Source organism: Cydia pomonella, chromosome 13, assembly GCF_033807575.1.
Source record: "Cydia pomonella isolate Wapato2018A chromosome 13, ilCydPomo1, whole genome shotgun sequence".
In the NCBI taxonomy this organism is placed as follows: Eukaryota; Metazoa; Arthropoda; class Insecta; order Lepidoptera; family Tortricidae; genus Cydia; species Cydia pomonella.
Window position 1 is genome coordinate 5827520 of NC_084715.1, and position 271645 is coordinate 6099164.

Sequence of the window (271645 nt, forward strand, 5' to 3'; positions counted from 1 at the left end):
CATAAAGATGTGAGTTTTTTCCACTTTACTTTATTTAAAGTTAGACAATTTGTACTTTAGACCAGGATTATATTTAGTTTGTGTTTTAAGCACTATTTTGCATATCGACTCCAAATTGCCGCAACACTCGCCGGGCTGATTGCAAAGTTTATAAGTATTCAAAAATAATAGTTTAAATTAATAAGTGATTTAAATTACATAAACCTAATTTTACAAATAGGTAGGACTCTATTAATTACCTAATTAAATACTGAAATGTTTTACTCAATAATTAGTGACTTATTTGAAGTAGGTGCTGAACGCAAAGTTGAAAAAAAAATTTTAATTAGTACAGCCGATAGTATTCGTATGTATTCTTAGTATTTTTTGTACGTATCTTATCCTAGTTTGTTTTCCTGTTCGAAAAGGAAGGTAAAAATATAAACAACTACATCGGTATATTCGGAATTCATAATTATGAATGAATGATATTTACTTGGAAATTCTCTGCAATCGGTTATAATAACAACTAATACCTACTATGGAATGTAAGGCGACAAAAACATTGAGCATAGACACAAACAACGCATATAATTGTGGAACCAGTTTATATAATTTACTGTTTAGCCTCTGATTTGCTATTTTGTACACAGAGCACGAAGATACGTAATTGTCAATTGCAATAAATAAGTACAGTCAGAAACGTACATCTTGTACGTTTAGATTAATAGGTAGAGCTGTACTTACGTGTAATTTAAAATACACTTCATTGCACACAAGTAACCCCTAGGTACAAAGAAAACATGAATGAAGAAAACATGAAATCGTGTTTATTTAAATCAACATAAAACATGTAAGTACAAAATATATACAAATGCTAGACATTATCCTGAAAATATTCTCTACCAGTAAACCAATGGTATGCCTATTAGATATTTAAGCAGATTTAAGAGATTTATTGTCTTGGGGAATACCCCAATACAATAAATCTCTCAAATCGGCTAAAACAATAGCCAACAAAATAAGGCTTAAACAATAGTTTAAGCCTTATTATGGGCTTAAAATTGCATAACTATTATCAAAAGTTTAAAATATCATTACCCATAGTATTAGTAGAAAGGTATTCTACCTAATAGTCCGAATTTTGTTAATTTTTAAACTTGTATAATCTAATTATACGAGTAATAATTATGTACTCGTGGATCTAGCGCAAATCTATCGGCATCAGACGGTGTTACAATACTGTTGAATTGTGTTTTTAAGTATATTGCCTTTAATTTTTTTTTTGTTTTTCGCGGTTTAAGTCCCAAAATCCAGAAAAAATTACTTTTTCTCCCAATATTGGATCTGGCAATCCTATAGCGCATACCGTCTCCGGATTGGAAACGATTTAGAACTTGGCCTACCGCTCTCCCGTGCCTGTACGCAAGGACTCAGATTTTAATAACTTCTTTATTAAGGCCTATAAAAGGTTGTGACAGAATAATAACTAACCACAAAAGCCATGGTTTTGTAGTTACTGGACTTTTCTCGATTTATAACGGAGCATTTTTCTAAACTAAAATCAGAATAATATACGCACGTCAGTAAGTGTTATTTATAGATATGTAGTTCATAAAATCATAAGCTAATTCACTTTTTAAGTCATATTACATACTTATTTTAATAAATTTAATATTACCTACACATATTTTTAAATACATTTCTCTTAGTCTCTGCTCTGACTTATCATCGTTTTTAATATTTTGATTAATATTTAATACACCTATGTAGAAATCTTTTTTCATAAGTATTTTTTAAAGATAAAGATAGTTTATTAAATTATTATTCAACTATGCATATTACAATGCGCTTATGAACGTCAAATAAAGCTACACCGGCTCTAACCCTACACCTCTAACCCGAGAAGATTTAAATCCCCCCTCAATTGGAGGAAGGTATCCCAATACGGACCGACAAGAAACTCTTACTACTTTAAATAAGTAGGTATACATATTACGAGTATCAGTAGTTATACCTAACCTAAACAATACTTGTACCTACAACGTATTACTATTGTATGCCAATCATGACGATGATTTAAATATAATACGAATAATTATCATTTTTTCCCGAAATTTGTCTCTAAAACCAATTCTAGTTACAAAAACATGTTGTGTTACGTTATCATGTATATTATAAATTGTGTTAAACAATTTCTATGTTTAATGTTCTTCCTCTATATTCAATTATGTGTGAACAGACCCAAAAAGACAAGAAAGAAGATGTCTAGAGGAAAGAAAAATGAAAATAAAGTGCCTAAGGACGGAAAAGTGTTGAATTTTCACCATCTCGTGTTCAGAGTGGCTAATGCTAAAACGGTAAGTCCTATTTAGTTCTTATAATACCTATGCTTCTCTGCTTATTATCACAAATGCAGTTCTTGCATGAATCAATCGTTTAAATAAAAACCATGTTAAAGTAGAACAAGATAAACAATTGGGTACTTGACACATGTTGAATATTATAACAAAATTTAGTTAAATAAATAGAAAATGAGCCATCCATTATAAATTTAAAAAAATGTATTGAGATTATAAAAAATACAAGGCTCCGAAATCTCAAATAAAAAAATTATTTTCGTCTTTCAAAAGTAGAAAAGAAAATGGTACTATTCGATTCCTTACATTTTATTGAAGAATAAATTGTACTACAACTATACACATAAACGCAATATTTCAGGGTCAAAATGGCAATTTCTTTGATCTTCCATACATTTAGGACAGACTTATATGATGTGACGTCACATCACCTTATCATTTTGTTAGAGGCGTTTCATACGTCGACTGCGAGCGTCAGACTAACTCTCATTTCTGACCTTTGTGTTGCTCAAATGCCATGAGTCCTATATAGACATTTGATCCTCAGGAAAATCAAAATCGTTTGACATTATTTACAAAAAACAGTCAAGTAGCCAATTGCATGAGTTTTCCAATGTGATTACAGCATTTGCGTTAAACAGGACAGTACGATACTTCGTACAATTGTATCTATATAGCCAGCTACAATGCAAAACTTGCCATGACAAATACAATTTTCATTTCTCAAAACAAAGACTAATAATACAATGGAATAGAAGACCTTAAATAGAATGCCTTAGTCCTCTGGGGGGCTAGATGTATAAGTTCCTTTAGTTTGATATTTCAAGTTTTTCGTAAAAGTAGTTGTAACCAACTACTGCTATTTTAAACGTGTAGGCACATGTGTAATGTCGATACCTGTAAAATGTCTACCGCTTAGTTATCGACGTGTTCAGTTTAATGCAAGATACAATTATTTTCAACATAATTAATAAATAAAACTAAACAAGCAGTTATTAATGCAGGGTTTGTGGTCTCATTATTGGTGCCACGTCCATTGTATGAGTGTTTAGTTTACTATACTACACAATCTACCTACCTAAAACAAAGTTTTTCTACTCGTCGATTGTTGAATTAAGATTTCTTATACCAAACTATAATTGCGTACTGTTCATGTATGGGCTCACAACTCAACTATAATATTCTTTTTCTCAATCTTGTAATGAAATGTTGACATGACTTACTTCAAATTAGGTCCGGAAATACCACATATCAGGTGCGATGAGTGAAGGATGATATGTAAAGGAATTTCATACAGCCTTACACACCTAGGCCTGTAAGGCAACCTTCTTTTGTTTTAAAACGTCAAATTATGGCACGTCTTGGCGTTTTTTTTATCGGGCTGTATCTCCTAAACCGTGCGTCATAGCGCAAAAATAATCAAATTTTCGATCCCCTTTGAAACCCGACGCTCTCAATAATCTATCACATTATTAGGACATGAAAAAATCGTCATAATCATCATCCTATTTTTTTATTTATTATTTCGTTGCAATTTTAAGAAAAGCACTATACAAATCTCGGCGAGAAACGGGGTTGCCGGCCGCGTATCCCTATTGGATCTCGCTACGCTCGGCCGTCTATATCTACTTGGCCTGCAACCCTTCGTTTCCCGGCCTCTATAGTAATGTACTATTAGATACGCTGTAGTCAACTATTTAAAAAAATACCAATCTCGTGCTGCCGCGCTCCCGGAGAAAAGACTAAACGGGGGACGGGCAGCCGGTGGACTTCGCGCGTTTATGTCTTTTCTAATACATTTAGGTCTACTGAGATACTTACTAATTATTTAAGTATTATAGTAAAAAAAGATTAATTTAGATGACTCGTAGAAAAAGTCTTGTATACAATAGGTAGTGATATAATCAAGGCTTTTCAATCTCGTAACTTAGGCAACTCAGCTAGCTTCGTTGCCTAAACACGGTCTCGACTGAAAAGCTCTCTATTATATCACGATTTTATAAAATATTATTTAAATACTTAAAAGTTTTTAGGTGGAAATAATAAAATAAATAAATAAATAAAATAGTTTTTGGGTAACTCTATAATGGGCATATTAAACTTGACTTAAGTAAAACATACTTTCAGGCGTCCAGTTTCTTCGTGACGCGGTTCGGATTCCGACCTTTCGCCATTCGTGAAGCCAGCGACTCTGAGCCTGTGACCACCATTGTCGTGAAACTTAATAAGGTTAGTATGTAAATAAAATATTTACTACTTATTATAATTTAAGTCCTCACGAAAGGAAGAAATTAAAATATTTCCTTTTCTCCTTTCGTGAGGTATAAACAAAACACACTTTTGAATTTTCGTAGCAACTATGTAAAGATGAGTAATTGTTTTGACAGCTGAGGTTAAAAACAAAAACTCATGTTATTTTAACACTTGCGTTTGCACGCGACATAAAGAGGCCAAATACGGCTTTCTCTGAACCAAAGGTTTCCATTTAATCTTTGTGTTGTTTGTTTGTGTTCCTAAGATAAGTGAAGCCATCCAGATTTTTGATGCAGGGGGAGGGTTTTCAGCTTTGGCGTCGATTGAGGTTAATAATTGTTTAAGTTTAGGTACAATATCAAGTTTGGTATCCTGGTATCCTAAATCAGTTCAGCGGTTATTGATTCCCCATACAAACTTTCACGCCCTTTTCACACACTTAAGGGATGATTTTTGGAAGGACATGTAATAGTTTTGAAAAACTATTACATGTCCTTCTCGGGAACTCAGAAAATAATGGAACCTAATTTCTGGATTATTACCGTCCGACCGTCCCCAACTTTTGGGTGGTCCTAAAATTACAGACATTGGTTTGAGCTACAATTCTCTCTCAATTCAGATAACAATCGCCTTCGAGTCGCCGACAACTACGAATTCCCCGCTGTCTCCGGATCTTTCTCTCCATGGAGACTTCGTGAAGGACGTGGCTTTCCTGGTCGAGGACTTGGACGCGCTGGTGCGAGGGGCCAAAGAGGGCGGCGCGGAAGTACAAGGGGTAAAGGAGGAGACCGACGAAGGGGGGATGGTGAGGTATGCGGTGTTGAGGACGGTGAGTTCATTCATAGTTTTTTTTTTCAGATTATCATAGCAATAAAAACCCTAAAAAATCAACCTCGCGCCATACACGTGATAGCCTTACTGGTACTTTTATCACTGTTTTTATAAATACCTAAGTGCTTATATAGTTAAATATATACCTAATTCATATAAATTATCTCACCCCTTCTATCACACGTGTCACTCGCATTTAGGACTGCCATCCGTCCGGGTTTTCCCGGATTTGTCCTAGTTTGGAGGCCTTCCGGGGGCCGTCCGGGGGGGGGTGTCAAGAAGTGTCCGGGGAAAACCCGGACACTTTTCATGTAAGGAAGCACATTAAAACTACATGTAAAATTAAAGGTCTTGTTTTTTTAAAATATTATTTTCGGACTAGTCCGGGGAAAAAATGCGATTTACTCCAAATGTCCGGGTTTTTTTAAATCTTTGTCCGGGTTTGGCGAAATTCAAGATGGCAGCCCTACTCGCGTTGCGCATAGTACGCCTACATTTTACAATTTTCCTTCAAGGATTCTGTTTTCGCACTGTGGTACTGTGAGGATGTGTTGTTTACCTCGATAAAACGCATTAGACAAATACGACGCAGCTGTACCAATTCGTAGTAGGTATGGAAATATTCGAAAACAAATAAACACTGAGATATACAAACTGTAAACAGAGGCTACCTTGTTGTTATTTGCTTTTTCAGCTGGGTTCGTATGGGTTAGAGAGAGATAGAGATAGACATCTTTATTTGCACCAGTATGATACATAGGTACATAATGGACCCTGGAAAGGGTGTAGCAAAACATGTAGTTCACAATATCTTCCTTAGATAGTAATTATTACAAATTTTCTAAATTGCACTTCCAACCAAGTAAGCAACAATATTTTTTTCACCACACCAACTGGTAAAGGCCCTCTTGATCGTTCAAAGTTCAAAACGAATGAGAAAGTTGCATTTTAGTTAGCTAGAATTCTTAGCTGGATTTCTGTTACCTAGGTAGAATTGACTATTAAATTATGGTTTGGAATAATAAAAAATACGTTAATTTGGATTTGATTTGGTTTAATTATTTGATATTTCATAAATAGTATTTCCTCGTGTTGGTGTGGTGAAAATTTTTGTGTGTCACTCGGAGGCAAAGTTTGAAACCCTCGCAACGCTTAATATTTCAGACACAATATCAAGCTGAAACTTTGGCCCCTTGTAAAACGTTATAACAAATAATATAGATATAATAATTTACGATTACATTACATTATTTAAAACCTACTGCCAAAACCTGTACACGTGCAACCTGTGGAGCAACTACACCCAAAAAACCTTTAGTGCTCTGCGTGTCCAGTACAACAACGCTTTCAGGGGTTTATTGGGGCTGCCCTGGCGCTGCAGCGCGTCAGCAATGTTCGCTGAGTGGAGCACAGACGGTTTCCACGCAGTGCTGCGTAAGAGGGTGGCGTCCCTGTGGGACCGCGTGCGGGGCAGCACCAACACTCTCCTGAGGGTGATTGCGGAAAGGGTGGATAGCCCTCTTATAACTCACTGGATGACAATGCATGTTAGATCCAATGAGCATTATGTGTTCCACTAACATTAATGTTAACTTTATTTTTAAGATTTTTCTTGTTATTTTACTAACACAGTCTTTTAGACAAAAATATGGATACTTGGTGTCTGAATTAAATATTTTCATTTTCATTTTCATTTTCAATAAATTTAGACTCAACAATTGAGTGACTAATAATAAATTCAGCAATTGAGTAAGTAACATTTATCCACCTTTTGAATCTGTTTGTTCGGTTTTTAAGTATGTGGGGATTTTATTATATTTTTTTATGGCCCTGTAATATATTACATAAAGGTTGCTTTCACATAACACAGTTGACGTTTGGGCCTGCAACTTATGAATATACTTGTATAATATCGAACTTTTGTTTATTCTAGTATGGCGATAACACGCACACACTAATCGACCGCAGTAATTATAATGGATTTTGGTTACCCGGCTTCAACCCTCTGGAAAGCGATCCTTTAGAACAGTTACTGTAAGTATCAAAACGAAAATTTTAAAATATTGAGACACAGTATTTAAAATATATAGGGACTTTTGTGGGGGTGAAATTGGACCATTCGGTTTTGTAGGTAGTTTTATTTCTGCACAGTGGTACTATGATTTATTTTGTGTTCAAGGGGCCAAATAGATTAATGCAGTGGTTCCCAAAGTTGACTAGGCTCCGACCCAACTAACAAAAACTGCCAAATTCGGGACCCACCTCTTAACCGCCTTAAAAAGGGGGTATAAAATATTATTGGTATCGCTCAGACGCCTTAGTAGTTTCACGGCCTACTTAATATTCGCTCACGGCCCGCCAATGGGTCAGATGTCAGTTTTAAAACGGCTAACATTCCACGCGCTAGATACAATCGATGAAAATCTAACTATTTTAAAACAGTTGAAATTACCGACCGAACATTGGGACTTTGTCCTTTGTTATAATATTCTTGCGAAGTTAGATACCAAGCTACAACGCGAGTTTGAGGAAAAACACGCCGACGTGGAGATGCCTTAATACAAGCAAATTAGGGCATTTTTACACGGGAAAAGCGAAGCTTTGTTGCGCGATACGCACTTTACCGCTATTACTTCTAAAAACGCGAACACTTCTAAAGAGGCAACGGGAACCTTACAGAAACCGAAGCGACATGGGTCGCGACACATAGTTTGAGAACTGCTGGATTAGAGAAAGTGACAGCGATGTGACAGCCGAGTTGTAAATTTTTCCAATTTAACATATCGTAATAAATCATTTTCACCTCATATCATACCTATAGGGAGCATTATTCTTCCTGAGTTAGACAGTCTCAGTCAGATGCAACTGGTGTGTTCCCATTTGTCCCCCCCCCCTCCCGGAGACAGATAGGAATAGATGCATTCATATAAATCATTCCAATTTGTCCCCGTCTCATCTATGGCGTTGGTCACCTGGGGCGGAGACAAATAGGAATACCTACAATACACCATGTAACTTAGAGAGGTACCTACTTCCTTGTAACTATGTGTGTTTAATTGTGTTATTTCAGTCCGGAGACGAACTTAGAGTACATTGACCACGTGGAAGGGAACGTGGCTGACGGGACCCTGGAGGATTCCGTCACCTGGTACGAGAAGAACCTGAATATGCACAGGTACTACAAATACTATCAGGACTATTAAATACCAGTTCTTTGGTATACCACCAAAACTGTCAGCAAACTGGGGCTCCAGTTGTCAGCTAACATAATAAAATTTTGTCTTTTGTTAATTTTTAACCATTTAAAGGCGCAATCTGTAATGTAAAGCAAATCATCTTTTTGTATTGTTTTCTTACGTAGAATTTTTAGGACACTGAAATGGCAATGAGGCTTGAATTATGGATTTACTTCTAGACCGTTAAAGGGTTAAATTACTTTTATTTTATTTTTAAAACATGAAATTGCAAATGCAAAAGTACAAAGTGTGGCATGGCATATCACAGCAGATTCTGTCAGCATTACTGTATGTTGTTATGCAATACCATTACGCAGAGCACGAAACCTGCCAACTCTTCGGCCCTCGGTAGCACCAATTAGCCTCTTCCTCCTCCTTGTCCTGGACTCCTGGAACTTGGCGATCGTAGACAATAGAATTTTACAAACCAATTAAGAATTTAGAAGCAAAAAAGACAAATTGGTGTTTCTTCTTTTGACTTTCATCTTTATTTTCTTTTAGATTCTGGTGCGTCGACTACACCCATGATCTAGTTCCATACTCCTGCATCAACTCCGCATCTGTCATCAACAAACATGACAATGTTCTCGTAAGTACACGACAATACAGAAAAAACGTCCCCATAGGCAAAGCAAAACTAATATTGAGACAATAATTTGTTTTCGCACTCCGAAATAGTTTCTTCACCACAAAAATACATAGGTACAGACAATAAATTAATTATGAATTATGGAAGTTGCATTTATGATAAAGTGACAAACAAATTTATTGTAAATTTTGAGTTGTTTTCTTATATTGGCTGGTAGAATTTAGAAGTTTTCATATTACCAAACTTCTTCAGTAGCCAAGCATCTGTCATATACCTTGTTGTTGTTCTTTTTCTTACTGTCCTTAATCAGACAGTCCAATTCGTCACAGCTGAAAAATCTCCTCAGTGTAACTATACGGTACGTATTTATTATAATTTCACAGTTATCAATGAACGAAGCAGCCAAGGGTCTCAGGCCGACGAGCAAAGCCAGCGAGTTCGTGAAGGCGCACGGGACGTCGGGCGTGGAGCATGTCGCCTTGTATACCGACGACATCATAGCCACTGTAAATAAACCTAAACTACTTAATTAAAATACCCACTGACTGTAGATGTTGATGTAGATTCACAATATCAAACGTCGAAGCTATTGAATAAAAGTTGTTGAGAATTCGGCGCAGACAACTCGACAAACAAACCTGGCCATTTTTCACCACTGAAATTCTGATTCCAAATGCAGCACGAAGAGTTAAACAACAACTTCGCCCCCTTTTTTTTAAATCTGATTTTTATTGAGGCTTTGGACACTCTAGGTGAACATGTCAGCCTCATGGGTGCTTTCATAGTTCCCTACGCAAGAGAGAGATCAATAGGGCCCTTGTAAATCAAATAACTATTTTCAACGCAATATGGAACTGATCAGAAATAAATACTTACTACTTACCTACTTTTTTTTCTACACTATGATCCTTAGCCAAAATTTTAATATCATACTTTTCTTTACTTATTTTTGTTAATAATATTTCTAATTCTCCAGATTCGAAACCTGAAAGCTCGTGGCGCGGAGATCCTGGCATTCCCCCCGACTTACTACGACGTCATCCGAGAAAAGCTGGCCGGGAGTTCTCTGAAGGTCTCCGAGACCATCGACGAGCTGCAGGAGAACTGTGTGCTGATAGACTTCGACGAAAAGGTGACTGAGTTTATAATGTAGTGATAGGGTGTTTACAATCAATTGCTGAATATCCAAGAAATGATCCATATTTTGATACTACTACTAAGCTATGATCGTGGACTGCTTCTGGGTTAAAACGCAACTGATCTAAGGGCGTTAGAGCGTTCGGTGGATATCCAATTATTAAGTGAAACATAAAAGAGAGGAACTTCTTGCTATGAGAGACATTTAGAGAAAAAAATAAAAATTATTAGATCATACACCCAGATAATTTCTTATTGTTTCCTAGGGTTAAGAAAATGTAATCTTCCGGGACAATAATTTTAACCGTTATCAATGTTATAGAAAACCTGTGCCAAGTTTGGAACAAGGTCAATTCGCGTGCAAATTGTGCAGTTACTGGTGTTTCCTTAATATTAATCTTTGTTTAATTTTTAGGGTTACATGCTGCAAGCGTTTACCAAGCATGTGCAGGCGCGTCCCACGTTGTTCCTCGAGATTCTACAGAGAAGGAACCACAGGGTAAGAGATGTGTCTGCTTATACGACTACGTAATACAGTTAGGCGACAGATCTAGATTGACGCTTACGGATAGACAATAGACATTTTGGAGTAGGTCCTTGATATCATACCTTAACTCAGCAATGCAGGCTGTGGCCGCTGTGGGGTAGCGGGGTTAAATCAACCCTAAGATTTTTTTTTGCCCAGAAAATGATCATATCTTGGAATATATATACTAAAAGAAAATAATTTACGCAATCACATATTATTTCTGAATTCAATACTTTGACATAATTCCTGATGGATATTTGTTCCTGAGTCTTAGGTGTTTTCCATGTATTTAAGTATAGTTGTCTGAGTACCCACAACACAAGCCTTCTTAAGCTTACTTTGGGGCTTAGTCAATTTGTGTAATTGTCATATACTATTTTTTTTTTTCATTCCGATCATTGATACTTGACAAGCAATCATAGAGGCTGTCAAACACTCCTTAAATTACAATTTTCTGTCCAGGGTTTTGGAGCCATGAATTACAAATGGGTATTTGAAGCAATCGAACGCCTGGATGCTCAGAAGCCAGCAGAAGCGTCTGAAGACCAGAAGCCAGCAGAAGCACCTGAAGACCAGAAGACGCAAGGATAATCAAACAGAACATCGTAATGCACTTAAATATTGTAATCAATAAACTTTACATACTTTAAATGGCTGTTTTATTTCTCACACATAATTGATTACATTGACTCTTTGGCTTGGCAGGGCAAGATATTCTAGGTTTTTATGCCTATAGTCTAGTTTTTTTAGCATTAGAAAGAAATTTTTAAAATTTCTACGCGTGTTTTTATTTAAAAACACTTTTGAAACATAAATCAATGCAAATATATACCAAATATATATGAGTATCATATACGATCTTTTACATTCTTTGGCGTTCACAAGTAATATAGTAACTGATTGTTTCATTTTTTCTGAAGCTATTTTTTCAGAGCTAATTGAGAATTGTATATTGTAGGCCTACCTATTTGCTTTAAATATGAGAGTCGAAAGCTTATCTCATAATATGAATATTTTATATCATGGTAATCTTAAAATTTCCAAATATGTACAATTATATGCCTACTTTTCTCCAATCACAGGTACACGTGTCAGATATTTTTCCAGAAACTTAAGTATTGCGCCATAATTTGAAGCAGTTATGCAAATGAGAGCCAGGTTGACGCAAGCAACCCTGTGGTATTTTATATGAAGCTTGGGAAGTGGGGTGGATGCGCGCGCGACTAAAATCCAACCGATAAAACAAGTGAGGAGCGCGTGCGCTGAGTTAAATTGTCCATGGAGCTGGCATTTTGATTGTAAACTTTATCGTGGTCCAATATAGTTGATAATCGCTTGCATGTTTTTCATTGTTGAAAATTTAGCAAGAATTAAACTAGTCAGATTTGTTGCAGTATCTCTATAGAAACTTATGATTATCTTACTTTTAAAATACAAATGACCGTTGTTACCTAACTTATCATAAATAGGTGTATCAATTACTAATTATACTAGACTACTGATATTCAATATAATTAAAATCAAGATACGTTTCCTATCAATAATGTTTTTTTTAACCTTTGCTTTTGGAGATGTTTTTATTTCGTACTTTTTTCATTGCATTTTTAAATGCTAACCGTCTTCGGGTGCTTGTAGGTAGCTAAATGCACAGCTAAATGAACAGCTATCAGTAAGTCTTCGTTTAAATAAACTGTGTTATGATTTTGGTACCTGGCATTTTGGTGCCTAGAGAGATTACAAATATACTTAGGTCTACCGCTAGCCGTAGGTCAAGAGTGTGACGCCACGCCACCCCATCTCTGTGCTGTTCTCGAGAGGAATCCAGTTTTCTATATCGAATGCCATTTGCATATTGTTTACCGGCTGCTTGCACAGTGGTTTGATGCTGTGTGAACTGTGGACAAACAGGTCAGTTTACTAAATAAATTTTCGGAAATTTTCCGAAGAAACAAATGGGTTTTGTGCCTTTAAGTTACTTTAAAATCACCATAACTTATTAACCTTTTGTGTGTGCATAATTACCGAATTTTTAGTCATCTTTTACTCACCGAATTTTTAGTCATCATTTAACATTTTTTCGAAAACGTTTGTTGCGGCTCCTATCAACAAAGGGGAAGCGGGGACCGTACACCACGAAACCAGTTGGCCCATTTGCCGCGCCCCCCGCCGCCGCCTGTAGACGCCTAGCGAACCACTATATAGGCTCTGAGATACCCGCTCATTTGCGCGTTGTAGTTCATATGCAAATTAAAATATATTTTTATTTTCATGCAATTTAAGAGTAGCTTTGTGGAACTTAAATCAGAAGCATTTTAAAAGTTTCTGCGATTTTTATTTCATACTCAAGACTTAAAGCTTGAACAACTTTTTTTATGCACAACCGAAGTTCGAACCCACGATTTTAGACTACTATATCATATATTAAAGTCAAAAATGTATTGAGAGCTTCGTCTATATTTATTCCGTCGCTGGTTTGCAAATATCGATTGATTGTATATTATTAAAAAATAGAATAGAAATCATGCTTCGAATTTGACCGGTGATATTGATGGCGCTATAAGACTCCGTATAGTTCGAATTTTTAAGTTATCCGAATTTTAGGAAAGTTCTTAAGCAATGTTTCGACATCATAAGAAAATGCAACTGTATTATGCAGTAATTTTAGTTGCCAAAAAATTTACTTTTGACTATCCATTGACCACAAAACATATGGCGCAGAACAGCAGTATCTATTTGAGCTCTCAAAGAGAGCACGATGTTTCTTAGACATCTCTTTTACAATAATTAAGTAACTCTTTGTTAGAAATTGCATGTTATTATCAACGAAAAACTACTTGTAGCGGTGAATTTTCCTCATGACTGTGTTATTGAAAACGGCCCACTGTGCAATGGAGGCTCGGCGCTACGCAGCAACAGTGTTCATTTGCTTATCGTATGATTGTCTCACCACGCCTCCACATTGGCACCTTAGATTCTAAAGATATGTCTATTCGAACTGATAAATATAGTTCGTGTCATTCACGATGACGCGCAGATTTGTCAAATTTAATCTTTAATTATATAACAATAAGAGTCAAGGCACGCGTCTTCGTGACTGACACGATTAATAACGGGATGACAGATGCTACGAAAAGTCACGTGACTATTTTCATACATAATTTTGTCAACTTGGCTAAGCCCCCTGAAGCGAACCTTCCATTTAATAGTCTTAAATTTTCAAAAAAATCATGTTGCACCTGCAGTGCAAACTTTATATTGTTCGTCTGTCTGTTTTGGTCTGTTTAATATCCGTTATGGTTTTCTAAATCATCGCCGAATGTCATTTCCCAACTGTATGTTTGGAAAACAATTTAAAAACGCAATGTTTTAGGTAGCAGAATGACTTTGTAAGTCTAATACGAAACATAAAGTTTATTTTTGTAATCTAACATCGTTCCATCGTTCACAGTTCAACTAACACGCTCCTCCTCGCTTCGCTCGTCGTCGCACCGATCTTATCCCTGTCAAATGTCTAGACGATATCGTATATTTTTTTAGCCATATGAATTATTTGACGAAAGATATTTTCCAAATGTTGTATATCATAATAATAACTGCCAAGTAAAACCTAATAATGGAAGTTTGCCGAATGTTGGTTGCCAAAGTAAATGATCTGCGAAAAGTTGGTTTGCAAGTGAAATTCGGGCAATAAGGCGAAAAGGCAGAACACCATTTCTTATATTTCTATCTTAGGAACAACAAAGAACAGTAGTAAAGTAGTAGTGAGTAAATAGTATTAAAATTTCACTGTACAGTTCGTGTCATCCATTATGACCTTTAATTTCATGACAATACGAATCAGGGTAAGCGTCGTCGTGAATGACATGATCTGTAGACGACTGCAAGCAAGGAAGTAAGCTAGCTGATAATTTAATAAACAGCTACCGACTTTATTCAGACAAACAAATTGAGAAACAAAATCGTGGAAAATTCCACTTATGTGGACGCCGCTTTACTTTCGACTTGTTTTCGTATACATAATAAGAACATTTCTGGTTCCAATATAAAACGGACGGAAGATAACAGGTCCCTAGTTCTTGTGACATTGCCACACTAAACTGTTGTTTTTATAACCCGGAAAATTTCCAAACGTGATATTTTTAAGCTTAAACGGATTAATATTTGACAATGGTGAGTTTTTTTCTATTTATCATGGAAAAGTGAAGCTTTCTTGTTTTATTTATGGATTGAATATAAATTAATCGAGTAGAGCTTCAAAGGTTTAAATCGAATATTCCAGATTTAAGTTCAGATCAAGGATTTAGGTGTGTAAAATATTTTGCCTAAAAGCCTTGTATGTTAAATATGTATCATAAAAATGTGGCTTTCCATCATGGCATTTCATTGAAGTTTAACACTTAATAACACTTGCTCCTTCTGGGCTATCTAAATCGCTGCCAACTTATCTTGGTCTGACTCTAGAATGGTCCTTATTGCACATGAAACATAAAGACCCATATCTAATGGAAAGCCACATATTCTAAAATGGCAGTGAATTATCAGAGTAGCTTAATCAGAGCTTAATAAATTCCAATCATTTGTTAATTGTATGAAAACATTGAAAACAATAAACGTACTTATAACATCCCTGCTACTAAGTTTTAAAATTAGATATCCTCTATCTTTTTGGCCCCTTGACACAAAATATATAATAAAGCCCGACCAGAAATATATGATCATTGTTAAGAGGGCGCTGTTATTCTCATGTATAGGGTGACAGTTCAGTATAGTATGTAAAAATTAGTTCCAATGAAATTCCGCAATATGGCGCGTGATCATAATATATATTATTGGTCAGGCTTTAATTGCATATTGAATGTCATTAGCGGGTCTACTGCGAATTTTCATTCGCGATTATAACAAAAATTGTGTACAAAAGCCAGAGATTAAAGTGAAATAATAATTGTTTCCGAAATTACAGTTTTATGGTGTCAATATTGACAAGTATGTCACAATAACCGTTTGTTTTTCTTTGTTTTCCACTTTTTAACTACCAACGCAAATTTTATATGTTTGACACCAATGTATGTCTGTCTGTGGCATCGTAGCTCTCCAACGGATGGGCCGATTTCGATGCGTTTTTTTACGTGATATCGAGTTTGCTTGCGATGGTTCTTAGCTTTGTTTGAACCAAACCCAGCAGTTTGAAGAGTATCGGGTATTTTCCAATTTTTCATGTTTTTAATTTAATAGTTATTCGACAAGATTTGGTGAAATTAGTGGCTAGCAAAATCGTAAACGCTAGAGCCGACCGTTATACCCGACTCGAGCGAAATAGGTAGGTACTTGTCTTACTTGTCTACTTGAGGAGCTCAGACCGACGGGTCTACATATTTAAGTAATTCAGAATAAAGCGCGAGACTTTTACCCAATTCACATTTTTTAATGTAAGCTCTTTTGTTTTTTTTTACAGACCACGTATACAGATAAGGGAAAGAAACCTGAAAATGGGAAGTTCCTAGCGTTCGACCATCTCACCTTTTGGGTGTCTAATGCCAAACAGGTAGGTGTCTGCAAATCTCTATAGAAGACATTACAATTGACAAGTTGTGTACAAAACGACACTTGTGATAAGTATGGGACATACGTAATAAATAATTTATTCAATTATCACCATAACACGTCACTACCTCGAAGACAAGAATAGTGTCCCTTCTTAAATTTGTAAAAGCTCTGGTTTCCTAGGAAAACAGATCTTAACTCACCCTATCTTTACAATAAGATTGACGAATTATCAGTTAACATTGTAGTCAATATTAGTATTTGCCAATTATTGCCCTTTAATTTTTAAATTAAGATTAAATGTTTGACATTTTCTTCGTGATATATTTTCCAGGCCGCCAGTTACTACGTGACCAGGTTCGGGTTCGAGCCGCTGGCTTTCAAGGGCTTGGAGACTGGCTCCAGGAAACTGTCTTCGGTTGCTGTCAGATTAAATAAGGTAAGATAATACAAACACTTCTCTGGATAAAGTACCTACTAACAGTTACCTAGATTGATTCATGGAATATTCAACTTTTGTTTAATGCATTCAGGCGTAAAGAAAGAACATACATCTCAGATATTAATATCTAAAATTATTCTTAAATACTAAATCTAAAATATTCTAATTACAGATTTTACATACATATTTTGAAATAGAAACACTCGTAACTTTTTTTTTAGATCGTATTCGTTCTCCAAGCGCAATACGAGCCCGAAGACTCCCAACTTTCAAACGAAGTAGCTTACCACGGCGACTTCGTGAAGGACGTCGCCTTTCAAGTTGAAAATCTGGATTACATCTTGTCGTACGCTAAGAAACAAGGAGCTGTAGTTGTGAAGGATCTCTGGGAGGAACGCGATGAATATGGGGTGGTCAGGATGGCCGTGTTGAAGACGGTACGTTAACGCTGCAGCGCCGCCAGCGCCAGCAGAACATTTTCTGGTACACATTTTTTAGTTTTCGTCCTTCAAGGCATATCCAGCAGCCTCCCTACATGCTTCACGCTTCGTCAGTATCTCGTCCACGAGATGGATTTATCGAGGGCGAGATACTGCCTCAGCACTCATGTGCTACGAGTAAGTCTGATAAAGATTGTAACTTCTTAAGAGGAAAGAGGATGGCCGATCCTCCACACAAACATAGTCCCCATTTTCTCTCTGGATGTTGACATTATGGGAAATATTTTTACACAATTTTATGTATATTAACCATAGCTATGTCCCTACGTTTGACTTTTTTCGATTTATTTATTATTGTAAAAATTAGGAGCGAAAGACAGTTTTCATACAAAATTTTAAATACTTCTACATACCTCCTATAATAATTAATAATTCGAAAAAAAATCAAACGTAGAGGCATAGCTGTTGTCGAGATACAACAAATAGCGTCAAAATATTTTCAATAATGTTAATACTTGTTGATTTTCTGTGCTTTATACAGAAGGATATATAACTTCGCAACTTTCGAAAAATAATATCGACTTGCATAAATCACTAACCAATTAATCCACGTTGGTCGTGATGGTGAATTCAATGTAATTTATACCTACTGGTTCTGTTTCGTATATAGTAACTAGTTCCATTTTTACAGTACGGCGATAACACACACACTTTAGTCGATCGGACCAACTACAAAGGACCATTCTTGCCTGGATACCAACTGTTACAGCAGGATCCTATCAACAAATTCTTGTGAGTATCTCTTTATATGTTCCCTGATTCAGGGTGACGGGAAAACCTTTAGGTACTTACTTTACTTACTTATTTTTTGTTTAGTTTCCACAACAATATATTGAAAACTATCATCATAAAATATCATTACTATAATGACCTCGTAGATCTGCAGAGGTTTATTATTCGTAGTTTCGTATACAGTGGTATCCCAGATTTGGTCTACGTAGTGTCTAAAATGTGTCAAACGTAAGAGACTTTGGACGGAGTACCCTATAGACCGATCATATTATTATTTTTGAAAATGATTAAAATAACCACCTTTATCAAGTCACATAAAGCATGCATAAAGCACCACAAACAGTAATTTTACTAAGAGTGTTGTTTTTAGGCCTAAAGTGGAGATAAACTTCATTGACCACGTGGTCGGCAACCAGCCTGACAACGGTATGGAAACGGCCGCGTCGTGGTACGAGCGGTGCTTGCAGTTCCACAGGTGAATTATCTAACCTATTGTCCGAGTCCAAGAATATCCTCTTTGGGTCACTGAACCACACCTTGCTAATGATTGGCAAATGCCCATCAGCTGCAATTTTATTGTAAAATTCAGCAGTGGTGACTTTCCTACAAAAATTAGGTAAGGTTTCAATTACTGGATTTTTTCTGTGCCAACAGCTGGGTATTTTACCCTTTAGCTAAAAAATCTGTCAAATAAAATAATTTTGTTATGGATTTACGTTGTCCAAAATACTTACCGCCTCCAGCGAGATTCGAACTCGAGAGACTTTATTGAACACCGGTCTAGCTGCCTTTGATCCACTCGACCCCCTCCTCCGCCATTTCTTGATTCCTTTCATTGTTGCGGGACTCAGTTTATTACTGGTCCAGTACGGTATTTCAGAAAGAGTTCAAAAGGCCGCGAGTTTGAATCACGCGGTGAATTTTTCCATAGCTTTGATAGTTTATATATTCTCTCAGGTTTTGGTCAGTAGATGACAAGCAAGTGTGCACAGAGTACTCCGCCCTCCGCTCCGTCGTGATGGCCAACTGGGAGGAAACAGTCAAGATGCCCATCAACGAACCGGCTGCTGGGAAGAAGAAAAGTCAGATCCAGGAGTACGTGGAGTACCATGGGGGCGCTGGTGTGCAGCATATAGCTCTTAATACGGAAGATATTATTACTGCGGTGAGTAGTTAGTTGGTTATTGTCTATGGTAAGACAATAGGAAAAGGAAGGTAGGAACATTAATCGATTGGAAACGAAAGATCTCAGTACAAAATCGCTAGCTTGAGTGTGAGTTGTAGAGTGAGAGAGGAGGGACGGGTAAGGGGTAGGGTGCAGACGAGGGGGTAGCAGTAAATTTCATTTTGATATGAATGGATGAGATATGGCCTAGGGCGGACGCTGCAACTCAGTGCCTAAATCAACTGAAACAAAATATGATCTCAGGGCACTGGTCACCGAATGGTTATTATATTATAAGAGATGAAGAAAAGAGACGACGTTAACAAGATAAAGAAAGCTACTTTGTCGTCAGGCACCACCTTAAAAAATCCAAGGAGATGACGCGATTTACTGAAATGTTCACTGGTCGAAATTCTCTAGTCAACTAGAGAAATGGAAAACCTCATTAAATCTCAATCATTTCAGATAACAAACCTACGCGCCCGAGGCGTCGAATTCCTCTCCATACCCTCAAAATACTACAAGCTCATTCGCCATCAGCTAGCGCACAGTAAAGTGAAGGTAGCTGAGAGCATAGACATCCTGGAGAAGCTGAACATCCTGATAGACTACGATGATGACGGATACCTGCTGCAGATCTTCACGAAGAACACGCAGGACCGACCGACCTTGTTCTTGGAGGTTATACAGAGGAGGAATCACAATGTAAGTAGATTGCTGGACTTACAGTGCGAGCGCGAACTGCGTGCATTTTTGACATGAGGAAATGGATAGGTGTGGGCTGCGCCGTGCATCGAGGGTGAGGGTGTGGGAGAAAGATCCCCTCTTGCTGTGCCCTTATTATCCTCGCAATTCCTTTGCGAAATGTACATTGGAGTGTGAAATAAGTAAAGATCTTATTTTTTTCGAAGATACGGACGATATGAGGAAAAATAACTCCTTTTCTTTAATAATTTTCATTTGGAAGGCTAAATCAATAACTCGATTTAAAAGTATCTACTTACTTATACTGACAACATAACTGGTGTGCAATTTATACTACGTATAAAATTTCGCCAACTGCCTCTCTATCCCACGAATATAGTCAATATAGAAGAGCGATAGAGAGGCAGATAACGAAATTTCAATCACGACACAAATCCTCAGCTGAAGGGCTACCGCGAACCACGTTCGACGTGTTGCCTCCCTGTCACGCTTACGTACGAATTTACGAGTGCGACAGAGAGGCAACACGTCGAACGTGGTTCGCGGTAGGCCCTCTGGTATTCTGGTAGAGCGCACCTTGACAAAACTTGTGCCGACTTTCTACGTTGTTATGTTGAAAATATATATTTTTATTTTGTTTTCAGGGTTTTGGCGCCGGGAACTTCAAGACCCTATTCGAATCGCTCGAGCTAGAGCAAGAGAAACGAGGCAACCTGTAATTTAATTTTAGTTATATGATTACAAGGTCAACCACCATAAGTCGTCAGGCCGGATAAATAGCTTGATTAATGCAAATTTTAGCGTGTTCTACGCAATCAAATATTCATTTGACGAATTTATACAAGATTTATCAAATCTGTGTTCGAAAAGAAAAGCAACGCTATTTTTGTATAAAAAACGGTTCAGTTTTTTTTAGCCATAACTATCTAGTAATATTTAGGGGTGAGATGACTTTAAGAATAACTTTTTTATGTCGACGATATTATTACGACATCCATAAAAATCCATAAAACCGGCTCGCGGGCGTAAATAAACATATCCTTCTAAAGTCCCTTTTTACGACATAGGTATAAATTAAGTAGGTACCTAAATATTTTTTGTAAGAAATTGCCATATTAGTGTGTAAAATAAAGTGTAACTTGCAACAATTGTTTTCATCGTAAGTACCTTAATCCTTAGAGCATTTAACCAACCGGAGACGCCTTGTCTGTAGTTTTCTGTACAAAACAGTCTGCCGATTTTGGCGGGGGAGGGGCACGTCAAATGTATGGCTATTTGTACGTATCCTCCCTGGAGCTAAAATTGCTGGCGATATCAACTTGCTGCCCCCCCCCCCCCCTAATTCACAGGCTGGCTACGCCTTTGATAAAAGCCTGTACACACCGGATGCGTGTGCGGGGAGCGCATTTTAAGAGCACATTGCTTGCGTGCTCCAACATTTCAACGCACGCGCACTTGAACTTCTACGCACACACAGCCAGTGTGCTCTGGTTTTAGACTGAGCACGGTATGGAACTTGGAAGACAAAAAAAAATACGAATTAAATGTCGAATAGATTTATTATCAATATCTTATCGATCTATTATTGAGAATCTTCTAAAGTGAATTATAATACCATGTAGGTACTTTAGATTCAACGTCAATTATGGATAACATTTTATATAAAGACGATAAATAAATTCACAAATGTACACAGTAAAAAGTATACAGACACAAGAAATTATAACAAACCAAAAATATATAGAAAACATTGCAAATGTAAATATTTAACTCAAAGTATAAAATTTATCACACTAACGCTTGCGATGCTTGAAGCTAGCGTTATATATAAGTAGAATACATTATCTACTCGCTCACTCAAACTTATTTGACCACAATAACCCCCTTATTCATAAAAACAAAGATTCTTTGTTTGTATAAGATGTGTAAAGTCGTCTTCAACTGTCAATCTCGGGTGCACAATTAATTCTTAAACTTTCCACATCTTATGCCGGCTATAAACACTCGTTGAAAGCCTCTCACTGAGTCTTGGCACCGCTCCGATCCAATCGGAGACAGAGAGACCAGAAGGGAGCAGCATGTACACACTCGATCTCGGCTTGTCTCGGGGAATCTCGACGAGTGTGTAAAGCCATTATACAATGTATCTTTGATAAAAAAAATTATGCGTTTGATAGCTTGTGTTTTGTTTCTTTCTGACAAATTCAAATAACTAGAACAGTGTAATGTGTAAATTAGGATTTAAAAATACTTTTGACCGCCATAAGTAGCACATTTTATTTCATATCGTATATTATTATTAGAATGTATTAAGGTTTATTTTATAATGTAACGTTTTGGCGATCAAAGGGCAGTCTAAAAGGCGACTCGTAAAGTAGTAACTTTAAAACAAGGCCCTACGATCTCTAGACAGTTATTTGTTATGGATTTGTCTAATATATATAAATATCAACGAGAATTGATTGTAAGAGTGAGGTAAAGTCTAAGAAAAAAACGTGCTCCTTAAGTTTCACATCCAAAACAGATGGCGTTGAATTGCGCCATATGTTTGGCAGTCACTGAATTGTCAAACGTCAACTTTTGACAGTCCGAGATACCGCAAAATATAGGGAGCGTGCATGAACTGTAGGAAGGAGGCGTAAATGTGATGTTTTTTGTTCCGATGTAGCCCACAAGATGGCAGAACCTACTATGCACAAGAAAACACGTGACGTGTACATGTGCATGTTTATTGTTCCGATTCAGGCCACAAGATGGCAAAGCCTCCAACGCGCACGGTCCCTATATGGACCTCTACAGCGCCATCTCGTTAACTCTTCAAGTGGCATATGTCGTGTTTGAGTTAATGGAATTTTGATTTTATTTCAATTAATCAAATTTGAAATTTAAATGATATACTTAATCGGTCGGGAGTCGACGGCCTACCACTCTAAGAGATAACCCGTCAAATTCGGAGCACGAAATTGTCTTAGATTTTACGCATCTTACACAATTAATGTATCTGCTAATATTTTCATTTAAGTTTACACTTCAAATAATTTTCACTATACATTATATAACTCAGCACAAAGTGGGCTAAAAAATAAACTGTTTAAAACATAGACAAAATAAATAAACATTCTTAAAACGCCAAGACATACACATCATACAAATGAATGGAAGATATGGTCACTGTGAGAATATTTACTATTTCACAAGTACATTTCATTTTACAAGTAGTTTTTGACTGTCCTATAACTTTTCTACTAAGTTGGCCGCGTAAATTGCGCCGATTTCCATTGACCTAAAACGCAGTTACCAATAACATTATACAAAAAACCCCTTGGATAAATAACAAGAAAATAAATTCAGAAAAGGGGGTATCTATCGGACGAATACAATTAATAAAATGATACATTTTGTCAAAAAAAAGATATGTCGAGACGGTTCACATTAAAATTGGTTCAACGCATATCAAAATTGCTACACTCGACGTAGAATGATAACAAAATTTATATCAATACGGATTAAATGTCAAAAAACTGCACCAAAATTTTAGGTCATTTTTGTTTATAAACATCGACCCCAGTGCACTGGCTTGTTATAACTCAAATTTGTTTCTAACCAAAGAGTTATTTCTGGCAGTCCGAGTTTGACAACTGAAGAACACGCTGCATTCGCCATATGTTATGTGGTTGAATTATCGAGCGTAAACTTTAACCACCAGGCTACCGCGAATCAAATGTTCGCTATCTCTATTGCTCTTACATATTCGAGCGATAGAGCCAAATAGAAGCCAGCGACCTTAGTGTTTCGCGGAAGGCCCTCAAAATTACCGGATAATGTACGAAGCCTTGATCAGCTGTCAAAATCAAAGTACATCGTGTGCGGCGCGTCCTCGTGAACCTTGTTGCATGAAGTTTGATATTGTGCTGTTGACCAAGGCTCGAAACCGGTTTAAAAATAGCGGTAAATACCGGTTTATTTTGGTTTTACTCCGAACTTTCATAAGAACGCGCACGCTTTAAGAACTTTATTGTAACCGGTTTATTCGACGAGCGACGAGACGGTCGTACGGTCTGGTGGTGTGTCGCGTAAACAAAGACACCCACATAGAACAAGACAGTAGACATAAAATAGGACAAGGACTTTACGGAAATGTTCTCCTAAAACCGGTTTAAAAATAACGGTTTTACGAACGAAACCGAAGTTAAAAGGTGTTGCGCTAAGTACATATAACGGTTTGGAAATTTAACCGGTTTCCGAGTCTGGCCGTTGACTTTCGCAGTCAAAGGGTAACTACATGTCTTCCTACCAATGAACAAGCCTTTGTTTCTAATAAGTCTAAAGTTACGTGCCGTGTAGTTACTGTTCCTCCTTCTCGTCCAGGTCCTGAGGGTCGACCATCTCGAAGTCTCGGTCGGTTGACGATCGCTGGCTGTTCTCGCTCTCGGACTCCGATTGCTTCTCGCCCGGCGAGGGGGCCTCCTCTCTGAAAAGAAGTGAAAATAAATATTAGTGTGAAAGGTCAAAATATTATTTTTATACCTTGCGCGTCCCTATGATGGTCCATGGTTCATGATGGTCCCTAGAGTAAGACCAAATAAAATGGCAGCCATTTTGATAGCCCTGACGGTGCAAGTGTCAGAAAACACTAATCAATATGTAAACAGGACCTAAGGCAAGTGTATACGCTCGTATGGGCCTTATAAGATAAAAATAAATTATTGATTATCTCCGAAATTGAGTTCATTACTATACCGGTGTCTTTGAGAAAGTTACTTAATTTAAGCTCAAGAATGCACCCTTGAAATTACCGGGAAAAAAAACACGATGTAGATGGCAGGACCATCTCTCTCGCTATATCATAATTCGTATAGGGACCGTGCGCGTTGGAGGGCCTGCCATCTTGTGGCCTCAATCGGAAACATAAACATGTACATTGACACTTCACGCCAAAGCAAGTGCTGCCATTTACCGTTCTCGTACGTTTTCTTGTGCATAGTAGGTTCTGCCCTTTTTCGGGTTACATAGGAAGCATAAACTTCATATATACACCTCCGGAGCTGCCCTCTACAGTTTATGCACGCTCCTAATAGGAGGTGCAAGTACGTATAGCCTGTCCGATTTCTAAGATCAAGGTCGCCATATATTTACCATGGCGTACTTGATCTTAGCAAAACGGTCAGACTATACTGGTCGCCAGGTTCAGGGCGTTACCCGCGATAGTTGAGGACGCCGGTTCAAACCGGCAGAGGCGGCGCTAGGCGTGGGCGACGTGCGCCACCGCCTACGGCCTCGCGCCTCAAATAACTCGGACACAACGTACAAATGTTAGTTATTTCTTGCGCCACCAGAGGGCCTCGCTAAATGTACCTAAAGATTTGGTCTTGTCCCGCCACTGCAAACCGGCTTCCGCCACTGGAGGGCCTTTCTTTCCTTTAGTAAATGACATCTATTCCAGTTTCTACGTTATCATCTTAATTCAAATATATTTCAATTCAAATATACTTTATTCATGTAGGCCTAGCAACAAGCACTTATGAATAGTAAGACAGTATTACATATAATTATGTTGTAAATATTATTCCATATATAATACTAATGAATATAATTCCTAGATCAAATTTAATACTAAAAATTTCACAAAATATAGTCATACAAAAAAAAAAGTATAAAAAATACTAGTCTAGATTGTTTCTAGAATAAATTCTAAATGTCAAACAAATATAATAAAAACAACAAAGGAAATACATGCATTGGAATATCCATTTCATCATCATTATTCAAATATAATAAATAATTAATCATTTCGAATCACAATGAATCCCACGTTGTTTTATCATTCATGTAGTCTTGTGTGGTATAATAAGCTTTAGAAATAAGTTTACGCTTTACATGATTCTTAAAATCATTAATTGATAATAGACATCTTTTAGGTAAGCAAGTTCTAGACTTCATCGGCACTCAACATCAGGTGAGATTTTGGTCAAATGCTACCTTATCCTAAAAAAAAATTGTACATACTTGGTATCGCTGGGTTCCTCTTGCGCCGCGGGCGCCTCGGTGGCGTCCTTAGCGGGAAGCAGCGGCGCCTTTTCCTCTTCGTCGTCGGACTGCTTGTCTTTCTTGCGTTTCTTCTTTTTAGACGACTTGTCACTCTCCGAGCCCGGGCCGCGGTATTCATACTGAAAAGATACGTGTATTTACGTATGTACTAAAAATAATGTATTTTTTGTGATATAGGCAAACGAGGAGACGAATCGCCTGATGGTAAGCGATTACCGTTGCCCATGGATACACAATACCAGAGGGGTTGTAAGTGCGTTGCCGCTATTTCATAAATGCCTGTGCACTCTTGCACGTGCACGTTGTAATATCAATACCCTAGTCAAACTCGTACTAATTAAAGCCAAAATCTTGTTGTAATTACGTAGTGCACGAACATAAAATCCAGAGGAAACTAGAGCATTCGGGCTTTCTCGGCTCCGTTCGGCTCGGCATTGCTCCGAGCTATTATTACGATTGGCACAACTTGACGTCCCTTTGCGTGCACAACGACAGATAAGATAATTACATGAGTTTTGACAACCCTAAATAGCCGATAGGGATAGTTCCATACATTAGAAAGGGACAACATGATTCGGCCCTGAATCGCTGTCATACTTCGGCTTTGTAGGAAGTTCTCTTTCTGTACGGTAGTATTATTATTTATTCTGTGATAAAATCTCAAATACAAGCAAATTTTCCGCGTAATTAGTACGAGTGTGTACTAGGGTATCGATATACAGATCCTTATGAGAGACGGCACACCGCTTGCGTGACGTGTGCGTGAACTGTTCCTACACATTAGCGCATGCCTATATTCATTATTCAGTAACATCATTATAACTGCATCTGCTATCCGTGAGAACGTAATACTTCATTGGACGGCTTAAATAAACGTTGTATAAATCTTCAACTACTATATACATCAAAATATCTTATTAACGTAGCGTTTGATACATAAAGCGTTTTAGAATTAAGGAAGGATCAGTCGCGACCTTCATTCCGCGCCATATGGGAGTCGATAATAATCATAATAATCGTTTATTGCACCATGTTATTGTGATATTGAGCCCTTGTTTAGTTTTATGACAAGGCCATTCAGTTATTGGGAGTATTACTGCAATGTTCTGCCGCCAGAGAGCAGCACTAGCACATATTTTAGACCGCAGAGTAACTCATACAATTCACTTAAACAGTTTTTTGAGAAGTTTTCACTATGATATTGATGCATCAAGGTGGTTTGTTTATGTTATGCTCGGCGGCAGCATGTGCCCTCATGCTGTTCGTAAACGCTACTTGAATCATAATGCGGTATCTGAGTAGTCTGCGTCAGGAACTGGACTAACCTTATACAGCGGCCAGAAGGAGGCGAAGAACCCCACGTCCTCGGTCAGGTTGGGGAGCAGCCAGAGATGGTGCCGCGACAACGTCAGCAGCCACACCAGGCAGAACACCACGACGCGCAGGACGGCCAAGGCGATGATAAGCACCAGGAACGCGGCGGCCGCGATCGATAAGTAGTATACGCCTTTTCTGTAAACAAATAAAACAATGTTCAGCTGTCCAAAGGCTATATTTATTTTATTTTAGTTCGTTGGAATCTCTTGTTTAATATCTACTTTCACGATTTCTTACTTGCACTATTTATTTTTGTGTCCACTTAATATATTGCATATTTGGCTTGATTGATAATGATAAGCTATGCCTAAAAATGAGTGTAGATTTGAACGTAGTCAATAGACATACTCGTAAACCAAATATGGAATTAGGCATAGTATAGAACCTTGCGGTACGCCAAATTTTTTTCCTTGCTATTAGAGCATTATCAATCGAATAAACTTTTTGTCCGTTCCATGGGCAGAAAGTTGGCATCCTGACACAAACGCTCCTTATCTGATCATAGTCAATCCATGAAATTTAATCCAATAATTTCGTTACAGTACCTCAATTTCACTCGATCAAACGCCTTTGCCGTGTCAAGAATGCCCGCGTATGTCTACGAGACCGTCTAACTCTGCACCTATTTTGACACAGCAGCATGGAGGTATGTGTCATTGTAAACATACATATTTTCATAGAAATTTGATGTTTAGTTTATGATGACTTGCCACACTTTGTCTCAGCAAATGCCATGAAAAGGTAGCTTGGTCTTGGTAAAAATTAGTGAAATGCAATATTGACAAGCACTGATCAATCACTTAAGGGCGTCTTCACTTAAATGTGTAGCTAGACTTTTTTATACTATGATGGTAAGCAGTATAAGTAGGGTCCTAATTTAACGGCCGGTTAGCAATCGTCACAAAACTGACGGCCATTGTCAAACTCCATACATTTCGTCAGTCTAACCGTTACTTAAACGTGACTAGAGACTTAAACACAGGTCACGCTTTAAAGTACAAGTTAAAATTCCCATAAGTATGTTTTGCTGCAGCGTACACGTTTTGATTAGGTAGAATAGATTATATGTCACTCAAACCGGCAAAACGTCCAACTTTGTCGCTTGCTATAAGAACGCCTTGACAGATTATTCGTATAAACATACAATCAAATCTCGTCCTTCGTCACATATTTCTCCTAGGAAACAGATAGTAAAGTAGAATATCTGACCTGACAGTGGCGGGCCACAGCGGGAACATGCAGACGCCGATGGTCCCGAACACGACGAGCGCGCCGCACACCCAGTAGTACCACGGCATGGGGTCGTATATCCACACGTACGCGTCCAGGGTGTCCAGGAAAACTTGCTCCATGTGCATTTCTAGCCGGATCTTGCGTTTCTTCTTCTCTTTTTCTTTGTTGTCCTTGTCCTTGCCATCTTTTGTGTCCTGCAGAATAGCATAACTTCCGTGAGACACAGACATTTTAAATATATTAAAAACGGGTCACTAACGTATTTTAAGCGGAAAAACGTTCGACATGTTTAACTCCGTACCGAAGAGTATCGTCAGGAACTTGCGTTGGCGGACCGGTGCAGACTGCGGGTCGCAGCCCTCCGCGCCCGATAACATGTCAAGCGTATTTCCCGTTTTTAATACATTTAATATGCCTGCAGAATAGATTTATATATTTCTTGTTCAAAAAGGATTCGCACTTTAGCGCGGTATTAGAAAAATGAACTTTTTCAACTTTTGTTGTTTTCGTAACATTATCTAGGTTTAAAATAAAATAAGCTAACGCGGTTAACTCCTTATGCAGATTCTTCAACTTCAACATTTATTCAGCAAATAGGCCACAAGGGCACTTTTACACGTCAACATGGAATTTACATACAAACAAAAACTCACACACAAAAATTGAGTAGCAGGCCACTATGATTTTTAGTCACTTTATTAGCAGGCCACGTCGCCCGCCGGCGACACAAACATACGAGTGAAGCAGGCCACTATATTTATTTGTGACATTACGGGCCGGCCACGCGGTACGGCGCCACAAAAGTGCCAGTGCTGCAGGCCACTATGATGAAGTTTTAATTGACTTTACCATCAGGCCATGTGGGCGGCCGGCGGGCCAAAGTGTAAAATTTAACAGCACGGAAAGCAATGATCCCACACAAGTCAAAGTTAGTTTCATCTTGCGAGTTCTCTTGTTCCTCGGACTAACTTAAACTATCACGAACTATCATAATAAAAGCTCTAATCACAGTATGTTATCATAGTGCTACTAACGCTACGTAGCGAACGAAACGCAACTGTCACTGCCTCACTAATATGGAAGAATGATAAAGAGAGATGACTACGCTACGATACAGAGCGTTAACGATTGGCACGTTGGCTAAGCACCCACATTGTTTGTCGACAATTACATGTGATCTGAGACATTTCTTAATTTACTGCCTACTAATGTAATATAGTACTAATAGTACTATTACATACTGAGAAAAGCGTAACTTAGCGGCAAATAATTTAGAATTGTATAAGAAATACGAGTACGTGACCAGGGTGTTCACTGGAACGATAAAAAATAATAGGTAATAATTAACTATAAAAAGACAACAGGTAATAATATTACAGATATAAAAAATACACATTCTTTTTATTGTTGTTTTTACCACAGTAGATATGTGTATACGCACTCGCTTGCCGTGCTCTGAGGTAAGGCGAAAACTACAATAAATGTAAATTACCTAAAATCCAATTCAAACACCTCTATTACGAGAATGAGGTTGATTTACGCGTCCTGGTACCTACCAACTTCAGGCTCCAAAAATTATCGATCGATATTTTGGCCAGCTAGATTATAGATTGACCTGTTAAGACCAGAAAATTACACATGGTATGATTTTCGGCTTTTGGTACGCCGGTGACCCACGTAGCCTGCTGACAAAGTTATTAAAACATCGAACTGGCCTGCTAGACTCGAATCTATGTGGGGCACCGGCGGTCCACTTGATTTGCCGGTAAAGTTACTAAATATCCATAAGGGCCTGCTATGACCCAATGACTTGCCACAACAAAAGTTTCGTTTGTTATATGGCGCTGAGTGTGTTAAATTGTACAGTTGTTCTTTATTCGCGCTTTGGCAAGCTAGAGCTGTGCACGTGCTAAAGAGCTCCCGCACACCGAAATAGAAAGGATATGCTTATGTTATGTTAAACAAAGAGTGTAAAAAAGATTAATGGTATGCGAAAATTAATCAACAAAAATGAGATTCATTCGTAGGTAATGAAATAAATATGGAAGTATTGTTTGTGCTCCCTATGTATGAGTATAACCTATGTATAAAGCAGAAACGCTTTCCATATAGATTATTGTATATTGACATCTCTATTGCACTCAACTCGCATAATATATTGCTGTCCCGCCCATAATGCCGGTTGTCAATGTCACTGTGCGAGCTTGACAGCAATATAATAAGGCGAGTGCGATAAAGATGGCAACAAGCGGGTCAATGTACGAAAATTTATATGGAAAGCCTTTCTTTAGTTAAAATTTCAGTGGGTATTCGTACCTTTCCCTCACTCGCGCTGACTTGACTCTTGTCGTCCTTTTCATCGCCACTCTTGTTTTTATCTGCATCCTTTTTCTTCTTGCCTTTTAACTCCTGTTCGCTCACTGGTACCTGAAATAATAAAATGGAAATAAATATTTTTTTAATTAGTAGGCAACTAAGGCACATAGAGAAAGCCTATAAAATTTGCATAGCTACATATTGCAAAATATAACTTAAAATTAGAACACAAAGCTACGATGTCGAGGGGACAAAAAACTTCACGAAAGCTCTACATCCTTCTACCACAGTATCAGGAGGGTGTCTTAAACCCAGTAGTCTTTCTATCTCCGAACAATTTATAATTCTCGTTCGAAATTCAATATTTCAAACGCATTTGCTCGCCGGCGACGTGGCGCCCGGGCGTGTCCCTTAGGAAACCTGCTTAAATCTGTCGCGTTGTCACTTGTTTTTACCCGAAATCCGCAGATTTTTTTGTTCGAAGGTGGATTACACAGTATCAATCGATGCTGAGCGAAAATATTTCTGAAGATGTAATGGCTTCGGAGATTTTTATTCGGGATAGTAGACAGTGAGTACACCCTGACAAAATTTTATTTAGCCTTTGCCATGTTGCGGTTATTCAGTGGTATTAATTTATTTTACTGATAAGGAAACTTACTATAAAATATTACAAAGTATTCGAACTTTCTTCGCGCTGTGGAAGAGTTTGTGCAGCAGCATCTGGTGCAAGTACCCAATTTGTGACCTCGAGCCGCGTTGTGAAAATGGGGTTCTTGCCCGTCGCCCATTTAGACAACAGATTGGTTCAGCGGTTTAAGCATTAAGAGGTAATAGACAGAGAGACAGACAGTGTGATCTTACCTTCTTAGCCCTGTGGAATAGTTTGTGCAGCAGCATCTGGTGCAAGTAATCTGTGACCTCGAGCCGCGTTGTGAAGATAGGGTTCTTGCCCGTCGCCCATTTTGACGTCAGGAGCGCGTCCACGGCCTTCACTCCTGAGAAAGTGTTTGCATTATTAGTACAACTAGCGACCCGCCCCGGCTTCGCACGGGTTACACAAAACCAAATTATATACCTTCCTCAATAATCACTCTATTTATTGGTGAAAGCCGCATGAAAATCCGTTCAGTGGTTTTTTAGTTTATCGCGAACATACATACGCACAGGCAGACGCGGCCGGGGACTTTGTCTTAAGTGTAGTGAAGTCTCTTACGAGTCTTTCGACAGTTACGACGAATTGACTTTCAATCACATCTATACTTTAGCCGTAAAACTCGTGGCCACGTTTTTTTTTTAATTTTACACGGCGTATAAAATGGCTTTGGTATCGAGGTAATATAAATATGCAAAGAGCATTTATAGATTTTTTTACATTTCGTAGATTTTGGTTAAATAAAAGCTAACCTCTTCTCCTTGGTATCTTATATTTTGTTTAAATATTAAAACAGGAAAAAATATGGAAATGGCTTTCGACATTCGGGTAATGCCAAGTTTCGAAAACCGCAGGATAATTCCAAAAAGGGACTATTATTATGATGGAATTTTGGATGATTTTCAACTGATTTTCGGAACCCAGAATACACCCTACATCAATATGTCTGTATTCACAGTTTTTCAAAGAAATCGCAACCGTTTAATATATCTATCGCTACAGCGCATAATGATTACATTAAACTTCCTAACTTCTTTCAACAAACAATTTCAAAACTAGAGCAAAGCCGACCCCTCCACATACAGAACTGTAACAGAGGCGCGTGTTATTAAAACATTGGTCCGACAATCGATAAGACGTGTCTAATCGATTCGAGCTGTGCTTCTAATATCGATACTCGAATCGGGTTAATCGACACGCATTAGTTAAAACGCAATTATTAAAGGACTGTCAAAAAATATACAATGTGTAAATGTAATGAGCTGATAACCATTTTCTCTGAAGTCAAGACGAATTTCACTATGTATAGTAAATCTGAAATTGAAATTTTATACATCGATCACAGATATCATGAGGAATAAATGAATAAGAAAGCAGAAAATATAGCATTCTATTCAATCAAACATACGAATGAATCTAGCAATAATCGTCAGATCAAGAAAACATCAAGTCAATTGAAAGATACGTCCCGTGTTTAGGTTGTAACAAAAAATGGAAGAAGAAATTTACGGATGAAACGAATGGTGTTTCTATATCGGGAGTCGTAAGCATGGATGCATTTCTTATTTTCGGAATAGCTACTTTAGTTTAAAAAAGGGATTCTGTGACACACTTAACATGACACGAGGCAACAATTCTACAGAAAATTAAATGAAAATATATCACAAATAAGTGATTAAGTAGGTACGAAGACACGGAAACAAGGTTTTAGATTTCTAAACTGTAACAAGTTTTGAGTTTTATTAAACGGCGGATCGCTGTGTGTTAATCCATCTAACTATTCAGTTTACATGTTACTAATAAACTGCAATTTTAGAACACATATGTAATTCATATTATCCTGGTACGATATTCGGGTTTTGGGTCTCTAAATTTGATCAAAATCTTATTTCTAACAAAAGGAATAGACATGCGAAAAATGATAACATTCTACTAATAGAAAAGAGTTTAAAAAATCAAAACGCCATACTATGCCATAACATCTAAAGTTGAAATATTTAGGAATAGAGTTTAAATAACAATATTTCCTGAATAGCAAGTGTAGTACTTTACGAAAACTAAAGAATAAGTATTCTAGTTTTGCCTCTAGGCCCTTTAAAGCATAAATGTATTAGGTTCTTAAGATCCATGGTGTATAAACATTACATACCAGTAAGTACTCCATGCGATGGTTCAGGAACTTGGTCTTCTTGGTGGGCACGTTGGCCTTCAGCCACTTGGCCACGAAGTCCTCCTAGCGCGTCGGCTTTTCTGACTCGGGAGGTCCTGAATGAACACAGTAACATACCAGTGAAGTACTCCACGTGATGGTTCAGGAACTTGGTCTTCTTGGTGGCCACGTTGGCCTTCAGCCACTTGGCGACTGAGTACTCCTCGCGCGTCGGCTTTTCTGACTCGGGGGTCTGTATGAACACAGTAACATACCAGTGAAGTATTCCACGTGATGGTTCAGGAACTTGGTCTTCTTGGTAGGCACGTTGGCCTTCAGCCACTTGGCTACAGAGTACTCCTCGCGCGTCGGCTTTTCTGACTCGGGAGGCTCCCCATATTCCTGGAATTAGATGTTTGTTTTATAGAGAAAAAAGTGGTTTACTTCCTATGTGAATAGCCAAAAGAATAGTTATGAATGTCTAAAGTTATTAGCATTTTGATTAATAGAATACGACTGTATTTTATTCATCAGTAAGCTGTAGTGCCAGTTACTGGAGTACCTGGCCTGTCTGATGTATGGTCACTACGGTTAAGTTTGGCTGTGGGATAAGTGTCAGGCCGGGAAGGCAGGTAAGTGTGGTGTATGTGGTGGTTATTGCGAGTTCATACATTTACCACAACGCAAGTAGCACGTAGCAAATGTATGAACTCGTAATACCATGAATCTAGTATTTAGTATGGATTGGGCATGAGGGGTGGGGGGAACTGACAGAATGGGAGAAGAATTTCAGTGGGAGTAGTAGATAAAAGCGTTATTATTGTTTGCCCTTGTCACAGTTTCATTTTTTTATTTCCCACCGTAAATTTTAGTATGATTTATGGTGGGCAACAAATAACCCGACTAATTAGTCGGGTACGTAATTACGTAGGCTGTTTTTGGTATGATGTCATGAATGTTAAAACTTGTTTTTAATAGTAGCCCAGTGACACTGCATCGCGCGTGAGAAAGACTACCCGGTCTAGATACTGTAACTAAGAGAGGAACAGGTAGTCTATCTTGTCGGTGAGATACTGTCGCGGTAGTTCTGTACTACAGGTCCGAATCAGTAGATAAAGATCTAGATACCGAAGTTAGAAGCTAAATCAGATCCAATTTTACTGCTTAAGTTAGAGAAAAGGTACAGAATAAATATTTGCATAGAAGTTTATTATTTCAAGCTAAAATTTATTCAAACATAAATGTTCACTAGTGTATTTGTTATAATAAACAAATGTGTCGAGGTTACTTTATCTATTGTAACATAAATAGTAAAATTACTATCGTCGTCACACGCATGTATGACATAATGACATCTTGGCTAATGCCTCAATTAGCTATTAATCGTTTGCCTTAAGATGATAGTGAACGACCGCTTCTCCATGGACAAACCATAAAGAAAAAAGTAAATAGAGTGATCGCCGGTGCCTTGTATTAAAATGAACGATACAATGTATTCATTAGTTTCAAGGAGTAATTGACTTTAAACACGAACAAATAATAAGCCTGTATATTAATTTATGTGTAAAAATGTTATAAAGTTTTTTATGTGTAAAAATGTACACATAAAAAACTTTAATAAAATAATAAACTTTAAAACATGTTCTATATTGCATGAAACCGTCTACTTAGAGTCTGTTTCCATTGTCACGTATTTTCGAGTGACAACGCTACAGCCAATCTCAGCGCCACATTTTATAATAGACCAGTCGTAGGTTGGGCGGTTTAAATTGACTAATCATGGTCAAACGAAGTTTCGTCCAAGAAAACAGACTCAAACTTTGACGAGTTGCAATTGGTCCGTTATGAATATTGCGTATTTTAAATGTGGGGTCACTTATAAGCTGATATTTTGTTTGAAGTTAGTCTTATGTTTTTTTCATTTGCTGGATAATAGATATGTTAATTTCAATTTTTCCCCGCTTTCCTAACGAACTCCCGCATCGCATCCCGCACACGGAAAGAGAGAGCATGAGTAAGCAAACAACGAGTATGACAAAGATGAATGGAATGCGAAAATTCATCTAACATAAATAACAGATTTATTCGTAGGTGTAGAAAAAAATAATATGGAAGTACTTTTTGTGCTCCTTACGTAGGAGTATAACCTACTTATTGTTATATAATATCATTGATAAAAGACAAGAAAGTTCAGACAACAAAGGACAATCTAGGCCAACTGCAGAATCTCCTCTAAACATAATTCGAGAACTTTCTACGTAAAAAGAAATATATTCTCATTATTATTTTGAGTTAACATCCAAATCGAACACATCAAACGAACCAATATTAACACGTAACTGTCACAAACTTAGTTCTAATTTGCACGTCATTCACCAAACTTAATTGAAATTGAGTCTTAACACAATATATGTAAAGTTTAATATTCTACGTTCAAGTCGATCTAAATGTGTACCTCAAAGAAACTAAAAAAACCTACAAGTAAAAGTAAGTCATAACACTATGCACATAGAGTTCAATTTTAGTTATAGCTCGGGTGTTCCACTTACCGACTTTGATAGTTGGATAAGCATAATGAAACGGTTCAGTTGTGTATCATGATCATTGTCATGGTCAGGTATACAATACACAGTTACGATTTTGTTGCTGTTAATAGGTATATTGTGTAATTTGATGAATTTGTATGATTTGATGTACGGTCGAGGAAATTGATTCTTTAGCAGTTTATGGTTCACTTTACATTGGACAGCTCTTAGCATAAGTATGTGCAACCAAATTTACTTGAACCGCAAATTACTAAAGAATCAATTTCCTCGACCGTACATATATATTTTTTAATCAAATGTCTATAAAGAAAAGTTGCTACTAAATGTAATTGCATGACTTCTTTAGTAATCTAAATTGTATTTTTTCTTATTTAATGCATGTTAATCATGTAATGTTTTAAAAAGATGTGTCCCGCCGAGTTTCTTGCCGGTCCATATTGGGATACCCTCCTCCAATTGAGGGGGATTTAAATTTTCTCGGGTCAGAGGTGTAGGGTTAGAGCCGGCATAGCTTTATTTGACATTCATAAGCGCATTGTAATATGCCTATTTGCATAATAAACTATCTTTATCGTTATTATACGACTAAAAAGGGAGAATAATGTTTTAGAAGCAATCCGTTAGTGTCGCTTACGAACACTAATCTTTTGATTTTTCCGAGAATACTAAGAAACCCAGGTTTAGGTTTAACAATATTAAATATATAAGAATGTCGTCAGGAAATCGGTTACCTATATCATTTTAATAATATTTAATATCGGCATTTTAATCGTAAACAGATCGGTCTAGCCCCAAACTAAGCAACGCTTGTACTATGGGTACTAGGCCACGATATACATACTTATATTTAACATCCATAATTCATAAATTTAATAATGCTCTTACGGGGATTCGAATTCGAACCAGGGGCCCCCTGCTTCGTAGGCAGGATCGCTACCGACTAGACTAGCAGGCCGTTGATTTTTAGAAATATATATCATAAGAATATCGTAGGTGAATCGAATCAGCGATTTTTATCACTTGTCGCTATGCCCGTCACTTTCGCAGAGCCGACCATCTTAGCCCTACAGTAGGGCTAAGATGGTCGGCTCTTTACCATTTGTCACCATGCCTGTCACGTTCTAACAAGTATGTAAGTGCGAAAGTGACGGGCATAGTAACAGGCGATAAAAATGGAACCATGCTTCAACTGCAGGTGTGTTTTAATAATTTTACAATTGTATCCTTGCACCTGATAAAATCTAGTAACGCCGGTACCTAAGCATAATAATTTCATGACAAGATTTTACATATAATTTATGTTAATATATTAAAACAGTAATAATTAAAATCATTGAAATATGATGTATTAGCTTACTGACTCCTTTAATATTTATGCGTTCGCTATATATTTATTTAATCTTTATTGCACAAAAGAAAACCTTATAGTTCAAAAGGCGGACTTAATGCCATGAGTCGTTCTCTACCAGTCAACCTTTACTTATATTACATATAATCGTTCGAAATCTGAAGTCCTAAGAAACACTACGCACCGTGCGATAACTGCTAGATCGATTTAGATGCAGTTTTCTCGAAGTTCATGGTTTATTTTTAGGATGATTAACCGACTTCAATTTCATAGAAGGAGGAGGTTCTGTATTCGGTTGTGGCTATTTTTTAGTAACTCGAAAGTTACTTTACTAGAAAAATAAGGTAAAATCAATTTAAAAACAATCTTGACAAACTATCTAAATAGTGAAATCGTGCCAAGTGAACTCTGATTTAGACGTACCAGCATCAGCTGCCTGTCTAAAACTAAATAATAATAAATACAAAAGAAAAATATACCTTCTACTCTATCCAGGTCGATACTATAGGAACCAGAACTCTGTGCACTTTCTCACAAACTTACTCAACTTGTCACAATTAGAAATAGACAATCACACATCAAATACAAAAAACGTCTTGACTAGATATTATAACTAAGTAATGCTCCCGGGACTGATATTGTATGGCGAGGCCTGGGAATTCCCGGTTCCGCGACAGAATTTGTAAAGAAAACCTCCTCACAATTGGTATAGACTATAGTTTACTATACTCTATAGAGTACCTCCGGAGTACACCCTAGTTCTAGAATAGTCTAGAACAAGTCGCCTATCAAACAAGAACAAACTAAAAAAAACGTTTAAATGAACTCCTTAAACACACTAACTAAACTCAGAGGTATTAAACACTTCAAGCTTTTCACTCGCAACACAGGGTTAAACAACATAAAAAAATGAAATAAAGCTGGACACTCACATACCACCGTTTAACCATCGTGAGCTTTCACGACCGCTCTCAGGCGCGTTAACTGTGATACTAGTCTCGAGTAGCTGGCGAAAGTACGGAAAGTGGGACATTTAGCCGTTAAGACATATAGGCGCTTTGAATTGGCGCATAGCGGTCCTGATTTGTCTTTGTTTTATTGGATGGTTAGACAAAAAGGAGACATATTATAATTTTCTTATAGTCAGCGCCCGTACAGTTCATGCCGTTGACGCAAAATTCGCAAAAAGGTCGAAATGTAACATACTGGCAGTTTTTTATAACACAACAAATTTATTGACGCGTAGAAAAAAATACTTGTTACGTAAAATACACTGTTAAAAAAATGTATTATTTTAATATTAATGAACTAACAATCTATTATTTTGTTGAGTGAGATTAAGAAGAAAGACAGATGTTTCTGTACTGATTTTCAAACTTATCTACATCAGTTAACTAAAGAGATTGACATGATTAATCATTACGAAAATACTATATTCCGTCAACGGCATGATATGTGTACGGGCCCTGGTTATTTACGATACAAGTGCGGAAAGCAGGAAATACGCAACGAGTGTCGATAAATTAAAACACGACCGAAAGGAGTGTTTTAAATCGACACGACCGAGAGCGACAGAGAGACACCCAGAGACGACCCAGAACCCAGAAAAGACTTCTCTGGAGATTAAGGATTAGGAGATCCGACCCCAAACCTATTTGGGGTATAGGCCTGTGGAAGAAGATATTACTTTGATTCATGTCGAATGTGGGTTTCGATAAAATATACATCCGCGAACCGTGAACTCTGTGTGCAAGCACTTTAAATTGATTGCATTAATGCGAGCGTTACACATATTGGACAAGCTGATTGATTACTCTGATAAAAATCGTTACAGATGTAGTGAATAATCCTATCCCTTCGTGTTTTCCCGGAAACGTTCGTATTTATCATGCTACTTCAGTCAACCTCAGTACTTATTGTACTGAGACGTGACTGAAATAGCATGACACGTTCGTACGTTTTCGTGAAAATACGATGAGAAAGGATTATTCACTACATCTGTACCTACATTGTATGCATGCTATAGGTTAACTTTGTTTGTAAACATGACACTACGCACGTGTGTAGATAAGTTTAATGAATACATGCAATTTTGTCGGAAGCGCAATGATAAAGCGTTATCACACTGGAAGTGATTCGCACGTCGGAGCGACGAATTATTATAAATTTACAATTACGCAATCCAGCACCGGTCAATAATATATCACCTTTGTGTTTTTTCGTATTAGCATGTATAGAGTAAATATAATGAAATGCTGTGAATTACAATAAGAGACTCGGAATATCACTAAAAATAACTTCTTAAAAAAATATATATTGACTATATATTTAAAAAAAAAACTATGAAAAAACCATTACATGACACCAATTTTTCTTATCGCTCACACAAAGGAATACTACACTACCTAAAGTAGTGAGGTGGAAATCAATAACGAATATAAAAAAAGTACTACCACAAAAACATGAAGGTGATATATTATTGGCCGGTACTGTATTTAATATTTATACAGTTTGTGGATCTAATACAGAATTACGAGTAAATGGAGGATCTATAATGAAATAACAAGCTGCGTGCGAAAAATAACTTTTCCACACTGAGCGCCCAGCCGCAATTGAACTTAAATGTAGCTTTGCTCATTAGCTTCTAGCATCAGACGGCCAGTCCAGCCTAGTGGGTAGTGACCCTGCCTATGAAGCTGTTGGTCCTGGGTTTGATACCCGGTAAGGGCATTTCTTTGTGTGATGAGCACAGATATTTGTTCCTGAGTTTTGGGGGTTTTCTATGTATTTGTATATTACATATATCATTGTCCGAGTGCCAACAACACAAAGCCTTCTTGAACTTACTGTGCGACATAATATTTATTTAATTGGTAAGTTTGTAGTTTAAACTCACATAGATAGCTTAAAACCCAAATAACCATAATTTTCTAAAATTGTGATGTTAGTTATTATGGTTTTTCCCCCATTATCTATAGTGCAACATATCAAACTGGCCAAATTAACTAATTACCTATGACATAATATATATCAAACACAGCAACATATGTTATTCTGCTTGTAAGTAGAGGAGCATTACCTTGATCGAAAATTGCAGTAAATATACGAGTAAATAAGTACTAAGTCCATAAATTGTTTGAGAATTGAATAGCCGGGTCCACACAGAGCGAGCATACGCGCGAGGCAATTTCCTCGCGCACAAAACGGCCAGTGTAGTGGCGAGGCGGCGCGTGCGTTTTCGCCTCGGCCGAGGCACGTCTACCTACACTGTGTGGACCCGGCTAATAACTTTTATTTCGAAATCTGCAATCAGCTGTTAGCCATAACAGATCAAGATGATCGTATTATGTTATTGGGTGGCATAATGGCATTCCATTGAGCAGTTACCAGTTAGGTCTGGGGGCTTATTGTGTCTTGTTATGTGATCTTGTTATTTGGTGTTCGGTTTGAAAATTGTTAGTAGTTTAGAAGATTTTCCTTATATTTTTGTAGTATTTCTATATCTCTTGTTTAACAGTAGCGGGTTCAGTGTATTAATGTATTTCACTATTTTTAACCAATAATTGAATAATTAAAAAATATGTAGACTCATAAAAGTTAAGTAAATGAATATAGTAAGGTACAATGTGATATTACAGTTTAGCCACTATCCACACAAAATGTTGCAAGATACAAAAATAACAATCCAGAACCTTTCAAGAATGTTTCATAGGTGCATATAGATTGTCTCATTCACAAAGACGCATGTGTTGACTTGTATTGTCATGTTATTAAAGGTTAGATTTGACAAATCTGTGCGTCATCATGGATGACACGAACTATAAACAGTGCAGTTAACTATTGTGGAGAAAGAATGTGTGTTCTGAGTGTTGCTCACAGTTGCTCCACTAAAGTAAACTGCAGTGTGGATGGACTTTAAGATCACATTAATTATTTTACTACACATAACCAAAAGTTTATTTACTTTTGTTAATCTATCAACAATGCAATACTAAAATATGTTGTAATTATTTAACCATGACATGACACGCAATGTAGTGACACTCTGAGATAATTATTATGTTGCCCATTACTGAACCCCTTACTTCATGTTATAAGAAATAATTTGTTTAAAAATGAACTTTAATAGTTACCAATAGAGTTGAAAACTATAACTGCCATATAGGGGTGCTTATAATGCAAGAAATACTTGGAGTATGTAAATAGGGGAAAATTTAAATTTGTGTGTTTAATAATAAAAGATAAGTTTTACACCACACAGAGCAGAAGAGAAACTCATTATAGGTACATAGTTAAATACACTGTCTTAGGTTAGAATTATGCAACAATTATATTTGATTCTAAAACAGACTATGTTGGTAAAACTAACCCCCTGATTCATAAAAATTTACAGGCCTCAATAAGGTTATTTATGTTTTATCCCTTTCTTACAAATAAACAAGTTTAAATGACAGATTAAGAAAAACAACTAATAGCTAATTGAAGCTTCTAACATATTTATGAACAACATAATAAAACTACAACACAAGTTATTTGCTGCAAAGAGGTGTTCTAGATACAGGAAACAAAACACAGTGCAGTCAAACGTGAGGAAATATAAACAAACATATCTAACCTTCTTTCGCTGGAATGGAACAAAACATGGTATCATTAATTTAAACATGCATGAAATTGCTACATCCTACTTTAACATAAAAGTTAAATGGAAACTTTAAATTTCTTGTCTAAGCATACTTAAATAAACATGCTGTACTGACACGAGCAACCAAATTTATGTGATCTTTTATGATGCATGAAAGCTTCAGTAAGATAATAATAGACTCACAATTAGTTTTAAATGGGCTTTTAACTAAAGCAACACAATGAAATCACGGAGATTATAAATAACATGGTTTCTACTGGAGTGCAGTGAGTGTGATGTACATAAAATATACAATGCGTCATTGAGAATGACACGCACGTGGAAAATATGCGACGCAAAAGCCTAAATTGAACGGAGATTCTCGAGACGATGGGATAACAAGGAGAATCTTCTCGCACCGGGATATCACACGTAAGTACACAAAAACGTACGATAATCACCACAAAGCATACTCCAACTCTGTACGAACATAGTAATGTTGAAATCTTACCTCTTTACGTTTTTTGGTTTTTCTTTTGTCTGCCATGGTAAATTAAATTTGTCAACGTTGCAATGCGTGTCAATATGTGGAAATGTTGCTTATTTCAGTTTTCTTTATCGCACTGACGGCGAACGATTGTTTGACAGTTCCACGACAGATCGACGAAACCACGGCACGGCACGGCAACCAACCTTGAAGTTCAAAATCTAGTATTGTTATCTGGTATTTTTTGCAAGAAACTATGACTACTATGAGCAAAATTCCTACTTAAGAAATATTATTTTTAATAAAACCATAATATATTTTTATCTTGCAATTTTCATCTGAACTCCTTTCAAATTAAGTAACTTAAATATTATAATTAAGATGAACTATAAAAGTTTTCGAACGTAGCTAAATAATTCTGGCAACATTAGTACCATAGACTAGCCACCACTAGCCACAAAATTCCTCCCTATAAAGGATGTTGTTCACTATCATCACTATGCAACATTCTGTTGGCTCTTGACTTGACGAAAGCGAAATCAAAACACTTCACTCTTATTTCGTATACTAGACTAAGGAAAGAGATGCAATACAAAGTCGTAAGATTAAATTAAGGACAGTATAGGATTTTATAGTGATTCTACTCACGTGCATGTGAAGCCCCTGGAGTTGCACGTTGCACGCATACTTAGGGCTCAATCGCACACAGATGTCTTGCTTTGCGAAAGCGGCTTCCATGTAAAAATTAGATAGACTATCCTATTAATTCATTTGTCGATCACTCGTGTCTGTATGCACGATGCTTATGACGATTGACAAAATTCGCTCTCTATTTGCTTGGAACATGTGTTAAAGTCAAAAAAATTGTACCGTGAATAAACCCCTTATTCAGTACTTGGATTTGCAAATTATTAAAATTTTTCATGTAGGCAACATTTTTATTACAAGTTGCGTCGCCGACTCGCCGCGCGCCGCCCGCCACTTTTTCCCTGAGTAGTAGAAGCGTCAAGTCAATAACGTTTTGCAAACGCCGAAAGTTTGTTGGAGGTCTATTGATAAACCGTTTATATATGTTTAATCTCCAATAATGGCTGGTATTAAATCTCTTGCCGTTAGAGGCATACGAAGCTTCGGTCCGGACAAAAACGATGAACAACGCATCACATTTCAAACCCCTTTGACGCTTATATTGGGTCAAAATGGTTGCGGCAAAACCACGATCATTGAATGTTTACGCTATGCTATCACGGGGCAAATGCCTCCAGGTAGTAGTGATGAGTGTTTTGTGCATGACGCTAAAGTAAATAAATCAACAGAAGTCCTAGGAGAGGTCAAACTGGAGGTGAGGTTACTTTTATGTTTTATGCCGGGCCTACATATAGAGACTCCATAATAAGATGAATATGTATTGTATGTAGTTGTTGTTTAGAAATGCATTTAGTAAGTCTAATTGGGAATAGATATTAATAACTATTTTAAGTATTTGTATTATTATTAGCATTAAATCAAAAGGTACTAGCTTTGTAAACAACAATGAAATAAAATATGTATATTGTTTCTTAAAGCCCTACTATTAACATGATTCCACTATAAGTAGCTGAAGTAAATGGCAATCATTATCATCCAATAGCTATCCATGACCCTTGTTTAAAAAGATTTGAAAAAGCAATTTTTTTCTAATAAAATTTCAAGGTGGATAAACAATGGTGCTCTACCCTAACCTTCTATGACCTTGTGCACATAATCCACTATCTCTGCATCACAAGACAACTCCTTCTGGGTCTCAGGATAAATTAGTGATTATAGTTTTCATAGGGTTAAACAAAAAATTTCACAGATCTTAGCTCCAAACGATGAACAGTTGGAAGTGACCCGCGCCATGCGTGTGACAGCACTGCCAGACCGCAAGGTGAAGTTCCAGACCCTCAGCTCCCAGTTGCGGCTGACCAATGAACATGGGGAGTCTAGGGATGTCACGTTGGATATGGATTTGAGGATGCATAATGCTCTTGGTAAGGACTTGGGTAGAAAGCTGGAGAATCCCATGAACCAATAGAATAGAATACACATTTTTTCATTTGAAATCAAAATTAACTGGATCTGGATATCCTAATAGCAGAATAAAAAATATTTTATGAGTGTAGAAATATTACTCATGACACACATGAGTTACTTTTAATAGTTTTTTATTACAATTCCATAAGTGAGCTGTTGACTTCGAAATAAGCTTTATAAGCTAAAAAATAATAAATACTTACTTTGTTGAGTAAAATTCATACCATAAAAAATAAGTAACAATCATTCATTGCAAATCAATGATCCATAGGATCTTCTCTCTTCTTTAGCCCTTCTCTACCCTTTGGGTGTAGGCTTCCTTCTTTTTTTTTTTTTTTTCATCCATATTTATTTCATCCATAGGATGTTAGTAGCAATTTTGACTTAATAACTAAGTTAGTAGGTTCAAAATTAAATGGAGACCTCCGCTAATGCTCTGTCAATAATAATTAGTCCTACTGCAATGGCTGAAGGATAGTAAATACTAGAAAGTATCATTACATTTTTAATTATACTTGAAATATTGCAAACAAAAAAAATCTGCTCCTATAATCTATTCTACTTTCTGAGTTTATTTCACTTATTAGTCTATTTTCAATAAAAAAACAGTTTTAGTAGAACAGCTTTATCAATTCAAATTTTTATCATACCAGGTGTCTCCGATGCAATCTTGAACTCCGTCATATTCTGTCACCAAGAAGATTCAACTTGGCCACTGGATGATGGTCAGAAAGTCAAAGAGAGGTTTGATGAGATCTTTGACTCTGAGAAGTACAGTGAGTGCTTCGAACATCTGAAGAAGTTGAGGAAGGAATACAGCCATGATATTAAATTGCTTGGTAAGTTTAGTATTGGAGTTTAACTACAATAAAACTTATGTTGTGGAGCTATAGTTGGAACTACTTGGAACTTAAATATTCTAAATAATAACACATTTAAGGATGTGGCATCCTATGATGTTAAAGTTTAAACTTTCTTGCATTATCTCCAAATAATTGCAGTCACAATCCTCTTAAAATTATGGCAAGAAAAGTAATAGTAGGCCAGGCAATACGAAGGTATAGAGGGAAATGCTTGGAAAACAATTTTTGACTCCGTAGCATTCTTTGGACTAGTTACGAGGTGAACATATCAAAAGTCCCCGGCTGTACCCATACCCCTTGAGCTGGAGGGGCGAAAGGGTTTTGTGTAAGTAGTTGTATCGCTAATGACTCCTCTACACGTTGGCCCAGCGTAGGCCAGTCTAAGGGACACATTTATGCGTTAGAGGGGGCAAGTGTCATTGCTATCTGATTTCACTGCATAGCTGCATCCCTTAGACTAGCGTACGATGGGCCATCATGTAGAGGAGCCCTAAGACGCAATTTCGAAGATATAAGTGAAAAACCGAAATAGGGAAGTAATGAATATAATCAGGCGTTACTTTGCGGAAATCCATACTAATTAAAACAAAAAATATTACCTTGCTAATCTGCAAAGTGAATAGCCGGGTCCACACAGAGCGAGCATACGCGCGAGGCAATTTCCTCACGCACAAACCGGCCAGTGTAGAAGTCGAAATTGCCTCGCACGTACGTGCTCGCTCGCTCGCTCTGTGTGGACCCGCCTATTAATGTTCCCAGCCTCCCACCGCAAAAATAAATACGCAAATAAATAACCCACCACCCAAAAGTACAAAACTCCTTTGTACTTTAAACTCAAAAGGAGTTTTGTACTTTACCTAGACTAGGACGTTATCTTTTCGCGGATGAGCAAAGTAATATTTTTTTGTTTTAATTCGAAAAAAGGGAACATCAAACCCCCCTCTCCCTCCCCGGCTCATGGTCTACGGCTGGGGATGGGGACTTTTCATAAAGTCACTATTCAAAGTTATAAAGTCAAAAATTGTGTTCCAAGCATTTCTCTCTATAGCTTTTCTTGAACTGCCATATATTAGCCTATAGTTACTTTGATTAATTTCAAAATATGTAGTTTGTTATTTGCTGTGCAATTTATTTGTATGAAATTGATTTATCATTGACTAGTATGCCTCTTAATTTCTTTAGCACATAATTAAATATAAAAATGTATACTTACTCTAAATTTCCCCGAAATGGCTAAAATAAATAAAGAATCCTAGGCAAATTAAAGCATTTTTTCTTTTCCTAAAATATATATTGGCGAACTTTTTAACTTGAGTTTTTACTCATCAATATCTCAATATACTATATACTACCTTAGAGTTTCCATACAACCATCATACAAAAACATGCCTAAAATATTATTTTATTTATTATTGCAGAACAAGAAGTAGACCATCTATTTGAGAAGAAAGAAGAGTTAGAAAAGAAAAAACTTGATGTTGAGAACATAGAGACACAGCTCACGGAAGCCAATGCTAAAATAGAAGAGTTGACTAAGGAGTTGGAAGACGTGACAGCTAAGCTGGAGACGATTAAGACTATGGAGAAGAGCATTGTGGGGCTTGAGAATAAGAGGGATAAGATTAAAATCAAGTAAGTTACAATAAATTTATAGGCTACACTGTCAATGGTGAAAGACGGGACACCAACCGTATGGAATATATCAAAACTCCATCTACTAGTGGTTACTACTAGGGCCCTACCTACCTACCACTGCTACCACTACCAGCCTCGCGTACGGTCAACCAATTTGATTCCTAGGCCACTATAGAACCATGTCATAATGACTTCTACGACAGTGCTTATTGAGTGATGCATGTCATGTATAGAGTAGTTCAAGCGACAAGGTTCTATAGTGGCCTAGGATTCAAATTGGTTGACTGTACATTTGACCTTTTGTTCCATTCTAAGCTCTGCTTTCCCGACTCTCGTGCCGAGTTCGGAAGCTTTGGACTTTCAGACCTGGATCTTTATTGAGTTTTCGAAAAAAGACGTACAAATGATGTAATAGTTTTTGTTTGTTATGATGATATCCACTAACATCCCTCATTCAGGGCAACCTAATATTGTGACGCGACGGATGGGTAACAACAGAATCTAATACTGAGGAAGGCTCACCATGCTCTTAGCCTGTTTTTATATGGTTATTAATATTTTTATTAAACTGCAATTTGGGTAAAAAAGTTTAACCAAGGATGCCAAAACTCAATTTTGCTCTACCCTGATCAAGTGCTCGGGCCGGCGCCGACTACCGCTACTACCACTGGTAACAAATTGATGGTAACAACTGAAAATAACCCAGTGGACTCACTGCCTTGTCCAAGGCATCCTATCCGAGGAGTGGAGAACTCTACTAGATGCCTGGAATAAGCAGTACTTGAATTTATCTGCAGTATTAGGTAGTATTAAACGGAGATACCTATTTAAGGGAAATGGGTTTTACATATCTCATAGGTATCTCATAGGTCATACTGTAGAAGATAGAAAATAAATATAGATGATCAAAGTTTGCAATCAATATTTATCCAAACTAAAGTAAGTTTTTTTTTTCTTGTAGGTTGGAGAATTTCCAGGGCCAAGAGAAGGAATTGAAGAACTCCATCAAATCTTTATTTGAAGGAACTGTTGAAGAATTAAATGAAAGCATTGGTAAGATTATATGCCATTTTATACCAGTCATCTATATTTTACGCAAAACAGTGAAAATTTAGGAAAATGGAGGATTAATAGGCCTGCCTACGAAGCTAATGGTCCCGGGTTCAAATCCTGGTAAGGGCATTTATTCGTGTGATGAGCATGGATATTTGTTCCTGAGTCATGGGTGTTTTCTATGTATTTAAGTATTTATATATTATATATATCGTTGTACCCTCAACACAAGCCTTATTGAGCTTACTGTGGGACTTAGTCAATTTGTGTAATAATGTCCTATAATATTTATTTTATTTTATTATTATTATTAATAGGCGGATTAAAAATCAATACATTGTGTAATCTCAAACATGACGAGAACAGCAGGCAGCTACTGAACAACCTTGGAGCCAGGAACAAGGTTATTCTACGCTGGGTCCCGGCACGCGGGTATCGCAGGAAACGAAAAGGCCGACGAACTCGCGCGAGCAGGGGCTAAGGGGAAGAACTTCTGTCCTGAGCCTTTTTGTGGTATTCCCAAAAGCCTAACGCGGCTCACCCTAAAGACCTCCTGTCACTACAAAACCATTCAACTCTGTAGAGAAACTACAGGCTTGAATCATTCCAAGACGCTTACCAAGGCCTTCAGCAAAAAGGCGGCCTCGAACGCAGGGCCGGATTTAGGGGAGGGCAACCGGGGCTACTGCCCCGGGCCTCCACAAAAGAGAATTCGGAAAAATTACCATTTTCAATTTTGGAAAAATTTGGGGCCAGGGGGCCTCCACTCCTTTATTGCCCGAGGCCTCCAGACCTCTAAATCCGGCATTGCTCGAACGCCTTAGCGCTGTCTAGGAACCAACTGCGCAACTATGGGGAAACGTGACATGGGGCGGTGCAGACTCTGCATGGAGGCAGAGGAGACGCCTTTGCACATCCTCGCAGAGTGCCCTTGCCTAATGCGCACTCGTGACTCAATCCTGGGCAGACACATATTACGTCCGGGGGAGTTAAGGTCTCTCGAGATCAAGATCCTGCAGCTGTTTGAAGTTGCAGGTTTGGATCGAGAGTTGTAGTAGGTGGCGATCACAATAGATCAGGAATGGTCGTAGTGATATTTAGGCTGTAGAGCCTTACATAGCCCCTGACAAAGAAGGAGAAGAATCTCAAACATTACGACATTTTTTCTTACCAGAGGTGTCATACAAAGACAGTTGAGTTCTTCAAGCAACACCGGACACATCGGAAGGGAGGAGCCCAAGCGATATCTTACCGTACAAATCTTTCTGCCCTTTATCGCGGGGGAAACGTGCACACAGTCGCACTCCTCATTCACTAAATCCAATCAGTAATGACGACATAAATACATAGAAAATTGACATATGTCCAAGGAAATCTTGCCCACCTAGATCTGTTTTTGTGTACGGACGCGTCCGCTTTGCGCTATGCCCAGTTGGGCATGTGCTTCGGCAGAGGGGAAATAGTGCGAATGCCGACTCCCTTCCTAGTGTTGCTCGAAGGTTGAATTACTTTATCTTTATGTCGTCATGATTATTAATGTTAAAATTGTGTTTTCCTATTCCAAGTACTTTATTCTTGCATATCCATGTTTTTTTTTTCAGCAACCCATGATCAAACAGTAAGAGATAAACAAAAGGAGCTAATAGAGATCTACGAAAGGAAGTCAGCCTTCGACAAGGAACGCGAAAAGATAGAGAATGAGATGACCTACAACAAAGTTAAACTGAACGAGTTTAATTTCCTAGAGAACCAGAATAAAGAGAAGGTGGAGAGGAGGAACAAGTTGATTGAAGAAGCTATGGTGTTAGCAGGTATGTATAGACTCCTAAAGCCCATCAATTCTGCCGTTAAAAAATAATGCCTTTTCAATTTGAAATCATCATTCAAGGAAATATGGTTGAATTTCTTTTGTTTTGAAATCAATCGATCATATAAATGATGTTTGCTTTCCATACAAATATTTTTTCCAAACCTTCTGTTTTCTGTTGTCACAACTCTGTGTTTTGTTATTATGTTACATGGCCTACGTCATTAGGCGGGTCCACACAGAGCGAGCGAGCGAGCACGTACGGGCGAGGCAATTTCCTGACGCACAAACCGGCTAGTGTAGACGTGCCTCGGCCAGTGTAGACGTGCCTCGGCCGGTTTGTGCATAAGGAAATCTCCCCGCGCGTATGCTCGCTCTGTGCCGGTTTGTTCGTTGCAAGCTACGCAATAACATCCACTATGTGAATTGCTAGCCACGTGAGGCAAATAAAAAAAAAGTACTCTTAAAAACATCACTATCCTATCAATTGCAGAAATGGAATCAAAGGAGATAAAGTCCGAAGAAGAAGCCGATAAGGCCATCAAAGATCTACAGCAGAAAGTGAAAGAGCTGAACAAGGACTTGGCCACTACCCAATCCCAGGCTGATGATGAGGCCAACAAGTTGCAATCTCACGTCAACGCTTGTAGAGATGCTCTGGTAAATTCTAGACGTAGAACAGAAACTAGGCACAGACATGCATTGTATGGCATGAAAGCGCATATTGTAAACATAGTGTTAAATGTTAACTTACTCACACATACTTCGCAGGTCGCACTTAGTAACTGGCAAAGTAGTTGCTTTATTTTCCCCATGAGTACTTAGTTTCCTTAAAACCTTTATTTCCTTACAGTCGCGACACAACGAAAAGATATCAAACAAGGAGCTGGACATAGAAACGGCCAAGAAACACATTCTGAAGAAGGACAACGAAATAAATGATGCTAATGTGTCGCGATCCAGGCTCGAAGAGATAGAAACCAAGTTGAAGGCAGCTGAGGAGTGAGTATATCAATCATCATTTTGGCGATCCAATCTTGGATGTAGCCCCTACTATTTCTTCCACTCCTGTCGATTTTGTGGCTGACTCACCCAGTCCCGACCTCCATGTCTCCAGACGTCGTCCAGCTGCTGCCGTCCGCTCCCTCGGCCTCGGACTCCCATAGACTCGTCTTGTCCAGCGACTCTTGTCCATTCTCGCAATGTGTTCCGCTTATTTTCCACTTCACTTTCTCTGCGCTATTTTTTATTTAGAACACAAACAGTCACATATACAAATGGATTTGAAGTACAATGTAGTGTACTTAACATACTTAAGAATCATAGACCTGGAGGTTCATTATTAAGTACATAATGTTAACAAACATACTAACAGCATAAAGAAAATGAAATCATGAGCCATACTTAAATTCTATTTACCAGTCTTCAGAGCTAAATCGGTATCTAAATATCACATGAAACTCATACGTTTAATGTAATAGGGCAGAAAAAAAATACAATAATAATAATAAATAATGAATGTGTGAAATTATATGGATGGTAAGTAGAAAATAGGTTTAACATTCATGTCTGTTTATCGTATAAGTTGTATTTTTTTTATGTTCTATCTATCTAACTTTGACTTTTAGTATAACGACACATTCACTCAATTGGCGCTTTTATAATTTATCGTGGAAGTGGCAGAGACGTGGAAAACACGATAAATCAGAGGATCTAAATGTATAAGATTGTATGCAGTTGTGTAAAAAATTGTTATTGCCGTGGATGTCCACGGTAAAATTAAAGCTCCCAATAGCCATTCGCACAGTTAAGTCTATGAGCCTTATTACAATGAGATACGGTATAATCATGTACAGATAAGTTGCTGTTAGTATATTGTAGATTTTATTCATTTTAATTATTGTTAACCAGGGAACATCAGGCTGCCATAGATGAACTTAACACTGAGGAACTACAGAAAGAAATGAATGAAGACGAGAAATTGATTGAACAAAATGAAAAAGAGCTAGAAGATTTGAATCAGAAGGTAATTTCTGTTTTGAGTTTATCTCTGTTTCAATAAAGTTATATAACATGATTTCAATTACTTCAAGCGACCCACTTGTAACTACATTTAAAAACATACAGAATAATGTTTATTTTTCTTAATATATAACCAATATCAGTTTGATCCCCTATTAAATTGTTCATGTGCGAAAGGTGTGGTAGAGGAATAAAATTCGATAATATGATGCTCAACATGAAAAAAATTGCAAACAATCGTTGGCTAAAACTTTCATAGAAGTCTGCAATTTTGGTGTCTTACCTGTGAAATAATATCGCTTTTGTAGAGACGCCTTTCGGGCGCCACTGTGCGACATATAAGAAATAAGCTATTGGCGAAAACATGTATCATCATGTCTCTCTCAACAGGTAACCAAACTCCAAAAGCAAACGGCCAAAATCGCCGAACGCGACACCATAGACCGCTCCATCAAAGACAAACAAGAGCAGCTCTCCAATCTCCTATCAAAGCACAGCGCGACCATCACAGAGCTGCTTGGTACCTTGCCGGAAGAGAATTATGCTGTAGCGGTGAACAAGGTTGAGGCGGAGTGGAGAGCGGAGGTGAAGAGCAGCAAGCAGAAGCTTAAGGAGAAACAGAAGGAGGTTAGTACTGTTTATATTTGTGTTAGTTTCTCTCCAGCCGTAGTGGTAATGGTCGATACTGTCAAGTCAGTGCTGCTAGGGTACCTTGACGAGGAGAATTATGCTGTTGCGGTGAATAAGGCTGAAGCGGAGTGGAGAGCAGAGGTGAAGAGCAGCAAGGAGAAACAGAAGGAGGTTAGTGCTGTTTATATTTGTGTTAGTTTCTCTCCAGCCGTAGTGGTAATGGTCGATACTGTCAAGTCAGTGCTGCTAGGGTACCTTACCCGAGGAGAATTATGCTGTTGTGGTGAATAAGGCTGAGGTGGAGTGGAGAGCAGAGGTGAAGAGCAGCAAGGAGAAAGAGAAGGAGGTTAGTACTGTTTATATTTGTGTTCGTTTCTCCATACAAGCCTTATTGAGCTTACTGTGGGACTTAGGCAATTTGTGTAATAATGTCCTATAATATTTATTTATTATTATTATGTCTTTCTTTTACAAATTCTCGGGACCATGGGGTCTCGGACATTTGGAAGGCGTGCGTGGGGCTGAAGCCAACACGTAGAGGCCCCTTGTAATAAGACAATTTACTCTAAATGTAACGTGACACCAACCGCCGATTATCCCTGTTCACACTATAGCAGTGCACCCAAGGACAAGCCCCAGTTAGTGGAGTAGTAGCGGAGTAGTAGGACTATTGTAAAAAAAAGGGTACCAAAATAAACCGGGCTATTGGGTTGAGTTGCAAGTGGACTGGTAACCGGGACTATGGAGAATACTATGGCACCTGCCCTGATCATATGTTTTTAAAAACACGACAAAATGGCAGGTGGTGACTTGCCAACTCACAATATGGGTCCCCGAAAACGGCTGCTCGCACGGAGCGACAAGGGGACAACATTGCGTGAGCGGCTCAGGGTGTGGAGAGGTGTACGCCGCTTTCTACCCAGTGGCTGTAAGCAGCCACTGTGCCAACTCGCGTCTTATGCAAATTTCACTTCCACCCTGCGAGCATATAGCTCTGACACCCCACTCTGGACGGCCGGTAAAGGCAAGCCAGAGGTGAGAGTCCTGCGGCCCCTGCTCAGTGTTCACTCCAGCCGGCCAATGAAGGCAAGCCGGAGAGAAGGGCCTGACCGACTCTCGGGGGTATGGGACCCAAGGGACGTCACTTCCCATTCAGCTCGCCACAAGCTGTCCTGGGGGCTTATTATTATTATTATTTAATTGGCTATAAATTCGTGTACGTTGTTCAAAAGTTTCAGTCTTAGACAGATACTAAGTACTGGACTTTTTTTAATTTTATGTTGTTCTTAATTGCAGTTGACCAGCCTGGAAGCGGAACGCAAGACAGTAGGTGAGATGCTCTCAGAGAAGCGCGCTGAGATCGTCAAATCGGACGCCAAGATAAAAAAGGCTTGCGGCAACCAGACTTATGATGAGACTCTTAAGGAACTTACTAGTCTAGTCGACGATTTACAGGTATGATTCAATACTTTTCTGTCCTCCGGGCGGAAAGCGTCAACTTTGCTCCCGTTGCGCTAAACGAGGTTGCCGCTTTCCGCCTCCGTCAAGCAGAAAAATAGTATGCGCACCACGGGAGGAATGTGTTTCCTCCCTTGGGACACAAATAACTATTTTATACCACAGGACTGTTACTCTTTCTTGTAAGGACGTAGCAAGCAAGCGAGCGGGGTGTTGAAAATGTTCAACTTAATTGCTAACCTTTTCGCCGCCATTGACATATCCTCGCAAATCCTAAATAAAAGAGAAAAAAACAGTTTACTAAACAGTAGTAGGTCGAGAATAATTTATCTTACGGCGAGGAAGTCGCGAAATTAAAAAGATTTGAATATGCCCTGCTTTATATCATGATCCATGCCTTACCCAACCACACGATGCACTGGATATTTATTTTATATTTATTAAAAGAACACAAGTTTATTGTTAAGAGAATAACAGAAGGCCAATCCGAACGTACACTGACATCGGAAAGATATTTGAATCATGTTATTTAGTTATAGTGCTTCTCGCCCGCGCCGATACATGTACGGAAAGTACGAGCGAAATGCACGATAACTTAATGGCATCAGTTAGATGTCTTTCATGCAGATCATTTAGTAACGCCGAACCTGCTTAGCCACTACTAGCAATGTTAATGTTTTCAGGAAAAACAAGCCGTGCTGCAAGCATCCACGGTCGTCATCGACAAGTACAAAAGTTTGCTGAAGGACACCAACTGCTGTCCGCTGTGCAACCGAGGGTTCAGCGCTGATCACGAGGTATGTTGTACATTAGACAAACAAATATGTACAGACAAAACAAGCCATGCTGCAAGCATCCACTGTCGAGATCGACAAGTACAAGAGTTTGCTGAAGGACACCAACTGCTGTCCGCTATGCAACCGAGGGTTCAGCTCTGTGAGCGCTGATCACGAGGTATGTTGTACATTAGACAAACAAAAATGTTCAGGAAAAACAAGCCGTCCTGCAAGCATCCACAGTCGTCATCGACTAGTACAAGAGTTTGCTGAAGGACACCAACTGCTGCCCTCTGTGCAACCGAGGGTTCAGCGCTGATCACGAGGTATGTTGTACATTAGACAAACAAATATGTTCAGGAAAAACAAGCCGTCCTGCAAGCATCCACAGTCGTCATCGACTAGTACAAGAGTTTGCTGAAGGACACCAACTGCTGCCCTCTGTGCAACCGAGGGTTCAGCTCTGATCACGAGGTATGTTGTACATTAGACAAACAAATATGTTCAGGAAAAACAAGCCGTCCTGCAAGCATCCACGGTCGTCATCGACAAGTACAAGAGTTTGCTGAAGGACACCAACTGCTGTCCGCTGTGCAACTGAGGGTTCAGCTCTGTGAGCGCTGATCACGAGGTATGTTGTACATTAGACAAACAAAAATGTTCAGGAAAAACAAGCCGTCCTGCAAGCATCCACAGTCGTCATCGACTAGTACAAGAGTTTGCTGAAGGACACCAACTGCTGCCCTCTGTGCAACCGAGGGTTCAGCGCTGATCACGAGGTATGTTGTACATTAGACAAACAAATATGTTCAGGAAAAACAAGCCGTCCTGCAAGCATCCACGGTCGTCATCGACAAGTACAAGAGTTTGCTGAAGGACACCAGCTGCTGTCCGCTGTGCAACCGAGGGTTCAGCTCTGTGAGCTCTGATCACGAGGTATGTTGTACATTAGACAAACAAATATGTTCAGGAAAAACAAGCCATCCTGCAAGCATCCACGGTCGTCATCGACTACTAGTACAAGAGTTTGCTGAAGGACACCAACTGCTGTCCGCTGTGCAACCGAGGGTTCAGCGCTGATCACGAGGTATGTTATACATTAGACAAACAAATATGTACAGACCAAACAAGCCATGCTGCAAGCATCCACGGTCGAGATCGACAAGTACAAGAGTTTGCTGAAGGACACCAACTGCTGTCCGCTGTGCAACCGAGGGTTCAACTCTGACCACAAGGTATGTTGTACATAAGGGTCTGATGACCCTGGGCTTCGTATCAATAGCGGAGGATACAATCGGGATAAAAGTAAGATGAGAAAAGGGCGTATGTGGAATTTATGGATGACTATGAGGCTCGTGGTCACTTGGAAGAAGTGGAACCTCCTTCCACAAGTGAAGGCCAGGACTCGCTGAAGCTGGAATTAAAGCTGTTAAAACACACTTGTCGCGTGTCGTCGGGAACCAAAGGTTGACATACGAGGAATTCTCGACGATCTTAGCACAAGTCGAGGCTTTACTCAACTCCAGGCCACTCACTCCTCTCAGCACCGACCCCAACGACCTGTCGGCCTTGACACCGGGTCATTTCCTCACCACGGAACCCCTATCGGTCGTACCTGAGGAAGACTTCTCAGACGTTCGGGTTAGCCCTCTCCAACGCTGGAAGTTGCTTCAGAAGATGCACCAGGACTTCTGGAACAAATGGTCGAAGGAGTATATGCATACTCTCCAGCAGCGGATGAAGTGGCACGACAGACACCCTAACGTCCAAGTTGGCACACTTGTGCTCGTTGTAAACGAGCAGACGAGCCCAATGAAGTGGCCCCTGGGTCGCATTATCGACACACACCCCGGATCTGACGGGATCTGTCGTGTGGTTACTGTGCGCACTGCCACAGGGTTGTACAAACGGCCTGTGGTCAAGCTGTGTCCACTACCTGCGTAGTCGCTTTAATGCGCTACATTTGTGTTGTCCATTCTTCGTTTAGCTTTAATATTATCGCACTTGTTTCACTTTTATTGTTCTTTTCGCTTAGTCAAAATACAAATGCATTTTGGTGGGCGGAATGTCCAGCTTTGGCCTTGTATTCTATAAGATTTTCTCGTATTTACTGTGGCAACACCAGCTCACAGTTGGAATTTGAATATTGCTCTGTCATAGACACGTCAGAGTCAGTGTGTCATCAACCTACCACTAGTTAACATCGTATTTCATCGTTCTCGCTAATTTTCGCAACTTATTGAAAGCACTACTGCCAATCACGTCTCTAGCATTTAGACTCAGTGTTGTGTGGACGAAGGGCACCAGGCACATCCGAAGTGGAAAATCCGAGGTCTAAGTTGGACGACTCAAGGTAACGGTTCTGAGCTTACTTCTAGCTGGCGACAAGGACAGCCAGAATCACCACCAGCGGTCTTCAACGGCGACCAACGATTCAGCCCCACAACTCCCGGACTGAAAGGTAACTTCGCCCTACACTATTTCACATTTTAGTTTTAATTTAATATTCTAATCTTAATATCTCACAACTTTCTTGCTCAACCGGCCCCTAAATTTCATTCCCTATCGCCCCCCTTTTTCGAATTACAGTCCACTCTCTCGCTATTGAACATTTTGGTCCTTCGAGCCGGATAATTTGAAAAGTGACCTTTGGTTTTTCGTTTCTCGTTGTTTGTTGCTTATTCGAATTTGTTTGGTCATATCATTTGTTTAATTCAAAATTTAGGGTACACTTATAAAAAAGTCGAGGGTAAGCAAGAAAGTTGGTGGCCGTGTAGTAGTGCTTTTAGTAAATCATTCGTTCACTCGTGGTTAATATTGCTGGCAACATTCTCATAGTTGTCAAGGGTTAACGTCAACTGTCAATGTCACTAGTATCAGTCAGTAGTACTTCGTTTTTATTGAATTAATTTTGCAATTAAGTTTGAGTTTTTCGCCGTTTTAGTGTTTTTAATTGCACTTAAAACAATATGAGTGTACATGGTGATAGTGACACGGATCCCGCGACAGTAGACATGTTCCATGTCGCGCGAGGTTACGCTATTTTTCGGTTAGAAAATATTGAGGGTTCCGACTTGAAAGGGTATGATGAATCAGACATCAAGGATATAGAAAAGGACTTTCACAAAGCACAACTACGGATTTTACGTCCACTGAAACCTGAAAAACGTGTGGAGGAGTATGAAGTCACCAAGGAATTTGAAAGTAAGCTAAAATCCGTAAAATGTAGGTTGAGACAAATGGCTAGAAGTGAAATAAGTGATAAGCCTGAAGTGAAATCTTTAACGCTTGGGAATAATTTAGCTAAGCTTCCAAAAATATCGATTACGCCTTTTGATGGGAAACTGGAAAGTTGGGTGTCTTTTAAGGAGCTTTTTGATTCCCTTATACATAGTCGGAGCAATATTAGTAATGTGGAGAAATTGCACTACCTTCTATCAAGCGTTCAGGGTTCCGCACATGATTTAATAAAAAGTTTTCCTTTGTCAGGTGACAATTACAGCAGTGCATATGAAACACTGTCCAACTATTATGATAGGAAGAGGCAAATTGCTGTCATGTACTATGAAAAACTGCTAAATTGTGAGCCAGTCAAAACAAAAATGGATTTGGAAAGGGTTTTTAGAACTTTTAATGAGAATTTAACTATTTTGTCAAAATTTAACCTCCCCGACAAGAATTTTATGTTATATTATTTGCTTTGGGCAAAGTTAGATGTCGCTACCCGAGAAGCATTTGAGTTACAACTCGCTTCCAATACTGAAGTTCCAAAGTTTGAGGAATTAAAAAACTTTATTGAAAAGCGGAGCAGGGCTTTGGAAAACTCCAGTGTTAGTGTTAGGCCTCAAGTTCAGAATGTTAAACCGTTAACCAAAAACAAAACGGCCCTTGTCGTTTCGACTACATCAACACCAAGTTGTGTTTTTTGTTCGGGTCAACATAGTCTCGATAAATGTAACAAGTTTATAAATCTCAATAATGATGGCCGGTTTAATTTTGTTAAGGAGAAGGGTTTGTGTATTTTATGTTTCTCAAATGCACATAGGGTGAAAACTTGTCGAGCTTCTCGCTGTAGTGTGTGTAATCGCTCGCACCACAACTTATTGCATTTCACAAAGAGTGTGGAAGCACCCACGGGCACAGAGATTGCTACTGCACCGCCTAGCAATGGCATGAGCAGTAGTAGTAGTAACACGGTTTTAGCTGCGATGGCGGGAGATAATACAATCTTCTTCGCTACTGCCCAGGTGTTAATTCGGGACAGTTCTGGTGTCTTCCGCCCAGTGCGGGCGCTCTTGGATGGTGCTAGTGCATGCAATTTCATGTCAAAATCCTGTGCAGAAATGCTAGGATTTGAAACTTCTGGACAACACACTGTGTTTGGCATTGGCAATTCGCCATATCAAACATTTGGCGCACTATCATGTGAGGTCAAGCCAATGGGAAATGAACCCTCTTCACTGAGTACTAAACTCGAAGCTTTCGTTTTGTCGCCGGTATGTGCCGACCAACCTCCTCAACCTGTCGATTCGTCGGGGTGGTCGCACATCAGGAATTTATCGCTGGCTGATCCTGGTTTCGCCCGTCCGGCGCCGGTGGACCTGTTACTTAACGCACAGGTCTTCGTTTCGTCGTTGTTGCCCGGTATACGGCGCGGGGAGCCAGGACAGCCTACTCTGTTGAAAACCATCTATGGATGGGTCGTTATGGGTGAGTGTGACGGGAGTCAGCTCACAACAAGCGCTCTCGTATCGTATCGTAACAATAAAAATCATTGTTTTTTCGTGTCGAGTCCTTCGCAGATTTTGTCGCTTGATGATTCTATAAAAAAATTTTGGGAATTAGAAAACGTTAGTTCTCCGACTAAACCTTTCGTATCTGAGGAGGACCAACGCTGCGAGGACTATTTTCTTGAAAAATACTATCGCAATGAAGAAGGCAGGTTCGTAGTTCCACTACCATTTGTCGATCCCGCGAACAAACCTACCTTCCTCAATTCGCGTGAAATTGCTCTCAAGCGGTTCACGTCGTTGGAACGCAAGTTGAACTCCAACCCCGAGTTCAAAAGGGCGTATGTGGAATTTATGGATGACTATGAGGCTCGTGGTCACTTGGAAGAAGTGGAACCTCCTTCCACAAGTGAAGGCCACTTTTATTACATACCTCACCATGGAATTCTGCGCGATTCCGTCACCACTCCTCTTCGCGTGGTTTTCGACGCAAGCGCTAAGGACGCCAACGAGGTGTCCTTGAACGCTACTCTTCTCGCTGGGCCCAAGCTTCAGACTAACATCTTCGATCTGCTCACACGTTTTCGCTGGCATGCCGTCGTCTTCACAGGTGACGTGAAACAGATGTACAGGCAGATCCTGGTCTCTGATGAAGACGCTGAATTTCAGCGCATTTTGTGGCGCCCTTCTGCTGTCGGTCCTGTGCGCGACTACCGTCTTAAAACGGTAACCTACGGGGTTTCTGCTGCGCCATTCCAAGCTCTTCGTACAATGGCTCAACTTGCCAGTGATTCTGCAGCCGCATACCCAAGTGGTTCAGCTGTTCTCGCTCGTGACATCTACGTCGACGACGTCGTCACCGGAGCGGATTCTGTCGAGCAGGCGCGTTTACTTCAGGTGGACCTTACGAAAATATTGTCGTCGGGGGGTTTCCACCTCAGGAAGTGGACCTCCAATAGTAGTGAGTTCTTGGAGAGCCTTCCGTCTTCTGATCTGTACTCGGAAGACTTTAAACATTTCGAAGAAATGACTGACATTTCTCTAAAGATATTGGGCTTGCTATGGCAACCTCAATCAGATTCTTTCCGGTTTCGTGTCGCCGCTGCTCCTAACGGTCGGTGCACCAAGCGCACCATTCTGTCGGAGATAGCTAGAATCTTCGATCCATTAGGTTTCCTCTCGCCTGTAACATTTCTCGCCAAGTATCTGATGCAATTGCTTTGGGTTTCGGGCGTTTCCTGGGATGGAGATGTCCCGGAAAGCATCAGGCTGGAATGGCAGGAATTCAAAACTCAACTCTCGTCGCTGAGTGCTGTAGCTGTGCAACGCCGTTTAGTCGGGAAATTCGACGTGCTACATCTCCACGGATTTTGCGACGCGTCAGAACGTGGCTTCTGTGCCGTAATCTATTGCCGTACCGAAACTGAGGAGGGTGACGTCGACGTACAGCTCGTGTGTGCTAAGTCCAAGGTCGCGCCATTGCGTAAATTGTCGGTGCCGCGTCTCGAATTGCTCGCAGCGGTTCTGCTGTCTGACTTGATGGCTTCGGTCGTGGAGGCTTTGAAGCCTTTCCACTCGGTAGACAGAATCTTTGCATGGTCGGACTCAAGTGTGACGTTGACCTGGATTAAGTCGTGTCCGTCCAGGTGGAAAACGTTCGTGGCCAACCGTGTGAGTCATATCCAAGACGTTATTCCTCCCGATTCTTGGCATCATGTCAGAACCACTGACAATCCAGCCGACTGCGGATCGCGTGGTTTGCTTCCCCAAGATTTAGTCAACCAAACTTGCTGGTGGAACGGGCCTGATTGGCTCAGGCACCCCACTGAGAGCTGGCCTAAGTCAGTGCTGATGCCAGATAGGGACGTTCTCCATGATGAGCAAAAGATTACAGTCCTCGTAGTGTCCAATGACAATGCACTAATCGACAACTTACTGGAGAAGTTTTCGTCGTTAAGAACACTTCAACGTGTTTTAGCCTATTGTTGTCGCTTCGCGAATAACGCGAAGAACCGAAAAACGGCCGGGAAGTGGCTACGCGGTCCTTTAACATCTATCGAAATAAAGCAGGCACTCATGGTTATTGTACGTTTCGTGCAGCAGCGCAGCTTCGCTCAGGAAATCGAAATCATTTTGAACAATCATTCGAACTCTCTCCCAAAAGCGTTCAGAAAACTGTCCCCATTCATGGATGACGCGGGTCTCTTGAGGGTGGGCGGTCGCCTGTCGCGAGCTTCTCTCGACTTCGACGTGAAGCATCCTTTGCTTCTACCTCGCGACAATCGGCTGACCTTCCTTCTTATCGATGATTATCATAAGCGATTCATGCATCCAGGCATCCAAACACTTCATAACTTGCTAGCGCAACATTTCTGGATTATGTGTCCGAAACGGGCTATTTATGCAGTTGTATCGAAGTGCATGAAGTGCTTTCGGGTGCGGCCACCGGGTGCTCCTGCGCCACTCATGGGCGACTTACCATCGTATCGAATATCCAAGCTGAAGGCTTTCTCGAGCGCAGCGGTTGACTTTGGTGGGCCTTTCGACATCGCTCTCGGTCGCGGACGTGGTAACAAGACGTACAAAGGTTATATTTGCGTCTTTGTCTGTACCGCAACAAAGGCCATTCATACCGAGCTCGTCACCGAGTTGTCCTCGGATGCTTTTCTCGCCGCACTTCGGCGTTTCGTCGCTCGCCGTGGTCGGTGCAGCCGGTTAGTGTCTGACCAAGGTAAAAATTTTGTCGGTGCGAACAACATCCTGCAACGCTTAGTGAAGGATGCTGCCGCACACCATACAATCAACTTCGAGTTCAACCCGCCGGGTAGCCCACATTTTTCAGGACTCGCTGAAGCTGGAATTAAAGCTGTTAAAACACACTTGTCGCGTGTCGTCGGGAACCAAAGGTTGACATACGAGGAATTCTCGACGATCTTAGCACAAGTCGAGGCTTTACTCAACTCCAGGCCACTCACTCCTCTCAGCACCGACCCCAACGACCTGTCGGCCTTGACACCGGGTCATTTCCTCACCACGGAACCCCTATCGGTCGTACCTGAGGAAGACTTCTCAGACGTTCGGGTTAGCCCTCTCCAACGCTGGAAGTTGCTTCAGAAGATGCACCAGGACTTCTGGAACAAATGGTCGAAGGAGTATATGCATACTCTCCAGCAGCGGATGAAGTGGCACGACAGACACCCTAACGTCCAAGTTGGCACACTTGTGCTCGTTGTAAACGAGCAGACGAGCCCAATGAAGTGGCCCCTGGGTCGCATTATCGACACACACCCCGGATCTGACGGGATCTGTCGTGTGGTTACTGTGCGCACTGCCACAGGGTTGTACAAACGGCCTGTGGTCAAGCTGTGTCCACTACCTGCGTAGTCGCTTTAATGCGCTACATTTGTGTTGTCCATTCTTCGTTTAGCTTTAATATTATCGCACTTGTTTCACTTTTATTGTTCTTTTCGCTTAGTCAAAATACAAATGCATTTTGGTGGGCGGAATGTCCAGCTTTGGCCTTGTATTCTATAAGATTTTCTCGTATTTACTGTGGCAACACCAGCTCACAGTTGGAATTTGAATATTGCTCTGTCATAGACACGTCAGAGTCAGTGTGTCATCAACCTACCACTAGTTAACATCGTATTTCATCGTTCTCGCTAATTTTCGCAACTTATTGAAAGCACTACTGCCAATCACGTCTCTAGCATTTAGACTCAGTGTTGTGTGGACGAAGGGCACCAGGCACATCCGAAGTGGAAAATCCGAGGTCTAAGTTGGACGACTCAAGGTAACGGTTCTGAGCTTACTTCTAGCTGGCGACAAGGACAGCCAGAATCACCACCAGCGGTCTTCAACGGCGACCAACGATTCAGCCCCACAACTCCCGGACTGAAAGGTAACTTCGCCCTACACTATTTCACATTTTAGTTTTAATTTAATATTCTAATCTTAATATCTCACAACTTTCTTGCTCAACCGGCCCCTAAATTTCATTCCCTATCGCCCCCCTTTTTCGAATTACAGTCCACTCTCTCGCTATTGAACAATGAGAGAGAGTATTTTATAAAAGAATCTACTCCAGCACTTCAATTTCGTCAATTAAATGTCTGCCGACTATATTTCATTAGAAGCGCGGCAAGTGGGGCCGGCGCTTGTCTATAGGATCATAATATAACAACAGTCATCTAATGAAAATGCATACAATATAGTACAACTGTTGTATTTTTTTCGCCCTGCCAGTTGAAATAAAAATGTTAGAGGGGAATCGTTTTAAATTTAAGTAAAAAACTGGTTGATTGAAAATGTATTTTACATCCTAAATTAGTCAGTAAGCTAGTATACTAAGTAGTTTTAAGATCACATATATTGTATGCTCCAAACGGGCAACTGTTGGTTCGATATCTCCTGTATATGACTTCTTATGTACACAGATAACAATGAATAAATACTTTAACTGACTTCCCAGAAGGAGGAGGGACACATAAAATTATACCCACAACCGTTTACAGAACACGGATGTGGCTATATTTTTATGTTTTTGAATGCTAACTACTAGGCAAAGATCTACAAACCAAATTCACTTTTGTATAGGTACATACTTCGATTTTATTTATCGTTTTAGGCGTTTGCTGCTGTCTTAGTAAAAATATTGTGTGTTACCTATCACTTTGAATTTTGTGATTGCTAGAAAGATTCAGACTTGGTATCGATTTGATTATTTGCTTTTCAGGTGACAGACCTCATATCCTCGCTAGGAAAGCAGGTCTTAAATGTTCCCGCTGAACTGGAGAAGGTGACAGAAGAGCTCCAGCGCACTTCAGCTAAGAAGGACGAGTTGCTGGCACTGAAGACTGTCAATGGGAAGATCTCAAGCTTGAGAGACAAGGAGAGGGATATAGAGAAAAGGCTGGAGGGACTTGATGAGGTAAGTCACACCCATATAGGGTAATTATGATCCCGGTACAGACCCCAGTGGGTAATTCCACGAGACTGTAACGTCAGTTACCAATTCTTTCGTGTGTTCTTAGATTCATTAAGCAAATTAAAGTATTCAGATATCTACCTGTAGGGCTACGCCAGACATATAGTCACTTAAATTTGCTTATTAATGCAAGAACACACGAAAGAATTGATAACTGACGTTACAGTCTCGTGGAATTACCCCAGTAGGGAATGGAATGCGGTCTCGCTATCTGTATTCCGTGACAAATGTGACTCCGGTCTCTTGAAAGCAAGAGTGAGTAGGCTATTTGAAATAGCCTATTTCTGAACCAGTGAGTTCCATCTTAGGCTTAGTCTTTACTTTCCATGGTGTGACTAGGGTCAAGCGCAGTTCAGTTCACAATTAAAAAAAAAGTAGGGAAAGATGCCGTACTGATTGTGTTTTACGGGAACTTGGAATTCCCGTTTCCTGTACTATTTTCACAAGTCAGGCACGAAACCGAAATAATCTGGTATGTACCGGTATATTTTTAATCGTTTAAAACTTTGTGTCGGTCCTACCATCAGAATATCTTACTTGGGTTTCTTTTTGAGACTCTAAACGAATCCCGACATGTGTCTAAAGGAGCCCACAAAAGCAAAAGTTGATAATCGCGAATCACTGACAGACCGATATCCTCCGGCGAACTGGTAATCAGCTAATCTCTTAAAATATTCACATACTAATATCAATATCATTCTGTTTCAGAGAATCAAAACCCTTCAAAAAACGATTGAAGAGCTCACATCAGTTCTAAAAGAGCCCGAACAGAAACTGCAAAACCTCAAGCAGATATCAGGAGACATGCCGCTTTTGGACCGTTACAAGACTGAGATCGCCATATCTACTAAGAAAGTAAGTACTTTGAAAAACGGAAATTTATAGGGCTTGATCACGTGGATCGATAAGACGCATGAATCTAGTATAGGCATGAGCGGTGGGGTGGAATGACCGAACGGGGTAGTCTTATCTTTCAGTAGCAGTAGCAGAGAAAGTGCTAATATTGTTTTTCGTTGTAACAGTCTCATTTCAAAGGGTAAAACGGGACCCTATTACTAAGACTCCGCTGTCCGTCCGACCGTCCGTCTGTCACCAGGCTGTATCTCATGAACCATGATAGCTAGACAGTAGAAAGTTTCACAGATGATGTGTTTCTTTTGCCGCTATAACATCAAGTACTAAAAAGTACGGAACCCTCGGTGGGCGAGTCCGACTCGCACTTGTCCGGTTTTTTTCTTGATTGGCAATTTAATGGTATACAGGCTCGTTAAAATGAGTTGGGGAACTAATGTACGATTCCCACCGACCGGCTGGAGTCGGGCCGCGCAGGAGAGCATTTTCAATGTGCCTATACATCATGTACGGCAGAAGCGATGGAGTCCGTCCGGAGCCGTCCGCGGCCGCGGGGAGCCGACGGGCTCGCGGCCGTATGAATGTGACATGCGCTCCGACTCCGTCCGTCAATACATGTCCTCTCGAGTTGCAGGCGTCCATAGGTTACGGAGGCTTCTTACCATCAGGCGGGCCGTATGCTCGTTTGCCACCGACGTAGTATTAAAAAAAAACATCTTTCCTGGGGTTCGAACTCATTAACGAAGTGGTTATCCAATTTGCAGTTAGAAGACATCCGCTCGCAGTGCGACAACGGGCTGGACACGGACATGTCGCTGGAGGAGGCGAGCGGGCGGCAGCGCGACGTGCGCCACGAGACGGGCTCGCTGCGCGCGCGCGTGCGCTCGGCGCAGAAGCGGCTCAACGCGCACGTGCGCAAGCTGCAGGCCAAGGCGGACGCCAAGACCAAGCTCAACGAGAAGATGCTCAATATACAGAAGAAGGTACTTGTTTTACTACATAGATCAGGGATTACCAATCTTTCTCAATTCGCGGCGCGCTTGCTAGTCTACTATTTAATCTCGGCGCCCTAACGCAGCTGTAGCCCGACCGGAAATATATGATCACTGTCAAGAGGGCGTTGTTATTCTCATGTATAAGGTGACAGTTCAGTTTAGTATAAAAAATTTAGTTCCAATATAATTCCGCAATATGGCGCATGGTCATATAGGATAGATCATTTAGTTGACGACCAGGATCCGAACCGGCTGAAAGAAACTCGACGCGAATGATCCCAACCTATTGACTAAAGCTGAAGAGAAGATGCTCAATATACAGAAGAAGGTTACTTATTTTACTCCATATAGTGCCTAGGGAAAGTTCGGCCGATCGCGAGACTTGGAGAGAAAATAACTTGATGAGGACCAGGGTCTGAACCCACCAGAAGTCAACGCACATTTTAGCAAGCTGCAGTCCAAAGCCAAGTTTAGTTAACTTTTTGACTTAACTTACTTATTACAAGCTTTTATTTAACTTGCCCTCTTAGTATGTTAGTTAGTTTCTTAGTTAGTTTAGGTCAAATATTGCAATTAATAAATTGGTGACAAAGCAATATTATGGCACCATGGAGCTGATCTAGTACACGTACAGTCAGAGATAAAAGCTTGTACCAGAAATGATATTTTTGGCAAAAACTTATTTCTCTACGACTATACCAACATGTGGCCCTAGAAATAGAAGACAAAAAATGGAAATAGACTAGCTTGAAATTTGAAAAGAAACCACAAAGTAATTTTACGCAAAACTTTCCTTTCGTCAGGTCCAAGGAATTTGCACTCTCCAAGAGGCGATCAAACAACTAGAGGAAGACAAGGACCGCTACAATGCAGAGCTGAAAGAGTTGCAGGCGGCCACTGAAGGCTTCAAGAAGGACTTGCAAGACAAGGAGGATGCTAAGACTGACGCCGCCAAAAAAAACAGGTAAGCTTATAATTTTGGCATTGTATTGTAAATCGGGCGATTTTCCGCCACTCGACGACTGGCGCCTATTTTGCGTGACGGAGGGGGCCGGGGGGGGGGGGGGATAGTCTTGCCAGCCTTCTTGATTCGTTGAGTAGGAACTCGGGGAGTTCTCTCGGGGATCCAAGATGTTTATGAAGAAAATAAAATGGCACACTTGAATGAGTTACGATTTTTCCAAAGTAACCAGGCATCGATGACATTCAATTTGCACGTCACCATTATGTCACGCGTCCGTCTTACGTCGGTCACCCTGACGCGAGTTTAACATTTTTTCCCCATCACAAAAAGTGCACAGCGCCCTTAAAGAAGTTTTCATTTCAAAAATATATTCGCCGCACACGAGAGGTTAATAATTAAACCTTTTCTTTTCACAGATTAATAATCGAATCGAAACGCAACTACATCGCCAAAGTAGTAAAATCCGTGGACAGAATCAAAACGGTATTATCAGAGCTACGCCAGCACGAAGAGAAGAAGATCCCTCTGCAGATGAAAATGTTCAACGAGCTGAATGACAAGCTGTCGGAGAAGAGGAAACAGATACTCATTGACGAGAGCGTGCTGGGGAAGCGGAGGCATATCTTGAGGGATGAAATTGCTAAGCAAGAGGTATGATATTCTGCAAGCATTAAATATTTGTAGATAAATTGAAAAATACCATTCTGTATCATCGTCAATTCTGTGAACTGATTATTTGTATACCTTGTTGAAATGATTTAGGGCCACAAATGACCACTTGTTAAGACTCTTGCTGTTAACGCATTCACTGCATATATGCGTTCACCGTCATAAAAGTTTGTTCCTAGGCCACGCCCCCTGGCAGTGAACGCGTTAACACGTAGAATTAAGTTTCTTAGATATGATAAAAATTGTTGCAATGATACAAAATTTATCGATGACGCGCAGATTTGTCAAATCTAACCTTTAATAACATGGCTATACGAGTCACGGCACGCGTCTTCTTGAATGACTTCGTATAATGTGGAGAATCAAAGCAAAATGACTGTAACAATATAAATAAATTTACTTAAAAAGAGGATTGAACTCTCATGTTTGGAGTTGTGGATATCATTCTCGTGTGGGTTGGAGGTTGGAGACTTCTCATAAGCCGTTTTGTATGTATGCAGTATAGTCGTTCGATTTGTTGCTGGCCATGAACGGCTAATCCTTTGTCAATTGTATGTAAAACCGCACGTGCTACTACCTGCATAAAATAATTCAAAGCGCGGGCTAGTCCAACGCTCATAAAACCAGTGTAAGTGCGCTCTCCGATAATGCGCCTTCCTTACGCATCTCGATGACACATTTTAGACTGGTTCTGTAACGTTCGACTCGCCGGCACTCAACAATAACTATAGAGGGGCCACACAGCCTCGCATCATATTTTTCCATTTATACATTTTGAATCTTATTACGATTTCCATAGAGTCGTAATTTAATAACCGCTTAAAGCAAACGAAACTTTTTTTATGCAGGTAAGTAGCACGCGCGGTTTTACTAAGAATAGACTAAGGATAAGCTGTTCGGGGCCAGCTATAAAGCGAACAACTATATTTTTCTATGTATGATCTCTAAAGGTTTTTTAAAGTCTCATATTTCTTTTTTTTTTTTCAGCTTAACCAACGAGACTTGGCCGACAACCTCAAACTGCGCGGCGTCCAGACAGAGATAGAAAACTGCGAGAAAGAGATCTCCGAGATAGCGGAGAAGACCAACGGGTTCAACATGGACCTGCTGAAGGAAAAGAGTGCTCTTGCTGCCAAGGAGAAGCAGATTAGCAAGGAGAGAGAACAGAATAGAGGGAAATTGAGTGCGCATAAAGTAAGTAAATTACATTTTCTCCAATATGCTTAGAAATGTAGACTCTTTTTGTAGCAAAAATAGTACGAGAAGTTATTTATTACGTACAAACTCAAATTAAAAAAAATCTAACCATTATTGTCGTGTTTTAGCGGACAGGAAATAATTACTGTAGTATTGTTTTTTACTTTTTTTAAGCATGAACGGTCAAGGAATTTAATTTCCTACCCATTTCGTACCTTGTCACAGTGACAAACAACATGAAACTCGCTAGAGACCTCATACTATTGTCACTGTGACAAGGTACGAAATGGGTAGGAAATTAAATTCTTTGACTACCTACAGGGGGCTGCGTCTACACGACTTGGTCAGCATCATTTCAAATTAGTACTTCTTTAGTTCGATGTAATTTAAACCATATTCAAAAGACACAGAGTTACAATTTCGTTTCGTTCCATTTTCAAATAAACAAAAATCAACTCTATTCCCTGCAATATAGATTCAAATTTTAGTGGCAAATTTTGGATTTTTCATTTGTATGGTTGGGCCTTAGGAGGCTATCTATAGGATACATATGACCTTAAATGTCTCGTTCTTACAAGACCATCGTGTATGATCGTGCGAATGCTGCTTAATACAATCAAAGACTATAACTTTTATATATTTTTTTTAAGAATCTTATACATGCACATACAGCTTATATTTCACAATTATACTGAATGAACGAATGTTTAATGGTACTGAATGGCAGAATAAGTTGATTAAGCTGTGCCTTTAACTTTTTTAAATGAATTAAAGAGGGATTTTTTTTTTGATGTGAAGGTTGGATTTGATGTAAGATGATATCATTGATCTAAGCTTTTCTCATCTATATCTTTATCTTTTTACAGGACAGACTGAAACAGTGCAAGCAAGACTTGCAAGACATGATAGACCAAGGCATAGAGAAGACCTACAAGGAGAAGTATTACCAGCTCACGGTGACCAAGGCGATAAGCAAAGACATCAAAGATTACTATATGGCACTGGAGAAATGCTTACTAGAATTCCATAAGGAGAAGATGAAGAATATCAACCTTATTGTAAGGTAAGAGATCATATTTTATTTTGGTCACTATTCGTTGGTTACTTCTATACTCTGTATCTTAGGTATTTAAAAAAAGGTAAACTAATTCTACCCTCAAATGACTCATTAAGTCAGTTGAGGGTAGATGAAAAGATTACATGATCAAATAATGTAGGTTTAAAGTCAGGTCGTTCAGTGACAGATCCAGGCGGTTTTGTATCTGGTTGGTTAACCAATAAATATTATAACAACCCGAAAATGTACAAATAGTTTGTTTACTTTTATTTAACCTTTTGACCGCCAAAGACGTCATATGACGCACGCGGCGACGGTCAATATCAACCTTCATGCATACCGACAAGGTTCACGATTACACGCCGCGTACGATAGGCGTGGCGTTCAAAAGGTTAAATACCTAAAGATATAGAGTATAGCAGTAGGGCGACACTCCTCCTTTCGGGTTTTCCCGGCTCCATTCGGCTCAGCATTGCTCCGAGCAATTATTAGGGTTGGCACAACTTGACTTTCCTACGTGCACGACCACAGATAAGACAATGACTTGAATTTTGACAACCCTTAATGGCTGAAAGGGATATAGTGCCATACATTAGAAAGACACAGAATAGTTCGACCCTGAATCGCTGTCAAACTTCGGTTTTGTAGGAAGTGTAATTTCTGTAAGGTAGTACTATTATTTATTCTGTGCTTCTAGTGTGCGATTGACATGTTGATTTTTTATATTTAAAATTTTCGTAATAATCTTACCCCCTTATTGATAAACGTCTACTAAAGTTGACAAGCCGCTAATAATCGTTTGTCCTTTTCCATTATACCAATACGTCGGAAAGGGACACATGATTATTAGCGGCTTGTCCACTTTAGTAGACGTTTATGAATAAGGGGGTTAGTCTAACGGGGAAGTTTCCAGAAAGTAGTCGCTTAGGTTTTGGTCACGTATTCAATATCCTCTAGGGAAATTTCGCGCTTTTCCGAGCTTTAATCAAATATGGCATGCAGCGCTTAGCGCTTTTGAAAGTCACATACTCACAGGTGGCAGCACAGATGCAAATAATGTTTTTTTTTTACTTATTGTTTGCAAATTAAAGTTACATGTGTAAGTTACTACGTGGCAACTAGAGGGGGGTCGCCTCGACATATGGTACGGGCGGTCACCGAGGGTCGAGAGGGTGTTACAATATTGAATAATATATAATATGGGTCACATATGTACATACATGTTCCCTAAAATATGGAGCAGTTTCGGTATACAAAACGGTTGAATTTGTGACGGTAATCATAAAAGTATTTTTACTCAATTTCAGAGAAATGTGGAGGAAGATTTACAGAGGAAACGACATAGACTATATCGAGATAAAGACTGATGGCGGCTTAACGGATGACGCGGAGCGGTATAAATATAACTACAGGTAAGTTTGTACATTCGCTCAATTATTTCGTTTGTTTGTCTTTAACATGGAAAAGACACCGTTGCAGAGACAATGATACGATTATTAATTAAAAATTAGCTTTGATAAATAAATAAATAAATAAATAAATATTATAGGACATTATTACACAAATTGACTGAGTCCCACAGTAAGCTCAATAAGGCTTGTGTTGAGGGTACTTAGACAACGATATATATAATATATAAATATTTATAAATACTTAAATACATAGAAAACACCCATGACTCAGGAACAAATATCCATGCTCATCACACAAATACATGCCCTTACCAGGATTTGAACCCGGGACCATCGGCTTCGTAGGCAGGGTCACTACCCACTAGGCCAGACCGGTCGTCAGATTTGTTTGATGTCTCTCTAGATTATAAAAAATATTATGCAAACGTCTATGGAGCAGCGCTGGTGGCCTAGCGGTAATAGCGTGTGACTTGCAAGCCGGAGGTCCCGGGTTCAAACCCCGGTTCGTACCAATGAGTTTTTCGAGACTTACATACGTAAGTAATATCATTTGATATTTACCAGTCGTTTTTCAGTAAAGGAAAGCATCGTGAGGAAACCGGACTAATTTCAATAAGGCTTAGTTTGATGAGTTTTTCGAGACTTACATACGTAAGTAATATCATTTGATATTTACCAGTCGTTTTTCAGTAAAGGAAAGCATCGTGAGGAAACCGGACTAATTTCAATAAGGCTTAGTTTGAGTTAAAAGGTTAGATGGCAGTCGCTTTCGTAAAAAGTAGTGCCTTCGCCAATTCTAGGGATGTTGCCATGCGGATCCCGGGTTCCAATGAGCCGGGGCAAAATGCCGGGACAACGCGAGAAAGAAGTAGAAGTATGCTAACTTCTATGCGTGGAGACTCCGAGTCGTTTTATAGGCTAAACTATAAAACGACTAGGTTTGATAGGATTCCTCGAGGAGTTGGGCTGGCAAGAGTAGCCAACCCTCCATCGCCCCCCTTGTCACGCAAAATAGGCGCCAGTCGTCGAGTTGCGGAAAATCGCCCGTACTACAATACAATACAAATAGGCTAAACTACCCAAATATTGGCTTTCTAAAATATTCTATTGTCTGTTTCCGTATTTCTTAACACATTGATGGTTACGTATAAAAATAAGTACGATACGCCTGGTAAAACTGACAGGTACAATTAGATGAATGGATTCATCCAATCGGAACGGTGTGTTTCCAGAGTGGTGCAGTGCAAGAGCGGCGTGGAGATCGCCATGCGCGGGCGCTGCTCGGCGGGGCAGAAGCTGCTCGCCTGCCTCATCATCCGCCTGGCGCTGGCAGAGACCTTCAGCACTAGGTTACTCATATATTCTTCTCACCTGCTTCCTAATATTTTTTTAAAATCATTCCTAGCTTTCGAGGGTACATGAAGTCGATTTTTGCAAGCTTTTATTTAACTTGCCCTGTTAAAGCCACTTGCACCGTTCCACAAACCCGGGTTACCCGGTTAAACCTGAAGTTACCATGCTTATGGTTCCCGGTACAATTAGACACTGGGTTAACGGTTTAACCGGTTAACACCGGGTTAGATGTAGTGTAGGGACGCCCGGCCGGAAGCAGGCGGGCTGTCGATCGCGTGTTGCGTTCATTCAGCCCAATTCCCTGAAGTTGGAGCTGCAGGTTACTGTCCCGGCGGCATTCCCATACCAATCTCCTCAAATCTTCTTGTTTTCCTGCAGAACAGAAGGACATCTTTAAGTTCGACGTCCTTTAGTTCGTTTTCTACTAGTGAGTCTCTACGGAATGTATTATATCGCAGTGCCGCATACATGATACATTCTGCTAGTAGATGGAAGCTAGTTTCCTCCTTACCACAGTGTGGACAGGAGGCGTCTCTATTTATTTTCATTACCTTGAGATGTCTGTTGAGAGTATTGTGACCAGTAATGATACCTGTCAATATTCTCAGACTGCTCTTACCTAGTTTCAGAAGATACCTGGTTCTTTTGTGATCAATGCCCTTGACCATCATCTTAGACTGTCTGCAGCTGGTCTCTTCTTCCCATTCTCTCTGTGCTTCCAGTTCTTTTACCTTTTCTATGACTCCCTTCGTGACATCCGCTGACATAGGCAGAGCCGGTTCCGGACCCATGTACTCCGTCTCCGCCCCTATCCTCGCCAGCTCGTCTGCTCTCTCGTTTCCTGTTACTCCCTGGTGCCCCGGCACCCATGCTACCGTAACACTTCTTTGTTTGCCTATCGAGTTTAGCTCCTCTCTACATTCTCTCACGAGAGCGGAGGTGACTGATATTTTCTTCAGTGCCTTCAGTGCTGCCTGGCTGTCGGTATATATTACAACAGCACCCTCTTGCTTCACACTCTCTTTGATTATACGTGCACAGTGCGCTATTGCACATACCTCAGCTTGGAACACGCTAGCATATCTACCCAGTGATATTGATACTGTTTCTCCCAGTTTAGGGATCACAATGCCCGCTCCTGCTAGTTTCGTTGAGCTTCTTCTCGAGCCATCCGTGAAGCAGATTGTCGTTGGGTGTCTGACTTCCACTTTCCAGTTGTCTCTCTCTCCTATATGTACCCTGTACTTCTTGTCGAATATCTCCTGCCTTTTTATAAGGTCGTTGTTGGCCATCAACATCTCAAATCTTGATAGTGCCTCTCTTTGTATCAGCGCGTGTCTCTTGTCTACGCAGCTTCCTCTCCATTCTTTACATGCTTTCATTCTGTACCACTGTTCTGTGGCTCTTTTCTCTACCTCAATCCAGAGTGGCTTCAAACCTAACATTACCTCCATTGCGTGTGTCGGGGTCGTTCTCATGGCCCCCGTCATCATTAGGCACGCTAATCTCTGTACTTTGGTTAGGTCTCTTTGGTATTCTTTGATATGGGCCCTGTGCCACCATACCACGGCCCCATATAGCACCCTGGGTAGTATTGACCGCCTTGGAGATCCAGTAGATCATTCCCGGCTTCAACCCCCAATTCTTCCCCACTGCCCTTTTACATTGATACAGTGTTCTTATGGCTTAACACCGGGTTAGTGGGATGGTGCATGTAGCGCTTAGTAATTTAATTTGTTATTCAAACCTTAAAAGCTAAATTTGACCTAATTCCCGATTTCCGATTGAGCTGAAATATGTAAAACATACATATGTAAATCGCATGACAATGCAATACTATGATCTGATGAGGAAGATGCAATGAATGGCCGTGGAAATTATGTAATAAAACAACAAAGAAATTGAGTTTAGGGTTGTTAGAATTGTCTCGATGAGTATTAGTTGGCTGTAGAAAGATATGTTCAGGGATAAATGCTTGTACCAAAAATGAAAGGGTGTAGCAGGATAGCCTAGGAAAAATTGCCCCCAGCGATTTTGGGCCGAAACTAATCAAACGATGCCTTTTGGGGAGGTTATACTCTGCACAAAGTTTCATCCCTCTGTTGCCTCCTGGGGGTGAAAAACACCCGATTAACCCCAAAACTGTTTTAATTATTTTTTCCTAAACTATGAAAGTGACGAATTTCAAATTTTGTACAAATATTAATAAGACTAAAAGCTATGTGCTAAAAAAATATTAACCCCCTAACCATTTAAATTCTTGTAAAAAAACAAAAATAAAAAAAGAATCATCCTGTATATCAAGTTTGGCTCATGGTACACACACCATTTTTTTTTCAAAAATGAACCAGTTTATATTCTACATTATACAAAAGTTTCATGGACCTACTCCAGAAGGAACATTGCGAAATTAATATGTATTGGGTCTTTGGTGCGTACTATTCATTGAACTCCCACTAAGAGCCTTGCATTATTAATAAACAATGGCTTGCGATCGGACCGCGGCTCGTGCCCGATTTGAAAAAGGTGGGGATAAAGAAGTATGAATCAAACTCATTTGTATTTATAAAAACATTTTTAGGGTTCTGTAGTCAACTAGGAACCCTTATAGTTTCGCCATGTCCGTCTGTCTGTCTGTCTGTCTGTCCGAGGCTTTGCTCCGTGGTCGTTAGTGCTAGAAAGTTGAAATTCGGCATAGATATATAAATCAATAAAGCCGACAAAGTCGTACAATAAAATCTAAAAATTTAATTTTTTTGAGGGTACCTCCCCTACACGTAAAGAGGGGGTGAATTTTTTTTTTTGCTTGAATCCTACAGTGTGGGGTATCGTTGGAAAAGTATTTCAAAACTAATAGGGGTCTTCAACAAACATTTTTTGATACAGGTATCTCAAGTTGGGGTCATGGTACACACACCATTTTTTTTTTCAAAAATGTACCAATTTATATTCTACATTATACAAAAGTTTCATGGACCTACTCCAGAAGGAACATTGCGAAATTAAAATAAACGTACTATTTCGTAGCCACTAATCATTATACTCGTATCATGCTTAATACGCAAGTCGCAACGTCTCGGACCCGAAACCAAAATAATTTAAAAATAAAACCGGCCAAGAGCATGTCGGGCCACGCTCAGTGTAGGGTTCCGTAGTTACTCTTCCGTCACAATAAGCTAAACTGGAGCTTAAAGTATAGTAAATTGTTAACCAAGGGATGAAACGGTACCTTTCACGCGAGTTAAACAAATAGGCAAATTTGCATAAAGTAAGGCTTTTTACTATGAAGGGGAAACTTTTTGCGATAACTCAAAAACAGCTAAACTGATCATGTCTGCTATAGTTTTCATTTAATGTCTTTCTTAAGCTCTACTTCCACGATTTTTTTCATATTTTTTGGACCTATGGTTTAAAAGTTAGAGGGGGGAGGACACATTTTTTTTTCTTTCGGAGCGATTATCTCCGAATATATTCACTTTATCAAAAAATGTTTGTTGAAGACCCCTATTAGTTTTGAAATACTTTTCCAACGATACCCCACACTGTAGGATTGAAGCAAAAAAAAATCACCCCCTCTTTACGTGTAGGGGAAGTACCCTCAAAAAAAAAAAATTTTTAGATTTTATTGTACGACTTTGTCGGCTTTATTGATTTATATATCCATGCCGAATTTCAGCTTTCTAGCACTAACGACCACGGAGCAAAGCCTCGGACAGACAGACAGACAGACAGACGGACATGGCGAAACCCCTTCGGCCGCGTACGCAACCAGAGCTTCGTAACCAGATGCGATCGAAAACTATTTCTGCCTTGTACGAAACCGGTTGCGATCAAAAACTAATTCCGTCTTACTAGTTATCAGTTACGATCGAACACTTTTCTTTGTTGTACGATACCTTTCGACCGTTGATAAAGTCAGCTAAGATTATATTTATACACCTTGTTATACAGTATAAGTACTGTACACGTTATATATCTAGTCAAAAATCAGAACACAAAAATTGTACCAGTTGATAATATTCAAATACTTGTTGGCAAATATAATGTAACCTTGTTCCTTAAAAGACACTGGCTTAAGAGACGTGGAGCACTGACATTCAGGATAAGAAATTATCATGAGTATCATGACAAAATATTTGAAAAAAAAACCTATAGCTAGATGGCCCAGACATTGGTTTCGTATAAGAACGAGAAGTGTTCGATCGTAACTGGTTACGGGTAAGACGAAATTAGTTTTTGATCGCAACCGGTTTCGTACAAGGCAGAAATAGTTTTCGATCGCATCTGGTTACAAAGCTCTGGTTGCGTACGCGGCCGAAGGGGGCGAAACTATAAGGGTTCCTAGTTGACTACGGAACCCTAAAAATGTTTTTATAAATACAAATGAGTTTGATTCATACTTCTTTATCCCCACCTTTTTCAAATCGGGCACGAGCCGCGGTCCGATCGCAAGCCATTGTTTATTAATAATGCAAGGCTCTTAGTGGGAGTTCAATGAATAGTACGCACCAAAGACCCAATACATATTAATTTCACAATGTTCCTTCTGGAGTAGGTCCATGAAACTTTTGTATAATGTAGAATATAAACTGGTTCATTTTTGAAAAAAAATTGGTGTGTGTACCATGAGCCAAACTTGATATACAGGGTAATTCTTTTTTTATTTTTGTTTTTTTTACAAGAATTTAAATGGTTAGGGGGTTAATATTTATTTAGCACATAGATTTTAGTCTTATTAATATTTGTACAAAATTTGAAATTCGTCACTTTCATAGTTTAGGAAAAAATAATTAAAACAGTTTTGGGGTTAATCGGGTGTTTTTCACCCCCAGGGGGTAACAGAGGGATGAAACTTTGTGCAGAGTATAACCTCCTCAAAAGGCATCGTTTGATTACAGTTTCGGTTCAAAATCGCTGGGGGCAATTTTTCCTAGGCTATCCTGCTACACCCTTTATGTCAAAAACTTATTTCGATGGCACCTCCAAGTTGAATCTTCAAATCTTTTAAGTAGATAATGCATTAAGAATATTTTTCCTAATTTTAAAAAAAATCCATGTTGGTTTATTTTTTATACCCTATTATTTACTCTCAAACTCTTTAATTCTCAGATTCGGCGTCCTAGCACTAGACGAGCCAACTACAAACCTCGACCAAGAAAACATAAAATACCTGTGCATGGCGCTCAACGAAATAGTCCAAGAGCGAATGAGCCAGAAGAACTTCATGTTTATCATTATCACGCACGACAAGGAGTTTATCGACTCGCTAGGACATATCGACCAGGTGTCCCACTATTACGAAGTGTCGAGAAACGGCCAGGGCAAGTCTGAGGTGAAAAAAGTGTGCTTCTCTTAATTTTTAATCTCAAAATTTAAGGACTATTATGGTAAACAATTTGTCACCCTGGCAGTGGTGGTTTTTGCGGGCGGAAAATTAATTCTTAGCCTCGTAAAATGTTTTGAGTTTTCTTACAAAAGAATCAAATGGTCTGCCAAAAACTTATTATACTTTTAAATGATAAATGTTTTATGGGTTATTTTTGTTTAACTACGCCCAAGGAATTGTTCAACTAGACCAATGGAAAGGGCAATTCATTACATTGCGGTATTTGGTCGGTCGGCTGAATTGGTAACCTCAATAGTCCGCAATGTAACTAAATTCGCATGCGAGTTATCGCGCCGTGTAAATGAGCCTTACGCCTCGGTCTTAATTTCTTCCGTTTAGGGCATGCCACACTGCATCCGATTTGCACGTCGCTCCGAAGTTTGAGGAAGACAAAGCTATACGCGTCTTATACCGACATCCCGCTCGCACGTCAGAGCGACGTGCAAATCGGATGCAGCCTTAGTGTTCGGTTCCAAACTTGGTTCATGGAATACATAATGTCTGAAGCGTGAAACATTATTTAGTTTTGCAGCCCTAGATCTGTGTGTCTTTGGTTGTGTCAGGGTGTGTAAGTTTACAACATCCACGTATTTCGAATAACTTTATTTAATTCTTGGACTTCTGATTTAAAGTATATATTTTTGTTTGTAAAGGTTGCTACGGGCTGTGCCGTTTTTTTTTATATAACAGAGTTATTCAAATCGATGATAAATATTTGTTTGTTTGAATTTCCATTATTATATGAATTTGATTTATAAAATATCTAATTAAAATTTAATTGAAAACTGATTGGGTATAGAATCTATACTCAATATGGTTTACCATATTGTTTCCTAAATTGCGATATTAATTTCCTATTTTTTGACAATTTATTCCGATGATAGTTGTACGAATTATTCTGATAATATTGAGTAAGTTATTAGTGAAATCTGTTTAAATATTTGTGTAAAAGTGGCAACATTTTCATATTTATATAACTTAATGGCGAATCTGGTAACCCTTTATTTGGCCATGTGCATTAGAATGAACATATTTTTTTTACCATTTTTGTATTTTTGCTACTCTTTCTTTTAGTAAGGGCTTGGAATTATAATCTTTATTTTTTACCAAATAAAGGGTTACTGTAGTGCTAATATAAGTCATACAAATGTATGATTTCTCCAGTAGAAACAATAGTCTTCAAATAAAATGTTTGAGGGTTGTTTGTTGGCAACTAAAATTATTGAAAAGTGTACCTATATGCTTACTTCAAGCAAAGATAATTTGAAATAGAGGTGTATTGTCAAAGAAAACTTTGTAGCCACATTTAGTAGCCTCGTAATTTTACCGTTATCTTTCGACACTCGACTTTTAGAACGCCATTTGACTTTGATCCTTTTTATTTAACTGATATGTGTTAAATTTGTTAAATATCAAAAGGTGGCGCCATCTTACCGGGCCCAACCTAAAGGTTATGGCGCCATCGCTCGCAACAATGTAGCCATACCTTTGGTCTTTGATCTATTAGATGGCGCCTCTTTTTGATATTTAACAAATTTAACACATATCAGTGATATAATAAGGATCAAAGTCAAATGGCGTTCTAAAAGTTTTAATCATGTGTCGAAAGATGGCAGTAAATTTACTGTGGCTCCAAAGTTTTCTTTGACAATCCACCTCTATTTCAAATTCTCTTTGCTTATATAAAGCTCGTATTATCGTAAGGCCCACCATACAATATTCTCCTATTATTAATTTAAACCTTGTATAGTAAATTGGAATGTATAGTAAAATGGTTTGTTTGAGAAACCATTGAAACAGAGTGTACACCGTAATGCACATCGGATTTACGAGGTTAAGATAGTATCAACATGTAAACTGATATGATCAATGATTACTGATCACACATCAATCGCTTATACGTAATACGTACTCCTTATCGTTATTTGATTGACATTCTAAGGACGCGCTTTACGGGCAATACGAATGGGGCCAGTACAGCGGTGCGCACACAAATTCGAGCCAATCGTGCAGTCTAACGCCACAACGCAATTGGTTGATGAGTTCGCATCACGCGCGCGATTGGACGCAACTAGTGGCGTTACTGCACGATTGGCTCGAATCTGTGAGTGTCACCCCTGAATTGGCACCATTCTTAGTGCCCGTAAGGCCCGTCCTTAGATATCAATGCGTTATTTACTTTTAGGACGCTATTGACTCAGATGGTCAGCATGAAGAGGTGAGATAGCTAACAATAATATTATTAGCTCAGCATGAGCAAACCCAGCACAATGACATCAGACCAGAATGCAAATTATTATTGTTAGCAACTTTGTATTTGTAAACTAGAAACTTAAAAATACAAGAGTTTGGTGTATTTCGCCAGCGGGTGTGGGGCATGTGGTTATTTGACAGATGGCAACTTGGCAGCTGAATTTGAAATAGAGGTGGATTAATTGTTAAAGAAAATTTTGTAGCTACAATAAATTTACGGCCATCTTTCGATACATGATTAAAACTTCTAGAACGCCATTTCACTTAGATCCTTATTCTTGTGTTAAATTAGTTAAATATCAAAAAGTGGCGCAATCTAAAAAATCAAAGGTTAAAGGTATGACATCGTATCGCGCGACGGCGCCCCAACCTTTGCCGATATCCGGTAAGATGGTGCCCGGTAATGAATTTAACACGTATGAGTGAAAGAATAAGGATCAAAGTCAAATGGCATTATATAACTTTTGATCATGTATCGAGAGATGGTAGTAAATTTACTGTGACTACAAATTTTTCTTTGACAATCCACCTCTATTTCAAATTGTCTTCGCTAGTATGAAGATGTCGTCTCAGAAAAGATCATATTTTCACCACCACGCATGCGTTGGCGTCGCTTGTATTTCACCAACTTCGCATATAGCCAATAGCGATCGTTTATTCATTGACGTACAGCGTTCGAAGGGTTAAGAAAGTATTGTATTGTGTGCTTGCTTGTAAACATAATAGTTATTGTGTATGTGAGCACGTACTGCGGGCATTTATTTAAATTATTAAAAGGCTTCTAAAATTATCTCTTAAATTCGCGTCGGGATGCATATGTTATTCGTCGAACGGGCCTTTGTACATTTTGGGAAAATAAATTTTACGGAAATATAAAGACATTTATTTTATTGTATTAGAAAAAGTATTAGTGTTAGCCTTTTTTTAAGTATGCCCCATGTACGGATTAGATTTCAAAATATGTAGTTTAATAATTTTCATCATAATGATAGTAATGTAGGTACCTAATTCATGTCTTATTTCTAAATAGCTGTAAGGAAAGGTGCATAAGCTATCAACTAGAAATAAACAGATTTCTATTTAATTTTTGTTTTATTAACCTTCGAGGAAAAAGAGGGTGTTAGAGTTAGACCAATCTAACTCTGCAGCGAATTTGATAGCACACTGGAAGTGTTATTTTAAACGTTATTTCATAGACATTTGACCTTTATGATAACACTTCCACGCTCTGTGATATTAAATTCGCTGCGCAGTTAGCTTGGTCTTACTATATAAGTTTGACCGTTGTGTTTGTCTGTCTGTGCCACCGTAGCTATTACACGTGTGAACTGATTTCAATGCGATTTTTTTTAATGAAAGCTGGTTTTCTGGTGGTTATCAGACATGTTTTATTAAAATTGGTGCATAACTTTTATTGAGTTTTATTTTATTGAAATTCTAGTAGTGTAGTTTGTTATGTTATGGACAAGTGATTGTTTTTATGAATAAGCAAGCAGATATTCCCTAGGATAAATAAATACAAAGAAATATATTGCCCTTTGCTTCTGTAATCTTAAATAGGTAGGTAGTTTTGAAATTTGATTTGCCAGTGTGAAATCAATCTTTTCCGTGTTATTCATGCAAATTTCAGAACGTCCTATTAAACCTTGAGGTTACAGAAGAGCAATAGATTGTTCATGTGATTATTCCTAGAAAAACCTGGATATAGTCGGTCAAATAAATTTTGTCAGTAGAATAAGGCGCGATTTCAAATTTTAACTGATCTTGGTTTCACTCTATCCATTAGAACTATTTTTTTATATTTCAAATATTGTTCACGATGTGCTGATATTTCGTGAAACGGAAAACAACTCTAGCTTCGAGGGCCTACCGCGTCTTTGTCGCACTTGTAAATTCGTGACAGGGAGGCAATACGTCGAATGTCGTTCGCAGTAGGCCCTCGGGCCCGTTGCAACGTGTGGATCTAATTGGCCCTTCCGCTGGCCTTTGTACTTGGAACAGTGTCATCTATAGTTTGTCAAGCCATTTCCGTCAGTATAAAAAACTTGGACGAGTAAACCAACATAAAAAAGCGGCAAATTGAAAAAATGTGGGCGCGAAGGGTTATCGTCCTATAGAAAGTTTGAAATACGCGCCTTTTTCTACTGACAAACTTGTTTGACCATGAATCTAGTATTTAGTATGGATTGGGCATGAGTGGTGGGGGGGAGGAACTGACAGAACGGGATAGTCTTATGTATTTTTCAGTAGGAGTAGCAGAGAAACCGTTGTTAATTTTTTTATTCCCTACCGTAAATTTCAGTATGGTTTATGGTGGGCAACAAATAACCCGACCAAATTACGTAGGTTGTTTTTGGTATGTTGTCAGGAATATTAAGGCGCGGTGTATAGTAAAATGCGCTATTTTTAAATCGATATTTACAGGCTTGTACAAGGATTTCATCGATTATTTTCTAGTATGTATAACTTCAGTCTTTGAACTAGCCGTATGCTTGTCAGAAACACGATGGCTCATCTTTTTCTCGATAGATTTTTGCTTTGAAAATATGCTTAAAACTGTATTTATTTCGATATTTTAGAAGTACTATGATGAATATCAATATGAAATTTACTTCATTCAATAGCTTTTAAGTAACTCTAACATTTTGCTTGTCAGTTTATCGATGCGTTAATTTTTTCATTCATAATTATCAATTCAACATTTTGTCTACTAAACGTTACCCTGCGCGGCAATACCGTCAGTACGCCAGTACGCCCGTGACCACTGTCAGCGTCGGACCTGTGCTAGTTTAGCGGACGTTACATAAAATGGATAATCACACTATAAATACACAAATATGTTATACACACAATGTTTTCGTCACTCTTACGAAGAAAAAACAAATTTTTAAGCTAATTGATTCTTAAATACGGTGACATTTCAGACATCCATCCGTCATATTATCTTTTTTGACAAGTTTTACACACGCACCGGCATACAGCCACGATTAACCAAATGATGAAATGGTGCCTTGCACCCGAGTTAAACACTCTACTTTTCATTTTTAATACGAGGAAGGTAAAATACATGTACATTTTAAAAAACACTGCTAAGTATAAAATTCAGTAGTACTTATTTCGTGAGGGGTACCTACTTTAAATTATCAATTTAGGTAAAATAATATTTTAAATGGCTATTACAGTAATAATCAAATTGAATACCTATTTTTAAACGTAAACAAATAAAATTAATCCGCTTGTTTAATTTATATAAGTCATTATATTGGAACAGCTTCACTTTTTACACATACAGGATGCAGGAGATATACTGGATTTAAATAGTGCTTAGTGAAAGGTACCATTTCACGTTTTTGTGGAAGTGCTCAAATGGCTGTAATAGTTTATGTTATAAGTGTTGAATTGGTTTGGTATTTCTGGTTTATTAACTTTCATATGGAATACACTTAAGACTTTATTTACAACATTTATCAACTATTTTATTTTGTAAGGTCAGCAGGAGTGATATTTACCGTTCAAATTCTATTCAAAATTTTGCAAGTACTCGGTTCGGAAGTTCGTATATATTTGTACCTCTCGCCAATATTAAATAATAAGCACTAAATACGCTATTCGATTAGAACAATTAAATTATTGTCTTCTTCTTCTTGGTCCCTCAATGCTGAGGATCGTGACATCATGTCCTTCTGTTGAAGTTGTCCTTGTTGTTGTTAAATTATTGTAATGTTTATGCATTTCGCCACATGCACCTAACTAATCAAACCTAGCAACAGTGACAGTTTTCCAGTTTCCTTATTAAAAATGACTACCACCACAAAACAAAGTTATGATTGGAGGTAATTGTTAATTAATTTTCTACGTAGGGCTTAAAATTCAAAGGTTAAGTCATAAAAAGTGCCCGTGAGGAAACGGAATTTTTTTAACCACGTATTCCTGAGGTCATAAGAAGAATTTCATGTACCAGTATAAGTCAATTCCGCAAAAAAAAATTTTTTTTTTTTACTTTTTGTATGTTTTTAAACATATTAAGATCATGTTCTTGGAAAATTTATGGATTAATATAAATTGGTACATTTTTTTTCGTAAAAATTAGTCTATTCAAATGGTACCTTGTGACTTTGATATCTGTCAAGAAGGTAGTCTAGACTAGGTCCCAAAGTGGCGACTGGCGACATAGCCATCAAAAAGGCGTTATGCACTAAAACACAACGAAAAATATTTTTTTAAATTGGTATTAACTCTGAAACTAGGCGAATTAAAAAAGTTTATATGACATTTTTGCCTCTAAATACGATCCGGAATATACTGTTAAAATCTTTCCGTTTCCTCGAGGGTACCGTGTATTTACAAAATAACCTCTTTAAAAATCAAGACAGAACTCGACCTAGGCGTTCGATCCCGGATGAACGGTCCTTAGCAACCAAGCGTTAACAAGCGTGTGTATGTATGTTTTCCTTGTCTAACTTGCTAGCTACTTTTGGGCGCTAGAAGAGCGTAAATATACTTCAAAGCCTTTAATTTTGCCACTAAATATGGCAACACATCACTAACCACCCTCTGTTGGCCGACAGCTTTCTGGCTATCGCATTGACCCGTGAGTGGTGGGCCACCACTTGAAGGGATAAATAACATAGTTGACGATAAAATAATTTTGTACATCGGAAAGTTTTGTATGTTAATTAACTTTACGGAACAGGTCTTAACTGTACTTCTTTCTTAAGGAAAATAATACTCATTGAGACAATTCTAACAACCTCAAACGCAATTTGGTTGCGATATTTTGACACAGAGTTCCTATGGCCACCTCCTCTCTCATGCATCAGATCAGCTCGATGGTACCATAATATTTCATTGTCACCCTACTTACATATGTATGCAGATTTTCAACTTCATCTGAAACCTCAGTGGGTCAAATATATACTTGTAATATTTGATTACAGACAGAGTAGACAGACAACAGACTGATTCTTTATTAGACATTAATTAAAGTCAGTCAATTATACTCATTACTATATAACTTCGAAGTAGTAGTAGTAGTATAAGTGCATTTTTGCCATTATAAACTTTAAATAATAAATAATAATAGCAGTTTTCTCGACTTTTGCATTTAAAATTTATAATCGTCTTCATTGTCGTCAATTCAAAAAATAATATAGAGATAGTCGTTACAGTTAGTCATGGTTCTTTTTTTGAGAAGATAGCATAATTTATCTACTTTTTGGAGCTACATATGCTTGTGCATACCTTATGCTTATGTTTTCAGTTATCTCAATACCAGCAAAAACATGCTACCTTTTTACGTTCACTTCCACAAATTACTTAGCTTTGCTAGTATTCTTCCTTTTTTCACTACTTGCCCGAAATGGACTTCTATTGCATTTTTAAGGTCAACTAAGTTTTGAATAGGTATCTATATATGATTTAAAGCAGACAGTTGTAACTTTTGTCTGAATTAGTAAGTAATATTATTTCGACAAAACGATTTGGTATCATTTTACTAGGTTCTCAATTTGCCGCGGTATACTCTAGTATTATATATAATTATCAAATTTTTAATTTCATTAAGTTTAAATCATAATCAATATAAATTTCCGGAAAAGATCCCAGAACTAACAAACCAGAATACGGATGTAGTCAGAATAAGGACGTAGACTTGCTGCGAGCGCGGCGCGCGGGGCGCCCGCCTGCCTGCTTTACCACTTCGTCTGCTTCACCCCCTCAAAAACCTAAAATCTGTCAATAAGAGCGCCTTAAAACATGTTTTTAATTTTGTCGCATTGCGTATGTTCTGTGCTTCACGGGCGCACGCGGTATTGCACATCTATACGACGACGATACGATCCTACCATCTATGTGTTTGACTAACTTGTGGTAACTTGGTGTTAACCAGATAAAAAAAACGACATCAAATATGATTCAGTTTCCATTAGCGCAATTAAAATGGTGCCTTAAACGGCTTTATTATTTTGAGTCAATCAGATTTCATGACACTTGACAGTGACACTGACATTAGACGCCCGTTTGTCTGTCACGCATGGTCATTTGCCCGAGTCGTGATATGGGATTGGAAATCGATTAATTTACCATATTATCGTTGCGTTACCCCTTCACCGACGTGTGACGCGCTCATCGTTAGTAGTCTTACTCGCTTGTCGAACGGGGTTAGGTCCGTAACCTTTCTCGCGCGACGGTCACCTTCGCTAGCAAGGAAATGGAATAAATTTACTTTTTCCATAAAACTGCACTTTGACCTATGGTGAAGCTGTGTTTATGTTTAAATAGTGTCTATAAAGTGCTCTAAATGGCTGAAGTAAAAAGTAACGGACATAAAGTCGTAGAAGGTAAATATTCAATTAATTAAAACGCTTTTTATATTTTGTCCTTAAGAAATCGTTTTTTTTCTGTCTGTTTTAAATAATAGCTTTGTGGTTTTGTCTATTTTTGCTACACTAGTATTTGTTTAAGAATTTTCCTATCCTACTTGTTGAAGTAAAATACATGAAATATGTATGATGCAAAATCTATCTGTTAGCCCTAAAAGTATATATGGAATAGCTGTCATATCCCTATGGAAGTAATACCCCTAAACAAATCTATCTATCTCTTTAATAGTAGCACCTCACACTTTTCTGAGTTTCATTTTTTAAATTTTTTCATGTTATGGGCACTTGCACCAGAAACAGATAAGACTCTGTCTTTATGGCTAACAATATTCTTTCACATGTTACTTTTGTCTTATCTGTAATACCTTTGTAAGTATTCATAATTGAATAATTACTACATCATTGTTTTCTCGACTAGTTTGAGTCAAGAGTAAAGTCACATTCAAGGCCACTGAGCTAAACAAAAAATATATTTGTATTCATTTAAACAGGTAGTTTTGGTTCATATGTTGAACTGAAGTATATGTATGCAAAATTTTATCTAAATAGGTAAAAATATCATGTTGTAACTTCCTGAAGCAACTTATTTAAAAAAACTGGATTTCTATGTAACATGCTTAAGACACACACACTTGTCCTTGGTCCTCAAAACTTTGACTGAATTCAGAGGCTACATTTTAAATAAAATAAAAAACATGTTTGAAATTGGTTATCTACATTGACATATATCTATGGACGGGCCTTACGGGCAATAAAAATGGGGCTACACACGCAAATTCAAGCCAATCATGCAGTCTAATTATCCCATCACAACTAGTTGCGTTAGACTGCACGATTGGCTCGAATTCGCGAGTGACACCATGGAACTAGTACTATTCTTATTGCATGATCCTTAGATATATGTCAATGGTTATCTATAAATAACAAAAACTTGTTTTGAAATGTGTTGTTGTTTGAAAATACTTATTTGCAAAAAAAATATTTTGTGTATGTGCATTTATATGGTTAAGTTTAAAAAAAAAAGTTGTGATTGGAAAATTATCTCTGATAACTAACCAACGTTTTTTGGTCATTTTGTAACATTTTTAAGATCTTACTAATTTTTCTGCATAAGAATCTTACACATAGTCCCGATTGTTTAACAAAGAAATCCTTATTCATTTTTAACATTGTTTAGAAATGTAGGTAATTTCGTATTTTTAATGTGCTTATTAGTACACACTATTGTATTCATGTTAATACAGTATCACATTGTATGGTGGTGCTGCTTGCATTAAATAGTTTTTTTTTACATAATCGTTGTAACTGCTTGAGTTTATAGTTCAAGTCATGTTTGTTATTTAGGAACAGTTTTGTAGCTAAAAATTATAAACATGGATTATAAACATGTTGTTAAATGTGTAGAATTTTTCCATGGATAAATGTAAAATAATGAACTAAATACCAGGTCATCCTAGCCCCGAACCAGTGGGGTGACACTGGACCTTTCGGCCACTCTCGGTTCAGCATTGCTACAAGCAATAATTAGGGTTTAAGTTTTGCCAACTTGACATAGAAACCAAAGAAGTCGTTTTTTTTAAGTAGTATAGGTATTGCCCAGCATTGTTAAGGTAACTTTTGAATTTGGAACAATTTGGCATGGTAACTTTTGAATTACTGCATCAATAAATTGCTCTGCTATTTAGATTAAGATGATATTTGTAAAATTTGACGATTTAAAAGTGCTTGTTGCTAGGCCTATTTGAATAAAGAATATATTGACTTTGACATTAGTCGGGTTATGATTTTATTCGAAATAAATATATGGAGCAGGAACAAAACTACTTACTTATTTACTTACTCCGTTGGTTCAGCGACCCAAAATGAGACTTTTTTCGGACCTCTGCGACCTCTCGCCAATTGTTGACTCGGAAGTTCGCGCAGATTCGCCTCCACCATGACACTCCAGCGATAACTGGAGCGTCCGATACGGAAAAGTGGTTAAAACCGAAATTGACATTTTAAAGTTTTTTTGTTCCTAAAAAAAAATTTTCCCAAATTCAAAAGTCACCATACCAATGCTGGGCAAAACCTATTTTAATAAAAAAATACGAACTGAAACACAATTATTGTATGCAATGCTGGGCATCCTACCAAGCGGTCTCGACTTGGGCCAATTTTTTATTTATAAGTTTTTAATTGTGTTCCCACCCATTTGTGTTGTAATATTTCGATAAAGATTGATTTCATTATTTTAATATTGCTTAGATTTTGTATAATGTTGGGCAATGTCTAATTACTTGCTTATATTTCTTAGTCTATTTACAAAATAATCTTGTGTAAAATCTTTATTATAATAATCCCTTCTTTATCGCGGCACTGATATCAGTCTGATAGTAAGAGGGACAAACTTCAAACTCTATATTTGCACTTTAGACCGAGTGTATCTGTACAATGTTGATAAGTAGTTTATTAGGCGCTTTTATAGTTTATCGTGGTCACGGCACAATTTATCGTCACCATCGTCACCAGAGCAGGGGACAGCAAACTTTTGAGAAGGAGCCAGTAGGAGTAGTAGTTACCGTTTTTTATAGGAGTCTCAAAAAGCTGCAAATGATGGGTTTAGTCAGTTCAGTCTGTATTTTTTGGGTGATTGAAAAGTCGCAATTCCTCGTCGCTCGCAAGTCGACGAACCTTCAAAGAACCGCATGCGGCTAGCAAGTGTCGCAAGCTGTGGTGGTTGCGTGGTTTGTCCTTTTGCCCACGCCGACCTCACGGAGATCTGCCTCCACTCTATCCGCCCAACGATATTTAGGATGACCAACAGGAAGGCGTCCAGTTGGTCGATCCTAGTAAGCCCTTTTGACTGCCCGATCGTCAGCCATCCGAAATGCATTATATGAAAAGGCGATTATAATTTTCAAACATACGAACGCAATACCTAAAGCTCAACTTTTTTTATATAAAAATCTGATAGGTGTTAATGAATTGAAATACTTGGTAACGTTATCTTCTAGCTCTTGACTAATTAGCGGATTAGTTATCATATCAATGCTGGATTTCGATTCCGCAAAAGATTAATAATCGGACAGACAGACGGACATGACGAATCTATAAGGGTTCCGTTTTTTGCCATTTGGCTACGGAACCCTAAAAAGCACTTTGTAGTTTGTACCTTGTCATAATACCAGCTGTATAAAATTCGTCATGACTCATATTCATCATCATAATAACAATAAAGTACAAAGTTACAAAGTACCTAAACTACATTTAAATGGGGGGTACCTGAATGAATCCTTTGAATGCCGTCTTGAATCTTGTCGGAATGCACAGGTTGACATTGGGCTGTAGCCGCGCGGGTCAGTTGACGTCTATGGCGGTTAATGGGTAAAAGACTTTTTTCTTGTTCCAGATCTTCCACCAGGCGTGAAGGTCGAAGAAATTGAGATCCCGGTACCATGGGGGCACGTAGCTGGTCGCTGGTGGGGTCCGCGGGACAAACAACCGATAATAGCTATACACGGCTGGCAGGACAATGCAGGAACCTATGACAACCTCATACCGCTCCTACCAGTAACCACTTCAGTCCTGTGCATCGATCTTCCAGGCCATGGACTCTCTTCACACTATCCCACTGGTATGATTTACTATATTTTCTGGGACGGATTGGTCCTCTTAAGACGGATAGTGAAGCATTTCGGCTGGAAAAAGATCAGTCTCATGGGACATTCCCTTGGAGGAGCTTTAAGTTTCATGTACGCAGCGTCATACCCTGAGGAAACAGAACAGATTATCTGTATAGACATTGCTAGTCCTGCCGTCAGAGAGCCATCTTCCATGGTCAAAACTACGGGATGGAGTGTAGACAAACTTTTGGAATATGAGAATCTTAGTGAGGATAAAATACCCAGCTACAGTTATGACGAAATGATCGATGTAGTAGTAGATGCGTATAAAGGATCGATATCTAGAGAAAATAGTGAAACGCTTATGAAGCGAGGTATGTGCCCTGTTCCGGCGCATATGAAAAAGGGGGGATATCTCTTTAAAAGAGACCCCAGGCTTAAGGTTTCTGGTCTGGCCATGATGTCGATTGAAACCGCTTTGGAGTATGCTTCAAAAGTGAGGTGCAAAGTACTCAATATAAGAGCTTTGCCTGGACAGAGATGGGAAAGGGTAGACTATTACTTGGATGTCATTGAAAAGATGAAGGAACGAGCTGATGTGAGGCTCGTCGAGGTGGAAGGAACGCACCATATTCACTTGAACGATCCGAAAGCTATAATCGACATTATTGAAGATTTCTTAGAAGAATATTAGACTTAGTTTAGACTAATTACTTTGTGATATCATGTGATCAGGTTGGTTACTTTTAAGCTTTGATCGTTGCAACTAAAGTTGTAAGGCGTTCCACGTTTAAAACATCTGTCTCTTGTTGATAAATTGAATAAGAAAGAGATGGATAGGATACGTACCTATTTAACGTGACTGTTATTTAGATGACATTATACATACTGTAAGACGGCAGTTATTTTTTTTTTTGGGGATAAATTTGTTTTACGTAAATTGAGATTCATTGCCCATTAAGTATTTGACGGAGTTGAGAACAAAAAATCGACGGATTAAATAACCGTTCTTAATTTTTGTCACGGATATAGGTCCTCAAGGCAAAACTGTAGGGATATGAGGGTTATGCGATTGTCGTCCATCGTGTCATGCTCCACTGTTGCACTTACATACTTGTTAGAACATGAGAGCCATCATGATAGACGATATCGCAACCATCAAGGGTATCATAGACCCGATGTATAAAGATGTAATTGAACAAAATATCAATATTTACGACGACGACGACGACGAGAAGTTTGAATTTATTGACATTTTCAATGACACACGCTTTTATTGTTTGTTTGTTGTTTGATTGCAAATTCCTATAGACTATAGACATAGTATTTAATCATTTAAGTGAAATATGGTCACAAAATAGGGGATTTAAATATTTTTTTCGCATAATCGAATTTTCTCATTTTTAGAGTTAAAGGAGTTCCGCATGACCAAGTCTTTTATACTATATTGGTCTCACGACGGTATGTAAGTTTACATGTCATACGCGTGATCAGACGTGGTGCGTTATTAATTTACCAATAAGTATTGTACTTACATAATCGTGTAAACGGCCAGTCTCGCGTAACTCTGGTAACTTAAGAAACAATATGTTTTGGTTGTACCAGTCATGCATATATCATGAACTCAGGGTAAAGGAGTTGTGCTTGACACCATCGGCAAAAATTTATTAAGTTCACGACTTAGAGCCTGTTTCACAATGACAAAGCTAAGTCCTGAATAAGCTACTTGCCATTTATTTGACGAATAAAGTCATCGTTGGCGTTTCACAATCTTCAAATAAGCTTACCTGGTAGAAACAGTGCTAAGTTTTGCTGGAAGTTTCTAGCAGTTAATTTGCTATCCAATACTTAGATATTGTGAAACAGGCTATTAGTCATATGTTTTACTCAGTAAATAGTTAAGATTAATACAAAAAACATTTAGTAGATATTTAACGGTTTTAAAGAAGATTTAGACTGGCTATCCGTGACTCATGTAACTAAAGTTGAGGGAGTATAGGTATTGATGTAAATGCATTATTTGATGCATATTTTTATTCATGCTTGCGCACATAAGTATTCAAGTATGCAAAAGTAACTGATACAAATGTAACACAGAATATAGATATACTATACAAATTTCGCCAGATAATTTTGATATAAGTAATGGACAAATTGAGCATGTAGCACTTATAAGTTTAATTAGTAGAAAGACGATTAAAACAACATATGTAGTACCGAGGCAATAATGTTATTACTTTACGGGTATAATACTTTTATTTTAGTCCCTTGACGAAATGGCCTTTAACGACAAAAGTAAAAGGTATATTATGGCCAGCCAAATTTGTCAGTAGAGAAAGGCGCGAAATTCAAAACTTGTAAGGGAAATCGATCTTTCGCGCCTATATTTTTCACCTTTTTCTACTCAAAATACAAAAAAAATCTGCAAGTAGGCCTCAAGGGCTCTTTTACAAGTCAATACAACATTTATAGTAACATAGTAATGAGAGTCCATGTACTGACAAAGTTGGCTTGCCAGAGTATATATTTATATATACGATGCGGGCCGTATACACTCGTTGAGAACTCTCAGATCAGATCCAATCGGAGAGGCGCGAGACGAGAAGGGAGCAGTATGTACACACTCGTTCTCGGCCTGTCTCGGGGTGTCTCGACGAGTATGTACACTGTACAGCCGCCATGACACAAGATAATGAAAAAAGTGCAACCGTAATATCCGTACTGAGGGCCTACCGCGAACACAGAAGTTAGCAAATAGCGCATCTTTATCTTTTATTCCAATTAAGGCGTAATTAAGAGTGAAAAAGAAAGATGCCCGCAATTTGCGGACTTCGGTGTTTGCGGTAGGCCTCAGGAGTCTTTGATAAGGCTGTCGTGAAGTATGTATAATCGTATATACGGAATTCTGTGTATTGACCTTTCGTTCAGCTGAATTTGAAGAATTAATTGCGACTTATTAATTCTTATGAATAAATTTAAAGAAAGGTATAAAGTTTATTTTCATTTATGAAAACAGGTCCTTAACTATGTATATTTTTTTACAGTACATATGGTGCTAATTTACCGCCCTAGTGCGGTAAATTAGCACTATACGTGCGTATATTCCAAATTTAAAGGGCCATATGTACTGTAAAACGTACAATACACGTGGAAAAAGGTTATTCCCTACTTTTCGCACTTGTGTCGTAATGTAATGTACTATTGCAGTTCAGCCTTTTGTTTCCCAGAAACTATGATGACAGTCCAATTGTGCAAAGTTGTTAAATCAATCTGTCGTTTTAGCACAAAATCGGTACAAAAACGGGTCGTAAATTAGTCAATAGAACCGTCATTTTATCTGGGGTATAAAACATAGCATATATCAATAAAATATTTACATATAATTGCTTCAGTGCAGCATTGTTAAAACAGCTGTTTATTTACTTTTCACCTTGGATTGGTTGCATTCATTCATTAACATAAATATTTAATATATGAAGAATAAGTTTTTATTTGACTGGTATCAAGTTCAATCACTTACTGAAATGTTATTTGTACCTCATTTAAATTTAATTTTTTTTTCGTCTCGAGAGTTGAACTCGAGACCTAAATTTTCACTTAATTTAAAATTATAATTAAAGTCAGACCAAGATAAGTTGGCAGCGGTTTTGACAGCCCAGACAGTGCATTAAACTTCTATGAAATTATGACGTTTACTTAACACTTGCACAGGCTGGGCTATCAAAATCACTGCCAACTTAGCTTGGTCTGACTCTAGCTACTTAATTTTAGCCAGATTTTTTTTTTAAAGATTTGGATGGATAATTTATTTCATTATGTAAGTAAAGAAAAGGCGAACGAATAAAACTAACATTGCAAGCTTATAATTTTAATACAAATAAAGTATTTATTATAGAAAATAAAAAGGTTCCATCTGCCATTTGAATTCAAGTCTTATCTATAACTGCATTAAGTCGATATTCCTTAACGTTCATGTCAGTTGGGACCTTTTTATTTTGAGCACCATCATGTTAGTTAGATCACGAGTTAGAAATAAAATGCATTATATTGTTCAAGTGTTTTTCATTCCACACGACGATATACACGTGTCTTGATCGTTCATGTCATGGACATTGGATACCTGCAATAAATATAAGTATTTAATAGCTATCATTATTAAATACTACCGGTTCTTTACAGCTTTAGGTAATTTTCGTGTGTTATAAAATTCAATGGTTATTAAATGAGATAGTAAATATCAAAATTGATAGCATTTTCATTTGATAACAGATAGTGTTGCTCTCACTACTTATAGGGAGCGTGCATGAACTGTACTGTAATTTTTGGCGCGAGGCGTAAATTTGATGTTTATTGTTCTGATGTAGCCCACAAGATGGCAGAACCGACTATGAACAAGGAAACACGTGACGTGTAAATGTACATATTTATTGTTCCGATTCAGGCCACAAGATGGCAGACCCTCCAACGCGCAAGGTCCCTAGCTATACCATAGGCTTGAGTCGGTCAGGACCGAAGAACTAAAAGGAATAAAATCCCACCACAGACCGAAAGGAACTAGTTCATCTTAAGCGCTCTTAATCGGTCTCGGTCCTTTAGTTCAGTAGTCGGTATGTCAGCGGGCCTACCGCGAACCACGTTCGACGGGTTGCCTCCCTGTCACACTTACGTACGAATTTATAAGTGCGACAGAGAGGCAACACGTCGAACGTGGTTCGCCCTCAGTACCAAGTAACAAATCGGTCGGGAGCGAATGATCGGAATGAGTCAAGGTCAAGAAATTCGCTCTCTCACGCTCTCGCTCTGTTTATTTGCGAGCGAGAGCAAGATATAACCTAGTCATACTCATTCAGATCTTGAGATTTGCTCCTGAACTAAAGGAACTAAAGGACCTAAAAGAGCGAACTAAGTTCGTTTGACCGATTGACCGAGATCGATGCGCTCTTTTTAAAGACCGAGCGGGCACAACTCTACTATACCAGTTATAACCTTCTTAGATAAAACAATATTTCGCTGATTTCAGACAAAAAAATAGCGCTTTTTTTGTTTTTTATTTTCACAAGAGAAGTAATTGAACATGAACATGAACTATTAGCAGTGGGGCGACACTCCTTTCGGCTTTTCCCGGCTCCGTTCGGCTCAGCATTCCTCCGAGCAATAATTAGGGTTGGCACAACTTGACGTCCCTATACGTGCACGACCACAGATAAGATAATGACTTGAATTTTGACAACCCTAAATGGCCAAAAGGGATAGTGCCATACATTAGAAAGGGACAGCATAATTCGTCCTTGAATGGCTGTCAAACTTCTGTTTTGTAGGAAGTGTCATTTCTGTACGGTAGTAAATGAGTTAATAGAAATTATAAAGACCGCGTTATAATGTAGTTACTGGATGTAATTAAAAATACATTAGTGATTCTGCCCGCGTAGTCAACATGCCAATCGTTAACCCTCCGTAGCGTAGCGTAGCCATCTCTCTCTGTCACTCTTCCTTATTAGTGCGACAGTGACAGTTGCGTTTCGTTCGCTACCGAGCGTTAACAATTGGCACGTTGCTACGCGGGCAGGTTTGCGCTCTTCAAATAATTGCGTGGCCATGGCTTGTTTCCCATAAGCCAAACAAGTGCGAGTCGGACTCGCCCACCGAGGGTTGCGTAATACTTTCCGTTCAGTGGAGTCCCGTTTTACTCTTTGGGTACGGAACCCTAACCTTAAAAATCCTGACAATTCTTGCAAGGTCTCCAAAAATCATTCGTCAATCCTGACAAAAGACCAAAACTCCTGACATGTCAGGGGAAATTCAGACAGCAAAGCAACCCTACTAGTAGTTGAGGTGATGTGAAGCTAGCTAAAAAAACCCTGATTATAGTTCATTTTTGTCGTATTTGAATCACAATCATAAACAATAAACAAAACACCATCTAATAAACAAAACATTATTTTCAAACGTGTTTTTCAATAAAAAGACACGTCAAAATCGCTTACCTTCTTTCTAATGCTGAAAAAAAAAAACGAAGTATAAATGACTAAGCATACTTACATCAACAGTAGTTTTATGTGTATCACACGAAAGCGTTATTTTGTCGCCTATAGCGTTATGCTCCACCAATCTCGTGTTGATTTGCCTCCATAGCCGACTAGCAGATTGTAAAACGTTCATGTTTCCGAATATGTAGAAACCTGAAAGAATATAGATAAATATTAAGTAATTGACCTAGCGAGCGCGAAGCGCCTCCGTTTCAGCTTGAGCGAAAATTCATTGGAACATCATCTTTTCTTTTTGCTCTATTTATTCCAAAGACCTTTTACTATAACAAGACTGTGCACTTATGCGAAAAACAGGCCTGAAGCAAGTAATTCTTAGAAAATCTTTAAATGCAGAATTACTGACTTTTAAAAATAACGTAAAGTCTTCTTTCAGCAAAATATCCTATCTACGATATTTAAGGTACTTTCCCTTGATGTCCCATAGTCTTGGGACGCCCTGTATACATAAACGCAATATTTCAGGGTCGAAATAGCAATTTTCTTGATCTTCCATACATTTAGGACAGACTAATGTAATATGACATCACATTACAATATTATTTTGTTAAAGGCGTTTCAATTGTCGAGTGCGAGCGTCAGACTTTAACTCTCATTTCTGACCTTTGTGTTGCTCAAATGCCATGAGTCCCATATAGATATTTGATCCTCAGGAAAATCAAGATCGATTGACATTATCTGTCAAGTAGCGAATTGCATTTGTGCTCAGTGAGTGCAAATACTAACTAACCAGTAATCCAAATTTTCCATTAACCCGGGTTTCTTGTGTCTGTATTAGTGCCGGATTAGCGAGATTGTACTGTACTTATTTTGTACTTATTATCGGCATAACGTTTTTTTTCTTTTCCGCACCAATTATAAGTTTCTGTTTGTCCCAATGGTTGACTGGTAGAAAATGCCTTATCTAAGAGGAAAGAGGACGGCCGGTTCTCCATACAAACGTAGTTTCCATTTTCTTCTCTGGATATTGACATTTTTGAAAATATTTTTACATGATTTCATGTATATCAACCAAAGCGAAAAAATCAAACGTTGGGGCATAGCTGTGCTTGATATACAACAAATTGTGTCAAAATATTTTCAATAATGTTAATATCCAAAGAGGAAAATGAGGACTACGTTTGTATGAAAAGGTGATTTCGTGCGGGGCCTCCACTATTAAGTCTGCCATTTGTTCTTTTTGTATTGTGCAATAAAGGTAAAATAAAAATAAATAACGTTCCGTCATGCGTCGCTAATCGAACTGAAATTCGGTCAAGTTTGGGTCAAATTGCCGTTGCAGGGTAAGATAATTTACATACTATTTTAATACACTACCTACATTGTTAATTACAGTAATTACCTCAATGAAATCTAAACCAATAGTCAATTGGAACAGAGTTGCGTTTCTATTCACTTATATATTTTATTAAACAAAAGAAACTCGATCTTATTTCCTAAACTATGCTCGTATTTATTTACCATACATTACATTTTATATATAAGATTTCACTGTACATTTTGCTCAGAAAATTAACAAAATAGAAGTGCTATTTGATTATTTTTAAGTATAATTTGACCGTGACGTCACATGCTCGTCGTTCATATAAACTCCATAGCGGTTAAACCTTATGACACTTCGAAAAAAAGATGACTTGATTGTATTGTCAAAAAGTAGGTATTTGACTGATAAGCAGAGCCCGGTTTGTCGGGGGAAATAAGTACCAGTGCTAGTGAATTAATATCAAGTGTTTTCGATATCGATACCAAGCAATTTCCAAGTCATAATAATGAATAACAAATGTGGCTCATCCTTGACGAAAACAATATTAATTAAGAGTATTAGTTTCTTTATTATCTATTTGCAAACCTCCTTATGGCAACTGTAAATACCTGACATCTGACTCTAGTCAGTTTGACATTTCATTTTATAGTAAAAGCCAATATAGATCGTGTCATTCACGAAGACGCGTGTCTTAACTCGTGTTGTCATGTTGTTAAAGGTTAGATTTGATAAATCTGCGCGTCAACGTGAATGACACGAACTAACAATATTTAAACAATACATAAAGGTACTGCCTTACGTCATAATTTTATAGACATCGACTAAATTTCTCTTGTCCTCGCACTCTTTAAACGTCAAACCAAATTACACCCGTCATCAGAAATACTCTATAGGGACTAGGGACCGTGCGCGTTGGAGGGCCTGCCATCTTGTAGCCTGAATCGGAAACATAAACGCGTACATTGACACTTCACGCCAAAGCAAGTGCTGCCATCTACGTTTTCTTGTGCATAGTAGGTCCTGCCATCTTGTGGGCTACGTTGGGAGCATAAACATTTACCTCGCGCCAAAAATCTGACGTCTCCTGTGCCGCCCCCTACAGTTTATGCATGCTCCCTATAAGGCCTGTGACGAAACGTCCACGTTTGACATTGAACTTCAATTTTTTTAGGAAGGTTAAATGTACATAATTAAACGAAAAGGCTATAAATAGGCTAAGAATCCACGAAATCACTTTGAACTCTATTCTCATTCGGTAAGGTCGTTATTACAATACTCGCCTTCGATGCTAAACAGATTCTATTTTTAGCGGAAATGAATATTGTTTCTGTCTCTGTTATAGTGTTTCGTTTTTGGACATTCCAATTCACAGCGTACTTAAAAATAAACAATCTTGAAGGTCCAACGGATTATCGAATCCATCTATGAACATTAATTCCTTTATTTATCTTTCATACTTAGGTTGTTTATTTTACAAAATGGATATAAAAGTAAAATATAAAAACACAAAAAATAACCTAACCTAGGGTGCCGCCAGCAGCGGGGCAGGGCCCAAGCTGCCGGTGGTCAGGGCCACAGAGAAAGGAACCGCCGCACTATCCGCGCCGTGTCCAAGATTACGCCTTCTGCATCTGGCCCTAGATCCAGCCACCTAGCGAGTCTCTCTAGGTGTTGGTCGAGACTCTTCGCTATGAGACTGTTCGCTGAAGCGACTATCGGGACAATGATCGTCGAGTCAACATCCCACATGGCGGTAATCTCGCGGGTCAAGTATAGGTACTTACTGGACTTGTCCTTCTCGGCTTTCACGAGATTTTCGGCATGGAGGATTATTGTTCCATCCACTATTAGTTATCGACCAGACACTTTCAGCTATATTCTCATACACATAAGGTCGTTATTACAACACTTACCTTCCTTAGTGCAGAGCCCCACGGATCCTATTTTCAGCGGAAAGAAACTCGATCTTGTCGTCTCTGTTACCCCTTACCAGCGACAATATGACTATCCTTTTCTTTTCCTGTTAGTTCTCCGCCACTGACACTTTGGACTCTATAGTCATACAAATAATCATTTTATTTCATCTCTTACCCTCCTTAGCACGAGAAAGCGCCACACAGATTCTATTTTCAGCGGAAAGGAACCCGATCTTGTTGTCTCTGTTACTCCTCACAAGTGACAATATGACTATCCTATTCTCTTCACCTTGGTAGTTGTCCACTACTGTCACTTTGACGTCTCGGAGAGAGTCGTAGGTCTTGGTGAGCTGTAAACATTTTAGAGGCATTCATAATGTTATCTAGTAGGCGTCACTTGCACCATCCCCTAACCCGGTTAACCGGTTAAACCTGGAGTTACCATGGTTACCAGTACAATTTGACACTGGGTTAGCGGTTTAACCTGTTAAATTAAATTAACCTTTATTTTGAAGCTCAGGCTCATAGTGTTAGTTACAAATGGTACAATAACAAAAAAACTTAAGAGCCCTTAATCCTTGGAGCGTTCTCCGATTTCACGAAATAACGCTCGATAGATGGCGTTGGCGCTCGGTACGCGAGCGCCGGCAACGCGACGCGCGTTTCAATGCAGACTAGAATAATCTTGATAGTTTTCAATATAATTTCAAGCAACATTAATTTTAGTGTTATATGATATCATATGGGCACTCTTTATTTTATTTTATATGCACAGTAGTTTTTTTTATGTACACTACTACTAAGTGTACAGACTACAGAGTGTACTATAACCCTTGCTCTAAGATATTCTGTCTCTTTCACACCAATGGAAAATGAAGAAGTTAGTAAATGACTGCAGGTATAAATAAAGTATATTAGTGCGATAGAGAGACAGATAGTGTTTCGTTGTCGTATCGTAAACGATTGGCATGTTGGCCACACACTTGCTTGGTGCCTAGCCAAAATACCAATCGTTTGCGTATATTAGTGCGATAGAGAGACAGTAGTGTTTCGTTGTCGTATCGTAAACGATTGGCATGTTGGCTACGCACCCATGATACCTAGCCAAGAAGCCAATCGATTGCGCATATTAGTGCGATAGAGAGACAGATAGTGTTTCCTTGTCGTATCGTAAACGTTTGGCATGTTGGCTACGCACCCATGCTGCCCAGCCAAGATGCCAATCGTTTGTGCATATTAGTACGAGAGAGAGACAGATAGTGTTTCGTTGTCGTATCGATTGGCATGGTGGCTACGCACCCATGCTGCCTAGTCAAGATGCCAATCGTTTGCGCACATTAGTGCTATAGAGTTTCAGTGTTATTTGAAATCACGTTAGGGTTTGTATTATTATTTATGACCCGAATGAAGTCCATCCAGGTTCTTATGATGGAGTCAGGAGTTGGTCACCAGAACTCCTAATCTACTCATTATAATTCCATCGTGCTTGGGCTCAAAAGATTTGCCCTGACGAACACCATCGATCTAGATGAGGTCCAGGGTCTCATGATGGAGTCAGGAGTTGGTCACCAGGACTCTTTATCTACTTATCATAACGCCATCGTGTTTGGGCTCAATAGATTTGCCCTGACGAGCACCATCAATCTAGATAAAGTCCAGGGTCTCATGATGGAGTCAGGAGTAGGTCACTAGAACTCCTAATCTACTCATTATAATTCCATCGTGTTTGGGCTCAAAAGATTTGCCCTGACGAGTACCATCGATCTAGATGAAGTCCAGGGTCTCATGATGGAGTCAGGAGTTGGTCACCAGAACTCCTAATCTACTCATTATAATTCCATCGTGTTTGGGCTCAATAGATTTGCCCTCACGAGCACCATCAATCTAGATGATGTTCAGGGTCTCATGATGGAGTCAGGAGTTGGTCACTAGAACTCCTAATCTACTCATTATAATTCCATCGTGTTTGGGCTCAAAAGATTTGCCCTGACGAGTACCATCGATCTAGATAAAGTCCAGGGTCTCATGATGGAGTCAGGAGTTGGTCACCAGAACTCGTAATCTATTTATCATAACTCCATCGTGTTTGGGCTCAATAGATTTACCCCGACAAGCACCATCAAATTACCATTATGATGAATAGATTAGGAGTTCTGGTGACCAACTCCTGAGTCCATCATGAGACCCTCGACTTAATCTAGATCGATGGTACTCGTCAGGGCAAATCTTTTGAGCCCAAACACGATGGAGTTATGATGAATAGACTAGGAGTTCTGGTGACCAACTCCTGAGTCCATCATGAGACCCTGGACCTGATCTAGATTGATGGTGCTCGTCAGGGCAACTCTATTGAGCCCAAACACGATGGAGTTATGATGAGTAGATTAGGAGTTCTGGTGACCAACTCCTGACTCCATCATGAGACCCTGGACCTCATCTAGGTCGATGGTGCTCGTCATGGCAAATCTCATGAGCCCAAACACGTTGGAATTATAATGAGTAGATTAGGAGTTCTAGTGACCAACTCCTGACTCCATCATGAGACCCTGGACTTTATCTAGATTGATGATGCTCGTCAGGGCAAATCTATTCAGCCAAAACACGATGAGGTTATGATGAGTAGTTTAGGAGTTCTGGTGACCAACTCCTGACTCCATCATGAGACCCTGGACCTCATCTAGATCGATGGTGTTCATCAGGGCAAATCTATTGAGCCCAAACACGATGGAGTTATGATCAGTAGATTAGGAGTTCTGGTGACCAACTCCTGACTCCATCATGAGACCCTGGACCTCATCTAGGTCGATGGTGTTCGTCAGGGCAAATCTATTGAGCCCAAACACGATGGAGTTATGATGAGTAGATTAGGAGTTCTGGTGACCAACTCCTGACTCCATCATGAGACCCTGGGCCTCATCTAGATCTATGGTGCTCGTCAGGGCAAATCTTTTGAGCCAAAACACGATGGAATTATAATGAGTAGATTAGGAGTTCTAGTGACCAACTCCTGACTCCATCATGAGACCCTGGACTTTATCTAGATTGATGGTGCTCGTCAGGGCAAATCTATTGAGCCCAAACACGATGGCGTTATGATAAGTAGATAAAGAGTCCTGGTGACCAACTCCTGACTCCATCATGAGACCCTGGACCTCATCTAGATCGATGGTGTTCGTCAGGGCAAATCTTTTGAGCCCAAACACGATGGGATTATAATGAGTAGATTAGGAGTTCTGGTGACCAACTCCTGACTCCATCATGAGAACTTGGACTTCATCCGGGTTAAAAATAATAATGCAAATGCAAACCCTAACGTAATTTCAAGTAAAAATGCGTTTTTCAGAAAATCGCAGCCAAATAACACTAGACCCTACTCATAGTGTTGTGTTCCTGCCGGTGAGTAAGGTTGCCAGAGCTCAACGAGGGTGGGAGGGGGTTAGAGTCGGCAACGCGCATGTAACTCCTCTGGAGTTGCAGGCGTACATAGGCTACGGATACTGCTTACCATCAGGCGGGCCGTAAGCTTGTTTGCCACCGACGTAGTATGAAAAAAAGGACCACTGAAAATCCATCAATAAGCGAGAGTCTGTTAAGCATAGTGTAAAAAATGAACTTTTATTAAGATTTTCTAATCGCAGTATATAGCACTTCTCGGAACTCCGTAGTAGACCAGCGGTTGAACAAAAATGGGTTTCGATAATATTAAAGTTTTTTCTTTTTTGATATGTCATTGGGAGTATGTTAAATAATACTTTGGTAAAAATTTAGAAATTTTAAGGTTGAGCTTTCGGTTATATTAAATATTTTAATTTTTGCTAATAACTAAGTAAATATAGAATTAAAGTTACAGAAAACTTTAGAATATCGAATAACACTTCAATTTATGTACAATTTTCAGTTTTTAGAAATCTGGAACAGCTGCTTTCTGGTAAACGTAAAAACACGAGTTATTTTGTAAATATAGAATTAGAGTTGCTGATATTGCAAAATTACGATATTGTCGATCAACTTAGTATTCTAGTAAAAAGTTAGACATGTAGACAATGTGCTTGTCTAGATATTGATTTCAGGTTAAGCAGTATAGCTAATATTGAATTAAAGTTTGTAGAGTTAATAATAATCGATCATCAACAATGATCTCAGTTACTAAACAAAAATTTAGAAATATAAAATCACGGCGACACTCATTACTGATATGTATGCATTCCTTGCTTATATAAATACGTTACGTTTCAAACGCGCGGCAAGTTTGCGCGCGCCGCGCGCTGTGGCAGGAGGCAGCGAACAACGGTAGTGGGGAGCGGGGTGCCCTTGACTGCGTCTACGGTCCATCAAAAAAATTCCTAAAGCGTGTTTTAAATTAATAGCAATAGAAAATTGTTATTTTGTTGTTACTATAATAGGTATTGCCCGCGGTTTCGTTCACGTAGAATTCGTTATCGCGTTAAATGAATATTATTTATTTATTTAAACTTTATTGCACAAACAAAAAAAACACATTCTCATACAGATGACCACCCTTCCTTGTACCATTTTAAAAGCCAGTTGCAGCTTTTCTTTCCCGATTTTTTTCAGATGTTTGGACTTGGTATTTTCCTCGCGATAGTTATTTTTTTTAAGGGGAATGTTGTTGTTAACCGCTAATGCTAATATTGATAACCGATAGTTATATAGAGATACGTTATAAGGTATATGCACCCTCATGTTATTTATTTCTGATAAGAAATAAATGTAAGACAAAATTCACAGTGATACATTTCAAGTAGGTTGCCTTGTAAGATTGTGTACGGATAGTTTTTTTGTTTGTTATTTCATCGTATGATATATCAAATGAGAGCTTATTTGAAAGTTGCCGTATTAAAAAAGTTGGTCCAGTTAATGGTCGCCTAGATTAACCGATTTTTATATAAAATGTAGGCAACCATGGACTGGACCAACTTGTTAAAAAGGCAACCTAGTACAGTTAGTAATATAGTACCTGGGCAACCGAGCTTTGCTCGGTTATAACTATTTATTGTAATATGGTGGTGATAATCTACATAAACTTAAAAAGTAAAATGTGAACTGACAATTATTATTATTTACAATCGATTTTAACCTTACAGCACTTGTCACAGAGTAACGCCATCTATTGTCGATTTCTCTTATTACATAGGTCATTTTTTTTTTACTAAATTAAACTTGTGTAAAACAATAAAAATTAAAAAATTATATATAAACTTGAACATATATAAAAAACAAAAGTTAGTCACCGGGCGAGATTCGAACCCGTAACACTCGTTTAGCAGTCTGCGTCTTAACCCGCTGGACCAGACGGACAGTGGCCGGCAACACGAAATTAGTGACCATATTCTGCGTCGAAAGAAAAACGCATGAAAACTCGAAAACACGCGTTTTCCCAAACATAAGACTAATCTAGATAGATTGTATACCCCCAAAAACCCCTATATACCAAATTTCAGCGAAATCGTTAGAGCCGTTTCCGAGATCACAGAAATATAATTATATATATATATATATATATACAAGAATTGCTCGTTTAAAGGTATAAGATAAAATAACTTTTCTTTTGAATATCATGTGACGTTTTCGTTTACACACTAAAAGCACAGTGTAAAAAGTAAGTGGGCCGACGCCTTTGATGTTTGCGTAAATGCCGACACCGCTCAAGGTCTCCGTACCTACCTAGGGTTATCACAGACTTACACAACTGCCCAAAAGAGGATAGAAATGTTTTTAGTTTTCATGTTGTATGATGTATGTGTACTAATTTTACAAATGACGTCCATTTTGGAAATAAAGATGGCGGACGTCACTTTTTTGAAAAAGTCGTCATGGGTGTTGTTTTCTGGGTTTTTAGGGGTGTGGATTTCAAAAATGGCATCTATTTTGAAAATAAATATGGCGGACGCTACTTTTTGAAATGGGTGTCGATGTGTGTAGCCGTGATATCAACCACCTTTAATTCTAAAATGGTCTCTATTTTTGAAATCTGCACCAACAAGAACCGCCAAAATTGACGTCATTTTTGTAATTGGAACCCCGAGGAACCTTGGAGATGACACCCATATCGATTTTTAAGAAAAATTAATGTCCGCCATCTTGGATTTCAAAATAGACGTCATTTTCGTAATCGGAATCCCGAGGAACCTCGGATATGACACCCATATCGACTTTTAAGAAAAAATAATTTCCGCCATCTTGGATTCCAAAATGAAAGTCATTTTCGTAATCGGATCCCCGAGGAACCTCGGAGATGACACCCATATCGATTTTTAAGAAAAATTAATGTCCGCCATTTTGGATTTCAAAATAGACGTCATTTTCGTAATCGGAATCCCGAGGAACCTCGGAGATGACACCCATATCGATTTTTAAGAAAAAATAATGTTCGCCGTCTTGGATTGCAAAATGGACATCATTTTCGTAATCGGTACCTCGAAGAACCTCGGAGATGACACCCATACCGATTTTTAAGAAAAATGAATGTCCGCCATCTTGGGTTCCATAATGGATGTCATTTTCGTAATCGGCACCCTGAGGACTTTCAAAAATAATGAAAACATCAAATTCTACATGATACATATACAAACAGAAGCAAGAAACAATTTCTTGCTTTTTAAAGTCTTAAACTACTCATAATTTCTTAAAATAAGTTATAAAACATGCCCGCCATTTTGAATTTGAAAATTGATATCATAATTATGATATATTTTTGTTTACACTGAGACAAATAATTACCACATGCCGTATGAAATATTTTAATTGTGTGTTTTTTTTTATTTTATTTTTTATACTACGTCGGTGGCAAACAAGCATACGGCCTGCCTGATGGTAAGCAGTATCCGTAGCCTATGTACGCCTGCAACTCCAGAGGAGTTACATGCGCGTTGCCGACCCTAACACCCTCCCACCCCTCGTTGAGCTCTGGCACCCTTACTCACCGGCAGGAACACAACACTATGAGTAGGGTCTAGTGTTATTTGGCTGCGATTTTCTGTAAGGTGGAGGTACTTCCCCAGTTGGGTTCTGCTCTAGATCTGGAATGACATCCGCTGTGCTGTGCCCTACCACACAGAGCCAGATGACATTTACAATGCCCATACCTCTCTTATAATGCCTGTGCTAAAAATGTGATTGCGAACTACCTGCAATAACTATACAGTACCTGGGCGACCGAGCTTTGCTCGGTTATAACTAACTATTTATTGTAATATGGTGGTGTATAGGTGATAATCTTAACTACATTCTTTTACTAAATTAAACTTGTCTAAAACAATAAAAATTAAAAAATTATATATAAAATTGAACATATAAAAAAAACAAAAGTTAGTCACCAGGCGAGATTCGAACCCGTAAGCAGTCCGCGTCTTAACCCGCTGGACCAGACGGACAGTGGCCGGCAATACGAAATTAGCGACCATATTCTGCGTCGAAAGAAAAACGCATGAAAACTCGAAAACACGCGTTTTCCCAAACATAAGACTAATCTAGATCGATTGTTTACCCCCAAAAACCCCCATATACCAAATTTCAGCAAAATCGTTAGAGCCGTTTCCGAGATCCCGGAAATATATATATACAAGAATTGCTCGTTTAAAGGTATAAGATAATTAGGCATTAAAACACTCGTGTGATCTTTTGAAGAAACTCACTTCGTTCGTTTCCTAAGCCCACACTCGTGTATTTTAATGCCTTTTATTATGTAGCAGTAACATAAACTACTAATATATGTTGAAAGTAAGTACAGGCGGCTAACACAATGGTAACAAAAGACAAAAGTTTTGAAAATGTAATTTTCATCATCGTCACTTGGCTGTACATTTGAGGGCCTATCGCGAACCACGTTCGACGTGTTACCTCTCTGTCGCACTTGTAAATTCGTACGTAAGTATGACAGGGAGGCAACACGTCGAACGTGGTTCGCGGTAAGCCCTCTGATGCCACCTCCATTAGTCTTTTGTACGCCGGTATAGCCTTCGACTCGATCTACACTTTTTATGGAAACGTAGTTCCTCCTTCCCGTAGAAATATTTAACTTTCCCATCACCAAGAAAGATTATTTGCTCGCAGTTATTAACTGCTCAATTCCTCGTTTTTTCTCTGTTACTAAGTCAGTACAGTACACATATCAAACATTTTTCACTCATTTTGAAGTCATAATAACTTTTATTCTATAATTAAATTCATGTAATGTCCGCATTTAATTTATGTGCACGATAAACAAACAAATGAATGATTTGAAAGAAAAGACAAACAGCGCTTGCGAAGCTGAGCGGGGGGCGCGGGCGGGGCGAGGTATCTATCGCTCACTAGGTCGGCTACGATAGGCTCCCGCGCGCCGAGCCGACATGTTGACGGACCAGCGCGGCGTGGTTATGAATTTCGCGCCTTTTTAAGTTGATTTTACTATTACAATGCAAGCTACACACAGATATTTCTACCTTTCCATAAAATGGCTGCATATATTATTTTATAGTAATAGACTTATCTCTACGGACTTTAATTCAATATTAGATCTTACAGGACAAAAAACGCATATTAATTGTAAAGCACATATCCTATTCTTCTAATTTTTTGCCTTGCCTTTTAACTTAAGAATTTAGAAATGATATTGTGGATTTTTCAAACTTTAGTTCAATATTGACAAAATAATAAGCTAATTTGAGTTTGACAAAGTAGCACGTTGATTTTTTTTCTAAAAATTTGATAGCATAAAGCCTCATACATATTATAAAAGACGATGCTTAAATTTTGTACTTTAATTCAATATTCAAAATTCATCAATAAAAATACATAAATACCTTATTTATATCTAACGCTCGTTCTAAATTTTCTTCATATATTACAAATATGCTTAAAAATATGTCCCATACCAGATAAACATCACTTTTCACTCTTTAGAATTATCGAAACTTATAGGGCAAAAATCCGGTCCCACTATTGGTCTATAGCTGATTACGATCGCAACGAATGCCTGACAATCGAGCACAGGTCCGTCCTCTAAGCGCGCTCCGCGCGGACTGAGAGCGGGGCGTCGCTGCTGCGTGATTTATACGTGTTTTAAAAAAATATAAATTTACGGCAATGTAGGTCCCATAGTTATGATTTTTTTTTATAGGTTAACATAAAGTTACAGTTTGCTATAATATTATTTTTAAAGCACAATATGCGTACAATTTGCGGAAAAAAAATATAATAAAACCCTGTTTTCGCCAAAAAAATGAAGAAAACTCGGAAGGTATTTTATCAGATTTTTCAAATGAATCTTCGATTGTTAATCATTCCAGCCCCTCGTACGAGATATGTTGAATCAAATTGTAGTCATTCATGTACCAAATGATTCTTGTTTACAGCAAAATTGAGAACCGAAACGCCACATCTCACTGCAAAATTTGGAAAAGACTCCCAAAAAAACTCATTAAAAAAGAGGTTTAAAAGAGAAAATGAAAATTTGAACTGTTGGAGCCGCTAGTTTAGGAAACGATTATTTAAGTACGTTACCAGTTTTTGAATAAATACTAATAGTTACGTCGTAATCTTGAATGAAAAAGGAAGCATTTTACAAAATACGCTCGTCTGTAGGAATAAGGACTCTTAAAACTATGTTAGTACCAATACAAGCTAGATATTTACAACAGGTACACAGTTACTGGGGTTAAGTGGCGCTAAGAGTGACATTATAATTTCTCTAAATACCATCACCAAGTTAACATTTTTAAATATTTTTTATGAAACCGTTACAAGGGGTATTTTTATTTCAATAAGGCCCACTTGTAACTTTCACTAATCCGGGGTTATCGGTTAAACCTGGAGTTACCATGGTCACCGGTACAATTTGACACTAGGTTAACGGTTTAACCACTTAACCCCGGGTTAGTGGGATGGTGCAGGTGGGCCTTAAACCCTTAAATTTGCGACTTTACATTATTATTTATTAGTGTACATATATTTGGATTAGTGTACACTATATTTGAATTATTGTACAGTCAGCGTCAAATACTTTGTAGCAACCAAACCAAAGTAGCCAAATAGTTCGGTACACCATATATTTAGTATGGTGTACCGAACTATTTGGCTACTTTGACTGCTGCAAAGTATTTGACGCTGACTGTACATTATATTAAACAACTTTCTCCATGAGACCAATCCCCAGATCGCTTTGGTTGTCCCATTAAATACATCGACATTTAATGAAACGAAACGCATGAAACAAATTTCTTTCCACGACGTCTTGACGAATTCGTACTTACGTTAAAAGTTGTCAAAACATGACGACGTTAGAAAAAATTTATAGTAACGAGTGTCGCAAATTGTCGTGTCCTTCTTTTCTTCCTCATTTTCTTATAAATTGCTTTAAATAGTAAAATCCAGTTATGACGTGCGGTGCCATTTTGAACAGCTGACTGAGTGTCGCCATGTTGCCGAGCAAATTGTCTCGGGTGACGCAAACGTGCAGAGGCAAAAGTAACACGAGCACGCGGTCGCGCGAGGGCGGGCGTTTGCCCTGCGAGGAAATTTCCTCACGAGGCTGCAAGGCTGGACCCACCTAAATATGTATGTGGTTTTCCATCAAAGGTTCCGTATGCTTCATGTACAATAAGGACTTTTTTTTATCAGAATTTCTGTTGGAATTGCACTGCTAATTTACATGGCACTCTAGCTTCTAGCATTGTGTAGTAAGTAATTCTAGGTTATCAAAAAAGTAGGAGGCACGCCTTTATTTTAACTCTTTGGTTTTAATTAAATTTGAATACGGACCTCTTTAATATGCGTCGCTTGTCCAGTGTACGTTGCCAGAATGGTGATTTCCGCCGGTGTATACTTCATTTTGCGCAAGTAGTCCGCCAGGGCCACGCACCATTTCGCTTCGAACGTGTTCTTGTGGCTCCAACTATCTTCGAGACCCTGGAGTTGGTTACATTAAGTTAATATTTTATAGATAATGGGAAGACGAGTCTTATAACGTTTTGTCACGGACTACAATATGGGTTTTTTCAAAAGTGGGTACATGTGTCTAAAGGCAACACACATGTGACATCTCGGGATTAGTACCCCCCCCCCCCCCATGGGCTACCACAAATTTCCCTTGATCCCCTCACATCTTTGTACTCAAACACAATACTCATATATTACCGGAACTATAAGACTGGTGAAATTTGGTCCCAATTTCTTTGCGACTTTTTCTATAAAGGTACACTTTATATGCTAAAAAAAGTATATTGAATCCTCACAAACATAATTTTTTTTTATGATAGAGGAGGCAAACGAGCAGACGGATCACCTGATGTTAAGCGATTACCGCCGCCCATGGACACCTGCAACACCAGAGGGGTTGTTAGTGCGTTGCCGGCCTTTAAGAATAGCTATAAAACCAAATTCTCCTTCATACCCCTCACATATTTATATTCGAACATACTAGGGTGGCAATCAAGTGCCTCATTTAAGTCATATATCACCGAAACTATTAAGACTGAAGTTTGGTCGCATTCGTCTCTGCGACTTTTTCTATAAAACTTTAAATAAAAGTACTATGTTTACCTCAGAATCTTCACAAACATTATGGCTATGAAACCACGAATTCTCCTTCATTCCCCTCACATCCTTATATTCGAACACACTAGGGTGGCTATCAAGTCTCTCATATATCGAGGGTACTATAAGACTGAAGTTTGGTCGCATTCGTCTTTGATATAAAACTACACTTTAAATGTTAAAAAAGGCTACTTACCTCAGAATCCTCATAAATATTATGGCTATAAAACCACAAATTCTCGTTAATTCCCCTCACATCCTTATATTCGAACACACTAGGGTGGCTATCAAGTCTCTCATATATCACGGCTACTATAAGACTGAAGTTTGGTCGCATTCGTCTTTGCTATAAAACTACACTTTAAATGTTAAAAAAGGCTACTTACCTCAGAATCCTCATCAATATTATGGCTATAAAACCACAAATTCTCCTTCATTCCCCTCACATCCTTATATTCGAACACACTAGGGTGGCTATCAAGTCTCTCATATATCGCGGGTACTATAAGACTGGTGAATTTTGGTCGCATTCGTCTCTGTATCGTGAGGGTTCGTGCGTGTATCCCGTTACGGATCATGCGCTCGAAAAGGGATATTTCGAGGTTGTAGTCTTTTGCTAGTTTGTAGTGGGCTGCTGATGGTTTTAGCTGCTTGTGGTCCCCTGAAAATTTGAGAAAATAATTATCAAATGATGCATTGAAACTATAATAATGGACATGAAAAATTCTTGAATATGATCGGCGTCAATGATCTATAAGTGCCTGCAATAATATCTGGCGTAACGAAGCGCGCAAAAATATCGGATAACTGTGTCAGTTGTGTTGTGAGAAATTTGAATACAACTGACTATACAATTTTAATAAGGTATTACAGTTTTATCGGCGGTACTTTTTTAATTTAGAATAACAGCATCGTTATAATTGATTGATTAATTCATTCATTAATTCAATATGTTGCTTCGGTTGCCGCACTAAAGGTAGGTATACAATGAATAATGTTAGTAATGTAATTCTATGCATACTTATTTAATTTAACTTACCGATAAGTATCAAATGCTGGCAGCGTTTCGTAAGCGACGCCACTATGTGAGCTTCCAATACTTCCGCTGCCTCTTCTACTATGACTGAAAAAAAAAAGTCATATCTACTACAAATTTATTAAAAATCGTTTATGTTGTACGAGATGCCCTGATGATTGATCCCGAAAAGTGTAAAATTGTTGACTTGATACATATACTTCACGTATCAAATCAAACTAGTGTTGTTTGAGACTCGAGTCCTTTGAGTCCTCTGCATTGAAACTAGACTCAGTTTTTCAGATTCACATAGTTAAGTATATACTCGAGTTGTTTGTTAGAGACCCGAGTCGATCGTAGAAACTTTTTTGTTTGCAAAGACTCTCAATTTTTTTGTTTGTAATATTCGAAATGCATTAACAATAACGCTTAATTTATTTACCAACCTATGGGCGACGTGAGTCGCTTGAGCAGATCGTGTCTTCTAGCGGCGGCGGTAGTGGTGACCCCTACCACCCGCGCTATGGACATCACCATCGAACTAACTCTTCCTTTACTGTAGTAACCTACCTATGGGCGACATGAGTCGTTTGAGCAGATCGTGCCTTCTAGCGGCGGCGGTAGTGATGACACCTGCTACCCGTGCCGTGGACATCACCATCGAACTAACTCTTCCCTTACTGTAGTAACCTACCTATGGGCGACATGAGTCGTTTGAGCAGATCGTGCCTTCTAGCGGCGGCGGTAGTGATGACACCTGCTACCCGTGCCGTGGACATCACCATCGAACTAACTCTTCCCTTACTGTAGTAACCTATCTATGGGCGACATGAGTCGCTTGAGCAGATCGTATCTTCTAGCGGCGGCGGTAGTGATGACACCTGCTACCCGTGCCGTGGACATCACCATCGAACTAACTCTTCCCTTACTGTAGTAACCTACCTATGGGCGACATGAGTCGTTTGAGCAGATCGTGCCTTCTAGCGGCGGCGGTAGTGATGACACCTGCTACCCGTGCCGTGGACATCACCATCGAACTAACTCTTCCCTTACTGTAGTAACCTACCTATGGGCGACATGAGTCGCTTGAGCAGATCGTATCTTCTAGAGGCGGCGGTAGTGATGACACCTGCTACCCGTGCCGTGGACATCACCATCGAACTAACTCTTCCCTTACTGTAGTAACCTACCTATGGGCGACATGAGTCGCTTGAGCAGATCGTTTCTTCTAGCAGCGGCGGTAGTGATGACACTTGCTACCCGTGCCGTGGACATCACCATCGAACTAATTCTTCCTTAACTTAACCTACCTAAGGGCAATATAAGTCGTTTGTGTAGATCGTATCTTCTGTCAGCGGCGTTGGTGGTGACCCCTAATACCCGTGCAGTAGACATCACTTCACCATCGATGAGCGTTGCTACCTCTTCTAATTCTTCGCTTACAGCTTAGGTTCTTACCTATGGGCGACATAAGTCGTTTGAGCAGATCGTGTCTTCTGGCGGCGGCGGTAGTGGTGACACCTACTACCCGTGCTGTAGACATCACTTCACCATCTATGAGAGTTGCTACCTCCTCCAGTTCTTCGCTTACGGTGGAATGCTGTTCCTGCAATAAGCAGGGAAACAAGAAAGTTTTTTTTTTAATTTTCTGATTAAAATAAAATAAATGCACAGCTAAGGGCCAAATATCCTTTTTTTCTCGCTACACATATAGGTCTTGACAATTAGATTTCAAATAAAATCATAACATGTAACTGGTTAATTCCAGACCACCACAGCCTATTTATGGGCTCAGATATATGAGGTTAGGTAAATTATGAAACTGTTAGATACAACTGACAGATTTAACCATACACAATCAGGTTCTAAATTCAGTATCTAAGGTGGCCCTAAATGTATGCAGCTTTGGACGAAATACACAATTAGAATCTTATTTGGCAACAATTTGCCAATAATTATTAACTCATAGAAACGGGACTTAACCGCGTATTAAGTTTCAAATTTACCTCTGACGTTTCGAGGACGGCGTTGTCCCCGTGGTCTCGGAGAAGCCTGGCTAAAGTAGACATCAACATCTTCTAGCCGCGCGAGTTTTTCGAACTACCCGCACTTGGTCTTATTAACTTGAACGTTTTGCGCGCAAGGGATGCTACTCTGTCGACACTCAACACTAACGATATTCGATTTTTTGACTGTCGATATTAAAAATAGAATTATTGAATATCGTTAGTGTTGTGTGTCGACAAAGTAACATCCCTAGTGCGCAAAATGTTCAAGTCAATAAACAAGACCAAGTGCGGGTAGTTCGAAAAACTCGCGCGGCCAGAAGATGTTGATATCAACTTTAGCCAGTCTTCTCCGAGACCACGGGGACAACGCGGTCCTCGAAACGTCGGAGGTAAATTTAGAACTTAATACGCGATTAAGTCCCGTTTCTAATATAATGTGTAAAAATCGTAAAAGGTTAAATCAGAATTTACCATCAACGCGTTCATTTTCGCCATCAGTTCATTTTTTATGTTATCCACTGCCATGTGATATATGTTCCAGCGTAATTCTGGCTCCAAACTATGAAGATCGGTGATATTTGTTATCTGTGATCTATTTTTATTTTGTTGTAGTATATTTTTCTGAAATAAGATATTAACACTAGAGTTGGTAAGTAAAACCAAAGAGAATTTGAAATTTGTTAAATATCAAAAAGTGGCGACATCTTACCGGGCACAACCTAAAGGTTATGGTGCCATCGCTCGAAACAATGTCGACATACCTTTGGTCTTTGATCTATTAGATGGCGCCACTTTTTGATATTTAACAAATTTAACACATATCAGTGAAAGAATAAGGATCAAAGTCAAATGGCGTTCTAAAAGTTTTAATCATGTGTCGAAAGATGGCAGTAAATTTACTGTGGCTACAAAGTTTTCTTTGACAATCCACCTCTATTTCAAATTCTCTTTGGTAAGACCAAGAATATTTTTTACGACATATCAAAATAAAGCTTAGGCAACATTCAGAATTTGTTTCTTATTAAAACATAACTTGATCATTTTTAAACATTAGATGCTTTGTTCTTGAAGAAAATTTAAAGACGCTACGGCTAAAGTAAGGACGCTAAGCGCCAACAATTTCGTATATTGACCCGCTATGTCCTGGCACGCATTGAATGCCGGCACGATCAGAGAGCCAAGAATATAATTATGCGATTTTTTGGTACTTAGCGTCGTTACTTGATCACCTTGAAGACTTTAGTAGACAAAAATATCCACATTGATCATCTGAATGATAGATGAACTTTTATAAGAACCCGAACGTTTTAAGAACTTTATTGTAACCTAAAAATACCGGTTAATTCGATGAGCGACGAAAAGGCCGGCCGGCCTGGTGGTGTGCCACGTAAACATAGACACCGACATAGGAATTAACCGGTTAATTTGACAAGAACTGTTCTCATAAAAACCGGTTTAAAAATAAAGGTTTTTCGAGTAAAACCGAAATTAAAAGGTTTTGCGCCAAGTACATGACAACGGGTTGGAAATTTAACCGGTTTCCGAACTTTGATCGGGATGGCAGATTCCGAACTTTGATCGGGATGGCAGATCCCGATCATGGCAGACACATTATTTAAGTATATTGGAGTTTTCCATTAACGATTATGAACTGTTGTTCAGATAATCTTAGTGGATATTGTGGATGAATAGTATTTTATTTAAATCTTGTCATGGATTTTTAGTAATAAAGCTGATGTTGTAGAAATATTTCTCACCTTAAAGCAACTCAATCTTCTCCTAACTCTATCAATTTTACCCAAAAATTTCTCCTCCATTTTCTTTGCCTCATCAAGATCTTCAGTAACATCTTTAACATACTTCATGCTACTTCTCATGCTCTCCATGTCTTTTAAAGCCATTTGTTCAGAAAAACAAGTATCCAACTTATCAGTACTGATGTCCAAATCATCAAACTTCTCCCAATCTTCAACATCATCATCATCTTCAAAATTATCATCTAAATGACTAAACAACCAAGTGAGTACTGAATCTTCATTTGAATTTTTCAATTCGAACAATTTACCATCAATTTTTAGGTAAGGTTTTATACTTTTATAAGAAATTATCTCTTTCTCGCATTTCTCTATCTCACTTTGCACTTCTGTCATTTCATTCAAAATCTTTTCTAGTTCTTTTCTTTTATTAGAATAGAGATAGCTATATTTGCATTTGATTTTCGTCCTCATACTATTCAAAGTGTATTGCTCCATAGTTTTATTCTTACTTTGACTTCCTAATCTTACAATATTATCTGTAACTTTTAAAATGCCTTCAAGGAACTGATCTAGGGCGTGATTTGTATAACAGATAATCAACATTGGTGTACCTTCTAAGGACAAATTCTTCAATAGTGTTGAAGCGATTTTGACCCCTATAAAAGTTTTACCAGTGCCTGGAGGGCCTTGTATGACAGCGAATTCTCTAGTTAAAGCTAGCTTATAAGCTTCTAGTTGGGATTGGTCGAGGTCGAAGGGTGTCGGCCACTGGTCGGTGTCTAAGACTGGGATGTAGGCGTCTTCTTTGCAGTTGGGTATGGTGTATATCGTTTCTGGGGTTAGGTAGGCTGGCAGTTGAGTTTGTGTCTAGAAAATAAACTTTAAATAAGTATTCATTCGTTAAATATCAAAAAGTGGCGCCATCTTACCGGGCACAACCTAAAGATTATGGTGCCATCGCTCGAAACTATGTCGACATACCTTTTGTCTTTGATCTATTAGATGGCGCCACTTGTTGATATTTAACAAATTTAACACATATCAGTGAAAGAATAAGAATCAAAGTCAAATGGTGTTCTAAAAGTTTTAGTCATGTGTCGAAAGATGGCAGTAAATTTACTGTGGCTATAAAGCTTTCTTTGACAATCCACCTCTATTTCAAATTATCTTTGGTATTATAAAGGATTCTAATCATTTAGTTCATCATTTTTGCATTATTTTAGGGAACTTTTTTTCTGGACTATATACATATACAGCGCGACTGAGGTTTGCTATGTACCAAAGGTTTATAATGCCGGGTATTTATATCTAAAATAATAGAATTATGGTTGATTTTTTAATTTACCCAACATCCTGAAGTATTTGGAATTACCCAAAACACCTTGTACAAGAAATATGACAAACAAATGCAAACTAATTTACCTGCACATCAACAATGTATTTTTTCATAGGCAAGTCGTCCATAGATTCCTGCATGACTTTTAAAACTCTATGGTAGGGCTCGAAGAATACTTCACTCTCCACCATTAAAAACGGTTGCTCGAATATTGTCTTAGAAACGGGGTTGTGAAACGATACTGCAATCTGAAAAAACGTAGATACTTAGTAGGCGGAAAATTAAGCAATGCAGGCATTTATTCAATTTCGTTTTATTCCTTAACTCTTAGGGTTTAGGCACAGAATAAATAATAGTACTACCGTACAGAAATTACACTCCTACAAAACCGAAGTTTGACAGCGATTCAGGGACGAATCATGCTGTCCCTTTCTAATGTATGGCACTATCCCTTTCGGCTATTTCGGGTTGTCAAAATTCAAGTCATTATCTCGACGTAAAGTTGTGCCAACCCTAATAATTGCTCGGAGTAATGCTGAGCCGAATGGAGCCGAGAATACCCGAAACAAGGAGTGTCGCCCCACTGATTTAGGTTACTGTCAAAATCCGTCGAAATAAAAGGGGGTATCAAAGTAACCCTAATAGGGGCCGTGCGCGTTGGAGGGTCTGCCATCTTGTGGCCTGAATCGGAACCATAAACATTTACATTTACACGTCACGTGTTTTCTTGTACATCGTAGATTCTGCCATCTTGTGGGCTACATCGGAACAATAATCATCACATTTACGCCTCGCGCCAAACATCTGACTCCTGTGCTGCCTCCTACAATTCATGCACGCTCCCTATATTAGTATAAATTAGATCACGAACTAAACCTTTTTTTTTTTTGAGATAATTCGATATTTAAATATTTCTCTGTGAAATCGTTAGAGGAGTAAAAACCAATTATGACATTGTTTTTTTAATGCATATTCGGGGAGTAAGAGACTTTTAAATTTTGAAACTGATCAATGTAACCTACATATTTCATGGTAATTATATATTAATAATACTTACATATCCATCACTCAGCAAATTTAATCCTGAATCCAGTACAGTGGCGCACAATATTGTCTCAAAGTTATCACTAGTGAAGAGCAAAAGAGAGCCAAACATAAGTCGCTTGCTGCACGCATATTTCTTGCTGTCAAACAGGCCGTGGTTGATGCGATCTGTCCATGCGATGTCTACTAGGTGACCAACTTTGTTGTTGTTTATGTATGTGCGGATGATTCTCACTTTAGGATATACTCTGAAATAGGAGCATATAATAACTTGCTGAATGGTTAAATGTAACAGCTATATCTTTATAACTTCTATTTATTAACCTTAGTGAATATGTTGACATATAATCTGCCATACTACTTTGTCAGTAGAAAAAGGCGCGAAATTCAAATTTTCTATGGGATGGTTACCCTTCATACCTTCATTTTTTTAATTTGTCGCTTTTTCCTACTGACTGAAATGGCTTGACAAACATTAAAATTTTTACCTTATATTTTCATGTCTTCTTTTATTAGGATTTTCCATATATTTACCTGTAATTGAAAAATAAAAACATTACTACATATTAAGTATGTATACATATGTTTAGGGTTGTTCAACAATCGTAATCAATACATTAGTGTACTTATGTAAATTGATTCCAATAGGAAAGTTAGTGCAAAGTATGGTTAAAGTCAATGTGGGTATTGGCATAACATAACATTTATTGGGGAGATCGTCACAGGGCATTCCCATTCGTATAATACATCCTGTGCTCAGAGAGCCTCCTGCCAATCACGTTAGACGTGTTGCCTCCCTGTCACACTTACATACGAATTTACAAGGGCGGTAGAGAGGCAAAACATCGTACGTGGTTTGCGGTAGGCCCTCTGACACGGTCAGCCGGGCTTGCACACGATTGGCGCGACAGTATCTCGCGGCGAGATAGACTACCCGTCTATCTTTAATTAACAGAACCAAACAACAACAACAAACACAGCAAGTTAAATACGTAATAAGTAAAAATGTTCATTCTTACAAACTGCAATTTTTTTTTCATAGGCACAGAAAAAAGGTGGTTAGTAAAAATGTTGCATAATGTTGTTCAACTGGCCGGCTTCATAAGCGGCGATTTATTTACTGTGCGCGCCAGGCCAGAGACCCATAAGCTGAGTCACACGTTTTAGCTAAAAACGGTTTGTATGGTGGCCCGGCATATTGTGTACGCTCGACGGGTCTTGGCCATGAATGGGTTAATTTCCATGTGATAGAGTTCAATTTTCAATAATTCCAGACACCCTTATAAAGGTTAAAGTAATTGTTAATTCTCTTATTGCTATAACTGACCACAATCTTCAGGAATAAGCAGGTTATTATACACATATTCTTACTTATGCTCTCTCTCAACGGTCCAAAGCAATCTTCCCGCAGCAACTTGAATTGTACATTTAAATAATGTTCCACACTAGCATATGCACCATTTATTATGTTAGGATGTATGTTAAGTGCAGTGTTACCGAGTAAGTCCACTTTGGTTGGGAAGATGTTCAGGTTTTTGAAGTGGTTGTTATCTTTACTTATGTTGATTTGTGAACTTGTTGGTTCCGAAGACTCCTAGAAAGTAATTAATTTGGAGATTTAGATTTATATAATGGCATTTATTCATTTCTGAGGTGGATTTTATACCAATACTGCCATAAGATTTGCCACACACAAAACAAAATTACAATAGGTTTATTTGTATTAATTTCCTGTAAATATTCATTATAGAAGTAAAAGATAGGCAGAATGTTTAGACAAATTGCGATTAAACACTGAAATTTTTATTACCTTAATTAAACTATTTAATAGCTTAGTTTTTAAATCCTCTATTCCATAAAACAGCTCATCTCTAAACCTTTCTGTATGCTCTTCCTTAACTCCTATTGCACTACTTTCTAAGTCCTCCAACAAGGATCGAGCTTCACTCAAATATTCCCTATTTTTACCACTAAAATTATTAATTCCTTCACAAATAGCCAGGACATTGAAGTAAAAAGATTCCACATCATCCCACAACTGAGAATTCATTCTTTTTTCTACCACGCGTACAGCCGGTAACCCACTTAGATACTCTTTCAAGGTTTTCAAAAAGTTTGATTTTAAAAACTTAGATTTTAACACAGTTATAATCATAGACTTTTCACCAGGTTCGAGCGATTTATACACATTAGCCAGTATTCTTACAATCAGCACTATAAAATCTCCTTTTAATTCACTATCCATGAGGTACCAGAAGCTGTTTTTATGTGATATTTCTAAGGTTAGAGCCGGCGGATTGAGCATAGAGATATCTAGTAATTTCTTATAGCCTATAGGTTTTTTCTGGAACTGTGGGACTTCGGCCGTCGCTTGCGTGGCCGGTTTTTCTTCATCAGCAAATTCTGATGCATTTCGGCCAGTATTTGACCTGGTTTCTTCGATAAGGGTGCCATCAAACCAGTCGATACGAAGTGAAGGCTTGCTTGTGTCAGACATGTCTAGAAATATTTCGAGATATACCGTTAAATAGCTAACATAGAATTTGAGTATCACAACATTCTGTTATATACACAATTATATTTTGAATATAAATAAGATTATTTAACACAAAGTATTTTCATAAACGTCACTACGATGTTCAAAACGTTGTCAACAATGTCAAATGTCAAGTCAACGTCAGACTAAACTAAATAGTGTTACCAGATTTAAAAATTTACGGACGGATTTTCTGTCCGGGAATTTCGTTGGTGACTTTCTATTTTGTTCATATTGCCAGGCAAAGAGTAGTATTACCAGAGGGCCTACCGCGAACCTCGTTCGATGTGTTGCCTCTCTGTCGCACTTGTAAATTCGTATGTAAGTATGATAGGGAGGCAACACGTCGAACGTGGTTCGCGGTAGGTACTCTGGTGACAAGCAAAACTGACTAAAAAATAATTAAACAAAAATCAACTTTATTTTAGTAGATGTACAACGAAGTTTTATATATCTTCTTTTGAGAAATAACTTTATTAATATCACGCTTTCGAGCGCAACCAAAAGGCTCAAAAATGGCTCAAAAGCGTCGATTGTCATTCAGCAACAGAATTTTGGCCCTCTGCTGATAGTGATGTGCAATAATCATCTACAATGTATCGATAAAATTTCTGATGCATTAAAAATTTAAAACATTTAATTATAATAAAAACTACCTCATTTCTAAACAAATCAGTTCATATAAGCTAACTCAGGGCACGAATACCAAAGTGATGTTTATTATCAAAATTTACTATTTAAGAGCACATACGTGCAAGTGTTATTTAAACGTATGTGCTATAAAAATTGCTACAGAGTTATCTTGCCCTGACTTTATCATCTTAAAAGATATGATATCGACCCACTTTATAGGTGATTTTCATTTAAATCGAAACCAAATTTGCTGGCTTATATCAAGATTAAACACAAGGTTCTCCGATAAACCGGACAAACCAATTAAGTCAGTAGAAAAAGGATGCAAATTAAAATATACTTATAGCAATTCTATTGCCTATAAATCAAAAGTCAAATAAAGATTATGATTATGAAATAAACGCAATAATATTCGTCTCTCATCGTCTGCGTACACTTATGCTAAATTCGTTGAAACGAGCTTGGACAAAGATTAGACGCATAGTCAAGGATAACAATAAATATGCAGAACGATTTGTCACTGCCACAGGATATTAATGTGACTGTGTTATTATATCAAAATATTATTATCAAAAGTTATAATAGAGAATTAAATAAGGGTATATAATATGTACCTCACAATTGGGAATCTCAGGCTGAAATGAGGCCAGAGTGGCGTCGAGATCTCAAAGCGGGTGTAGACAAGCATGACAAGGACTGGTTAGAGAATCTTAGGCAGAAAAGACTCCGCGCTGCTAGACCTCCTCCCTTGGACTCTGGTCATGTTTGTAATTGCTGTGGCAGAAGATGCCGCTCTGGTATTGGACTCTTCAGTCATCGCAGACGTTGCAATCAACCTCCCCGCAACACCTGATTTTACCCGACGCTGCAACAATCATCCGCTATAGATGTGATGGCCAATACATATTTTGATAAGCAATATTAGGCACAAGACGTTCGAGTGCCTAATGTAAGGAGGACATAATTATATTCAAGTACCTAAGACACGTTAAGAGATAGTAAATTAGTTATCATGCGTCTCGCTCGCACCAATACATGCATGTACGGACAAGTACGAGCGAATTGCACGATAACTAAATGACATCATTCAGATATAATTCTGATGTCAATGTACGTTTAAATTGGCCTGGTAATGTTTGATCTTAATTGAATAAACTTACAATTTTGTAAATCCTTGCTGTATGCATAAACTTCGTTGCTGTCGCTTGCTTTTTGCTTTGACCTTGTTTTTAGTTTCTGTCGCGGGATATACCTATTGCTAGTATCTCAACTCAAATAACGAAATGAAAAAAGTACGACTGGAGTTTGAATAGTACGGATCAGCGCGCAAAAATTTAATTAAAAAACTGAGTTACTTTTCCTGCAACACGAAAGATAAAATTCGTGGAGAATGGACTTGTGTGTGTTTCGAAGCAACAGAAATTAAAACAAGTGTGCTAGTTACTATGTATTTATTTTACAAGAGTGCATAGTTTTCATTGACGCTAGCGCTTATAATTTCAAACGAAAGGTTCCAATATTTAAGAGCTGAATCTTGAGCGTTGTGAGGGTTTCAACGTCGCGAGGCATACAAAATTAGAAGCGAAATAATATTAAATTTAAAATAAAACAAATATAAAAACGTAAACGGATGAAACTATTTTAATAAAACATGTCTAAGAACCACACCGCTCTAAAAATCCTGCTTTTGATTAAAAAAACCGCATCCAAGTTCACCCGATCTTAACGAACGGGCATAATTAAAAAAATGGTTATTTGTTTTACAAGAGGGCAAAGTTGTTGTTTAACCGCTCTTGCTAATATTGATACCTGAGCAAGCGAAAGATACCAAAATTGAACCATGAGCGTAGCGAGTGGTTCGAATAGTGGAACCCTGAGAGTTGCGAGGGCTTCAGGGCACGAGGGTTAAACAAATTTTGCCACCGACTGAAACACAAAATTGTTCACCACAATGCAAGGACAATACTAATTGTAAAATATCAAACAACATTAAATCCAAATGAATGTTATTATTATACATAGTTATAATTCAAAATCATCATTTTAAAGTCAATTTTACTAGCCAACAGCCCACCATAAAGAAACAACTCAAAATTAGCGTCAGATTATTTTGCCACACATGTGGATAGAATGCTTTCTCGTCAGTTTTTGAACATTTAAGAGAACCTTTATCAGCTGCATGTGTAGCCAACATGCCAATCATTAACGCTCCGTAGCGTAGCGTAGTCATCTCTCTCTATCATTCTTCCATATTAGTGCGACAGTGACATATGCGTTTCGTTTGCTACGGAGCGTTAACGATTGTCATGTTGGCTACGCGGGCTGGTATGGTGAAAAATATTTTACTAGCCTATTAGCTATGTTAGCGCTATGCTATATGTATGTTTACTTTATTCCGTATCCTTTACGCCTCTTGATTGTAGATTAAATAAATAAATGTGTGCAAGTTAAACAGCCAATATGTGCATACTTCCAAAGAGTTGATTGATAATTTGAAGTGCTTTTTTTGTGCCACTTCCAAAAAACTCAGAATGTCTCCTAGAAATTCAGTAAAAAGTTTTTTGGAATTAATAATATAATAGTATTTTACACAATCTTGATATACTTAATAAAAAGCTTTTCAGTCAAGTACCGTGTTTACAGTTTAGGCAAGATTGCTGAGTTGCCTAAGTAAGGCAGGAAACTGCAAAGCTTTATTATAACACTAGCATGTAATAGTACTGAAATACTTATAACAAAACGTTTATTCATTAATTTGGCTTTCCGCCAGACGGACAGTAAATACTATTACGCACGAAAAACCGGCGGTAAAGAAAGGAAAATAAATATTAGTCTATCAATCTGGGTCCTTAGCACACATTTCCACATAGGATCCCCTCGGGGCACGACATCGTTTTCTTTTATTCAGGACGTTTCCTTGTTACTTGTTATCACAGAATATTAAGGCTTGAAATTGTCCTTCGAGCTTTCTTTGTTGCATGATATATTGGTAAAAATCCATTTGAATAACCAGTACGTACCTTAGGTTTACGCCATTAGAGTATTTTTAAATAGGTTAGGTATTTTTTTGGATGAACTAAACAGAGTCCTGTACTTTAAAACACTTAAATGAAAAATTGAAAAAAAAAAACACCGTTTCTATATTCTCCCATTGACTTTTTTGGAATACCAACATTACCAAGGTTAAATCATTACACCTCTGGAATAAACCCATAAATTACTCAACGAATTTTCATGCGGATTTCACCTAAAATGTTGTCAAAAATGTAGCCGAAAAAACCTCGCGTGATTTGTGAACAAACATCAGCACATTTTCTACAATATTTGATAGGTTAAAAACTACTTAGTCTCTAAATTTTATATTAAAAGAAAAAAATCAAAAAGTTACGCTTCTTCAATACTTTCTACTCAATACTTCAATGCTTTTTTCTTTAATATAAAATTTGGAGTATCGCTCGCAGAAGTATCTGCTTGTTAAAAAATTACTTTGTCTCTAATTGCCAAAAATGTTCAACGTTTTATATTTTTGCATATGAACCATTTTTTTGCATTTCAAATATTGCTAACGATGTGCTGATATACTGACAAACGGAAAACGATTATTAGGCCCGACAGCAGGCCAATATATACGAAATATACTATATTTTCAGGGATTCGAATATCCTTTGTTGGGAATAAAGCAGTTAATTCACTGTCAATTCATCACGTAACCGTAACGCGGGGCTGGCATGCCGTAAGGCAAAGTTAGTCCTATTTTTCTATGAATTATTTAATAAATGACTTATTATTAGAATACTCTAGAACAATCTACTAAACTAGAATAGCTATATTTAATCATCTGTGAAGGTTGATATGTGAAACATTTATATCAACCATCTATCATCTGAATTTGCTATCTGAATACATATTATTTTCAAAAGTTTACAGAGGATTATTACTTACTTTAAAAAAAAATATTTCTGAGGATAATCTGAAATTTCCTCCCTGCTTTTCACAAATGCAGTAATCATATTGGAAAACCCATGCAATTGTTTATCTTGTTCTTCTTTAGGGACCTTTATTTAAACAATTTTTTTCATGCAAGTACCTACTTCATTTGCGATAAGGGTAAAATATATTATGAGTAAAATTAGTTAGTGTAGCATACAAACTTTTTTTGGAACAGATAAATATAATTTTCTTTCATTAACAAGATAAAATGTTTAGTGTACCAACTACTTGATATGAAAGTAAAACTGGTATAACGTCGCCTTAATCATTGAAAAACCTTTAGACATTGCGAGGGCAAGGTAGGAATTTTACTATTAGATCCGGCTGCTCCGAATTCTTAAATAGACTGACTTATTTGTTGATATAACTATATAAGGGAGTAGAACCGATAGTCACTGGGTACCGAATGTGCAGACGTTGTGGAAATCATTGTAATAGGCTTTTATTTATTTATTTCACCTTTATTGCACAATACAAAAAAGTACAAATGGCCGACCAGTCAAACATTGGGCCAAACAGAAACTTACAATTGGTGCAGAAAAGAAAATCAGTACAGAGAGATTAAAGTCACAATCTATACACTACTATATCAATAAACATGCATAAATACATAGTACTATAATATATCCATACATATCCATCGTTAGACGCCTATTGGTTGTTATGATGATGATCACATTTTCATCCAGTTTATTTTTTATGTAATTCAGTCTGCACGAGAGGGCTATGGGCTATAGTTCCCACGTTGGGCCAATGCGGGTTAACATTCATCTTTGAATTTCTTCACAGATTGTATGCAGTTTTCGTCACGATGTTTTCCATCACCGAAAAGCTAGGGTATTTCGTACATAAGTTCCGATAAGCTCATTGAAAATTTCATTTCATCCAGTTTATTTGGCAAAATTACCAAAACACTTTGACTGTGTTTAAGTGGTTCTAAAATATTCAACATCGGCCGTCAAATTATTAAATGAAGCCTTTACTCTATTGTTGTATCTAAGGAGGCAAGAAATGTTTATGAAATCTACATAATGGAAAATTCTACCCTTTACTCAAGAATTACCAGGGCTCTTGAATATAAATTTTGTCTTTGTCTTACCTTCGATGATACCCTTTGGGATGTAATGACGGGTACTTGCTGTCACAGTCACTTGTAGGTATATAAAATAACAATTTTACGATCATAATATTCAAAGTTGCATACGTATTTTCGTTGCTTATATCTACCCACTTTAGTTTTAATATGTAGGTAGTAGTATAGTTTACATAGTTGTATATTTAGTTTAAAATTGGCCTTGAAAGTTGCATAATTACGCTCTCCTTTGTGTTATGTTAAGTTGAAATATGTATTTCTCAGTAAGTGATTATTTGTAATCTTTTGAGAAATAAACATCTTAAACCATAAACCATAAAGTTATTTTAATGGATCATATAACCAATTTCTAATAACGCATAAAATGACGTTAGCAGTGTGTGTTATCGATACTTTTTGTCTTCGCACTAGCATGCTTGTTTGCTGTCAAAAATCATAAACCTTCTAAAAAAATGTTATGTTATTGTGAATCAACATCAGCTTATTAATTATTCTCATATTTATCGTATAATTTTATTACCTAGCTCTATTACTACCTATTTTTTCCAGCGCCCCTTAGCTGTAATGCTGTAAAATAGTATTTCAATAAATATCAAATAAATGATATTACGTTACGTCCTACCTACCTATAGGTATTTTTTTAAAGGAATGTGTTATATTTGTAAAGCCAGTTGTTACACTACGAGTATTATTGGGGTTTTCTAATATGAAATAACACAAATGTTATTACTAATTCCATCTTCTAAGTCCTTAAGAGTCCGCAGAAAGCGCAGCCGAATTTCACCTTACCATACAAACGGAGTTTCGTTCTCTTTTTAAAACTACGTGTTGGATTGTAATGAAACTTTGCACATACAATGGTATGAGGTATATCTATGCCTGTAATTAGTTTAGATAGCTCTAGCTTATAAAACAAACAAAATAGAGCAAAAATATTTTTTTCTTACATTCGCTGTATTTTTAGGGTTCCGTAGCCAAATGGCAAAAAACGGAACCCTTATAGATTCGTCATGTCCGTCTGTCTGTCCGATTCTGTCACAGCCACTTTTTTAACTATGGTATCTGAAGCTGTATGAACTAATTACATCCCTAATCCCTATACTTCATACATATATATATGCATTATTTTATGCTTATTTTTCTATTTATCCTCTTAAGGCCCAGCCATAGAAATGAAAAATCCAAAATTTGCCACTGGAATTTGAACCTATAGTGCACGGAATACAGTAGATTTTATTTTGTTTGAAAATTGCACGAAACAAAACAAATGCAACTCTGTCCTAATTGAATATGATTTAAATTTCATCGAACTGAATAAGTCCTATAGGTAGGACCTTGGGCCTTACGAGGCTATGTATATTTGTATCAATGTGTATTCAAAACGTGCATTTCATTAATTTCAGTGATTGTACACTTTTGTTTGTGTTTGTCATTCATTCACCGTTACTTCTGTTTTACTAATTCCTCAAAGGTTAACTGGAAGAGATCCCATATAGGGATAAGTTCGCCTTTGTTGTATTTAATTTATTCTGTAACTGTGTTTTTCGTGTTTTATTTATATGTACAATAAAGTATATACACATACATACATACTTCATCCTATTGTTAATACACAGTTTCAGAGCAATCTAGCAAGTCGTAAAATGAGACCGTAACTACGTTTGTATGGAGAACCGAGCTTGCTTGGGACCCTTAAGGCGTGAAAGTTTATACAATAATTTACCTATACAAATATAGAAGTGTGGTGGGCGACTTGGGCGAGTTACATACAACCGAAGACGCAGGCAAAGCATTAATTTAGGTGCTAATGAATACTGATATAATTAATAATATTATCTTATATTTTAATAAATGTAGGATAAATTACACTTGATTGGTCCCCTTGAGACTCAGTAAATGTCTACACGGATCCTTATTAACGTACGATGTGTTAATTAATTTCACCCGTGCTGATTAATTAGCTAGCTGTAGTATAGTAATTTAATTAGAAGCTAAGACGGAATTGATTGTCATCCTGATTCATGCATTAACCCTTTGAACGTATGTATATGTCTATATGCACAGGCTGTGCAGCGAGCTGTAAAAGTGCATGGACATATTTTAACGGTACCAATCATGGGACATTTAACTTTTTTTTATTGATATTTCAGCCATTTCACCGATATCTGTAAAATATTACCGCTTTATGCGTTAAAAGTTGAATGTTCTATTCGTCTTTTATGCTTTCTATGTATGTAATGAAAGCTAGTGATTATGGTTTCAATATTATTAACAAATTAAAACTATGATTGTTTACTCCAGTCATGGGATGTATGGCGCCATATGGTTTTAGCTGGCAATTTAGACCCCAGTTGTGTCTATGGAGATTACATTCCTTACCTCTACCTTCTATAATTGTTCGAATGGGGCCTTAGGCTGACGAAGATCTTAAATTTCGAGGTCCACGGTTTATCCAATAAATTTCTCGTAAATAGGGATCTCAGGTAATATCGCACCTACGACAATGGAATACCAACAATGGAATAGACATTACTATGTACTATATATATAGTCTAGCATAGTTATATGTGTTGTATGTATAGAGGAAAGACAATAGCGTAGTTGTAGTAGGTATAAGCTTCATCGTATGTTATTACCTGCTGAGAGACAACATTGGTTACAAATAAAATATTTTTTTACATATTTTTGATTTGTGTTTTTTTTAAGTACATACTCATACTACTATACATATATGTAAATTATAAACTGAAATACATGTCGCATATACTTACTAAAATAATTGTAACTTTCGCCACTAGAGAGCTTTGTCACTTTTTTTAGCTAGTTTATGACATCTACTTATTACAATACATATTTACAATTTACAGTTATGCCTACAAATATTTGTCGTTAATCGTAGGTATTTTAACACTACTTTAAGTACTTTACCGAAATGTGCCAAACGTTGGTCAAGGGTAGTCAATGATCATAATACATCAATGACAGACGGCTTGGTGCGACTGTCCCTGATTCGACCTATTATGGTTGTCAATAAATATAAATATAGGTACACTGCGTCGCACTGTTTCAACCACATTCAGCTGCTATTGACAGCGTGTCAACATGTCTAACATGTCGTGACGCGTGACGACGGTGCGGAACACGTGACGCTTCAGCGCGTCACGCAACGGATGCGGGGCTGCATAGCCTTCCAACTGATATGGGACGAATTTCCTGGGTCGATAGATCTGTGAAGTTTGGGAAACTCACGTTGACAGCATGGTTCATCTGTAGAAAAGAGTAAAACCGTAATTACATTATTAAAACACCCGACGTGACACCGTGTTAAGTCGATAAAATCGTATTATTTTCTATGACCAGGGGCCTTATTCGACATGCACAACTGTCAAATTTCGCGTCCACATCAAATCAACACTTGATTCTATCGCATGTTGATTGTATCAAGTGTTGATTCTATCAACTGTGGATATTATCATTTGGAACAATCAAAACTCATTCATAGAAAAAATAATCAAACTAAAATCAACTTTGTTTATTACTACTATACAGTTTGTAATGGCTCTGAACTCGAAGTGGATCGGTTTGATTTGATTGTCACCTGACTGTGGATTGCTAATGTCAAATTTTGACAAGTGTTGATTTTATTGCTAGACTTTTTTGTCCATGGGCTTGGGCACCATCTTGGATTTTTTGACGTACGACAGGGAATACCCTTCCTTTCATACAATATATGGCATAGAGTAAGGCGTCTTTTTTTTAAAACATAACTTTACAATAATCAGCGACATCTTGTATCCGATAGGATAAGTAATGCGCTATGAATAATGCGGCGGCGAGTAGTGAAACTATACCTGACAATGTCAATCAATTAAAAAGTGACCACACGGTTGATGGTCGATAAAGGCGATTATTAATTGAATTTTAACGACAATAAAGCACTATTGACATGCGATCTTTTTGTTGAACCCACACCTACACGTCGAATAATGCTCGCTCCACATATTCTCCTAGAAACGCTCAAAATTCTAAAAAAAAATCAAGCAATTTACTCCGCACCCAGTTGCTTCTAAACCACGTTCACGATCCAAGTTGTAAGTATACCTTAACACATCTTTCAGGCATATGATTTAAAGTCCGTTTTTTAAAAATTACGAGATGGTTCATGAATCCTTTATGGTTTTCCAAAAATTACGCTATTACATTATTTATAAAAAAGATATAATAACTGTTAGTAACTCGGTCACTTGGTCTATCACCAACTATTTGAATGCTCTTTGTATGTATACGCAACCCCATTGTACAGTCGCCATCACCATTAAGACCTACTGTATGGTCTATATTACACGTTTGGCGGGTAGTGAAATTTGTTTAGGTATCCTCCTTGTGACTAGTTAGAACAGTTTGACGGGATGACGAATAGGAACAGATTTGCAGTTTGACCAATAGCTACAAAATTACGATGTGTCCTAATAGAACTAAATCTACTTGTGACGGGTTGAAACAAATAATACTGCTTTTGGCGGTGTGACCGGTTAGAACAAAATTTTGGTGTGATGAGTTGATGCCTAAATCGACCTAAGTACTTATTGTTTATATAAACCTACAAAAAGACGATTCCTATGTACAGGAGATTAAATACATATTATGTTATTCAACTACGAATTAAAAAATATATATTTCTGTTTACACATTTTTTTAACGTTTTTCTTTAATAAAATAAAACATTAAAGTTTTCTGTGACTATATTTCATTTTCTTGAGTGTAGATTATTAGTTTCAGTTTCCAGTTGGTACCAGGAACTAGGTACACCTCTTCAAAAACTTTGCTGGTGGTTCGACATCTGTAAGTTTATATATAAAATATCATAAAAACACTTAAGATAAAAACTTATAAATAAATTCTGGTCGGTCGGTGGTGTGTCCAGAAGGCTGCTGCCCCTCTGGATAACAATGCTGATCCGCCGATTGAAATATAGGCCAGGCCTCTGGTCACCAGAAACCTTTAAAAGGCGTTTTGACATTTCCTCATAGACCCACGCTAGGACCCCAGGGTTTCAACTTCAACCCCAAGCGCCACAAATATGTAGCTAAGGTTTTAAATTCTAGACTATGAACATGAAATATTGTTCTCTAGTTAGGGAATTAGAAAAAAATAGTAATAGGAGACGGCCGTGGTCGTGGTAGGTAGGTACATCATGCGTGGGCCAGGCAAGCCCTGAAATTATGCACCAATTTTACTATAACTTTGTTCACCTATTGACTGTTTCCAAGATAATCGTTTTTAATATGTAGTCCGTATAATCGGGCAGTATAATTTGCCTCATATTTTTAACACAAAATAATTATCGGTACATATATATGTACCTATTTTGCAATATTTTCTTGTTTGCATCATTTAGTTACTTGTTTACTCCGATTGACGTGTTTATCATTTTCGTTACTATGACAGCGCAATACTTTAAATATTGTAACGTGAAGGTTGAGTCCGGTGCCAAAATAACTCACACTAATTTAAGACCCACCTTACAGTTTACATAGCGGCATTGTCCTACGATGCTTTAAATGAATAGGTACGGTAAACATTTAAATACTACTACTAGGCGTTTATTGCGCGTACTCAGTCGAAAAAGTTTGAAACCGATTTTGACGAAGAGTGCATGCGTATTGCATATTCGAGCGATAGAGAGGCAAATAAAGACAGGATATAGTTGCCTTTTCTCAATACAAATTTGAATACTCAAGCCGTAGCCATTTTGGTGGTTATACTGCTTTGTATATGTGCGTAAAAATGTGTATGTGTGGATTTTTAGGGATGTGGACGGGTCGATTTTGATCATATTATATATCGATAAGTGCTACACAGCGAAACTTCGATATCTTCACAAGAAATAAACATCACACATGGATAATAAATATTTTATAATATAATAAGATAACTAATTTCTTGCAGAAAACATGTTTTAGTAGTTATTTATGTATCGTAATTAAAATATCCTGGTCCTTATTTTACTTTTTAGCTTCTCTATGTGCAATCGGTATGTCAGGCTTCTGTCCAGTGTAACACCGAGATACTTTGGGGAATAGTTATGTTGTAAGGCTGTCTTATGTGCCAGCTTATTGGACAGGTGGAAACAGCAAACTTCGGTCTTAGAAGGATTTGGGCACAGGCGCCAACGGGTGAAAAAGTCGGCGGCAGAGGTCATATAGATATAGCTACATGATAAAAGTCGGACGCCTGTTTTTCTGCCAATGCCTATTCATAAATCTGTTAAGACCTTTTTTCTTGATAACACCTAAAATAATAAGTTTATAATTAATCTCAATGTCTCCAGTTTGCTGTTTATTCAAACAGAAAAATCCAAATTTCTCAGTCATTATACGACCGCTGTCTTATATTATACGCCATTAAAAATTCAACATTAATAACAATTAATTAGGCATATCGTCCAATTTATAGTATGGCACAGGTATTAGTTCTTACAAAGTTGACCTTAATTTACAAATTTATAAGTTGATGTAAAAGTGAATTGGAAGAAGTTGATAAGCAGACGCAACCAGCTAGTCGCCGAAGCTCCGCTTCCCTCGGATGAGCCAATTAAGCCTGCACCTAACAGGCTCTGACTCATAAGGGGCTTTGAGCTTGCTGTTGCGTCAATTTTCATATTAACAAAAAAAGCTAGTCTAACAACACAATTAATGATTATTTTGCCGCATTCTTCACTATCTCTCCCTGTCTCACTGCCATCTGACCTTCTAACCCAGAGGGGAAAATATACCTTATTGGGGCTACTTCTTCCTCGTGATATTTTATTTAACCGAAAAGTAATTGGTAAAAGTTAAATGATATTTTGCACACAAGTTACAAGATGTTCATTGTTAAGAGCCGGGGTTAGGACCCACGACCATTGGTTTTAAAATCAAACTTTATATATAATTTGTATTTTTATAATAAATCAGTTTTCTTTTTGACATTTATTAATTGTCAAGATTTTTTTAAATCCTGGACAATTGTCACATGTACGTTTTTATGATAGACCTACATCGACGCAACTGCATGTCACTGTCATGGTTCTTGCGGTTTATTTTTATAACGCCAAGATCGGAATTTGGCAGCTAACTCCATCTTGCGTCGAGTAGAAGAATCAAAATCGTACAGAAAAAACTACTCTCTGCCTTAGGATCCCCTTTCAAATGTCATAAATCCAAACATGGCAGCCATACCCATCGACAAAAAAGTCTACCGTTGATCTAATTTCATTTGACAGTTAACTAATACGTATTCGACACGCTTATATTTGACAACTAGAATCCTGACTAGAGCTGGGACTGCGTACCAAAAGTACGTCTCTGTTACTCGTACCAAAAGTACGTCTAAAATACCACTTTTACGAGTATGACCCCCAATAGGCAGTTTACGTATTTGCCGGTCTTAGGCGTCTTACAAAATAAGGATTATATAAGCAAATATCGACTTATTATTTCGGTAGGGGTCGGAAATATTATGACGTTTTGAGTGAAGGCTATGAATCCATTGACATATTTTTATTATATATTATTACACTATTTTTAGATACAACAGACGCCCAGACGACCGTCTGTTAACAAAATTTTGTTTTGCTTAAAGTAACGGTAAGAATGGAGGTACGAGGTGATGAAAGTTTCATATTTGTTTTATTTCAGAAATCAAAGTTCGTACTTTTAAATACTCGACAAGCTAAAAGTAGTCTATTACAAAAAACCTGTTCCAAAAACTATTCCGGTACAAAGCCCCTCCTCTAGTGTGGATATTGTTCACTGACAGGTGTTGATGATAGCAATTCGACAAGTCACAATATTTCCCACATCAAATGGAAATCAACACGAAACGTCACTTTTAGCATGTCGAATAAGGGCCCTGAATCACACCATGAACATCCGACGTGACGTCACGTGGGGTGTTCATAGTGTGAATCTGGTAATAAAAAATAATACAATTTGATTGACTGAACACGCGTCGCGTCAAGTTTTATTAATGTAGTTCCGGTTTGATTGATTGTTTTAGATACACAAAAAAGGCATGACATGCGATTTTAGATAGTAACTGGCTAAGTAAAGAGCAGGGAATTCAATTGGTCGATCAAATGCTGCAATTTTTTGGGGAGGCCATAAACGCATTACAACTACTACAAGCATCAATTTACTATTAATCATTTGTCTTAATCTGTTATTTTGATTGTATTTGTCAGATAGGGATAAAACATAAATTAACTACTTACCTATTATTTATACTGGGACCCGGATACGTCCTTAAACTACGTCCAAAAGAGAGGTATGGGCATTGTGAATGTCATCTCGCTTTGTGTGGTAGGGCACAGCCAGTGGATGTCATTCCAGATCTAGAGCAGAGCCCAGTTGGGGAAGTACCTCCACCTTACAGAAAACAGCAGTCAAATAACACTAGACCCTACTCATAGTGTTGTGTTCCTGCCGGTGAGTAAGGTTGCTAGAGCTCAACGCAGGCGTACATAGGCTACGGAGACTGCTTACCATCAGGCGGGCTGTATGCTTGTATGCCACCGTGTTGTATAAAAAAAATTGTTTTACTAAGAATCTAGTAAGAAAGACTAAGCACATTATCAGTTACATTATAAATTAATATATTATGTGTGTTCCATTACCTATTACAGGCTTGTAAAGTTTTATAAATAAGGATGTAAGACCTATTCTAGCTTTGAACTTGACTAATGTAAAATGGCACATAAAATAGTAAATAAAATGTAACTAATGGTGAAACATAGTGGAAACACCAGTGGACTTGTCACAACAATATTTTTTTACATTTCTATATAAATAAAGATTTTGTAGATGGCGCTTAGAGCACAGGAAAGTATATTTTTCCATAACCATAAATAATACAAAGAAAAAAAAATTATATCTACTGCCCGTGATTTTGTCTACGTGGAACAGTGGAACTGTATAATCCCCTGTTCTAAAAATTGCCAACCATGTAGTACCAATATATCCACATACGCCGCCAAAATGTGAGCCAATCTCACTTATTTATAGTCTGTGGAGTGGTGTGTCCACACGTGCATTGTTTCACCGGACCCCAAGCAAACAGTCCACGGCTTTCAAAGCTAGCTTTTATTCCATTCACTTACCGAGAGCAGAGCTACCGAAAATCGATCTGTCTCTATCGCTCTTGAATATTCGAGGGATAGAGAGGCCTATAAAATTTTGAGATCGCTGCTACGCGGTAGGCCCTGAGCTGCTGAGGTGAATCACCTCACGATATCACATATCGGTAGTGTCCGTCCGATAGCGGATTTTTTGCCAAAAACGAAACCAATTTGGATTTGTTCTAGCTTCGGCTGAAACATAATTTTTATACCGAAACCTGCTGAAACTGAAGCAAAAATTTCGGTCGGACACTAGATTTCGTCGTTCTGGATTCCGTGCTAACTATAAAGTGGCACCCAAGAATTATAGTACCTACTCACCCCGCTCGCGAAGTACGGGGAATGCATAAGGAGTAAGTATTGTGTACACAATTCAGGCTTTCCGAAATATAGCGAATATTGGGAACACTTTGCATAATAGCTTTACGCAAAAAAGGCTATTTTTAATGGAACAAACCCAAAAAAGTAAGGTTATGATTATAGCAGTTTACAATTTACATAACGTCATAATTTTATCGACATCGACATATAGTAAGTTCCACTTGTCTCTGCACTTTTTAAACGTCAAACCAAATTGCATTTTTTTTTAATGGCATCGCGCTCAAATTGCATATGTCACACCGGGTGTGGAAGGTGGAGGTAAGAAAGAAATCTCCATGTACCAAAAAGTGTCATCAAAAAACCTTAGATAGGTGGCGCTACAATACATAGAATACTTGAAAAAAAAAATCAAATCATAGACAGTGCACTTCACTCCGTCAATAACGTCTAGGTTCTCAGCTACTCTAGCGCTACTCTGGAGAGATTTGGAACTATTATTTATAGCTGACAGCTGGACACTATTGCAACAGTTCTACGATAAGAGATTCCACTCCTTTTAATTCCACACTCCATAATGTTGGTCAGAGTATACATAATTATGTATGTGGGCTTTAGCCTGTCTAGATAGACGAAAAAAAAGTATATGTGTGTGGTGGGTACGCTCCGCCCTGGCATCGAATCTTACCCATGCGGGTGCAGAAGCACTATTCGTTTCTATAACGATTCAAGTTTAAAAAAATGATGAAAGTCAATACAGTTACCAATGCTAATATGAGAACTTCAGAAAATATAAAAGGAAAGTAGGTATCGTACCATTATATATATCGGGGCGGCCGAAGTGCTCAAAAGTATCTGAACACGCCTCTATTATCAAGGTGTCTCCAAATGTTCCAATCATTGAGGTATAGTACTAGAGTAGGCATCTCCAACAAAATGATTACGCTGCGGAATTTCCGCAGCTCATTGAGGTGCCGGCACTTCATTGCGTTCAGTATGTCTCCGACTACTGGCGAGATGCCACACATGTAACAAAATTTAAAAAACATAATAAAAATTGAAAATGCCTTTATGCGTTATGATAATTTATTCTAATAATATCTAGACACATAATAAAAGTAATATAATAACAATCCACTGCGAAAAATGTTTTGTTTTAAGCTTATTTAGATTATTTTGAAACATCACTTTAAACACTCGCGGTGGTACGCCACTTTCTTTGGCGCATAGATTACATTTCGCATATATAACACGGAGGTACTAATGACAATCTACCTTATTGTTTGTAGAATATATACACAAAAATGATATATTAATTGTAATCTTGTAATTTTTTTAAGGGTTTTTTTATTATATTTAATGAATATATTATGTTATAAGCGCCATTTGATCAAAATTGCTACGAGTAGGTACGAGAGTCAACCACAAAAGGTTTTAAGATTATTTTTATAAATTTTAATATCGGTAGTGTCACAAAAGAAACAAAAATCATAACACTTTAATGGAAATAATAAATTTTATCTAGTTGCCATAACAGTTTCGCTTCTGACTAGCTATTTATTATTCTTAAGCTTAGTGACAGACGTCAAACGCCGATAATGGCGGTCACAATTTGTTCTCGATAGCGTGTCTAGTACGTAGTACGATTATGTCAATGGCTCCAATATATGATATATCTGATGGCGACGGTACCTACCAACTTAAAAGCAGGTTTATCTGGAGAAGAAAGAACCTATTAGGCGTTTCTCATATTTAATTAAACAAAAGTTGCCTGTAAATGAAGACCGCTTTATTTAAACTACGTTTGACAGGAATTTTACGTCAGAATAAAGCTTTTGCGAAGCTTTTTGTAGACGGACTTAATGTTTGACGTCATTAAAATTAAATAAACCGTGTACTACAGCGGAGAGCTTTTCAGCTATTCAGCCTCAATCTTATTAACGGACAAAAGCTTTCTTTAAAAAGATAATAAAATACAAAACATTTTTACTCGCCGCTACTTTATCAATTTTACTCAATTTCTTTCTTTTTTAATAGAACCATAAATAAAGAGTGAAGTCAATCGGCGATGAAGCTACAAATGTAAATAAGAAAAATAAATTTCGAAAGTCGAATCACGGCTGTCGTTTCGACCACTGACCGAGCACGGGCGATTTGAAGACTTCTTAATAACCAATTTAATTGGACTATCACCCCGCCATAGTTGTTACGATATCGAGGACAAGTTATGCTAGTTTAGTTGAGGACTCCTATGGTCTTTGCTCGTGCAAGCAATGACAATCTCAATTTCAGCTTTCAACAGTGACATTGACGGATGAGCACTAAGGTTTTATTCGAAAACTCATGTGATATATTGAAATTTGGTTCTTGATTGTTCATCTCGTTTCCTCTTACGCACTATGTGTGAGATCACGAGGTTTTGATATTTCAAATATAGAGTGGCATTGTATTTTTTGGAGCTGAATGATGGTGGCCAGTTGTAAATAAACATTTCAAACATTTGACGCCACACGATTGGCTGATTGAGTTCCATTCCAATATCGTTTGTTGCTAATATGCCGATGGAATAAAATAGCCAAGATGCATTCATGCAATAGGGGTGGAAATATTTTTTTTTGATATGCCAAAAACGTTTGTCTGTCTTTTATGTTTATGGTTCCAGGTATGGCGTCATATTCATATGTTTAAGACGTTTAAGTATCCAAATGAGTGCGTCGGTTCAGTTTGTTCATTAATTATAAAGTATGTATCTTATCCACTCACATGATTCCGATTTTAACGAAAGGTGCCCTGAATTGCTCTGCCATTTCGCAGCTACGACGGCACAGTGTCGTGATATCTTCAAAAATCGATAACTTTGCTTCTGCTTAAGCATTTGGAATGATTCTTTCGGTTTTATAATGGTAAAGAAACAACAAAATTTACTTTAGCTATTTGCTGTTATAATAAAAATAATTATTAAAAATTCACGAAGTTTACCCAAAGGAATAATTTCCGAGTTATAGTAGAAAACTATTTTTAATAAAAAATCTAAATCGATAACATATCTTTTTTTTTAATTAAATTTAAAGAAGGCTTAATAAGCTTTTAATTGATACTAAATACCTTGATAGCTCACCTATAAAATTGCAGAGTAAAACTGATTCAAATTCTGATAAGGAACTTTCGAATTGCTCCACCTGGCGTGTAACTATGTGCTATATTCGTGATTTTTTTGTGGCTAATTTAGACACTGAAGTACAAAAATATAGTAAATAACCGTTTAAGACACTAATAACCTTGAAATAAAATACATAATTTATGTAATTATGACAATGATAGTGGCTTTATAACTTAAAATAACAAAAGAGTATTTACATACCTACTAAACTTTGGTGTTTTTAAAACGGCCGATCACCAACAACCGAACTAACTTATAACTACACTAACACGTATAATATATGCACCATAACATACACATCACAACAAATTAAGCACAATAAGCAAATAGTAACTATTAACATATGAAATTATACTGATTACAAACGTAAATAAACAACACGGCGGCCGGCAAACTGACCTGCGCCATGTCAAAAACAAAGATGGCTACCTATTTAGGGCGGAGCACAACAGTCGCGCGGTACAGATGTTCAACAGAAATAGGAACTTTTAACACATTCACTGCCAGACGAAAAACGGCAAGCTACCCCAGGATCCGGGCAATATATATAAGAAATATTAGTAAATAGAAATTATAAGTAAGTAGTAACAAACACCCCAAAACGCGTATGCAACGTCTAGGGTACCACATGCCTTACGATGTGCAAAAATGCTTTAAGCAACCACAGTTGCTGTGTTTGTACTTACAATTTTCCGTCACATGGTTTGTTCGCTAATCCTGGAGAATACACAGTGATTTAATGCATTTTATTGTTTATTAATGTAATTTAATAATCGAACTATTTAATGACTATAGGTTGCTCAAGATATATTTGGTAATCATAGAAATCTAGGGTATTAAAATAGGAAACACGCCAAAAATCTACAGAGTTATTGGTTTGAAGTGAGATTTTATGGTCATCAATATTAAGTAGGTCTAAAATATAGTTTTAATCTAATAGACCAATAAACACGGAGTAATTTAATATATAATACTAACAGAAATATGTAAATTTGAATACTTACGGCATTTTAAAACACGCAGCAACTTTTAACACTCGCACTTTCCCGAACAACTTGCAAAGTAACATAGATAAAAAATACTGTGGTTATGTCTATGTGGTTGAAACATTTTTTAAATATTGTCACGTTGGTATTCTGTATTTTAATAAATGTTTACACCATATCTGTGCAGCCCTTCACAGATAAGAAATAAAAAACCGCATACACTCCGTTCGCAACTCGAGTTGCAACGATCATTTTAGAGGTGCGAAACGTTGAAACCTTAGTTGCTGGAATCATGTGAGTGGTTATTAAGTTAATTAATTATCGCCCCAAGAATAAACTTAAATGGAAATTGGTTTTATTCGATGTATTTTGTTATAAATGTTTGTTTTGGTAATTAATGCAAAACAATTATTTCAGTTCAATCCCTATCTCCAGCAACGATTATCCAGACAAATCGGGCGAATATTTTCTTGTCGTTTATAATGAATCCTACTAAATTAAGCAAATAAATAAATTCGGATCTGACAACTTTTCACTAAATAAGAACCAGGAAAACTATACTCATCTTTCTTTTGGGTGCTAGTACTAGCGTAAGACAAAGACAGTTAGTATGATTATCTCTGTCTATGTTTGAAATGAGACAGCTCTGGGCGAATCAAAATGATAACTTTTTATGAGGCGGGTATAAATGACAAACCTATAAATAATTATTTTTCAGTACAAAAATAAAGAGAGTATTTTGAATAATAAAATAATAAATTTTTATAAGTCATACTTTTTAATTTCTGGGAGCAAATGAAAGATAATAAATACAGATGAAAGCAGTGATTTTGGAGACGTCGCTTTTTATGGCTGGTTGGATACGTGACAAAAATGTCATCAAATCAAATAGACATTTTTATGAAAAAAATATCTTTGATTTGAAAGGCAGTCGGCAGCTGCGTTCGTCTTTTCTTTATTAGAAAAAGTAAATATAGTTGGTAACTCGCAATGCGTCTTTCTTTTTGGGTATTATGTGTTTTGTTACGGATTTTATTACGCTGAGGAGCTTCATAACATATTTATTTAGGTTTTACCGGTGATATATTATTGTGGTATACATACATAATTTCCTTACCTAGAGACATACTTGTTTTATGTACTTATAGCTATATTTGTATATCGTTCAATAGGAGAAAACGCAGCATGACTATAGGCCTCCAATATACAAAGACCGACTATGGACCGTCTATTCTCGTCTAGTCTAGTACGTATCATATATGTGACATCCAAAACATTAGCGTGACATGATTTAAAAAACGATTTTTCCTTCAGCTTCGTAAATTAGATTCAGCAGTGCCCCTCGCATCGAGTGTCACCAACTTTGTCATTGACCGATTGGTCCAAACCCGGGCAGTTGGCAAAAACCGCGGATATCAAATAACTACCCTAATAAAAGTTAGCAAAACATTATACAAACTTATCTAATGCCGTTGGAAAAATAGCTGAGCGATAAAATCTCATACGAAATGTATCTTTACAAGAAGAGACAGCGCTTTCATCGGCAGAAAGGTCAAGTTTGTTGCCACAATAATGTTAAAGTTTGGGGTGATCGAAATGTTGGGTCGCGTAGTTTTTTTACAAGTTTTATGTAAGTTGATATTTGAAATTGAAGTTTTTTTGACAATAGCTGTAAAATAAGCCCAGATTTTTTCCCAGAGCTCTGAGAAAATTCGATTTGGATAAAAAAATTCTCAGTACAAAAGGCGGCAATTTTGAATCATAGTAGGCGCGAAGGATTATTTCTTTTCGCCACTTTGTAAGAAAAAATAGTTTGCCATATAGCCAATGATTAAATATTTTCAAAAACCTGTAGCTCATTTTTCTGTGTTTATTCAACTCAGAATCGTTACCATTTTCAATCACATCTATTAGAAAATTGGACTAAATAAAAGCTTGCATAAAAAGACAAAATCTTTGGTAAATGTTGTTTTATTATAACTCTCGCACGAAAGAATTATATTCACACAGATTATAATTGTATTGTTTTAACTGTAAAGATAATCGAAATAGCGTCGTAAAATCAGGGCAGCACGCATTGGTCGTAAATTTAGGAGTTGATCACGGACAATGATTCGAAAGCTATATAATTCAGGGTAGCGTTGTGGAAAGTGTTCTAGCATGGTACTCTCTTCAATCTCTAGGATTCCATACTAAGAACATTCAGCGATTCAGTTCTGGATGTAGATGTAAGTACTTACTTATCTACACGTCATTGGCATTTAACTGATTTAAAAAGTAGAATTGTTATGATACTTAGTTTATAGTCACCCCACACTAGCCTCTTTTGAGCGTCGTCGTTGCCTGTCAGCGCTATGGAATATGGCGTCGCTGCGCAGTTGCACCAACGTTACGTCGAACAGCAGCCATAGAGTTGACATAGACGCCGATGCTCGAAAGACGTTAGTTTAGGTTGGCTCTTACTGTGAAAACGTTCTGTGGTGAGTCACAAATCAGTTTGTTTGATTGTATTAAGAATTCTCCGGTATCACTGCACTCCGCTCCCGCATCTCTAAGTCAAAACGGAAGCAATATTACATCGATTCCGTACCAACAAGTATGGAAAAATCTTTAGGTGAACCGGACACGTCAGAACGGAAATTCGAAACACGTAGAGGGCGAAACGCGTGATTTTGGTATGCTTTTGTACTTTTCGTGGTGGTTTGATATATTTATTTTCCGGGAAGGTGGGAACATTCATGGCATGTAAAAATACTCAAGTTTGTATAATGGGCTATCACTGATTAACTAGCAAAGTAATAATTTGTTAAAATTAGTAGTTGTAGCCAACTATTACTCAGACATATTCATAATTTTCTAAAATTGAAGGTAGAAGACCAAACCTACCTAAACTGCGAAGCGTGCTAGCCACAAGGTTCACTGACACGATACAATCAAATATCATGTATTCACGATACCCAGCGGTCCCATTTCACAGTGAGGCGGATTGTGGGCTGCGGGTCACATCGCTTCCCGATTGAGATTGGAATGTGTGACGTATGTAAAAAGTAGTGCCCGACTGAAACCGATTTTTTTGCCGAAACCAAACGTTCGGTAGGCACCTATTGCTCTAGTTGCCGCCGAAACCGAACCGAAGGCCGAAACATGATTTTTATGCCGAAACCAGAACTTCGGCCGAATGATACCGAAAATATACAGGCCAATTCTAGTTTTAGTTATTAAATATGTTTTCTTCTTCTTCTTCTTTTTTAAAATTATGGCTTCAGTCCAGTGGGACTATTTCGCCAGTATCAAGGTCATAGGAGCTTTAAATACGACTAAAATTGTACGGTTAGTACAAGACAGTGTAAGGTGATTTTATCCGCTCTTGTAAAGTGATAGCTGGACTTTACAAGTAGCACGTGGACTACCGGCCGTTGACTCCAAAATGGTGGTTAAACGCGTTTCAAGATTAATTATCCATTCACTGCACACTACCACATTAGTTTACTGTATAATAAGCTATCGATATTACACTTAAAATAATATTAATGAGCAAAAAACAAAGGAATTAATCACGAGGCGTGACTATCAATATGGCGCTCGAACCGGAAGTCAAATACGTTTCCAATAAGATACTGATATTATACTGATCTGTCAGTGTCAAAAGTGACATTTCTTAAACCAAAAACGTCACTCTTGACACCCGGTAGTTTTTTTGTTGAAACCGAAACTTAAACCGAAATATTATTTTTATGCCGAAACCTGCCAAAATCGAAACTTTGGTCGGACACTAGTGAAAAAGTTTGGGGACAAATGACTTTTTCTTGTTATTTTGTCTCGTCCTCGACAACTGTGACGTGGTATTTTAAAAAATTGGGGTTTTAGATTCGCGAAATTATGGGCCGTGGACCCTACATACATCTTCTGTGGATAGAGATTGGATTGGATGATTGTGTCGTATGTAAAAAGGTTAGGACAAACAATTTTTTTTGTTCCTTTTTTTGTTACTATTTTAATAATATCGTATCTCGCAACTTATGGTCTTACCAAACATCACACATAATTGCATGCGATTCGCAACGTATTCGGTCGTTCGATTGAATTCGTTGCTCCTTCTTATCCAGTAATTATCTAAAATCGCATGACATTTACTCTAATGGGTGTAAAAGCCTTTTTACTGCTAATTAAAGTTGAAACAAAGTAACTCGGCCTGAATGCAGTTCAATACGTATAGATCGTTACCATTATTTCCTATTCCTTTGATTGCCAGTACACAAAAAAATTTTTTAGACTCGCAAAACTGGGGGCCTACCGCGAAAATTGGTTGTTATATGTGTATGCGTAGGACGGCTCAGGTCGAGAAAAAAAATACAAAGTTAAAATGAAATGTCTAGGGAGCTTAACCACGATGACAATCAACAAATCCCAAACGAAAAGATAAAGTGTATCGAGATGACAGATGCTGCGAAAACTCATATGACTATCTCCATACATTATTTAAGTTTGGATTGGCATTTTCTATCAACTAGGCTAGGTCTCAAGGAAAGAGCAATCTGAGAGGGATAAGAAAACTCGGCCAAATAATATTTCCTAAACGGTTGTGCAGAAGATTCCACCAAAATGCTAATTAAAGGGTCGGAGTGATACCAAATGACCCGAGAAGGGATAATGAGCTAATTTGGCCTGGGTCTGCAGTTCGAATAAATACGGTAAATTATTAACCCCGACGGTTAGTCGTTTGTAAAGAACCCTCTTGAGTGGGATATTACTCAAAGGACCAATGGCCGCGAGGCCGAAAGGTTCTTGGGTGGCCACCGCGAACCAAGGAATGCAGTTAAAGAGACAGCAATCAACAAGATGGAACAATGAGATCAAACGAAACTAAGAAACTTAGTGTACAGTCAGCATCATTAGTAGCGGATGAAACAACGTACAAAAAATATTTGCAACCCTGGAATAATTTTCCAAATAAAGATATATCTCTACTTTTCGCTTTCAAAGTATCACAATCAAACTATGTTCAACATATATAAACATATTTTTATTTGTTGAGCTATTAGAAAATGATAGATACTTTTGATAGATACCAATGAGATCAAACGAAACTACAAAACTTAGTGTACAGTCAGAATCATTAGTAGCGGATGAAACAACGTACAAAAAATATCTGCAACCCTGGAATACTTTTCCAAATAAAGATATATCTGTACTTTTCGCTTTCAAAGTATCACGATCAAACTATGTGCAACATATATAAACATATTTTTATTTGTTAAGCTATTAGAAAATGATAGATACTTTTGATGGCGGGCTACATGTTATGTTATAAGTATATGTAACTTTACTTTAGAGTGGCATTAACGTTCTCACTTCATTAGGTTTAAAGATCATCTTTAAGGATAATTTAATGATTTTTTTTTTATATTTTATCTCTAACACTTAGAGACTTATACATCTCTAAAGAATTTTAGTATTTGTTGGTTTTATTTTTATATCATAGTTTTTATTTTATTTGTGTAATTTGACATTTAGAGACAGTATACATCTCTAATAATGTATATATTATTTCATCGATTCCATATTTGTAATTTTTATTGTTTGTAAAAATGGACATCTGCCCCTGTGGGCTATTTGCTGAATAAATGTTTGATAGTTGATATTTGATGTGTAATCTGATACACTCTTTATGATGTTGACTGTATAGATGTCATTCACGAAGACGCGTGCTTTGACTTGTATTTTTATGTTTTTAAAGGTTAGATTTGACAAATCTGTGCGTCAGCGTGGATGACATGAATTAATTCCTTTAATTCCTTTTTAGGTTATCTACTTCCTAAAATAGGTAAGTAAAATTCTGCAATGAAACTAGTTACGCCTTTTTCAGATATTGTTCAGGATTTGATTTTCAGCTAAGTATGTATTTGTAGAGGTTTCAATTCTTTCTTAATTCAAGAGAAAGATTTTCCAATGGTTTGAAGTTTCAGATTCTGTCCCGTTTTTAGGGTTCCGTCGTTAACTAGGAACCCTTATAGTTTCGCCATGTCCGTCTGTTTGTCTGTCTGTCTGTCTGTCTGTCTGTCCGAGGCTTTGCTCCGTGGTCGTTAGTGCTAGAAAGCTGAAATTTGGCATGGATATATAAATCAATAAAGCCGACAAAGTCGTACAATAAAATTTAAAAATTTAATTTTTTTAGGGTACCTCCCCTACACGTAAAGTGGAGGTGAAATTTTTTCATTACACGCCCTCGCCGTAAATATGTCATTTTCACCCTTGTGATATAATCCCTTGTGACGATTTAATGGAGTCATTTTGTATAAGTTTATTATTAAAAAAAATGCACCTAACGTAGCTAAGTATATTTTCGCTCAAAATTGCAGACTGATAAATCATCGCAATTTTCTTTATCCTAATAAATGGACTCGCTAGAGAAACTTAGTAGTTGTAAGGCAAATGGATTTAAATCTAATCCTTTGTCGGGCTAACAAAGCCTTCTTAAGCAGTGTTTCTGAAACGTGTTCAGCAAACTGTCTGTCTCAGGATACCTTACTTAGCATTCAGGGAGGATAAAGGTAGATTAATTAGTAACAAATGAACAGTGAACACGTACCCTACATAGGGTTGCATAGTTACCTAACTTTGCTCAGACATTTGTGATAATTATATTAGGTATTTTTCTGTTTGACCCTATGGTTGACTGGTAGATAATGCCCTGTAGCATTAAGTCCGCTATTTGACCATTTTTCTTTTTTTGTGCAATAATGCTAAAACAATATCAAGTCAAGATATTACTAGTTATTATTTAAAATGGTGTAATGGTAATCTTGAGGTCAAATCAAACCTAAAAATTGAAATCACAATTTCATCTCATTATAACGTCACTCTATATTAAATATTTTTGTGGGAGAAATGCGTCAAACTGATAATTTAATATCATAACCACAGTCATATAACATAACAGAGGGCCTACCGCGAACACCGAAGTTCGCGAATTGTGGTTATTTTTCTCTTTGACTCGAATTCAGATGTAGTTAGTGACAGGGAAAGATGCCCGCTATTTAAGAACGTCGGTGTTCGCGAAAGATCCAGAACAACTACATTGCCCACAGTTCGAATACCGAATGTTCTAGTTTCTTGTGTTAGTTTTACATATTTACCAGCACAAGAAACGGCATTCGAACTTTAAAAATCAGTTATTGATTTATTATGATAAGTTGTGCCTAACATTGGTGGAAATACGATTTAAAGAGGCCACTGGTTAACAGTTCGCCGAACGATATCGGTCTGTCAGTTATTCGCGATTGTCAGTGTTTGCGAAGAACTGACAGGCCGATATCGTCCGGCGAACTGGTAATCAGTGGGCGCAGGCAAGGTTGTTATGGGGATGCGTATGATTCAACATTATAGAAATTCTTCTGAAAGGCCTTTATCCAGCAGTGTGCAATAGGGTGACCCAATAGGGTGGCACAGGTTCCTGTTACAGGAATGACCTGAAATTTATTTTCAGAGAGTTTTGGGATAAAATAAACCGTTTTAGGGGGTATGCGTTATTAATTTCTGAAAATCGTTAAATATGGGACACCCTAGTGTGCAATTTTAACTTAAAAATTAATATATATTATCATCTTTAATAAACGATGATGACATGTGTCTTTTTAAGAATGTTCAACAATTTTGAAGTCAGGAAGCTACCTTCTCTAATTTTATCGAACTTCTCATTTTGCTAAAAACTTTTTTATTAAAAAGCTCGTCGCTACAATAAAAACGGGAACATTGACAACTTCATAACTTTTTACAATTCATCGATCCTTCAAAACTCTCGTTTAACAGGCAAGTATCGTTAGCACACTTTAAACATTACTCGATCAAATAAAACTGCTTATTTCCTTCAGACCCCGTATTACTATACCGTATATAGCTGAGCATTCGCCTCTAACCAGTATATCTTGAACTCAAGATTCATTACCACACTATGTATTTAGAGACCACTTTGATACTGACTTGCCTACTTTCACTGTTGAAACGACTCCCACTCATGACATATTTTATTGAACTCTATCGCCTAGGTAATAAAGATTCTAATATCCTTAAGCGAAGAATTCTTGAATAAAATATGACGGATAAAGGCCAGCTGTAAACTTGAGAAATCATTAAAATTTCGCCCCCAACTTTATATATTCGTCCTTATTTGTATATCGTATCTGTAACTTTACGAAGTTTTGGCACGAGGTGGCTTTTTTGGTGAGTTTCGGGAAAATTATCTATTCAACAAATAAGTACATTTTGTTGTTGATATTTCGTATCGTTTTGAATTGTGTAGCTACACAATTGTCTAAACGAAATATCAAGACATCATCATCAACAACAAATTGTACTTGCTTATTTAATGTATGGTATGTGTCTCTTTTTATACCAAGCACACACTGGCTGTCAAACGAATTGAAAAAAAAAAACGGTCAAGTGCGAGTCGGACTCGCGTTCCAAGGGTTCGGCACATTACACAATTTTTAACAATGTTTTTTTTTTTAACAAAAAGTGAGTAAAACGTCTTTGAAAACCCGTAGGGTTCGGATCAAAAACCAGATGTGACGAAGAGTGTCATGGCGCTGTGGCTTATTTTTGTACCTATAATATCTACATATATGTATATGTATAATTTTGATATCGATATTTAGAGAAAAAAAGCCATCCGAGTAGGATTTGAATATAGCGGAGATGGCGCTGATTTTGCACTAGAAACGACGCACCCGGAGCTAAAATGACTGATTATGCGCGATGTTTATTTAGTGATTACTCAGAAAAAAGCGTTCAGCGTGTGATAAATCTTACTTGAAAAAATAAAATTAGTACAATTGTAGCAAGCTGTAGGTATTATTTTCTTAAGTCTGACTGAGCTGAAACACAAAAAAAAAGTTATTAAAGTATTAGTTTAGTAATAAAAGGTTTAGATTTCTAATAGGTTTTTCTGTCATTTACAGGTAAAGAACTATTTTGTGTATTTTTTTCATAATTTTAAATCGAATAGCTTGGGAGATAAAGGGCGGGAAAGGTCATTTTTGTGCTATTTTCTGAAATAACTTTTCAACGTTTTATTTTAAAATAATAAAAACACTAGAATTCAGATTCTTACAATGTGCTCTTTCATTTGATATGTAACTCGATACAATTAGCAAAACTTGTTTTTTTAATTTTATCATTCAGCCCCCAAAAATGCCTCCTATATTCAAAATCCTTTTGTTTACGTCACATGTCCGTCTTTGGGTCACAGACTTACATATGCAAGACCAAATTTAAACTTAATTGGGTCAGTAGTTTCGGAGTAAATAGGCTGTGACAGACGGACGGACAGACAGACGCACGAGTGATACTATAATGGTTTCGTCTTTTCCTTTTGAGGAACGGAACCCTAAAAATAATCAAAAGTTTAAAAAAAATAATGTTTTTGTAATTGGTTTTAAATTGAGGAAGTTATCCTTTACCAATAATGTGATGCAAAGGAAATTTAGTTCCATGCAGATAATCTGTTAAAAATGAAGACACACAACAACTGAGAGCCTACCGTAAAAAATGAAAATCGAAATTCCGCTATCTACATCTCTGTCGCACGAATATGGAAGAGTGATAATGATAAAGAGGCAGATAATATAACTTTAAAGGGCCGTCACAATAGATCACTCCTTGGTCAACGTGGCACTCAAAGGGCCCACAACACAACACCACAAAATAATAATAATAAAGAGGCATATAACGAAATGGAGAGTTTTTTCCGAAAGACTAAAAACTGGAGTTCTACAACTTCTATATACTCGGTTGAAGCGAAAAATAAATCACGGTATAAACCCATACATCAATCCTACCCTTTTTTGTTTTAATACCTTTTTATGGATTGCTTCCAACTTGACGGAATCCTAAAAATACAAATAGATTCGCTCGTAAAGCGATTTCCAAGTTGCGTGTGTATTGTACAAAATCTTATTGCACAAGAAAACAATACACACTTTCCGGGCCGTGTGTAATGTAGTAAACGTGAGAAATACAAAGAAGTAGATTCTAACCTAACCATTTGATATGGTTTCGAACTGGTTTTGATACGCTTGACGATCATACGATTAGCCTTAAATCGACCGGGATATAAGCCATGATTACCTTTAATATTGTTTTTGAGCTCGATATTTCAACGCAGTTACATGCATATTGTTCACCGGCAACTGAAGATAGCGGGTTGGCTCAAAAGCAATATAAAAGGTAATCACTGTTTATATCCCGGTCGATTTAAGTCTAGTGAAACTAACCGTGAATCATTCAATACTATTATACATCTTTTGTTCGACTTTCACTTCGTTTCGTATGCTCTTATATTAAGTGATCTTCAAGGTCTTGTCAAAATAATATCAAAACAGTTACAAGTTGTAAAATCAGAATCGGGTTAAGGGTGAAACAACACTCCTGAAACGTACGAGTGCTATTGTTACGCTTTTGACCTTTTTGAAGTATTCATTTATGAAACGGTTTGGATTTATTCCATGAAGTCTACTTTTTTCACACATATTGTTGAACAGGTGTAGAGAAAAACGCGTGCGTTGATGCTATGAAAGCAATTTGAATCGATGAGGCATATATCACTCATGTTTACTAACTCAATGTAAACTCACATACAATACCAACCATACAACACTGATTAATAGATAGTGGAACAAGGCCAAAATTATGTCGTATAATTGACAGAAGCAGCTCGATTCGGGCAACTAATGTCACTTTGACGTTAGAAATATCGTAGATAGATCTTATTGGAATCACAGCGGAATCGAAATAAACGTCAATTTTGACATGTCCTTTAGCTATCGATCTTTTAAAGATCTTTCCAAGGTCTTAATCGTGTCTTAATCATTCTTCGAATCGGGCCGTAAGAGTATTTTTCCGTTGCACGGAATATCAGCACATCTTTTACAATATTTGACATGTAAAAAATACTTAAATTCCCAAAAATGTGAACATTCAACTCGATGTTTTCATATTTTTGCACATGAACCTTTTTTTACATTTCAAATATTGTTAACGATGTGCTGATATTTCGTGAAACGGAAAACGATTATCAGGTCTGACATCGGGCCCGATATCGGGAAGTGTGAATGTAATTGGCCCTTACCTTTTGTATTGTCCGTTGGACCACGTGGTCTAAGATAACGATATTTTCTATAGTCCGAGTAGGTAATAGGACCAACAGGAAATCAAGAGTTTACGTAGTCGTACTAGTAGGACCACGTGGCCGAAGAAAATAATAGTTTCAATAGTCCGATTGGTTAATCGGAACAGTCGGAAAAAAGTTCATGTGGTTCGATCGGTAGGACAAGGGCAGTATGACCACGTCTTCAGAGGGATTTTTAGCAGTATTGAGCTTGGATGCGGCTTAAATTCCCGACTTCACAAAAAGAGCAAATACCAGGATACGAATTAATCTAGTACCGCGTCAAAGAACGACTTGCCTTTTCCCTTCATTCATTAATCGGACAAGAAAGGAAAGCTATTATTTCTACCCTTGTCACCCGGAATCTCGTTATAAGTACATACATGAAAACATGACCGTCCTCTATCCTTATTTTCGGCTAATATTTTATGTGCGAATGTTTCTATTTGTTTTTTGTTTTGACTACAAGGAACAGTACCCCTAGTGTAATTTTAGTCGATAGCGAAACGTGACGTATGTGTTTGCGTTAAGTCTCATTTTGTATGGGTTTTTGAACAGCGCGCCAAGCGGGACGTTTTGGAAAGTCAAAAATCTCATACAAAATGACACTTAACGCAAACGCGTACGTCACGTTTCGCTGTCGAAAATATTTACACTAGGAGTACTGGTTTTAAAAATCTACTGTGAAAAATCAAAGTGCTTGGTACAAACAATTACTTTTATTTTACTCCAAGTTCTTACTTCAACACTGTTCAACAATCTTAACAAACAGTAGCCTTCGTACTAAATGTTACTGGTTCAAGCGCCATAGCGAGAATACCTACATAAATATTTGTTTTGACGACCTGTCTGGCCTAGTCGGTGATGATCCTGCCTTTAACGATGGTCTCGGATTCAAATCCAGGTAAGGGCCTTTAGGGTATTTTTAATGAAGGGCATCATTGGTTTGATTCTAAGTAAGCCACGTGGGAGTAGCAGCAGCACTCATCCTGTCCGGAAAAATATTTAATTTTAAGTATAAAAATTCATACTTTACTTTGTGACCGCGTTTGAACCTTCTTTTTTTCTCACGACGATGAAATCACCGCTTACAGAGTTCTGCCTCGGCGATTTTCTCATATTTTCTCGAACGAAATCAAATTGGCCAGGCGAACAAAAGATTATTTCTATGATCAGCCAGAACGGATATTCACAAGACTACTGATAGGACAAGCGAACCAAGATAAATATGGCATTGAATAAATAAACCATTGATATACATATGACTAAATATCACATATGACTAAATAATATTTTCACCTCAGCAGCTCGAACGGTAAAGTAGGCTTACTTTCGTCACTCCAGGGAGTAACGAAAGTGCGACTTTCCTCACTCCAGGGAGTGAGACAAAGTAGCTTTTTAATTAAGTGAAGTCCATGAATACAGGAATAAAAACTTTACTTGATGTTGAATTTTTTTAACCTTTTATATGTTCTTACTACTGAGGTGAAAAGTTGTATGTGTCACACGAGAGCAAAGTTATTTTACATCTCGTGTTTTTGAGTCCCTCGCTCGCAAGAAAAACTAACTTTCCGCTCTTGTTGCACAAATAACTATTTTAGAATACTATTTTGTCAGTAATTGGTAATATACTTATTGTACGTTATTAAACAATAGTACGTAAGTAGAAAAGAGAGAAGTTATAATATAAACAATTTAAGGGAAGAGCGTATTCCCATCTTAAAGGCCGGCAACGCACTTACAACCCCTCTGGTGTTGCAGGTGTCCATGTCCATGGGCGGCGGTCATATAATCATAATATTTTTATTCAGAATAGATTCTTACAGAACACGTTTTGAAAGTCAAGAATTGTAGGGAATAATTAAAATTAATTAATTAATTGACATTTAATATTTGTACATTTAATCATAAACTTATATGCCACGATTAGCTGTAGATAAGGTATGTGTTTGTCTGTTAAATAATCGTCTACTCTATAATATCCAATCTTTTATTATATTTTATGATTGCTAACCTCCTATAAAAAAAATACGAAGCAAAAATTTAATTAAAACATTTAGAAACACAGACACAATTTAGAAATTGTCTGAAATATTGTCACTACTTCACTAGTTTTAACCACTGAATATATCGTGTCATTCATGAAAACGCGTGCCTTGACTCGTACAATAATATTATTAAAGGTTAGATTTGACAAATCTACGCGTCATCCACGATGGATGGATGGTTTGTCATCGTGGATGACGCGAAATATAATCCCGGTGTCAAGTTACACTAAACGTGAGTTGTGTGTAATGTTTTGTGAACGTAAACGCCGTAATGCAAAGGATATCGTCCTTTCCGAAACATTTGGCTGGAATCGCACGGCGATCGGGTTCTTTATCAAACGAACACGTTTGGGAAAACAAATGTTTTCAACGCTTTGATATATTATCGGATAAGAATTGTGGTCAAATGTGATTTTAGGATAGGATGACGGATGAAAATATGTAGAAACGGTGAGCAAAATGCTTTTGTATATCTGTTTGGCTGTACCCGACAGACCGCATTTTTTGTCAGGTTCGTTAATTATTTGGGTTCTTTTTGTTGATTCAGTTTTTGGATTGTTTTAAATAGCAGACAGTTATTACACGTTATTAAATTATAATAAAACCGGCCAAGAGCATGTCGGGCCACGCTCAGTGTAGGGTTCCATAGTTACTCTTCCGTCACAATAAGCTAAACTAGAGCTTAAAGTATAGTAAATTGTTAACTAACGGATGAAACGGTACCTTTCACGCGAGTTAAACAAATAGGAAAATTTGCATAATCATGCAGTACCTAATTAAAGTAAGTCTTTTTACTATGAAGGGGGAACTTTTTTCTATAACTCAAAAACAGCTAAACTGATCATGTCCGCTATAGTTTTCATTTAATGTCTTTCTTAAGCTCTACTTCCACGATTTTTTTATTTTTTTGGACTTATGGTTCAAAAGTTTGAGGGGGGGGGCACATTTTTTTTTCTTTCGGAGCGATTATCTCAGAATATATTCACTTTTGAAAGACCTTTCCAACGATACCCCACATTGTAGGGTTGAAGCAAAAAAAAAAATCACCACCACTTTACAAGTAGGGGAGGTACCCTCAAAAAATTTTTTTTTTTAGATTTTATTGTCCGAATTTTTCGGCTTTATTGATTTATATATCCATGCTGAATTTCAGCTTTCTAGCACTAACGACCACGGAGCAAGGCCTCGGACAGACAGACAGACAGACAGACGGACATGGCGAAACTATAAGGGTTCCTAGTTGACTACGGAACCCTAAAAACGGGACTTAATCGCGTATTGAGTTTTAAATTTACCTCCGACGTTTCGAGGACGGCGATGTCCCCGTAGTCTCGGAGAAGGCTGGCTAAAGTTGACATCGACATCTTCCAGCTGGCCGCTGACTATTTATCAACTTGAACGTTTCGCGCACTAGGGATGTTACTTTGTCGATACACAACACTAACGATAATCGATTTTTCAACTGTCGATATTCGTTTCCGCTTACATATACTAATGACTGGATTCCATGTGGATCAGATCCTCAATGTAGGACAAACCAGCATATAACATGTATTGTTGGGAATACCTTCATTGGGCAAGAACCTCGTATTTTTATACGTAGGTATGTACGTCGCTCTTAGTCAGAAAGGAAGAGCTTCACTCATTTTACCGACCTTATGTAGAGTATATGTACAAACACTAGAGTTAAAAGGGACGAAAGAGCTTTGTAGACGGTCTTCCCTTATTGACGATCGTTGCCACATTGACTTTTTACAAAAAAATTTAGTTTATTGGTAACCGTCCGAAACATTTTGACATTATTTTCAATTATGGCTGTAGGTTTCTCGGAAATTAAATATGAGAATATCATTTCATAGTATTAAAAGGAATTCCTAGTTGCGATTTTTCCATACAAACGCTCTCGATTGTTTCCTCCCTGGATTCTTAACCTAGAGCAATGATTTTTTCAAATAAGATCAATATCATCAGAATCTGTGCCGATATGTTTTGCTTTTGTGGATTATTTTATTTAACTTACAGCGCCTCGAAAATCGCAAGAACGGCTCAATTACATTGGCTGCAAAAAAAGCGCAGTATAAAATATGACAACAATTATCGAAAAAATCAAAACATACGAGCATAGACTATTTCTTCCACATGCAGTTTCCAAAATTTCATAATGATTGGTTGCGTTTAGTACGAGGATACAGTCGAAAACGAAACCTCGTTTTTTGAATTTTTTGCGTGGGAATTTTAGTCCGAGCTGCAGTTGTCCTTATCGCACGCACGCACTCCCGCCCACCATAGCGCAACAGGAACATGGCTTCAAAAATTCGAGATTTGAAAAGTTGCTCAGCTAGAAATTGCTCTTATTTCATCAGCAGCTTTTTTGATGACGTTAAACCACCTCAAGGTTTTTTCGCAAATATTTTGTTCAGACACTGCCGATGACCTTGAAAATGGAATTATTAAAACAATTTTTAAAGCTGCCATTGAAATATTGGTCAAGTTCGAGTTGCTACATCCTTAATCTGAAATGCCCCTGTCAAAAAATACACTTTACACTCTCCGATCGGACATCGGCTGTGCGCTCGATTTCCGCCACCCGCAGAAGGCGGTGACCCGCGTGATGTGTGGGCATTTTTCAACATCAGGTTTATGAAGCGTGCTTTTGGGAAGAAAATAAAATAATCTCGAGTTGAAATCGGGTTGGATAAAAGCTATTGCTGAGGATAAGCTAGCACTAATTGATCATAGTGCAACATTTATTCAGGAGAATATAAAATAAAGTGACAAACCATTTTTTATACAGTATTTAAGTACTTATAAGATTTTAATAAGAAGATAAAAAATTAAGTTTATGAGTAAACACAAATTCGTTCATTTATGTATATTGCAGAGTAATTGTGTGTACCATGATTTAAGACATTGCTTGCCCAAAAAACATATCGCGGACATTGAAAGTATAAATTTCGATATAAATTACGATAGAGACGCTAATAATGAAATTTCAAATATCGTCCTTCGCGGTATCATGCTGCGAAATTTGCCTCTATTGGATATATTATAGAGGTTAGCTCTTTCAATAACTTTCAATGCAGATTAAAATTAATAATTAATCGTATCTCGGCATATAAAGTCCCTATGCGAATGAAGTGGTTAAGATCGAACGAAAACGTGTAAATGCTGAATAAAAAACTACTGGTACGACTGGTACGAGTATAACTGCGGGGTTACAATTTTATTAAAATAAATGTAGATATCCAAATAAATACACCCTTTGTCCTTCTATTATGCAGATCATATCTAGACACGATAAAATAAAATCCAACCAATCGGATCTCGAAGGTAGTCCTAGGAAAACAAATTTACGGGAATCTAAATTTGAAATGTCATTCGCAACAGCGAAAGGGCTCTTAGAAAAATATCCCAAGGAATAAATGGTTCAGAAATGATTGAGCCCAGATCTAGTCCCGTCAACCCGCGGGATTTAGGGAATTTTAGGATAAGGCCGATCTTATTTTAATTCTCACAAGCTAGCGGGCTCAGGTCTCAGTGAACCAGTGGATTATAAAACTCATGACTCCACTACACAATGGCCCAGAGCTGGACTTCGAAATGGTCATACGATGGTTGAGAGCAGACACTATGGAATGGGCCACGTGTAGATGCGTACGCACCATCGCTGGTCCACTACTTTTGATGTGCGGACGAAAAACCTACACCGAGGCCATCCCATCGTTATCCCGCCGCGCCATAAGCCATCCGACATCACTATCCTCTCTACACGTTGGCCCATCTTAGTGAGCCAGTATGATGGCCCATCGTGTAGAGGAGCCATCATATTGCCGCTCCCATACAATCGAACTTACGCTCTCATTTTAAAACGACATGTTACATTATATGAAACTTGGTATGAACATTTACGTAGAATATTATACGAGTAGGTATCTATATGTCTGGTATTAGTTTTCGCTGGTAAAAAATATTATACCAACGATTGTGTTCTTGGCTAGGCCCCCTGACGTGTCATAAGTCACTCTTGCACTTACATACTTTTTAGACTGGCGGCTATCTTATCCCCTCTGGAAATTAGCTTACCTCTATTAAAATCATAGAAGAGTTATAATACTGGTCCTTTGGAGCGATCAATTTCGTCGATTCCGGTAAGCTTTTGGAATGACACTAAAGAACTTTTGCGGTGTTACATCCGAAAGGCCCGACTTAGGGATTGTATTTAGGAGTCGTTTTTCCTAGTTGAATCTCAAGTAGCAAATGTATAAACATTAATTATCATAGCCCGAACAGACTATCGCAAATAGAACGTAAGTTTTTGAAACGAAGATACAAGATTTTGGTACAAGTTTTGACCACTTTTTTTTTTCTTACCACAGGCAATTAATACTCCCTTCGGCCGTGTTCTAATTTATCGCCACTCGTTACGAATTTCTTACTTTTCGCACTTGTATCGTAATGTACTATTGCGATATCCTGTCCGAGCTTACCCAGTAATTTATCCACCAGCACTTGCTGATAATTGTCAAACCCTCATTTGACCATTGTCTTCCATTTCATAAAAAAACGCATATTCTGGGTTCTGAAAAAACTTTGGGTTTGATATATATGTGATTTCCCACAGACGGAATTGGCCGCATTGACATTAAATGCAATGTTGTTTCAGCTTTATTTAGGTCTCTTTTTTACAAAGATTTCTGTTAAAACCAAGCAAGACTTACTAATTTCTGATAATTGTGATTGTAAACACACCGTGCCTTTAAATAAGGTTTATTTTCGAGTGCCTGGTAAAAGGGTGTATATTTTTGGAAGGGTTCCTTAATGTTATAATTTAAAGGAGCAAAGTGCGGGAATTCGTGACTGTAATGCGTAAGTACAGACTACTTCACACAGACTCTGCGTTAGAAATAATTTTAGTAACACTCCCGGCCACAAACAATATGTGACACTGTCGCGTGCTGCAATGCAGTCGGCACCGGCAGTAATATCGCACTCCAATTCCGCTGCAGAAATGCAGTCAAAGTGGAAGCGTCAAAAAATAATTTTTATTTTTCGAGAAATTTATACCTAAATTAATGTATGTTCAATATAAATGTATTTGTATGAACTGTACTGTTTTATCTACAAATAAACGATTGATTTATTATATTTAATTTAATATTTGCGGTTGTAATGCAGTCGGTATCATTACTGCGACAGTACTACAGCGCGGCATTACTGCCGTAAATGTCTAAATCGATTTTGCTACCCGGAATTTGCGGCCGCAATCGACAGTAATGTTCCGGCTGCAATACTGCAGCAGTAATGCTAGTGTGAGAATACTAAGTTAAAATAGATGTCTAAGTAAATAAAAGCAAACCCAGCTGCTATGTAAACAAGCAATTGAAACAGAATTAATAGTAAATATTACCTTAAATTCTCAATACTGCTTTACAACACTTAGTTAACTGTCTAAATTTGGCATAATTTGTCATCAAGTATTTATTTACCTTGATTTAGGTTTATTTGAAACTGCTAAAACAATCACTAGATGCTATTTGGTTACTAGTATGATAAATTATATAATGAACAAATATAATAATCTAACACTGATGTGGTCAGAATCCTAACGACACGTTTAAGTACTCAGTCCAAAACAATCTATTGTCAGGATTACAAAGCTTAAATAAAGAAAAATGTTAAACTGCAGGCATAAAAATGGACGGTTTTTTTTTCAAGGGTTTACTTGGTAATTGAACAACATTATTAATTGGGTTAAGAGGACGGCCACTTCTCTATACATATGTAGTCCCCATTTTACTCGGTGTATATTGACATGCCCCTTCTTGTGCCTCGACTGGGAAGCCGAGGTGACGGAAAACCACGAGCCAGATGGTCGGAAGATATCAGGAAGACGGCAGGGGCGTCCTGGCATATTCGTAGAACCACCGCAAACAGAACAACATGGAAATCCATGAAAGAGGCATATTTTCAGCAGTGGACGCAAATATGCTGAGAAGAAGAAGAAGAAAATGACCCTATGTAACTTTTTTCGATTTTTTGATTACCTCTTCTAAAAATTTGGTGCGAAAACAGATTTCATACAAAGTTTTAAATGCTTCTATGTAAGTCTTATAAATAAATAAATAAATCAGTCTAAGTAAATCTAGTACTTATTATTAACCATATAACTATAATAAGATTGAGTCATAAATAATAAATAAATAAATATTGTAGGACATTGTTACACAAATTGACTAAGTCCCACAGTAAGCTCATAGCTGTGATTGATACAACAAATTGCATTAAAATATTGTCAATTGCATGAAAATAAGAACTACGTTTGTATGAAAACTATGAAAAGACGATAATATCACGGGGCTCCTCTTCTTTCGTCCTCCGCCATTTAAATTTTACCCCTATTACTGTTTATTGTTTACCCTCCATCTATACATATGCCGTTGGAAAATTTTCCAAATTACAAAATTTGTATGTGGAAAGATTTCGGGCAATTCCAATTTTTTGTATAGGAATTGTCATATTCCATTTCCAAAATGATACGTTTTCTGTGAAATTTTCCTAAAATTTACGAAAATTTTTCATAACTTGCACGTCTATAACTTTATCTATAGACAAGTGATCGTTGTGCGTGAGTGACGTGTCACAGATCCTGAGTAATGGGAGCTCAGGAGCTTATCAGAATATGTGGGTGAATATTTATGTGGAGTAATTGATGATATTCAAATTACATGCTTGAGATTTTGGCTTTCCAATGTGTAGTTTTAGAGGCTAGAAATAAAAGGGCTACTTTATAGGGTTCCGTAGTCAACTAGCAACCCTTATAGTTTCGCCATGTCCGTCTATCGTTCCGCGAATTTGCTCCGTGATCGTTCGTGCTAGAAAGCTGCAGTTAGGCATGGATACATAAAATCAATCATGGCGACAAAGTGGTAAAATAAATACAAAAAAGCGGTATAGGTAAGCGGTAGCCTAGGGTACATACCTTTTTTTAGTAACTCTACCCTAGTAACCCTACGGTAGGCTCCCCTACTAAGTATATAGTGGGGATGTTTTTTTTTCACTTTAACTCGATGGTGTTGGGTGTCGTTGGATAGGGTTTCCAAACCGAATAGGGATCTCCAACAACTATTTTTCAGAAATAATCGCTCCGAAAGAAAAAAAATGCGTCTCCTCTAAGTTTTGAACCATAGGTCCAAACATATTAAAAAAATCGTGAAAACTATAGCGGAGTACATGATCGGAAGAACCATTTTTGAGTTATTGAAAAGTCTTCCTTTCTTAGTAAAACGTCGTACAAAGCGACGCGCTGCGAAGACTCCCTTTTGCTTGTAATGTATGTGATTACGTTCAAGGCAGCCTATTCTGACAGAATGGTAACTATGGAACCCTACACTGAGCATGGCCCGACATGCTCATGGCCGGTTTTATTTACACAGGATCAACCTTAATCAAACTGTGCAAAATTGTAAAATTCGCCCATGGACACCCGCAACACCAATTGCGCAGGGTGTTGCCAGCGTTTAAGATAGGAATACACTATTTTCTTGGAGGTTTGAAAGTCGTATTGCCGGAAATACCGCAGGCGACAGTTCATTTCACATTGTATGGGGGTAGTAGGCGACGATACACACTTCACTTAAATATAAATATTATTTATTATTAGAAGACATCCATAACATAACCCAGGAGGAAATATTCATTATAAATACACCATCAATAAATACCTGTACCTACCAAGAATTGGATCTCGGACAGGGTCGGATAGACAGAGTCAAACCAGAAGGCCATATAACTAAAAAATAATGACTTTTTTGCCGATTTATTACCCATTCATTAATAAAAAATGACAGCGTTGGCTAAGAGTGTAAAGCGGCTTAATCCATTTTTGAAAATAGAGAATTTTGTACCTACTTATATATACTTTAAAGTTAAAAATAAATCAATTTCAAAAATGAATTTAGCAGATTTACACTCTTAGCTAACGATGGTGCGCCACATCTCAAATCGGTAATAAATCAAACCGATAATATTCCATAATAATTATAAGTAACAAATTGTTACTTAAAATTTATTATTCGTATCAATTTGTAGAAAACAAGAGCTTACTCAGACATAATACCCCTTTTCAAAGTAAAACGAGCCCTAAGTTGGTGATTGGTGGTGGGTGTATACAGAAATCTAGTGATAGACATGATAGTAATAATCCTATTACTATCATCTATCACTTAGATTTCTGATAGGTATCTGATAGGCCCTAAAGGCAATTTTACAAAGGGCGAAGTTTACTGTGAGGATTTATATTAGAGGAGGTATACTACATGTTCTCCTAAGGCCTGAATTTCGAATTGCTAACTGCACCTTGTTTGCTTATGAGGTAACAAGCAACTGTCAAAAAATAGTAGATTGTTAACCAAGGGATGAAAGGTATCCATTTCTGCCGAGGTAGTTTAGCGTTCAAACGCAGTGAGAGCGCCAATAGTCCGAGACTGAAATGGTGCCGTTCACCCGAGTTAAATACTCTACTTTTCATATAGAGGAAAGTAAAATACATGTTCATTTAAAAAGCACGGCTAAGTAGTATAAACTTCAGTAGTATTGCCAGAGGGTACTTTCATTTAACAATTTTGTGCTTGGCGAAGCATGTGGCGGATTACCTTTGCATTTGTTTATGAATAAAGTATTGGTTTCTAAAATGAATCAAATAAATTAGAACACAGTCACATATACAATATATTAACTTCTAGAGTCTGAGAGAAAAAAATACAAATTTAGGTCAAAATATCGTTATTTATGGAATAGGGAGCTAATTATCAGAACGGAAATCAAATATACAACAAATCCATTTAAAACCAAAATTTTAATTGCAACACACATTTTTATTGCTGACTCTCACTACTTCTTCATCATTCATTCATTATTACTTCTTCTCATTTGTATGTATAATAAGTAGTTATCGAGACCTTTCTAATGACCCTAAACTGTTGATGTGTTTTTTTTTATTGAGGAGTTCCGTTTGTTACCTTCCAACTGCATCAGCAGATCAGCTCCATGTAAGCTTAGTAGTAGTAGTAGTAATAGTAGTAGTAATAGCAATAGTAATAGTAATTGTAGTAGCAGTACCAGTAGTAGTAGTTAGAGGTACAGTAGGGTTAAAAATGCATGGAAAAGTTATGAATGAAATCATTCATAAATTGTCTATGCAAATTTGAACCTGATGGTGCATTGTCATCGGAATTAAGGAAGTACTCCAAATATCAAGTGAATGAAATATCTGCAAATAGTTCATATTTAATTTACGAGATGAAGGACACACACAAATATACGCAGAATAAAAGTGTGTAATAATCTGCTGAAGTTCTGTCACTGGCTGACTTCATGATTTACAGTGAATTATGATTATGACATTTTCTTTAGCGAAATTGGTAGAATTGATGATTATTGGTGAGTGTATTATTTACGCCCATAATATTATTATGTGTTTAAATAATTTTAATGACTGTCGAATTTATGTAATGTGATCAGCATATCAGCAATCAATTTCATAAAAAAAATTGCAAGATAGCTTTTTGGATAAAATCTTCCGAATAGGCAATTAGGCACCCTGGCAGAATTCTCTTGCAATACCTACCTATCCCTGCCTACCTATTGCAGCTCGAAACAGTGATTCAGGCTATATTTAACGACACAATAGCACAATGGTTCCTCTTTGAGCTACGACAATAGGTGCGATCGTTAGTACAGCGCGGCTTGAACAGAATACTTGTTATAAACTAGCTTTATGGTTTTGAAATAGTTAATGTATAGCAACAGGGGAAAAAAGGAGCAAGTAAGGCTTATAAAATGTTTTGTAAGCGTTATTATTTACGAATAATCGCGTATAACTAAGTGTTGTCCTGAATGTTGTGTCGACCGAGTGACATCCCTAGTGTGAATAACGTTCAAGTTTAGATCCAAAAGTTCAAACTCTTCTTACCTATGTGTAATTTAAACCGTTATTTTCCTGAAATTTCCCGAGTACACAAGGTGTAACAAAAATAGTAGGTATCCGTTTAAAAGCATATTCGGTATTGTGTTCTGATGAGGGAAAAGTAGAAGACATTTTTTTATTTCTTCTTCTTCTACAACCTGGCGTTTTTCCGGCCTAGCGCCAGGGTCTGCTTTCCTACTTAATCTTCTCCACTTTGCCCAGTCTTCGGCATCCTCAGGTGTGAGATTGTTCTCTTCTATGTCCGCTGTCACGACGTCCAGCCAGCGATTCTTAAGGCTACCGCCGCCGCGTGATCTAGGGTCGTGAACAGTGAGGCTGAGGCATCTATTTCCGACGTATATAGTCTACTGGTCTGCGGCTTATATGGCCATACCCTCGGAGGCAACTTTCTTGCAGCTTATCCGCTACGTCACGGATTCCGAGGCTGCCACGAATGTGTTCGTTACGTTTTTTTATTTGACGCGAAAATATGTTGGTCCTTGTGTTTTTTTTAGTGTAAAAAAACCTTTTCTTCTACTTTTTCCTAATCAGAACACGTTACTGAATATGCTCTTAAACGGGGATCCACTATTTTTGTTACATCCTGCAGAGTGACGAATGGTATCCTCCTGCCACACCTATTTCATGTTTTCTTTCACCACTCTAATGTTACCACTTATTTTCATTATTCAAAAGAAAAAGGTTTTGAGATATAAAGGCTTCTGAGCTGTTTCTGTAGGTATTTTTGTCTGTAATTCGATGAAATCGCAGCTTCGATTTATATCGTCTCACTCACACGGATACTTGTGTGGACAAGACTGAGCGAAATGAACGCGGAATGACAGTTAATGATATGATTCCTATATCATTTTAATATCGGTTATAAAAAATCTACAGCAGCTAGTCACTCCATGAGTCAGTAACGTATTGATTAACACAAATGGCATTAACGTATAATATTTTTTTGCCCTAAATGGCAAATACTGGTTTCTTTTTTTTTTCCAGCCTGAAATACACAATATTTGGCGTTAACTTTTATGATCTCTATATAGTTCACCTTTTTGTTTATAATCTAGCGTAAAAATGACATCTCACCTCTCTAGTAATAAATTGTAATTATATATTTCCTGATCCTTCTGTGCACACATGTTTAGAGTTATAGTCTAGATCTGACCTGTATGCTAATATTGTAATTTCTGCAATTGTCTTTAACTTGTTTTGATAAATAAAATACATGAAAGAAATACGTGAATGTACATTAAAAAAAAAATAGCCACAACCGAATACAGAACCTCCTCCTTCTTCTATGAAATTGAAGTCAGTTAAAAAAAAACCAGTGGGTTAGAAGAACATGTAATTTTTCAAGTGGGATCATAGCAGCTGAAAGATGTCAATTGCTGGCCTTTGCAAGGAAGACCTACTGAGGGCCTACCGCGAACCACGTTCGACGTGTTGCCTTTCTGTCGCACTTATAAATTCGTACGTAAGTATGACAGGGAGGCAGCACGTCGAACGTGGTTCGCGGTAGGCGCTCTGGTGTTATGCGATGCGCTCATGGAACGGTTAAATTCCAAATAGCGATCTGCCATGCATTTGATAAATAAATGGATAAATAATAAATATTTGGAGACAATCTTACAAAAATCGCCCTAGCCCCAATCTAAGCAAAGCTTGTACTACAGGTAGTAGGCGGCGATATACTTATTTATAAAGATAAATTAAAAATAAAAATACAAAGATAACATCCACATCTCAGGAACAAATATTCGTGATGAACGCACTTATTAATACCCTTACCGGCATTCTAACCTGGGACCTCTTGCTTCGCAGGCAGGGGTGCTACTGACTAGGTAAGGTACCGCTGTTTATGATGTAGCTGTTTAGCATGCATTTCGTGTTTGAGCCCTTGTTTGTTCTCTCATGGCCACGTGTAGGTACAATGTACGTCTTTTAGGGTATTTTAGATGCACAAGCTAAATCTAGCTTTGTTTTGTTAGAGTTGGGTTTCTTTAATTAATATCCACTTTGTAGGATAATGTGAGGTTTTATTAAAACCACGCTACTAGACTAGACAATAAAGCGTTGCAATGAGCTTTATTTTGTCTGGGTTTAATTAGAATACTTGATTTCAGTTATGTTGAAGTGCATAGCAAACAAAAGAAAATTATCTGTGTCTGAGCTGTTGCGATATTTTGTTTTTTTTTTATTCATCGTTGTTTACTGTAATGGTTGAATTAAGATTTCGTATATCTACCAAACTATAATTGCGTTACTTTTCATGTATGGGCTCCTACTCAAATATAAGATTCATTTCGATACGCTGTAGTCAACTATAAACAAAAAATTGACCAATCACGTGCCGCCGCGCTCCCATAGAAAATATTAAACGGGCGCGGGGCGGGAGTCGCGGGTTTATGTCTACATTTTTGTCTACTGAGATACTTACTCACCAATTTTCATTAATTATTTAGGTTTTAAATTAAAAAAGTATTATTTTAGATGACTCGTAGAAAAAGTATTGTATACAATAGTGATATATAGCTTTACAAGCTCGTATCTTACGCAACAAGCTTCGTTGCCTAAACACGGTACTCGACTGAAAAAGCTCTCTATTACATCACGATTGTATAAAAAACTATATTACAACTACACAGGCAAAGTGCGAGTCATACTCGCGCACTGAGGATTCCGTACTCTCTATTGCCCATTCTCCTTTAACTGTAATATATCCACCTATAGGCCTATAAAAAGGTATTCCGTTCCAGCCTATTTTGAATCTTTATTTTGACAAATCAAGATTTTGTTTTTCACAGATGTTCGCAATTCGAATGTTATTGTTAAATCATATTTGATGTTAATAATAAGCAGTAATAACATTTTCACAGACAAGTAATTTATTCCAACAAAACAGTGTATATGTATGCAGGCCTTAATGTGAATTTGTGTGAAAAACGGAAACTTTTTCTCATACAAAATTGTATAGGATTTTGAATCTTGATTCTGAAACTATTTACTTATATAAACCGAATGGGTTCCATGCTCAATTTTGATTCTGTCTAGGTAATTTCGTTCAGATATGTTTGGGCTTTAGAAAATGGAACTGCCCTAGGAAAGTGCCCCAGTTCTCCTTACTTCCTAGGATTCCCTACTACCTACCTAATAAACTCAAATAATCGTTAAAAAAATTTACGAAAAATAAACGTCAATTTGTTCGTCCCCATTAAGGTTACTGATTTAAATAATTACATCAAATTATAACATTTTCTCTTCACAAAAGGAAATCTCATTAAACGCAAAACAAAAGATAATTCAAAACAGACCGTTGGATCAAAAGGTTGTGGCACGAAATATTTTTTTATCTGCGACATTTCTACGGGGTTTTGTATTATGAAAGCAAAGACCGCTTACTCACTAGGTGGAGCATTTTTATATAACCGTAAACTTAAACTAGAAGTGGGTTTTAGTGCTATAAAATGATTTTGAAATATTTTTTTATTTACTTTTAACTACCACAGTGTAATTTTATTATTCTTTGCATTTTTTTCGAGCGGTAATGTATGTACTTATTTTATCCATCGTGATCACTTGTGACAGTTGTGGCGTCGCGTTAGGCCAGTAAGTTTTAAATCGACACGAGTAGCGTTCCTGTCCTTTATATTTTCGACATAATTACGTAATGTGCAAATTATCGCACTAGTGCAGTGAAGTAGCACCATATGTATGTACTGTAAATTATTTTCTATGGAAATATGTTAATTCGTGTCATTTCAAGTAGAAAGGAGAGGAGGGCGCCATAAGCCCTCAAGAAATTGCATATATTTGAAAATTTCGACCCATGCGACCTTGAACGGGTGGTCGAGCGGTCTAGGCATCTGCCGCGTAAACAGAGGACGCTGGTTAGATTCCAGCCGTAGGCACTGAAGACCTTGGTAATTTTTTACTTTTTATATACAGGATGATTTCTGGGTCGTGATCCAGAACCACTTTTTCTGACTCTGTAAATGATCCACATTATCATATGATAGTATTTGATTAAAATATAATTAGTGTTTTTTTTTTCTTATTTTTAAGTAAAATTAATCTTCTACTAAGTAATCATGGTCACCCTATGACTTTTGACATACGTTGTATGGAAAGCGACAAGACGTCACATTGAGTAGGGTGACCAAATTGTATGCAAAAATGTTTTTTTCTACGGTCATCTGAAATATAATCATCATTATTGTTAAGAATTGAAATGCGCACTCTGTTGTCTTTATATATTTTGTCTGTGGCAATACCATAGCTGTCAAATATGACTTCTTTCTTATCCTATGTACGCCATTGTGTGTCTCTGCATAAATAAAACAATATACTGTTATCAAAGTACTTTTATTGGCCTGACCGATAATATAACAACAGGTTATGGGCCCAGAGCATCGCGAGTGAATAGAAAGAAAGTCGGATCGGTTGTCGGAACGTGTTTATTTCCTACGTCTCGGTACTGCGTCGGATGCACGCGCGTGTTGTAGCGCGGCACGGGGACGTTTATAAGTACCAATGGATCTTGGAGGTCTTGGCGTCGCGTCTGCGAAGAAGTTCGCTGGCGACAATTACAGACAATGGAAGTTCCAGACGACACTTGCCTTGAAGGCCAGGGGCCTGGGCGATCACATAACCTCTCCCGTAATGCCGGCTGGCGCCGATTCGAACGAATGGAACAAAGATGCGGCGAAGGCGATGTACGTAATAACAGCAAGTATGGAATTGCCGCAAATAAGTCTAATCGAAACCTGTGAAACGGCGAGTGGTATTTTTGCCAAATTAGACTCGATCTACGACCAAAAAAGTGAAAATTGCAAAATGCTGTTGCATGAGAAATTCCACACGATCAAGTTTATGGAGGGCGATAGCATTGCTGAACACATTTCGAAAATTGAAAATATCGCTAAACAATTAAAAGATGCCGGCGAAACAATGTCTGAAATGGCAATTGTAACCAAGATACTGGGGTCCTTGCCGGAGCGCTATCGCATGGTGAGACAAGCTTGGCTGTCGCTCGATCCAAGTAAGCAAACTGTTATTAACCTTACGGCGCGACTTCTAGATGAAGATTCAAGTTTCAAAGCTCAAGAGGAAACAGCACTAGCTACTGAGAAGATGGCTAGAAGGTCGGTGAAATGCTTCAAGTGCAAGAAACCGGGGCACTATGCTCGTGATTGTCGCTCCAACCCTCAACAAAGTAGTGCATGTAGGCATGACTTGAAGTATGAGAAGAACGAATCTGCCTTTATTGCCCAGCTTGAGGCGAACACCATGGAAGATGAAGAAATATGGATCTTAGACAGCGGCGCCTCCGCTCATATGACGTATAGACGGAATTATTTCTCAGACTTCAAGCTAGAGTGTAGCAGTGTGCGATTAGGTGACAAAAGTGAACTATCTGTGCAAGGCTCAGGAACAATTAAAATAATGAAGCTCTTGGACGGCAAATGGTACAATTCCACTATAAATAACGTGCTTTATGTGCCTGAATTGAAGAGAAACTTGTTCTCAGAGGGTGTTATTACATCAAAAGGATTTTCAGTGACCAAAAACAAAGATTTTGCATTTGTGAAAAATAGTGATGGAAGTATTGCGGCTACTGCCATCAAGCAACATAATAACCTGTACAAATTGTTATTTAAGCCCATCTTGGCGGGTGATGAAGCAAATGTAGTAACCTTGAAACAATGGCATGAGCGTCTTGGTCATGTGAATGTAAAGACTTTGCGTGAAATGGTGCAAAATGGCCATTTACCCTCTGTTGGTGATCTAAGTGACTTCTTCTGTGAGGCTTGTGTGATCGGCAAGCAACACAGAGTGCCTTTCAAGAAAAGTGCATCAAGCACACAGAAGAATAAAGTGTACAGCGACCTCTGCGGGCCTATGCCAACACCATCTGTTGGAGGAGCTCGATATTACATCACATTCCTGGAAGCAGCATCTGGATTTATCACCGTTTACTTCTTGAAGCACAAGAATGAAGCTTTACAAGCTTTTCAGAAGTATGTTCAACTAATAGAAAACAAATTTGACACCAAAGTGAAGCTGTTACATACTGACAACGGCAAGGAGTATTGCAATGATGAATTCAGGAAATATGCAGCTGGAAAAGGTATAGAGCTAGAATACACTGCTCCATATACACCGCAGCAGAATGGCAGGAGCGAGAGAGCAAACAGAACAATAATGGAGAGTGCTCGGTCCATGCTGTATGCGAGACATCTACCTTTAATGATGTGGGCAGAAGCAGTGCAGACAGCGGTTTATTTAATAAACAGAAGATGTAACAAGGAAAAGACTCCGTTTGAACTTTGGACTGGCTCAAAGCCGACTCTTACACATGTTAGAGCATTTGGTTCGGCTGCTTACATGCATGTACCTAAAGAAAAGAGAAACAAACTAGAGCCAAAAAGCAAGAAGCTTATTCTAGTTGGCTACGAAAGTAACTCTGACAATTACAGGTTGTTTGATCCCGATACAAAGAAAATAACCATATCTCGAGATGTAATTTTCAACGAAAATGAGCTCTCCTCATTGACTAAGAACATGGGAGATACATCAGATCAGCCACTGGGCCTTGATAGCCCCTATAGCGAAGAAAGCAACCCATATGAATCGCATGAACATGATTATAAAGCATTTGAAGATTTTTACCAAGCTATGATAGACGAGGTGGCAGTAAACAAAGAAGAAGACCCAGAGAGTCAAGAAGAGAACGGAACAATGTATAATGACAATGGTGAGAGAGTGGAACAGAGATACAACCTGCGTCCCCGACTTCATAGAAGCACAGTAGCAGAAGCAAACTTAGTAGAAGTACTGCCCAATTCATACAATGAGGCTGTGAATAGCCAAGATAAAGAAAGATGGATAACGGCAATGAATGAGGAACTTAAGTCCCATGATACTTGCAAGACATGGGAGCTTGTTGAACGTCCAGCTAACAAGAAGCTGATTGGCTGTAAATGGGTTTATAAGATTAAGCAGAATGCTGATGATACGTCACGATACAAAGCTCGACTATGTGCAAAAGGCTATACCCAAGAAAAAGGTATAGACTATGATGAGACGTTTTCACAAACAGTGCGCTATGATACCATCAGAATAATGCTATCACTGGCAGCAAAAGAAAAATTGAAGATGGGACAGTTCGATATAAAAACTGCTTTCCTATATGGAACCCTAGAGGAAGAGGTTTACATGGAACCCCCACCTGGTCTAGACACAGAATTAATCTGCAAACTCAACAAGTCACTGTATGGGCTAAAGCAGTCACCTAGGTGTTGGAATTCTAAGTTTCACTCATTCATGCAGGAAAATGGTTTTGTAAACTGCCAAAATGACAGATGTCTGTATGTTTCTCAGGACGGTAGATTTCCCTTATATTTACTTTTGTTTGTAGACGATGGGCTGTTGTTGTGTAAAAACCAAGAAATTATTGATAAGTTTTTAATCAACTTGCAAAAACATTTTGAAATAACCATCATGAGTCCAAAGCAATTTGTGGGTTTAGAAATAGAAATTGAAAGTGATGGGTCTATCTTTGTACATCAGACTAAGTATATTAATAGCTTGCTCCACAAATTTGGAATGGACTCGTGTAAAACTAGTGCGTTGCCAGCTGACCCTAATGTAAGGTTGGATAATTGTGAAGGATCAGCTGACATGCCAGATGTACCATACCGTGAGGCAGTAGGCTCACTCATGTATGCTGCTATAGGTAGCAGGCCTGATATCTACTTTATAGTATGCTCACTGAGTAGATACTTAAACAATTTTAGTAATGTGCACTGGGGTGCAGTAAAAAAGGTATTTAAATATTTAAAAAGTAATAAAGAGTTGGGCATACTATATAGTACAAGTGTATCTGAGGATGACAACATAAAAGGTTTTTCTGATGCTGACTATGCAAATTGTACTGTGACACGTAAATCTGTAACTGGCTATGTGTTTATAATGAATAGTGGTGCTATCACTTGGAACACTAAATTACAAAAGTGTGTAGTTCTGTCTACGACAGAAGCTGAATATCTAGCTGCCTGTGCCGCTACGAAAGAGCTTGTTTGGATTAAAAGTCTCATGCAAGATATTGGCTTATCAGAAAATATTAAGCTAGGAATTGATAATCAGAGTACAATCAAGCTCATTCGTGGCGCTAATTTACATAAGAGATCTAAACATATCGATATTCAATATCACTATGTAAGAGAAAAGCTTCTTGAGAAGGTGATGGATGTCGAGTACTGTGAAACTAAACTGCAAGCAGCTGATATGTTTACCAAGAGCCTTCCTTTGCCTCAGTTCGAATCTTTAAGAAGGATGATTGGTATGTGTGGGAGAGTACGCATTTAGGGGGGGTGTTAAGAATTGAAATGCGCACTCTGTTGTCTTTATATATTTTGTCTGTGGCAATACCATAGCTGTCAAATATGACTTCTTTCTTATCCTATGTACGCCATTGTGTGTCTCTGCATAAATAAAACAATATACTGTTATCAAAGTACTTTTATTGGCCTGACCGATAATATAACAACAATTATTGGTGATAATAAATAATTAGCAACATCATTAGGCTCATCTTTGAATTCTGTACGATGTATAGTTCTCTTGCTCCACGACCCCGAAATCACCCTGTATATATGACATTCATTTCGGTTTCGAATATGTTACCATGTACTTATACAAATGTAGGTAGGTGAAGGTCTCAGTCATTTAATGTCTGGGATTAGATTAAAATCAGTCAAAGTTTTATAAATACATTTATTTAGTTTTATGTATAAGTGTTATATAAAAATATTTATACATTTAGGATGATTTGGAGATTATATGTGAAAAATTCTAAGTCATAACATTTTATAATGCAAAATTGAAGGGAGGCAGTCTATGTATAAAGGCTATTATGGAAGGATAACAGAGCTCGCAGAGATATTTTACCCTTTGCGAAAAACGGTCCTTTTGTACAGTGTTCTGGCGGGAAATTAGTTTACGAGTTGTATCTCCAGCTTGGATTATGGAATGCTAAATTGTCTTGTGCTCTCTTCATGCTAAAGTAATCTTTACGCATGATAAAGAAATGTACTGAAACTGAAGTATCAAATTTGTTTTCAAGTTTATAAATGTTTTTTACTCGGGGTCCGTAGAATCGATCGGATAAGCTGCGCTTCAAAACTGGTATCCCAGATGTCGGTGTGGAGGCCGCCAAACTTAAATGGAATTGGGCGGGACACATCTGTAGGATGCACCCGGACAGATGGGCTAAAATAGCGACCGAAGTGGCACCACAGATCACCCGAGGCAGAGGCAGGCCAAAAACGAGATGGCGAGACGACCTTGACTCATTTTGTGGCGATTGGTGGGAGCATGCACAAAGCCGTGACGAGTGGCGGAAGAAAGGAGAGGCCTTTGCCGAGCAAAGGGATACAATGTAGGCTATTAAAAAAAATGTGTTCTGCTAAAAAATAACTTCTGAACTACCACAAAGTATTGTTGTTCTAGAAAGCACCATTATACGACGATTTTGGACCACGCAAAACAATTTTCACAAAAAACCGTAAATCTTTAAAAAGTCTAAACCATATGACTTGACCAAAAATTACTATTTTAGCACGGTATTGGGAAGTGTACGATTTTAGCACGCATGCTGCGCAAAAAATACGTACAATCGTACTAAAAGTTATATGATATGAGTATAACTGATAGCGATACATCGGAGATTAGGTACATAAAGAAAAAAATAATTCTAATCATAAAAAAAACATGGAGCAAACTCAATTTAACTTCTGGCGTATTGCTATGTATAAAGTAGAAATTTATTCATCAATATTGTTGATGTTAGCCTTAAGTCGTGATTAAAGTTGGCTCGTTTATTTGTAATTCCGATCTGTCATAGTTTTGAGTTTGATGTGATACGCTCGCTCTTATTGATGCACGAGAAGAGAGAGAATTATGTTAGATAGCTCTTATTACAACTACACGTTGGCCGAACACTCTTTGTAGGGAGGCCTACAAACAGGCGTTTTTTTACAATGATCGACCCTTGGGGGCGATGTAGCATGGATTTCCAATGGGCGGATTGCTTTTTCGGTTTCACGAAATATCATCCGCATCTAATGTACTCGTAAAGTAAAGATCGCGATAGGGCCTTAGACGTTGACGAAGATTAGACGTTGCATTAAATGGCATGCGTTTTTAGATAATTGCTGGCTAAATAGGACCATCGAATTCAATTGATCAACCAGATACCGCAATGTATTGCAAACCACATGCGATTATCGTTTACGTTTGGAGAGGCAATTGATGCGTTCGAGATGTTTCAAAGTCGTATCATAACAAGATCGATATAATAAATTGACCTGAATACCGCTCCTGTTAACGAGCAGCCCCGCCGGAAATGGAGCTTGTTCCGAAGATCAGACTTAAGATATGCCTGATCCGTAAATAAATAATACATTTGCGTTCTGAGGAAATGCGAACTGGCTTTACGACTGTACCGTCGCCATCAGATATAATATATCGGAACGGCCATGGTGCTCAAAATATCTGAATACGTGCTCTAACGCCTTGACAATAGAGGCGTGTTCGGATATTTGTGAGCACCTTTGCCGCTCCGATATATCTGAAGGCGACTGTGCTACTTCAATTTTAAGCTTTAATAGGTATGATCTTACTACGATAGTAAATGGGAAATAACCAGCCTTGGGAGAAACGATTACTGTTTTTTTCTAAATTAGTTTTGGTCTAAAGTTGTGTCATTCTCGAGAAAGTTATCCGTTTTGTATGGGGAACGTTCTCGCTCGAGAATATCTCCCATAGTAAACAGGGAACGTTCTCGAGATCGCCAGCGCTCTAATTAGGTTATTGTTTTAACATTCTCGTGTAGTGGTAACAGTAAAGGTGACGGTGACGAAAGTTGCAGCTGCATTACTGTGACGACATTAGTACTGTGGTTTTGTAACTGTATTTTTTCTTGATTTGTGTCTTTTTTTCATGGCATTGACCCTTGATTAAATCGTGTAAAAAACACTCGATATTAAAAATTAAACTTTGTGTTAGCCCCCTTTTAACTGTGTCATCTGCTATTCTGTAAATATGCTTGTTTTAACTCCTTTCGCATTTTTCAAAGCTCAAACGTTATGATACAGTACGTACCTGTTAGTATAGTCAATGCCGGATTTAGAGGTCTGGAGGCCTCGGGCAATAAAGGAGTGGAGGCCCCAAATTTTTTCCAAATAAAATGGTAAATTTACCGAATTCTCTATTGTGGGGGGCCCCTCTTTTGTGGAGGCCCGGGGCATTAGCCCCGGTTGCCCTCCCCTAAATCCGGCCCTAAGTATAGTACTTTAAATGTTTTTCTATATCGTAAAATAGGCTGTGATAATTTTTCTCGTGGAATCTTCAAATGCAAACTATCATTAGAAAAGCAAATTATCGACCCAAAAACCATTAAACATTTGTTAGAATAAAATTATTTGTACTAACTAGCAGTGAAAACAGGCTTAATTTCAGTTGCGTCCTTGAGGCCCGTACCCATTAAAACTATCAAAACTTTCTCGGACCGACCACAAAATTTACACAAAACCTTATAACAATTCCTTCCACTTTACTGATTTTATACAACAGTACTGAACGTTTAAGTAAAGTTATTAAACTGTAAGTTACTTGAAAACTATTTCATTATAGCGCAAGTTTTAAGCAAATTTAAAAGAAATATTATACTAAAGAAACTATTTAACTTTTCATAACTAAATTCACCGTTTTAAATTTAGTTTATAATAAAAAAGTGACCAAGCCGAGAGTTATGCCGTTCTCGAGAACGTCCTCCGTAGTCCGTTTACTGCGGAAAATATTCTCAAGCGAGAACGTTCCCCATACAAAACGGTGAACTTTCTCAAGAATGGCACAAATTGATACGCGGCTAACGCTATAACCTCTAGGCTACTCGGTCGGTCGGTTAAAAAACACAAATCAAAATATTTAACACATTCACTGCCAGCGATCCCGCTGGGCGGGTTCTCTGTTCGTAGGCGCTTTTCGTTACCTACGGTTTTTCTCGTACGCGTTCTACGAAGTGCGTAGCTCGCGCTGGCACTGAACGTGTTAATAAAATAATTTGATTTGTCAGTCTCAACTCAACCTACGTCGTTAAAGTCAGTTAAAACAACCGCCATGATAGCCTGCAGGAATCTAATTGACCTCTGCGTGCAGATGCCGCTACAGGCAATTTCAATCATTAGTTATTCTGTTAGCCTATCAAGAGATTTTCGTACTTTACTCGTAGCTCAGAGTCAAGTTAATATCTATAACATAACGACTAGCGTCTGCTCACGTGGAATGATGAACTTATTCATTCATTCTTTTAAAATTATATCTTCAGTCTAGTGGGACTATTATGCCAGTAACAAGATATTAGGAGCTTTAAATACGACTAAAATTTTACGGTTAGTACAAGACAGTGTACGGTGATGTTATTAGCTCTAGATAAAAATTAAAATAAAAATCAATTACAAATATGGAATCGATGAAATAATAAATACTTTATTAGAGATGTACACTGTCTCTAAATGTCAAATTACACAAAAAAAACTATGATAAAAAAAAAACATAAAATACTAAAATTCTTTAGAGATGTATAAGTCTCTTAAGTGTCAGAGATAAAATATAAAAAAAAGATATTAAATTATCGTTAGAGATGTAGAGGGTCGCCAAGGCTTGAATTCTTATATAAATAATTAAAAGACAAAAAATTAAAACACAAGAACCGAATGAAGTGTCTCACGTTAATGCCACTCAAAAGTAAAGTTACATACTTTAACATAACCTGTACTCCGTGTAAGCTTAAACAGACCGGTCTCCACAAACAGCACTTACAGCAATACATTTTGGCACTACGCCTATTTTCTTTTCATGCTCATGTCCTAAATAGGTAAATAGTATTCTAGCAAGTGCGACATAAAAACATAACGACACCATCTGGTTCTTTATAGGCCATTACTAAGTAGTAAATTAGCCCTTACGTACTAAGATATAAGATAAGTTGTCGTAAAGCTAAAAATGAGCGGTTTTATTGTTGACGTCCGTCTCAGACTTGGCTTTCGAACGACGTTTGAGGCATTTGCGATCGTAAACTTTTTAAAGCCGTCATACGTAGGCAATATACCTACATAATTATATGTATGTAGGTATGTATGTAGACGGTGGGGACCTCGAAAAGCTCATTGTGACCGTCCTTAGGGCTTTTAAGGGTTCATTTGATCGATAAGGCTGATTATTGATGGGCCTCACAGATAACAAAAAAAAAACAAAAATCATTTTTTGTCAGGCAACAGAGGTCCATAGTTAAGGGCTAACATACACAATATAAATTTAAGATCCTTAAAATTAAACAGACTATATACTTATTAGTCGGCTATAGCGACGGGCAAGAACTATCGCAAGACCGAGAGGCATGGCGTGATCTGGTATCGGAGGCCAAGACTCACTTTGGGTCATTGCGTAGTAAGTTAGTAAAATTAAACACTATTGACAGGCGACAAATCAGCGAGGCCCCGTTGAGTCGTCTGCTCTCAAATTCGGATTTTACCCTAGAACCTCCAAAACACGACACTCTTCGGCCAGAAGTTGATGATCCTCTGCAGCGGTCGCGGCACGCGCGTCCCTAAGAGTAGGGCCATCGTGGGCCAAAATTAATGGCTTTTAATGATACATTCTTTTATTTTTATTTTTTTTGCGCGAAAATACATTAACCAAATGAAAGAGTTTTCATATGTCAGTTTGTTATCGTAATCGCCAACGAATCACTACACCTTATAAAACGAAATCCCCCGCCGCGTCTGTCTGTCTCTATGTTCACGATAAACTCAAAAACTACTGAACGTATTTCCATGTGGTTTTCATGTATCAATGGACTAATTCTTGAGGAAGGTTTAAGTGTATAATTTGTAACAGTTTTATTAAGCCGGGACGGGTCGCTAGTGAGTTTATAAGAACCAATGAAATCTGCCATCTTTCACTGTATTTTTATCGACAGCCTGTCGTTAATTTTCCTTAAGTGACCTAATTCTTTTAACTCGGCACTCGCGGCAAACATCATTAAGGAGCGTAATTAAGCCGCGGGAGGGCACCACCTGGCACATTAAACAATGTGGCTTGGACTTGTGGCAGGCACGACTACACCGTTGCAGATTTCGCAATTATATGGTTTTATTTTTTTAAGTTTCATTTTATTATATGGGTCATAATATAAAAGTAAAAAGACACTTTTGTGGAGCAATTTGGGTTTCTGCTTCGTCCAAAAGGAGAAGTCTTCCGGCTAATAGGTAGGTATACAAATGAAATTAATAATTTAATTAACTGTCTTAGGTAGTGCCATAGATTTTGATAGATTATAATCTCGTGTAATACAGATTGATCCTGAAGTTTGGACTTTACTGATGCCTATAGTCACGAGATATACACGAAGTCATGAATTTTACACTTTTTACATTTGGATGGCGACTGTAGCAGCTGTGACTATTATTATACAAAAAAAAAATACAAAATAGGTACTATATACTTATTTCATAAAATGCAATGTTTAGATCTAAGGGTGATGCCTCCTTGCCTGAATATAAAACGCTTCTTGATAAATCGCATATCTGTCGCGATTAGAACGTTAAATCAGTTATTCATTTAACAAGGAGATTACCGTCTGAGACCGCCGCTGTCAAATGAAATTGAGAAATTTCCATTAGGTAATAAAATAAAATGAATGACAGATAGAACGTTCGAATCGTGACAGTAACCTTTAGGTAGCATGTTTAGATAATGTAGGTTATCGAGACAGGTACGTCAAAAATCCGGGCGCAGATGTAGGAGGAGTGGGCTTTGTTTGCCGTGGAGAGTGCTCGTGTCGCCTGACCGACGTGCTGGGCAAATACGGGACACACTGCCTTATGAAATCGACAATTCACTGTTTGTCGAAGCCGGCTCGTGGATCTTTATCCATAGCTAGTGGTCCATAGGTACACAGGTGTAGTTAGGCAGGTAACTCATAAGAGTATACTCGTACAAGTAGATGATGTAGCTTGTCGAGACAGGTACGTTAAAAATCGGGGCGCAGATGTAGGCGAAGTGGGCTTTGTTTGTCGTGGAGAGTGCTCGTGTCGCCTGACCGACGTAGTGGGTAAATACGTGACACACTGCAACAATGAGTTTCGAAAACGTATAGAATTTTCGTAACTCAACTGAAATACATATACGCACTTAAATTTTTTGTACGAAATTGATAATTCATGTTTATGCCGACCAGGTTTGAATAGAGAAGCTTTTCAAATCACAAAATGTTATTAAAAAGTGCAGCATAGTAACTATTAATGTTGGCATCTCACACTGCTCTGTAGTATGGAAAGCTGTGTGTTCGTGCCCTGCAGATCGTTATTACGTAGCGTCAGCATAGCAAAGTGCAGTCGCTAATAGACGCCCGTATTATCGGATCACCGCCAGCTCTGCTTGTCCACTTAGTAGGTTTGCTTAGTAGCTTACATGGATGTGATGTGTAATTTGGGTCAATAGCAGAGATTCTAATTCGGTCAATAATTATATCTTCATAATATAATTGGTCGAAGTAGAGAATACGACCGAATTTCGACCGAAACTGAACCTTCGGCCGAAACATAATTTTTATATCGAAACCTTCCGAGACCGAAACTTCGGCCGGACACTACAGTTTTTTTGCCGGAAACCGAACCTACAGCCGAAACACGATTTTTATGCCGAAACCTAACGAAACCGAAACTTTGGTTGGACATTATCAATTATATTTAACTCTATATCTAAAAAATATCTTGTTATGTCAAACCTATAGAGGTAAATGTATAGACATATATTTATTCTACGACTATGAGTAGGAAAGTAGCAAGCAGCAAGATGGTATTTGCAGTGCCGAATAGGCTTTGGTAGTATAGTTTAGCTCGAGTAAGCTAATTCTGTGTTAGGCTACTCGTAAATTTTGAGTTAGCTACATATAGTTGTACATTGTGTGTACCTGCTAGCTAACGTTTACTTTGGGTCTCAAGCGAAGACAATACCTAACGCGATAAATCTAACAATACCTACGTACTCGTACCTATTCAACACCATTAGATACCATAAAATTAAACACCATAAAATTACATAATTGACAGGAAAAATGTACGTCAATCGTAATGGGTCAAATTTTTTTGTATTACCTAATGCATTTCCGGATTTTGACTTGACGGAACAGTGCCATCTAGCGTACAATTTGTACACTAAGTTAAACTACACAGTACTATATGTTGTACACAGTTACACAGTTGTAAAATGTGGTTACATGTATAATGTGAACAGCACATTTAATTTGTTTACCCTCAAACGCTAGAAGCATTTCAGTTGCAAATATGTTATACCGAGAGAAATATGCAAATTCAAGTTAACTAAGTACTTCGAGGCGTACGGGGTTATTTGCCCTAGCATGGTAAGTTTATAGGAATAGTTAGATTAAATGTATTATTAGTACATGAACCTGCAATAGTACCGCCTTGTGAATGAATTCCATTCATATAGTGGGTATGCAATTTTGTAGTTCACTTGTCTTTATCTGTTAAAGTTGGTACCTATGTAAGGGTTAGGCTGCTTTCATATTGAGGCGGATATGAGCGAAGAAGAGAGATGTGCGGGAGTTGACCAAATAGGATTGGTTGTAATACATATCTCTTCTTCGCTCCCCTGAATGGAATTAAACACTTTTTCATTTTATTTTTATTCATTTTTAATTGTTTGGTGGGTTTAAATATAATGTCCGTGTTATAATAAATTAGTAAAAAAAATAACAATGCGATTCAGTTTCCTTAAATGTATTTAGCCATGCCCCGAAGTTAACGGAGTTTAAAAAACATTGTGTAGAAATGGAACGAAGCAACCCAATTTTCTACACGTTCCCTGAAAAGGAATCCATTATTCTCTACTTTATACTCTATGAGTAATTTTTGAATTTTCTTGATGATTCGATTAGACGACTGTATTTTTTTTAAAATGATAATCTTTGATACGAACTAGAACAACATGAGGTCGATTCTAATACAACAATTTGTTTTTGTTTCGAACTGGGTTCGATACAACATTGACGATCGTCTTGGTGATTGACATTTCGCATGCACCAATTAGCGTGAGCGATCTGTCTGTTCTCAAAATAAGGTCGAAACCGTAATAAAGTGTTACATCTCAATCGGGCTAGGATCATGCTGTATGTACATATTCGTGCTAGGCGGATTGGTAAAATGGAAATAGCTGAGTTCAGATAGGTAGCTGCTACTTTTTTTGACAGTGGGAATATCGTTTGCATTCGTTTCCATAGTAAAGTCGGCAGAATTTCTCACGTATTTTAATCTTAGCTGATTCTGAATAATGCCATGTTAAAATATATTCTTATGAACCTATCTATACATATAGATCTTTATATTTACATAGGTGTTCAATTTTGTGACAAAACAACCGGCCAAGTGCGAGTCGGACTCGCGCACCGAGGGTTCCGTACAAAAGTTTAAGGTTTACGCAATTTTTCCTTTATCTGTGCTATAAGACGTTGCTTCGTACAAAATTTCAAGATTCTGAGTTCACGGGAATAATCTTGTAGGTTTTGATTCCCTTGCTGACGGATGCGGCTGTATCTTTTGATTTCGTTGGCTTAGAAGTTTGATTTTTTTACGGCTCCAAGGGACAGTGGACCTGAGTATTTGCTATAAATTCCTGCTTGATACCTCCACGCGTTCCTGAGAAAAAGGGTCTTGACAGACAGACAGACGGACGGGCGGACAAAATAGTGATCCTATAAGAGTTTCGTTTTTTCTTTTCGAGGTACGGAACCCTAATATTACGTCTTGAGGGTCAAGGGAGACCTACTCCCGTCTTTGACGCCATAGGGCCAACACACATACCCACTATACGACGGCGTATCGTAGGTATGTGTGTAGGTTCCGCCATACGACGCCGTAACGTTGCACGACGCCGCAACGTGAGACGACGTCGCATCGTGGGTATGTGTGTTGGCCCATACGCTTCGCAAAGCGTCACGTTATTCATATCTATGTTACGATGCTTACTATAAAATTTGACGCTGTACGTAGCGGTTAGAGTCAACGAGGGGCCAAGGTTTTAAAGCTATAATTTAAATTTTGAAAGGTCAATTGTTATTTTATTCAATATAGAACACATTTATTCAAATTTGTTAACATTAACGAATTGAAAGCTAGTAACAATAGTTTCATAAAAAAACAGCGTCAAAGTTAAATGATAAATAGGGAAAAGCATATTCACAAATTATTTTCTGGCTGAAAGTTAAAGTCCAAATTTCTGTAATTAGAGCTTTTTCCATAAGAGTCAGGAGTGCGAAGTTGGAGTACTGAAAATCCCCTAAGACTCACGGATAGACATCACTCTACTGAAGGCAGCAGTATTTTGTATATACTCTTTACCGTCTCCATGTTTATGTATATTGTGTCTTACGTTATCTGAATAAATCCCCGTTTTTATAAGTGGGTAATTACTTTACCCATTTATCTCTACAGTAGATTAATTGGGAACGAATGAGAACAGCAACTAGGTGCGGTGATGGGTCATCCATCTCCTTCCAGTGGTCGCGCAATCACATTGTAAAAACCATTTACGGAATGTTCGCAATGAGTAGACTTGATAAGTCTTCGTATTAATCTAGTGAAGGTCACTATCCTCTGCTAGGGTTGTCTCCTGTGTTAATTGATTTAGATATATAAGATTAAATTGCGAAAACTGCTGTTCAAAACGGTATAACTCTTCCAATAACTATTGCTATTTTATAAATACAACAGTTTTGTACTTATTTTGATTTATTTTTGTGCTATGAAGAAACGTTTGTTAACAAAAAACACATAAAAATAAAGGAACAATTTAAAAGACCAAGAATAAATAAACATCATATGACACTGTCAAACTTATAAACATAGACCTTGTCTCACAGGAAGCTCAATAAAGTTTGTGTTATGGCTACTAGACGACGATTTATCCGATAGATATAGATACATACTCTAGGTACTTACAACATACACTTACTTATACAAAATATACTACAATTAAGTAAAGATTAATTAAATTAAATCTAATAAAATAAATTAGCACCCCAGCACCTTCGGTGGTCACAAGGGGAAGAGGCCGACCGCTGAGAAACTAGGCTTTGACCATCAAAAAAGACCTACCTACTGACGCAAGGCTTGACGCCCGTATGAAAAAATACAAAAATGGCGCCAGAGTGTCAGATGTGCCGACCCCGAGTAGATAGGATGAGGCAAGGACAATGATGATGATCATGAGTACCTACGTACATCTATAACATGAGTTGTAACTAAAATTTTGGCTTTTTGTGTGTATTTTGGATTGATTAGTGAAGAATGGACCGCTTGCCAGCAGAGCAGCGTGCATATGCTTTTGAGCCGTATAGTACCAATGAAGGGCTAGGGGTAATTTCTAAATTAATTTCCGTACGCGGACAAGGTTGAACGAGTACACACAGTGAAGATCGCCGGCAAACGTTAAACACATACAAAGTAGCAAAAAAATATGATAAAGAAAGCACAGCCCTATTAACATCCCACGCGAGTGGAAACAACACAAATTGAAGTAAATTCGAGCGATTTTTTTCCTCGCGCTCTTTTTTTCTCCTTCGAGTTTGATTAAAGTGTCTCCGTGGTAAACCGATGCTTACTAGACTATACATTGGAATTAAAGTGTAGTAGCCTCCTGAGTCCCAGCCCTTATAAAGGCTTTATTCCAAATATGTAATTTGAACTTTGATTAAATAAGTCAAGGTTCCAAATTCAAAATTGAAACTAACGATTCTGGGACTTAGGAGGTAAGAAAATAGCACGATATTTGATAGAGAATTTGACCAAACTGCAACAGTAATGCCGCAACAGCTGCACTTGCTATCCGTAAATATGTTACCTTTGGCCTCGTGCCATTTTCGATACAAAAAAAATCTAGTTTTATTTTTAGTTGGGTTGAATTTTTTAAAGTTTTACACTACATTTTTGTTTCAAGATTTGGAATTATAAAAAGCAATTTCTACACAGTATCACGCGTTCTTTGGATTCTAATATAAAAAAGAGTGTTCCAAATCTCTCATGCATTTTTCTATCTTTTCATTCGGTCTATGAAAAATAGTAACGGAATGCAAATATCAATCTTATTTTTTTTTGTCCTATCAGGATCGAAAGAGCTCGCCGTGTTTGTAGGTAGAAATGAAATAAATAAGTTTTTGGCATAAATAAAATTTTTGGTACAAGTTTTTATCGCTGAGTGTACTTTTCTTACCACAGGCAACTAATACTCATCAAGTCGATCCTAAAAATCCCAAACACAATAGATTGCGTTGTTTCATTACACAGTTTCTATGGCCACCTAATGTCTCCATCATCAGATCAGCTCGATGGCACCATAATATTGCATTGTTACCCGACTTATATATGTACGCAAATTTTCAGCTCAATCGGGAAGTGGGTCAGATTTAGCTTCCAATATTTGACAGTGACAGAATAACACACATACTAACAGGGTAATAAAAGCTTGCATTAAAAGGAGTGTCTCAAAATTCTCATCCATTTTTCAATCTTTCCATTCAGTTACCGTCATATTAAGTCCTTTCCGTTTTATATCCTTAAGACGATAAGGAAAGTAGTGGAGAGGATATATTTATAAGCATTAGTTTATATTAATTGTGGAACAGGGGTAAGGCACACACTGGAATGTCATTTCATCCATAATTAATTGGGGCAGTCCAACTGGGAATAATGGGAATGTCCACAGCTCTACTGACAAATATAGGTAGGTGTGTGGTGGGTGCGATTACATTGGTTTAAACAATACTAATTTGAAATACATTCTATCTTGGTTTACGCTGAAATTAATTCATATTTTTTTATTGTTACGAATTTTCTTTCCTTTCTCCAGAAATATATTTTTGATCTTAACTGTAGGTATGTGTAATTAAAATTTACTAATATTTTTGCCCTTGCAAAGTCCTGTGTCCAGACGTAATGATTGTATGAATGTACTAATACATTATCAAACCAAAAGTTATGACAGTGACATAAAACCTCCATTCTAAAATCATTTTAAATCATCAAAAGCCTTTCATTAAAAGCTTAAACTTTTCTAAGCCATAACTGTTTACCAGTATCGCGAACTTCCAATAATTTTAGCGGCTCGACCCAAAACTTTACCATGTATTCCCATCTACCAATGCAAGCGAATCGAACGCACATCCGTAGACCGCCTTTTCCTAATGCGCATTTGTGACTCACTTATCGGCTAACGTACACTATACATATATGGATTTTATTCGATATCCTCCATGCTGGATGGTATGAGCGGCTGTTCCCGTCATGCGACTGTTAGAGCCACCACTCACTAGCGTCTTTTGAGCGTCTAAGTCAGCGCTATGGAAAATGGTGTCACTGCGCAGTTGCGCCAACGTTGCGTCGAGCAGCAGCCATAGAATTGACTGGACGCCGACGCTCGGGAGAAGCTAGTGTGGAGTGCCCTTACTGCTGCGTCGGGTCGTACCTCATCGCTGTGGGGTGGTCACGTTGCCGTCATTTTGGGCAGATAGGAAGGTTCGTGTGTTTGTCTGCTTTTAAGTAATACTGGCCGTCCAATCCGCGATCCCCGTTTGAGCGGGGCCTGGTTTAAAGACCACAGTGAAAGCGACCGTTAGCAATGCTCGCGTGGGCAGCGTGCCGTCGAGCATCTACATTTCAACACAGACTGGGGGTACCCGGAGGAGATAGTCGAAAACAAAGGCATCCTGCAGGTGCAGGACTGGACCGATCATTGTAGTAGGCGATCACAATATAACACGAATGGTCGCGGTAACAACTATTATTTAAAACCTGCATTGTATTGTACAATATGTATGCAAATAAAGAACTGAACTTTGAGCTTAAGAGAATGGTATACCTCCTAACAAATAATAAATATAATGCATGTCAGGTGAGATAGTTTAACAGTGACTTTGAGATACAATTAGCTATACCTACGTAACGAAGAAAATCCGATATTTGATAAATTAAGGTGTTAAGAGCCCCCAGAAAGGTACAGGACGATTGGACTTGTCTGCAATAGCGTTAGGAATAACTTCCCAGTAACATGACAACTTTCACTTCCACTGATCAATTCTCATAACCTCTTAAAACCCAAATCCATTATTGAAATCTCAACTTTTTGTCCAATATTCAAAGTCGCTTTTAATTCAAATAATCGCGCCTAATAAGAGGTTGCGTTACTTGTTATATTTTATGAAGTGACAACTGCTAAGTTGTCCTTTGTAAGACATAATGCCGGACTTTATCAATATATTTGTTGTTGCTCGAAATAGGTCCTTAATGGAGGAGATGACAGTTTCTTTGATGCGCTTAGGAGTTTCAAATCTTTAAAAGGTTAAAAGGTCAGATGGGTATTTCGTTTGAATTGTTCCTTTGTACTTATTTCTAGCTGATTATAGTAGAGGCAATATGTACAAATATTAAATGGTACCTATTGATTCTGTGGTTGAAACAACAGTGCTAGTTGATATATTTTGAACTAGTATTCGCTCGCGACTTGGTCCATGTTTCAAATTGAAAGGTCCTATCTTGAACAGGTAAGCCCTTTGTGTCCAATTAAATAAGTTAATTCTAGTAGCACTTTTGATGACAGTTATCATAAATATGTCATCAGACTGTAAGTAAATATACATATAATTAGAAGTCAGAGTAAGTAATTTAGATAATCCTTTGCAATTTTAACATTACATGTCATATCTTATGATTTTCGGGGCCCTTGCGGATACACTTCGACCCATTCGATCTTTTGTTTAATTACCCCCTTAGGAACGATCCGTCAACTAATCAAGAGCTTTTTCGACCATCTCCATATGCCAAATGATGGAGCTCATGAGTAGCATTCCTTTGGTTCCAGATAGCCTGTTCCAAAGTCCTTCCTTGTTTGGCGAGCGAGGGAGTGACATTCACACATTAAGTGTTTTTTTTGACAATTTAAAGTTTATTCTCAGACGCAATGTATTGCGAATTTTGTTATGTTAAAAGCATGAAAATCAACGTCAATTACACTGATTACAGCGTATATTGAAGGTAATATTTATTTTGTATGAAAAATAGGAAGTCTAAAGAATTCATAATTTACAAAAATCGCTGTACAAATGTTGGTAAGTTTGAGGAGTACAGCCTACAGTTAAATTTATTGCTCGTGTTACAGGCCGCACCCGGTATAGGGACCGTGCGCGTTGGAGGGTCTGCCATCTTGTGGTCTGAATCGGAACCATAAACAGGCACATTTACACGTCAAGTGTTTTCTTGTGCATAGTAGGTTCTGCCATCTTGTGGGCTACATCGGAACAAAAAACTTCACATTTACGCCTCGCGCCAAAAATCTGACAGCTCCTGTGCTGCCTCCTATAGTTCATGCACGCTCCCTATATTGTTATTGTAAATAAAAAAGTGTATTATCTTAATATTGGAATACATTTTCACGAGAACTTTAAAATTAAAGTCACTGATCTCTATCTACTTGACAAATAACACAATAAAGGAAGCTGACATAATCTAATCTAAGTAATTTTGTTAAACCGACACGGGTGTAACACGGGCCTAATAAACAAAACACATGTTTGTATTTGTATGCACAGGTAAGCATAAGTCAGGGTCGGAAGATAAAAGATTGCAGGAACAAAGGGTTTTGCGGGTTTATACACAATGGATAAAGGGTTTGGTAATTTAATATAATTATATATTAAAAATTTGACGTACGAGTACAGTAATGTACAACTTGCATAGACATATTAAATTTAGGTACATTGTTTTAAATTTATTTTAATGTACCTAATAGTAGTATAAAAAAAAACAAAACTAAACAGGATTAGGAGCAAATACTTGCGGAGTTGTGTATTATATTAATTGAGTTTGAGAGACAACGAGGCTTACTCTCCCCTCTGGGACGGACAGTCACATGGGTTCTCATTCATAGAAATTAAAGGCCAATTCTTGGTATACCTAGTCGTTCGTTTCTTAGCTGGCCTCGAATGGCTTATTCTTTGTCTATTGTAAGTAAAACCGCACGTACTACAAAAATAATTCTAATTGGCATCTGAGCGCGGGCTAGCCCAAACGCTAAGAAAACTAGTGTAAGTGCGCTCTCCGATAACGCGCCTTCGTTACACATCTCGATTACACATTTTAGACTGGTTCTGTAGCGTCCGACTCGCCGGCACTCATAACCGTAGAGGGACCACACACAGCCTCGCAACAGGATTAGCCGTTCGGGGCCAGCAACAAATCGAACGACTATTTGCGACTATACACGGTGTAACACGAGGAAACTGAAAGATTTTAACAGTGTATTCCTGATCACAATTAGAGACTAAAATGCCATATAAAATTTCTGGATTTCGCCTAGTTTCAGAGTTAATACCAATTAAAAAAAAACATCTTCTTATTGTAACTTAGTGTAAAACGCCTTGTTTGATGGGCGATGATGCCATTATGCCATTCCGTACCCTAAGGGTAAAAAGGAACATTACCTACTAAGATTGCGCTGTTCATCCGTCTGTCTGTTTGTCTGTCCGTCTGTCACCAGACTGTATCTCATGAACCATGATAGTTAGACAGTTGAAATTTTCACAGATGATGTATTTTTATTGCCGCCGAACAACAAATACAAAAGACAGAATAAAATTAATATTTAAGGAGGCTCCCATACAACAAACGTGATTTTTTTCCGTTTTTATAGATAATGGTACGGAACCTTTCGTGCGCGAGTCTGACTCGCACTTGGCCGGTGTTTATTTAGAATAAGAGAGTTGCCAATCTATTTATCTTTCATGATTTGCCTTAAATATAAGCATTATTATCATGGGTATGTTACTGCATAATAAGCTAATAAAACATAATAAATAAATCAGTATTTGTCCTGGACCTTTTCCATTCTCGCTAAAATTCGAGTCACGTAATTCGGACGTGCATAGCTCAGCATTAAGCCACTAGAACTGATCCCTAAACCTATTAGGGGACCTTAATCTCTTGTAAACACCAAATTACAGTTGAAGGCTCCCTTGAATTCTATATGAAAATTCCTTGTTTGTACATTTGAAAACTTATACTTTTTCCGATAACATAATCGTTTCAGAGATTTTAAACATTTTCTGTGACGTCTGTTCTGTTCTACTGTCACGTCACTGTCCCTACCTACAATGCAGGAGCTATTACAGTTTAGCCTTTAGGTTGATTTGTGTAACATTTTCCCATAATATTATTTATTTATGAAATGAAAATATTTTATTGGTTTTTGTAAATGTTGTTACAATATAGGTTGGGATCTTCTTTTATGCAACAAAGATGCTTATGACAGAAAACCCCGCTCTTTCAAAAGGCAAGGGTAGAAACCAATATGTTAGTGTATAATATAAATCTAATACTTAATACTTCTTTCATACTAAAAAAGTAGTACTAGTAGTATAATTACAATATGTTTTTATTTAAAGGGCAAAACATTCAGAAATATTTGTCTTTAAATTATGGAATTATATTTCCAGATAAAATAGTACGGATTCTACGTTTAATATGGCGGCAGTCTATACACGACGTGTTATTTACATAGACTCTCTCTACATTGCGATACCTGCACGAGTCATCTTCATTAGTAAACAGAGCCCAACAATCTGCCTTATCATGACCCCTAATGAAGACATAGCAAGACTTAGGTCAAGCCACGTCATGCACCTTCTTCATTACACTGACAGGTTAATAGCGTCTGTTCGTTTCGCGTTACGAGGATGGGTACGAAGAAAAAGTGAGCAGTTTTAATGAAACTGGAATTCACTAAGATATTGTGCACTGAAAATTTTACACTAATTAGAAGCAATTTTGATTTTAGATACGATCTCAGATCATAGAAAGTACTAGATGGCTGACGGAGGCGTGGCGCGTGTCGCCGCGACATGGCCACATCGTAGCCATACCGGCCCGCCGTAAGACAGTAGCAACTTAGCTGTCATTGAACAATGTGCGCGTCAATTTTATTGAAATGCCGAATTATAGCGCTAATTTGTGTCGAAATAGGAGTGTATCCAAAAACTATAAGGATCATGGAGTTACATAGTACATTTTTTTTCACGTATTAGTCAATAAAACCACACATTTTAACAAATAAATCCAGTGACATATGATTTTTCTGAGTCAGACCATGTTGTCATACAAACGCGTGGCAATTTGTCTATGCATTCTACATTGACGCTTTGGCATGGAAAACTATTTGTAGTGTCCTTAGCAACGGCGCAATGCATTAAACCGCTAACGATATTCACAGGGACATTATTGTTTCTTGGTACGACCGCCAACCGCTCCCTTCATTGACGCCGCGAAGTAGAGTGGTGCTCGTGCATATAATTGATCTTTGAGCGTTATCGATAAAAATGTTTGGATATAGTGTATACACACATTAAAAATAATTACTTTCATACGAAAGTAATTATTTTTCAAGTAAAATTTTACAATTATTTTATATGCACCTAAAGTTTAATTTAATACTTTTTAATTTGGATTAAAAATCGAAAAGGTAAGCCAAAAAATAAACTAATTTAATTAAGTACAATTGTACAAATGTTTTATTTCAGAAATAAAATAATAACACTTATGCTGGCCCCCACACTAGGCATAGCCTGTCCTGTGGTGGATAATAAGGTTTACAAGTAAAAAAAAACAATACTACAATTGAAAATAATAATATACAATTATTTAGAGTAAACAATTGAAAAAGAAACGGTGGTGAATGGAATTTACAGAGGTACAGTTTACAGTGAGTCAAAAAAGAAATATGTTTGTCAAATAAGAAAAAATTGCAATTTTTCAGTTTCCCTAAAAATCCCAGTATTAACGAAAAATGGATAAATGCTACAGGAAGAGGGCCCTAACTGGTTTATGAGCGAGAAAAGTGTTATTTGTTCGGATCATTTTCAAGAAAAATGTTTCCAGTTACAGTTACAGATAGAATATAAATATGTTTAAAATAATAGTATATTGTATACTTAGTCGATCCAAAAGTTCAATCAGAGAGATTTTTATTGATAATTATGATTACTGTTTCCTTATTATTCGTACATATGATATAAAAGCTTATTTAATGGTGCATTATACTTACTATATAACATGCTGGAATTGCTTTCAATTGGTGACGAAATATGCTATAATAAATTGAAACTTTTTTTTTAATGAAGCGCTCGCTTCTAACGACAATCCCAAAGTAAACAATTTAAACAAACATTACATCAAATAATTACTGAAATTTAAACCAATTTGATTAGTTAAGCATAAACAAGCTTTCGCATCATGGTACGTTTTTTTTTTTTTAATTAAAAGCTTTGTATTACATTTTATCAGTAAAAACCTTTGTGAGAGAACTTATGGCTCAACTAATATACCTTACACGTACCTTAAAATTCTTAGCTCGTAAATAATGTCAAAAATTTAAAGGAATATAAATTAAGTCTATGGCAATTATTACTTAAAACAAATATGTCAAAACTCTAAGGTCATTTTCAGAACATGTAAAATATCGATAGCTCTATCGAATTGTCCTCACTCTAGTGCCGCCGCTCTAGGCTCCTACACCGCGCGGTTTGGCCAATCACAGCGCGTGAGTTGGTTGTCTGGCCACGCCTTTAATGATGTGGTGGGGGACAGTTGGAGACAGCGAGACTCGTTGAAATTATGCTTCGTTATAAATCTCCTTACTTCTTATATCTATGGATACGATATATACGACCCTGAAGATCGCTTACGCTGATTAGTACATGCGCAATGAAGTGAATGTCGTGCGTGAGATGCGGGACAACCACCAAGACGAACATAGAGGTCATATCAAAATCAGTTTAATAAAGTCATAACAAATTGTTAAATTTGAATCGATCTCCTGATGTGGAAGAGACACGAAAACCCGTAAATAGTATATAAGTTTTAATTTCAAATCTTTTTTCTATTCAAGTACAAATACATTAAATATCGGGGTCACCACTCTGTCACGCTTTGTATGCTCTATTTTATCAAATAAATAAAAAAGAAGAGTATCATTGCATGTCTTTTTAGTAGTAGATTACATTTAACATGAGAAATATTAAAATATAAAGTGTATCTCATACAAAAAGCTCCACTCCGTCACATTTTTTGGGCACAATAAACAAGACAACGAAAAGAATTTTGACCCACTTACAAGAATTAGCGCCACTAAAGTGGACAACCCTGTTTATAGGTACTCTCAGTACGAGACTATATGTATACATTGGGAATCTATACACGTTGCAGTATCTGGCCAAGTTCAAAGAAAAAAGCTGTACGACACAATAAAGTCAATATTTACGGTACACTACGGACGAGGCTTTTTTCCTCCGTAACTTTATCCTGGCATAGGTAGTCGTTTAAAGATACATTGAACCTTACTGGTGTATTCAGGCTATGACTTGATATAAATTGTTTTAACCCAATTGATGTGGAGACCGACATGCCATATATGTATTAAATGGGATCCCTTTCTTTCCCATATTCTTATTGTTCCGAATTTCGATAGTCAGAAATTGATATCCATATAATTAAAGAACATAAAGATCAATACTCATAATTTTTGCTAAGCATAACGTTTAATAGTTCGAACATTATCATTCTATAATATTAAATACTATAATCGCAAAAGTTATAAAATTGATTAGTATAACATTCTAAGGCCTATGCATTATTATTCAGAAATATTTTAAGGCATACATTTTAACGGACTAATGGTTATTATTCATATAGTTTTAATTACTAAACAAAAAATTATGTTTTAATTAGTAAGCCAAACAAAAAATCATGTTTCCCCAGGTAGGTTCGTTAGGTACCTTGTGTCCCTCAGAGCGAAAATAGGAGTCCCGCGAAGCGGGGCTCCGTCGATTCGTTGGCGGCACGAAATGTATTAATAAGTTACATGAAATATAGGAAACGGAGGTAAAGTCAGTAAGCCAAACAAAAAATCATGTTTCCCCAGGTAGGTTCGTTAGGTACCTTGTGTCCCTCAGAGCGAAAATAATTATACCTTGCGAAAATAGACCTTACGACAATTATTATAAACAAGTTTATTACCTTCTACATTATGTAATGATATAGAATCTGAGCTTTGAATATTATGACCGACAAATATTATGACTAACAATAATGATGACATGCAAAAATCGGATCTACAATTTATGTCGTTTAATTTTATGACTATTAACAATATGACTAATAAAAATTATGGTAGAAAATGTTATGGACTGAGAAAATCGGAACTAAAAATTTATGGGAACCAATAGAGACCCGTATTAAATATTATCTGACATTCACTTGCTCGATGATTTGACATTTAACCTTTCATATGCGTGTAGTGGTCAAACATGGGTTCAAAACGCGGCAAAAACAGTTCTCGTAAAAAAGGCAAAAACATGATTAAAGAAGTTAATAAGTACTTTTCTTTACACAGGCAACTAATACTCGTCGATACAATACAATTCCAAACAAAATTAATTTGCGTTGTTTTATCACAGAGTTCCCATGGCCACCTCCTGTCTTGTACATCAGATCAGCTCCTTATCATCATAATATCGCGTTGTCATCTGATTTGTCATTTCATACGTATGCAAAATTGCAGCTAAATCGGAAATCGGTAAGTCGACTAAAAGCCTCCAAGATTTGGCCAACAGTAACTAACAACCTAATTATAACAGGGCAAGTTCAATAAAAGTTCCTAAAAATTCGGTCAAGATCCTTATTAAATAATTAAATACAACTTTACAGTCTTTATTTAACATCACTCAATAATATTATTTAACGATTCGTTTAAAATTTTAATTGCAAAAATAAAAGCCAGCCAACCATATAAAACCGTGTTACACATGACAGATTTCATAATATTTCCACATTTCGTTTATTTTTAGAGTTTCTGTGGCTCCAAAATATGGAATAATGGATCTATCCAAAGAGCATATAATCACTACGTTTTAGATCTATCCATCAACACAGATGAGAAAACAGTTGTGACCATAAATAAAAGGAGATGACGGAATGGTGTGTCCAGAAATAGTTTTAATTTTAGACGAGTATATACACGAGGTCTTGAGAGAGACAAATGAAATAGAACTACTGGTGATAAATGTAATTTATTTTTCCAAAATTAAGGAATCAGTGGGGCACGCCTTAAGGGCATATTTAGACGTCAAAAGGGGTACGGAAAGCAGCAAATGTAAATTATACCCAAAGAAATTCTTGATTTAACGACATAATAATACAACCGAATCGAGAACTCTTTTGCAATATTGAAGTCGATTAATACCTATATTAAAAGCAGGGAACGATTATTTTGCCAATGTGCTCAACATAAAGGGTTGACAACCCCTGTTTTATCTAACCAAATCTATATTTGGTATATCTAGATATTGAATGACGTGTCTACTCCAATCTCTTGCGGCGTCTCACAAGATTACGCGAATAGAAAGCGGAATAAAAAACCGTTTAGCGAGCCGCGAGGCAATCCCAATGACGGTTTGCAGGGAATTTATGTCTTTTAAAGAAGCTTTATAAATTTAAATCGTAGATAGTACTTTTCACTCTATGATTTAAATCTTAGATATTATTCACATATAGGCTATCGTCACCAGCGGACATCAATGGGAGTTCCAAAAACGTATTTCGTCAAAATAACACTACATTCTCTAATAACAGGCGCGGGATTCTGTGCAGGGTGTCTGACAAAGATGACAACTGGTGATAAAAAAACCAACCGAAACTTAAAACAATGTATGGAAAAAGTCACGTATCTATCACGTGACAGATGCTAGTCACGTGAAGCATCTGTCATCCCTATAAATTTTTTCTATTCGTTCGGCGTTTATCGATGTACGATTGTCATCTTGGCTACGCTCCCAGGTTTATTTATATTCTTCTAGTAAATCAAAACTAAGATGTTAACAGGATAGGGGAATGGTCGTTTTTCCATACAAACGTAATCGACTGTTTTCTCTGTGGTTTTTGACCCTAGAGAGAGCAATGATTTTATCAATGATTTTTATTTTTTGATTTTGGACCCGGGTACGTCCTTAAACTACGTCCAAAAGAGAGGTATGGGCATTGTGAATGTCATCTCGATTTGTGTGGTAGGGCACAGCCAGCGGATGTCATTCCAGATCTAGAGCAGAGCCGAACTGGGGAAGTACCTCCACCTTACAGAAAACAGCAGCCAAATAACACGAGACCCTACTCATAGTGTTGTGTTCCTGCCGGTGAGTAAGGTTGCCAGAGAGCTCAACGACGGGGGGCGGGTTTAGGGTCGGCAACGCGCATGTAACTCCTCTGGAGTTGCAGGCGTACATAGGCTACGGAGACTGCTTACCATCAGACGGGCCGTGTGCTTGTTTGCCACCGACGTAGTATAAAAAAAAATTATTATCAATATCCGTGTTGGAAAGTTTTGCTTTTCTTGATATTTTTAAGGTGCAAAGAAAAACCTTGGTTTCGAATCTTATATCAATTATCCCAAACAAAAAGCAAAACAGTTCGACACAGATAATGTCATTATTTGTTAGCGACGCGACTGAAAACTTAGATGACGCTAAGATTAGTTAAGTTGAAATACGATTAAGGCTGTATTCGAAATAAAGATTTTATCCGTTAGGTAGGGCAAATATATAATTAGATTGTTATTAGACATAAGAATTATGTAATCGTTCGTTATATCAGGTATTATTCGATATTTAAGTCACGCAAACCCTAAATCCCAATTCCTTATTCGAAGAGCGAGATGAACGAAGGAATAAGAAAATAAAGAAAACTTATTCATTGGTTCATAATTATAGCCAATCACATGCAAATAAAGACAAGGAAAGGTAAAAAACAGCGAGACAGAAAATCTCGATCGTGATTGGTCAGTCAATTTCCCGTACAGAATTCGATTACGCTCAATTGTACTATGAGACGCACATATTTAGGTTATTATCGCAGTAATTACTTTAATTAGACAAATGAATGTTACGTATAATCGTAGAGCGTGAATTGCTTAACACCCTAATATAGGTCATATTATCGTAATCCTAGCTATTAGATAATAGCATGCCGTAAACCGTCGAGAAACGGGCTATTGTTCCGAGCGCGGGCGAACAATAGGCTTTGTATTCATGAAGTAAGCGAGTCGGACAGGTGTTATTGTTTTGTTTCACTGACCTAGTAACCGAGTTAGCGTGTTATGCAATATTTAAGTCAATAATTAGATATTTGTGAGAATTATAGTTATGTAAACGATAACGAGATAACACGATTTAACCCGAACAAAGCCGAATCAAGTAACCGACCAATCAGAGGGCTTGATTCAGAACGAATCGAAACGCGTCTTATCTCCTTATCGTAAGGGTGTTCCTTTTCTTCGAAATTCGTATATAAGCGAGGAAGGAACGGAGTGAAATGGTAGTCAGTCGTCGAGTGATCCAGCAACCAGAAACCAAGAAGAAGCCAACCGGAAGAGAACCAGAAGCGGTTCAATCGCGTAGTAGGGATTGTAGGAGTATTTTTATACCTTTGTATCGCGTTTAATAAAAGTGAGTTTGTGCGTAACAGTAGTTTATTTAGCTATCTCCTCGCGTATCGTATTCGCTCCTCTTCACGCGGCGACGTAGAGGGCCGTGGTCACGGTTTTGGCAGTAGGAGTGGTGGCGACAGCCCGGTGCCTTCTCCATTGAGCTATCGTCGGCTGATATAGCGCCGCGGGCTGCTATATTTTCCTGGTCCTTCGAGCACCGGATTAACTGTCAGCCCATCAAGACCGTCGAGATCAGCTTCTACTCTGCGTGAAGAACCCCATCGTGCGACATCGTCAAGATGCCGATAATTCGGACCAAGAAGGCTACGTCGGTACAGAGCGACGAAGACAGGCAGCGTTTCCTAGAAGAAGGCGCGGCGGCGGCCCAACATCGTGAGGTTGCCCGCGAACACGCTGAGAGGACTGAGGACGCCGACGCGGAGCGCCCTCCCCTCCCCCCTGGCGAGTCGGCCGACGCGGCAGCGGTCACCCATCGAGCTGCTAGTGCGGAACCGTTAGGCGCAGCGGCTACATTATCGATCGACGACGTCTACCAGAGGCCACCGAGGTCTCCCTCGCAAGATACGATGTTGCTATGGCGGAGGGACCTGAACCAACGCCTGCGACGTCTTGCGAGACCTACACCGATCCCGTTACGTCATCCGAAGACAGTGGTTAAAGACGTTACCACATCGCAACGACCGAAGGATACTCCAAAGGAGGCGAGCACTCCGCACGTGCACACCCGTGCGCAGTCCGTGTGCTCACAAGCGAGTACCGTCATCGAGGCCAGACTCTCGCAAGCCGAGCTGGAGGCGAGCGAGCGGCTAGCGGAGATACAGAAGAAGGAGCTGCAGTTAGAAGCCGAGTTAGTGAAGAAGAGGTTGGAAGCCCAGAAGCTGCAAATTCGTGCAGAAGCCAGTGAATCCGACGCGGCATCCGATAGGAGCGAAATCGGACCGCAACACCAGCGCATCCTGACATGGATGGACGAATCGCAGGACAAGACGCTAACCGAGCCCGTCAAGTCCAAGAAGAGGTTAGCCAACGAGCCCCCACCGGATTACGAGACTCCAAGGCGCTCCACGCGGGAAGAGAGGCATATTCGACGTCGCTCACCGAGCCGCGAGGACCGTCGGCGATCGTTATCGCCACCGATCGAGCCACGTACGCCGCACACGGAGCGTACACAGCTCACTCAAGAAGGAACCGTAGCGGAGTCTATGTTGCAGTTATTCGAGAAGATGCAAATGGCGGCTCGACCGGCACCGAAGGATATCTTCGAACTACCTCACTTCTACGGAGATGTGAGTGAGTGGCGAAGTTTCTACAACACGTACACCGAGACGTCGAGAAGATACAAGTTTACCGACTACGAGAACGTCGCTAGACTGCGTATGGCATTACGCGGGGACGCGAAGACATGTGTGTCACACGTCCTATCGACCGCAACTCGTCCAGATATGATTATTCGAATACTGAAAAAGCAGTTTGGTCGGAGTGAAGTATTGCTAGACAGAGCAATCGAAGATTTGCGCAAGCTGCCAGCGTTGGGACCTACAGCGAACGATCTCAACAGCTTCGCAATCAAAATTATGAACATAGTGTCCACTATTATGGATATAGATCGGAGACACTACGCCGACAACCCGTTGCTGATTCGCGAAGTAACGGACCGGTTATCGCCCCATATTCGAAGCAGGTGGTGCGACTACGCACGCAATCATCGTGATACCGACGAACCCGAGATCCTGCAACTTGCTGACTTTCTGATGGAGGAAAGTGAACAAGAAATGGCGTTTTGTCATGCCCGCGCAGCCCCGAGGCGTGCGCAGGTACCGTCAGCAGCACCGAACGCGCGCGCGACCGGCACTCGTACGAATACATCCGCGCCGCGTTATCCGATTCCCGCTACCACACCCGGAGGTCGATACGCCACAGCACAGAAGGTGACGTATGCGACGCGTCAAGCCAGTACATCGAAGTCGACGTGCCTGTATTGCGGCGGCAATCATTCAACGCCGGAATGTCGCAAGCTAGCCGCACAAAGCATAGGCGCAAGATGGGAGTGGGCAAAACTCAACCGAATATGCTATAGGTGCATGGACGCGAAGCACCTCAAAATACAGTGCAAGGCGAAAGGGTGCGGTGTGGCAGGCTGTCCGCACGTGCATCATCGTCTGCTCCACGCGGAGACGACGCAGGAGCTCCGTGATAATACCGCGATGGCGATGACTCATGCTACGCAACGAGCGGCCGTAGCGCGAGTTACTACAGCATCGATCGAACCGACGGCGGCACAAGAGCCGCAATCTACGCAAGTTACGCAACGAGAGGACAACGAACCACGAGTCTACGTGTCATCGACCCCGAACTACAACGTGTTGTTGAAAGTGTTGCCTGTAACGGTAACAGGCCCGCAAGGAACAGCGCATATTTTCGCTTTTATCGACGACGGATCGACATTGTCGATGATCGATCAAGACGTTGCTGATGAGATAGGTGCAGTGGGTCAAGACGAGCCGTTATGTATTCGAGGAATAAGGAATCTCAAGCACACGTCGATAACACAGACTGTTAAGGCCACCGTGAGACCGGCGAAAGGAGGTACCGAACACGAGATTACCGTCAAGACCGTAGATGGCCTAGGAATCAGGTCACAGTCGCTCAATAAGGAGCAACTACTCAAATATAAACATCTGGCGGACTTAGGCGACGAATGCTACGTCGGAACAGGCGTACCACAGATGTTAATCGGAGGTGATTATAGTCACTTGATTACACCGACGGAAATCAGGCAGGGCGGCGAGAACGAGCCGTGCGCTATGAAAACACCACTAGGTTGGGCGTTTTTCGGTAGAATGCCACGCATCATTCGTACGAACGAGCAAACCGTGCTACACTGCCGTATGGGGGATGAAGATCTCAACGAGCAAGTGAAGAAACATTGGTCGATCGAGGCGTTAGGCGTAACGCAAAAGGAGAACGTGAGTCCGAGCGATCAACGAGCCATCGATATATTCAATAAAACCGTGAGAAAAGTTGGAAATCGCTACGAGGTTGGCCAGCTATGGGCGTCAGACGACGTGAAGTTACCACCGAGCTACGCTATGGCGCGTTCAAGATTACATAGCTTGGAAGCGAGAATGCGTCGCGACAAGGACTTCGCAGAGGACTACGAAGCCCAGATTCAGAAGTTGCTGAAAAAAGGATATGCCGAGCGTATTATGGAACCACCGCAAACCGACAAGACTTGGTTTTTGCCGCACTTTAGTGTTTTTAATTTAAATAAAGGCAAAGGAAGAGCCGTATTCGATTGTGCCGCGAAAAGTCAAGGAAATAGTCTGAACGACTATATTTTAGCGGGACCAGACCTGCTAAAAAGCCTGCTGGGTATACTACTGAGGTTTCGCGAATGGAGCTTCGCAGTAGTAGCAGATATACAGGAGATGTTTCTGCAAATCCAGATTCGAGCCGAAGACCAGCAGAGCCAGCTATTCTTGTGGCGAGGTACGAGAAGAGACATGGAGCCGCAAGTCTACAAACTAAACAGAGTTTGTTTCGGAAACGTATCGTCACCGTTTCTCGCGCATTCAGTGCGCAATCGTAACGCAACCGACAACGAGGACAAGTATCCAGAGGCGGTCTACGATATACACAATAATCATTACATGGATGATTATGTGGCGTCCTACAAGACTGAAGATGAGCTACTGAGAGTGTCATCACAGGTACGAGACTCTCACGCCGAGGGAAACTTTCACCTACGAGGCTACGCGAGCAACAGCGAGCGACTGTTAGCGAGCATCGAGCCAGAGCTTCACGCACAAGAACCGACGCATCTAGGCGAGAAGCAACAGACCGTTCTAGGAATGACTTGGGATCCTAGCACCGATACTCTAGGATACAATACGAAGATGCTGCGCGTACCGGACGCAGTAAAGAATCACGAGCGATCACCGACGAAACGAGAGTTACTCAGCGCGATAATGTCAATCTACGACCCGATGGGACTTATCGCTCAATTCGTGATAAGCGCGAAGATAATATTTCAGCGAGTTTGGTCAAAAGGAACGGATTGGGACGCACCGCTACCATACCAAGAAGCTGAAGACTTTTTTCAGTGGCTGAATGCACTGAAACATGTAGCTACGCTACGCATACCGCGACAGTACGAGACACCGAGAGCTGCTACGAAATATACTCTGCATATTTTCACCGACGCGTCAACGGAAGCATATTGCGCTGCAGCATATTGGCGCATAGAAAACTCAGAGCAAGAGGTTCGAGTAAGTTTAGCAGCGGGCAAAAGCAGAGTTTGTCCACTGAAGGTGCTATCCGTACCGAAATTGGAGCTAACAGCGGCAGTCATCGGAGTACGGTTAGCAGAAACGATCTGCAACGAGCAACGATACGACATCGACGAAGTGATTTATTGGACGGATTCAAGAGTCCTACTAGGATGGATCAAAGACGACGCACGAAATTATAAGCCATTCGTATCACATCGATTAGCCGAGATCACCGAGAAATCGAATCGTCAAGCATGGAGATATGTACCGACCGATCTTAATCCGGCAGACCGTGCTACACGAGGCAAGCCTACAAGGAGGATCGATATACAGGATGATTGGTACAGAGGGCCGCAGTTTCTCTACCTAGCCGAGGTGGAGTGGCCGAGCCGAGATATCACAGTAAACCGCACCGAAGATCTTCCTGAAAGGAAGCTGAAAGTCAAGTCAGGAATCGTTTTATCGACTACGACATCGAAAATGGAGCCATCAAGCGTATTACCCAATATACGTCGCTTCAGTAATTACGATCGATTGATTAATTCGACAGCCTACGTGCTACTTTTCATCGATAAGCTGAAATCCAAGAATAGGGGACTACAGCTACAAGTGCAACACATTAAGCGAGCAGAGCATATGTGGATACAGAATAGTCAACGGAGAAGCTTTCCAGACGAAATACGAACTCTGCACATCGGACGCGAAATCGACAGGAAATCGAAGCTATATACGCTAGCACCAGAGTTATGCGACGACGGCGTGCTACGTATGAAAACGAGATTGGGCAACGCTCCAGTACTCTACACGTCACTACATCCGATAATACTGGACGGCAGAGACTCATTTACTCGATTGCTGATTCAGAGAGCCCACAGACGATCAGCGCACATACACAACGAAGCCGTGATAAATCAGTTACGTCAAGATTATTGGATTTTGCATCTACGACCGATAGTGAAAGCTGTAGCGAGAGACTGCGCACTTTGCAAGCTACGTCGAGCTTCACCGCGAGCGCAGCCCTTCGGAGACCTACCCCCCGAGCGACTACAGGCTTATCAACGACCGTTTACCTACACCGCGCAAGACTATCTAGGCCCCATGTACGTGACAATAGGCCGGCGAAGAGAAAAACGCTGGGTCTGTTTATACACATGCCTAGTCACCAGAGCCATCCATCTGGAGAGCGTGCATAGTTTGTCGACGGACAGCGCGCTACTCGCCCTACGACGATTCGCTGCGCGACGAGGATGGCCACACACGATGTACAGCGACAACGCGACATGCTTCAAGGCGGCATCAACGGAGCTACGAGAAGCATATAAGCAGTGGCTACCACAGCTACGTGCTTACGGTCTACATCATCGGATGGAATGGAAGTTCATCCCGCCTGGTAATCCCTCTGCAGGCGGAGCTTGGGAACGCATGGTGCGTACCGTGAAGACGGCAATGGCGTACACATTCCATACAAGAGCACCGCGAACAGAAGTCTTCGAAACACTATTAGCAGAGATCGAGAATATCGTTAATAGAAGACCTCTCACACACGTTAACGTCGACCCGCAATCCGAGGAAAGTCTTACACCGGCACACTTTCTACTACTGCACAACGCAAACCTACCTATGATCGGAGTCTACGAAGAAAACGACAAGAAGCAGTGGAAGGTTGCACAGGCGCTCGCAGATCACTTCTGGCGGCGCTGGACGAAAGAGTACTTCCCACTGTTAGCACCACGTAAATCGTCCGACGAGGGAGGACGACAGATCCAGCCGGGAGACGTGGTCATCATCGCTGAACCCAATGGACCTCGCAGTGTATGGCCCAAAGGAGTCGTCGAGGTCGTCTATCCAGGCCCCGATGGACGGGTCCGCTCCGCAGAAGTCAGGACGAGGCACGGGACGCTACGCAGGCCGAGCTGCAGACTGGCGGTCATCGCGTCGCAACCCATGCAACAGGAGTCTTCGACTGCGGGGACAAAATGTTAGCGACGCGACTGAAAACTTAGATGACGCTAAGATTAGTTAAGTTGAAATACGATTAAGGCTGTATTCGAAATAAAGATTTTATCCGTTAGGTAGGGCAAATATATAATTAGATTGTTATTAGACATAAGAATTATGTAATCGTTCGTTATATCAGGTATTATTCGATATTTAAGTCACGCAAACCCTAAATCCCAATTCCTTATTCGAAGAGCGAGATGAACGAAGGAATAAGAAAATAAAGAAAACTTATTCATTGGTTCATAATTATAGCCAATCACATGCAAATAAAGACAAGGAAAGGTAAAAAACAGCGAGACAGAAAATCTCGATCGTGATTGGTCAGTCAATTTCCCGTACAGAATTCGATTACGCTCAATTGTACTATGAGACGCACATATTTAGGTTATTATCGCAGTAATTACTTTAATTAGACAAATGAATGTTACGTATAATCGTAGAGCGTGAATTGCTTAACACCCTAATATAGGTCATATTATCGTAATCCTAGCTATTAGATAATAGCATGCCGTAAACCGTCGAGAAACGGGCTATTGTTCCGAGCGCGGGCGAACAATAGGCTTTGTATTCATGAAGTAAGCGAGTCGGACAGGTGTTATTGTTTTGTTTCACTGACCTAGTAACCGAGTTAGCGTGTTATGCAATATTTAAGTCAATAATTAGATATTTGTGAGAATTATAGTTATGTAAACGATAACGAGATAACACGATTTAACCCGAACAAAGCCGAATCAAGTAACCGACCAATCAGAGGGCTTGATTCAGAACGAATCGAAACGCGTCTTATCTCCTTATCGTAAGGGTGTTCCTTTTCTTCGAAATTCGTATATAAGCGAGGAAGGAACGGAGTGAAATGGTAGTCAGTCGTCGAGTGATCCAGCAACCAGAAACCAAGAAGAAGCCAACCGGAAGAGAACCAGAAGCGGTTCAATCGCGTAGTAGGGATTGTAGGAGTATTTTTATACCTTTGTATCGCGTTTAATAAAAGTGAGTTTGTGCGTAACAGTAGTTTATTTAGCTATCTCCTCGCGTATCGTATTCGCTCCTCTTCACGCGGCGACGTAGAGGGCCGTGGTCACGGTTTTGGCAGTAGGAGTGGTGGCGACAGCCCGGTGCCTTCTCCATTGAGCTATCGTCGGCTGATATAGCGCCGCGGGCTGCTATATTATTATTTAGAAAAAAAAATCGTTAAGGTTGGTCAAGTGTTGGAGGATAAAACAGCCGAGGTCCAAACATCGATTTTTGAGAACTTTACGCAGGATTTTTCGGCTAAGCAGTAGTTGTCCTTTTCGCACTAATTTTAGGGCTACCTCCGTCAGCGCGACAGATATATTTATCTATAATTCTCCATTCCGAGAAGGGGCTCAACTCTATCCTCTTAAATTAAGGATTGACGAGCCCACTTTAATCTCGATTCGACGCAGCATTTACAAGATGAACGATTTGAAGGCGGAATAAAAAACCGTTTAGTGTCGAGGCATCCCGATGACGGCACGCTGGGGACCGGCGGATTTATGTCGTTTAAAGGGGCTGCATTTCAATCGTAGCGAGGTGATAATCTAAGTTAGGGCTACCTGACACTAACGCAGCGGCTTACGTGAGCGAATAACTCGCGAACGCGATGCGGCGCGGCGCGGCGCGACGCGGTGGCCCACGGCATTCGCGTTCGCAACTAGATCGCCCACCTAGGACACTGCCAAAGGTATCAAAGGATTGATTCACCCGCGTCGCGCCGCGCCGCTTCGCATTCGTGAGTTATTCGCTCACGTAAGCCGCTGCGTAATGCCTCACGACTCTCCCGAGCGTCGTCGTCTGGCCACTCACATGCTTTTGGTAGCTGTAGCTACCAGCTGTCACCCTTAATAAAAATATCAATCACGTGACTGGCAAGCCAACTCTATGACTGTTGCTAGAGACAACGTTGACGCAACTGCGCAGAGACGCCATTTTCCATGCTGATTAGACGCCGCCTCAGAAGAGGCTAATGTTTGGCCCTAATGGAATTATGTAGTTTGTGTCATCCACGATGATGTACAGATTTGTCAAATCTAACCTTTAATTACATGACAATACGAGTCAAGCACGCGTCGTCGTGAATAACACGATCAGGCGAACTAAAAGTCAGGTTATAGTTGTTTGTTTCACAAGTAATGTTGTTGTTTATCCCCATTTATACCTGAGTAAGCTGCTGCTTAAGTAACCTACCTGTAAGCTGCTGGCGGCACCCTAGGTTAGGTTTTTTATAATGTGTTTATATATTTTTGTATAGTTTTGTAAGTGTTTTTATATTTTACTTTTATATCCATATTGTAAAAACCTAAACTAAGACCCAAAATAAATAAAGGAATAATAGATGATAATAACAAATTGGAAAACATACAAAGCGATGGTTCCATTAACGCAAGTAAAGGACACCCACATGAACACAATCACACTATCAAGGGCACAGTGGATCCCATTCACATATTACAAAGACTGCCTCGAATAGACACCGCATTCTGAATAATATATACCTACTTATAACGATGGTTCCATTAACACAAGTAAAGTACACCCACATGAACACAATCACACTATCAAAGGCACACTGGATCCCGTTCATATCTCACATAGACTGCCTTAACTAGACTCTGCATTCCAAAGAACATAATTATAATGACACGCGGTCAACACCAATTTGGTTCTCTTATCCGCGAGCAGTACGCACACTGTTCAGTTACACTCTACATCGTAATTCTATACTATAACGACATATACTATTTGAGCGAAAGCATCGTGAGGAAACTGAACTAATTAACTTTAAATTAATAGTTCTTAAGACCTTTTCTAGGTTTGAGGGCTATAATCATAATATACGGTAGTTGATTTTGTAATAAAACTAGTACTTGCACCAAATCTTGAGATTGTGCCGCTGAGTATATCTCAAGCTTCGCTAGGCTAAAAAACTCTAAGAAGACGATTTTCACCCGAAATTATTCTAAGCTTGTCCACATGAGTCAAATGTTAATTATTATGATTTTACCTGATCAATTATGCAGTCATGATATTCATTGATTTTTAAATGGCGCAGACAAACATGAATGCAAATCAATTAATTGGAAGCATAATAATTATATACCTATTTGCCTGGTGAAAACGAGTGAAGGATGACTCACGCTAGAACGGTCCGGGTCTGGGCTGAGGCGCCTGATACTTCATTTTTAGGGTTCCGTACCCAAAGGGTCAAACGGGACCTTATTACTGAGACTTCGCTGTCCGTCCGTCCGTCCGTCCGTCTGTCACCAGGCTGTATCTCATGAACCGTGATAGCTAGACAGTTGAAATTTTCACATATGATGTATTTCTGTTGCCGCTATAACAACAAATACAAATACTATATTTTACTAAAAAACTTGCGAGAATGTTCCTGCATTTTTAACCTATACATGTTTCGTCTAGTCTCCAAGTGATCTCATGATATCTCCGTAAATTCGCGAGACCGGAAAACTCTATAAAAACGCTCAACACATCCATTTCCCCTTAGGGGGATCACCAATCTCCCAGACTATCTATCATGACATTTTGTAAAAAGATTTTCTCCCCCGCAAAATTACTCTCATGAGATCAGCGGGGGATACGGGGAAAATTGATAAGTTTTTTCAAATAACTTTGATAGTTATTGTGTTGGGCCTTTTGTGATGATCGGGAGGTAATTTTAACACATAGTGCTTAGATATTATGTCGTTAGAATTGATCATTTCATGATGTGGCTGAGAAGGTGTGTGTTGTTATCTTTTCTAAAGTATTTTTCTCACTGTACTTATATGAGAATTTCAGTTTTGCCCTATGGTTGACTGGTAGAATGCCTTTAGCCATTAAGTCCGCCATTTGTACTTATTTTTATTGTGCAATAAAGTTTAAATAAATCATTTCATGAAATTATCGCTTGGCTACATCATGAAAAGCTCAAACTTACCCTAATCATGTCATGAAGTGATCACCTCTAAAATAGCATTTCATGAAATGATCAAAATGTATGATCTGGCCAAGACAGATAGACTGGGAGCGGAAGGCAGTACAGCGGCCCAAATGGCGGCGCCTCATTCATGATCGAGTCAGCAAATTTCTTCGAATTTGGACTGCTAAAAGTGGTAATTTTGTATTACGCATATCCTGTACTTCAACTTTAATAAAGAACCCAATATTTTATTCATTATAAAAACACAATATAAATTAAAACTAAAATATTACTAAATTAAATCTAAAATAAAACTAAAATAAATCTAAAAATGGCCCCTGCGGCATAGTACCGAAAAAAACTACATTTTAATAAACTACATTTACTTTAATAAACTACATTAATGTTATTATAAATTTGAAGTAGTGTATAAATGAAAGTTGAAAGAAAGAAAGTGAAGTAGTGTAAGTAAATTGATTTCGTCTAAATCAATTTTCTCTAGAAATTACTTCAAAACAAGTGCCAATTACACAGAACATTGACTTAATTTCAACGTAATTTTGATACTTAAACAATCTACAACATTTGCTGAAACTGTCCTTATACATCATTTTGTAAAATTTACCACATTATTTTTTGATGAATTTTTAAAAACTGTCCCATCTCGTTACATATTACCTGGGACGCACGAAAGCGATTTCATTATTAAAAGGCAAGATGAGAAGATGTGCGAATAGAAACCAATACTTGTTATTTAGATATAACGTAACAAAAGGTGTACAATGTCAACGACTAAATCTATCAATTTTACATTATTGCTCTAAAATCGTTACCGGGCTCTTAAGTAAGCAAGTAATAGTTATTTGTGCAACAAGAGAGGAAAGTTGGTTTTTCTTGCGCGTGTTGATTTTGAGTCCTGAGTAAGCGAAAGATTCTATAATTGAATCACGACCGAAGCGAGTGATTCTAAGTTAGAATCTTGAGCGTCGTGAGGACAAACACGAGATGTAAAATAACTTTGCTCTTGTGTGACACATACAACTTTTCACCTCAGTAGTGAGACATATATAAGGTTAAAAAAATTCAACATCAAGTAAAGTTAACCACATTTATTTACATTCATGAATTAAAGGCATCATCATTATGACGAAAGCTTGTCTTACTCCCTGGAGTGAGGAAAGTCGCACTTTTGTCACTCCCCGGAGTGACGAAATTAGGCTTGTTCGAGCGACCACGAAAGCGACCGTATCCCTATGAGTAATTGAAAACTATACATCAAGTAATTATCTTTATGGAAATATATGAATAAATAGAAAAATATAATATGACCGCACCAGCCACCTACCCGCCACGCCAGTTGTTCATTCGTCCGAGAGCCAGAGTTCAGGATTTATTCATCTTCAGTTCAGGATCTAACCATCGATTTCTGACTCGATTAAAAACTGTCTTCTAGAAATCAGGGAAGATATAAATAAATAAATAAATATTATAGGACATTATTACACAAATTGACTAAGTTCCACAGTAAGCTCAATAAGGCTTGTGTTGAGGGTACTTAGACAACGATATATATAATATATAAATATTTATAAATACTTAAATACATAGAAAACACCCATGACTCAGGAACAAATATCCATGTTCATCACACGAATAAATGCCCTTACCAGGATTTGAACCCGGGACCATCTGCTTCATAGGCAGGGTTCACTACCCACTAGGCCAGACCGGTCGTCAAAACAAAAATTTAATAAAATTATATAAAAAATTATAAAATAATATAATTATAATTATTTTTTTATTATATAAAAGAACAAAGATTTTAGCGAATTCGGATCAGCCTACTCCTTTTCAAAGCTAATTAAAAATACCACGCTATCTTTACGAAGTTTATAACCAATATTATCATTTAATAGAATATAATATAAATAATTTATTCGTAAGCACAAACACAAAATAGAAAATCATACAAAACAGAGAAACATAAAATGAGAAAGTGCCACGAAATAGTCTCATCTCAGCATGTTGCTGGCGACTTCCAGCGCTGATCTTGTAACAATCACGGCAGGTAAGAAAAGTAACAACAAAATTAATGTAAAACATCCAAAAAGTAATAAGTTACGACGCTAAATAAAGTTATTCGTAAGCTGTTAAATATAATTACAATTTACAACACACGTTGAAGGCTGAACACATCGGTCCCGTGTCCATTTTAATCAGTACCGCAATTTAATTAGCCAAAATTCTATTTCCCACGGGAAATTTTATTCAAAAACAACCCTTTTCGTTAAAACAGTCGAAAAGGAACCGTAGTATCTAAACTGCAAACTCGAGATATGTTTTTCTAAAGTTGTTAGTATCAGAATAAAATGTGAAAGAGAAATAAGGAACTTAATATTATTAATAAGTTTTTGGCTAAAAATTCATTTTTGGTTTAAGCTTTTATCGCTAACTGTAAGTACATTTCTTACCACAGGCAACAAATACCCATCGAGATAATTCTAAAAACCTCAAACACAATTAGGTGGCGTTGGTTTATGACGGAGTTCCTATGGCCACCTTCTGTCTCCATTGATGTCCACATCAGATTACCTCGATGGACGTACATATTTGTGCAAATTTTCAGCTCAATCGGAAATCGGGAAGTGGGTCAAATTGAACATGCAAGACTTGACCCACGCATACATACTAACAGGGCAAGTTCAATAAAAGCTTATAAAAATAAGTAGAAGAATTAGTTCGGTCCAAATTGTGGCAGATTTAGTTGCGAAATGGCATTCAATGGGCTCTGTTTTATATGCGCAGGCAATTTAATAATTACCGAAATAATATGGCCGACGAATAATTTAACGTCTTCTTGCTTTTAAAATGTAACCCTTCCATAGTGCACCTCTACGGAATTCGATTCGTAGCAAATAGCCCGTCCAAGGACCTCCCCACACAAGCGTCTTTTTAGCGTCGTCGTCTAGTCAGCGCTATGAAAAATGGCGTCGCTGCGCAGTTGCGTCAACGTTGCGTCGAACAGCTGGCCGCGTAGCCAACGTTACAATCGTTAACGCTCCGTAGCGTATCGTAGTCATCTCTCTATATCACTCTTCTTTATTAGTGCGACTGTGACAGTTGCCTTTCGTTCGCCACGGAGCGTGAACGATAGGCACGTTGGCTATGCGGGTTGAGCTGCTATAGAGTTGACTAGACGCCAACGCTCGGGAGACGCTAGTGCCGCTAGTGGGGTGTGGCTCTAAAAGCGCCTGACACGATGCCTAGATGGGCCTATTTTTAAGCTTTTTTATTTTTAACAGAATGTAAAGCATTATCTTAAATTACCTATTGTCCGGTGCGCGGTGATTGGTTGCGTGTCTAGTGTAATAAGTATACCTACTTACTACTACTGTGGAAAAACAATTCCTCTATTGGATTATGATTTGGGTTCCGACAAAGCCCGTTAGTTACGATTGTGGTCAGAGTTGCGACTATACATAGGTCCGATTTATGATATTTACAAAGTTATTATAAGCATTTGGGACTTTGTGCGTAATTTATACTTTGTAGTTGTTTCCAACTGTGCTATTGAGAAATATAATGGTTGCTCGCGGCCTAGCATTTAACTGTAAACTATAGTAAAAGAAAATTGGATCCAGTTTGCTTAAATTTTGTTCCATTTTCTGGTAGCGCAGACAAACGAAAAGGAATTGTGGAGATAGACAGGTAGACATATTGCAATGTTTAACATGTTATAAGAATGAAAATATGTAGGTAAACATAACATCGAAACCATCTTCATCATCTTTCTTGGCCGACCGGCTTGAACTGACTTTACTTGGTTGTATTTTTTTATCATCGTTTTATTTGTGTAATTCAACATTTAGAGACTGTATACATCTTTTATAAATAAAAAATATTATTTCATATTTGTAATTTATTTTGTTATTTTTATTGTTTGTAAAAGTTTTGACATTTAAAAGTGCCCCTGTGGCCTATTTCCTGAATAAATGTTTGATATTTGATACTTAGTGTTTCATAATGTTATCCCCTCGTTTGGCAATATTGAAAACTGGCCGCCTCGAGACTGCGCGCTGCACGGCGCGAAAATTTTATATTTTGCTTTGTCGCCCAAGGGTTAACTTAGAAAAAAAGCTCTTTTTGTATTAGGTGTTTCGTCTAGTGTTCGCGCCCTTTTTTTTCATTCATTATCATTCATATTCATCCATCTCGCTCGCTTTTCTTTCATACTATCTACTCTATTCAACCTCATTTTTATTCTCATATCACCCGCCTTTTTGCCGACCTACTTAAACGCAAAATAAAGAAGCTAAAAATTTAAATACATGTCAATTGTTGGACAACGTCAATGAAGTGAAAAATCAATATACTTTTTTCCTGATAATATGAATAAAATAATACGATGAAATAATTATTATAAACGAGAGTGATAAACGTGAGTGTGAAGGAGTAAGGAGAGAGAAGAACGAACCAAAAATTTAATACGGCGGCCGCCGTTAACAAATCGGAATCTATACCCAGGTACGGTCGGCCTCATAATTAACATCTTTTTAATTTTATTCTCATTTTTAGTTTTCTCATAGCCATAGTCCCTCTGTATTTCTTGGACTGCGCTTTTCCTCTGGTCCTTCGGCATTCCTCGCGTTAACATTTCTGGTCTTCGAACCGGATTCTCTTTTCTTTTCCTTCTCTCCTCATACATTCATTGCTAATCGTTCTCCTCCCGCACCGCACCGCCCTTATAAATATTACCTAAATTATTCTATATTAATCGCTCCCGCAGTTTAGGTATTTATTTATATGAGTATTACTATTCGCCGCGCCGCCCTTATAAATTAATTACCTAAATATAATTTCTTAATCGCACCCGCAATTTAGGTATACGTTTATAAGAGTTAATCCTTATTCATAGGAACATAAATTGTTTTACCGCATAAATAAAATTAAACTACTTAACCGGTCTCCTGCATTATGGCGAAAGATACAAGAAATATCGAAAGCGTCGACAGCGCGTATTATGAAGACGAGCTGTCGATGCTTGAAGCAAAACGCAATATCTTCTTTGAACTCGTCCAGGGTATTTACAAAAAATCGCTAGTTGTCGATACCGATTTAGCCAGTCGCGAGAGTTTCCTTGATGCTGCTGACACTATCGACGAACTCCGATCAGAGTTCAAAGAGGTGGTTAATGAGTATAATCGTACGTTGCTAAGAGCTAGGGCGGCTGCTGTCCCTAATTATCAGCCGATTATAGCCTTCGAAGATTTGTACTGCCGCATCAGGAGAGTGGTTAAGCGGCTGCAACCAGCCGCACCGCCGGCCTCTTCGCTGCCTTCTATAGTGGAGAGAGCCAGACCTTCTTTGCCAACGATGGAACTGGTAGCGTTCGATGGAGATATACGTAACTGGCCGCTTTTCTACGCTAGTTTTAAATCCAGAGTGCACGAAAATCTGTCGCTTACTGATGAAGAGAAGCTCTTCTATCTTATTGGGAAATTGTCATCAAAAGCTCAAGCCGTCATCGCGGGTATAACTCCGAGCGCTGAAAACTATCAGCTTATCATCGATAGTCTAATTGACAGATTTCAAGACAAGCGCACTCTTGCCTCGACCTACATGGATCAAATGCTCAATTTAAAGATTAATGGTCCCGCTTCCTCGTCTAATTTTCAAACATTCATCGATAAGTTTGTCACAGCTGCGAATGCGCTTAAGTCGCTTAAGCTCGATGATTTATCCGATTTCATGCTCCTTCATATGGCATTAAAGAAGCTAGACCAGGACACTCTTCGAGCATTTGAAATGTTACACCGAGATACGAAATTGCCTACCTTCTGCAATTTGACAGATTTTGTGAAGAGTCAGTTTAGGATTTATCAAAATGTGCAACCAAGCACCGTCGTCGTCTCCGCCGCAGCAAATCCATCGCGCGAAAAAGGTGTTAAGTCGTCTCAACCGCGTAGTGCCGCACCAAAACTACAAAGTTATGTTGCTTGCGCGAGCACTACTAAATGTATTTGTGACAATATTGTTCATGAACATTTATTTAAATGTCCGTCCCTCAACAGTTTAACGCCTTCTGAACGCTTCAAACGCGCTAAAGAACTTAAGGCATGTGTTAACTGCCTAAGTATCAAACACCGCACCCGCGAGTGCAATTCCGAGGTGAAATGTCGAGTTTGTCATCAAAAGCATCATACTCTGTTGCATTTTGACAAAGACAAGGATGAAAGAGCTACGACGTCTGATGTGTCAAGTGCATCTGCGAGCGCCGTAGCTAAGTCGTCTTCACCGCCGCCGGAAAGCACATCTTGTAACACGTCTATCGTGACTCAAGCATTAGCGGCCTCTAACAATAAGATGTCAAAACAAAACTCAACATCGTGTGATACGGTTTTGCTGTCCACCGCAAAGGTTATCGTCCGCGATAATAAGGGTGGCACGCAAGTCGTCAAATGTTTACTTGACACCGCGTCACAAAGTAACTTCATTACTGAGGAGTGTTGTAAGCGCTTAGGTTTGAATTTTGATAAAAAGCCAAGCGCTGTATTTGGCATTGGAAAAACTAAAAAAATTGTTAAGGGTAACGCAGATATTAAAATATTTTCGCGATTCGACGAAAACGTCAACTTTGACGTTTCGAGTTTTGTGGTCGATCGCATCACCGACGATCTGCCATCAGTGCCGGTGGACATGTCAACCCTCACACATGTTCATGGCCTCCCTTTGGCTGACGACACGTTGGATACGCCCGTCGCAATTGATGTACTGGTGGGTGCAACTATATTTCCACATTTGTTACTGCCGCACATTGTTAAAAGCGATGTGGACTATCTGCCACCGGCTATTCAGACAGTATTGGGGTATATTTTAATGGGTTCGGTCCCTGCTTTACAGTCACCGCGTAAATATACTTCGGCATGTTGTACTTCTGTTCAAGACTCCACAGACAACCTTCTCAAAAGGTTTTGGGAACTTGAGGAAATATCCGCTCCGCCCGCTCAAAGTCAAGATGACCTTGAATGCGAGGATTATTTTCGCGCCACCACTACGCGCGACGCTAGTGGTAGATATACTGTCGCATTGCCTTTCCGAGATGACGTGTTCAAGCTCGGAGAGTCGCATTCTGCTGCTAAGAGGCGCTTTCTTTGCCTTGAAAGAAAGCTAGAGTCATCGAGTGTGTTACGTGCCGCCTATGACGATATCATTCGTGAATACGTCAGTAAGGGTTACATATCGGAGGTAACTATCTCCATGAAGGCCTCTCCAGCTGTCGCATACATAATTCCTCACCATGCTGTCATACGCGAGGACAAATCAACGACCAAAGTGCGCATGGTCCTGGATTCGAGTAGCAAGACAAGCACAGGTCTGTCGCTGAATGACGTTTTGCACTCAGGGCCCAATCTTCAAGGGGATTTGTTTTCAATCCTTCTGAACTTTCGCTTATTCAAAATAGCGCTTTCGGCCGATTGTCGCCAAATGTTTTTACAGATTGGTGTTCGCGAAGCGGAACGCAAGTTTCAACGAATCTTATATAGATTCCGCCCGGCAGATCCCATTACCACATACGAATTTAATCGCGTGTGTTTTGGTATGAAGTCGAGTCCCTATCACGCGCTCCGCGTCGTCCGTCAGCTAATTGCAGACGATGGGCATAAGTACCCAACGGCAGCGGCGATCGCGTCCTCTTGTACATACATGGTTGACGTATGCTTTAGCATTATGTCAGATGACTCGCAGCAGCAGGATGAGTCTGTTGCTATCGCCGCGGCTAAGGAGCTGATTGATTTATTCAAATGCGGTCAATTTGATCTTGTGAAATGGACCTGCAATTCAGACGCTGTGCTACGCGAAATACCTGCTTCGCATCGGGCTTCCGTAGACATTGAAATCGACCCAGGGGTCTCCCAAAAGGTCCTTGGCTTATGTTGGAATAAATCTGGTGATTACTTTCATTTCAAGGTGACAGAGCCAGACTCAACGTGCACTAAAAGGACGATCTTGTCCGCAGTGGCACGTCTATGGGATAACGTGGGCTTAGTAGCTCCAGTTGTCTTATACGCAAAACTCCTCATCCAGGAGCTTTGGTTGATCAAATGCGACTGGGATGAGACTCCCCCACCCCATATTGTGGATTTATGGGAACGATTCTGTTCGGAGTTGCCAAAGCTCAATGGAATCCAAATACCGCGCCATCTTGGAGTAGCACAGGGTTGTACTATAAACCTTTTAGGCTTCGGTGATGCATCCGAGCGTGCATATGGAGGCGTCGTATACCTTCAGGTTCTAAAGGGAGACGAAGTGGCAGTTCGGCTGGTGTGTTCCAAGTCGAAGGTCTGTCCCCTTAAAACAGTCTCCGTCGCGAGATTGGAACTGTGTGCTGCGGTCCTCCTGGCAAAGCTCATGCGGAAGGTGCAAGATAACTTCGAACCTCGTTATAACATTAACGAGGTCTACGCGTTTACAGACTCGAAAGTTGCTCTCTGCTGGATTCAGTCATCCCCCCACCGCTGGCAAACGTTTGTTGCCAACCGGGTAGTTAAGATTGTCGAAGCTATTCCGGCCAACTGCTTCCATCATGTGGCGGGCTTAGAAAATCCCGCGGATAGCTTGTCCCGTGGCCTGACGCCTTCTAAGCTCGTGGACCATCCTTTGTGGTTCACGGGACCGGCTTGGGCTTCCAAGCATCCATCGGAATGGCCTTTAAGGAAGCTCGATCGAGAGTCCATCGGTGAAGTGCCGGAGCTTAAGCCTCTTGCACACGCTGCAACTACGGATGTGTCAGAGTCACCACTTTATTCACTCGCTCAGCGAATATCGTCGTGGTCTCGATTATTGCGCATCGTTGTATACGTGTACCGCATTCTTAAACCGAAACCGCGCTTCTCAGCACTTTCCCGAAATGACCTAGAGTTCGCTGAGGGTAAAATTATTTCATCGTTGCAAAGTGAACACTTTAGCGACGACATTGATAAAATAAAGAGCAAAAGGTATTGCTCACCTGCCTTGCAAAAGCTTAAACCATTCTTAGATAAAGACGGGCTGATTCGTGTTGGAGGCAGGCTGTCAAATGCTGACATGAAATATTCGCAGAAACACCCAATTGTGCTTCCACGACGTGATCATGTAGTCAATATGATCGTCGACTATTTCCACAGAAAGCATTTGCACGCTGGTCCTGAGTCATTAATGACTATACTTAGGCTTCAGTATTGGATACTGTCGGCTCGTCGTGTCATTCGCGACCGCGTTGCCAAATGCAACACGTGTTTCAGAGCGAATCCACAATCATCTCTCCCGCTCATGGCAGACCTACCGAGCTGTCGCGTGAATCAAGTGAATAAACCGTTTACATATACGGGGTGTGATTATGCAGGTCCCTTGCAGTACACTCCTACTCGAGGCAGAGGAGTCAAGAGTCGCAAGGCTTGGTTATGCATTTTCACTTGCCTCACGACGCGCTGCCTTCATATCGAGATAGCGACGGAATTGAGTACCGCCAATTTTTTGGCTGCTTTAAAGCGCTTCTTGGCGCGGCGTGGCCCCGTACAATGCATATATTCGGACAATGGGACTAATTTTACCGGTGCCAACTCTTACATGCGTGACCTCTACAAGTTTTTAGACGGTCATCGTCCACATTTGGAGATGGAGCTCGCGGAGAACCGCATTGATTGGAAGTTCATTCCTCCCGCTTCTCCACACTTCGGAGGCGCATGGGAAAGCATGGTGAAAATAGTAAAAAATCACCTTTTCAAGATAATCGGTACGCAAATACTGTCATATGAGGAGCTTCTGACTACGCTTGCGCAGATAGAGGCCCTTGTAAATTCGCGACCACTGACAGCTCTGAGTAGTGATCCCGCTGAGCCTTCAGCTCTCACCCCGGCTCATTTCCTCAACACTGCTCCGCTGTTGTCCTTACCTGCTCCATTGGTCGAGTTAGGTAATTTGCGTGACCGACATGCACTTCTGGATAAGATAGTGCAGTCCTTCTGGCAACGTTGGCGTGCAGAATATCTGCATCAGTTGCAGTCTCGAGCTAAATGGACCACGCCATCAGTTCCTATCGTAACTGGTACAGTGGTTGTCATAAAAGTAGATAATGCGCCGCCATTTTCATGGCCTTTAGGCGTCGTAGAGGCAGTACATCCTTCGAACAGGGTTGCCAACTCCAATTTTTTTTTACCCCTAGAGCTCAACTTAAAAGCCCCTAAAACTGTACTATTGTTTTGGAAAACCCACTAAATAAAAAATAAAAGAAATTATACGTTTAATTAATTCTTTATTTGTCAACCGGTTCGACACTTTTATGATCATAAATATGAACGGTAAATAGTTTTAACATTTTATTAGTTGGAGTTAATGTCACGCAAGATCCTAATCGCTGTAGTGTGAAGCGGACCATCATCACACTTTGCAGCATTTCAATGGATAATCTATTCCGCAGCTTATTTTTTACTATATTATATATCTGTGGCCCTAGTGAAAAAGGGTACAAGTCTCTGGCAGCGCAGGTGTAAAGGGGTGTAAGTTCCACGTAACACTTATGCCCTTATACACCTAAACTACCAGAGACTTGTACCCTTTTTCACTAGGGCCACAACGGTTATAGACAACGCGCGTTATACCCTTGCATTTGAAATGGGAACTGTTATAAACGCCAACCCGCATTTTGCGATATTTTCGAAACGTTTGCAGCCAGCAGCATCGCAATCGTCGTAGGTATACTTCAGAGTAAAAATCCGCTGATGTTGAAGTGTTTGACCACATTTTATTACTCAATTGGTCCCACTCAGATTCGATATCATTTTTGTTTCCGTAAATATGAGGTCGCTGAATGTGATTTAAAACTGGTTTTATGTCAGGTTTTACTTGAGACGTAACAACTTTTGGGTCTAAATTAGCAATTACTTTCAGGATTGATAAATTATCCGGCAGCCGTTTTTGTATCTGTTCTGCAAGGCAACATAAAAAGTTCTTGCATCTTTCGCTTACATCCAATAACGTGTGCGCACCCGTCGCCATCCATCCATAAAGTTTGCCATCAAATCCAAGAATCAACAGCCACGACGCCACAGACCCAAAATAGAGCGCTAGAAGCTTATTTACACGATACTATTGGTGGGGCCCAACACCTAGATCAAACTTATAGCCATAACAGACTACCGCACGTATGGAAGTACCCTGCCTCTCCCTGCTCCACCGTACTTGCTTTTTATTATTAACATTACGGACTTTCTATTTCTATACGTCTTCCGTATGAAATGACATGTGCAAACGAGACAGCTGTATGAATGTGTATAGCGACGTTCCGTTCACACAGGTCATTTCGTAAGGAAATCGGGTAAAAATTCCGTATGTATGTGGCCGGCCTAACACTGCACGACCCGACAAAGGGGCCCGACCATAAATGATGGTCTAAACCGCCTTTACAGCGACGAAATATCATACAACCACGTTACAAATCACTGTGTAGCTTAGATCGGAACGTTCAGCCGTGTATGTCCTTCTCAATCGCACTTGCGAATTCAAGCAACACAGAGTGGGATACACTATGGTATCGAGAACGTTTCATTTCCAGTATAGTATGTAGCTTCTCACATCGTGAACACTTTTAGAAAAATCCCTAAAAAAACCACTAAAAATACTTAGCCCCTAAAAAAACCACTGGCTGCTTTTTTTCCCCCTAAATTTAGTGGTAAAACCACTAAGTTGGCAACCCTGCCTTCGAAGGACGGCTCAACCCGCGTTGTCACTGTCAGGACAAATAAAGGAAGTTTCGTCCGTCCTGTCGTGCGATTATGCCCTCTGCCTAACCAATAATTAATAGGAGTATACTTCGTTAGAATAATACTTTTTCTTTAGTTCATTATTTCGCTATATTATTGTGAATGTTCGTTTAATTTGATGAGAAGGGTTATTATTTATTATATTTAGTTTTTCTTTCCTTTAAAGGAACCCTTTAAGGTCGGGGGGAAATGTTCGCGCCCTTTTTTTTCATTCATTATCATTCATATTCATCCATCTCGCTCGCTTTTCTTTCATACTATCTACTCTATTCAACCTCATTTTTATTCTCATATCACCCGCCTTTTTGCCGACCTACTTAAACGCAAAATAAAGAAGCTAAAAATTTAAATACATGTCAATTGTTGGACAACGTCAATGAAGTGAAAAATCAATATACTTTTTTCCTGATAATATGAATAAAATAATACGATGAAATAATTATTATAAACGAGAGTGATAAACGTGAGTGTGAAGGAGTAAGGAGAGAGAAGAACGAACCAAAAATTTAATACGGCGGCCGCCGTTAACAAATCGGAATCTATACCCAGGTACGGTCGGCCTCATAATTAACATCTTTTTAATTTTATTCTCATTTTTACTTTTCTCATAGCCATAGTCCCTCTGTATTTCTTGGACTGCGCTTTTCCTCTGGTCCTTCGGCATTCCTCGCGTTAACATCTAGCATATACTAGTTTTCACTGAAATAAATTATTTAACAATTATTGTAATCTAGTTTTCACCAAGGCACTTTGTTAAACTATTAGTTTTGACTGAAGAACCCCAGTTAAAACTAGGAGTCTCTATTGTTTCCCATAAAGCGTACGAGTAACTTCCTGAAAAGTTACGCGCCATAAAACAAACCTAACCTAACCTAACCTATCTATAGGATAACCTGAGGAAATTCCTGAAAAAATAACGGTTTCAGAGTTATGACTAATATAATGATAATATGACTATCATTACATTATGACTTTCAATAATTATGCCAAACAAAAAATCCGTAAAATTAGTTATCACCGAGGCCTTACAGAAAACTAGTTTTATTCAGTGTTACTAGTAAAAACGCATTTTCACTGAGGCGTTACGGAAAACTAGTATTAACTACGGAAAACGCGTTTTCACTAAACGGGTTTTTACGGTAACATACATATTTCTATTTTTATAACCTGCCCTACAAAAGTTGCGTTTAACCTTGATTTCCTCAGAGTAGGTATATCGGTCACAATCAGAGTTATATAATAACAAACTTTCGCTCCTTATTGAACCAGTCACAGAAAATGGCGTGAAATATTGTGTTTCCAATAATGGTGTGAGAGAAAATCTTTCCCTTGTGACTTTCCATTTTAATTTGACCCATGCTCACTAAGAGTTAAAGCCACTAGAGGGTTCAAATAAACCTGGTATTAGAAATAAATGCAACTGGATACTGATTCAGAAGTCAAGTGTAACAATGCTGTGCTTTGTTTCGCTTCCGAGAACGATTTGTGTGCTTTTCAGTTCCATTGTTTTCAGAATTCATGGCTAAAATGCACTTTGTGTGAAATAGGAGGGAAATTTGGCTTGCTATAATTTAAGTCAAAACCAAATGAAATATCAATAAGCACATTAATCCATATATGATTAGTTTGAGGACTACAGCCCAAACTCTGTTAACATGATAAGACGAAGACTAGACGGCAATCCGGAATCCAGAAATCTATAGATTATCTATCTTCTTATCTATCAATAAATATTACAATATTTGATAAATATCAGTATAATTTTTTTTTTTTAAATCAATGTTAAAGGTAATATGGTTGAATTTCTTGTGTTTTGAAATCAAACGAAACAAAAGAAACGCAACTCTGTTCCAATTGAAAATGGTTTAAATTACATTAAAGTAATTAGTACGTAATACGATATGGTTTCGCCCACGGCTAGAGTAGTTCACGCTACGCCACGGGATGCTACGAAAAGTCGCGATATTTCAATACATTTATTTGATTTTCGAGTGGCGTTTTGTAGGTATATAATATCTTAATATCTATCTTGGTAAGTCCTCCTGGAGTGGGACTTTATGATGATAATCTCGGAATACATAACCTCGGAATTGTTCTATAGATCTAATATTTGCTTATACCTTGTTTAAATCGCTACGTTTAAGTAAATACGTCTAACGGCTAGTTCAACTAAAGTTAAACAAGTCCATTTTGTACTTTGTACTAAACAAACAGCTACACTCAAATGGGAGAGATTATCAAAGCGCTTTAATCTAAGCTCGATATGTTTGAAAATGTTCTCCATTTTATTTAACAAACGACTATTGCATATGTAATGATCTCGTAAAATATTATCCGTACTTAATAATAGCATTTTATCTGAATTTGAAATCTTATCTCTATATTTTTAAGTGTGCATTGGGGTAACTTAAAAATCGGGGTTATTTTGAAAATAATAAATAACTACTATACTACTTTCGGCTATAGCAACAGTAAGCGAGATGCCTTGGTAACTTTTGCAGTAGCGTAAGTGTCTCTAGAGTATGAAGTGCTTTTGGTTTCACACATTCACTGCAAGCGACCCGCTAGACGGGTAATATGTGGATTTTCATCAGAGAAGGTTCCTTATGCACATGACATGACGATGGGAAGGTTACATATGTTCGTAGGCGCGTTTCGCTACAAACGGGAAAACCGTGTTATCGGTTACGCTCGTAGCGTGTAGTTCGCGCTGGCAGTGAATGTGTTAATATATATTAATGATTTTCAAATTTACCCCGTTTTTAAGGTTACCCCAATTTATTTTCGATTGCAGTCAGAACTACATTTTCTCACGCGTTCCAAATTTGACCATAAATACGAGGTAAAAGGCTCAATTTAAAATTACAGGAATAGTGATGTCAACATCTAGTGATACTTTCGATGGACACTTCAAATTGAATCGTTTTCTCTTAGCATTATGGTCCAATTTTGTAAGTTGTAGAACATGCAGTTGCTGCTGTATCAAAAACGGAATGTCACTCTTATTCACACATTTTTACCATGTAGGTAATTTTTCGTTATATTAGTTTAGATAATTAGTAGGTAATTGTAGGTCGTGAGTTGCTCAATTATTTTAATTGATTTCTGTATTGAAGTATGCAATAAAGAATATTTGTAGCTATTATACTTAATTAGGTAGGTATATTTTACGTTAGATTAAATGCTCATATTTTTAACTTTAATTAGTTTTTGGACGTATCTATATGTAGGAGATCATATTTGGTTATGGAATCCAAAAAATAACAAAACGCTAGCGCATCCAGCAACTTAAGGCCAAACTTAGTCCACATATACATTACCTACCCAAATAATTTGAGTTTGTAATTTTGTCGAGAGAAATATATTCTCTCTACGAAATTAATTTAACTTAGTTCTCAATTATGAAAAGCTCCACTCGTCTATCTGAAGTACAGTCAGCAGTAAATCCTTCAGAACAGATTAGATCTGCGGTCTCTTCAGACGCGAGCCGAATTCCTAATGGAACCCGTTTTTGGAAGTCGGTTACTGTGACACGAGCAATTGTACTACGAGTGGCGAATGAATGAAGGAATGATGGATGTTTCGTTCGTATGGTAATTTCGAGAACATATCTCTAAAATGTATATGAAACACAATTATGGGTTTGCCTTGTAATGTCAGTCATGAGTCATCTTTATATTAAATTAATAGTACATACATTTTTACAGAGGCTAGGAAATGGCAATATGTAGATGATCAATTTTGTTACTGACAATTGACAAACTATTGATTGATTGATTTATTGGTAAAATCGTTGTTTTACAAGTCAGGATTACATTAAATATTTATGTAATAAGATTAAAATAATTTATAATATTTACAAATTATAACATTTACAACTAAATCTTAGATGTATAATTAATCAAGCATTAAAGATAACACTATTTTTTACGCGTTAGTTATGAACTCCACGAAGAAACTCGTTAACGCTGTAGCATGCCTGTGCGATTAGCAGCGCTTTAAGTTTCTTGGTAAACACAGAATCACTTTCCGCTGACTTTATGGCAGGCGGAACCAAGTTATGACGATTTTTAAGTTGGTTATTCTCATTTAAATATTGTATTTTATTTGAAATGTTATACGAAATAATAATTCATAACAATTGTAACAGCGCTGAACAGCTAACGATTAAATGAAAAAAATGAAGACTTCGTAAATATCTTCTTTACTTAATTGAAAATCGATAGTCAAACGTTCGGCAGTTATTAGCGACGTATACCTAATACCTACTCGTATTTATGTATTCATAAAATATGAGGCTTTATGACCAAATATACGAGTATTAAGTAAGTACTTATTAATTTTCTGTAGATAACAATGCTAAAACAAAGTGTATAAAGTCGGACCAAGTTAGCTGCACGGACTTTCCAGTGACAGAATGTCACCATATATATATAATTTTTCGCGTCAAAGTCACGAAGATTTGGACATAGATGCCTGCCAAGCATTTGGCTTTTTAATTTTTAAATAACGGTCGCTTTTCTCCCATTACGAGTATTGAGGATTAGCGTATTGATGAATCACTGCCTTTTTAAGCCCGGGAGTATTTGGTGTTACTAGCAATATTGAGCAAGTTTTATGCCCTATTCATTACGTTATGGGCACGCAACACATCTGGTGTGTATTAGCCTCCTGGTGCGAAGGCCGAAACTAACCATTTATCTAACAATCTCGTTAGGGTTCCACTGCCAAAATCGTGGCAGGACTCTGACCAACCTGATACTATTTTGACTTACAAATACTGTTAATTCTCGTTTCATTGGTATGGCCGGGTTATATCAAATCTATACCTACTGTGCCCTACCTTTAAAAGCTGAATAGTAACAAATATGTTAGTCCTGTGATTTTTTCAAAGATGTAAGGTGCATTGGGGTGACTTAGCGGGGTTATTTTGAACATGGCAAATATCTATAAAACCAGAAGCACTTCACACTTTAGCAACACTTTCGCTACTGCAGCACTTACCAAGGAATCTACTCACATCACAGGCCTCTCTTCATGTACGCCACTTATTCCGGTCCTGGGCTAGTCTTATCCACAAGTGTCCCGCGATTTTTCGAATGTCACCCACTCAACGAGCCAACGGATGCCAGGCGTTTCTTTCTTCCGAAAGGGGCCGCCAATCCGTCAACATGATCCACCTGCCATCACTCTGCCTGGCAACATGTCCCGCCAAATTCCATTTTAGCTTGATAATGACTTCACCCACGTCTCGCATCTTAGTACGGGGTCGGATCTCGACATTCCTCACTCGTCATCTTGCTCACTGTTGCTATACTATAAAATTATAAATTTGGGTATTTGCCATTTTCGCTTTTGAAGTTACAATACACCTTACAATGGGATATTAAAAAGAACTTTGATACCTAAAAAATATTATAAAATAAGAAGTAATCATCAAACATACGGCGAGCTGTAAAATTGCATGGACAAATTATGAATGAATAACATCACAAAAAAAATATTCACACTTCTATAGAATCTCGGTGCGTTCGTCCGGCTTGCGCTTAACTAAATTTCAAGGGAAGCTCGTAACTCTCACAACAGCAGGTCAGCTCAAGGCGGACGCGCAATGGTCTGCTAATCATGATGGGTGGCGCTCACAAATCGTTGTTAGCGCGCTCAGGCCCAAGGAAGCATGTTGTTTGTGATAAAAGGTTAGTTGTTCACGGTAGGGTTGGTAATTCGAGTATCTGCTACATTAAAATAAAAAAACTTGAATCAGTTAAAGAAATAAAATAGTATAACTGGATTATATCGCGTATATCTAATGAACTAACATCACCGCTGAAAAGGGCTCGAAAAGTCGCGATGTATTCATTAAACACGTTAGAATCCGATCAAACTGTTTTATCTACTTTTAAGACTTTAATATACTAAAATAACTATTGCGGTACCTAAAGAAAATTTTCAGTTGACGAAGCTTAACAGCAAGAAGATACAACTAACATAACGACTAAATTAAATACGAATTAAATATAAATCAGGCATCGTACACAACATTGTATCGGTCCGGTTCCACCATACCTTGGCCGAACATTACGAGTACAGCTGCATATGCAACTAGCGCCAACGGTAGCTACACGAACTAAATGTGAATTCAAACAACAGATTGTATGTAGGTATAATAGGTAGGATTGTAGGTAGTATGTCTATTATATTAATAATTTTTCCTACTCCTCTACTGTTATCTGTCATTTATGCATTCATTAACACGAATATAAGAACATACATAAAAGGTTTCAAGAAAAGTCTATATTGTCTATTCCTCATAAAAGCTCTTGTGCTTTTAATGGCTATAACGTTACTGCGATTAATGGCTACCAACCTAACAAAACCAAAACGAATACAGTTTTAATCTAAGTGCATTGCTGCCAACTTACAAAATATTCATTTGGTTGCATAGTAAAAATAATTACTTCATAAGTCAGGAACACGCATGTGACACCCGTAATATAGCAACACCCATAGACTACGAAGACCGCTGTTAGCGACGCGACTGAAAAACTTAGATGACGCTAAGATTAGTTAAGTTTAAATACGATTAAGGCTGTATTCGAAATAAAGATTTTATCCGTTAGGTAGGGCAAATATATAATTAGATTGTTATTAGACATAAGAATTATGTAAGCGTTAGTTATATCAGGTGTTATTCGATATTTAGGTCACGCAAACCCTAAATCCCAATTCCTTATTCGAAGAGCGAGATGAACGAAGGAATAAGAAAATAAAGAAAACTTATTCATTGGTTCATAATTATAGCCAATCACATGCAAATAAAGACAAGGAAAGGTAAAAAACAGTGAGACAGAAAATCTCGATCGTGATTGGTCAGTCAATTTCCCGTACAGAATTCGATTATGCTCAGTTGTACTAGGAGACGTACATATTTAGGTTATTATCGCAGTAATTACTTTAATTAGACAAATGAATGTTACGTATAATCGTAGAGCGTGAATTGCTTAACACCCTAATATAGGTCATGTTATCGTAATCCTAGCTATTAGATAATAGCATACCGTAAACCGTCGAGAAACGGGCTATTGTTCCGAGCGCGGGCGAACAATAGGCTTTGTATTCGTGAAGTAAGCAAGTCGGACAGGTGTTATTGTTTTGTTTCACTGACCTAGTAACCGAGTTAGCGTGTTATGCAATATTTAAGTCAATAATTAGATATTTGTGAGAATTATAGTTATGTAAACGATAACGAGATAACACGATTTAACCCGAACAAAGCCGAATCAAGTAACCGACCAATCAGAGGGCTTGATTCAGAACGAATCGAAACGCGTCTTATCTCCTTATCGTAAGGGTGTTCCTTTTCTACGAGATTCGTATATAAGCGAGGAAGGAACGGAGAGAAATCGTAGTCAGTCGTCGAGTGATCCAGCAACCAGAAGCCTCAAGAAGAAACCAACCGGAAGAGAACCAGAAGCGGTTCAATCGCGTAGTAGGGATTGTAGGAGTATTTTTATACCTTTGTATCGCGTGTAATAAAAGTCAGTTTTGTGCGTAACAGTAGTTTATTTAGCTATCTCCTCGCGCATCGTATTCGCTCCTCTTCACGCGGCGACGTAGAGGGCCGTGGTCACGGTTTTGGCAGTAGGAGTGGTGGCGACAGCCCGGTGCCTTCTCCATTGAGCTATCGTCGGCAGATATAGCGCCGCGGGCTGCTATATTTTCCTGGTCCTTCGAGCCGGATCAACTGTCAGCCCATCAAGACCGTCGAGATCAGCTTCTACTCTGCGTGAAGAACCCCATCGTGCGACATCGTCAAGATGCCGATAATTCGGACCAAGAAGGCTACGTCGGTACAGAGCGACGAAGACAGGCAGCGTTTCCTAGAAGAAGGCGCGGCGGCGGCCCAACATCGTGAGGTTGCCCGCGAACACGCTGAGAGGACAGAGGACGCCGACGCGGAGCGCCCTCCCCTCCCCCCTGGCGAGTCGGCCGACGCGGCAGCGGTCACCCATCGAGCTGCTAGCGCGGAACCGTTAGGCGCAGCGGCTACATTATCGATCGACGACGTCTACCAGAGGCCACCGAGGTCTCCCTCGCAAGATACGATGTTGCTATGGCGTAGGGACCTGAACAAACGCCTGCGACGTCTTGCGAGACCTACACCGATCCCGTTACGTCATCCGAAGACAGTGGTTAAAGACGTTACCACATCGCAACGACCGAAGGATACTCCAAAGGAGGCGAGCACTCCGGGTAGGCACACCCGTGCGCAGTCCGTGCGCTCACAAGCGAGTACCGTCATCGAGGCCAGACTCTCGCAAGCCGAGCTGGAGGCGAGCGAGCGGCTAGCGGAGATTCAGAAGAAGGAGCTGCAGTTAGAAGCCGAGTTAGTGAAGAAGAGGCTGGAAGCCCAGAAGCTGCAAATTCGTGCAGAAGCCAGTGAATCCGACGCGGCATCCGATAGGAGCGAAATCGGACCGCAACACCAGCGCATCCTGACATGGATGGACGAATCGCAGGACAAGACGCTAACCGAGCCCGTCAAGTCCAAGAAGAGGTTAGCCAACGAGCCCCCACCGGATTACGAGACTCCAAGGCGCTCCACGCGGGAAGAGAGGCATATTCGACGTCGCTCACCGAGCCGCGAGGACCGTCGGCGATCGTTATCGCCACCGATCGAGCCCCGTACGCCGCACACGGAGCGTACACAGCTCACTCAGGAAGGAACCGTAGCGGAGTCTATGTTGCAGTTATTCGAGAAGATGCAAATGGCGGCTCGACCGGCACCGAAGGATATCTTCGAACTACCTCACTTCTACGGAGATGTGAGTGAGTGGCGAAGTTTCTACAACACGTACACCGAGACGTCGAGAAGATACAAGTTTACCGACTACGAGAACGTCGCTAGACTGCGTATGGCGTTACGCGGGGACGCGAAGACATGTGTGTCACACGTCCTATCGACCGCAACTCGTCCAGATATGATTATTCGAATACTGAAAAAGCAGTTTGGTCGGAGTGAAGTATTGCTAGACAGAGCAATCGAAGATTTGCGCAAGCTGCCAGCGTTGGGACCTACAGCGAACGATCTCAACAGCTTCGCGATCAAAATTATGAACATAGTGTCCACTATTATGGATATAGATCGGAGACACTACGCCGACAACCCGTTGCTGATTCGCGAAGTAACGGACCGGTTATCGCCCCATATTCGAAGCAGGTGGTGCGACTACGCACGCAATCATCGTGATACCGACGAACCCGAGATCCTGCAACTTGCTGACTTTCTGATGGAGGAAAGTGAACAAGAAATGGCGTTTTGTCATGCCCGCGCAGCCCCGAGGCGTGCGCAGGTACCGTCAGCAGCACTGAACGCGCGCGCGACCGGCACTCGTACGAATACATCCGCGCCGCGTTATCCGATTCCCGCTACCACAACCGGAGGTCGATACGCCACAGCACAGAAGGTGACGTATGCGACGCGTCAAGCCAGTACATCGAAGTCGACGTGCCTGTATTGCGGCGGCAATCATTCAACGCCGGAATGTCGCAAGCTAGCCGCACAAAGCATAGGCGCAAGATGGGAGTGGGCAAAGCTCAACCGTATATGCTATAGGTGCATGGACGCGAAGCACCTCAAAATACAGTGCAAGGCGAAAGGGTGCGGTGTGGCAGGCTGTCCGCACGTGCATCATCGTCTGCTCCACGCGGAGACGACGCAGGAGCTCCGTGATAATACCGCGATGGCGATGACTCATGCTACGCAACGAGCGGCCGTAGCGCGAGTTACTACAGCATTGATCGAGCCGACGGCGGCACAAGAGCCGCAATCTACGCAAGTTACGCAACGAGAGGACAACGACCCACGAGTCTACGTGTCATCGACCCCGAACTACAACGTGTTGTTGAAAGTGTTGCCTGTAACGGTAACAGGACCGCAAGGAACAGCGCATATTTTCGCTTTTATCGACGACGGATCGACATTGTCGATGATCGATCAAGACGTTGCTGATGAGATAGGTGCAGTGGGTCAAGACGAGCCGTTATGTATTCGAGGAATAAGGAATCTCAAGCACACGTCGATAACACAGACTGTTAAGGCCACCGTGAGACCGGCGAAAGGAGGTACCGAACACGAGATTACCGTCAAGACCGTAGATGGCCTAGGAATCAGGTCACAGTCGCTCAATAAGGAGCAACTACTCAAATATAAACATCTGGCGGACTTAGGCGACGAATGCTACGTCGGAACAGGCGTACCACAGATGTTAATCGGAGGTGATTATAGTCACTTGATTACACCGACGGAAATCAGGCAGGGCGGCGAGAACGAGCCGTGCGCTATGAAAACACCACTAGGTTGGGCGTTTTTCGGTAGAATGCCACGCATCATTCGTACGAACGAGCAAACCGTGCTACACTGCCGTATGGGGAATGAAGATCTCAACGAGCAAGTGAAGAAACATTGGTCGATCGAGGCGTTAGGCGTAACGCAAAAGGAGAACGTGAGTCCGAGCGATCAACGAGCCATCGATATATTTAATAAAACCGTGAGAAAAGTTGGAAATAGCTACGAGGTTGGCCAGCTATGGGCGTCAGACGACGTGAAGCTACCACCGAGCTACGCTATGGCGCGTTCAAGATTACATAGCTTGGAAACGAGAATGCGTCGCGACAAGGACTTCGCGGAGGACTACGAAGCCCAAATTCAGAAGTTGCTGAAAAAAGGATATGCCGAGCGTATTATGGAACCACCGCAAACCGATAAGACTTGGTTTTTGCCGCACTTTAGTGTTTTCAATTTGAATAAAGGCAAAGGAAGAGCCGTATTCGATTGTGCCGCGAAAAGTCAAGGAAATAGTCTGAACGACTATATTTTAGCGGGACCAGACCTGCTAAAAAGCCTACTGGGTATACTACTGAGGTTTCGCGAATGGAGCTTCGCAGTAGTAGCAGATATACAGGAGATGTTTCTGCAAATCCAGATTCGAGCCGAAGACCAGCAGAGCCAGCTATTCTTGTGGCGAGGTACGAGAAGAGACATGGAGCCGCAAGTCTACAAACTAAACAGAGTTTGTTTCGGAAACGTATCGTCACCGTTTCTCGCGCATTCAGTGCGCAATCGTAACGCAACCGACAACGAGGACAAGTATCCAGAGGCGGTCTACGATATACACAATAATCATTATATGGATGATTATGTGGCGTCCTACAAGACTGAAGACGAGCTACTGAGAGTGTCATCGCAGGTACGAGACTCTCACGCCGAGGGAAACTTTCACCTACGAGGCTACGCGAGCAACAGCGAGCGACTGTTAGCGAGCATCGAGCCAGAGCTTCACGCACAAGAACCGACGCATCTAGGCGAGAAGCAACAGACCGTTCTAGGAATGACTTGGGATCCTAGCACCGATACTCTAGGATACAATACGAAGATGCTGCGCGTACCGGACGCAGTAAAGAATCACGAGCGACCACCGACGAAACGAGAGTTACTCAGCGCGATTATGTCAATTTACGACCCGATGGGACTTATCGCTCAATTCGTGATAAGCGCGAAGATAATATTTCAGCGAGTTTGGTCAAAAGGAACGGATTGGGACGCACCGCTACCATACCAAGAAGCTGAAGACTTTTTTCAGTGGCTGAATGCACTGAAACATGTAGCTACGCTACGCATACCGCGACAGTACGAGACACCGAGAGCTGCTACGAAATATACTCTGCATATTTTCACCGACGCGTCAACGGAAGCATATTGCGCTGCAGCATATTGGCGCATAGAAAACTCAGAGCAAGAGGTTCGAGTAAGTTTAGCAGCGGGCAAAAGCAGAGTTTGTCCACTGAAGGTGCTATCCGTACCGAAATTGGAGCTAACGGCGGCAGTCATCGGAGTACGGTTAGCAGAAACGATCTGTAACGAGCAACGATACGACATCGACGAAGTGATTTATTGGACGGATTCAAGAGTCCTACTAGGATGGATTAAAGACGACGCACGAAATTATAAGCCATTCGTATCACATCGATTAGCCGAGATCACCGAGAAATCGAATCGTCAAGCATGGAGATATGTACCGACCGATCTTAATCCGGCAGACCATGCTACACGAGGCAAGCCTACAAGGAGGATCGACATACAGGATGATTGGTACAGAGGGCCGCAGTTTCTCTACCTAGCCGAGGTGGAGTGGCCGAGCCGAGATATTACAGTAAACCGCACCGAAGATCTCCCTGAAAGGAAGCTGAAAGTCAAGTCAGGAATCGTTTTATCGACTACGACATCGAAAATGGAGCCATCAAGCGTATTACCCGATATACGTCGCTTCAGTAACTACGATCGATTGATTAATTCTACAGCATACGTGCTACTTTTCATCGATAAGCTGAAATCCAAGAATAGGAGACTACAGCTACAAGTGCAACACATTAAGCGAGCAGAGCATATGTGGATACAGAATAGTCAACGGAGAAGCTTTCCAGACGAAATACGTACTCTGCACATCGGACGCGAAATCGACAGGAAATCGAAGCTATATACGCTAGCGTGCATAGTTTGTCGACGGACAGCGCGCTACTCGCCCTACGACGATTCGCTGCGCGACGAGGATGGCCACACACGATGTACAGCGACAACGCGACATGCTTCAAGGCGGCATCAACGGAGCTACGAGAAGCATATAAGCAGTGGCTACCACAGCTACGTGCTTACGGTCTACATCATCGGATGGAATGGAAGTTCATCCCGCCTGGTAATCCCTCTGCAGGCGGAGCTTGGGAACGCATGGTGCGTACCGTGAAGACGGCAATGGCGTACACATTCCATACAAGAGCACCGCGAACAGAAGTCTTCGAAACACTATTAGCAGAAATCGAGAATATCGTTAATAGAAGACCTCTCACACACGTTAACGTCGACCCGCAATCCGAGGAAAGTCTTACACCGGCACACTTTCTACTACTGCACAACGCAAACCTACCTATGATCGGAGTCTACGAAGAAAACGACAAGAAGCAGTGGAAGGTTGCACAGGCGCTCGCAGATCACTTCTGGCGGCGCTGGACGAAAGAGTACTTCCCACTGTTAGCACCACGTAAATCGTCCGACGAGGGAGGACGACAGATCCAGCCGGGAGACGTGGTCATCATCGCAGAACCCAATGGACCTCGCAGTGTATGGCCCAAAGGAGTCGTCGAGGTCGTCTATCCAGGCCCCGATGGACGGGTCCGCTCCGCAGACGTCAGGACGAGGCACGGGACGCTACGCAGGCCGAGCTGCAGACTGGCGGTCATCGCGTCGCAACCCATGCAACAGGAGTCTTCGACTGCGGGGACAAAATGTTAGCGACGCGACTGAAAAACTTAGATGACGCTAAGATTAGTTAAGTTTAAATACGATTAAGGCTGTATTCGAAATAAAGATTTTATCCGTTAGGTAGGGCAAATATATAATTAGATTGTTATTAGACATAAGAATTATGTAAGCGTTAGTTATATCAGGTGTTATTCGATATTTAGGTCACGCAAACCCTAAATCCCAATTCCTTATTCGAAGAGCGAGATGAACGAAGGAATAAGAAAATAAAGAAAACTTATTCATTGGTTCATAATTATAGCCAATCACACGCAAATAAAGACAAGGAAAGGTAAAAAACAGTGAGACAGAAAATCTCGATCGTGATTGGTCAGTCAATTTCCCGTACAGAATTCGATTATGCTCAGTTGTACTAGGAGACGTACATATTTAGGTTATTATCGCAGTAATTACTTTAATTAGACAAATGAATGTTACGTATAATCGTAGAGCGTGAATTGCTTAACACCCTAATATAGGTCATGTTATCGTAATCCTAGCTATTAGATAATAGCATACCGTAAACCGTCGAGAAACGGGCTATTGTTCCGAGCGCGGGCGAACAATAGGCTTTGTATTCGTGAAGTAAGCAAGTCGGACAGGTGTTATTGTTTTGTTTCACTGACCTAGTAACCGAGTTAGCGTGTTATGCAATATTTAAGTCAATAATTAGATATTTGTGAGAATTATAGTTATGTAAACGATAACGAGATAACACGATTTAACCCGAACAAAGCCGAATCAAGTAACCGACCAATCAGAGGGCTTGATTCAGAACGAATCGAAACGCGTCTTATCTCCTTATCGTAAGGGTGTTCCTTTTCTACGAGATTCGTATATAAGCGAGGAAGGAACGGAGAGAAATCGTAGTCAGTCGTCGAGTGATCCAGCAACCAGAAGCCTCAAGAAGAAACCAACCGGAAGAGAACCAGAAGCGGTTCAATCGCGTAGTAGGGATTGTAGGAGTATTTTTATACCTTTGTATCGCGTGTAATAAAAGTCAGTTTTGTGCGTAACAGTAGTTTATTTAGCTATCTCCTCGCGCATCGTATTCGCTCCTCTTCACGCGGCGACGTAGAGGGCCGTGGTCACGGTTTTGGCAGTAGGAGTGGTGGCGACAGCCCGGTGCCTTCTCCATTGAGCTATCGTCGGCAGATATAGCGCCGCGGGCTGCTATAACCGCTTAGCGTTGCTTGTTAGTCTCCGTAGGCTACGGTGGCCAAAATTGAGAAAAAACTGTCCAAAAATTTAATTTAGCAAGTAGCAAGTACCAGGGCCTCATGAGTTAAAAGGTGTCGCTGACCGGCCGGCCGCGGCCCGGGGCGGGCTGGGCGCGTAACAAGGTATGCTCGCGCGTCTTGGCTATATACTTTTGGTTTGTTTACCTTAATTAAGATTTATTTTTGTTGACTCGTAGGAAAAATATTGTATGCAACGTTGTATAAGTAGGTCAAAAAATGCTCATGGCGTATTCCTTTACAATGTTCGCCTACGCCTTCGGCTCCGGCTCACATTGTAACTCACGCCACTCGCCTTTTTTTGACCCTTCTTATACAACTGTTGCATAAAATACTATAATAAGGATAAGTTTTTTAAATCAAATTTGAACATTAGCACATAATTGCTTATAACCGGAGAATATATTTTAGTGGTAAGATTGCGTCTAATTTCTACTCAAATATTATGAATCAATTAACGTTTCTGCTTCAAGACGTTTCATAATATGTAAATGAAGTACCTACTGTTTACTCAGCTCTCCTGATAAACAAGTGTTCGTTAGCCGAGATAGGGCTTAAAATGGAGCGTTTCGAACACAGACCAACCTCAACTACCAGACAGAGCACATGAGATAATCAGGGTTACCGTACAAGCGCCTCCGTACAAATTAAATATGGGAGCACTATCGTTTTTTTCAGTAGTAATTGCAAATGTAAATTAAAAATATAGACAAAAAATTTGCTATCGGAAACAACGCGAAGCGAAGCGGCGCGGCGCAGGTGAATCAATCCTATGATACCTATAGAAGTGTCCTACGTGGGTAATCTCGTTGCGAACGCGAATGCCCACGCCGTCGCGCCGCGCCGCGCCGCGCCGCTTCGCATCGCGTTCCCGAGTGGTTTGCTTTAGGTAAGCCGCTGCGTAACTGGGCTATTACAGTATAAAATGGAGTATATTGCAACTCGTTTGTGCTGCTCAAATCGTAGTATTTTACAAGTAAAATTGTACCTATGCGTGCTGACCTCGTGCTCTTTGTAAGCGGTTCATAATGCGGTGTCTGTGTATTCTGTGTTTACGAGTCTTTTGCCTTAAGGTGTGTCCATACTCAGGTAATTGCTTAATCGGTAATGGCCCTTTAGTAATTTACCGATCGGTTTGTGGCTCCTTTGAAGGCAAAGGAGCCACAAACCGCTTGGCTGTCGGCACTAGTCCGATTGGCAATGTGTTCGAATTTCACGATTCCTTGGATGTTGCCGCTGTTCTGCAAACGAAAATGAAAATGCTCTGCAGTCTACACAAGTCTAATGGCTCCTCTACACGATAGGCCATCGTACTGGCCCACTAGGATGGGCCAGCGTGTAGAGAGGGTAGTGGTGTCGGATGGCTTATGGCGCGGCGGGATGGCCACGGTGTCGGTTTATCGTCCGCACATCAAATGCAGTGGGCCAGGGATGGAGCGTACACATCTACACGTGCCTCATTTCATAGTGCGTGCTCTCAACTTCATCCATCTCACTGGACATCTCGCTGGTCCAGCGCTGGGCCATCGTGTAGAGGAGCCATTACGAAGATGTTCATCAGCTTTCAAACGCATATTTATACGCAGAACACATCATGATTTTATAATATGATCATGATGTCATATATACGATAATGTTTTAAATTTAATTACTTAGGCATCTACTTACTTACAACAATGATTTAGAATGTACAGTAATATGTGCCTACTTTGCTCCCTTCTGGGTAATTGCTTTAATATATAAAAACTATATCACAACCTCATTTAAGTGTTGCATGATAGATCTACTTTAAATATATGTATATCAACATACCTATAGTAATTTTAAAATTCAATTAACTTTCAGATCATAAATTAATTTTCAGGTCGAAAGACCCTGAGACAGACCGAGAACTACGGCCCGATTAGAAGAATGAGATACGATAAGGACAAGTTCTGGTTTAGATAAGTTCTCATTTAGATATCGTTTGAATGTCGTATAATTGACAGAAGCAGCTCGATTCGGGCAACCATGTCACTTTGACGTTAGAAATATTGTAGATAGATCTTATTGGGATCACATCGGAATCGAAATAAACGTCGATTTTCACATGTCGTTTAGTTATCGATCTTTTAAAGATCTTTCCAAGATCGTAAACGTGTCTTAATCATTCTTCGAATCGGGCCGTTAGTGTGTACCTGTGTATGTACACACTCACTCGTTCTTGGCCTGTCGGTCTGTCCCTTCTCGTCTCGGTCTCACTCGTCTCACCCTTCTCCGGTTAGGTCGGTTTATTGCCGAGATTTCGTGGAAATGCTCTCGATGAGCGTGTAGAGCCGGCATAAATCTTGTTCGCGAAGCCCCGCATCACACCTCTCCGTGTGTTCCGCTCTTTAATTAGGATTTTAATAAAGCCAGGTTAACTTCTGAATGCACCGGCAAACTGATGAACGAGCTTAATTTAATTTAAAGTTAATTTATCGCCGGAATGTTATATGAGCTCTTAAATATGAGGATCTAAGCGGAAAATCGCTTGTCTCTGCAATGTAAAGGTCACAGGGATGGGAACTTCGGTTTATTTTATTCTCCAAATGGAGGACTAAAGTTGTGTTTATGGATAGCGACTTTTTAGGATGAATGAAATAATTAACAAAGAACGAAAAATACTATTTTCGTTCCCATACAAAAAATACCGGTTTTCGATCCCTGGGTCACACTATAAGGTTGTGAACAGTCGTGAATGAGCAAAGAATTTAACATGTATGTAGATAGTTTTGGTAGGTAGATAGTTTTTGCTTCGGTCGACCTGGAATGTTTGTATTTCTTAACGTAGGTATTTAGGTAACTCTTCATTTTAATAAAAAAAAACTAATTTTCTTCTATGAGTCTCATGTCTCTGAGTAACGGTGCCGTAGGTGAAGAGAGCTGAGTTTTTGAAAACCGCTTTTGTAGCTAACAATACTGTTGCTAAAAAATTAATTAGCAATCTTGAGGATCTTCTCTAGGGATTTCAGTGATTCTAATCCTGATTTTTTCCACTGTCGTTCTATAGTAAAAAATCACGAACATAGATCTAAAACGCACTTTAAAAAATTGTAACAATTTATGCACGAAAGCTAAAAATATGAAAATTTCTACAAATGCACAATATTATTTTTGAGGGTACTCAATGATAACTTATTTTTTTTAAACTTACAACAAATAAATTCAAAAACATCTCGCGACCATTTCGCTCACGTTTACGTCACGCTTACGCTAATGCTCTTTATTATACTGTGAGAGTGAGAGAACAAAACGAACCTATGGGGCCTTATGCAGCAGCCATCATGTGAAATTCATAAGTGAGTTAGTTTCCCAGTTCTTTCCCAGTTCGCTTTCATTAAGGGGAAGTCGTGTAATCTACCACTTCATCTGTGCGGTGGCGCTGGCTAAAAACTGTTGGTGCAGTAACACAGACGCACGGTTTATATAGGTAAAAATAGTAGTTTATGTGACTGCTAGTCTGCTACACAATGAAAGGTATTAAAATACGAGTGTGAGTTTATGAAACGAGTGAAATGAGTTGCATAAAAGGATCTCACGAGTATTTTAATGCCTAATTATGTAAAGCGCTATATTGTTTGTCCTTGTCATATCCTTCCTGCCTACTTCTAAAAAGTCCCAAGTGACGCAGACGTTTTTTTGTTGCCCATCGTTTTTTATGGTGGGTAACAACAAACCCGACCAAATTACGTAAGTTGTTGTTGGTATGTTGGCCCTCACGGGCGCACGCGGTATAGCACATCTACACGATCCTATCATCTATGTGATGAAAGCACTGGTACGTTACACTGTCTGTGCCAAATGCTAGAAGCTGTGGGTGTTAAGTGGTTAGAGAACCACTTTCATTAAACTGAACCTTGTACGAATTGATCGCTCCTATTTTTAAATAGAAAACTTTGTCCCTGGAAACAAACGGATAGCATTCTCAGTCGAATTCCAGAAAATACTTATGTAACTACTATTGTTCTTTGAATAAATTTTGGCTAATTTCAATATCTAATCACCCATAATTGCGTCAAAATTCTTTTCGTTGTCTTGTTTTTTTTTTCTTAAAAAAATGTGACAGAGTGGAGCTTATTGTATGTGGTGAAATTTATTTTTTATTTTTTCTCAAGATAATTATAATCTACAGCTAAAAAGACATGCAATAGCATTTTTATTTTATTTATGTGATAAAATACAAAAATACAAGCGTGACAGAGTGGTAAGAAACAAGACAACGAAAATAATTTTGACCCAATTCCATCATATACATTTAAGAAACTTCCCGACATATGGAACTGATACGGAATAACCCAACTACACCTTTTGTACAAGTTTACGGCGCGACTCTGTTGATCCGAAAAAAATGGATAAAGTCAGTATAAGCTAACTCTGCATGACATTTGTAATGACAAAGTGTGGCAATGTCTTCATGAATGTCAAATTTCTATGAAAATATGATGTTTATAATAACACTCCCTCACTTTGTTCTATTCAAGTCGGTGCGACGTTAGCTTAGGGGCATGCTACACGGCGTTCGATTCGCACGTCGCTCTGACGTGCGAGCGGAATGTCGCTATAATAAGCACGTAGCGTTGTTTCGCTCAAACTTCGGAGCGACGACGTGCGAGTCGGACGCAGTGTACCATGTCCCTTAAACTGACAACGTACGTTCCGTCGCCCGTACAGCCAATAGGTACGTTACAAAATGTATGCTAATCTTCTTCTTCTTCTTCAACCTAGCGTTTTTCCGGCCTAGCGCCAGGGTTCGCTTTCCAACTTAATCTTCTCCACTTTACCCGATCTTCAGTAAACTCAGGTGTGAGATTGTTCTCTTCCATGTCCGCTATCATGACGTCCAGCCAGCGCTTCTTAGACCTACCGCGGCCGCATGAGCTAGGGCCTCGGACAGTAAGGTTGAGGCATCTATTTCCGACGTAGTCCACCGGTCGCCGGCATATATGGCCATACCATCGGAGGCGACTTTCCTGCAGCTTATCCGCTACGTCACGGATTCCGAGGCTTCCGAGATGACGTGAAGCTGCTGGACATGACTTCCCAGGGCAGGCCAGGTCTACCATATAGTAGGACTGGACGGATGATGCTCTTATACACAAGGTCCTTTAGCTTCACCGGTATCCTGGGATCGCAGAGGACACCGGTTACTACGTTACCACGGTTCGTGGTTGTTCGTTATTTGTAAGCAATATTTCAATAAAGCAAGCCGCTCACGTGGACTAAATTGATTTACTGCAGGGAGATTTACGAGGGAAAGCTTGCTATATACTGTCATCTACGCGATATTCATATTATACTATAAATTGTTGAATATAAAAAGGCCTCATGTGAAGGTTGGAAACCTTCATAGTCTCGTGATAGATAACTGGCAACGATTATTTGAATTCAGAACTATCGCCCTGCTGAAGGAATAAGGATCTGCAGGCGATTTCATTCTGAAAGCGGCAAGCATTAACGATATTATATTGTGTTGTTTGAAGAAAAAAAAAATATAAATATTATCAAAAATCTACCTGGAGCGTTTACATCCCCCACCTCAGAGAGAACATATCTCTTTTACACTACACATTAATTGTGGAATGAACTGTCGCCCGCGGTATTTCTGGACGGATACGACCTTGAAACCTTCAAGAAAAGAGTGTACCTACTCCCGACTTAAAAACCGGCAACGCACCTCACTGGTGTTGCAGGTGTCCATGGGCTTGCTTACCATCATCATTCTGCTTATTTGCATAAATATCATTAATAACACCTTTATTGCCAATAGGACTAGGGCTTTGTTGCAATATATATTTGGCTACCTACCTGAGATGTTTCTTTACATTTAAAGTGGACTTACAAATTGCTCGGACGAGATTATTTTAATCATATTCATCATTTAGTTACCCGTACGAGTACGTTATTCATTTACTTAATTGGGTCAAAATTCTTTTATTTAGTCTTGTTTTTTGTCCCCAAAAAATGTGACGGAGTGGTGCTTTTGTAATGTAAAATATAAACTACAGCTAGAAAGACATACAATAGCTTCGAGCAACACCAGCTTCCGACATGTCGGAAGGGAGGAGCCCAAGCGATATCTTACCGTACCTACAAATCATTCTGCCATTTTTTGCGGGGGGAAACGTGCACACAGCCGCATTTCTCACTCATTACATACATGATCCAATCTGTAATGACGACATAAATACATAGAAAAAGACACACGTCAAAGACAAATCTTGCACACCTCGATCTCTTTTTGTGTATGGACGAGTCACAACATGCACCGCCATAGGCACAGTTGTACCTATGCTTCGGCAGAGGGGAAATAGTACGAATGCCGGCTCCCTTCCCGGTGTTGCTCGAAGTACAATAACAGTCGACTAGTATTCATTTGATAGACGGAATAGATACAAGCGTGACAGAGTGGTCAGAAAGAGAAAATGTATGTAATATTGTTAATCGACAATACAAACCTAACAAATGACGTCGATGTTTTCTAATATGAAGAGAATAATTTAGAATTAAGACGTTACTTAGGTACTTTGCGCTAAAATACCAGGGGGCCTAGCCAATATGACAAACGTACATTGGCAAACGTCAAACCAAAGGAACAAAGAATATTTATGTGATAGATGACAGTAAAGTCACGTGACAATTTTTTTTAAGTTTTTTTGATTGGCGTTTTCTATCGATCCGTGATTCGCCCAATCCTAACCTACGGATGCGAAGCATGGACACTAACACTCAAGGAAGAAAACATGCTGCTAGTTGCCGAGAGGAAAATCCTCCGTAAGATACTGGGCCTCAAACGAAGACCGGATGGAAGCTGGACAGTCCTTAAGAACCGTGAGATCGAAGACCTAGTGGCTGAACCTAACATCATGGGAGAAAGTAAAGCCCACAGACTCCGTTGGTTGGGCCACCTTGAGAGAATGGACGAAGATCGGAACGTAAAAAGAGCGTACCTGGGTCGCCTAGCAGGAGGACGTCCTATCGGACGCCCTAGGTATCGCTGGAGCGACATGGTGGAGGCGGATCTGCGCGAGCTTCGTGTCGACAATTGGCGAGAACTCGCACAGGAAGGAGAAAAGTGGCGCTGTCTTGTGTCGGAGGCCAAGTCTTATTTTGGGTCGCTGAGCCAACGGAGTAAGTAAGTAAGTTTTCTATCGACGATTGTCATCTTAGCTTGTATGTTTGTTTGCCACTAATTGCCGTATGGTGGTATAAAAAACAAACTCTAAAAAAATACTAAGTTCCTTACGTTTGCGTACAATCTGTATAGTATCCATAGTGCAACCAGCCTAAAGCTTTTAAACGCAAATCTGTTTACCGCCCGTAAGTACTGATGATAGAATGCCGTACAAATGGTTCGCTTTCGCGGTACGCGGCATTATTTGAATAATATTTGTATATTCACGTAACTGAAATGCGGCCATATTTCTTGTTTAATAGAATTTCAGCCGAATTCTACATGGAAAGGGGTTTATAAGTACGATTCCGGTCTGGTGTAGTTTCACTTGTAGAATTCTATGCCGTTAGCTGCATTGCCGAGTTCTATCCTACACTATGTTATACTTTAACATAGGCATGTTTATCGACAGTGGCTGTGTTTGGTTGCATGCGTCTTTTTGAGTTGTTGAAATACCTAATAACAAACAAACTGTCATAGTTTTGCTAGCTGTGTTCCGGAGAGGCATAGGGTGCTACTGTTACTGGCTGTTCAACCTTACGTATTTATGTTTGCTATGTTTAGTTATTTTTGAAGTGAAAACTTCTTTAGCGGCGAAGTGTGACATCTTATTTTCTTCATAATTCATTATGGAAGATAGACGCAAGGAACATAAACTCCATATACCAAAAATTGTCGGACAAAAAACCATAAATAGGTGGCGCTACAATACCTAGAAAAAAATATGTATTTAGAAACCAAACAGTCATATAAACATAGGTCCAAAATGCATTCTGTAAAAAAATTAAAACTAGAAATAAACTTAAAAAATAAATTAATTATAACAAACTATAAAGTCACATTTTTCATTGATATTTGTTAGTTTGCAAATTAATGGCGCCATACATCCCATGACAGGAACAAAAAACCATAGTTACGATTTGGTTAATAATATTGAAACCAATTGCAGTAGCTTTCATTAAATACATAAAAAACATAAAGGACGAATTGGAAATCAACTTTTAAAGCATAAAGTGGTAGAAATTTTACATATGTAATTTAATATATATTTAATTATTAATTTTTAATTTAATATATAATTTGATTGCCGTATGATGATGACATATTATTATGTAATAACATTAATGTAAATTACATATTACTGCATGTTTGCGTATTATTCTTATGTCTGTTATTTATTTTCATGTGTCGCCACTAACTCATAGTTTTAACTCGGGTCATGCCATTTTAAAATGTATCACTTTATGATATGAGGTGAGGTAGGGGAAGTGCGCCATGCCGTGTAAGTGCACCTACCTTGAATATATCGAAAACTGCTTATATACTACTAATATTACTAGTATTCTACAACACTTCCACAACACAAGAGTCTTGGTTACCTCACCTTGGTTAGGTTAGCTTAGACTTTTCCATGATGGGGCCAACATTGGTCATGAAATGTCTGTCACATCATGAAATGATCTATTCTACGATCAGGCCAGGACATACATAATATATTTGATTGCACGTTACATGCTAAAGCGTGTTCATAATTATTGCAAGTGACTGTTTTATATAAAAACTTCTACAAGAAAATTTTGTAAATTGTACTCTCGTAAATAAACACTTAGAATTTTTCAAACACGGATAATTGCCAGCTCCCAAAGCGTTTTTATGGCCCATAAACGCAGCCCTCTGATTGGTCCTCACTTATCCAGCCCTAATAAGAAGCCTCCAAGCACTAATAACAAAACGCCGTAACACTGTATGAGAAAGCTCTGCACTTACTATGTTTTTCTTTTGAAGCTATACAAAGCTTAATACTGAGTGAATCTTTATTACGTCTCTGTTGCTAAGTTTTTGGATGATCTTTATGACAAAGGTTTAAGGTTCGAAATTGAATGGCTTATATATGAATTGTCATTAGAATTGTTTCGGTGCTGTTCGTTGGAAGCGTGCGAGTTTTACAGAAGTGGGTTAATCAAGGAGTCATAGTATGATAAACTAATCGTGAGGGCTATCATGAGTTAATCTTGTTTCTTTATTGAGGTTGGGTCATCTAATTATGATTGGAACTAGTTACTCAATTTCTAATTATTGTCACAAAAGCCAATATGCATATGCTAGATTTTGCGAAAAGCCGAACACGAGGTGACTTCCGATGACTCACTTTCTTCGGCTATTTATTAAAGTTTATTTTTAAATATGTGCATTCCCGTTTCCAGGGAGGTTTTGGGATTATACTACGCAACTTTTACTATGGGACCAACCCCGAAATCGCGAAAAAAATGTTTACCCTCCCATAGAAAATGGACCAGCTAAAATGTATGAAACAGCGCGGGTTTTGGGAAGCAAGCAAGCGCCGCATTAAGAGGAATTCCTAGTTGCGTTTTTTCCCTGGATTTTTAACCTGGAGCAATGTTTTTTGTCAAATAAGATCAATATCATCAATATCTGTGCCGCAATGTTTTGCTTTTTTGGATTATTTTATTTTAAATAAACTTACAGCACCTCGAAAATCGCAAAAACGGCTCAATTGAATTGGCTGCAAAAAAAGGCGCAGTATACAAATATGACAAAAAATCAAAACATAGCGGCATAGATTATTTCTTCCTCTTGCAGTTTCCAAATTTTCATAATGATTGGTTGCGTTTTGGAGAAGAAAACAGTCGACAGCAAAACCTCGATTTTTGAGTTTTTTGCATGGGAATTTTAGTCCGAGCTGCATCCTTATCGCACGCACGGACTCCCGTCCACCGCAGCGCGACAGAAACAGCTTCAAAATTCGAGATTTGAAAAGTTGCTCGGCTAGGAATTGCTCTTTACGATGCGTCACCTTAAGGAATAATGAGCTTTTTAGATTTGTTCAAGCGAAGGTACATAAAGGGTGTACTTAGGTACACGTTCTAATAAAGACTTTATAAAAGAAATCAAAAGCTAGAATATAATTTAAACACATTTATTTCCTAATGAATACTAAAATAACAATAATAAACCATAATTTATCTCCATAATATTAGTACATGAGCGTGTACTTATTTTCATTCTTTATTTTATTAACTGTACGTTCATCTCTCTCCAAATTTCGACACCTATACCAATACATTCATACATATGGATAATATGGATAGGGCTTTGCCTGGGTCCTAAGGTGACATGGGTGACTTTATTAACATGTTCACTAAACTTTCTAATCTTTCCATTCAATAAAGCGATTTATTTTATATACAATTAATTTTCTTTTGTGATTTATCGTTAACCCATTCAATGGCCACAAAGGCATTAATAAATAATGCTGAGGAGATAGGCTTCTTTAACAATAGGTGAATAATCCTTAGACATAGGTGGGTGTCATTTGTGCATAGTTGAGGTATGGTTTATCATCTGGGATGGGCGGCAGTGGCCTCCTTTAGCGTCACCGTCCTGTCGCAAAAGGAGGCTGCAGAGAGAATGCGCGAGGACGATGCGAATTCGCTCCCTCAGCGCCGTAGGAGGCCAGGTCGGCGTCTAAGGGCATACGCAGCCCGAATGATGCCGCCTTAACGGGAACCTGCGGGTGATGGGCCGGGAGTTCCATCACTCGCCTAAAGAGGTTCCGAGCTGGAAGGCCCTCAAGTGTTCCGAGGCGTCTTCAGCGGAGTAGGCAGCTGCAGCAGCCACAAAAGTCGAGCCCGTAATGGCAACGCCGACGGGGTATCGGAAGTCTACAATCGCGTTCCCGAAACCCCGTCCACAAAGCGCGCGGTGGAAGACCCCAGGGGGTTTAGTCCGTGGGAGTCGGACATACCCACTCGGCTTCTCCCGTGCCAGTGGGATCCATAACGGATTCCCCCTGGGTCACAAAAAAAAATAAAAAAAAATATATATATATATATATGGTTTATCATCTGGGAGGATCCATTTGTTGCTAGATGTAAGATTTAGGAATATTGGTAAAAATGTTCCACTTACCGGCGCATTATTAACCCTCTAAGAACAAATTAAATTACTTTACAGTATATATAGTGCTACTTTACCGCACTAGTGTGATAATGACACACATGACGTAACTGTGTTAAAAATGATGTCTATTTTATTGAAATCCGCTAAGTAGTTTAGGCGCTAGAAGAAATTCAAAATTCAAAATTCAAAATTCAAAATTCAAAATTTTATTCTGCAAGTAGGCCTCAAGGGCTCTTTTACAAGTCAATACAACATTTACAGTAACATCATATAGTGACATGAAAAATACATAACAACATTTTATAAATACAACAGCCAATACCTGGGTAAACATTACATTATAATAATCTTAAAATAAATAATTACTACAATACAATAGAGATGTATAGTCTCTATGGTTAAAAACACATTAAATCTGGAGATGTAAAAGGTCCCCAATGTCAGAGTACTAATATTAATAAAATTTGGAGGTGTAAAGTCTCTCCAAGTGTCAAAATAAAATTTATACTAAATAAATAAACCGCGTCTGGACTGTTAAACTAGCAGTCTCATAAACTAATGCTACATTCTGTACATAACTAGTATGTACCAAGTCAAGTATATTATACAATATGACAGAGACGTATAGTCTCCACGGTTAATACATTAAGTTTGGAGATGTATAAGGTCCCCACGGTCTGAGAAAAATAATAATACACAATAATAAGATTTGGAGGTGTAAAGGTTCTCCAAATGTCAAAGAATAAAAAAAATAAAAAATTGTATGAAATACATATTTCACGTCAAGAGACTGTTAAGCTAACAATCTTAAAACTAGTTCTACAGAATACATAACTACTATGTATTTAATATGTCAATGTCATCATCAAAATAACTAAAACATAACAAACATTAATACATAAGGTTGAACAGCTAGAAACAACAGCGCCATATGCCTCTCCGGGACACTGCACGCAAAACTATTACAGCTTTTGAGACTGGATACTTGGCCATGATTCCGTGTCTCCCAAGTAGTCATCTATTTTATAGTATCCCTTTTTGAGAAGTGCATTTTTGACGTATTGCTTGAATGAAGTATAGGGCAGGTTCCATGCCTCTAAGGGTACTTTGTTATAAAATGTTACACAGTTTCCCATGAACGATTTTTTAACTTTCTGTAGACGAAACTTGGAGACTACTAACTTATGTTTATTTCGCGTATTATAACTATGGATATTAGACAGTTTCTTAAAGGACTTTATATTCTTATGCGTATACATTATCACATCTAGTATGTATTGTGAAGCTACTGTGAGAATATCTATTTCCTTGAATCGTTCTCTCAGTGAGTCACGAGAAGCCATGGTATAAATGGATCTGATTGCCCTCTTCTGAAGAACGAAGATGGTTTCTATGTCAGCTGCTTTGCCCCACACCAGTATGCCATAAGACATAATACTGTGAAAGTAACTGAAGTAAACTAGGCGAGCTGTCTCCACGTCAGTAAACTGCCTGATTCTTCTTACTGCATACGCGGCAGAGCTCAACCTTTTCGCCAGGGCAGATATGTGAGGGGCCCATTGCAGTTTACTATCTAAAGTAAGGCCCAGAAAAACCGTATTCTCGACAAGGTCCAGCGTTTCGCCATTTAATGTGATGATAGTTTCAGATTTTCTTACATTCGGCAGCGAAAATTTGACACATTTCGTCTTTTTCGCATTAAGAAGTAAGTTATTTGCTGTGAACCATTCTAGTACCTTTTCCAAAGTTTCATTGACTTGGCTATAATCGCTCAGTTTCCTGTCAACTTTGAAAATTAGTGAGGTGTCATCAGCAAATAAGACTATCTCACATTTATGTTTTACAAGGTTCGGCAGATCATTTATATATACAAGGAAGAGAAAAGGACCCAAAATTGAACCCTGTGGAACTCCGAGCTTTACAGTCATTCCAGTAGACTCCGTTCCATTTACAACCACTTTCTGGGTTCTTTGGTTTAAGTAAGACTTAACAAGGCTTAGAGCTTCCGTTGACAGACCGTAGTGCTTCAGCTTGTGTAGAAGTGTGTCATGCTCCACGCAATCAAATGCTTTGGACAGATCGCAGAAGACACCTATAGCATCTAGCGAGTGTTCCCAGGCGTCGTATATGTGCTTGATTAGTACAGAGGCGGCATCAGTCGTCGAACGACCTCTTGTAAAACCAAATTGCTGATCTTGAAGTAGTTCATTCGAGTTGAAATGTCGAAGCAATTGGTTTAATACAATTTTTTCAAACACTTTACTGAGAACAGGAAGTATTGAAATAGGTCTAAAATTTCCAAGGTCATCTTTGCTGCCCGCTTTAAATAGAGGAATGACCTTACTGTACTTCATCAGATCGGGAAATACACATTCTCTAACACAAGCATTAAATATATCGGCCAAATACGGTGCCACTACGTCGATTACAGATTGCATGACTTTCACAGAGATCCCCCAAAGGTCCTCAGTATTCTTTAATTTCAAGGACTTGAACGTTTTAATGATTTCATGGGGGTCAGTATATTGGAAGTATAATTCCATGCTGCATTTCTTGACATTGTTTGTATCCAAGTAAACACCAGCCTTTGCTACAGAGGAGTTCAAGTTCCGTGTAGCATCTGTGGCTATGTTGGTGAAAAAGTGTTGAAAGGCGCCAGCAACATCCAGGTCTGCAGACAATATTCGGTCTTGAACTTTCAGTCTGTAGTGGCCATCACGGGGTTTCGTTTTTCCAGTTTCAGTGTTTATTACAGTCCAAGTAGCTTTTACTTTATTGTCAGCTGACCTGACTTTCTGACCTATAAAAGCAGACTTAGCCGCGGCGCAGACTTTCTTAAACACTTTTGAATATTTTCTTACATATTCTGCAAAATTCTCGTCATGGTTAATGCTCCTCATTTCATACAGGTCATACAATCTATTCCTACTCTTATGGATGCCCACTGTGGCCCATTCACTAAACCTTGTTTTCAGTGATCCTTGCTTTAGAGTCTTTGTTTTAAAAATATTCTTGTGGACGTCATGTATCACATTCGACAGTTCCTTGTATAGTGTATCAGGATCTTGCTCACCTGTAACCAGTGCTGGTACCTTGGATATAACACCTTCTCTAAACCTTTCCATTCGACTGGCAGTGATGGGTCTATATGTAAATGATTGCTGTTGTCTTATAACATTGACTTGGAAATAGGCTTTTTGACCACAGTGATCAGAGTTGAAACAGCTAAAGATCTCTTTTTTTATAACTTCACAATTATAGAATACATTGTCCAAACATGTCGCCGTGCTAGCTGTAATCCTTGTGGGCTCGTTGAATAGCGGAAACAAGTCAAAAGACTGATAAAGGTTTAGAAGTCTTACAGTGTGTGCATGTGTGGGATCTAATATATTAACATTAAAGTCCCCACAAACTATTATCTTCTTACTGCTAACAAAGACTCGTTTCAACGCATCTTCCATCACGGACTCAAACTGGCTAAAATCCGACGAAGGTGGTCTATAGACACATATTATAATGTGACTCTCCATTTCCACACATGATATTTCTATAGTTCGCTCGATAGAAAGTTTGACTATGTCGTTTCTTTCCTTGCATTTAAATTTTCTTTTCACTATAATCAATGAGCCCCCGTGGATGGCCGACTTTCTACTGAACGAGCTAACTATATCATAATTATAAATATTGAGTAATAACAATTCATATTCCTTGAGCCAGTGTTCCGTAATACACATAATATCTACATCTAGAGATTCTAAGAACAGACCCACCTCTAATTCCTTGCTGGAGAAGCCCTGTAGGTTTTGGTGGACTAACATGATCTCGCGGGGCTTCTCCGCTGTCCCAGCAGTCAGTTTAAATGCTGTGGGCGCCCCCCGGGAGAGGCTGCGCTCGCGCCTGCGCTCGTGGCGCTGCTGGCGCTGTTGCCACTGGCTGCAGAGTCAAAAAGCCCAGGTTCAATGTTGTAAGCAAGCAATTTGGCTGTTGTAACTTTACAGTTTCTCGGTACATACAAATATTGATCATACAATGTGACATTATAAAAGTTTCTTTTGTACATTTGGTTGATATCCATAAAATGGTAGTTACTGTTGTAACATGTCACAGTGTACAGCATGGAATTTAATTCGGACACTCTAATATTATGTTCACGAGATACTGAATTGGAATACGGAAAGGCACACAAAATAATTTTATAAATTCCACGCTGCTCAATATCTGACAGTGTTTGCATAAGGGGTCCTAGGTGGGATTTCCTTACGCCAACACTATCGCCCAAATGTACAATTAGAGTGGTGCCCCTATCAAATTTGTCCTTCGCTAAGCGGTCCACAAAACATTTGATGGAGGCACCACGCATACATATATTTGTCACCTTCTGCCGGAGACATTCACTCAACATGGATCCGAGGCCGGCACCAATACCATCAGAGTAGACGACTGTCGACGGGGGAGGAGTGTCCTGGCTCAGGTCAAGGCGCGCGGGCAGGGGCGCGGCGGGCGCCGGGGCGGGCGCTGCGGGGCCCGGGCGGCGCGGGGCGTCGGTTGACTGTGACGTCTCCTGGCTCTGGGGACTCCTGAGGTCAGGTCGTGCAGGCTGGGGCGCGGCCGGGGTCAGGGGACGCGGAGCGGGGGTCGCCAGCAGAGGCGCGGCGCTCGACTCACTCAACGCGCTCCCCGGGCTCTGGCACTGCACCTCGGGAGATGGTTGACAGGAACACTTGCTCATCAGATCTTGTATCAGTTCCTCATTTTCATGGCAGAGGTCGACCAGGTCTGAGGCAGAGTTGACATGCTGTTGGTTTTCTTTTACAATATGATTGTAATTATCACTTAAGGTTTTGAGTGACCATTTCAATCTACTTATTTCGGACTGAAGTCTAAATTTTTCAGTCTCATATAAATCAATATTGTCCTGTAATTTTCCATGACACTGATCTAATTTTTCCACAAGGTCACTTTGTTTCCTTATAAGTTTCACATTGAGTTGCACACTTTTATTTGATTTAATAAGTTTCTGAGTGCGCCTTATAAATTTATTTAATTTAATATATTTCCTCAATTTCTTGTTACTTGCAAAATAATAAGAAGGGGAAGAATCAACTTTAGTCACATCCATAACTGACATTTCTGCAAAAAGGCTCTGTGTATGTACAGTTTCATTCATCTCACATTGACTCCGCAGATCACTTATTAATAAATTTGCTTCATTCAGTTCACTTTCTAGGTCACTGATACGCCTTAAATTGGATTCATAGGTTAAAACACAGTTATCAAATGTGTCCACAATACACTGTAGGTGTTGACACTGTTTCACACTGTCCATGTAATCAGAGTGTAGTACATTCAGCTGGTTCTTTAACTCAGAGTTTCTTTGAACTATTTTTGCCACTTCCACTTCACTTTCATCTCGTTCACATATTAGGTTGTTACAGTCCTTTCTCGAGATCTCAAGCTCTTTCAATGTCGCTTAAAAATATGATTTAATATTCGGAGTCCTCTCGAGGCGGTTGGTTTAATTTTTCTGTAATAAAACAAGTGTAAACAAGTTGTGAAGGGTCAGAGGAATCTACCGATACGTCATTTAAAAAAATCCGTCCAGTATCCTAAGCTACAGGGTGTACTGAATCATCAGTACTTAAACCCATAACCCTACTTTCTGGTTAAGTCGCAGTCGAGTTATATGTTACTCGTAATATTGGGGTAGATCACGTACAAATGTATAGTTAAAAGGGGAATTCATATTCCTCCGAGTTTCCTATTAAGAGAATGTCCCCTGGAATTGTATAAGCGTTAAACTTAGATTCAGCAAGTATTTTCTATAACAAGATGTATTTTTTCCGCAAAGATATCCAGGACTTTTTTGTGTAGAATTTAATAAGCTTTAATGTTGCCTTACACTATATTTTTATAAAGAATGTAGATTTAGATTAAAACGCGAATTTCTCCTGGATGGTAAACATTTTCCAAGATGGCTGCGATTCCTCGAGGTCCCGAAATGTCAAATGGTGTGGGCATGAAAAAGTGGACTTTAATTCATATACATACTAAATTTCATGACTGTTCTAGAAATTTCGCGGTTGGTCTTAATCCGATTGTGCTACTACTCGTTTATGACAATAAAATAACATTTTATGAAAGATGATGACGTCGAAACCTGATGTTGTCAATATTTTCAATATATTTTTAACAAGCTTGTAGTGTGCATAACAAGATACACTCGTTTGAAACTTCCTTTGCCATTGTCATGTTACGTTGAAGCTACGGCTCGAAGAAGCAATCCCGCTATGTTGAAAATCGTTCTACTCATAGATATAAGAAGTAAGGAGATTTATAACGAAGCATAATTTCAACGAGTCTCGCTGTCTCCAACTGTCCCCCACCACATCATTAAAGGCGTGGCCAGACAACCAACTCACGCGCTGTGATTGGCCAAACCGCGCGGTGTAGGAGCCTAGAGCGGCGGCACTAGAGTGAGGACAATTCGATAGAGCTATCGATATTTTACATGTTCTGAAAATGACCTAAGAGTTTTGACATTTTTGTTTTAAGTAATAATTGCCATAGACTTAATTTATATTCCTTTAAATTTTTGACCTTATTTACGAGCTCAGAATTGTAAGGTACGTGTAAGGTATATTAGTTGAGCCATAAGTTCTCTCACAAAGGTTTTTACTGATAAAATGTAATACAAAGCTTTTAATATAAAAAAAAAACATGTACCATGATGCGAAAGCTTGTTTATGCTTAACTAATCAAATTGGTTTAAATTTTAGTCATTATTTGATGTAATGTTTTTTGAATTGTTTACTTTCGGATTGTCGTTAGACGCGAGCGCTTCATTAAAAAAATAGTTTCAGTTTATTATAGCATATTTCGTCACCAATTGAAAGCAATTCCAGCATGTTATATAGTAAGTATAATGCACCATTAAATAAGCTTTTATATCATATGTACGAATAATAAGGAAACAGTAATCATAATTATCAGTAAAAATCTTTCTGATAGAAATTTTGGATCGACTAAGTATACAATATACTATTATTTTAAACATATTTATATTCTATCTGTAACTGTAACTGTAAACATTTTTCTTGAAAATGATCCGAACAAATAACACTTTTCTCGCTCGTAAACCAGTTAGGGCCCTTTTCCTGTAGCATTTATCCATTTTTCGTTAATACTGGGATTTTTCGGGAAACTGAAAAAAATTGCAATCATGAACATATTTCTTTTTTGACTCACTGTAAACTGTACCTCTGTAAATTCTATTCACCACCGTTTCTTTTTCAATTGTTTACTCTAAATAATTGTATATTATTATTTTCAATTGAAGTATTGTTTTTTTTTTTTTTTACTTGTAAACCGTATAATCCACCACAGGACAGGCTATGCCTAGTGTGGGGGCCAGCATAAATGTAATACTGTTATTATTTTATTTCTGAAATAAAACATTTGTACATTTGTACAATTGTACTTAATTAAATCAGTTTATTTTTTGGATTACCTTTTAGATTTTTAATCCAAATTAATAAGTATTAAATTAAACATTAGGTGCATATAAAATAATTGTAAAATTTTACTTGAAAAATAATTACTTTCGTATGAAAGTAATTATTTTTAATGTGTGTATACACTATATCCAAACATTTTTATCGATAACGCTCAAAGATCAATTATATGCACGAGCACCACTCTACTTCGCGGCGTCAATGAAGGGAGCGGTTGGCGGTCGTACCAAGAAACAATAATGTCCCTGTGAATATCGTTAGCGGTTTAATGCATTGCGCCGTTGCTAAGGACACTACAAATAGTTTTCCATGCCAAAGCGTCAATGTAGAATGCATAGACAAATTGCCACGCGTTTGTATGACAACATGGTCTGACTCAGAAAAATCATATGTCACTGGATTTATTTGTTAAAATGTGTGGTTTTATTGACTAATACGTGAAAAAAATGTACTATGTAACTCCATGATCCTTATAGTTTCTGGATGCACTCCTATTTCGACACAAAATAACGCTATAATTCGGCATTTCAATAAAATTGACGCGCACATTGTTCAATGACAGCTAATTTGCTACTGTCTTACGGCGGGCCGGTATGGCCACGATGTGGCCATGTCGCGGCGACACGCGCCACGCCTCCGTCAGCCATCTAGTACTTTCTATGATCTGAGGTTCTACTAGTATACGTTACATTTGCCATACTAGTCCATCTCAACATATGCGATGAATGTATATGAAGATGTGGGCATTTCTGAAGGTCGAGTGCCTCAACCAACTTTACAAAAAGCCTTTACATTAATCAGGATTGTTGTACTTTTGTATTTATCTAAGAATAGATAGTGTAGAACTCTGAATTTAGCTAGCTAGCGAGGTTTTTGCCCTGCATAATACATATGCATGTGAAAACATTGTGTTCGACATATTGTGTTTATTTTGATTAAGTATTTTACTTTGTTTTATCGATATAAAAACCCCCTTGTTTTTTTTTACGGTTTGTTTTGCAAATACTGAACGAAAATCTATACCGATATTTTATTTACCAAATTGTGGGGAAACCCAAAACTAAAAAAATAGAGAGAAAATTGATGTACTTACCTATAAAAGGGAGAACGATCTGTTCAGAAACTTTCATTGTCATTGTGATTCAAAGTTTAAAAATATTGGACCGATGTTCCAATAGATCGTAAGTTCGAGTTTTGGTCGAAGCGGTTTATTCCATGTTTCCTTTAATTTAAAGCATTGTAAATAGTTTCACTTGCAGGCGTATTTGCTTGAAAAAAATAATTTAAAAATATACTTATTTAAACTTTCACTATTTTCAGACATAACTAAATTATAAAACGAGACATAATCGCGTTATAAGTTCTAAATTTACATCCGACGTTTCGAGGACGGCGTTGTCCTCGTGGTCTCGGTGAAGACTAAGAAAGTAAATTTAAAACCTAATACGCGATTAAGTCCCGTTCTATAATTTAATAAAGTTTAAAAATGTGTTATTAAGATGCATTGGGGTAACTTTGAAAGCGGGTAATTAAAAAAAGCATATATTTAAAAAAGAAGTACTTTATACTTTAGCACCACTTATTTACGCTACTGTAGCATTTACCAAGGCATCTGTAGTATTTTTCAAACAGATAGGGTACGCTGATAGATGTTATCTCATACAATTTTGCTAGATTTGGCGTTTTTAGGTTATCTTATAAATTGTATGGAGATGACATGCTGGCATTTAGCTTACTGTTGCTACAGTAAAAAGTGCTTCTTTGTTTACTTGATTTTTTTTATGTAATAGGCCGCAAACGAGCAGACGAGCCGCCTATAGCGGACATGATCAGTTTAGCTGTTTTTGAGTTATCGCAAAAAGTTTTCCCTTCATAGTAAAAAGACTTATTTTAATTAGGTACTGATTATGCAAATTTGCCTATTTGTTTAACTCAGGTGAAAAGTACCGTTTCATCCCTTGGTTAACAATTTACTATACTTTAAGCTCCAGTTTAGCTTATTGTGACGGAAGAGTAACTACGGAACCCTACACTGAGCGTGGCCCGACATGCTCTTGGCCGGTTTTTTAATTTCGCACCGGTCTTCATTTCATACATTTTTTTAACGAGGAAGTGGTCGGAAGTTACTGATAGGTTTTGTATAGTATCTTCATCATAATTTCGTATAAAACTTCTATATTTCCGACCCAACTTTCGCATCAGTATAAAGTCAGCATAACATCAAAAGTTGCAAACCGTGAATTAACTTGTAAAGGCCACTAAGATCTCAATTTCAAAGTTTTATTGACTTAAGGTTTCTATGAGGAATTTCAAATAGAGAAAAATATTACTTTTTAATATACTTCTTAGTTTTTTCAAGTTTTTTTTCCGCCTTGTGCCTATAACGTTGTATGGTATTTTAAGGTTGGATTTTTGAACAAAAACAAGGTAGAATAACGAATCACAAATATTTTATTAAACGTTCTAATGAACCCGACCGCCGACCGATCGGGCGCCCCAGGTACCGCTGTCGTGGAGGCGGACCTGCGTCGGCTGACTGCCAATTCATGGCAGGAAACCGCGCTGGATCGGGACAGGTGGCGTTCTCTCGTTTCGGAGGCCAAGATTATTTTTGGATCGCTGAGCCAAAGCAGTTAGTTAGTTAGTTCTAATAAATCTCATGCGAACAAAGAAACAAATCACACATTTCTATTACATAAGGAGATATAAAATAACAGCATGGAACGATAACAAAATAGCTCACGCAAACACGACGGCGGCCGAAGGCAAAATGTCCCGAGCAACGGTTTGCAACGGTTTTTATGCGGGGTAGGTAAACTTGGTGTTGCCAACAGTATTATTTATACCTGTTTACATGGAAAAATGTGGACAAGGTTTTTCACTAGTCCATTGTATTGCAATAGCCTTAAGGAGACACAGTGATGAAATGTATTGAACAGCATAATTGCGGCAGTAATGCGGTGGCGAACGTCACGCATTTATCAAGGAAAATAGAGTGTGGCGGGCCTTTGATTGCCACGTCGACCAAGCAGTGAACTATTGTGACGGCCCTTAATTTAAAGGTCATTATTAATGCCCGTGGAATCCAGGAAGTTCCAGATTCTTTGGGCCGTAATGTTCTGTAACTCATAGGGTTGCAATACATGCCGCCCAAGGAGGTACTTCTTTTTAGCATTAGTGGTCCACAGGAACAGAGAATGTGCATTAAAATCTTCTCTGACTCCTGACAGAACTTGAATGTCGCATCTCGTTTCTTTCCGATTTGAAACATGTGTTAGTTCAACTTAGTGTCCACTCAATATTCTAGTCACCGCGCAGCTTTTGTGTCTTTTGAGCCTTAGCTAGAAGCTCCTTAGGAGTTATTCTGTTGATAGATACAGCGGCTGCAACAACGATGCCGGAACAGAAGGTACAGTCATGGACTTTAATTGTGAAGCCATTTAGAGTTCATGTTCAGTTTTGAATGACTCACGGTTAGTTTCACTAGACTTAAATCGGCACAACTTTGACACCAACCCGCTATCTCCTGTTACCCTTGAACAACGTGCATGTAACTGCGTTGAAATAATGGTAGCTCAAAAACGATACAAAATCCCGGGCTTTGATTTCCTAGGCTATAGATATAATATATGTGTATAGATATAATATACAAATACTTTAATACATAGAAAACATCCATGACTCAGGAACAAATATCTGTTCTCATCACTCAAATAAATGCTCTTACCGGGATTCAAACCCAGGACCATCGGCTTCATAGGCAGGGTAGTGACCCACTAAATAGGCCGAACCGGATTTCAAATAATATAACTAAATATATTGCTACCATATCAGCAACTACGAGTATATATATGTAACTCAAATCCTGTACCCTTTTATTGCGTCTCAGAACCATTAAATAGGAACCAGTAATTGTCAGCCTCGTAACTTGAAGTATCGCCACATGCTCGGCACGTAAAGAAATCCTCAAAATGGCGGACAGTAAAAGTTTTATTTCTAGAAATTTCGTCGCAATTTGAAGGCACGAGATAAAACAAAACACAAGAGTACGTTATTATGCTGCTGAAATTTTCTCTGCTTGCAGTTTCAGTGGATTTATTTCATGCTCATGAATATAATACTTGTACTCGTATTCTAGGATTTTTGTTTCAAAACTTACAGAATTAGCTCGTGAATATATATTTTTAATTTATGTTTCGAAACCTCGCAGCAAAGTTTATGTAGGTAAGCGTGTTTGAAAGCTCGTAGTAATAGTTATTATACCACACCAGCTTGTAAAGGCTCTCTTTATTCCTCAAAAACTGATGAGAAAGTAAGTTCAAACAAATTTTTAGTTGTTTCCGTATGTTGACTGGTAGGATTGATCTTTAAAATGATAAATACTAGTATTTCATAGCGTTCATTTGGTTTTAATTTGTAATGTTTTACAATTAGTATTTACCTCGCGTTGGTGTGCTGAAAAAAATTGTGATTCACAAATAGGGAAGGGGAAGGAAGCCTAGGGCGTCGCCAAAGGGGGGGGGGGGGGGTAGCTGGCCCCCTTTTGACTCCCTCCCTTCTCTTTTTATCTTTAAATTTAAGCGGGGGCAGCTGCCCCCACACCTATAAGATAAAACTTGTAACATGAAGTATGCCCCTCCCCCTCATTTTGGCTATCGGCCATATCAACTACCCCCTCAGCACATCAGCTAGCGACGCCCTTGAAGGGCGTTTTATCTATTCATCAGATTTTATCGAGATCCAACGAAAAAAAAGACAACAAAAAATCCGCTTATTTATTTATTTATAAGAAACTCAAAGATAGTATATAGTTTGCTATAATTAAATACATATTTATATATTAACATTAGCATTAAGATAAAAATTGTCACTAACACATAATGATCCAAGTTGGTCGTGAATAAATAATTTATATTATATTAAAAATAGATCGGCCAATATTTAATTAGTTATTTTTTTATACAACGTCGGTGGCAAACAGGCATACGGCCCGATGCTTTTTTGGATGGATGGTTTATGGATGGTAAGCAGTCACCGTACTCTAGTGGACGCCTGCAACTCCAGAGATCCATTATTTCCTTAGCAACAGCCAGGATAACTGAAAATTCTTTCTATTATTTATTATTACATACGAGGATTGGGTACTTCATTTGTTTCTGGCCGCAACATTATCCACACGTACTCATAGCCATCAATCTAGCTTTTGTGGCGCGATGTGATAATTAATGGCATTCAAACCGCAGTTGCAAAGGACCTGTTTTGGACAGCTCCGTTGTCCACGTATACATAATTGGTATAATTGTGTTCTTTGTTAATACTAGCAAGCCGACGAACCGAGATTTAAATGATGTTTTTTATCGTTCTGCATTTTAAACGGTTCTAATATTTAACAAGCATTTGTTTTCTAAATAAGGTTTTACATACATTATAAACATAAAATTCACTACTTTTTATCGTCGATTGTACGTTTTGTTCAACGAGTCGTTCTTAAGGCGGCGGGGTTCCACCAGTGTGCGGCACTGTGCGGCGCAAGCATTTTTATACTGAATATGCTTGTGCTGCTTAGCAATTAATAATTTAGGAGCCTGCTCCCGTCACGCTCCCGAGACGTGACGGAGATATTTACCTAAAATTCTCAAATTTGAGCCCAGTTGGTATTTCCTCTTAATATTCTATGACAACTTAAGTGAAACGAAACATTGCATATAATACAAGTATACATGTGTATTATTGCGTATAAAGGTGGTATCAGGTGGACAGCCGAGTGAATGTTCTCACGAAAGAATGATGCTGAATGAATCCGCTGACTGATGGATTCATTCGTTTCGTGTAAACGTTCTGATATGAATGAATGATTTATGATGATTACACACTTTGTAAGGATTTAAAAGTTTATTTAGTCAGTCACAAGGTATAATTATTAATGGGCCAGCTTATACCTACGTTGTTTTAAATTACAATCCTTTAAATGAAATGTGATTGATAGACTGTTTACGACATTATGTGGCTACACTTAAGGCAAACATATCGATGTTCTAAATTCTCGACTATATGCAGTCTTTGAAAGGCGAGCGTGGCTTTTCACAGAAATTTTATTTGATTTATTTATTAAAGCTCTAAACATTAAATTAATCGCAGAGTTTCATATTTCTTAACTGCTAAGCCAAAGATGGCTTGTTTACAGCCAGAGTTCGGACTAATGCACTATTTATTTGTGTTATAATATTGTACACATGTTACATTAATATTATTCTAATGTTATCCTTTATAAAATATGTTCATGGTTATTAGATGATAACAAGTATTTTTTTATATCTTTATTTGATTCAGGATTGGTTAGGTATAAATCTTGTAAATGTTTCGGAAGGCTGTTTAGTATTTTTGGAAGCAAGTAATAGTTGGTTCTCATACCGTGCACATTTTTTACTGTTGGTAATATAAATCAATGTGAGTTAGGTAAGCTTCTTAACCTATTGTTACGATGGTATTCCTTTAGATTTTTTTTTATAGTACGACGGTGGCAAACAAGCATACGGCCCGCCTGATGGTAAGCAGTCTCCGTAGCCTATGTACGCCTGCAACTCCAGAGGAGTTACATGCGCGTTGCCGACCCTAGCACCCCCCCCCCCCCCCCCCACCCCCACCCCTCGTTGAGCTCTGGCAACCTTACTCACCCGCAGGAACACAACAATATGAGTAGGGTCTAGTGTTATTTGGCTGCGGTTTTCTGTAAGGTGGAGGTACTTCCCCAGTTGGGCTCTGCTCTAGAGCTGGAATGACATTCGCTGCGCTGTGCTCTACCACACAAAGCGAGATGACATTCACAATGCCCATACCTCTCTTTAGGATCGGATCGGATACATCCTTGCAATCTTCTTTAAGCATTGTTAACTTGACTAAGTTTTGTACGGGAAGCACATTACAAAATTGAATAAGGTGGGGATAGCCATCACTATTATTTATTTGTATGTTGTTGGGCACAATGGGTTTCAACAGTTACGTTTATACTGACACTTGCAAACTTAGTCATAGCAAAGTCTGTGCAGAGACTTGGTCCGTCTCTAGCTTTACGTCACAAATGTCACTTGCCTCGAATAGGCACCATTTCTACGTGAATGACAGCTATGTTTCACAACGTAATAGTTATTAGCCTATATACAGCAACTGAAACTATAACAGTTGAACAAAACATAGATGAGCGGAGAGTAGTGATGTGCCACGGGGATATTCCTTATCGACATAATACCGGAAGGATTTATTGATTTCTGTTGCGAACGCAACTTTTTATTTGTATAAAATCAATATATTCCTAATGCAGTAGCTAAACCCTGCCGTCGGGTTCATCAAGTAATTGGAGGCTTTTTCAAAATAGGAGCGCTCCACATATTTTGTATCGCGGCCAGTTAGAGGCACCTAAATTAAAACCCGTGGACCCGGGTACGTCCTTAAACTACGTCCAAAAGAGAGGTATGGGCATTGTGAATGTCATCTCGCTTTGTGTGATAGGGCACAGCACAGCGGAAGTCATTCCAGATCTAGAGCAGAGCCCAACTGGGGAAATACCTCCACCTTACAGAAAAAAGAAGCCAAATAACACTAGACCCTACTCATAGTGTTGTGTTCCTGCCGGTAAGTAAGGTTGCCAGAGCTCAATGAGGGGGGGGGGGGGGGTTAGGGTCGGTAGCGCGCATGTAACTTCTGTTCTGTGTGTAACTTCAGGCGTACCTGCAACTGCAGAGAAATTACATAGGCTACGGAGACTACTTACCATCAGGCGGGCCGTATGCTTGTTTGCCAACGACGTAGTATAAAAAAACACCTTTTTTACTGTTCAATTTTGATAAATCACTCTTTTATGATCCTCCATACAATCAACAATCACTTTCTACATTTAACCGTTTTGGCAAGAACCCCTGTAAAGAGTTAGAGTTAGATTATATCAGTTCAGTAAGAATCGAAGCTTTATTCAAGTCGTCGAGATCCTTACCTACATGCACGGCGGCTACAATTCCTAAAATTTATCAAAAGTGTGTTAAATTTGGAACATCACCGCTATCGTAACCGGAATTTCTAATAAGAGTTATTTGTAAGGTATTGCTGAGTAGAAAGTATCTAGTTTTGTGGTACATAATCGCCAATTTTAAAATTAAATTGTCCGCTTTTGTCCGAATTAATTCCTGATTTTTTTGCAGGATCCATATTAAACTTTTGTTGTGGTCGTCTGTCGGTTTTATAGAAAAAAATAGTCCTTTCAACGTTTTGATTGGAACTTCCCCAACAAAATTTACTAGAGTTGAAAAATCCCAAGAATGTTACCGGGGATGTTACGGGAAATATTGCCTATAGTACGCCACGTTATGAGCTGAGTGGCCGAACGCTCTTGCTTAACAGGCCAAGGCAGGCTGACAATAGGCAGTGAAGCAACCCTTCTCTTTGGATATTGAGATAAGTAAGCGAATTGAGTTTTGCGGTTAAATTGGAGTTTGCTCTACGGATATTTATGATAAATATTTCCAAAATTTTCATGAATTGGATATAATGGTAATATTACCGAGAATATTCCCAGGAAAGCTACCGGAAATATTATTGTACATCACTAGTTGAGAGGCCGGACGCTCTTGCATCTGTCAGGCCAAGGCCGTCGGACAATAGGCTGTGAAGCAAACCCTTTATACTACAAATTTGCTCTAAAGACATTTATAAAAAGACAAATATAAATAAGAATATTTGAACTTGAATCAGGAATAATGGTAACTACTGAGAATATTCAGGAACGTTACAAAAAATATTACCCGTTATATTACTTGCAGTACGACACCTCACTAGATGAGAGGCCGAACGCTCTTGCATCTGTCAGGCCAAGGCCAGCCGACAATAGGCAGTGAAGCAACCCTTCTCTTCGGAGCTTGAGATAAGTAAGGGAATTGAGATTTCCGAATCCATTCAACTGTTATCTATTTATAGGGGTAGTTACCCTCAGGCTGCCCAGTTTTCAGCTGCTTGATGTTTTATCTTATTAACCGCAAAAAAATATTCAAAAGATTAAGAACGATTCTTGATTAGACGGAGTCTTCAATTCATGTTTCATTAATGTTTATTTTTATTTTTGTTTGTTGTTATAGGTGTCACTAACATAGATTTATAAGTTTTGCTGTGCTATGTACTAACCATAATATGGATTGTATTATTCGAATTAAAATATTGAATTGAATTGAATTGAATTCGCTCCTTAGGGAGCTCTTGGTGGATGGTTTCAGAGAAAACACTTATCATATGTTTTGAATGAGAACTTAGTTATATATCCATAAGGATATCCTATCCAAAACAAAAAACTCAAATCTCAATACCAAAATGTACATTATTTATCAATAACAGGGACATTATGAATTTTAGATATGATTTTGATTTGAAATAGTGATCTGACGTTAGTCTCAACATATCTCAAAATAATATTATCAAATTAATATCACGACCATTCTCAAAAAAAAAATTGTCTTGAAGCCCTGTAAAATGTAGACATCGTATAAAAATACAACACGTAATAAACTACAAGTTTCACATTCAAATAAGTTGTGAGATCTAATTGAACATCAACAGAAAATATGTCTGTCAATTTCCCATTGGTATAAAAGGTTATCAAGGATAACTACTACCTACCTACTAATACTTAGGCTACAGCAATAATTACATGCAAGCTCAGATATATAATTATATACCGATCGTAATTGCTTATAACCAATGCATGATTGTAAAAATAGATAACCTCTATAAAGCATGCTTCTTGCGCTTGTATGCTGGTATTTTCACACTTGTATTTTATTTAAAATACAACGTCTATAATAAGCTCTAATAGGTTAACAAGAAACAAATTTGATAAATTCTAGGCGTATAAATACTTTAAACTGTCGTATGATATTGACATTTAGCCCACTCGCTTACAACTTAAAAATAACAAGATGTTGGTTGTATAGGCTCTTAACTACGATATGCCCTTTTGAGTACACGCGGTATGACATAAAAAGGTCACGCAGCTCTAAAAATAATCTCACATCATCGATTTCTATTTTCAACTCTGACATCTGTGAAAGTAAACAAACTAAGAAGTGCCATTATATCATGGAGTTATTTAATTTGACATTTTCATTAAACTTAAAATAACAGCATAACACAACCATAGTAAGATTGAATTACTATCTAGTATAAAAAAATAATTTGTTAAGTATATAATTTATTATAAAAACAGATAAACTTAAAAGGATATTGGTATTGACAGATTTGTTAGCTCGTGAATTTAATTTTGTTTTTTTTTTCTAACACAGTTTTTATGTTACAATACGAGTGCGTTACACTCACATTTCATTAGAAAACTTTAAGCAATGGAATTGAAAGAAATAACGAATTAGTAAGTAAATCGATAAGTTTTAGTTGGCCCCACATTGGGCGCCAACTGAAGTTTTAAGAAGGTTCAAAATAATAATTATCCTTGCTGATTTCTTCGCTATGAAAACTTTAAGTTATGGAATTGAAAGAAATTACGAATGAATAAGTAAATTAATAAGTTTTAGTTGGTCCCGCGTTGGGCGCCAACTGAAGTTTTGAGAAGATTCAAAATAATAATTATCGTTACTTTTTTCTTCGGTATGAAAACTTTGAGCAATGGGATTGGAAGAAATAACGAATTAATAAGTAAATTTGTAAGTTTTAGTTGGCCCCACGTTGGGCGGCAACTGAAGTTTTGAGAAGGTTCAAAATAACAATTTTCCTTACTTTTTTCTTTGCACCATATTTAACTGTCTAGCCCTATTGTTGACTGTTAGAGCATGTCATTAGATATTAAGATCGCCAACTGTACATAACCATATATTGGTCAACGTGGAGGTTTATGTGTATGACATATGTTACTATGGGGCAAGTTGCTTATTTCACAATGTTAAATTATAATTTACGTAGGGCTATGAATACATTTAAGCTTACGAAATACGAAGCGAATACAGAGCGGCATTCAACATTTAAAAAAATAATCTTAGTTCGAAAATATGTGAATTATAAATTCATTACATTATTTTTTTTGTCACAGTTACCATCTAATTTCATCAACACACGCCGCACATACCTAAATAAATAAGGGTTGCTAGCACACTTTTGACAAAGTCTGTACAGTACATTAGACGACCAATATGCCCAGCTGTTGTTAGTTGTTTACCAAAGTACAAATTTAGTTCCCAGACTAATGAGAGACAGCGAATTTAGGTTAGAACCGCTAGAGGCGAGGCGTTAAACAAAATGGTTTCGTGATTCTGCCTGTCGGACCCAAAAGGACGCAATTTCACAATATACAGACTAGTAGTTAAGTCCTTCTGGTTTGAAAAAGTTAGTTTCGGTTTCTGCTGTTTCGTTGCTGAGCTACAACTAAATGGGCTTTCTATTACTACAACTAAATACGCTTTCCAAAGTGTCCGGAAAGGAATGATGTATTTACTATGAACCATAAACCACTTTTGACAAGTTTTGAGTCGTCTTCTTGATTTTTGGCAAGTTTTGAGTCGTTACTTTTACACTTGCACTACAGATAAAATTATAAGACAAACGGTTATCGGTTCTTCAATTTTAATCTCCATTCCGGTCAGCCGGATTTTGTAAGTAATAAATACTATCTTTTTATGAATTTTTTAAACATTGTCTAAAAAATACTTTTTTCAATACTCGATTGTTGTGAAACAACTTACATCTAAATAAAAGCCCAGCCCCCATAGCCAACATGCCCATAGTTAACGAAACGCAACTGTCACTGTCGCACTAATAAGGAAGAGTAATAGAGAGAGATGACTACGCTACACCACGAAGCGTTAACGATTGGCATGTTGGCTACTCGGGCATTTCGGATATCAACGTTTTAACGGTGATTTTGATGATAAATAGCCTAAAATGTACAGAGATTTTAGAAAAATACTTCTTATTATTAAGAAATGAAGACATCAGTCATCCTGTCTAAATAAAATTATTAGGTACGTAATCTAACTTCATAAAATGAAATAAATATTATTTTAACTTAAAATGAATAATGTTCTCATGACATTAATATTTCAAAGATCATTATCAATTCAATAAAATGGCTGAAAGTCGTGTTTAGAGGTCTTTGTCTGTCCTGCTGTTCTAATGTGTTGTAATAGTACATTACATTATGTGACTGCTACATAATGCCTAACTATGTGAAGTTACATACACTGCTTTATCAACACACAATATCATGAGCTATCTATGATCTGTTCAGGACCCGCCATTGCGACATTATTTTAAATAGAACATTAACGTCATCGTGACTGATATTAGAATTGTTTGAATTCATTTGAATGTCATTAAGCACGAGTAAAAAATTTAAATTGACATTTCGTATATACAAAATTTGTTCTAACAAAACAGTTTATTTCTATTTTTTATACAAATTTGTTCTAACAAAACAGTGAATTATTAAATAAATAAAATAAAAACCGTTTATTACAAATCACTGATCCATACCGACTATAAGTATAAACTTAAAACTATGTTAATTAGGTACTAAGAGATAAATAATAATTAGAAAATATAACTAAAAACTAAGATGTGTGGGCGCAGGTTGCCATACTCCATTGCGCTCTCCCAATTCCCACCTCAACCCAAAACTTTATAACCGGGCAATCGAGGCGCTCGCAAATTGACGACCGGTCTGGGCTAATGGGTAGTGACCCTGCCTATGAAGCCGATGGTCCTGGGTTCGAATTCCGGTAAGGGCATTTATTTGTGTGATGAACACAGATATTTGTTCCTAAGTCATGGGTGTTTTTTGTTGATAAGTACATATCGTTGCTGAGTACCAACAACACAAGCCTTGTTGAGCTTGCCGTGGAGCTTATACAATTTGTGTGAGAATGTCCAATATTTTCTATTTATTTATTCTATGGTGGCCGTAATTTTCGGTTTTTGAACGCACCATCGAGGGTTTATGATATGTGTGTAGATAAAATAAAAGATAGTGCCTTCTTATTATTCTGGGGTCACAAACAAAGTTTGTTATTGGTCAACTCTTGTAGAATGTGCGGAGTACATTGGCCACAACTTTGCAAGAAGGGAACTCGTCAGAACTAAAGTTGTAAACTTTCTCGGCCCATGCTCATCAACGCCTTTTTTGACGAAACAAATTTACCAGCTGTTTGAAGGTTGGTACTATAGGGTTGTCAATTCACTATTTTTTATTATAGTTCATGTCACCGATGACGCACAGATTTGTAAAATCTAACCTTGAATAACATGACAATTAAAATACGATTCAAAGCACACGTCGTCGTGAATGACACTATCTATATATTCTCCAAACTTTAGTACTCTTCCGGTTGCTTCTAGTCAGTACTTGAAGAAAAAAAAAAAAAACAAAAAAAGAACTAATCTAGCCGTGGGCTAAACCAAATCTGTGAGACCTTATCTGTATAATGTGTTTCTCAAGATAGTAAAAGGTTGGCTGTGCGAGGCCGTGGCCCCAGGCCCCATTCACCCACGCGTAGCTACGCCAGCTGCATCTTAAAGGGTCAGCTTATCTAGCTGATCTCGAGAACTAGATAGGTCTCTAGTTTTTACGAAAGCCTCCCATCCTAAGTACAGTCGCCGCCAGATATATTGAAGTAGCTAAGGTTTTCACAAAAATCTGAACAAAGACATTATTTATCAAGGCGTTAAAGTGCATGTTCAGATATGTTTTAGCAACTTGCCGCTTCTACGTGGATGGCCATTGTACATTCCAAATTACCACGACTCTTATTTGTCCCTTTTTGGGTCCGTCTTGATTCCCGTAATTTTTGGCAACAAATTATTTGCGAATAAAATGATAAATGGCCTCTTAATTCATCTTTCATACCTATTGTACGAGTTTACACCTATGCTGTAAAAACCTATATTGTAAAAATACAATAAAAATTAACCTGATGAATCATACTGAGTTGGGTCCATTTCTTTATGCACCTAATGTTTTATTTCTCTGCTCTTGGTGTCTGTACCTGTTCGTACATGTTTTGTGCTTGTCACGAATAAATGCCGTTTATCATTATCTTTTGACCAAAATATACTCAAAAACGTGTGACAGCCCTGTAACCTTGCTTGTGGAAACGAACAGAACAAACAGTTCCCTGGAGTTCCAAGCGTTATTGACGCAGCGGCAAGGTGGCCGTTTCATCCAATCTGGTCACAGATCACTATACTTCACGCGTCGAATGATGATCCCTTGGTAATTTTAGTACGAGGGCGCCGAAGTATAGCACATTAATTTATTAAGAAATTAAATGTAACATTTGAGTAAATTAAAATATGGTAAAAACTTATATCTTCAACTATTTTTTTTTTATTAAGCTTATCTTAAAGTGACTTAGTCATTTTAGTATGAGGCGTCCAAGAAACTTTTAAGCACTAACCTTTCGGAGTACTACAGGCAGAGTAATAGTACAGGTGTCTAAATGCGAAAGCCGAAGGTCCGGAAGGTTAGTGCTTAAACACAGAATTTAAGTTTCTTTGGCGCCCTCATACTAAAATTATCAAGTCACTTTTGTATAGGTAAATTTAAAAAATAATTCTACGAATATGTTTTTAACACATTTTTATTACTCAAATGTTACATTTCTAAATAAATTAATGTGCTATCCTTCTAAATGTCTACAAATATTGTACGTGACAACTGCTCCATATAAAAATAAAATGTCATAGGGGTCATTGGACGCGCGAGTTATAAACTTGTGCTACTTACTCGAACAGTGGTTCTTAGTGTTCTTACCCGGTGGTCCGCTACACCTGAGCGGTTAGCATGAGTTGCGTTCTCGCGCGCGACTCCATAGTTACATCCTGCGTGACTTCAAGCAGATGAAATATAAAAAAGGCGTGCGGTCAGATTGGGGCGAGCGAGACCATTTAAATATCATTTGGTGTCACAATATAAGTTAGAATTGGCCACTTGCACACATAGGCGCTCCCATTATAATTTAGTGTGAGAGTGTGATCACTTATTTACCTACTCGTAAAAATTAGAAATATCAACAAAGAATAAGTTATTTTAACATAGTAAAACATTTGTACCTACTTCAAAAAACGGAGTTAGTTAGGCGTAGTCTATGTGACTCATAAAACAGCTTAACCAGTATGAATAACCTAACCTCCAATTTCGCATATTTTCTATGAATATAGAGCTCACGTTATAACAGAAGAACACAGCCGCGATTCCTTGCCAAACAATTTCTCGTGAACCAATGGGGTAGGCTGTAAACAGACATTTACAAGGAAACGGTTCTCATGTAACTCGCCGAATTGGAAAATAAAGTGGATTTCCACTCACTGAATATAGACATAGGGTTTATAGGCCTTGATTATATGCATATTAGACTGTATGTGTTGTAGGGTATCAGACAGTATCAAAAGTACCTAGAAGCTAATTTTAGAAAAGTAACATAGATAAATATACTATAGCCTGTACTGTATATAAAAACTAGCCAAGTTTAATTCTGTAGGTACTTGAGTGAAAAGATACATTTATTCGTAACGGTCACAAACATATACAAACACGTACAGGCAACAAAAACAAAAGAACAAAACATTAAGTGCGCATCACGAAATGGACCCAACCCAGCTTAATGCTATGAAGCCAGCGCAGCGCTGGTTTTCGATAGGGTCCATTCGGTTACATACCAAGTGAACTAGAACTTGGCACCCATGTAGATCTCAATTCTTTTGCCGGTGAAGCAACAACGATGCATATTCTTGATATTGAACATGGCTCTCATTTCGCATTTGTTTTTGATGGCATACTTTAAACGCGACCTGTACAGATGACTGTATCTGCAACCAAATATCCGCCCAGGTGGAAGTCACACTAAGCAACGCTCTCCACAAAGCAACCGACAGGGAGAAGTGGAGAGCTGCCAAAAGAAAGAATAGCAAGCGGAGTCACGATCCTCAGCAGTGAGGGACCGACTTGGAAGAAGAAGATATATTAACTTCAAGAATGCTTCTTCGTTGGCACATGACACGTTTTGCTTCCAATTTTGAAATTTCTGTTTAACGAAAGTATCGTTTTTTTTTTATACTACGTCGGTGGCAAACAAGCATACGGCCTGCCTGATGGTAAGCAGTATCCGTAGCCTATGTACGCCTGCAACTCCAGAGGAGTTACATGCGCGTTGCCGACCCTAACCCCCTCCCACCCTCGTATTTTCTCGACTGGTGCTTAATATGTTGGTAATATTACTTATAATATTATTTTATTCACTGAGGTTCTAAGCTTAGAGGGGCGGGTCAAAATTGAAAACACTTTAGCAAACAATTTATAATAATCCGCTTTGATATAATGAAATTTAATGTGTGTGTAGGAGGGACAGTCGAATACCTACGTTTAGCTAATATGCCACACCGACCTAAGTTTAGTTCTTTTGATCAGATAAAATATTTGCCTTGGTAACCAATACCAAGTTACCAACGCTTTTGTATATCAAAATTGTTTAAATATTTTTCAGAATTTTTATCTTAAGATATAACTAGGTAGATCAACATTTTCGTGTTGTTTTACTATATATTTCATCACCTAGGAGATAAAAGTACCACAGTTTGTTAGAAAAAATGTAAAAGGTTCTACTAACATTCTTAGCAGATGATCCAATTATATGAAAATGCTGGTTTATGAATTTAAAAGAGTGACCTAGGAGAACGCAATCTTAACGAATAACCTTAAGTAACCAATGGCAAGAAAAACTCACGCAACTTAAGGGCAAGGAATAAAATTGTTATTCAGTGAAGTTTGGAATATTACTTAATTTACGTAACATGTATTCATTTACTGAAATAAAAGTTATACACTAAAGCGAAACTGACCAAGTCTACCGATGGCAGAGGTTGGAATTGAACTGGGGCGTCTTCAGATTGCGCGACTAACATTCTAACCACTAGAGCACCCGGTTGCGGTGGTACCGTTCTCAAATTCTCGTAAAAATATTTCGTAAAATAATTTGATTTGTTCCCTAGTTGTATGTATTTATTCTTCATATTGACATGGCAAAGTTTTGAAAACAGTTTTATTACAGTCAATAATTGGACGACGGTTTATGAATATTCGAGCACCGAATTACCCGATTGTATGCGACCTAAAGATAGATATCGATTTAGATTATTTACATCGACTTGACCTACCTACCAGTATACACATGACCCCTGATAACGCATACTTGTTAAGAGTCTCGAGGTCAAGTTACGCTGGACTTACGACGGGAAATCTATTGAAAAACAGAGGGCCTACCGCGAACCACTCCGTTCTTTCGTTCACCTATTGGCCTCTCTATCGTACCAATGTGCAAGAACAAGAACGATAAGAAGGCAGATAACGAAATTTCGATTTACGACTTTCGCGGTAGGCTCAGGCAGCCTTAGACACCACACACATTAAGAGTAGTAAGGTTTTTCACCATGATAAGACGATTTTATTCGGACTTATGGCGCCTCTACATGATGGCCCAGCGTAGGCCAGTCCTAGGGACGCATTTATGCGTTAGAGGGAGCAAGTGATATTGCTATCTCATTTCACCGCATAGCTGCGTCCCTTAGACTGGCCTACGCTGGGCCATCGTGTAGAGGAGCCCTTACAAGGGGCATGTAATATTTACTTATTCATAAACGCGTTACGGGCCTGAATTAGCTTCGAATCGTTTGTCTTTATCTGTCATTTTGACTTATGTATTTATAAGAAAGGGATAAAACATAATATAACTAAATCAGGCCCGTAAAGTTTTATGAATAAGGGGGTTAGTCGTTAGTGTTTATGGAAAGGGCGTATGTCACAGTAGTTTCTTGTGAAAATGCATTTTAGCAAAAGTGAATGTATTCATTTTTAGGGTTCCGTAGCCAAATGGCAAAAAACGGAACCCTTATATATTCGTCATGTCCGTCTGTCTGTCCGATTATTAAATTGATGAAGCGATCGTTATTTCGTTAAATATAAACGCTTTACGAGTAACTTGCATGTATATGTAGTTTACTTATTTGTGGTATACGTAGAATGTAACGGCACCATTAATTACTGACATTATAAAATAGATCGTGTTATTAACGACGACGCGTGCCTAAGCCTCGTATTATCAAGTAATTAAAGGTTAGATTTGATAAATCCGCGCGTCATCGTGGATGACACGAACGCAATGAAACCATGAAGCGGAGGCCGGTTCTCTATGTTACGAACGACGTGCATGACAGAACAAAGAGGAGCTATTTACGAAAAATAAGTATGCTACATATATTTTGTATGAAACAACTATGATTATTTCTGAGAGTATACTGGACAAAAGTCTAGACACTAGTCTCAGAGAGACAAGTCTTCAGATTTTTTTTTTAGATTCATGAATCTAGGTCATACAAAAATTTTGTGAGATTTGAATTTTGCGGGGTACCTATGCTTGTTGCGGGGTAGTTTGATGTGATGACTTCAATTTGATCTTAGGTTTATACAAAAAAACCGGACAAGTGCGAGTAGGACTCGCCCACCGAGGGTTCCGAACTTTCTAGTACATATTTGTTGTTATAGCGGTAACAGAAATATCACGATTCGTAACATATAGCCTGGTGACAGACAGACAGACAGACGGACGGACGGACAGTGGAGTCTTAGTAATAGGGTCCCGTTTTACCTTTTGGGTACGGAACCCTAATAAAAATGAAATTACTTACTGCTGTGGCGCAGCGACCCGAAGTGGATCTTGGGTCCTCCTGACACCAAAGACCGCCATGCTTCTTTGTCCAAAACCGTTTCTGTCCAGTCAACGGCGCCGAGTTCGCTAAGGTCTTTTTGCACTTCTTCTCTCCAGCGGTACAGTCACGTCTGAAAATATCGGTACAAAAAATGTGCCAAAAATATGTATTCACTACCTTAATAAAATATGGGCAATAAAGTCGTGTATACATATTTTTGGCACCTTTTTCGTATCGATATTTTCAGACGTGACCGTACCCAGGGTGTCATTGGTGAAACGAAAAAGGAAATTACCATTTTTTCTGTAAGTAACTTTATTTCTTTTTCTTTTGATAATTTATCAAACATAAAATGAATCTGCAATAGTGGAACTTGAACTTAATATTTGTTAAAGTTGGATAAATACTGCAGATATCATTATATTCAACCTAGAACTTACATTTTGTTAAAATACATATTTATTTGAAAGTTACTACAATAGATAAGTTATATTATGATAATATGTACAAGTTTCGATTGGTCTAAACATTTTTCTACAAGTATTAAATTAGATATTTTATAAAATATTGTTTATTTAATAAAGCTTTTAAAACTTTTTATTTAATCTAAAATATTTTTTTTAATTCCGTAATACATAATAAGCAAGGACGTTTAGGATAGGGCAGAAATAAGTATTTGGATATTTAAGTTATTCATTATTAACTACAAGTCTGATTTCTTTTTTTTTATTTGTATTTAGAAATGTTAGGGCCACTTGCACCATCCCACTAACCCGGGCTTAACCGGTTAAACCGTTAATCCAGTGTCAAATTTTACTGGTAACCATGGTAACTCCAGGTTTAACCGGTTAACCCCGAGTTAGTGACTGGTGCAAGTGGCCCTTAGGAGGTTATATCGCGTGACTTGTCATGAGTCACTATTGCACTTACGTACGTGACAGACACGGCGACAGATGATAATACCATCTCCACCCCTCTGACAAAATGAAGGAATTATCAGGATGCGTAGCCAACATGTCAATTGTTTACGCTCCGTAGCGAATGAAACGCAACTGTCACTGTCTCACTCATCAATCCTGGGTTAGCCACTTATTCGGAGTTAACTTAAC

The 271645-nt window shown here is 38.5% G+C and overlaps 8 protein-coding genes and 1 long non-coding RNA gene across 10 annotated transcripts; 5 read left to right on the forward strand and 4 right to left on the reverse strand.

The window, feature by feature from the left end:
• Window positions 1-1317: 1317 nt before the first annotated feature.
• Window positions 1318-11565, forward strand: LOC133524032 (4-hydroxyphenylpyruvate dioxygenase-like). The gene is made up of 11 exons (XM_061859806.1): window positions 1318-1565; window positions 2222-2339; window positions 4467-4568; window positions 5212-5421; window positions 7357-7457; window positions 8494-8598; window positions 9161-9248; window positions 9632-9754; window positions 10225-10380; window positions 10801-10884; window positions 11377-11565. Exons 2-11 carry the CDS (start codon window positions 2244-2246, stop codon window positions 11503-11505), a joined length of 1194 nt encoding a protein of 397 aa, XP_061715790.1. The 5' UTR covers window positions 1318-1565; window positions 2222-2243; the 3' UTR covers window positions 11506-11565.
• Window positions 11566-14965: 3400 nt separating this feature from the next.
• On the forward strand, window positions 14966-21233 carry LOC133524033 (4-hydroxyphenylpyruvate dioxygenase-like). Its single transcript, XM_061859807.1, has 9 exons — window positions 14966-15084; window positions 16367-16456; window positions 16790-16894; window positions 17119-17334; window positions 18029-18129; window positions 18500-18604; window positions 19087-19294; window positions 19760-19999; window positions 20644-21233. The coding sequence occupies exons 1-9, from the start codon at window positions 15082-15084 to the stop codon at window positions 20716-20718; spliced, it is 1143 nt and encodes a 380-aa protein (XP_061715791.1). The 5' UTR covers window positions 14966-15081; the 3' UTR covers window positions 20719-21233.
• A 306-nt stretch (window positions 21234-21539) lies between these two features.
• Window positions 21540-42962, reverse strand: LOC133524035 (translocation protein SEC62). Of its 2 annotated transcripts, XM_061859809.1 has the most exons (8): window positions 42804-42962; window positions 34053-34179; window positions 31838-31971; window positions 30974-31084; window positions 28634-28851; window positions 27373-27559; window positions 26006-26166; window positions 21540-24470 (listed from the first exon to the last, which is right to left on the reverse strand). In XM_061859809.1, exons 1-8 carry the CDS (start codon window positions 42837-42839, stop codon window positions 24344-24346), a joined length of 1101 nt encoding a protein of 366 aa, XP_061715793.1. In that variant the 5' UTR covers window positions 42840-42962; the 3' UTR covers window positions 21540-24343. The 2 variants fall into 2 exon arrangements, with proteins under 2 accessions (XP_061715793.1, XP_061715794.1); XM_061859810.1 differs by lacking the exons at window positions 34053-34179; window positions 42804-42962 and adding an exon at window positions 33916-34010.
• Window positions 42963-43645: 683 nt separating this feature from the next.
• LOC133524034 (DNA repair protein RAD50-like) lies at window positions 43646-82017 on the forward strand. The gene is made up of 22 exons (XM_061859808.1): window positions 43646-44121; window positions 44617-44791; window positions 45488-45673; window positions 47116-47329; window positions 48294-48385; window positions 49987-50196; window positions 50686-50852; window positions 51046-51194; window positions 52104-52218; window positions 52605-52841; window positions 54141-54299; window positions 54986-55099; window positions 64544-64738; window positions 65504-65650; window positions 66412-66630; window positions 67446-67606; window positions 68023-68257; window positions 69263-69469; window positions 70339-70535; window positions 71837-71941; window positions 73174-73290; window positions 78404-82017. The coding sequence occupies exons 1-22, from the start codon at window positions 43867-43869 to the stop codon at window positions 78648-78650; spliced, it is 3903 nt and encodes a 1300-aa protein (XP_061715792.1). The 5' UTR covers window positions 43646-43866; the 3' UTR covers window positions 78651-82017.
• Window positions 82018-86901: 4884 nt separating this feature from the next.
• Window positions 86902-93714, forward strand: LOC133524040 (probable serine hydrolase). Its single transcript, XM_061859816.1, has 2 exons — window positions 86902-87271; window positions 90705-93714. The coding sequence occupies exons 1-2, from the start codon at window positions 87232-87234 to the stop codon at window positions 91610-91612; spliced, it is 948 nt and encodes a 315-aa protein (XP_061715800.1). The 5' UTR covers window positions 86902-87231; the 3' UTR covers window positions 91613-93714.
• Window positions 93715-94766: 1052 nt separating this feature from the next.
• On the reverse strand, window positions 94767-121517 carry LOC133524037 (NFX1-type zinc finger-containing protein 1-like). The gene is made up of 14 exons (XM_061859811.1): window positions 120649-121517; window positions 120210-120432; window positions 119327-119372; window positions 118852-119086; window positions 117881-118042; window positions 116459-117325; window positions 115173-115322; window positions 114151-114298; window positions 112717-112800; window positions 112064-112338; window positions 110904-111050; window positions 100318-100492; window positions 96958-97097; window positions 94767-95038 (listed from the first exon to the last, which is right to left on the reverse strand). The coding sequence occupies exons 1-14, from the start codon at window positions 121333-121335 to the stop codon at window positions 94970-94972; spliced, it is 3408 nt and encodes a 1135-aa protein (XP_061715795.1). The 5' UTR covers window positions 121336-121517; the 3' UTR covers window positions 94767-94969.
• Window positions 121518-131766: 10249 nt separating this feature from the next.
• LOC133524036 (uncharacterized) lies at window positions 131767-132651 on the reverse strand. Its single transcript, XR_009800314.1, has 2 exons — window positions 132343-132651; window positions 131767-131930 (listed from the first exon to the last, which is right to left on the reverse strand). It is a non-coding gene; the product is annotated as an uncharacterized LOC133524036 (long non-coding RNA).
• Window positions 132652-211758: 79107 nt separating this feature from the next.
• On the forward strand, window positions 211759-216134 carry LOC133524550 (uncharacterized). The gene is made up of 2 exons (XM_061860634.1): window positions 211759-215780; window positions 216101-216134. Exons 1-2 carry the CDS (start codon window positions 211759-211761, stop codon window positions 216132-216134), a joined length of 4056 nt encoding a protein of 1351 aa, XP_061716618.1.
• A 31960-nt stretch (window positions 216135-248094) lies between these two features.
• On the reverse strand, window positions 248095-249751 carry LOC133524038 (anti-sigma-I factor RsgI8-like). The gene is made up of 2 exons (XM_061859812.1): window positions 248663-249751; window positions 248095-248220 (listed from the first exon to the last, which is right to left on the reverse strand). The coding sequence occupies exons 1-2, from the start codon at window positions 249611-249613 to the stop codon at window positions 248143-248145; spliced, it is 1029 nt and encodes a 342-aa protein (XP_061715796.1). The 5' UTR covers window positions 249614-249751; the 3' UTR covers window positions 248095-248142.
• Between the last annotated feature and the right edge of the window lie 21894 nt (window positions 249752-271645).

Bases quoted from the DNA above. Each gene is read 5' to 3' on its own strand.
- LOC133524032 (XM_061859806.1), top strand. From the start codon at position 2,244: ATGTCTAGAGGAAAGAAAAATGAAAATAAAGTGCCTAAGGACGGAAAA. The intron at 7,458-8,493 runs GTAAGTATCAAA...GTGTTATTTCAG, and splicing joins GATCCTTTAGAACAGTTACT to TCCGGAGACGAACTTAGAGT. The intron at 10,885-11,376 runs GTAAGAGATGTG...TTTTCTGTCCAG, and splicing joins TACAGAGAAGGAACCACAGG to GGTTTTGGAGCCATGAATTA.
- LOC133524033 (XM_061859807.1), top strand. The intron at 18,130-18,499 runs GTGAGTATCTCT...TGTTGTTTTTAG, and splicing joins GATCCTATCAACAAATTCTT to GCCTAAAGTGGAGATAAACT. The intron at 19,295-19,759 runs GTGAGTAGTTAG...CAATCATTTCAG, and splicing joins CGGAAGATATTATTACTGCG to ATAACAAACCTACGCGCCCG.
- LOC133524035 (XM_061859809.1), bottom strand. From the start codon at position 42,839: ATGGCAGACAAAAGAAAAACCAAAAAACGTAAAGAG. The intron at 31,085-31,837 runs GTAAGATCACAC...TTATTATTTCAG, and splicing joins TATTCCACAGGGCTAAGAAG to GTACCAGTGAGCGAACAGGA. The intron at 27,560-28,633 runs GTCAGATATTCT...ATTTGTTTACAG, and splicing joins CTGTGGCCCGCCACTGTCAG to AAAAGGCGTATACTACTTAT.
- LOC133524034 (XM_061859808.1), top strand. From the start codon at position 43,867: ATGGCTGGTATTAAATCTCTTGCCGTTAGAGGCATACGAAGCTTCGGT. The intron at 69,470-70,338 runs GTAAGTAAATTA...ATCTTTTTACAG, and splicing joins GGAAATTGAGTGCGCATAAA to GACAGACTGAAACAGTGCAA. The intron at 71,942-73,173 runs GTAAGTTTGTAC...GTGTGTTTCCAG, and splicing joins CGGTATAAATATAACTACAG to AGTGGTGCAGTGCAAGAGCG.
- LOC133524040 (XM_061859816.1), top strand. From the start codon at position 87,232: ATGGCTGAAGTAAAAAGTAACGGACATAAAGTCGTAGAAG. The intron at 87,272-90,704 runs GTAAATATTCAA...TTCTTGTTCCAG, and splicing joins CGGACATAAAGTCGTAGAAG to ATCTTCCACCAGGCGTGAAG.
- LOC133524037 (XM_061859811.1), bottom strand. From the start codon at position 121,335: ATGTCTGACACAAGCAAGCCTTCACTTCGTATCGACTGGTTTGATGGC. The intron at 119,373-120,209 runs GTAAGAATATGT...TTTCAATTACAG, and splicing joins ACCGTTGAGAGAGAGCATAA to GTAAATATATGGAAAATCCT. The intron at 97,098-100,317 runs GTAAGAGATGAA...ATATTCTTTCAG, and splicing joins GCTTTCTCGTGCTAAGGAGG to GTTTCTACATATTCGGAAAC.
- LOC133524550 (XM_061860634.1), top strand. From the start codon at position 211,759: ATGGCGAAAGATACAAGAAATATCGAAAGCGTCGACAGCGCGTATTAT. The intron at 215,781-216,100 runs GTATTGCTCACC...CGCTCATGGCAG, and splicing joins GATAAAATAAAGAGCAAAAG to ACCTACCGAGCTGTCGCGTG.
- LOC133524038 (XM_061859812.1), bottom strand. From the start codon at position 249,613: ATGGACAGTGTGAAACAGTGTCAACACCTACAGTGTATTGTGGACACA. The intron at 248,221-248,662 runs GTGACAAATATA...TTGACTCTGCAG, and splicing joins GTGAATGTCTCCGGCAGAAG to CCAGTGGCAACAGCGCCAGC.